Raw genomic sequence first — 262,121 nt, 5'->3', positions numbered from 1 at the left:
GAGGCCTGCAGCCTATACCTAGGCACTTCATTAATCCAATTATCTGGACTAGTAAGGGTTAATTCTGTGATATCTAAACAATCGCTTAATGTAAAATGAATCCAGATGACCCCTTCAAAGAATTCCCTTATCTTCTCCACCATGCAGGAATTTCCAAACTGAAAAATACATCAGGGTGGTTGAGTTTTTTTTGTAAGATGTAAGTTGAAGAAGAGTAAAGATTATTAGCTGCGGGAAAATCTACATATCCGCAGTCAAGAGCTCAGCCTCAATGGAAACATAGATATTTGTTCAAATCTATCTATCTATCTATCTATCTATCTATCTATCTATCTATCTATCTATCTATCTATCTATCTATCTATCCATCCATCCATCCATCCATCCATCCATCCATCCATCCATCCATCCATCTATCTATCTATCTATCTATCTATCTATCTATCTATCTATCTATCTATCTATCTATCTATCTATCTGTCTGTCTGTCATCTATCTATCTATCTATCTATCTATCTATCTATCTATCTATCTATCTATCTATCTATCTATCTATCTATCTATCTATCATCTATCTATCTATCTATCTATCTATCTATCTATCTATCTATCTATCTATCTATCTATCTATCTATCTATCTATCTATCTATCTATCTATCTATCTATCTATCTATCTATCTATCTTACTATCTATCTACATGCTGGTCCTCCATCTGTTCTTGTCCGAAGGGGCCTCGCCAGAACCCTTCAGGCTGCCACATTAGGTGGTCTCTGCCGCGCCGTATACAAGGTCCTGTTGCTGCTTGGCATTAGGACTTTGTATGCGCCACGGTACAGACCGCCTGATGTGGCAGCCTGACGGGATTTGGCGGGGCCCCTGCAGACAAGAAAAGATGGAGGAGCAGTATGTAAAGGTTATTTTTTGGGGTGGGGCGAAGTTTGATCTGAGAGAAGAAGGGGGGCCCAGCACTATATGATTCTTGACCAGTGGCTGTATATAGGCCTGTCCTTCTATATTATTAAACAGGTTACAATATATTTAAAACATATAAAAAAAATCGATTATGCTATATGAAATATACCGGTGTATTGTAGGGATATGAATTCATCTTTATCATTCCATAAGTCTAAGCCAGTGCCCTCTATACATGACCAAGCACAGACGTCCCTTCCTCCAGCAGGTATTTTATACAATGTGTAAGATACATATTCATTCTGATCATGTAATATCATGAGAAGACCTGTACTCTGTGGCTGTCAGGACATGTTGGGAGTTGTAGTTGTACAACAGCTGAGGAGCCACTGTTTCAAGTCTATTGAGTTAATGTAATTCATTCAGAATCTGAGGGGGTTTTCCGTCATTTCTGGGTCCAGTAGAGGCATTGGCATTGCTGCGTCCTCATTCACTGACAGCCCGCTCCTGCTAGATTGCGTAAAAAACCTGCACTGTACATTTATAATGACAGAGGCTTAAAGCCCAGGACCGCGACAGGTTAATTATCAATTGCTTCTATGATGGCTCTCCAAATAATAGCAAGAAAGGGCTTGGATTTCCAATATCCCTAATGACTAATAAATGGATTACCTGCAATACCATGGGAAGGAAGTCAGAAAGCCTCTCCTCTGAGAAAGTATAGCACATGAATTTTATGGTTGAGCTATCCCTGTGGCACACATAAGATAGTATAATTGGCAGTATAATTGGCAGTATAATTGGCATGGACATGAGTCGTGGGCATTACAATCCCAAGAATTTAGGGTTAATGATTGGCGGACACTGAAATTAAATGTTCCCTCTGCAAGAAGTGTGCCACTCTTTTCTCTCCAATGCCAACAAACCACTCAAATAACATATCAATCATATATAACATTTTTATAAAATATGAATAAAAAACAAATGTATAAAGGCCATTCCTATGTCATACACTCTGCTCACACAATATATACACATAAAGCACAGGCACAGGACATCTGACAAATCATTGACCTATTTCCAATACATAAGGCTGTCCAGTGGTATATACAGAATAAAGGGGGCCCCATAGCAAAGATTAAACTGTGCCCCCCCATTTTGATGTGGGGCTTTTTTACCTAGGATAGAAGGGTCTGGTATTTGTTTTACACTCCCTTTCTATGACCTTTGGGCTTATTTCTCGGCCCCTTGTTTTGTAACCATGCACTTCATCGGAAGAGGAGATCTTGGATAGGTTCTCACCACTTAATGGCAAAAGGAATAAGATGAACCAGGACTGGGCCCCCTGTCCAAGGGCTCCATACCCGCCGCATGGTCTGGCTTTATGGCATGTACACCTTTAAAGCCGCCTGTCCACTGGACCTACTCGAGTCTAATGGCCAAATTGAGCAGTCTGTGACCTTGACAGTGTGCAATGTCTCTCTGACCACTGCTATTTGTATCATGTACCCAATAATTATCATCATAGTTATAATAATGAATAAATACTCTTCATATAATTAATCTACATAATTCTGTATTAGACATGTAGTTTACTCCTCGCCATTTCTATCATGTTCCGACCTACTTCAATTTGTTTTTAACATGGAAGTCTAAGGGGGAGTTCACACAGAGTTTTTTGACACGGAAACCGCGTCGGAAAACGTGTCAAAAAATGGCCAAAAATTCCTCCCGTTGATTTCAATGGGAGGCGGAGGCAATTTTTTCCTGCGAAAAAGAAGGGACATGCCCTATCTTCGGACGTTTACGCCTCTGACCTCCCATTGACATCAATGGGAGGTAGAGAAAGCGGATTTTGCAGCGTTTTTTTGCTCGCGGCGCTCAATCGGCGTGCAGGCAGAGCAAAATCTGCCTCAAAATTCCAAACTGAATTTTCAGGCAGATTTTCCGCATGCAAAAAATTCTGTGTGAACCCAGCCTAAAGGAGACGGATGGGCCGACAGATGGTATCGGTCAGATGGATCCGTCACAGACATACAGCAAAAAGAAATATACTGTACGTTAAACCTAAACTTTTTTTTACATGGGGACGGATAGCCTTTGTCGGAGGTATACTTTTTTCTTACATGTTTTTTTTCCATCTCACGCCATATATCCCGGGATATGTTGGGTTTAGAGAAAAGGAAGGACACATGTGTAGGTACTGATGTTCAGTGGCAACATATCTGTTCCTTAGGGTCCTTGTGGCTTGAGTAAACAAGCGCCAATCAACGAGATCGGCGCTCGTTTGCTCCTTTCACAAGGAGCAATGCATGGGGACGAGCGAACATTACTACAATCACTCATCCCCATACATTTCTATCATTTCTATAATTTTACACAGGGAGATGTGTTGCCGACAACAATAATACTTCTTGCAGCATAAACGATACCATCAGCAATGATCGCGAATGAGCATTCTGTGAACACTCGTCTGTCTGATAATTGGCTCGTGTATAAGTGTCCTTATTCTCAAGTTTTGATACAGATGCTACCTACTTATTGCCTTCTCTCCATGGGAATCTTCATGTAAGCATCCTACCACCTGATCGTATTTAGACTCCTCTTGATACGTTAATGGAGTCATTGCACACAGTCAGGGCTGCCATCAGGGCAGTACTAGTGGTACTGCCGTCAGGGGCCTGGCCACGTGGCTAAAAAAAAAGGGCCCGCCGGACAGGCGGCACCCCCCTCGTGGGCCCCCGTAGACCTTCTGTAACTTCTCCCTCTCCTGGCAGGCTGTCAGGAGAGGGAGAACAGTAATAGTAATAATAAAACGAGAAAGGAACGGACCATGCAATGCAACGGGCCTTTCTGTGAAGTAACTTATGCTGGGACCCTGAGAGGAAGATGCTGCATGAGCAGGAAACAGAGGCTCCGTGTGGAGGGAGCCGCCCACCAGGCAGCTCCTTCTAACCAGGGGAGGGAGGATGGAGGAAGAAGAAAGAGCTGGAGAGGAGCAGTGACACACCGCTCTCCTCCCCTTCTGCCTGCAACTTATACCAGGCAGCTGATGAAGATTTTGCTCAGGGCAGGTAAGAAACTATAACGTTATGTGTGGGGGAGGGGGAATTGTACACATTTGAAAACTAAAAATGTCTCTCAGGGTGTTTGGTGCAACTTGGTAATTCCATTTTTTCAAAATCTATTTTTACTTTTTTAAATACAGTTGCTTTGTGTCCTGTGTACAGAGCAGCTGCATCGTGCACTGGGACCTGAATCCGTCAGGTCAGCAGGACTGACAGGTTCAGTGACAGCGGACGGATCAAGATGTTATCGATCACATCTTTGTGATCGATAACTTAGATGTGATCGGTAAGGCCGGGTTCCCACGTTGCTAAACGCTGCAGAAATCTGTGCAGAAATTCCGCAGCATTTACAGTAGCAACAAACTAGATGAGATTTTGTAAATCTCATCCCCACGCTGCGTAAACAAAATGCAGCGTAAACGTTAATGACTTGAGCTGCGGTGCAGAATTTTATTCCGCAGTCAATTTATTGATTTTCTGTTGCGGTTTTCCCCATTGAATGCAACAGAAAGCCAAGTGTTGCGATGTTTGTGGCTTAATCTCAGCGTTTACGCCACAAAAAACTCAAAAAAAATAAATAAAAATATCATACTTACCCAGAACTCGCGCCTTCTTCCTGCGGTCTGGCCTCACAAAATGACGTTGCATCCCATGTGACCACTGCAGCCAATCACAGGCTGCAGCGTCACATAGCCTGCAATGTAATCCAGGGAGGCCTGAACGGATGTCAGATGAGGGGGTAAATAAGAGCGCTTTTTTGCACAGCGGAATTTCCGTACGAAAAACCGCATCACAGTGTGATTTTGCCGACTAAATTACAAGTTCCAGGTCGGACACACTGCATGATTTTTATGCAGCGTATCCGTCTTGTGGGTATCCGTCCCGTGGGTATCCGGGCCTAACAGCTTAATCCTGTGTGTCAGAGACACGCCGGACCCACTGACACTGAACCAGTCAGCCCCGCTGATCTGACAGATACAGGATTCAGCGCATGATAAAGCAGCTGTATCTTAAAAAGTAAGAGGGGGGCCCAGAAATTTTGGCTATATGGGGCCCCTGAAATTCCTGATGGCGGCCCTGCACACAGTCATAGTAACAATCTACCCCTTGTCAGGGAACCGAGGATTTGACGCCCAGTGGACAGGCAGCCCTAAGGACAGTACTCATGACAGTTGGATTTATGCTTATGTAACTTTTGTGGCTGGAGTTTATTGTTCTGGCTTTGTGAATTTTGTAGCTGCTATCGGGGATGGGGAAGGACAGAATTATTGCATTATTCACTATAAAAACATAGAAATGCAGTTCAGAAGAGGGGGCACAAATTACCTCATAACTGTTAATATTATCTAGACAGTATTTCTTTAGTCTTCTTCAGCATCTGTATGGTAGTAATCTTGGGATTGGATGGGAAAAAAGGACAGCCACTGCTGGGGTATGTTGGATGCTCAATGTTTGATTGAGAACAGAAAATTAAAGGCTTTATTTTAGCTTACTGGCATTGGGTAGGATTGTAGACTCGGTTATTAAATTAAAGGGGTTTTCCCATGTCAGTAATTTATGGCATATACATAGGATAAGTCATAAATGTCAGATAGATGCGGGTTCTAACTCTGAGACCCTCACCTGTCTCTAAAATGGGGCGCTTTGACCCCTGTCCTACTTTCAGCCGATGTCGCTTACTTCCAAGGTGGCTGGGTTTCCGGGAAATAGCCAGGCATGTTTTCTACACTGTTTCGGGAAATCCAATAGAAGTTCATGGAAGTTACGGAAACAGCATAGCACAGCTTTTTCCATAATTCTTATTCATTTCTATGGGAGTTCCTGAAACATCAAAGAAAAACGCACTCGTCTGTTTCTGGAAAACCTGGCCACCTTGTAACTCAGTCGCCGAAGCCCAGCAAAAGTGGCAGAAGGTTGGATTGGGGTCAGTGGGCCCCATTCTAGATATAGGTGTAGGTCCCAGAGGTAGATCCTGTGGATATGCCATAAATGTCCAAGATGGGAATACATCTTTAACAAACAAATTCCATTTCTGTTTAATTTTTCTCTAATAATTTTTTTTTTTAGTTTGTATGTGTACATTATTTTTATTTATTGTATGTTGCCAGTGTGAGAGTGTTATATGTAACTTATTATTTATGTTTATTCCTAAGTATGTTTAGACCCAATTCACATGTTTCTTTTGACGTAGTCCAAAAATGCAGGGAGTACACTAATCACAAAACTGATCCCATAATTTCCTATGAGGTCAGTTTTGTGTCAGGTGGCATCAGTTGGACGCCGCTCTGAGCCAGAAAGAGGATATGGATGCCGGACAGGGGCAGAAAGTGCACAATTTTTTTAATCAATTGATATATATGGGAAAGAGCCCTTAGTAATGTATTCAAGCTTGTAGCATCATAACTTATATCAATACCAATAATTTTAAGTTTCAGGTGAAGAAAATTGTAATATATGGACCTATCCCTACCTTGCCAACCTAGAGGCAGATATAAACCAATGTAATACAATAAGATGCAAGGAGTGAATAATGACATGATGAGTATCAAAAGCCCCCACTTCAGGCAAAATTTTCCAGGGCCCTTTCCAATTTCCTTGTAATAGAGCAGTCCACATTTCATAGGGCCACAACTTTATCTAGTTATCATATCTCTGCCTGTGTGCCAACACGACAGCACAAAAATGAAAACCTTTTAAGGGGAACTGGCGAGTGAAATGTGGTCCATATATAATTAAAGGTCAACTCCACCCAAAAGAACCCTTAACTCAGGACTGGGGATCTATCAGAATTAGGAAACCGGAAATAATAGCTACCCAACTCCTTGAAGAACCATTTTGTTATCTTCAGGTGGAGATCCTTTTTATTACTGGCAAATATTTTCTAGAAGAATTCATGCTTTGCCTTGTGTGTTTTGCAGGCACAATAAGATTATGACATTTTCATAGTATAAAGACCCGATTGTGAGGACATTAAGCTATACAAAATATCTTTGGAGGTCCATATCTGACCCTGACTTGTCATTGGCACAGGTGCCCGTCACCATTTATAAAGTAATTTATCATTTGGCATTAATAGGTGTATTTAATATACAGCAATGATGGCAAGTCCATTAAAGGAAAGCTGTCACCAGTATAGACCCCTTTAATCTGGGTTCTGGGTAATCCATACAATACATACCCATATCAATAGCATCAAACCACGTCAATCAAACACGTTATAAAATAAGTCAAGCAGCTGGAACCCATGCCAAGAACAAAGGGGTCCCGGTCCTGACCCTCAATGGAATCTGAATTTTCTAGTGGTATTATTTACACATGGTCTATCACTAATATTACATTATTTTATGTTTGAGCTGTTATTTGGTCCCTGTGTGTTGGTATTGCTTGAGCGCTGTATGGAGATATTTACCTAGGCAGTGTACAGGTTATTATGTTTGCGATGTATGGCGGTGGCATCACTGTATAGCATTGTTAATAGTACAGAACTGTTATTTGACCAATATTTGGCACTGTTATATGCCATAATGTTTGGTGCTTATAATTAGGCATGGTTATTTATACACTGTATGGGGGAGAGCAGCGGCAACAGGAGGCGCCACACAGGGCACTATCCACTGTAAGGCTCACCCTGGTCCCTCATTTTCCATTTAAATGAATGGTATGTAGTGTGTTTTTGAGACATTTGAGAATTGTCTCCTGCGCCTACTGTGCCCCTCAACTTGGCCCAGGTGTCAATTGAACTGCTGTGTCTTGAAGTCTGACCTTTCCTATTCTCCTCTCTGATAATGGGGGGGGGGGGATAGTCTGGCTCACTCACCACCATCATCACAGGTGCACAGTGGTCTCATTTAATAGATTATAAAAATAAACTGTAATTTAATTAAATTTTCACAACAGTTTCTTTAGTAAGTATTGTAGAGAGACTGATTTTCCATGAATCCATATGCATTAACATTCCTAAATAATTTAACTCCTTAACCCATTAAATGAAATTACTTTTATATTCTGAATAAAATAATTGAAAAAAATATTGTCGAAATTATATAAATAATAAAAACGTGTATCTCAGCCCCCTCTCTCCTGTCCAGTTAACTCATCTACCACTTCTACAGAAGTAACAGCATTGCCCTCCCCACTTCCCCAGTAGTCACAACAAGGCTCTTCCAATTCTAATTGCAGTCAAAGCAAGGTCATCCCTACTACCCCAGTAGTCATAACAAGGCCCTTCCCATTCTCCCTGTAGTCACAGCAAGGCCCTCCTAGCTTACCCAGTAGTCACAACAGGGCTTTTCACATTTACAGTTAGTTACAAGAAGGTCCTCCGTACTTTCCCTAGTAGTCACAACAGGGCCTTTCCCATTCTCCTTGTAGTCACAGCAAGGTCCTTCCTACTTCCCCAGTAGTCACAAGACAACCCATCTCACTTCCCCCAGTTGTCACAGCAAAGCCTTTCCACTCTCCCAGTAGTCAAAGCAAGGTCCTCCTGACTTCCCCAGTAGTTACAACACGGCCCTTACTACTCCCCCATTAGTCACATCAAGGCTATTCCCACTTCCCCAGTAGTCACAGCAAGGATCTCCCCCAGTAGTCACAACAGGGCTTCCCCACTTCTACAGTAGGCACAGCAGCCCCACACCTCACTAGTCATAGCAGTCCCTCCTTCTATTAGTTTTCACAGCAGGAGTACCCCCTTCCTCAGCAGGCAGTCACAGCAGGATGACCCCTAGTACTCTCCCATGCTACCAGTAGTCACAGCTCACAGGAGCACCCATTATACAGATGTAGCCATCTTTAACTTGATTCTGATAACTTGCTGCAGCGTGATATCACCCAACAAAAGCCATTGAAAAGTCAAGATAAGAGATCTAGCCATTGTTTATTTAAAGCGTTAAATGTCAAGATAAAGACGGTTACATCTGTATGACAGCCTATTGCGTGCTTTCTCTGATCAGCAAAGCGGGTGTGTTACTGCTTTGGCTGGCAGAGATGGAGCTAGATGCTGTTAGTTATACATATACATTTTAATTCATATACAGTTTAATTCACCCCATTCTTTTTGGTATGGCTAAGTATCTTACAATTTCATGCTTTTGTTTGTTTCAGACGATGCTTCACCTTTGTCCTTGATACAGAAGTACACATTTGACATCAGCACTTTGTCCTCCTTGGATGAAATAATAGGGGCTGAGTTGAGGATTCTACGCAAAGCCCCAGAAAACATAAGTAAGATTCTTCCCAATTCTGGAGGTCTGGTACACCTCTACCTTTACACCTGTGCCACCACATGGCAAGAAGCCACACTTCTAGACTCTCGTTCTGTGGACTTGTTGGACGCTTTCTCAAAGTGGGAGGTGTTTAACATCTTGAGGGCCATGGTTAAAAATAGAAAAAGTTCTAGTGAGTCTTTGTGTTTCATGCTGAAGATGGTCTCTGATCTCACGTTGACCTACTTGCCAATGATCCAACTTGGGTTCCATCGACTGGGTCTGTCAGAGCCTGAGAAGGCGTTACTGGTGGTCTCTTCCCACTCTAAGAGGAGAGAAAACCTTTTTAAGGAAATAAGGGACAAAATTAAGTCCTTGGAGAACCCTAAAATGATGGACCCACCAGATTACAGCCAAAGATCCGTCATCAAAAGAAGAAGGAAACGGCAAACTTTACCAAATAGGACAACTCACAACAACAAAGGGCAAGGCAAGAGATCTAAGACGAGATGTAGTAAGAAGCCCCTTCATGTAAATTTTAAAGAGTTGGGCTGGGACGACTGGATCATAGCTCCCTTGGATTATGAAGCTTATCACTGCGAGGGGGTATGTGATTTCCCATTGAGGTCGCATTTGGAACCTACTAATCATGCCATTATTCAAACTTTAATGAACTCCATGGACCCGGAGTCCACCCCACCAAGCTGCTGCGTCCCTTCAAAACTCAGCCCAATCAGTATTTTATACATAGACTCTGGTAATAATGTAGTCTACAAGCAGTATGAGGACATGGTGGTAGAAAACTGTGGCTGCAGGTAGCACTTGCTGCTGCCCATATATATACATGTATGTGCCTTTTGTACGTCATAAGTCAAAACAAAAAACACAAGCAAAAAAGGCAAGCCAAGGTAAACCTAAAAGTGTTTGGTTCTCCTGTGTGTCACTAAATATTTCTTTAAATGTCTTTGTATATACTGTATACAGTACTAGAGGGCTACAAAAAAAAAATGCCAGGAGCCAGGTGGCCAAAGCACCTAAAAATTCCATGCTGACTCCTAACTTTTTGGGTTGTTTCGAAACTTTTAATATCTGTGTAACTAAAACGTCAAGTAGACTTCTGGAGTGCCTCCCTCCTCATAGAAAGTTTTGAGATATGACGTTCTGTGTTTCCCCTCGCAGGTGACAACCTTTCAGAACTGGCATTTTCCCCCTAGTTTTAATTTTTAACATGTTAAGATTCAAGCGGAATGAATAAACAGTATTACAATGTTATCATAGTCATGGCATGGTGCAGGCAAAGGACAATGTTGTATATAAAAGAATAGTATATATAGTGTCTACAGACATCCAGGGTTTGGTAAACTTGCCAACAGGGTATTCTGGAAATACTGTAGAACATTGGGTGATATGTTAGGACTTATTATTCCATAACCGCTAGAGCTTTATCGACAATGATAACCAATACAATAGACTTTGGGGGTCTTGAATGTGGCCCTTCACTCTTCAGAAGGGCAACTACATCTACATCTCCTGCTGACGCCCTCCCCCTTTACATGATGTCTTTCATGGTCACATAATTAAGAAAAAAAATCAGGTTTCCGCACGGAGGACCAGATACCATATTCCCCTCTCTCACGCTCTGGAGCAGAATTGGTGGTAGTGGGTATAAATCCAGTGAAACCTCTAAAAAAAAAACCTCCCCTTTATCTAGACCAGATTTCCTGGGACATATTTTTTTAGTTTTATCATATACTATGTATACTTCATATTCTTTGAGAAGACCACCCCTCCAAAAGACCATTTTTTAATGAACTTTTGGACGGTCGTCTCAAAGTTTCACTCTATGTGTTGCCAGTCCTATAGTATAGTGAGTTACACTCGTAAATCCCCATGGAAGAATGGAAAACATTCGAGCCCGTGCTAAGTATGCTCAGGCCCTGTGACCCTATATTATCTGATAAAACTCACCCAGTCAATTTGGAGGCCTAGTGCTATGGGGAGTAGATGAAGTACCAAAGGTCTGGTTCCAGCCCCGGTTGGGCAGAAGGGCGTTTACATGCTATTAATACTGTGGGAAATGAAGAATTATATAGATGTCGACAGAGGGAAGGAATTAATACAACTTTTCCAAGTGCAGTTTTATCTCTCGTGCAGAATCTCAACTTAATGACCTGAATTCAGCAAATCTGTTTAGTCAGGTGACATCATCGTTCCGCAGCGACGAACCAGGTCAGCATATCTTGCCAATGAATTGTGTCAGTACAGGATATAATGTGCTGTACTCCATACCCAGAAGTGTGAGGGCCAGTTACACAGCTCACTTTCAGGAAAAATTACATTTAGCTTCAGCAATTTGTTTTAGTTGTAGGGCTCCGTCGCACGCAGCATTATAAACGCACGTTTCCAAGAAAGATCCCAAAGAAGGGAGAAGGATAAAGCTATATGGTTCTCTCCTCTCTGGTCAATTTCTAATTAAAACCAGAATTACAATAAAGATCTATTAATCTGGCATCTGACGAGTTTTAAATAATTTTTTGATAGTCCGATAATCTAGTGCAATTGATAATCTGGTACCTAATAAAGTCCAATAATGCCAGATCGAAGGAGTTCTACTGTATAATAAAAAAAATCCTCCTTATAATGAATATTTGGTGTAAAAATTTATATTTCACACTTTGCACTTCTAGAAACCAATCAGATCGCTGCTTTTATTTTATAACCTTCAGTAGTAAAATGCAATCTCAAATTTGATTGGCTGTCATGGGGAACACCCTCTATTTTCCGCCTGCACTTGTTTTTATATATGAGGCCCACTATGCTTTGCAGTTTCAGAGTGTCATATCTTGGGGACCAAACTGCAAAATACCAAATATTGCGCAGTGTGCTGTGCCCCCTTCAATAAACTTAATGTATACAGTCCTGTAGACTGCCCCTTTAAATATGTAAAAAGAATTAAAAAGTGACAGGACTGCTTTAATGTAATAAAGGTCTTGTATATGATTTCACTGACCACGTCCAACCCATCTGTATATAATGAACATCACCATGATTTTTCTATAATATGTAGATAATAATCTATTAATACACAATTTTATAAAGACATGTCACGCGCTGCCCGAGCTTCTCCTCTGGGTCCGGGCCCGTGCGTCCTTTTCACAACTCTAGACCTGTACAGGTGTTGACCTCTGACACCCGCATGGGTTAAGTGACATGTAATTAGATCAGAACACACAAAAGCTGTTCATATAGCAATCTGCTGCTGTTTACCCCTCTGCGCTGCTTTGTTCATTAGCCATCTCAGTAAGGAAGGGCCTTCTTCAGGGATATTACCAAAAGTGACCCCAAGCTATAGGTGAACTGTGACTTGTGTGTCTCCAGCTGGAGAAGATGAGAGGTAATGGCTGCAAGAGATGTGTAAAGCTGTATTCAATATCAAGGGCATCTGTCACCATGCCTTAATATTAGGGCCACTACAAGTCCCTAAGCCAGTGGATACATTCGTACCCACTAAACACCCACTCATGTAGAACCAATTTGTGGGAGGGGGAAAAGTGGCACAGTTACACGCAATTAGCACTTGCCATCTCTTAATTCCCATTCTTCAAATAAGTCTAGAGGAATCATGGGAGACCTCGACCCTACTTATTGGTAGACGGCTAAGTTAGAGGTAGTACATGTTTGCATGTAGCGCTCTCTATATTTGGTTCTCTATTGGGCACCTTATGGACCATTTAGTAGGTGGAAATTCACCCATATAAAGCCCTAATTTAAAGGGTCTCTTCTGGTGACAGAGGCACTTTAATTGGATTTTAAAACAAATAACAGATCAGTGGAGGTCCAACTTAGGGACTCCTACCAATCCTGATAAAAGGTGAACTTGGTCCCTGCTCTTGGGGGAGGAGTGGTTTTTAATGCACGGCCAGTCTTCATGACAATCTATGGAAGATATGGAAACAGACAAGCATGCTCATTTAGCTGTTTCCATCTCCAATGGCAGACCATCTCCTAAAGCCACTGCTCCGGGAAAAAGGACCAAGCATCCCCATTCTTGAGATTGTTAGGGTCCCAGTGGTTAGACCCCAATCAGTCACACTTTCATTGCTTGAATCCTTCCAATTGTTTGTTATGTGTACCTGGTCCACAAAAAGACACATAAAAGCTGGTGGAGGGGTGGATCTGTCATGACCAGTCAATACAAACTAATGTTTTGTACAATCCATTTCGTGCCTCAGTTCTCCAATACATTTCCCTTCCGATTCAAAAAGAAATCTGAAGATGCATCCATCATGGTCTGATAGGCTTATAGATCTAACGCAGCTATGGAAATGTAAGTTCCAACATGTCCTGTATTTGGTTGATGAGACCTGGATATCCACATGCTGCTTTCTGCTGACCTGCAAATCTGCATACGGTTTATAGGTGAAGTGTGATAATCTAAACATCTCAGCCCTCTTGCACATAATCGAGTGCCACTCGGGCCGTTTTTCATGGCATCCGAGTGGCACTCGAAAGTTTTCACGTACCCAACTCTCCGATACGTGGAAAGATGTCCTATCTTTACATGTACCTCGGATGGTCCAAGAGGGCTTACTCTTCAACAGTGAAGCTTTGCACACAAAAATCCAAACTAACCTCTAAGGAATAATAATTATGCACTTCACAAGCCTGATAGTGACCCAGCATGCTCCTCACTGCTTAATGCTGGCCAATACCTCGGCCATCAAGAGGATCTGGGAACCTGAATACTGGGTCATTTATTTTATTTGTCCAAAGGGGGATATTTTCCTAAATATTTTAATGTAATAATAGTGACATACTCAAAGCAGTTAGACATCTCTTGGTTCCAATATATGTATCCTGTACTTCAGTCTTCTTAAATTGTCTTTTATATAGCCACAAAAGAACGTTCTATATGTCTCATGAATTTTCCCAGCTTTACATTCTTTACTGACTATCTCCTCAGGGGCGTACACTGAGCAAAAGGGTAGACAACAAACATCCAAATGACGCCGCCTCTAGTGCAGGTTCAAACCACCCGCAATATTGGGTCAGCAAGGGCCATGTGTTTGTCTACCCCCTCCCATTACTTGTAGGAGAGTAGGGCTCTTGGACCCACAAGCCGGTGCCTCCACCCTTGTTTGCTTATCTTCAGTTGAGAAATAGAGCCATGCTTGGGTCCACAACATTTATGAGCAAGGAAGGTGGAGCTAACCAAGCTTAGGCCCGCAAGCAACCACAGGGCTGCCTTTATGGTACTTATACCTTTATTTCACCTCAAGAGTCCTATTTTTCTTAGTTCTTTAATACATGCTTGCCTCTGAATCACTTATAGGGTCATTCCACTTATTGTGCCTTACATTGTATTTTATATGTTTTTGTATTATTTCATTTTCCAGTGACTCACAGGAGAAAAATCTGAAACTTGCAGCAAACCTATTTATCAGACATGTCTAATTTATTTATCAAACAAGGTATAACATTGCGATCCGGAGCTGTGGGGGGCTCTTGAGGAATTTGAGTCTTATGGAATAATATATTTTTGTAGGCTTCCTCTCCGTCCTGTGTTAATTATATAGGTGGATACGTTTTTGGTTAATATATTCATGTTAAACTAGCGACCTGGGATTTTGAAATGTATACATTTAGATAGTCAACCAGTGGGGAAACCAGGATGTAAATGCATTGTATGTATTCTAAAAGTGTACATATTGAAATGTAAATTATCATTCTATATTTTCTCTATATTCTATATAGTGGGATATATTTTATCAATTAAACATTCCTAAATACTCTCTGTTATAACCAATTTTAAATATTTTGTACAGATACTTTTATTAAATATTTTATGATTAGATTCTGTATTGGTTGTGTCTTACATATACATTATGATCTGTATATAAGTTATTGTGCTTTTTGACTTTTACAATCCTGCCCTTGAGTTGAATCTATACCGACGAAGGGATCTTTTACAAGGCCCAATATAGGCCGTCAAAACAGGAGTCGATCAACGAGATAGATCGTTGATCGGTGCTCGTTTGCTCCTTTCACACGTAGCAATGATTGGTTATGTATGGGGACGAGCTATCGTTACGTCAATCACTCTTCCCCATACATTCCATTATGTTGGCAGCACATCTACCTGTTTCCCAGGGAGATGTGCTGCTGACTAGCAGCCATTTTATTGGGTACATAAATGAGCAGATCAGCCGATCAAAGAGCATTTGCCCGATCACTGGCCCATGCAATAGGAACTTAATGCTCTGTTCAACTCACGTCCAAGCCTTCGGTCGGAGGTATATTTCGGGATTATTTCCCTCGCGTATACCTCTGACGTATGCCAAAGTATATGCCGCCCACAGTGCCCTACACAGGAATTTTTTTTGCCATCCATCAGGTAAATAGGGCCCTATGAATACGTTTAGCTTATGATCAGCCATCCTTCCTCTTCTCCTCTTGAAGGTTAATCCAAAGTGTATTACCTAGCAGAGGGCGATAATCAGCACAGGAGAAAGTTCTTCCCAAGATAAAGAAAATGTAAAATGTATTCTCCATACTGAGGCATGATGGGAGTGATAATTGGAAAGAAAAAAAAAGTACTTAGAAACCTTTTTTTAATAATAATCTCTACACCATGCACATTAGGGGCATGTACTATATGGTGGTGTTAATATCAGTAGTCGTGATGCTGTCAGGATCTGGCTCTAATCCACAAAAGGCTTATGTTCCCATCTGTACTGCGGCAGACCAGCAGAGGTCCCCGCTGACCAGAAGTACCTGTACTCTGCCGAGTCCTAACTGGAGTCCTAGCGGGGGATGGAAAACAAATATAACTTCCTATTTATCTGTCCAGTTATACTATATATTCCTATTATCCATGGGCTACCTGTACAGGCCTTTTAAATGTTCATTGTCCACAGAGATCTAAACACTTACCTATTAAAAAAATATACTGAGAGGTTGTCACAACCACTCCTCCATTTATGGTGGCACAGTGTGTAAGTTTATTGATTCTTATCCTGCTATGCTGATGAATAATGCAGATTGTGGGATTTTGGGGAAGCACGTTAGAAACATTTAAGGGGGTTTTGAGCTTTGGACAATCTCTTTTTGTTAGAATAGATACTTGACGATAAGCTGATCACAAGTTGTCACGTTTCACTGATCTGTAGAGGAACCAGGCAGCAATTGTTCAATTCCCCAGCAGCGCCACCACAGGGCATATGAAGCATTACACGGTTGAAGATAAAAAGCTGTCCATTTCATGCATGGATTTGCTGGTCCTCCAGAGAGAGAGAGAGATACTGTTTGTAGCTGCTTTCCAACTAGCTGATCAGCACCCGCCTTTATTAACTTGGAAATCACTCCTAAGGTATGAAAATGGGTTTTGACAGGTGATGGATTCCGGGGACCTTACTGACAATAATAACTTGTGAAGTTGGTCATAGACATTCAATAACCAATAAATAGCCAGATGGATGTTGCACGCCAGCATTCATCACCCTAGAGAGCCGACTACATGAACATTCATTCTGCTCTGAAGAACATGTTATTTCTATGAGAGAGGATAGGTGAGAACATCTTGGTCACCGTTCATTTATGAAGAAAACTAAAGCGGATCAACCAAGCAAATCCAACATGGTTGAACCACCACATGACAGGCATGGTAGTGCCCACAAATGTTATATTGTCTCCAGGTCCTGCTGAAAATGATGATTTATGTTAAATAAAACACCAGAAGACTGGTTGTAAACGACTTATTATCAATTACATATCAATATTTTTTTTTTTATATAGCTCTTTAATCTAATCTGAAAATCTAAAGAAAGTGTGGAGAAAACTGATACACTGTATTATTCCTAGTGCAGGGCCTGTAGGGGTGATGCATGACAGAGCAATTCCATATTTGACGTGCTTTAGATTCCTGTGTCATGCTCCACCCCTTCAGGCTCTGCACTAGGCATGACACAGTGTATTAGTTTTTCCCAAAGTGTTCCTTTAAGTAGGTTAATATATGCACATTACTTTTCTAGAGACTGACAAAAGAAAGTTGTTGGCAAGATGCATGGACAACGAATTCATAAAAATTGTATGAGCTGCGTCCCTCCTTAGAATGTCTTGTATATAAAGAGAATTTGGATTATAAACCAAAGATTCTGTACATGGATTAGTAACCATTCATCACAATGCATCTCACAATGAAATGTCCATATAGGTCCTTACTGAGGTATAATCCTGATCTCGTAATGGTTTAATCAATATTGAAGGAGCATGCGTTTGCAGTGGTCAAACTAGCTGTGCTTATGATGATGGCCTACATCTTCGAAATTACTATCTTGATATATCTGCTAAGCATGGAATCCCCATACATAAATCGAGTCAGTGATGGATTTCACAAGACCTCTGAAGATGTCCTGTGGTTTTGACACCAAGACGTTAGCAGTAGATCCTTTAAGTCCTATAAATTGTGAGGTGCGGCCCTCATGGATCGAACTTGTTTTTCCAGCACATCCCACAGATGCTCGATTGGATTGAGATCTGGGGAATTGGAAGGCCAAGCAACACCTTAAACATTGTCATGTTCCTCAAACCAATGCTTAACAATTTTTGCAATTTGTCAGGGCACATTATACTGCTAAAAGTGGCCGTTGCCATAGGGAAAATAAAGCAGGCTATCCATACAAGCGCCTGATGGCTGACAGTTATCTTCTAAAGAAAACTGGACGGTCGTGTTGGAAATTTTTGTCGGAGTAGAGAAAGGAGTACAAGGTGTATGGGTTACTCCTGCGACTATGAACAATCGTTCTGCAGATGACAACCTAAAAAAGGAGGATTGTCACTACCGGCCATACATCGGCCAGTAATTTTCTTTTCCCATTGGATATGTATTGGCACACGGCACACTATCATGGCCAACATCCTCTGAAATGTTTATAGGGACGTTGACTTAATGAATATTCGTCGGATGAACAATCTTCCAAACATCGGTCTACTGTGGTCTAATGTGTATGGCCAGCCTTTGGTGTTTACCCCCAATAAGATATTGTGCACTCCAAAACATGAAGCTTGTTGGCCTGTTTCAAATCTGCTGACCTTTCTACATGTGCTGTAATAGGGTTGCGTGTCCTCTCAGACGTTCCCTCACTATGGAATAGATGAGAAAGCTCCAAGTTGCGAAGTCATAGCTTGAAGCAACAATAGCAGAAAAGCAATGTAATTACCATGAACTGTGACATAGCATAACGATCTCTGGAGAAGGAAGGAATACAACTGGAGACAACAGAGGTCTGTATGACAAACAAATGTAGGAGTCTCCAGGAGTAAAAACAGCCTTAAGTGCAAGCTGTATATAATATAAAAAAAAACAAAGAAACAATAAACAGTCAAAAAGACATAAAGGCAGCAGACAATAGACTGTAAGACATTTATTGTTTAAAAGTACATGACCTAATTTAATTAAAAACAATTAATGACAACTTAAAATGTGTTTTCTCTTGGTTAAGAATCAGTTTAATTGTTTTGAAGACATTGCTTGAGGTCCCAGTTAAATGCCTGGCACGGATAGTTCCTAAAAGGAAGTAATAACTTGGTCCATAAAATTGTGATTAGCCTTAAAGTTGAAACATCTGATAATCATAAGAAGGTATTTATCAGAAAGCGCAGGGATTTACGAGTCAGAAACCAGTTATAAGTAGTAATGCAAGGTAATACGAAATACAATCCAGAAAATAAAACAGATTTACTGTTTACTACTTAACTAGGGGAAGGTATGAGAACCCTTTACGTGTCAAAGGTTTTGGAATACTTAATAGCGTTGTCAAGACAAAAACTTTTTTAATTGAACCTGGCCCTTTAATGTAGTATTACATGCCGACCATGCAAAGAACGAATGAAGCATGGGCCAGGTTCGCCAGAGGGAGAGTCATTCTTTGTGAGCTGCTCTCCACTTTGGCTAGTAGAGGAGGGTCCTCACTGGAGTACCCCTCAATGATGTTTTAATGCCCTAATAGGACATATAGAAAGAGGTTGTCCTATAGAGGCAACCCCTTTAATGGGAATCACTTGTAGGAAGGTCCTTGAACATTTTGGTTTAGTTACTGAAACCATGTTCTTCATCTGTCCAAATAAATAAGATTTTCTAAACTAGGAAATCAGTATAAACAGTCTTTTCTTCTTTGAGTAATCCAAATAATGCCCAGACACACAATGGTTTTATGTATGGTAATACCCAGAGCTTCAAGACGACATGTGCCACGCAACAGAATAACTGGAAATGGCAACTCCGCGTCCCATAAGGGCCATTGAGTTAGCCTTGCGTTATGGCTATCTAAAGGTAGACACAATACTACGAGCAATAAATCTTATGCCCTCGGCACCTGAATTTCTCGGTCTTGTTTGACGACTAGGCCACAGTGTTCATAGTGACGTAACACCACAAGGGGGTGACATCCAATGACTGGCACAAGACAGTATATCACTATGGATAAAATATCACAAAGGATGAATAACCCAGGGTGGAGTTCCACCGGTGGGGGACAGAAGAAGAGTTTCCAACAATAAGAAAAACATTACTGATTGAAAGTTGTTCCCATGTAGAAAATATTGTGTATTTGCGTTGCCACCCAAATATTTTTCCTTTTGCAGCGTTTACCACCAATGACCAATAAAATTTTTGAAGCATGAATGATGAGTGTTTTTTAACCAATTGAGAACAATTCCATTAGTCTGAATAGATTGTTTTGCAGTACTATATCGATAATGGTTACGTTTATGGTCAGCTTTATACAGGATTTAAATTACCAAAAATGTTCTATTGTTTGTAGAATATCTATTTTTATTCTATTTGGACATGTAACGTTGTGCAATTTAAGGGAAAAAATATTAAATTCGGAACTAGAACAACATATAATGGAAACGTGAAGTCTACTTTGGCTGGTGGCTCTGTCTAAGGTGTTCTTCAACAGATATGTAGAAGCAAACCTTCACAACTAGCTTCTTCGCTCAAGCTAGAAGTCTAACATTTTTATATTATATTTGTTGTACTCAAAAACAGGAGAGCCATTCCTAATTGTACTGATGCTTGGAGTACATTTGTGACCCGCCGTGGGAGTCAACAGCTGGAACTGTTGGCAGAAACCAAAAAATATTTATTTTTTTGGTGAAAGTTCTCTGTCTGCACGCTATGCTTAGGACAGACTGAAAAAAAAGGAACATAAAAGGTTGAAGCCCAATCATCATGACATGAAAGCAAAGATAAACTAGTAATTTCTTAGAAGAAAAAGTTAGGAAAGTGTCTACAATACAAGATATTTCGCCCCTCGTAAATAATTCAGACCACCCACCAGAGTTTTATTGCGGAGCATCTTCACCTCCCCGAATGATCTAGATAATCAGGGCTTAGTTTCTTAACAATTTATTACTTTAACGCATAAGAATTACCAGACCGGATTATTTGGAAAGAATTACAGTCTTCTTGGACTGTTTATGGAACTTTCAGTTTTTCAGACTCCGCATTACATGGGAATTCAACATGCATATCGTATCATGGAATCAGGATCCTTTGTTCCTACGGAATATAATCCATTGCCAGGGGTGTCTGGCAGCGGCTTATTCCCTTTATGTCCATTGACATAAATATGCATGCTCGGCTGAGCCAATCATACATGTTTATGGTGGAGTCGGCAGAAATAGCTGTCGGATGAAAGCTATCTAATGTGTATGGCTAGCTTTAGGGTAGCCATCTGGCCTTGAGTGCACTCCTGTTTCTCACAGTTTTCCACTTTTACAACCATTTACTGCACTCTTGGATTATAATTTGGTTTAAGGGTATTTTAGCCAAGTGTTGAACCAGATCAGTATTTACAGACTATCAGACTGACTGCTCAGATAACCACTCCGACAGAGAAATGTTTGCTAATAGTGCACACTTTCTAGGGAATGTGCTAGTTGACACAAGTCTTTCTCCGAGGGGATCTAATTATGCTTATCACAGATATGCACACATTTCAAGCTGGATTCTGACCAATGCAATTTAACCAAGAAAGAATGTGGCATAGGCCAATGTTTCTCAAACAAAGTTCTATGGAAGCTCATGGTAACTCCAAAATAACAATGGCCAATGAAGGTTGGTGTGTGTACTCAGTAAGATCCATTGAAACACACAGCCAATTTCCTGCGCTACTTAGGTAAACAATATACCATCAATTTCTGTAGCAGGTTCCCAAGTGAGATACCCAGGAGAAGAGCTACATTAGTGGTGCACATAGTGGCACTCTAAGCCAAGCTGAAGAGGTTATAGGCTTTGGATCAAGTTTGGACCCAACACTGCCATTTTGAGGAGTGAAGCCTGCACTACAAGATCATTTTATCCTCATCATCTTCATAAGTTCTACAGGTGTGTTCTGTACTATACAGTACTCTTAGGAACCATCTAGGTACTGGTCCAACAGACTGGTGAATTCTTCATGACACTTGCGGGCAATATGTCTTATTATCAGCAGCATATATTTAAGGTAGAGTACAATGGTGGATGCGAGACCAACCTACGTCAAATTTTTACCCATGAGATTTTACCAAATTACATGATAAATCCCATATATATGGACTCTATCTACGAAACAGGGTACAGGCTGGTCTGCAGTTCTCCTGGATACTGCAGCAAAGCTTCAGAATTTATTTGTAGTCAGTAGTCTGAAGCAGAGGACATTCAACAAGGCAACGTCTCTTGATTTCCAGGTAAATTAGATCACTAGACACACTTTTCGTTCTCCTATACACTTAATAAATAACTTTAAATAAATAAACATACTTTTATAGTATTTTTTGACTCCCAATAACAAATGTTGCACCCACCATATATTTGATGGCCACAAATGAAAGCTTATGAGCCATTTTCTATTTCTTCCCACGTTCCCTATCTCTTATTAAGAACTTGTAATTTGGTAAAACCACTGAACTGGACTGTAAACATGGTTACATATGGTTATGTCTATGGTTACACAGTCATATATTTGCAATAGTAGAAAAGTAGACTAAATTGGTACATGATTCCCAACAAACACAGTCCCAGATAACTGGACTATAAGCCATAACCTTAGATACTATAGGTTTATATATATTAGTGCCATTTATATTTATTACAAAAATACTAAAATCATAAAAGGATACTAAGCCTGATGTCTATTATTTCTAAATTTGCTGTGCATTATCAGCCCTGGAATGGATATGGATGGGGCGGACTATCGTGTTCCTCCATGGGATGATGCCCTATCCCCATGATCACTACTTTATCTTACATATCTTCAGTTCTCTAGAAGTATTTATATACATAGGTGTGAATGTTATTAACAACTTGGTGGTTGACTAAGCAGTCAACAAATCTCGGACAGAAAATTGCTCCGAATCCTTTGACCTATAAGGAGCGGTAGTTTCCTAGAATTGAGAACAAGTTTAGAGTTCCTCCCTTATTCTAAAAATGGGGCATTACTGCTTTACATATTACTCTTCTGTACTCTGGGGAACTGCGTTTCTCCCTAGAGGACAGTACTAAATCATTTTGACTTCCGCTGGCAAAAATTCTCAGGCAAAAATCACCATGCCTCGCTGAGATTAGAACGACCCGATTTCAGGCAATTCCATCCACACATTAAGCTATTGAAGATCACATAATTCATCATATCACCAGAATGCAAGCCTCATCATTTTCCTGCTTCATAGTTTTTTTTACCTTTGCAAAAACTCTCCACCCAACGTACGAATTGCACATTCCCCTAAGTCTCACTTCTGGACCCTATATACATCCAAACATTTGGCAAGTGAACCCAAGCTAGCAATGAAAAAGCCATAATCCTAAAGTAAATCTAAGCTATGATTACTCTCATCATTCTATGATCTCTAACCTGGGACCATAAAACCGAGCTACAATTTCAAAAATTTGAATGAATTGGAGGAGGACCACTCAGATGTCTGGTTGCTAGTTTAACCATTTTATAATCAAGGAAGCGACTTCTTTGCTGGAGTCCAAGACGAAGGCATGTCTGTAACCCTTATCACACAGCCAGATATTTCCTTTCGGGAAATCCTTTTTAATATCTTCATAATACTGGACCGGGCACCAGTTGTCTACGGCCCCATAGTAGAAAATCAACTAAAAAAAGAAACAATAAAAAGAACATTTATTTTAGCATTTCAGTTGTAACATGACATTGAGTATCTGTAAGTTATGCAAAATATGTTTTGCTCTGGTTAAAATAAAAAGCAAATGGTAGATTTCCTACGACATGGCTGCCAAGTGCCTGAAGATAAGAAACGTAATATTTTATAAATGTGCACACTGAACATTTCAGAAAAACAATATCAATCACCAAAGGGCAGAAATACATAAATTAATAAAGAAACATTAATATGCTGAAGGAACACAAGCAGACATACGATTTCTTCTTGGCTTGCATGTCCCACAATCTGACCAGCACTCAATTTTTAAAGAATCCACCTTTGAACGCCTTTCACACTTTACATAAAAGGTTGAGTCATTTAGTAAATCTATTGCATTAATTATCTTGTACAGATCATGAGTTACAGTCTGTACTATGGTCTAGAGCTACATTCACAATTCTACTGGCTTCAGAGCTGAAATCTCCCATCATTTATTGCTGGCTTAATGCCTGAGTAGCTCTGAGTAGCTCAGCGAAGGTGTTAACAATATGTGTGACAACAAGCTTGGCAGCCTTTCAAATCGCAACAGAAACGCACGATGTGAACCCAGCCTTACTAGACAAATATGGCTTAGTGATCCCATATCAATGATTTTATGTGAGGTAGGATCATAGACGGCATTAGATCTAGAAGCCAGTGCTTCATAGCAGAACATCCGACGCAGTATCATTTCTAGTGGGGGGCCAATGTCAATGTGTCAGCAATTTTCACATCAACACTATTTTCAACGTATACAGCGAATGTAAAGTCCCGACATATGCAACTGTTTGCCATAGAGTTGCATTAGTTGCCCATTGATTCTCTTTGTGAAGAAACATATAATGCGTGGTATACCTTCATTAAGCGGGATATTCCTGTATGTAATAGCGCAGCAGTCTACGGTTTTCCATACAGTAAAAAAAGGAAATGCTGATCCATACCTCCCAGACTTATGCCCTAATGGGCACTGTTTTGGCATATATTAGGTCCATTAATACACAATAAAACGTTCGGTGTATAAGTCGGCAGCATTTTGCAACGTCGAACACAGGCAAAAAACGGGATGTGAACATAGCCTTACATTGGTCACTAGCAGCCAGACAACAAAGTCGAAAGACAGCAGGGGACTTTGCAGTAGCCACATGTCGAACTGCTTCCATGCACGCCGACTACAGAAGCCTATATGAGAAGCTGTTATATGTCTAAAACCTGCAATATGCGCCCCGCTAACCCCTACTCAAAGAATCCCATATAGCCTGAAGCACAGAACATCCAGTCCAGGTTTAGTCTTCGGAGCCATTGAATCCATGTATTCATCTGGAGAGTTTAGTATAGCCCTCCAACACCCTTAAGTCGATGATGTCATGGTGTGTGTGTGTGTGTGTGTGTGTGGGGGGGGGGGGTGGGGGTGTACAATCCTGTACAGCCCTCCATGTATTCAAATAGGGAGCCCAAAAAATACAGGCAATATTATGTCCAGAATTCCTGTTTATGGATGACAACGACCGTCGATTTAGAGCAGCTATAGTGGATGAATACCTGGGAACAGCAAATATAAGGTGCTTGGAATGGCCAGCTTATCCACCGATTACAACCCTATTGAACATGCATAAGCCACACTTGACAATGTCTTGGAAGATGTCGGTCACCTCCTAGAACTTCCAGGAGCTCAGAATGGCATAAATGCAAGAGTGGGACTCCACACCACCAGTGCTCCTAGACATCTTGTGCCAACCTGTTGCAGTACACGTGTGGCTCACACAGTATCTTACACTTGTTTTGTTTCTCCAGGTGCTATGGCACGGGGTGACCACAGTAATGAAGCTACTGGTGTTTTCTTACCCTCTTATAGTATGAAGAAATACATATCTGGAAGTGTTTATTTGCAATCAGTTGGGTGGAAAATTCATATATGACATTGTTAGGCACCAGTCTAGATTATACATATATACATATACAGTGGATATAAAAAGTCTACACGCCCCTGTTAAAATGCCAGATTTTTGTCATGTTAAAAATATCAGTCCAAGATGAATAACTTCAGACCTTTTTCCACCTTTAATGTGACCCATAATCTGTACAATTGTATTGAATAACAAACGGAAATCTTTTAGGGTGGGAAAATAACAATAAAGAACAAAAATAATGTGGTTACATAAATATGCACACCCTTAAACTAATACTTTGTTGAATTACCCTTTGACTTTATGACAGCATTCAGTCTTTTTGGGTAGAAGTTTATCAGCATGGCACATCTTGACTTGGCAATTGTTGCCCACTCTTCTTGCAAAAGCTCCAAATCTGTCAGATTGCGAGGGCATCTCCTGTGTACAGCCCTCTTCAGGTCACCCCACAGATTTTCAATGGGATTCAGGTCTGGGCTCTGGCTGGGCCATTCCAAAACTTTGATCTTCCGTTGGTGAAGCCATTCCTTTGTTGATTTGGAGGTTTTGCTTTGGGTCATTGTCGTGCTGAAAGGTGAAATTCCTTTTCATCTTCAGCTTTCTAGCAGAGGCCTGCAGGTTTTGTGCCAATATTGACTGATATTTGGTACTGTTCATAATTCCCTCCACACTGACTAAAGCCCCAGTTCCAGCTGCAGAAAAACAGCCCGAAAGCATAATGCTGCCTCCACCAAGCTCCATAATGCTGCCTCCACCATGCTCCATAATGCTGCCTCCAACATGCTCCATAATGCTGCCTCCACCATGCTCCATAATGCTGCCTCCACCATGCTCCATAGTGCTGCCTCTACCATGCTCCATAATGCTGCCTCCACCATGCCCCATAATGCTGCCTCCACATGCTCCATAATGCTGCCTCCACCATGCTTCACTGTGGGTATGGTGTTCTTTTGGTGATGTGCAGTGTTGGATTTGCACCATATATACCGTTTAAAATTATGGCTAAGAAGTTTAACGTTTGTATCATCAGACCATAACACTTTTCCCACATGTTTTTGGCAGACTTGATGTAGGCCTTTGCAAAACATAGCCAGGCTTAGATGTTTTTCTTTGTTAGAAAAGGCTTCCGTCTTGCCACCTTACCCCACAGCCCAGACATATGATGAATACGGGAGATTGTGGTCACATGCACTACACAATCAGTACATGCCAGAAAGTCCTGCAGCTCCCTTAATGTTGCTCTTGGTAGCCTCCCGGACCAATTTTTGTCTTGTCTTTTCATCAAGATTTGAGGGACGTCCAGCTTTTGGTAATGTCACTGTTGTGCCAAATGTAATCCACATCTTGATGATCGTCTTCACTGTGTTCCATGGTATATCTAATGCCTTGGAAATTCTTTGGTACCCTTTTCCTGACTGATGCCTTTCAAAAATCAGATCCCTTTGATGTGTTGTAAGCTCTTTACGGACCATGGCTTTTGCCGTCACATGCAACAAAGAAAATGTCAGGAAAATCCTAAAAGAACAGCTGAACATTATATGTGGTTACTCAGAATCACTTTAAATAATGGCAGCTGTGTACTAACTGTAACGTCTATGGCCGCGGTTCGTCATTCTAACTTACCCCTCGACGACCGCGGCCATAGACATCCTGCTGCTGTGCTGCGTCTTCCCCCTGTGAGGCGCCGGCACTCACTTCCGGGCATCAAGACTGACTCCCGAGGGTGTGCGCGCGCGCTCGTGCCTGCTCTTAAAGGGCCAGCGTGCACATGAAATCATCATCATCACTGACATGATTTCCTGGACTATAAGAAGGCCCCCGTCCCACTGATCCTCGTCTGAGCGTTGTTGTTGTTTCCCAAAGTCTGTCTTGCAAATGGTCTCCTAAGTGTTTTCCAGCTTCCCATTGTTCCCCGTACCTGTATGCTGTATCTCGTGCTATCCAGTACTATCCTGATCTACTGCCATGCTGAGCTGTAGTCGTGCTGTGCTGCATTTCCACGCCTGCTCTGCTACTCCACACCTGACGTCTACCTGCCGCCTGGTCCCAGCCAAGCCTGCCTTGTTACTGTCTACATTGCCTCAGGTAACCTTTCTGGACTATTGACTCTGTACCATACCTGTTTTGGCTAGCTGCCATCCCGCTACGCTGTACGGCCCAGTGGGTCCACACCCCGCATCGTGACACTAACTACTATTTAACATGAGTTAAAGAAGCTGAAAAGAATAAATTGAATAAGGTGATGGAAAAGGGAAAAGCGATCATGGTTTGTGAGGTGTCGTTATTTGAGGAAGTATTAAATAAAAGGTTATTAACCCCTTCAGGACCCAGCCGGTTTTGGCCTTCAAGACCCAGCCGATTTTTTCAAATCTGACATGTGTTACTTTATGTGGTAATAACATTGGAATGCTTTTACCTATCCAAGCGATTCTGAGATTGTTTTCTCGTGACATGTTGTACTTTATGTTAGTGAAAAAATTTTGTCGATAATTTTGGTATTTATTTCTGAAAAACACCACAATTTAGAAAAAATTAGCAAAAATTAGCATTTTTCTAAATTTAAACGTATCTGCTTTTAAAACAGATAGTAATACCACACAAAATAGTTACTAGTTAACATTTCCCATATGTCTACTTTATGTCTGCATCATTTTTTGAACGTCCTTTTATTTTTCTAGGACGTTACAAGGCTTAAAACTTTAGCAGCAATTTCTCATATTTTAAAGAAAATTTCAAAAGGCTATTTTTTCAGGGACCAGTTCAGTCTGAGGTGGCTTTGAGGGCCTTATATATTAGAAAATCCCCAGAAGTCACCCCATTTTGAAAACTGCAACCCTCAAGGTATTCGAATCAGCATTCACAAAGTGTTTTAACCCTTTAGGCGTTTCACAGGAATTAAAGCAAAGTAGAGGTGAAATTTACAGGTGAATTTAGAGGTGAATTTAGAGGTGAAATTTTTTTTGCAGAAATTAATTTCCAATAAATTTTTTTTTTGAAACACAGAAGGTTTTATCAGAGAAATGCAACTCAATATTTATTGCCCAGATTCTGCAGTTTTTAGAAATATCCCACATGTGGCCCTAGTGTGCTACTGGACTGAAGCACCGGCCTCAGAAGCAAAGGAGCACCCAGTGGATTTTGGGCCTCCTTTTTTTTAGAATATATTTTAGGCACCTTGTCAGGTTTGAAGAGGTCTTGTGGTGCCAAAACAGTGGAAACACCCCAAAAGTTACCCCATTTTGGAAAATACACCCCTCAAGGAATTTTTCTAGGTGTATAGTTAGCATTTTGACCGCACAGGTTTTTCGCTAAATTTATTAGAATTAGTCTGTAAAAATGAAAACCTGATTACAGCAATATCCCATATGTGGTAATAAACTGCTGATTGGACCCACAGCAGGGCTCAGAAGGGAAGGAGCACCATTTGGATTTTGGAGCACGGATTTTGCTGGATTGGTTTTCGGTGCCATGTCGCGTTTGCAACGCCCTGGAGAGACCAAAACAGGGGAAACCCCCCAAAAGTGACCCCGTTTTGGAAACGACACCTCTCAAGGAATTTATCTAGGGGTATAGTTAGCATTTTGACCACACAGGTTTTTTGCAGAATTTAGTGGAATTAGGCAGTGAAAATGAAAATCAACTTTTTTTCTGAAAAAGCGTAGAAATTGTAAATTTTTACAAGGAATAAAGGAAAAAAGAACCACAACATTTGTAAAGCATTTTCTCCTGATTACGGCAATACCCCATATGTGGTAATAAACGGCTGATTGGACCCATGGCAGCGCTCAGAAGGGAAGTAGCGCCATTTGGATTTTGGAGCACGGATTTTGATGGATTGTTTTTCGGTGCCGCCTTTGCAGCGCCCTGGAGGGACCAAAACAGTGGAAGCCCCCCAAGTTTCCCCATTTTGGAAACACCCCTCAAGGAATTTTTCTAGGGGTATAGTGAGCATTTAGACTCCACGGGTCTTTTGCAGAATTTATTAGAATTAGGCGGAGAAAATTAATATCACAATTTTTTTCCACTAAAATGTTGAATTTTCACAAGGGATAAAGGAGAAATAAACAACCAATTTTTATAAACCAATTTCTCCCGAGTACGGAAATACCCCACATGGGGTCATGCATTTTTTTCATTAGAAATGAATTAACCCTTTCAGGACTGATCCATTTTTTGCTTTCTTATTTTCGTTTTTCACTACCCGCTTTCCAAGAGCCATAACTTTTTTCTTTTTCCGTCAGTAGAGTGATGTGAGGGCTTATTTCTTGCGGGAGGAATTGTAGTTTCTATTGATACCATTTAAAGTGAAATAAAAAGTACTGGGAAACTGGAAAAAAACTGGAAAATATAGTAATATAGGAAAAAAATCTGATTCCATTTTTTTGGGTTTTCGTTTTTACAGCTTTCGCCGTGCGGTAAAAATGAAAACTACAGCGATTTTGGCGGTTTAAATTATTTAAGTTTTTTACGGTGTTCACCGTGCGAGATAAATAATGGTATATTGTAATAGTTCGGCCTTTTACGGACGTACCGATATCAATTCTGTTTATTTTTTTACATTACTTTTGAAGAAAAATGGGAAAAGGTTTTTTTTTTTAACTATTTTTTCTTTCTCACTACCATAACTTGAATTCTTCTACACATTTTATTAGTCCCCTTAGGGGACTTGTACCAGCGATCATTGGATCGCGGGTACAATATGCTGCGATACTAATGTATTGCAGTATATTATTATTTTTACAGACTCCTGTAACAGAGCGATCGCTGTTCCTGTCCGTTAGTCCCGGGTGTCAGCTGTAATACACAGCCGACACCCACAGCTTATGGAGCGGACTCCGCACGTGAGCCCGCTCCATACATCACCCCCGCACCATGACGTGCTATTAAGTCATAGTGCTCAAAGGGGTTAATGCACAGCGGATGGTGTGAATATTACAATTTTGTACTGATGTGCCATTTTAGTGCAAAATATGTCGTGCCCAGTTTGTGCCACTGAAGACAAATACCTCATAAAACGTTAAGCGGGTTCTCCCGGGTATGGCGATGCCATATATGTGGGCGCAAACTGCTGTTTGGGCACGCTGCAGGGCTCAGAAGGGAGGGAGTGCCATTTTGCCTTTGGAGCGCAGATTTTGCTTGGTAGTTTTTCTGTTTTGGGTTTCGCTGGTATTTCAGTTTATAATGTGGGGGCATATGTAATCTGTGCGGAGAACATCAGGGCATAATAAGAGGGTATAAAAATGCGGTAAATAAATAATAATTCATAGATGTGTGGCCGGTGTCGCACTGATAAATGGTGTCGGATGTTACCCGCTTTTAGAATGCTCTGCACATTTTGCATCGCCATATTCCTGGGAGCCAGAACTTCTTTATTTTTTCACCACCGGAGCTGTGTGAGGGCTTATTTGTTGCGGGACAATCTGTACTTTTCATTGGTACCATTTTGGGATACATGCGATTTTTTTGATCACTTTTTATTACATGTTTTTTAGTTTATTTTTTGCGGCGTTCACCGTGCACTATAAATGACCATTATATTTTATTCTGCGGGTCGGTACGATTACGGCGATACCATATGTATATAGGTTTTTTAATGTTTTGCAGCGTTTGCGCAATAAAATCACTTTTTTATCAAATAATTTATTTTCTGTGTCACAATATTCTGAGAGCCGTAACTTTTATTTTTCAGTCAAAAAAGCGGTGTAAGGGCTTGTTTTTTGCGGGACGGGTTGTAGTTTTTATCGGTATTATTTTCGGGTACATGCGACTCTTTGATCACTTTTTATTCTCTATTTTGGGAGGGGTGGTGACCAAAAAATAGCGATTCTGGTGTTGTTTTTTATTGATTTTTTTTGGGGTGTTCATCGTGCGGGAAAAATAACATTATAGTTTTATAGATTGGGTCGTTACGAACGCGGTGATACTAAATATGTGTACTTTTTTTTAACGTGTTCATTTTTTTCCTATAATGAAAGACTTATTATAGGAAAAAAATGAAGTGTTTGTTTATATAACTTATAACTTTTATTTTTACACTTTTTTAAAACATTTTTATTATCTTTTTTTTACTTTTTTCACTTGTCCCACTAGGGGACACTTAGACTTGCAGCTTTGATCGCTGCTAGAGTACATTACACTACACACGTAGTGTAATGTGTTCTAACTGTCATTGTGACGTGACAATCACACTGACAGGAAGTCTCGGAGGACCGGCAGGAGGCTGCTCCTCCGAGGCTTCCGTACATGGCAACCCGGAGGTCATTGTCTGACCTTCGATTGCCACGACAAGCATCGGTAGCCCCCACGATCACTTCGTGGGGGCTGCCGATGTGCTTCAAACCACTTAAATGCGGCGACGGCAATCCGTCGCCGCATTTATGGGGTTAATTGCCTAAATCAGCGGCGATGGTCCGCTGACCGGCAAGGCTGGAGTGTCAGCTGTCAGGGACAGCTGACCTCCCGGTTCCCGGACACTGCCCGTTAGGACAGTGTGCGCCGGGAACTACTCCGCAATAGTACATCTGGATGCGGGAACTAACCCCTCTGCAGGACGTACTATTGCGGAGCAGCGTGGGAAGAGGTTAAGGAAGATTAGTGCAATTAAATTAGAGGAATTGCATCCGTTGCATAGCATTTTAATCGATAAACAAAGCTGTTTTAGTGATCGATTGCTACAATTTCGATGTAGGAAAGAACGATTTAATAGCTCTTTTATGATGCTTTTTAATACATATTTTACTATATGTTGTCGATGTATGTTGTATTGTTTTTGTATAATATGTACTGTAAATGGGAGTTACAACTGTAAACCAATTTCCCTTTGGGGATAAATAAAGTATCTATCTATCTGTCTATCTATCTATCTATCTATCTATCTATCTATCTATCTATCTATCTATCTATCTATCTATCTATCTATCTATCTATCTATCTATCTATCTATCTATCTATCTATCTATCTATCTATCATCTATGTGATTGTCTAATTCTGAAAACAACCACATCCCCAATTATAAGAGAGTGTTCACACTTATGCAACCACATTATAGTAGTTTTGTTATTTTTATTTTTCCCCTCTAAAAGATTTCAGTTTGTTTTTCAATGAAATTGTACAGATTATGGGTCACATTAAAGGTGAAAAAAGTTCTGAAATGTTTAATCTTGTACTGATTTTTTGACATGAAAAAAACCTGGAATTTTTACAGGGGTGTGTAGACTTTTATATCCACTGTATATACATATACACCATTCAGCTAAAACATTTAAACCACTGACAAGTGAAGTGAATAACATTGATGATCTGGTTACAAAGGGGTGGATATATTAGGTGGAAAGTGATCAGTAAGTTCTTGAAGTTGATGTGTTGGAAGTAGGAAGAATGGGCAAGTGTAAGAATCTGAGCGACTTTGACAAGGGCAAAATTGTGATGGCCAGGCGACTGGGTTTGAGCATATTCATCTAGTCGGGTGTTTACAAAATGCAGTGGTTAGTACCTACCATAAGTGGTCCAAGTAAAGACATCTGGTGAACCGGTGACAGGGTCATGGGTGCCGAAGGCTCATTGATTCGTATGGGGAGCAAAGTCTAGGTCGTCTGGTCCGATCCCGCAGAAAAGCTACTGTATCAAAAATTGCTGACAAAGTTACTGCTGGCTATATAAGAAAAGAGTCAGAACACGCAGAGCATCGCAGCTTGCTGTGTGTCACGTTGGGTACGTGGACCCACTGAACCCTACCGCCTTAACGGTATGGCAGCTGGCCTACAGGACATAGGTCAAAGTCTATAGTTCATATAGGTGTACCTGAGGGCGCTTTGGACAGTGGAAAGGCAGGATCGGAAGGGACTTTGGCAGCAGGCAGACACCAGGTGTGGTGTAACAGCACAGTCCAACTCGATACGGCACTTGACCAGGATAGCACGGGATACAGGTAGCAGGAACACTGGGAACTGGAACACACTAGGAGACCATTTACAGTGACAAACTAGGGAAACAACAACAAAGCTTAGGCAAGGTAGAAAGGGGCTGGGCCCTCTTATAGTCCAGGGTGCTCATGGGCTAATTTGGCACTTAAAGAGGCTCTGTCACCAGATTTTGCAACCCCTATCTGCTATTGCAGCAGATCGGCGCTGCAATGTAGATAAGAGAGTAACGGTTTTATTTTTAAAAAACGAGCATTTTTGGCCAAGTTATGACCATTTTTGTATTTATGCAAATGAGGCTTGCTAAAGTCCAACTGGGCGTGTTTAAAGTAAAAGTCCAACTGGGCGTGTATTGTGTGTGTTACATCTGGGCGTGTTTACTTCTTTTACTAGCTGGGCGTTCTGACGAGAAGTATCATCCACTTCTCTTCAGAACGCCCAGCTTCTGGCAGTGCAGACACACAGCGTGTTCTCGAGAGATCACGCTGTGACGTCACTCACTTCCTGCCCCAGGTCCTGCATCGTGTCGGACAAGCGAGGACACATCGGCACCAGAGGCTACAGTTGATTCTGCAGCAGCATCGGCGTTTGCAGGTAAGTCGATGTAGCTACTTACCTGCAAACACTGATGCTGCTGCAGAATCAACTGTAGCCCCTGGTGCCGATGTGGCCGACACGATGCAGGACCTGGGGCAGGAAGTGAGTGACGTCACAGCGTGATCTCTCGAGAACACGCTGTGTGTCTGCACTGCCAGAAGCTGGGTGTTAACGAACATTAGTGGATGATGCTGATTCGTCAGCATCATACACTCCCATTCCTAACGCCCAGCTAGTAAAAGAAGTAAAAACGCCCCGATGTACACACATAATACACACCCAGTTGTACTTTTACTGTAAACACGCCCAGTTGAACTTTTGCAAGCCTCATTTGCATAAATACAAAAATGGTCATAACTTGGCCAAAAATGCTCGTTTTTTAAAAATAAAAACGTTACTGTAATCTACATTGCAGCGCCGATCTGCTGCAATAGCAGATAGGGGTTGCAAAATCTGGTGACAGAGCCTCTTTAACTCATACATGTGTAGCTCTGGCTCAAGGCTGGACTGAGCTCGCTAGCGCACCCTAGTGGTCACTGTGGAACAGGACGGCCGCATGTGCAGACATCTCTGGACAGAAGGGCTTCAACTGTATGGAAGGAGTTTGTGGTCAGTGACCACGGACGTTACAGTATCCCCTCTCTTACGCCCCCTCCTCTTGGGACCAGAACGAGAGAGAAAATTCTTAATGTGGGTAGGAGCATTGAGATTCTCTTCTGACTCCCAGGACCTCTCTTCTGGACCAAACCCCCTCCAATCTACCAAATAAAAGGTTCTTCCTCTTACTTTTTTGGTGTCCAGGATCTCCTTAACTTCAAATATATCAGATGAACCGGTGGGAGCCACTGCAGGAGTGGAAGTCTTGAAGTAGCGGTTCAAGATTACAGGCTTGAGCAGGGAGACATGGAAGGAGTTGGGGATCTTGAGGGTAGGAGGTAGCCAAAGCTTGTAGGAGACAGGGTTGATTTGTTGCAAAATCTCGAAGGGTCTGAGGAACCTGGGAGCAAACTTATATGATGGAATCCTCAGCCGGATATTCCTGGAGGATAGCCAGACCTTGGTGCCTGAAGGAAACTGGGGAGGCTCTCGTCTTCTTGTGTCTGCCTTTTTTTCATAAGTCGACCGCCAGCAGAATAGAAGATCGGGTCTGCTGCCAGATTTGTAGAAAGTCCCTGGCTGTAGAGTCGACTGCAGGCACCTGGGATGTAGTGGAAACAGGGAGAGGTATTCGTGGGTGTTGGCCATAGACAATGAAGAATGGGCTGGAGGCGGTAGACTCACTAGTGTGGTCATTGTAGGAGAACTCAGCCCAAGGTAGCAGCTGGACCCAGTCATCATGCTGCCTGGAGATAAAGTGTCATAGATAGTTCTCCCTAATCTGATTAATTTTCTCTACTTGACCATTGGACTAGGGATGGTAGGCTGAGGAAAAGTCCAACTTTAGGAGTTCGCAGAGGGCTGAACTGAATCCCCCAATTTGACACAATATGCCTAGGCAAGCCGTTCAGGCAGAAGATGTGTTGGATGAAGAGGGCGGCCAGCTGAGAAGCAGAAGGTAGACCGGTCAGCGGAACGAAGTGAGCCATCTTCGAAAATTGGTCCACCACCACCCAGACCACACTGCATCCCACAGAGGGAGGCAGGTCCGTAACAAAGTCCATAGCAATATGTTGCCAGGGAGCATCAGGCACAGGCAGTGGCTGGAGCAGGCCAGCCGGTTTGGAGTGGCCAACTTTATTTGCTGCGCACACCGTTCAGGAGGAGACAAAGTCCATGATGTCTTTGGGCAGCGTGGGCCACCAGAACTGATGGGCAATCAGGTCTTACGGGCACCCACGTGACCTGCCAGTTTGGAACTGTGTCTCCAGCCGAGGATTCTTCTTCTGTCTGCCAGACGCACAAAAGTCCTCCCCGGGGGAATGTCTCTAACTTGCAGAGGGTTGACAGGGATTATGCAGGATGGATTGATGATATTCTGTGGAGACTCCATAGTGTCCTCTGTCTTGAATGACCTGGACAAGGCATCGGCCCTCACATTCTTGTCGGCCGGATGGTAGTGGAGCGCAAACTGGAACCGGGCAAAGAACAGCGACCACCTGGCCTGACGGGGATTCAGTTATTTGGAGATAGTCGAGGTTCTTGTGGTCCATAAATATCAGGATGGGATGAACTGCGCCCTCTAGTAGATGTCTCCACTCCTCCAGATCCAATTTGATGGCCAGTAACTCCCGATCCCCAATCGAGTAGTTGCGTTCTGCGTAAGAGAAGAGTCTAGAGTAATAGCCGCATACCATTGTCTTGCCCTTGGAACCTCTCTGGAACAGGAGTGCACCAGCACCAACAGAGGAGGTGTCCACCTCCAACGAGAACTGTTGAGATACATCTGGATGATGGAAGATAGAGGCTGACGTGAAGGCACTCTTCAGGCTAATAAATGCGGAGTCCACACGTTGGTGTTCATGCCTTTCTTGGTGAGGGTAGAGATAGGAGATGTCAGTGAGGAGAAGTTTGGAATGAACTGTCTGTAGAAATTAGCGAATCCCAGGATGCGCTGTATGGACCTCAAGCATTAAGGGCGTAGCCATTCCAGGACGGCCATTACCTTCTCAGGATCCATTTTGAGGCCTTGATCCGAGATGATGTAGCCCAGGAAGGGTAGAGCATTCTGCTCAAACACACACTTATCCAACTTGGCATACAGGCGATTCTCCCGCAGCAAAACTTGATGGACATGTCTCAGATGAGTCATTGGATCTGGAGAAAAAAATCAAGATGTCATCAAGATAGACCACAACACACACATAGAGGAGGTCACGAAGATGTCATTAACAAACTCTTGGAAGACTACGGGAGCGTTACACAGGCCAAAAGGCATTACTAGATATTCATGGTGTCCGTCATGGGTGTTAAATGCCGTCTTCCATTCGTCACCCAGGCGAATCCGGATTAGGTTATAAGCCCCGCGTAGGTCTAGCTTAGAATTTTTTTTGGCTCCTCGTATGTGATCAAACAGTCCAGAGATCAATGGCAACGGATATCTATTTTTTACCGTGATCTGGTTGAAACCCCGGTAGTCGATGCAGGGCCGCAGAGAACCTTCCTTTTTCTTGATGAAGAAGAACCCAGCTACTGCCGTAGAGGAGGACTTCCGTATGAATCCCCTCTCCAGGTTCTCCTTAATATAAGAGGACATGGACTGAGTCTCTGTAAAGGAAAGAGGATATACCCAACTTCGGTGATGGGATGCACCAGGAATCAGCTCGACAGGACAGTCATATGCCCAGTGTGGGGGCAGCCTTTCCGCCTCTGTCTTGCTGAATACATCCGAGAACACGGAATAATGACAAGGCAATCCTGCCAAGGACCGAGGCAGGGGAGGCTGAACCTGTACCAGGTAACAGTTGAGACACTCAGAACCCCACTGGCGACCTCTCCAGAAAATTCCAGTCCAGGACTGGGGCATGTAGTCGGAGCCAGGGGAGGCCCAGCAGCACAGGGTCGACGGCTTTAGCCAGGACAAAGAACAAGAGGAGCTCGGAATGGAGGGCTCCCACTTGGAGCCTTTGCGGCTTCGTCACAGCTACAACCGGGTCTGGCAGAGGTAGTCCATTCACAGATGCCACCATCAAAGGCCTCTCCAGAGCGGTTGTGGGCAATTGGAGAAGATCCACCAGGTCTACTCAAATGAAATTAGCAGCGGATCTAGAGTCCAGATAAGCAGAGACCCGATGCGTTTTTTCGCCAGACACTATGGTCACGGGAATGGACAATTTAGACAAAAGTCCTTCTTTGCCCAGGGTAGTCTCTCCCACCAACCCTAGGTTCTGGGGCTTTTGGGGGCACAGACGCACAAGATGGCCTCCGAGGCCGTAATGTAGACAGAGTCCCGAGGTGCATCTGCGTTGTCTCTCCTGGGTAGACAGCTTTAACTGGTCTGTCCTCACAGACTACTTTGGAGGATCAGCATCTGAGCATCTGAGGACACCAGGGGTGGCTGCAAAGTAGGAACCGGGCTAGGGAGTCATCCCTCCCGACGAGCTTCTTGGAACCGTTCTTGGATCCTTATGTCAATCCAGGCGGCCAGAAGGATGAGGTCATCCAGGGCAGACGGTAGATCTCGGGACGGCTAGCTCATCCCTAATCTCAGGAGACAATCCCCGCGATAATGTAGCCGCCAGGGCCTCATTGTTCCACAACAATTCTCCCGCAAGGGTGCAGAAGTGGATGGCGTACTCACCCAAGGAGGTGTCCCCCAGGCGTAGGTGTCCCCCTGGCGTAGGTGTCCCCCTGGCGTAGGTGTCCCCCTGGCGTAGGTTCAGCAAGGAGGCGGCTGCAGACGAGACTCGTCCAAGCTCCTCAAACACCGTGCGAAGTGTCCGTATGAACCCTTGGAAGTCAAGAGTCTCCGGTCCTTGTCTCTCCCAGATAGGGTTCGCTCATGCAAGAGACCTGCCAGTGAGGAGAGAGAGACGATGAGAGCGACCCTTGACCTGTCAGATGAAAATTCCCTTGCATACAGGCTAAAGTGGATCTGGCACTGGTTCAAAAATCCACGGCAGGTGTTCGCGTCTCCATCATAGCGGTCAGGAAGCGGCAAACAGAATCGGGGATCAGCACTGCCAGGAGGTGTAGTCGGAAGATCTGTACTGCCAGGAGGTGGAGTAGGATGAACGTCAGTTTGCACATCCAGCCGATGTGCAATAATGTTCAATGCCTGGAGGAGTTGGTCCTTTTGAGACCGGAGGTCAAGTATATCCTCCTGCATCTCTTGGGACATCATCATGGTCTTGAAATGACCAGCGGGGTCCAGGCCTGAGCTTACTGTCACATTGGGTACGTGGGCCCACTGGACCATACCGCCTTAACGGTATGGCAGCTGGCCAAGAGGACACAGGTCAAAGTCTATAGTTCGTATAGGTGTACCTGAGGTCACTTTGGACAGTAGCAAGGCAGGATTGGAAGGGACTTTGGCAGCAGGCGGACACAAGGCGTGGTGCAACAGGGCAGGCGTGGTATACGGCACAGCACAACTCCAACGATATGGCACTTGACCAGGATAGCACGGGATACACGATATGGGTAGCAGGTACGGGAAACACTGGGAACTGGAAGACACTAGGAGACCATTTGTAGAGACAAATTAGGGAAAAGAACAACAAAGCTCAGGTAAGTCAGGAAGGAGCTGTGGCCTTCTTATAGTTCAGGGTGCTCATGGGTTAATTTTTCACTTAACTCACACATGTGTAGCTCTGGCTCAAGGCTGGACTGAGCTAGTGAGCGCACCCTAGTGGCTACTGTGAAACAGAACGGCCGCATGTGCAGACATCTCTGGAGAGAAGGGCGTCGACTGGATGGAAGGAGTTTGTGGTCAGCAACCACGAACGTTACACTTTGTATGGGGCTGCGGAGCTGCAAACTGGTCAGAGTGCCCATGCTCACCCCTGTCCATCTCCGAAAGTGCCTACTATGGGTACATGAGCATTAGAACTGTAACATGAAGCAATGGAAGAAGGTAGCCTGGTCTGAGAAAATATATATATTTTTTACAATAAATGGATAGCCGTGTGTGTGCGCGCCGCACAGGATTCACTATGGGAAAAGACAAGCCGGCGGAGGCAGTGTGATGCTATTCGATACATACCACCGACCTAAATATTGCTGCAGACCATGATAACGGTATTCCATAATGCCACTGCCACACTGCAATAATTGTTCAGGAATGGTTTGAGGAACATGCCTAGGAGTACAAGTTGTTGACTTGGCCTCCAAATTCAGCTCTAAATCCGATTGAGCATATGCGGGATGTGCTGGAAAACAAGTCTGATTCATGGAGGCCGCACATCACAACTTACAGGACTTAAAAGCATCTGCTGCTAACGTCTTGGTGCCAGATATCACAGGGACCTTCCGAGGTCTTGTGAAGTCCAAGCCATGATGGTTCCGAGCTGATTTGATGGCACGCATGTGAGCCAACACAATATTAGGCAGATGGTTTTAATGTTATGGCTGATCGGTGTACATGTTGTAGAAGAACAGGACAGAAGGACCCAATGTCCCCTTTTCTTCTAGTAAAAAAATATGGCGTGACCTTTAAGTTTGTTCTTCCTTTCTTCCCTGGATGGGGAAAGCCCTGATTAGGTGCCTTCTGCTCATCAGGATGATGATATGGTTAACCTGGTACCACCCATTTGTCAACGGGCTGCTATAGTGGATACATTTTGATGGAAAGGCAATTTTATAAATATAGTGGTGCTTCAAAAACACTGACATTTGATTTTTTGCTTGTTTTTGTGAACATTTACGGTACAAAGCACAGAAACAACAACATAAAAAAGAATAGTAGAATGATATAAAATGTCGATTGCTCTGGAGGTGTCTGCAGCTTGTTGCTGTTGAACAGGAAACGTACAAAATCTAGAGAAAACATATTTTGTGTTAAAAGTTTAGAACAGACAAACAAAGATCGCAGCAGATGTTGGGAGAGATGGTGCCCATAATTTTTATGATACATTAATAAGATATTAGCAGCTGCATACATGAAAAATATTTTTTATAATGCATCTATTAGTTTGAATACATCTGCACTAGGGAGCCAGGGCATCTGTTAAGGAAATAGTAACCCTTATGATTAAGAGCTACCATAACTTCTATTAACATACTCCAAAAATATTTAAAACTGTTTTTTTTTTGTATATAATGTATACTGCATTTTTATCTTCCAAAAAAATTATATTTCTAAAGAAAAATAGTGATAGAATAATAGATTATGTTACAATATTATTTTTGAAGCCTTGTGCAATAGGTAGGTAGATAGATAGATAGATAGATAGATAGATAGATAGATAGATAGATAGATAGATAGATAGATAGATAGATAGATAGATAGATAGATAGATAGATAGATAGATAGATATGAGATAGATAGATTAGATAGAAGATGATAGATAGATAGATAGATAGATAGATAGATAGATAGATAGATAGATAGATAGATAGATAGATAGATAGATAGATATGAGATAGATAGATATGAGATAGATAGATTAGATAGAAGGAGATAGATAGATAGATAGATAGATAGATAGATAGATAGATAGATAGATAGATAGATAGATAGATAGATAGATAGATATGAGATAGATAGATAGATAGATAGATAGATAGATAGATAGATAGATAGATAGATAGATAGATATGAGATAGATAGATAGATAGATAGATAGATAGATAGATAGATAGATAGATAGATAGATATGAGATAGATAGATAGATAGATAGATAGATAGATAGATAGATAGATAGATAGATAGATAGATGATAGATAGATAGATAGATAGATAGATAGATAGATAGATAGATAGATAGATAGATAGATAGATAGATAGATAGATAGATAGATAGATAAATGATAGAAAGATAGATATGAGATAGATAGATAGATAGATAGATAGATAGATAGATAGATAGATAGATAGATGATTGATAGATAGATAGATAGATAGATAGATAGATGATAGATAGATAGATACGAGATAGATAGATAGATAGATAGATACGAGATAGATAGATAGATAGGTATATAGATAGATATGAGATAGATAGATAGATAGTAACGACCGCTCGTCCCCATACATAGCTCCATGTGAAAGGAGCAAACGAGCACCGATCAACGAGCTGTCTCGGATTGACGCTCATTGTTACGGACAAAATTGGCCGTTGTAAAAGGACCCTTACAAAGAAATTCCCCTAGCAATAGCAGCTGACCACATGGGCTCCTAACAATGGAAATCCTTTGAGATTAGCTTATCTGGTGTGTGGAGACCACAGTATGAAAATATCTTGAGTCATGAAATTAGTACTCACATCCGTTTTTTTTTCCACCAACCACATACATGAGATGGTGCGGAATAACCTCGAGTTTGCCCTTGAAGAATAGTAATGGCAGTTTTATGAGTGGCATGATCTGTGAAAATACTCCCACGAGGGCAAAACACATGTTCCCAGGCCACAGAAGCTGCATCAAGACACAGAGAAGCTGTTTTGGGGGTGTATTCCATCATTAACACACAAATCGTTGGAGGTGAGAAGAAATCTGTGTGTTCGGGGATAAATATTTCTGCTGCTTCAGAAGTCAATCAACTCCGAGGAGTGCGGAGAGGCTGGATTGGCTCACCCAGTAATTACTACATTGATTTGTCTGTCCCTCCGGGCATATCCCATTTGTATTCCAAACGCCACGGCTCATTAGTGTAGTGTGTAGCTAAAACTTTGACAGGTTTGGCTGAAGTCTTTTATTATTTGGAAGATTTCCTTTATGCGGAGTTGCTTATTTAAACGTATCATGAAAATAACAAAATGTGAATTGTAACACCAAAACGATTCAATTCCCACCACTAGTATTAAATTTCCTTGTTAAACGAGTCTCGAGAGCCTCTTATCACTTCAGACTTCACATTCAGCTGGTATGAGTGACAGCTGCTGCGGCTGAATAGTGAGCTCTGATTGGCTTAGAATGAAAAAGTGTGTGATGTCATTGCTCTCCTAGAGAACCTGATGTGGCTCTTACTTCTTGGCACACGGAAAAGTAAAGCTGCCAAGTCTGGCAAGGGTGGACGAAAGTCATGGCTTTACTTATGTCCCTCCTGCTTGGAGTGGTTTCCCTTCTTTCTAGTGTTTCTGATGACTACCAGCCTGTGCAGAGAGGGAGGCCATGATTGGATCATCTTACTGTGATTATCCAACCATTAGGTATGTTTTTATAGTAACACATTCCTTCCCGGAAAGGTCAATTATGACTTCTTATGAAAATCCCCGTTCTATAATATTTTGTGGAGCTCACGTTATTTAGAGCATCAAGTTTCGCTTTGGATGTTTTTATCACATGACTTCAAAAGTGCTTTATTCCTTGACTCTGGAGCTCTTGCTCCTGCGAAGGGTAAAAGTCTGAAGTCAGGAGTGTTGGTCTGTCAGGCAGTAGATGGACTATGTACAAATTACCAACTTTGTAAAAAAATTGCTAAACTATACTTACACATGGGCGCAATAATCGTAATGAAGTCACCAAGCACGATCAACAAGAGGTTGGTTATTTGCCTATAATGCAGGTAAAGTCCAGAGGTCGGAATCTCTGGACATGTCTTTACCCCAGGAAGAAGGAGCTCCTGACTCATGTGTGAAGCTCATTATTGAATCATTTCTTTTCTGAGGTCAGGGAAGGGAGTAAACATGTCAGGTGGAGGTGGTGTTGCAAAACCATTTGGGGGACTCTAAGTCAAATTATATGCTCCTCGACCGAGGTACGGTTTCAGTGAGCATTTTATAGGAGTTGTCCAGGTTGGGGGGCGATTTTTATACTGATGACCTATTCACAGGATAGGTCATCAGTGTATGATCAGTGGGGGTCCATCACCCAGACCTCACACCAATCAGCTGTTCCGGCTGCCTCTGGCGCTGGAAGGTATGCAGTGGTCGGTGCCGGAAGCAGAAGGCTTCGACCACTGTATAGCGGGTGTGCTGGTTTACTACAGCTCTGCTTCTATTCACTTCAATAGGAGCAGAGCTGAAGTAATGCAGCATGGCCGCTATACAGTGGTCAGAGCCTTCTGCTTCCGGCGCTGGAGGCAGTTTGAACAGCTGATCAGTGCGAGGTCCTCCGATCCCATATGGATGACCTATCCACAGGATAGGTCATCAGTATAAAAATCAGCCTTCTTAAGGTTTGGAGGAATTTCCAGAAAGGAGGGAACGCTGTGAGAAGTCTTGTACGTGAGAGTGTCAGGTGAGTAGAGTGGCAGAGCGGAGGTTGTGTGTGGGGTGGTATTTTTGAATTAGAGGAGAACTGTAGGATGGAGCAGAATTGGATAGGGCTTTGCAGGTCAAGGAGAGGATTTTGGACAGATAGAGAAGGGTGGTTTTAGATGAATGGAGGATAGTTAGATGAGTAACTCCATATAAAGATTAAGAAGCACATTCAAGTTTTCATTCTTTTGGCATGGAGGTATAGATTATAGTTTAGTTACATTTTAAATGAAAATACCACTATTCATTTTTATAAATGTAAAAACTGCAATTTGTGACTCAAACTTTTCAACGAGTGTCGAGCTTCATTAAAAAATAAAAATGTTATTGCTTTGAATCCTTGAAGGGTTGTCCACTACCGGACAACTGATGACCTATCCACCGAATAGGTCATCAGTATATGATCTCTGGGGGTCCGACACCTGGACCCCACACTGATCAGCTACTCCGAAGGCCTCCGGACACCAGACGTCCATACGGAATAGCGGCCGAGCTACAGTACTGCTCCTATTCAAGTGAGTAGGAGCAGAGCTGCAGTTCTGTAGCATGGCCGCTATACAATGTACGGAGCCAACTGCTTCCGGCTCCGTACATTGCACACAGTGCAATAACATCCGGTTCCCACAGGCCACCGGAGCAGCTGATCGGTGCTGGTGTCGGACCCAGTGGCGTAACTACCACAGTAGCAGCCGTAGTGGCTGCTACGGGACCTACAGCATGAGGGGGCCCTCTTCGCCCGCCAGCACGGGCCCCCCTCCCATGACCAGAGGCTCCGCTAGCAGCCGCTATGGCTGCTACAGCGCGACGCTTGTCATGGAGAACTTCGGGGGACTTTCGGTCCCCCGGTCTCCTTATCGCTGCTAGCGATCACACATGTATCCCCTATCCTGTGGATAGGAGATGCATGTCTTTTGTAGGACAAACTATAGGCCGTTTTTTGTTGGGGGCTGCATGGCGTTACCTACAGGGGGGTGGGTTTAGGGCTATATGGAGTTATCTACAGGGGGGGCTGTCTGGCGTTATCGACAGGGGGGGCTGTCTGCCATTATCGACAGGGGGGGCTGTCTGGCGTTATCTACAGGGGGGGCTGTCTGGCGTTATCTACAGGGGGGGCTGTCTGGCGTTATCTACAGGGGGGGCTGTCTGGCGTTATCTACAGGGGGGGCTGTCTGGCGTTATCTACAGGGGGTGTGTGGCGTTATCTACAGGGGGGCTGTCTGGCGTTATCTACAGGGGGAGGGCTGTATGGCGTTATCTACCGGGGGCTGTCTGGCGTTATCTACAGGGGGGCTGTATGGCGTTATCTACAGGGGGCTTTATGGCGTTATCCACAGGGGGGCTGTCTGGCGTTATCTACAGGGGGTGTATGGTGTTATCTACAGGGGGGGCTGGATGGCGTTATCTACAGGGGGGGCTGGATGGCGTTATCTACAGGGGGGCTTTATGGCGTTATCTACAGGGGGGCTGTCTGGCGTTATCTACAGGGGGTGTATGGCGTTATCTACAGGGGGGGCTGTATGGCATTATCTACAGGGGGGCTGTCTGGCGTTATCTACAGGGGGGTGTATGGCGTTATCTACAGGGGGAGGGCTGTATAGCGTTATCTACAGGGGAGGGCTGTATAGCATTATCTAGAGGGGGAGGGCTGTATGACGTTATCTACAGGGGGAGGGCTGTATGACGTTATCTACAGGGGGGCTGTATGATGTTATATATAGGAGGCGCTGTGAGGCGGAATCTATAGGGAGGCACTATCTACAAGGGGGGGTTGAGTGATACCCAGGGGAGGGGGGCCCCAGTCAAAAGTTTACTGTGGGGCCCAGTCCTACCTAGTTACGCCCCTGGTCGGACCCCCACAGATCCGGTGGATAGGTCCTCAGTTGTCCGGTAGTGGACAACCGCTGTAAAGGCTATGTACACCTTTGAAAACGTTGTGTGTGTGTGTGTGCGTGTATCAGGAAAAAAGCAGAGTCTAGGAGCTGCACCGTAGCTTGCAGTGAGGGTGCTATCAGGGTAAACTTAACATGAGACCCCAAATACGTACGATCGCAATCCAAAGGAAAAGAGGCAGCACTCCAATATTATAAAAATCCCAAATTTTTTATTCACCCAACATATAGGCAACGTTTTACCTTCCCAATGAAGGCATTTTCAAGCTTGAAAATGCCTTCATTGGGAAGGGGAAACGTTGCCTATATGTTGGGTGAAAAAAATAAAAAATAAAAAAAATCTTTTGGGATTTTTATAATATTGGAGTACTGCCTCTTTTCCTTTGGATTGCGATTGTGTGTGCATCAGTGTGTTTGGAACAACTTTCTAATTAGTTTTTATTAAAAATTATTTTAACTTCTTGAGATACAGCTGCTTTGTATCCTGTATACATAGAAGCCGTATCTTACGCTGAGAATTGAATCCGTCAGGTCAGTCGGACTGACAGGTTCAGTGACAGCGGGTCCTACGTGTCTCTCCCTAACCCCACCCCTTCCCCCCAGCACAGTCCCATAACCCATTTTCCCTTCTTGATTTAGGTATTCCATACCCTGCTTTCTTTGTCATGTCCTGTATCTGGATCCTCCCTTCACCTGGAATCCCATTTGGCATTAATCAGTTCAGTTCTCCATATATTGCCTCTGGTATGTCCCCCCTAAATTAACATTCTGAGTCTAAGCATTTCAGCTGACGCCAACCCTGGATGATCATCCATCAATCTCAGAAGTTTAACTTTAGATAATCTGGCGCCAATAGTTATACAACATGAACATCTACCACTTTGTAATATAACTATATTACTTATTTTGCCTCCTTAGTCCTGTTTTACTCCTGAGCGTATTTTTTACTGGTGTACAGAATACTGTGGTAACTTGTGGATCCTGACTACAATCAGTCTCCTCTGTAGTCAATAGACGCTCCCCAGCAGACAGACTATTTTCTCTAGTGGTTGATCCTTCCTCTCTCTGTTGTCACACAGCAGAATGCAGTAACTGAGAAGAACCATCACAGCAGCAGCAGGCAAAAAGAAACGACTGAGGAGACATTATAGCCTACAGTGGTGAGAGGGGGTAGGAAAAAGTGACTGATTTCGAATAGGAGAGAACAATTTCACACAGCAGAGGGAGGGGGGAGTGCGTAGTACGTAACAGAATGCATTTTGCTGTGATAATACAGTGATCCCATAGCGTACTACTGACTACTTGTGTTTGTCTGTGTTATGAAGCATGTCTTACTAGTGGAACATACAGATGGTTGACTGCTGGATTGCTTGGAAAAGGCTCATAGATCTCCCAGGCTTGTGTATGGGCCTAAGGAGAAGCATCTGGCAGGAAAAGACAGAACATAAATTGTAGTAGGCTACAATACTGTCCATATGCTTTGTAATACAATAAGCTGCAGGCTATACTATTGTATGGTAATAAATCAAATTTATATTACAATTCTGTACAGACAATAAATATCTGAAATTAATTAGGAGTATTGTCAGGAGTTGGTAAATTGCCATACGCCTAATTGGAAGATTCTGAGTCTTAAGCAATGTTACATATACAAGTCATTGGAATATTGTATGAAGCTTTTAATAATTAAATGTAGGACTCAGGACTAACAAAGAAATTCAGAGATTTCATTGTATTTAACAATAGGGGCTCAATACGGCAGATTCATACGCTATAGATTAAAATCTGATCAATCTCTGGTGCGTAAATTAGCAGTGAAGACCACAAACACCACACAAACTGCAGAATGCATGACAACGATATGTAGTATTATATTTACTATTGACTTGATGTGTTATTTATTACTTTTATAACACATGGTGGCTAAAAGCCAAACTTCAATTGAGGCAACTAGTTTAGAATTTGTTCTCACGGTTTGCTTACCTCATAGCATTGGGCCGGGCTTGGGTCAGGTTGAAAATGACATAATTTCTGAACAAGATATCTATTGTAAGCCCGCAGCCGTAAAAGTACTGGAGGGGGTGCATGTCTCATTTTGTTGAGATGGGTGAGATAAAGGAATCCAAGAAAGCTGAGTTTCCAGCATTTGTAAAATGTGTGTACTGGGACTGGATTTCTACGGAATAGCAGGTAGGATTGGTAGTGGGACCTGTCAGTCCCTTCCCCACTCCAGTATGGGCGCTATCCCTAGACCAGTAATCTCACGTTAAGCTACTGGGCTCGTTACTGAGCCATAAAAGCTCTGCAGTTAGTGCCGAGAGGGTCAGAGCCCCGGAATCCCCACAAGGATAGTATAGAAAGCCTGATCCAAGGAACACTGTTTATAATAGGTGAGGAAACCTGCGGTTTAGTTAGTGCCCAAACGCACCAGGTGTTTATTTTATTTATATAAACCCCAGCGGGACTTCATACATGAATGGTTTCTACATTTTCATTGCCAACCGCAACCCCCCATACACACAGATACAGAAACATAACCATTTTCACAACATCCATAATGTGTTACTGCTCTGTAGGGGGCACCATACACCTCTTACTGTCTAACTTGTGGTCCCTGATTACCCCCATTACCACTTCTCAAATCATGATCCGTTGTACAAAGCACTATCCTCACTTAAATAACTATATAAGTACACAGGTCACTGTATCCCACAAGATCAGTACACCCCTCTCCTGCTGCTATCATTCCCATTATCTGATTGGTAGAATGACTTTCTATCCCTGCCCACTTTATGACACTACTCTTATAACATGCAGCCCTGTCCCCACTAATATAATGACATTAGTGGGCCGTTCACTGCCTCTGACAAGATCAGAACACCAGCATACCTCTCCTGCTGCTATTATTCCTATCATCTGACTGGTTCCATAATTTCCTATCCCTGTCCACTTTATGATACTACTCCTATCATGTGCAGCCCTGTCCTTACTTACAAAACGATAAAATAAGTCACTGCCTCCCACAAGATCAGCACACTCCTCTCCTGCTGCTGTCAATATTCCAATGATCTTATAGACTTCAGGGTATTCTTTCTCTGCCAACTTCATGACATATATAGTACTATTCTCACTAGTTTCACATGATTGGACCAAAATTATGCAGACACCTGACCATTACACGTGTATATGAGCTTGTTGGATATTTCCTTTCAAAACCATGGGCATTAATATATATTTGAGTCTCTTTTTGTGTCTATGACAGCCTCCACTCTTCTGGGAAGGCTTCCTACATGATTTTGCAGTGTGTCTGGGGAATTTGTGTCTATTCAGCCAAAAGAGCATTTTTGGGGTTCGACACTGATTTTTGGATGAGAAGACCTGACTCACAATCAGCGTTCTAATGGGGGTTGGGAGTTGGGGCTCTGTGCAGCCACTCAGGATCCTCCACACCAAACTTATCATGTTATAACAGGAAAGGGCCTTACCCAAATTGTTGTCACAAAGTTGAGAGCTACAACTGTCTAAACAGTCTTTGTATGCTGTAGTATTTACATTACTATTCACTGGACATAATGAGCCAAACCATGAAAAACAGTCCCAGACCATTATTCCCCCTCCACTAAAATTTTACAGTAGACACATTTGGTTTCAAATCAGTGTTGACAGAGGGAGACTGCGTAGGGACACAACCATTTGACAAGGGGAATTGTATCACCCAGTTGTTAATCAAGTGCTAATTTATTCATACATTTCTAGGAGGAATAACAGGAGGAACCGCACAACTCACAGTTGTACGAAAATCACGTTCCAGAATTGCTATTTCATGGGTTGTAAATAAGTATTTACTAAAATTTCAGGAGAGGTGACACCCTCTTTAAGTGTATTATGACAGTGGCACTAAGAGTTCTGCTATTCCTATATTTATACATGCATGCTGATTGTTTCCTGTATAGTTCTGTGGGATTGATAAGATTCAAACAAATCTCATCCACACACTGCGTAAAAAAATAATAATTCATAAATTGACCTGCACTGTGGTTTTTTAATCCGCAGTATGTCAATTTATGCTGCAGAATCGCTGCTTTTCTGTTGCAGGTTTTCCCTATTGAATCCAATGGGGAGGTAAAACCCGCAATAAATAGCCGATGTCTATACTTCCTCACATCTCTCTGCTCCTGCGTCCAGGCTGGCCTTCAGGGATGACGTTTCATCCCATATGACTGCTGCAACCAATCACAGGCAGCAGCGGTCACATGGGATGAAACGTCATCCTACGAGGTTGGACTGCAGGACGTCAGAGGGACTCGTTGCCATGACTATAGGTAAGCATGGGCTATTTTCCGCAGCAGACATTCCGGCCGAAAAAACTGCACCACAATTTGGTGCAGTTTTTCGGACGGAATTCCCGGTGGGGGCCGGGGTGGATACGCTGTGTACTTTTACGCAACGTATCCGCCCTGTGTGAACATACCCTTACAGTTATGCTTGATCTCAGGTAGTTGCTTCCCTGTAGTTTTTGCAATTGAAGTGGTCAATATGCTCAACATATATAGATCTGTTCGGAGAATTTTTTGTAGAATGCAAATAAAATATTGCAAGGGACCTGCTGACTGGCACCAATTACAAGCAAAAAAAAAAAGTACAATACGCATTAAATTGGCTCAACAAGCAAAAACTGTCGAAAAAAAAAGGAAAGCTAACATTTATTGAACTAATTAGCACAGCTATATTGGGAGCCCGGAATCTCAAAGGAAAATATTTTCAATCAGTCCATTGCCAGTACTAAGTATTCCTAAACCTGCACTCAGTGTGAGACTGGAATAATTTAGTGCCTCATCTCCCATCAGCTCTAGAACACAAGATGTAAGCAACATCCAGCAATAACTGATCTATTTCACTGGCGTTGGCACAACCAGGTGTTAAGATTGGCTTTGAACTTATGGTCCCTGTAACTACTAAGCACTGTGATTTTTTTTCTCTTTTCTCGTGTGGTAACTTGCCAACTGTAAAGCAACTTGGCTTTTATTTTTTGTTTTTATAAACTTCCAACCCGTATAATTTTAACCCACTTGCCCTGTCTATAAACTACAAATTAAAAAGGTTGCCAGTTCTCTACAGCTTTCATCTAGTTCAACAAAAAGTTTCCAGAATTTTTTAGAATTCCAGATGAAGGTATCCCCGTAATAACAGCGGTGTTTCCACTAATCTTCTGCTATTGGTAAAGACAACGCTAAGGAACCCACTGAGGAACATCAGCCTAAATGTACATTAAGTTCATTGTAAAATACCTTAAGATCGAGTCCAATTTTTTTATTTTTTTTCGGTCTACACATTTTAATGACAACGGGAGAGTAACTAAATTTGCCACAAGGGGTAAATAATAAGAAGTAAAATATGTGCAAAGGTTATAAAGTATTTTAGTGTGAGGATACTTGTCCAATTAAACTTGCCAAGACAGCATCTTGAATTACTAAATATTCTAGTAAAGGCTACATCATCTGTAATGGGAGCTTTCTCATCCTACAACATGAAAAAAATGAGAAAAGTAACTTACAGTCAATGATCTAAGAGATCCTTTATGACTTTGTATTTCTTTTTGCCAGTTAGACATGTTTTAAGTCAAAAAAGGGTTAAAGGGTTTTCTTACTGGACAGTCATTTTGGCCTCCCGTTGGGAATAGTAAGTACCGGTGGGGGCACAAGGGTTAAAGCGACTGCCCATTTTCCTGACTGCATAGTCATTATTGATCTCCTGTGGGTAATACGAAGAACTGATGGGTTCCCACAACGTAAAAAAAAACCAACAACACATTCAATCACCTTTCCTGCATTCTCCCACAGCTTTTCTGCCATATTCTTGCTTCAGGATGGAAGCGGGCGGGCAGACCTTACTGAATGACGTCATTAGCTGTGCCCACCCACTCCATTCACATAGATGTCTATTACAGGGTGTAGTATAGTCTTAGACTACTGCTTCCCCTCATATCACCACTGGGTGCAGTAGTCTGAAAGTCAAGGCGGCATAGAATACCATGATAACCATCAGGATTTTGGCTTTGGCTAACTCCGTAATCCTAGTGGAAAAAAAGGATGTCAGGGCTAAATATGGTTTCTCAGCCCTGGTATTATATTGAAAACAAATGTCATACCAGAAGGTCACTTTAAATATATTAGCAGAAGATGGAAAATGTCCATTTTAAAAAAAAATAATATAATGACAATTTTAACCAAAGTTGGAAATCACATTGAATGATAGGAACCATAAAAATATGTGAACCCCCAACATCACATGCAAATTTGCTTTTTGAATCTCTCATTACAAGATCATTGTCATGAATGTGGAGCTGGTCCCCTTTGCTGCTATAGCAGCCTCCACTCTTCTGGGAAGGCTTTCCACTAGGTCATTGAACATGGATTAAGGCCCATTCTGGTCAACTCATATCGTGGACGGATGAGACCAGGTCCATAGGAACCCTAAATGTGTTTGATAGGTTTGAGGTCTGGATGGGTTTGTGCAGGCCAGTCAAGTTTTTCTACACCACATTTTCCAAGAATATTTTATGAACCAACTTTGTGCACAAGGGCATTGTCATGGTGAAACAAGAACAAGTTAGAAGCATGCAATTTTCTAAAATGTCATTGTATGTGGACCATATAATAGTTCCAGACCATAATTCTTTCTTCACGAGGCTTTTCATGGAAGAACGCATCCCATCAAATAGACGTCCACCAAACCTTGATTTAATAGTTATATTTTTAAATGATGAACCAAAGAACACGGAGTCCAGCAATGGTGTGATTTAAAGGGAATTTCCCAAGAAAAACATTTATTACAGATCTATAGGATATATGGTACTTGTTTGATTGGTGGGTGTTTTATAACATATCCATAGGACCTCCACGGATCATGAGAACCGGGATCACATCACCCCTATGAGTGAGTCAACAAGAAACAGTGCGAAAGGGAGGTTTCTGTATCTCCTACCCGCAAGTGTGGCCTCCTCTCCATTCTTCTCCTACGCTTTCCTGCTGACCCACTAATAGGAAACAGGGGACATGGGACTCCCATTCTTATGAATGGTGGAGGTGTCAGTATTCAGACTCCAATGATTAAACATCCTATGGATATGTGATAAATGTTTTTCATGGGAAACTCCCATTAACTGTGCTCTTGTTGATGCTTGGCATCTCCCATGTTGATCCAACTTCTAGGTCAATGGAAGCCCAATTCATAAAGCTCCTGATGAACAGATCAAATGCCATTGAGGCTTGAAGAGTACGTTTGGAACATGGTAGTGTTCTCTCCCAATATATGAGCAGTTACCTGTCCAATTCTGTGATTGGCCGTGCTGTGATTGGTCTTACATATTTTCACCTCACAATAACAGTACTTAACATTTGTCAAAGGCAATGGTATCCAGGCAGAAATAGGAAAAACCCATTTTTTGGAAAGGTGGCATCCTATGACCTTCATACAATCCACTGATTTCTGTTAAGATGGCTAACCCTACCTGTTAGAGTGAGGGACCTCAGGGTAGCTTACTACTAGTGGTCTGAGCGGTAAATAACAGAATGTCCCCTCCACTGATATTAGCTTTGGGTGCCACTTTGCTGTCAGAGCATTATCTGTGAGTTTACTTCCAGTACAGATCAATGACGTCTTTAAAGGGTTGTCTAGGTTTCTTAAAATTAAGGTAAAACGCTCATAAAATAAGACTTTCTAACATATAGCCTTCAGAACTTTGACTCCTGAGAGACGGTGTAGATATTACCTTGTCCCGCAGCATATACCGAGGACTGCATTTTCTTTTTTTACATGTACTTGAATGTGGTACGCATACATATTTCTATGTAAACCTTGTCTATTGGTGCACTGTGTGTAAACAAACCATGTTGGAGATCTGATCAAGTATTACAAAGTATGATCACTTCTGTGATTTTTTAACTAACTTTAATTTTGGAAGCCCAAAGAAACCCCCTTATTAGCTTTGCTGCAAAACATTGTCCGAAATTTCAGGGCCACAAAATAGTTTCCTTTTATCGGTTATAAAGATCCTCTAGGTGGAAATGTTCTTCTGCCGGTGTGGTGGTGGGAGGGCCATAGAGACCTATGTATAGAATAGACTTCAGATCACTGGAAGGTGAAGTTCCTGGGTAAGCCCAGTTGCACACAACCGAGTGCCACCTTTTTTAAGGCATCCCAGTGGCACCTGATAGTTTTCATGGACGCATTTAGTTTAGTGGGTGAATCGGGTCTGTGAAAACGGCCCGACTGTCTTATCCGTGGAAGGATAGGACATGTCCTATCTTTCCACAGATCACGGATGGGACATGGGGGGGTGGAGCACACGCGATCGTGTGCATTAGGGCTTAATGGTTGAGGCTAGCCGCGACATAGATGAAGACACCTGGTGAGTTGTGAGACATCACAAGAAAAGGTACCTTGTTTAAATGTTGCTTGATTGTGGCATTGTCCCTTTCAACGACCTTCACCATTTCTTGACTACCCATGTACATGCCGTTTGCTGCAAAGAAAATAATTAAAGAATTTGTGAAAAGTTATGTTAATATTTTAGAAAAGAAAAAAAAACGATGTTAATTGATAGTAATTGACCAGAATTTTTAACACTGGGCCTCATATAATAATCAAAAAGACAAAAAGTAGTAGTATCGGCCAAATCAACCAAACAAATGCCAAAACTTACACTTTTTGGCTGCAGTGGGAATTATACATGAAGCCCAATGTGTCTAGTACAAACCACAAGGATGAGTAAAGTAGCTGGCATCCAGGAGCCTCAAAGAAGGAAGTTTAGAAGAACTGGTAGAAGGTAATAACCTCATTGGCTGAAGGAAATATCAAATTTCTCATGGTTGAATTACAGACCTGTCAGCAGCAGAATACAAAGAGGTTTTTACTGCAGTCCTAATCTGAAACATTTTTACAGAAACAGTCTGTATTCTGCCAATGTACTATGGACACAAACTGACATAATACAGCCTCTATTCCACTAATACGTCTGCTGGATGAGCATGACAAATCTGACATATCCTGTTGGTCATACTACAAGGTTTCTATGACTAAAAGGGGTGTTTTCAGTATTATTATATTATTATTATATTCACTACTAGTTTCTTCTCTTACTACAGAGATATTTCCTAAAAATGGAAAACCCATTAAAAGTCATGAGGTAGTTTAATTATAGACATAATAAATATTTATTTGTGGTCTTAAAAATTATCTAAAAGTCACTATTTACGAGCTCTGATCAGTGACTAGTTTAGCTGCTATGTCATTTTAGAATCTGAGCTAGTGTTAAGTCCAATGGCTGTCCGAATATAGACTTAGGCTGCTGCTCTATACCTTCCCCATGCTTTACACTGCAGCTTGGCTTGTTCCGATTGGCACAAGTTAACCATGTAATCAGTGAATACAAAGCTGATTTCTATTACAACAAGGTCAGAATGACAATAAACAACAAGTCACTAAATTATTAGTGAGAAAGAAAAGATTATCAGGTAACTACCGCACATACACTGAGCCAAATAAACTTTAATAGGGGGGTGTAGAGATTCAATCCTCTAGAAACTGCATATTGTCCCTATTACTAGTTAGGCCTTACTAACAGAATATAACAACGTTTTACATTTGGGGTTTCAACAAGAAAGATCAGCATATAATCTATGCTTGATGGTTGCTAAGGACATATAAACATAGCAACAGAAGAATTAGAACAGAAAACTGGCAAGTTTCAAAGTTTAAATCAACAGAAATAAAAGGAAAAGAAAACCAGAAAACTGTTTCTATTACTAAAAAAGTTTAATAAATGTTGAACATAATTTGGATGGACATCCCCTTTAAGTGTGTTATTAATCTCTCTATTAAACGTTGTCTGGAATGTGACCGTGCCAAGCTTCCGTTACACCAATGTGATCAGCACCATTAAGATGCAGAAGTCTCAAGTGTGCTAATTTCTCCATCTTATAAGACATTTATACTTTACACAACATACAATTTCAAGCAAAAACAGCTCCTGATTTTCAGACGTGTTTGTAGCAACTCACGTTTTTTGCGGCGTATTTTACGGACGTTTTTGGAGCTGTTTTTCAATGGAGTCAATGAAAAACGGCTCCAAAAACGTTCCAAGAAATGACCTGCCCTTCTTTTTACGTGGCGTCATTTTACGCGCCGTATTTTGACAACGATGCGTAAAATTACGCCCCGTGGGAACAGAACACCGTAAATCCCATTGCAAGCAGTGGGCAGATGTTTGGAGGCGTAAACAGCCCGAATTAAGTCTGAAACCACTGCGTGTGGACATACCCTTAATGTTAGATGAGTAGAGGTCAGACCGCTTTTAACTTGGCTGCTTCCATATGTCTCATACACTAGTATGGAGCATGTCGTGTGCATGCTAAGCCATACAACTCCATAACACCATGGCCATCCATAGGATGAGAAAATGGGGAGGGGGGTCCCCTGCTGTAGTGATCGAGTCCCAGATCGATAGGAGTCCCAGCGTGGAGGTCCCAGGTGATTAATATTAATAGTGGGACTTGGCTGTTTTCAGGTGGAGCGCAATGTGCATATTCTCGGCCATGGCTTTGCACATCTCTTAGGCCCTGTTCACAAAGCCTGTATGTGACGCGTATTTTGTTACGTTTTATGTGAGCGTATTTAAAAAGTGTCGTGTAAAAAAAAGCGGCAGGTCAATTCTTTGGCGCGTAAAACGCACCGAACTGCTCCAAATATTCCCATAGTCAATGGGAGTCCTTAATAGACACCAAGAAAACGCGCAGAAAGCACGCACAAAACGCATAAAAAAACACGCCGAAAATGCATAAAAAAACGCTTGTGTTTTAAAAAGCGCTTAACAAAAACGGTAGCGTATTTTACACGTATTTTTGGAGCGCCGTGTGAACATGTCCTTATACAAAATTGTAGTCTGTAAGAGGGGGAGCTGCCATTCATACACCATTATCATGTCCTTGAATTGTCCTCTTCCGTGAAGCTGGTAAAGAGATTTTCACCCTATCAACCTTTGATATAAATGTTAGATCAGTGGAGGTCTGACAACTGGGTCTAGGCTTTTCAGGATTCAAAACCCGAAACTCCTGTATTCCAGGTAGTAGCTCTTCTTACTGAGCTATCTGAATTTCTGGACAGCTCTACAGCTGAATCTGTTGTCTAGATTCTGTTGATTCTTGCCTCTTGATATTCTTTGCGTGACCACATCTCGGCTTCACGCTACAAACTATTACTTCTTATCTGTGCACCAAACTTGGATTGTTTCCTGACCACGTCTCTGCTCCACACTACAAACTACTGCTGCTCATCTGTGTACTGAACTGTTACTTGACTACTCTTGCTATTATCACCGTCATCGTTCAGCCACAGGACTCCGAATCTGCTACGGACCTTGACAGCTATTTTCATATGCTGTCTAGACTCGCATGGAATGGGCCACACACATGCTTGGCAAGTGCTCCATAGAGTTACTCCCCCCTGTGTTTACCTATAGGAGCATTAACCAAGGTCCCCCGTTCTAGTCATCTCTGGGATCCCAGCAGTCTGATTCCCACCCTATGTAATTCTATGCATGAATAAATTCCTTGCTATCATGTCTTTGTATAGCTAGGAAGCTTTGCCATTTAGTGACAACCTCTGTGGGAGCTTTAATAGTGACCGTGCCAAGTTGATAGGAGATGAATCAAGGATCCAACATTTGTAGCAAATGTAACAATAGAGGTTGTAAAAAATTTAATTCCATCTTGACCCAAATATCTAATAAACATGGAAACATGGTAAGCCAAAAAAGTGGAAATTACATAAAAAAATCCTAAAAGGTTGAAGATATTTGACCATTTCCATTAGGATATGTCCTCCTTTGCAACCATTTTTATTGTTCTAGTGCATCTAAAACAAAAACGAAGCAATTTAGCAAATCTTGTTTTAAGATACTCCTATGCATTTGTATGTGTCTCTATGGTTACAGACTACAAACAAACCCTGTGTGTAGTCTGATCTTGCAGTCGTGTTCCTATACTTCTTTTGATCTTTCTTCTTGATAACCTACAGATAGTAGAGGGGCAGATGGAAGGATTGCATGACTGTAGGATCAGACTACAGACAGAGATTGTTGGTAGTCAGAAAAAGATTCATAGGTCTGCAAAGGAGCTGCAGACATTAAACGGTGAAAAATGAATACAATTTTGGACATACCTTTGAATTGCTCAAAAATAGTTTTATGCAACTTTTATTGTACAGCACTTTGAGGCTGGGAATCGTTTCAACACAAGTTCCACGTAGATTCAGCCAAAATTAAGATTCATCTTTCACCTTTCTGCAGCCACTTATTCCAGCAGCTCAACATCCAAAAGACTGAAAACCCCACTTGTCAGGAGGGACCATTTTTCCAATTTGGGAGAGGGAAGGCCGCGTAACCAAGATAGGAAATCCCATCCACTAAAGTTCAATAATGACGGATGACTTCACTATAACAGTTTTACAGTCTTCCTGGGATAAATTTTCCTTATCGTAACTTAAACCCTATGTAAATACAGTAACCACAATGTTTCTTGTGCTTACAACTTCCTTCATAAAGCCTGCACAATAAACTCTACATTCCTGAAGACAATATTCTTGTTATGGTGTCAAGTAACAATAAATCCACGTCGTAAACTTGGTTTATACTGTGCGTTGCAGGCATTCTAAGCAATAACAAGTCTATCGGTGGTATGTATAGATGCCATAGGATCTATTGTTAATGTGGAGATTGCACATGGTGTTTATGTAGTCAAATAATATACATATGGGATTAGAGACATTTGTTATAAAACTTCACGTAGGGATGTCCCTCAAGGTCATCACCACTTGTCTATACAGTCCTGATTATAAGGCTCCCATACATTACATTTCAAGCCGATCCCCAGGTTCCTTCTTTATTAAAGGGAATGGATCGTCTCATTAAAACCAATATTTTTTTTTATCTGGTTTTATTTTTTATGGCAGATTTTTTATTCTATTATCTGTTCATGATTATGGGGGCAGCCACCTTGCCTGAGCTGCTAACAACGTTTATAGAGATGCTTTAGAGCAGCCACATGGACTGTAGGAACCTGTCAACAGGAGGGGACGTTTTGTTTGCTTACGTTGTATCCTTTTTTTTTTCAATGTCCTGAAAAGCGTAGTCTCCTACGCTTTTCAGTACTTTTCAAAAACGTATACATTTTTATTTTTGTTGAAGTCAATAGTGACGTATGGATTACGTATGCAATATTAAACCCTATGTTTGCATACGTAAAATGTATACGTTATTGTAACCTTCTATGGGAAATCTTAACTTTACAAAGTCTGATTTTGCTAAAGAACAAAAAAAATGTATACGTTTTTAGAAGAACGGACACAAACTTATAAAAACGTATGCGATGTATACCACAAAAATACGTAAGCATGTTACAAATGAATATGTTTTTATTACTTTAAAAACGTATACGTCATCGTATACCACAAACGTGTGCACAAAACGAGATGTGAACTGAGCCTTATGTACATATAGGTATTACTTGTCAGTGTAATCCTGCCTGTGATGATAATGAGATGACTGTTGTGAAGTGATCTCTACAGAAAAGGAAAGGTCAGTCTATTGTCAGGCTCAGTGGCCAGAGTGAAAACTGCAAGACTTTGGGATTATTTTTAATATAGATAATAACATAGAAAAAAAAAAACATAACCAAAAAATTCCTAGAAAAATAGGCTTAAACTAAAAACTTGATTTAATCAATAGGTTATTTTCTGATGACACAATACCTTTATTTCAGCATATGTGTGGCAGGTATAATGCTCTGTTCACATGTTTTTGGATAACATATAGAAAGTAATGTAATGTTCCTATAGGTTACTGTATGATGAATGTATGTATGTAATGTGTGAATGGAAGTTGGGCTATTTTGAATAGATTAGAATAAAAAAACAATGTTTTTATATATATATATATATATATATATATATATAATACATATATATATATATATATATATATATATATATATGGGTCAATTAGCAAATCTGTATATATGTAGAGAATCTGTTTAATACGTGTTTTGAACCTGTAAAAAGAGAAAACAACAAAAAGCATCACTACCTCTTGTAATGCGTTACCCACTGTAGTACTGGAAAGTGGTACGGAGTATCAGCAGATCTGTCCCTGTAATGTCAATACAATGTACCAAATTTTTAGGTTAGTGATAAATATAGCTATACAATGCAATTGGCTGACGATCTAATGTGTATGGATTCCTCCTGACTGTCCTTTAACGCAGGATGTCGAGGAAAAGTGTGATCAGGCATGTTTGATTCTAATATACAAGTTTATGTTAGAGTCGGGAAAAATTGTTGTTGGCCGAACAAGTGTTTGGCCAACAGCTACATCAATACAGTTAAAGCATGCCTACTTTAATGCAAATACAATCACACGAGTGGGCGGGTCTTCCCTGGTGTGATGCTGCCATGTGCTCAGCACTCAATCAATCAGATGACTTCCCACTGTTCCTTCTCCCCTCTCACAGCATGTAGTCTCACAGACACAGAGAGAGAAGCTGCAGAAGCACCCCCCTCCTTCCCGTCTACCATTTAATGTATTATTTTAGAAAGATTTTTTTGAGACTGAGGTTTCTGAACATCTACAAACAGCCTGCAGGCAGGGAACGGGGAACTACAGGCTGCTGAAAGGTATTGAGGAATTGAGGTTGTATCATGTGTTATGGAATCACTAGTTGAGCAATTCCCAGAGTGAAAGTCGATGGAATTGCTATGTGAGTGTTTCTCCAAAGGCAGCTGGATACCGTCTGGAACAAGCGTGCAAGTAAATCCGCTACCTCAAATCCGTCACAACTCTGATCAGCAGAATCTAAGGCTACTCTATTTTCTTCACCAGAGCCCACCACAAGGCAGGTTGGATTTGGCTGCATAGAACGCAGGTTGCTTTAACAGAGATCGGTGTTGGATAAGAGGTGCAATGCAGGCAATACCAGAACAGGTAACAAGACAGCCAGAGGGTAAACAGAAAGTCCAAATCACAAAGCTAGAGGATATCAGGAAGTGAGCAAGGGGTAAACCCAGAGACAAGCCAAGGTCCAGTTGCAAAAGTTCAAATAGTCAAAGGTACAGGGTATGTATAATCAGGAGCTTGATCAAACACATGCAAACAAGGAGAATCACAAGCAAAGAACAAAGAACCAAACCAGATTTAAATACTTCACCCTTCAATCTGAAAGGAAGAAAGACAGGGTAGTGGTATAGGCTCTGCAACTAAAACTGGAGCCGCCCAGAAGCTAGACTAGTAGTCATGGCAATCTTAAAGGGACGGACGTTTCCTAATATTATAGACGTGTCAGGTATGCCAGAGCGGGAGGCAGTTTAGGCACATTGGGGACCCACCTCTATGAAGTGCACATAACCTGAATTTCATAAAAGAGGAGTCCCCCATGTACCAGGACGTTAAGGACAGTTTCCACTTTGCCCTAATGGGGCATATAGAAATGGGTTGTCATGATGAGATAACCTCTTTAACAGTAAATAAAACATTAGGGGTCAGAATCCATCAGTGTCTTGATATATGTTGAGCCACCAAAATGAATCCCATCCTGTTTCAACTAAATCCAAGTTTTCCATTAAACAATTCCAGGGAATGTGCTGATATAACACAAAGAGCATTTTTATTTGAGTAAGAAAGATTTTAAGAGAATTAATCTTTCCGACTTGCCCTGCAAATGTGGGTCTTTTTATTGAGTCAGTATGGATAGGGCTCTGGATAAGAAAGAATCCTCACTGGAAAAAAGGATTCACTGGGGAAAGAAGCCCACAGAGGGCTCATGTCTTAAAACCACCACAGATTCTCTCAGGATTTTCTTTTGTGGCAAGATTACCGACTTTAACTGAGCAGGGAGGTCTGCTTCTATTTCCACATCAGTGACGGAGAAGAGGTCTGGTTCTTCTTAAAATAGTAGGAGAACATTAGTTATGAAAGTTATATCACAGTGATTAAGGAAACACTTTCTTTACAAGTTATACAACTCTACATTTATGATAAAGCAATGAGTAAGGAAAGTTTGCTTGTCTATGCCCCCAATTTCTTGGGTGTAGACTAACCTAGGGTCAGTCAGTTCTTACCACATAATCTAGAAGAAATCTTTCAGTCGAATCCTTCATTTATAACCTCTTACTGTGATAAGATGGATTTAAGGTCATGACTGAGGAAACCAGTGAGGAGCGTTCATAACAATAATCTGACATTAGCAAGGAAAAAAAAAATATGGAATTCGGTCTCCTGGTTGAAAATTGTTATTAAATGGGTATTCTCATTGGATACATTTATGACATATCCAAAGGATATGCCATACATTTTTCGATAGATGCAGGTCCCACCTCTAGGACCCGCACCTATCTCTAGTACGGGGCCCCCGTGACCATTCTTTATTAGGCCTTGGTCTGGTAAACTAGCTAATGTCATTAGAGCCAATGGCTTTCACATCTGTCTAAAGTTTCCCAACCAACCCAGTGACATCCTGGACTTTAAAAAAGGGCTCTGCCCTTCCTCTCTTTGCCTGAGCGTTGTTAGTCCTTCTGTGTTCGTCTATGCAAATGGTTCCTTAATTGTATCCTGCTCCCAGTGTTCCCATTTCCTGCTTCCTATATCCTGTTGCTGTGTTTCATTCCTGTTCCTAAGCCTATTGTTGGAGTCGTGTGTGCCTCATCTACTACGTCTGATATCAACTGCCACGTCTGGTATCATCTGCCATGTTTGATATCATCTGCCACGTCCTGTCATCTGCGACGCCAATCATCACCTGTGCCACGTGTCTGCTACTCTAAGCATCTGCCTGAACAGTTCCCCAAAATAGCCATACAGATCAGATAAGTGTGATCTCTCTCTTTATTGAAAATAAAGAAGCTTATAGAGTTGTGCACAATACGGCGCCAGATCAAATTTTGATCAAAAACAAAAAAGTTTTTTTCCGTGCTGAAATATAACAATATTCTTGCCACGGCTTTCCAGCTATGTCAATATTTGCAACACTTACATTAGCTGTGTATCTGGTACTTAAAATTGAGCTGCATCCTGTGCAAGGATTGCCCAGTGTTGTGTCACTTTTTGACATGCTGTTTGGCTCGTGGCTTTCAGAAGTATTTGCCGAATGGAATTCAGGAGGTTTGTCTGAGAAAAGGATTTGGCCCCGGTCCCTATACCTCAGCCCGTCACTAGAAACGGATAATAAACAAACCACAGGAAAAAAGGAAAGGTCATCTACTAACACTCATAGACCTCTTGCAGAGACCAAACGTTCTTTAATAGTCTTAGAAATATGTTTTTGCAGAAATGACTAAAGTCGGGATGGAAATAAAAAAAAGTTACCGTTTCAGAGATAATACAGGGACTTATTTAATGACAGAAGGATGAATGCAGGGCACAACGTCTTAGATAACTAATAAATAAAGAGGAAAATGACTTGGATGGAGGAGAAGTTTTTTTTAGCGTACCCTGGGACAACATTTCACAGGTGCCTGTGACTCACCCTGTATTACAGGCCAGGAGCCAGTGTTTTTCCAAACAGGTTAAACACATCTAATTCTGTCACATTAGGTTTTGAAGACAAATTTTAGATAACACATCCTGCCCTTATGTGAACCTCTGTAATTTTGGCTAACACCTGAGCTATGGAATATGGATTTTCTTTTTCTCTCTGGTTAACCAATTTATCCTGGAAATAGCCTCAGAGCCATTTCCACCTTCGAGCTTTTGACTCCGGAGATTTATTCTGTCGCTATCAAGCATGATCTTTTTGTGGGCTTCATATATACATACAGTGCATGTGCCTAGAAAAAAGTAAAAATTTAGAGCAATATTTTAGATTTGTTCAAGCGACTATACCAGTCCCCAAACTTTGGTTCCATATATAACGATAAAAAGCCCATTCATGCCTACCAACAGGTCTTCTAATACTGTAGCGCCCTCATACATTATGCTGTTCTCTATTTCTACCAGAGGAAATCTGTAGCCTCAAAAACCACCAGATCCTTTAGCTGACATTCCCAATAACATATATGCCTATCTATTCATGGTCGAACTATATCATCCCCACAGGAAGTTAATCTTGAGACAACTAGCCAAAAATTTCACCCAAAAATTGCCCAGCCTCACAAATGGCCTTTTGTCCTACGCCAGTGAGTATAAGAATGGTTAGCAGCCTTTTACAAATGACCTGGAAAACCAATATGGCGCCAGCCTTGGTACTTTTTAAAATCCACGCATTAAACTTTGGCTAGGTTTACACCACATTTTTGCATGCTTTTCAGAGGTACTGTTTTGTTTTTTTACGGGACACAAAAAGGATGCAGGCAACTTTTTTCTGTCCTGCTAAACAACAGGATCTATTGGCAACAGAATAGGCAACCTGTTACAACGGTACTTTTTTAATAATCTTTAATCCCTTCCCGCCCTGTGCTGGGCTAGCGCTGATCCTGACCGGTTAATCCCTTAGATGCCGTGGTCAATAGCGACTGCAGAATCTCAGAAGCTTTACATAGAGAGGGGTCTCCATCTGTCAGCCCATTGGAATACCCACGATGCCACCAGTTCCATGCCAGCAGAGGGCCTACCATGGACATGAGCCAGAGGCAGGGCCCAATAGGCTGCCCGTCAGTAGATACTGATCGGCAAGCACAATAAATACAATACATAAGTAGTGCAATGTATTATGCAATCGATAAAAGGATTGCATAGTCAAGTCCTCTTGTAAGACTAATACACATTGAAAAAAGAAATACACATTTTTTTAAAGTGTAAGCAAAAATTGAAGTAAAAAACAACCCACTAAAAACCACCATCTCAACAATAAAAGATGCTGTATTAGGGGGAAGAAAAAGCTAAACAAAAGTGACATGGCCGCAATCGTAATGACCCATACTATACTATCACGTTACTCATCCGTAGGGTGAACGATGTAACATAGAAAATGAAAACCAAAGCCAGAATTGATGTTTTTTGTTCATCCGGCATAAAAGGTAATTAAAAAGTGATATGTACCCCCAAAATGTTACCAACGGAAACGTCAATTTATTCGGCAAAAAAACAAGCCCTCACACAGGACCGTCAACAGAAAATGTTATGGCTCTCCAAATATGGCGACACCAAAAAAACAAAGATTTTTATTTTTTAAAAAGTGGTTTTATTTTAGAAAAGTAATAAAACATTAAAAAGTATATACATTTTGTGATCGTATCGACCCGCAGAATAAGTTAATATGACAATTATACTACACGGTGGACACTATAAAATAAATACATAAAAATATTTATATATTCATGTGTGTTGCAAAAATAATGTGGTTGCATAAATCTGCACACCCTTAAACTAATACTTTGTTGAATTACCCTTTGACTTTATGACAGCATTTGGTATTTTTGGGTAAAAGTCTATCAGCATGGCACATCTTGACTTGGCAATTGTTGCCCACTCTTCTTGCAAAAGCTCCAAATCTGTCAGATTGTGAGGGCATCTCCTGTGTACAGCCCTCTTCAGGTCACCCCACAGATTTTCAATGGGATTCAGGTCTGGGCTCTGGCTGGGCCATTCCAAAACTTTGATCTTGTGGTGAAGCCATTCTTTTGTTGATTTGGAGGTTTTGCTTTGGGTCGTTGTCGTGCTGAGAGGTGAAATTGCTGTTCAGCTTTTTAGCAGAGGCTGCAGGTTTCGTGCCAATATTGCCTGATATTTAGAACTGTTCATAATTCCCTCCACACTGACTAAAGCCCCAGTTCCAGCTGCAGAAAAACAGCCCCAAAGCATAATGCTGCCTCCACCGTGCTCCATAATGCTGCCTCAACCATGCTCCATAATGCTGCCTCCACCATACTCCATAATGCTGCCTCCACCATGCTCCATAATGCTGCCCCCACCATGCTCCATAATGCTGCCTCCACCATGCTCCATAATGCTGCCTCCACCATGCTCCATAATGCTGCCTCCACCATGCTCCATAATGCTGCCTCCACCATGCTCCATAATGCTGCCTCCACCATGCTCCATAATGCTGCCTCCACCACGCTCCATAATGCTGCCTCCACCAAGCTCCATAATGCTGCCTCCACCATGCTCCATAATGCTGCCACCACCATGCTCCATAATGCTGCCTCCACCATGCTCCATACTGCTGCCTCCACCATGCTCCATAATGCTGCCTCCACCATGCTCTACATAATGCTGCCTCCACCATGCTCCATAATGCTGCCTCCACCATGCTCCATAATGCTGCCTCCACCATGCTCCATAATGCTGCCTCCACCATGCTCCATAATGTTGCCTCCACCACGCTCCATAATGCTGCCTCCACCACGCTCCATAATGCTGCCACCACCATGCTCCATAATGCTGCCACCACCATGCTCCATAATGCTGCCTCCACCATGCTTCATAATGCTGCCTCCACCATGCTCCATAATGCTGCCTCCACCATGCTCCATAATGCTGCCTCCACCATGCTCTATAATGCTGCCTCCACCATGCTCCATAATGCTGCTTCCACCATGCTCCATAATGCTGCCTCAACCATGCTCCATAATGCTGCCTCCACCATGCTCCATAATGCTGCTTCCATCATGCTCCATAATGCTGTCTCCACCATGCTCCATAATGCTGCTCCACCATGCTCAATAATGCTGCCTCCACCATGCTTCACTGTGGGTATGGTGTTCTTTTGGTGATGTGCAGTGTTGGCTTTACGCCAAACATATCTTTTGGAATAATGGCCAAAAAGTTCAACCTTGGTCTCATCAGACCATAACCCTTTTCCCACATGCTTTTGGCAGACTTGAGGTAGGTCTTTGCAAAACATAGCCGGGCTTGGATGTTTTTCTTTGTTAGAAAAGGCTTGCATTCTGCCACCCTACCCCACAGCCCAGATATATGAAGAAAACAGGAGATTGTTGTCACATGCACTACACAACCAGTACCTGTCAGAAAGTCCTGCAGCTCCTTTAATGTAGCTGTACGCCTCTTGGTAGCCTCCCGGACCAATTTTTGTCTTGTCTTTTCAGCAAGTTTTGAGGGACGTCCAGTTCTTGTTAATGTCACTATTGTGTTGCCAAATGTAATCCACTTCTTGATGACCGTCTTCACTGTGTTCCATGGTATATCTAATGCCTTGAAAATTCTTTGGTACCCTTCTCCTGACTGATGCCTTTCAACAATCAGATCCCTTTGATGTGGTGTAAGCTTTTTACGGACCATGGCTTTTGACATCACATGCAACAAAGAAAATGTCAGGAAAATCCTACTAGAACAGCTGAACTTTATATGTGGTTAATCAGAATCACTTTAACCCCTTAGTGACCACTAATACGCCTTTTCACGGTGGTCACTAAGTGGCCTTAGGCTAGGCCGCCGCCTTTTCACGGCAGCCTAGTCTAGGTCCTGCACGGGTGTTCCGTGCAGGCCGGAGTCGGGGGTCGGCTGTCTGATGACAGCCGTGCTCCTGCTCCAACGGTAGCGATTGAAGTTTACTTAGATCGCGGGTCCGTTTAACCCGTTAAATGCTGCGGTCAGTAGCGACCACGGCATTTAACTTGTTTACAGAGGGAGGGAGCTCCCTCTCTCATCCATCGACGGCACGTATGTCGCTGCAGCCAGGGGTTTAACAAAGGCCCCCAGGCCTGCAATGGCTATATACCTATTAGGCTGTTTTACACTGACAGGCAATTATGCTTTGGTATACTAATTATACCAAAGCATTTTATCTGCGATTAAAATATTGCATAATGAAGTCCCCTAGTGGGACTGAAAAAATAAGTAATAAATGTTAAATAAAAATTATTAATAAAGATTACAGTTTAAAAAAAAAAATAAAAAAAAATTTTCCATTAAAAAGTGGTTTCATTTAGTAAACATTTAATAAAAGTACACAAACATGGTATCACCGCGACCGTAATGACCAAAACAATAACAATAATGTTAACATGTCATTTAAACCGCAAGGTGAACGCCGTAAAAAAAAATACGCAAAAAAACGATGGTGAAATTGCTATTTTTTTCAATTGCCATCCAAAAAAGTAATAATAAAAGTTAATCAATAAGTCCCATGAACCCCAAAAAAGTACCAATGAAAACTATGCCTCATTCCAACAAAAAACAAGCCCACATATCACTACTTTGGTGGAAAAATAAAAAAGTTCTGGCTCTTGGAATGCAATGATGCAAAAATGTTATTTACGCCGAACTGTGAACGTCTTAAATTTAAAACGCATAGAACAATGGCGGAATTGCTGTTTATTTTTATTTTCCTCCCAAAAAAAGTAAATAAAACTTAATTAAAAAATTAAATGTACCCTAAAATGGTGCCATTAAGCATACAATCCTGTTTAAAAAAAGTCCTCATACAGCTATGTCGACGTAAAAATAAAAAAGTTATAGCTCTTTAAGGGTATGTTCACACGGCAGCGTCCGTTACGGCTGAAATTTCGGGGCTGTTTCAGGAGAAAACAGCACCGTAATTTCAGCCGTAATGGCATGTGCAGACGTCTTTCGCTGCGTTCATTACGGACGTAATTGGAGCTGTTTTTCCATGGAGTCCAGAAGTGACAGGCACTTTTTTGACGCGGGTGTCTTTTTTACGCGCCGCCTTTTGACAGCGGCGCGTAAAAAAAATGACCGTCGGCACAGAACATCGTAAGACCCATTCAAATGAATGGGCAGATGTTTGCCGACGTTTTTGAGCCGCATTTTCGGACGTAATTCGGGGCTAAAACGCCCGAATTACGTCCGTAAATAGTGTGTGTGAACCCAGCCTAAAGGCGACGATGGAAAAACAAAAAAAATTGCTTGGTCATTAAGGTCTAAAATAGGCTGGTCACTAATGGGTTAAAGTGTAGCTAAACGTTTGACAAACTTCTGACATGTCATAGTGACATGTCAGAAGTTTGGATTGGTGGGGGTCCGAGCACTGAGACCCCCACCAATCGCTAGAACGAAGCAGCTGAAGTGCTTGTGTGATGGCTCAGCCGCTTCGTGTCTGTTCGTTTTCTTCTGGAGATAAATGTATCGGTGTACGGACTCAATTGAAAGTCTATGAGCCCGTACTCTGATACATCGGCTTTCCGGAAAAAGTCGAACAGACACGAGACCTTCAGCTGCTTCGTTCTAGCGATTGGCGGGAGTCTCAGTGCTCGGACCCCCACCAATCCAAACGTCTGACATGTCACTATGACATGTCAGAAGTTTGTCAAACGTTTAGCTACTGACTACTATTTAACATGAGTATAAATGTGATTGGCTAATTCTGAACACAACCAAATCCCCAATTATAAGAGGGTGTTCACACTTATGCAACCATTTTATTGCAGTTTTGTTATTTTTATTTTTCCCCTTTAAAATATTTCAGTTTGATTTTCAATGGAATTATACAGATTATGGGCCACAGTAAAGGTGGAAAAAGTTCTGAAATGATTCAACTTGTACTGATTTTTTGACATGACAAAAACATGGCATTTTAACAGGGGTGTGTAGACATTTTATATCCACTGTAAATATATATATATTACACAGGAAATGGCGACAGCACACTGCGAACACTAATGTCACCTAAGCCGCTAAATATAAATTAATATTACTGCTACATCTACGTACAATAGGGAGGTTCCATAGAATGCCACAATGTTAGGGTATGTGCACACGATAACTACAATTACGTCTGAAATTACGGAGCTGTTTTCAGGAGGAAACAGCTCCTGAATTTCAGACATAATTGCATGTACTCGCGTTTTTCGCGGCGTCTTTTACGGATGTAATTTGGAGCTGTTCTTCATTGGAGTCAATGAAAAACGCCTCCAATTACGTCCCAAGAAGTGTCCTGCACTTTTGACGAGGCTGTAATTTTACGCGTCGTCTTTTGACAGCGACGCGTAAAATGACAGGTTGTCGGCGCAGAACATCGTAAAGCCCATTGAAAGTAATAGGCAGATGTTTGTCGGCGTAATGGAGCCGTTTTTTCAGATGTAATTCGAGGCGTAAAACGCCTCCATTACGTCTGAAAATAGGTCGTGTGAACCCAACCTAACTGTGAATCTTGGGGTGAGTCCGAGTCAGCAAAACTATAGTAATCTTCAGCCAATTAAAAATGTTCTTTTATTCACAGCCATGTGCCACTGGCTGCCAGTAAACGCCATGGTCTATGGTTAGACAGTCCTAGAGTGTTTGCAGCAGTAGGTGTGTTACTTTAAAACTATAAAGAATTGATACAGAATGTATATTGGAAAATTTTAAAACTTAATTATACAAAGATCAACCTTTATATGTGGAGCCTGTGGAATACTCCTTTAACCCCTTCCCACATTATCACGTAGATGCATGTCATATGAATGATTCTCTTCCCGCATCCGGAAGTGTATGTATGTAATGATGATCGCATGGCCACAGAAGCTGTGCCCGCACAATCACCGCGGTAGCATGGCTGTGACTGACAGCTTGGCTCCCGCTACAACGGCCAGGATCAGAAAAAAACTCTGATCGCTGCCGTTTATACCCCTTAAATGCCACGATCAATAGTGACCGCAGCATCTAGGTCATTAGACAGATGGAGGGAGCTCCCTCTGATACCCCATAAGCGCCGATGGGTTGCCATGGCAGCCAGGGACCTAACAAAGGCCCCAGGCTTGCCATGACTATATGCCTATTAGGCCATGACAAAATAGTTTAACACATTATTTAACACGCAAGGTAAACTCCATACAAAACAAACGCAAGAAACAACATTGGAATCCTTTTTTTTTCCATCCTCCCCCCAAAAAAAGACATGAAAACTTAATCAATAAGTCCCATGTACCCCAAAATGGTGTTAATGAAAACTACAACTTGTCCCGCAAGAAACAAGCCCACATATTGCTACATCAACGGAAAAATAAAAACGATGTAAAAACAAATAATTTTTGTTTAAAAGAGTTTTTTATTATGCAAAAGTAGAGAACCATAAAAAGCCTCCACGTATTTGGTATTGCCGTAATCATGCCAAACCATAGAATAAAGTTACCTTGTTATTTACGCCGCATAATGATCAGGGTAAATTCATAATGCAAAAAAACATGATGGAATAGCTGTTTTTTTCAATTCCCACTCCCCAAATGTTAATAAAAGTCAACCAATATATTATAACTAGTTCCACAAAAAACAAACCTTCATACCGCTATGATGAAGGGAAAATAAAAAAGTTATGACTCCAGGAATGCGACAATGAAACTATTTAAAAAAAATGCTTGGTGATTAAAGCCAAAATAGACCTGGTCGGTAAGGGGTTAAATATCAAGAATAGGAGCTTTGCAAGAGGGGCTTCGGGCATTGTCCGTTTTCCTCGGCAACAGTTCTGTCTGATTCGCTGGTTTGTGACTACAATGCAAGACGCCTGATAATACAGAAAATATCACCTAACAACTCTGCTGAGAATCTTTGAAAATTGTTTAATACACCAGTGCTACCCCACTCTAAATAAAATAACACTACTGCTAACACCACCCTGAATAAAAACACTGGTGCTAACTCCACCCTGAATGAAAACACTGGTGCTAACTCCACCCTGAATGAAAACACTGGTGTTAACTCCACCCCAAATAAAATAACACTACTGCTAACACCACCCTGAATAAAAACACTGGTGTTAACTCCACCCCAAATAAAATAATACTACTGCTAACTCCACCCCACATAAAAAACACTGGTGCTAACACCACCCTAAATAAAATAATACTACTGCTAACTCCACCCCACATAAAAAACACTGGTGCTAACTCCACCCTAACTAAAATAACATTACTGTTAACACCACCTGAATAAAAACACTGGTGCTAACTCCACCCTGAAAAAAAACACTAGTGCTAACTCCACCATGAATAAAAGCACTGGTGCTAACGCCACCCTAAATAAAATAATACTACTGCTAACTCCACCCTGAAAAAATAATACTACTACTAATTCCATCCCACATAAAAAACACTGGTGCTAACTCCCCCCTAAATAAAAACACTAGTGCTAACTCTACCCTGAATAAAAACAATGGTGCTAACTCCACCCTGAATGAAAAACACTAGTACTCACTCCACCCTGAATAAAAACACTGGTGCTAACTCCACCCTGAATGAAAAACACTAGTGCTCACTCCACCCTGAATAAAAACACTGATGCTAACTCCACCCTAAATTAAAAAAAAACACTAGTGCTAACTCCGCCCTGAATGAAAAAGACTAGTGCTAACTCCACCCTAAATAAATAACACTAGTGCTAACTCCACCCTAAATAAAAACACTAGTGCTAATTCCACCCTGAATGAAAAACACTAGTGCTAACTCCATCCCAAATAAAAAAACACTAGTGCTAACTCCACCCTAACTCAAAACACTAGTGCTAAATCCACCACAAATAAAAAACACGCGCTAACTCGACCCTGAATAAAAAGAAACACTAGTGCTAACTCCACCCTAAATAATAAAAAATTAAAAAAGTGCTAACTTGACCCTAAATAAAATACTAGTGTTATCTCCACACCAAATAAAAAAAACTAGTGCTAACGCCTCCCTACATAGTGCTAACTCACTCTAAATAAAAAACTACACTAGTACCAACTCCACCCTAAATAAAAAAAAACACTAGTGCTATCTCCACCCTAAATAAAAAACACTAGTGCTAACTCCACCCTGAATAAAAAACAACAGTGCTAACTCCACCCTAAATAGTGCTAACCCATTCTAAAAAAAAAAACGCTAGTGCTAACTCCACCCCAAATAAAAAACACTAGTGCTAACGCCACGCTAAATAGTGCTAACCAACTGTAGATAAAAAACGACACTAGTGCTAACTCCACCCTAAAAAAACACCATTGCTAACTCCACCCTAAATAAAAAAAAACACTAGTGCTAACTCCATCCCAAATAAAAAAACACTAGTGCTAACTCCACCCTAACTCAAAACACTAGTGCTAAATCCACCACAAATAAAAAACACGCGCTAACTCGACCCTGAATAAAAAGAAACACTAGTGCTAACTCCACCCTAAATAATAAAAAATTAAAAAAGTGCTAACTTGACCCTAAATAAAATACTAGTGTTATCTCCACACCAAATAAAAAAAACTAGTGCTAACGCCTCCCTACATAGTGCTAACTCACTCTAAATAAAAAACTACACTAGTACCAACTCCACCCTAAATAAAAAAAAACACTAGTGCTATCTCCACCCTAAATAAAAAACACTAGTGCTAACTCCACCCTGAATAAAAAACAACAGTGCTAACTCCACCCTAAATAGTGCTAACCCATTCTAAAAAAAAAAACGCTAGTGCTAACTCCACCCCAAATAAAAAACACTAGTGCTAACGCCATGCTAAATAGTGCTAACCAACTGTAGATAAAAAACGACACTAGTGCTAACTCCACCCTAAAAAAACACCATTGCTAACTCCACCCTAAATAAAAAAAAACACTAGTGCTAACTTCACTCTAAATAATAAAAATAGTTCTCAGCACTTTCTTAGTTCACTGTTATTTTATCTGAGTAGATATTCTAAATGTCCACATGCTTAATATACCCAATGTGCCCAGTAGCAGATATATCTTAATTAGCAATGAGAAGAGAGGAAGGATCCAGCGCTGGGACCAGGTAATCTGTTAAAATTGGAAACTTCTTCCAAGTTTTATTTACGACAAAGGGTGATTAAAATAGACAATCTGTGTTAGTTCAAAGTCCAAACGGCTAGTTTGAAGGGGAGACGCGGGTGCCTACGCGTTTCAGACGCGGTCTGCGTCCTTAGTCATGGCTTTGAAAGTGTCGAGGACCCGGGCGCTACGGACAGTGTGACGTCTACAATCAGGTAAGCTGGAGGATTCCTCCCTTTCTTCTAATATCTTAATTAGACATAGTTTCCTTTCTAATGTATATTCGCACCTGGCAAATTTGTTGAAAAAAATTCTTCCACTGTCCAATTCACTTTATTACGGAAGGTAGAAATCCATGAACATGCTTTAAAATTTGAAAAATGTCTACACCAAATCTTTTTGGTGTGGTATAGAGGATCTGTCAATTCTCCTGTGTGATGTAGTATAGAGGATCTGTCAGTTCTCCTGTGTGGTGTAGTATAGAGGACCTGTCAGTTCTCCTGTGTGGTGTAGTATAGAGGATCTGTCAGGTCTCCTGTGTGGTGTACTATGGATCTGTCAGTTCTCATGTGAGGTGTAGTATAGAGGAGCTGTCAGCTATCCTGTGTGGTGTAGTATAGAGGATCTGTCAGTTCTCCTGTGTGGTGTAGTATAGAGGATCTGTCGGCTCTCCTGTGTGGTGTAGTATAGAGGATCTGTCAGCTCTCCTGTGTGGTGTAGTATAAAGGATCTGTCAGTTCTCCTGTGTGGTGTGGTGTAGTATAGAGGATCTGTCAGGTCTCCTGTGTGGTGTACTATGGATCTGTCAGTTCTCATGTGTGGTGTAGTATAGAGGAGCTGTCAGCGCTCCTGTGTGGTGTAGTATAGAGGAGCTGTCAGTTCTCCTGTGTGGTGTAGTATAGAGGATCTGGAGTAGTATAGAGGATCTGTCGGCTCTCCTGTGAGGTGTAGTATAGAGGAGCTGTCAGCTCTAATGTGTGGTGTAGTATAGAGGATCTGTCAGCTCTCCTGTGTGGTGTAGTATAGAGGATCTGTCAGCTCTCCAGTGAGGTGTAGTATAGAGGATCTGTCAGCTCTCCTGTACGGTGTAGTATAGGGGATCTGTCAGCTCTCCTGTGTGGTGTAGTATAGAGGATCTATCAGCTCTCCTGTGTGGTGTATGTTGTATAGAGGATCTGTCAGCTCTCCTGTGTGGTGTAGTATAGAGGATCTGTCAGCTCTCCTGTGTGGTGTAGTATAGAGGATCTGTCAGCTCTCCTGTGTGGTGCAGTATAGAGGATCTGTCAGCTCTCCTGTATGGTGTAGTATAGGGGATCTGTCAGCTCTCCTGTGTGGTGTAGTATAGAGGATCTGTCAGCTCTCCTGTGTGGTGTATGTTGTATAGAGGATCTGTCAGCTCTCCTGTGTGGTGTAGTATAGAGGAGCTGTCAGTTCTCCTGTGTGGTGTAGTATAGAGGATGTAATGACAGGGTAGGGAGACAGACAGGTGAGCCCTAATCTACCCGCCACTCAGTCCCTGCCTACTTGCAACAACCCGTCCTAAGCGACGGGGTACAACTGACTCTCGGCAAAGGCAGTCTTGTCAGTCTCGTCATAAATGAGATCAACAGAGGAAAGTTCAGGGGCGTCAGGAGCCAAGGAGAAGGCCCATTCTTGGGGCCCGTCCTGGAGCCGGGACATAATTATACCCACCCGCTGGCTCTCAGAACCTGAGGAGTGGGGCCTTAAGCGAAAATAGAGCCTACAACTCTCCCGAAAGAAGAAAAAAGTATTTCGGTCCCCTGAGAACCGGTCAGGCAACTTGAGGTGGGGTTCAAGAGGTGAGGTGGGGGACACTACCAGGGAAGCATCACGCAGATTGTCCCTCTGAGCCAGGGCCTGGACCTGTAGAGAGAGGCCCTGCATCTGCTGAGCCAGGGTCTCAAGGGGGTCCATAGAAGTGTCAGGGACCAGGGTAGACTAGGTATGTGGGCCTGTGATTATGTAATGACGGGTAGGGAGACAGACAGGTGAGCCCTAATCTACCCGCCACTCAGTCCCTGCCTACTTGCAACGACCCGTCCTAAGCGACGGGGTACAACTGGGCGACGGTCCCTACGCTCAGTAAGTGCAAGAAAGACAAAACAGACAAGGGTACACAGAAGCTAGGGAAACGGGGCAGCTGCCCACGGAGACACTGTGAGCAACAAGAGTAGTGAACGAGCCGAGTCAAACCAGGAGAGAGCGAGGTACAAAACGCTGAGCAGGAGAGTGGTCAGAAAGCCAAGGTCAATAACAAGCAGAGGATGAGTAGTACAAGCAGCAGCAGCAAGCCAGGAAACAAGCATAGAAGAATCACAGGCAAAGGAGGAACAGGAAAGGCAGGTATAAATAGACAGTGGGCGGGAACTAGCTCCGTCTGGCCAGGCTGTGATAGGCTCTCCCACTCCTAAGCCTGACATCCTGAGTGGTGGAAGATGGAGTCAGTCTCACAGACATAGGAGCAGGTGCAGACTGATTGCCCACGGGCATTGACACAGAAGCTGTGTCTGGCAAATCCTTTACAGAGGAGCTGTCAGCTCTCCTGTGTGGTGTAGTATATAGTATCTGTCAGCTCTCCTCTGTGGTGTAGTATAGAGGATCTGTCAGTTCTCCTGTGTGGTGTAGTATGGAGGATCTGTCAGCTCTCCTGTGTGTTGTAGTATAGAGGATCTGTCAGCTCTCCTGTATGGTGTAGTATAGAGGAGCTGTCAGCTCTCCTGTGTGGTGTAGTATAGAGGAGCTGTCAGTTCTCCTGTGTGGTGTAGTATAGAGGATCTGTCAGCTCTCCTGTTTGGTGTAGTATAGATGATCTGTCAGCTCTCCTGTGTGGTGTAGTATAGAGGATCTGTCAGCTTTTCTGTGTGGTGTAGTATAGGGGACCTGTCAGCTCTCCTGTGTGGTGTAGTATAGAGGAGTTGTCAGCTCTCCTGTGTGTTGTAGTATAGAGGATCTGTCAGCTCTCCTGTGTGTTGTAGTATAGAGGATCTGTCAGCTCTCCTGTGTGATGTAGAATAGAGGAGCTGTCAGCACTCTTGTGTGGTTTAGTATAGAGGATCTGTCAGCTCTCCTGTGTGGTGTAGTATAGAGGATCTGTCGGCTCTCCTGTGTGGTGTAGTATAGAGGATCTGTCAGCTCTCCTGTGTGATGTAGTATAGAAGAGGGGTCAGGTCTCCTGTGTGGTGTAGTATAGAGGATCTGTCAGCTCTCCTGTGTGTTGTAGTATAGAGGACATGTCAGCTCTCCTGTGTGTTGTAGTATAGAGGAGCTGTCAGCTCTCCTGTGTGATGTAGAATAGAGGAGCTGTAAAGGATCTGCCAGGCACTATGTCTGGGTATACTCCCAGGATTAATCAGTCGACACCTGAGGCCAGACCTCTGAGACTGACACCTGCTCCCACCAATCAGGGTGGCAGGCTCAGGAGTGGGAGAGCCTATCGCGGCCTGGTCAGTCAGAGTTAGCTCCGCCCCCTGTCCATTTATACCTGCCGTTTTCTCTTCCTCCTTGCTTGTTATTCTCTTGGATTCCTGGCCCCACTGCTGCCTTGCTCCAGCCTGCTTCTGCCGTGCTTCTGCCTTGCTTCAGTTCCGTTTATCCTGCGTTGCTCTGCCCCTGGCTTGCTTCTGCTCCGTGCTCCCGTTTGTATACTCCACTACTTCCTGATCCTGACTGGCTCTTTCCCGCTCCGTTTCCTCGCGGCGTTCCGTGGGCTACTGTATTCCCTTGCGTGTTCCCTGTTTGTACCCCCTTGCACTTAGACAGCGTAGGGACCGCCGCCCAGTTGTACCCCGTCGCCTAGGGCGGGTCGTTGCAAGTAGGCAGGGACAGGGCGGTGGGTAGATTAGGGCTCACTTGTTCCCTTCACCTCCTTCCGCCATTACATAATAACAAGCCCTTACCTAGTCTACCATTTCTTCTACGCTGACGCTATAATGGACCCCCTTGAGACCCTAACCCAGCAGATGCAGGGCCTCTCCCTACAGGTCCAGGCCCTGGCTGAGAGGGTCAATCAGTCTGACGCTGCCTTTGTAGTACCCCTCACCTCACCTTTAGAACCCAACCTCCAGTTACCTGACCGGTTCTCAGGGGACCGTAAGACTTTTCTCTCCTTCCGGGAGAGTTGCAGACTTTATTTCCGCCTAAGACCTCACTCCTCAGGTTCCGAGAACCAGCGGGTGGGTATCATTATATCCCGACTCCAGGAAGGGCCCCAAGAGTGGGCCTTCTCCTTGGCTCCTGACGCCCCTGAACTTTCCTCCGTTGATCGGTTTTTCTCTGCCCTCGGTCTCATTTACGACGAGACTGACAGGACTGCCTTAGCCGAGAGTCAGCTGGTGACCTTACGTCAGGGTAGGAGACCTGTTGAGGAATACTGTGCTGATTTTAGAAAGTGGTGCGTAGCTTCCCGGTGGAACGACCCGGCCCTAAAGTGCCAGTTTAGGTTAGGATTATCTGACGCCCTGAAGGATCTGCTGGTTAGCTACCCCTCTTCTGACTCCCTAGACCAGATTATGGCCCTAGCAGTACGACTTGACCGACGTCTCAGGGAACGTCAGCTTGAACGTTTCAATGTTTTCCCCTCTGACTGCCCTGCGATTCCCCCCGAGGTCCCGTCTCCTCGCTCTTCCACGGAGGACTCGGAGGTACCTATGCAACTCGGGGCCTCCATGTCCCCTCGACAACGTAGAGAGTTTCGCAGGAAGAATGGTCTCTGCTTCTATTGTGGGGACGACAAGCATCTACTGAACACCTGTCCCAGGCGCAAGAATAAGCAGCCGGAAAACTTCCGCGCCTAAGTGATCATCGGGGAGGTCACTTGGGCGCACAGGTATTTCCCGTTAATACTAAACGCAATAAGATTTTGCTTCCCTTTCAGGTCTCGTTTGCTGGCCGGTCTGCCACTGGCAGTGCCTTCGTGGATTCGGGCTCATCTGCTAATATCATGTCTGTGGAATTTGCTATGTCTCTAGAGATGCCTTTTATTGATTTACCTTATCCTATCCCCGTAGTGGGTATCGACTCCACTCCTCTTGCTAATGGTTATTTTACTCAGCATACTCCTGTTTTTGAACTCCGTGTTGGCTCCATGCATTTGGAGCAGTGCTCTGTACTGGTGATGCAGGGATTATCGTCCGATCTGGTATTAGGTCTTCCCTGGTTGCAGCTGCATAATCCCACGTTTGATTGGAATACTGGGGATCTCACCAAATGGGGTAGTGAATGCCTGATGTCATGTCTTTCGGTTAACTCTATTTCTCCCCGGGAGGAGGTAAACACGCTTCCTGAGTTTGTTCAGGACTTCGCTGATGTGTTTTCTAAGGAGGCCTCCGAGGTGTTGCCCCCTCATAGAGATTACGATTGCGCCATCGATTTGGTGCCTGATGCCAAGCTTCCTAAGGGGAGGATATTTAATCTTTCATGTCCTGAACGTAAAGCTATGAGGGAGTATATCCAAGAATGCCTGGCCAAGGGTTTCATTCGCCCCTCGACTTCTCCTGTAGGTGCTGGCTTCTTCTTCGTGGGGAAGAAGGATGGTGGTCTTAGGCCGTGCATTGATTATCGGAACTTGAATAAGGTCACAGTAAGGAACCAGTATCCCCTGCCTTTGATTCCGGATCTTTTTAATCAGGTTCAGGGGGCCCAATGGTTCTCTAAGTTCGATCTACGGGGGGCGTATAACCTTATCCGCATCAAAGAGGGGGATGAGTGGAAAACTGCGTTCAACACGCCCGAAGGTCATTTCGAATACCTAGTCATGCCCTTTGGGTTGTGTAATGCCCCTGCCGTCTTCCAGAATTTTATTAATGAAATCCTGAGAGATTACCTGGGTAATTTTCTTGTAGTGTACCTTGATGACATACTGGTGTTTTCCAAGGACTGGTCCTCGCACGTGGAGCATGTCAGGAAGGTCCTCCAGGTCCTTCGGGAAAATAATCTGTTTGCGAAGACCGAAAAATGTGTGTTTGGGGTACAGGAAATACCATTTTTAGGTCAAATCCTCACTCCTCATGAATTCCGCATGGACCCTGCCAAGGTTCAGGCTGTGGCGGAATGGGTCCAACCTGCCTCCCTAAAGGCGCTACAGTGTTTTTTGGGATTCGCTAACTATTAAAGGAGATTTATTGCCAACTTCTCGGTCGTCGCTAAGCCTCTTACGGACCTCACTCGCAAGGGTGCTGATGTCCTCCATTGGCCCCCTGAGGCCGTCCAGGCTTTTGAGACCCTCAAGAAGTGCTTTATCTCGGCCCCCGTGCTGGTTCAGCCCAACCAAAGGGAGCCATTTATTGTGGAGGTTGACGCGTCCGAGGTGGAAGTGGGTGCCGTCTTGTTCCAGGGTACCAGCTCCCTCACCCATCTCCGCCCCTGTGCTTACTTCTCTAGGAAGTTTTCGTCCACGGAGTGTAACTATGATATTGGCAACCGCAAACTTTTAGCCATTAAATGGGCTTTTGAAGAGTGGCGTCACTTCTTGGAGGGGGCCAGACACCAGGTAACGGTCCTTACTGACCACAAGAATCTGGTTTTCCTAGAATCTGCCCGGAGGCTTAATCCTAGACAAGCTCGTTGGGCACTATTTTTTACCAGATTTAATTTCTTGGTTACCTATAGGGCTGGGTCCAAAAATATTAAGGCTGATGCTCTGTCACGTAGTTTCATGGCTAATCCTCCTTCTGAGAAGGATCCTGCTTGTATTTTACCCCCTGGTATAATTGTTTCTGCCACTGATTCTGACTTAGCCTCTGACATCGCGGCTGATCAAGGTTCAGCTCCCGGGAACCTCCCTGGGGACAAACTGTTTGTCCCCCTGCAATACCGGCTAAGGGTGCTCAGGGAAAACCATGACTCCGCTCTATCTGGTCATCCTGGCATCTTGGGTACCAAACTCCTCATTACCAGAAACTATTGGTGGCCTGGGTTGCCTAAAGACGTTAGGGCTTACGTCGCCGCTTGTGAGGTCTGTGCTAGGTCCAAGACCCCTAGGTCCCGACCTGCGGGCTTACTACGTTCCTTGCCCATTCCCCAGAGACCTTGGACCCATAACTCCATGGATTTTATCACCGATTTGCCTCCATCTCAGGGCAAGTCGGTGGTGTGGGTGGTAGTAGACCGCTTCAGCAAGATGTGCCACTTTGTGCCCCTTAAGAAACTACCTAACGCCAAGACGTTAGCTTCTTTGTTTGCGAAACACATTTTGCGTCTCCATGGGGCCCCAGTCAATATCGTTTCGGACAGAGGGGTACAATTTGTTTCCTTATTTTGGAGAGCTTTTTGTAAAAAATTGGAGATTGATCTGTCCTTCTCCTCCGCCTTCCATCCCGAAACTAATGGCCAAACGGAAAGGACTAACCAATCTCTGGAACAATATTTAAGGTGTTTCATTTCTGACTGTCAATTTGATTGGGTCTCATTCCTTCCCCTCGCCGAATTTTCCCTGAATAACCGGGTCAGTAACTCGTCAGGGGTCTCCCCGTTTTTCTGTAATTTCGGGTTTAATCCTAGGTTCTCCTCCGTTTCCCCTGGTGGTTCCAATAATCCCGAGGTAGAGGACGTTCATCGGGAACTGTGCACAGTCTGGGCCCAGGTTCAGAAGAACCTAGAGGCGTCCCAGAGCGTACAAAAGATTCAGGCTGATTGTAGACGTTCTGCTAACCCCCGATTTGTCGTCGGGGATCTTGTGTGGTTGTCGTCGAGGAACTTGCGCCTTAAGGTCCCGTCCAGGAAGTTTGCTCCCCGATTTATTGGACCTTATAAGGTCATTGAAGTCCTCAACCCTGTATCCTTCCGTCTGGAGCTGCCCCCATCCTTTCGTATACACGACGTCTTCCATGCCTCCCTCCTGAAACGCTGCTCCCCGTCCTGGTCCCCCTCGAGGAAACCTCCTGTTCCCGTTCTCACCCCTGAGGGGGTGGAATTCGAGGTGGCCAAGATTGTGGACAGTAGGATGATCCAGGGCTCCCTCCAGTACCTGGTCCATTGGAGAGGATACGGGCCGGAGGAGAGGACTTGGGTTCCTGCTCGAGATGTTCACGCTGGGGTATTGATCAGGAGGTTCCACCTTCTCTTCCCCACTAAACCGGGTCCTCTTAGTAAGGGTCCGGTGGCCCCTCATAAAGGGGGGAGTACTGTAAAGGATCTGCCAGGCACTATGTCTGGGTATACTCCCAGGATTAATCAGTCGACACCTGAGGCCAGACCTCTGAGACTGACACCTGCTCCCACCAATCAGGGTGGCAGGCTCAGGAGTGGGAGAGCCTATCGCGGCCTGGTCAGTCAGAGTTAGCTCCGCCCCCTGTCCATTTATACCTGCCGTTTTCTCTTCCTCCTTGCTTGTTATTCTCTTGGATTCCTGGCCCCACTGCTGCCTTGCTCCAGCCTGCTTCTGCCGTGCTTCTGCCTTGCTTCAGTTCCGTTTATCCTGCGTTGCTCTGCCCCTGGCTTGCTTCTGCTCCGTGCTCCCGTTTGTATACTCCACTACTTCCTGATCCTGACTGGCTCTTTCCCGCTCCGTTTCCTCGCGGCGTTCCGTGGGCTACTGTATTCCCTTGCGTGTTCCCTGTTTGTACCCCCTTGCACTTAGACAGCGTAGGGACCGCCGCCCAGTTGTACCCCGTCGCCTAGGGTGGGTCGTTGCAAGTAGGCAGGGACAGGGCGGTGGGTAGATTAGGGCTCACTTGTTCCCTTCACCTCCTTCCGCCATTACAGGAGCTGTCAGCACTCCTGTGTGGTTTAGTATAGAGGATCTGTCAGCTCTCCTGTGTGGTGTAGTATAGAGGACATGTCAGTTCTCCTGTGTCGTGTAGTATATAGGATCTGTCAGCCCTCCTGTGTGGTGTATTATAGAGGAGCGGTCAGCTCTCTTGTGTGATGTAGTATAGAGGACATGTCAGCTCTCCTGTGTGGTGTAGTACAGATGATCTGTCAGCTCTCCTGTGTGGTTTAGTATAGAGGATCTGTCAGCTCTCCTGTGTGATGTAGTACAGAAAGCGGACAGGTCTCCTGTGTGGTGTAGTATAGAGGACATGTCAGCTCTCCTGTGTGTTGTAGTATAGAGGATCTGTCAGCTCTCCTGTGTGATGTAGTATAGAAGAGGGGTCAGGTCTCCTGTGTGGTTTAGTATAGAGGATCTGTCAGCTCTCCTGTGTGGTGTAGTATAGAGGACATGTCAGTTCTCCTGTGTGGTGTAGTATATAGGATCTGTCAGCTCTCCTGTGTGGTGTATTATAGAGGAGCGGTCAGCTCTCTTGTGTGGTGTAGTATAGAGGACATATCAGCTCTCCTGTGTGGTGTAGTACAGATGATCTGTCAGGTCTCCTGTGTGGTTTAGTATAGAGGATCTGTCAGCTCTCCTGTGTGGTGTAGTATAGAGGACCTGTCAGCTCTCCTGTGTGGTGTAGTATAGAGGATCTGTCAGCTCTCCTGTGTGATGTAGTATAGAAGAGCGGTCAGGTCTCCTGTGTGGTGTAGTATAGAGGACATGTCAGCTCTCCTGTGTGATGTAGGATAGAGGAGCTGTCAGCACTCCTGTGTGGTTTAGTATAGAGGATGTATCAGCTCTCCTGTGGGGTGTAGTATATAGGATCTGTCAGCTCTCCTGTGTGATGTAGAATAGAGGAGCTGTCAGCACTCCTGTGTGGTTTAGTATAGAGGATCTGTCAGCTCTCCTGTGGGGTGTAGTATAGAGGATCTGTCAGCTCTCCTGTGTGGTGTAGTATAGAGGATCTGTCAGTTCTCCTGTGTGGTGTAGTATGGAGGATCTGTCAGCTCTCCTGTGTGGTGTAGTATAGAGGACATGTCAGTTCTCCTGTGTGGTGTAGTATATAGGATCTGTCAGCTCTCCTGTGTGGTGTATTATAGAGGAGCGGTCAGCTCTCTTGTGTGGTGTAGTATAGAGGACATATCAGCTCTCCTGTGTGGTGTAGTACAGATGATCTGTCAGGTCTCCTGTGTGGTTTAGTATAGAGGATCTGTCAGCTCTCCTGTGTGGTGTAGTATAGAGGACCTGTCAGCTCTCCTGTGTGGTGTAGTATAGAGGATCTGTCAGCTCTCCTGTGTGATGTAGTATAGAAGAGCGGTCAGGTCTCCTGTGTGGTGTAGTATAGAGGACATGTCAGCTCTCCTGTGTGTTGTAGTAAAGAGGAGCTGTCAGCTCTCCTGTGTGATGTAGGATAGAGGAGCTGTCAGCACTCCTGTGTGGTTTAGTATAGAGGATGTATCAGCTCTCCTGTGGGGTGTAGTATATAGGATCTGTCAGCTCTCCTGTGTGATGTAGAATAGAGGAGCTGTCAGCACTCCTGTGGGGTGTAGTCTAGAGGATCTGTCAGCTCTCCTGTGTGGTGTAGTACAGAGGACATGTCAGCTCTCCTGTGTGGTGTAGTACAGATGATCTGTCAGCTCTCATGTGTGGTGTAGTATAGAGGACATGTCAGCTCTCCTGTGTGGTGTAATATAGAGGAGCGGTCAGCTCTCTTGTGTGGTGTAGTATAGAGGACATGTCAGCTCTCCTGTGTGGTGTAGTACAGATGATCTGTCAGCTCTCCTGTGTGGTTTAGTATAGAGTATCTGTCAGCTCTCCTGTGTGGTGTAGTATAGAGGATCTGTCAGCTCTCCTGTGTGGTGTAGTATAGAGGATCGTCAGCTCTCCTGTGTGATGTAAGAGCGGTCAGGTGTCCTGTGTGGTGTAGTATAGAGGACATGTCAGCTCTCCTGTGTGTTGTAGTAAAGAGGAGCTGTCAGCTCTCCTGTGTGATGTAGGATAGAGGAGCTGTCAGCACTCCTGTGTGGTTTAGTATAGAGGATCTGTCAGCTCTCCTGTGGGGTGTAGTATAGAGGATCTTTCAGCTCTCCTGTGTGATGTAGAATAGAGGATCTGTCAGCACTCCTGTGTGGTTTAGTATAGAGGATCTGTCAGCTCTCCTGTGGGGTGTAGTATAGAGGACTTGTCACCTCTCCTGTGTGGTGTAGTATAGAGGATCTGTCAGCTCTCCTGTGGGGTGTAGTATAGAGGATCTGTCAGCTCTCCTGGGTGGTGTAGTAAAATTCCCAGTTGTCAATTTCTTCATATTTAATAGGAATAACAGAGGAATGGCAGCATGCAGAGCCCAGCGTTGTTCTTTCATTGTATTGACTAGAGCTTATATGTTCTCTTTAACCCCTTTAGGACTGAGCCTGTTTTGGCCTTCAGGACGAAGCCGATTTTTCAAATCTGACATGTGACACTTTATGTGGTAATAACTCCGGAATGCTTTTACCTATCCAAGTGATTCAAGAGATTGTTTTCTCATAACATATTGTACTTTATGTTGGGGAAAAAATTTGGTTGATAAATTCAATATTTATTTGTAAAAAACACCAATATTTAGAGAAAATTAGCAAAAATTTGCATATTCCTAAATTTAAATGTATTTGCTTGTAAGACAGATAGTAATACCGCACAAAGTACTTACTAGTTTATATTTCCCATGTGTCTACTTTATGTTTGCATTGTTTTTTGAACATTCTTTTATTTTTCTAGGACGTTACAAGGCTTAGAACTTTAGCAGCAATTTCTCATATTTTCAAGAAAATTTCAAAAGCCTATTTTTTCAGGGACCAGTTCAGTTCTGAAGTGGCTTTGAGGGCCTTATATACTAGAAAGTACCCATAAATCACCCCATTTTGAAAACTGCACTCCTCAAAGTATTCAAAACAGCATTCAGAAAGTGTTTTAACCCTTTAGGCATTTTACAGGAATTAAAGCAAAGTAGAGGTGAAATTTACAAATTTCATTTTTTTTTTCAAAAATTCATTTGTAATAAATTTTTTCTGTACCACAGAAGGCTTTACCCAAGAAATGCAGCTCAATATTTATTGCCCAGATTCTGCAGTTTTTAGAAATACCCCACATGTGGTCCTAGTACGGTAATAGACTGAAACACCGGTCTCAGAAGCAAAGGAGAACCTGGTGGATTTTGGGGCCTCCTCTTTTTTTAGACTATATTTTAGGCACCATGTCAGGGTTAAATAGGTCTTGTGGAACCAAAACAGTAAAGACCCCCCAAAAGTGACCCCATTTTGGAAACTATACCCCTCAAGGAATTTGTCTATGGGTATAGTTAGCATTTTGAACCCACAGTTTTTTGCTAAATTTATTTGAATTAGTATGTGAAGATGAAAATCTACTTTTTTTGCGAAAAAACTTAGAAATGTTAAATTTTTACAAGGAATAAAAGTAGAAAAACACCCCAACATATGTAAAGCAATTTCTTCCGATTATAGCAATACCCCATATGTGGTAATCAACTGCTGTTTGGACCCACAGCAGGCCTCAGAAGAGAAGGAGCACCATTTGGATTTTGGATTTCTGATTTTGCTGGAATAGTTTTCAGTGCCGTGTCGCCTTTGAAATGCACTGGAGGGAGGAAAACCGTGGAAACCCCCCAATAGTGACCCCATTTTGGAAATTACACCCTTCAAGGAATTTTTCTAGGGGTAAAATTAGCATTTTGACCCCACAGTTATTTTGCTGAATTCATTGGACTTAGTCTGTAAAGGTAAAAATCGACTTTTTTTCTGTAAGAACTTAGACATTTTTAATTTTTACAAGGAATAAAGGAGAAAAAGCACCCCAACATTTGTAAAACAATTTCTCCTGATTACGTAAATACCCCATATGTGGTAATAAACTGCTGTTTGGACCCACACCGGGGCTTAGAAGGGAAGGAGTGCTAATTGGCTTTTGGAGCTCAAATTTAGCTGGAATAGTTTTTGGGCATGCCCCCACGTGGCGGATTTCCTCCGCAACTGTCCGCATCAATGCCGCACCTAATCCGGGTTGCGGATTACGGCTGCGGATCTGCCCAAAATGTGCAGTAAATTGATGTGGACTAGCTGCTGCGGACTGCGGACAAAGTGCTTCCCTTCTCTCTATCAGTGCAGGATAGAGAGAAGGGACAGCACTTTCCCTAGTGAAAGTCAACGAATTTCATACTTACCGGCCGTTGTCTTGGTGACGCGTCCCTCTTTCGGCATCCAGCCCTACCTCCCTGGATGACGCGGCAGTCCATGTGACCGCTGCAGCCTGTGATTGGCTGCAGCCGTCACTTAGACTGAAACGTCATCCTGGGAAGCTGGACTGGAGACAGAAGCAGGGAGTTCTCGGTAAGTATGAACTTCTATTTTTTTACAGGTTGCTGTATATTGGGATCGGTAGTCACTGTCCAGGGTGCAGAAACAGTTACTGCCGATCGCTTAACTCTTTCAGCACCCTGGACAGTGACTATTTACTGACGTCTCCTAGCAACGCTCCCGTAATTCCGGGAGCCCCATTGACTTCCTCAGTCTGGCTGTAGACCTAGGAATACATAGGTCCAGCCAGAATGAAGAAATGTCATGTTAAAAAAGCAAGACGCATCCGCAGCACACATAACATGTGCATGACAGCTGCGGACTTCATTGCGGAATTTAGAATCTCCATTGAAGTCAATGGAGAAATTCCGCCATGAGTCCGCAACCAGTCCGCCACTGCTCCGCAACAGACAGAGCATGCTGCGGACACCAAATTCTGCTCCGCATTTTACGCATCGTCTAAACGAACACTTCTAAATTTAAGTGGAAGTCAATGGAGAAACGGCTCCGCTGCGGATTAACGCTGCGGAGTGTCCGCAGCGGAATTCAAGTGAAATTCCGCCACGTGTGAACCCAGCCTTTGGGTGTCATGTCGAATTTGCAAAGCCACTGAGAGACCGAAACAAAAAGCCCCCAAAAAGTAACCCCATTTGGGAAACTGCACCACTTAAGGAATCTATCTAGGGGTATAGTGAGCATTTAGGCCCCACACGTCTTTTGCAGAATTTATTAGAATTAGGCCGTGAAAATTAATATTAACATTATTTCCACTAAAATGTTGGATTTTTTCAATTTCACAAAGGATAAAGGAGAAAATGCACCCCAACGTTTGTGAAGCAATTTCTCCCGAGTACGGCTATACCCCACATGTGGTCATAAATGTTTTTTTATTAGAAAGTAATGAACCCTTTCTGAACTGATCCATGTTTTGCTTTTTCTTTTTTCTTTTTCCTCTCCGCTTTCCGAGAGCCACAACTTTTTTATTTTTCCGTCAATAGAGTGGTATGAGGGCTTATTTTTTGCGGGACGAGTTGTAGTTTTTATTGGTACCATTTTTTGGTACATAAGATTTTTTGAGCACTTTTTATTACATTTTTTGGTAGAGCCAAGATGACCAAAAAACTGCGATTTTGCCGTTTAAAATTCTTTTTTTTTTACGGTGTTGACCGTGCGAGTTCAATAATGGTATATTGTAATAGCTTGGACGTGTACGGACGCAGTGATACCAATTTTGTGTATTTTTTTACATTACTTTAGAGAAAAAAATTGAAAAGGGTTTATTTTTGGACTTTAAATATTTATTAAATTTTTTCCACTAATAATAACTATTTACTTTTGTTTTTACATATTTTATTAGTACCCCTGGGAGACTTGAACCAGCAATCGTTAGATCACTGGTAGAATACACTGCAATAGTAATGTATTGCAGTATATTGTAATTTTTACAGGCTCCTGGAACAGCGTGATCGCTGTTTCTGTCCGTTAGTCCCGGGTATCAGCTGTAATACACAGCTGACACCCGCAGCGTATGGCGCGGGTTCAGCGCGTGAGACGCTCCATAGATCACCCCCCCCCCACACACCACGACATGCTATTAAGTCATGGTGGGCGAAGGGTTTAATGCGCAGTGGATGGTGCAGAGTGAAAATTTAAATTTTCCACTGATGTGCCATTTTAGTGCACTATATGTTGTGCCCAGTTTGTGCCACAAATACCTCAATAATATTAACCGGGTTCTCCCGGGTATGGCGATGCCATATCGGTGGACGTAAACGGCTGTTTGGGCACGCTGTAGGGCTCAGAAGGGAGGGAGCGCCATTTGGCTTTTGGAGCACAGATTTAGCTTGGTAGTAGTTCTGTTTGGCGTTTTGCTGGTATTTCAGTTTATAATGTGGGGGCATATGTAGGCTGGGCAGAGTACATCAGGGCATAATAAGAGGGTATAATAATGGGGTAAATTATCCGCAAATATGTGGCCGGTGTCGCACTTATAAAAGGCACCCGATCCTATCCGCTTTTGGAACGCTCTGAACATTTTGCATCTGGGAGCCGGAACTTTTTTTTATTTTTTCACCACCGGAGCAGAGTGAGGGCTTATTTGTTGCGGGACAATCTGTAGTTTTCATTGGTACCATTTTGGGGTACATGCGATTTTGTTGATCACTTTTTATTCCATTTTTCAGCAAACCAGGTGACCAAAAACCATCAATTCTGACAATGATTTTTGTTTACACTGGGCTATAAATGACCATTATATTTTATTCTGCGTGTCGGTATGATTACGGCAATACCATATGTATATAGGTTTTTTTATGTTTTGCAGCGTTTGCGCAATAAAATAACTTATTTAGAAAATAATTTATTTCTGTATCACCCTATTCTGAGAGCCGTAACTTTTTTATTTTTCAGTCAAAAAATCTGTGTAAGGGCTTGTTTTTTGCGGGACGGGTTGTAGTTTGTATCGGTACTATTTTGGCATACATGCGATTTTTTTATCTCTTTTTATTGTATATTTTGGGAGGGGTGGTGACCAAAAAATAGTGATTCTCGCATTGTTTTTCGTTTATTTTTTTTGCGGTGTTCACCGTGCGGGAAAAATAATACTATAGTTTTATAGTTGGGGTCGTTACGAACGCGGTGATACCAAATATGTGAACTTTTTTTTTACGTGTTCATTTTTTTCCTATAATAAAGACTTATTATTGGAAAAAAAAGCAGTTCTTGTTTATGTCACTTCTAACTTTTATTTTTACACTTTTTTTTAAACATTTTTATTCTTTTTTCACTTGTCCCATTAGGGGACACTTAGACTTGCAGCTTTGATCGCTGCTAGAGTACATTACACTACACACGTAGTGTAATGTATTCTAACAGTCATTGTGACGTAACAGTCACACTGACAGGAAGCCTAGGAGGACCAGCAGAGGCTGGTCCTCATAGGCTTCTGTACATGGCAGCCATTGTCTGGCGTCCGGTTGCCATGGGTACCATTGCCAGCTCCCGTGATTTCACGTGGGGGCTGACGATCGGCGCTAAACACCTTAATTGTGGCGTTCAAGATCGAACGCCACAATTAAGGGGTTAACTGCTGATCGGCAACGGGGAATGCAGGGCAGACACCCTGCACAGTTAACCGCCGCTGCGGTGAAGCGCCGCGCGGCGGTTAACTGTCAAAGCACAGATGTAACTGCACGTCAAGGTGCGCGAACTTACTGCACACATCGACGTGCATTATCGTCAAGGTGCGGGAAGGGGTTAATCTGGCATCCATTGGTCTAGGAGTTTTTCAATGATAAGCGATACCGTACATAAATGAAAGCATTCTACATTAAAAATTTACTAGAATCACTAAATAGTCTGGAGTTTTCAGAGACCAAATTTGCTAGTTAAAATAAATTCCAGTATTATGCAAACAAAATTAATTAATTGTATAATAAAAAGTTATCCAACTTTATAGTTTCAATACCTCTGCTTGCTGTCAATAAATGGAAACTTTCCTTAAAAGCTGCACTGTAATGAGCAGTGCCCCTATTGGATTATCACACAGCCGACAAGTTTTCAATCTCTGGATGGGAATTGGACTGTTTCCATTCACTGACCGCAAGCAGAGATGTGCCATCTGCAAGTATTACATGTCCCTAGCACACAAATAGAGCATATGTAGACTTCTCTTGGGTATTAATTAATGCTACAAAAGGTGGATACTGACATATGTAGTCATTACGAGTAAACAAGCCACCTACCAGCACACTCCATTCTGAAAAGGTCCAGTGAGGCCACCATCGATGTTTCATCCACAGATTTGATCCCACGCAGGGTTAACTTCACCAGAAATGTCTTCATCACTTCCGGTAAGAAGGAGAGCAGATACAGAGGCATATATACAACGTATCGCAGGCTGCACAACAATGGCGTCATTATCTTGCCTTGTGGTGACTGCGCCATCCTCTCAATGGTTGGAAACAGTAAAATGGACTTCAACACCTGAAGAAAAAAATCAAGGAGACTTCATTAACGATGACTTCTCATTGGTTCTCCACTGATCCAGCAACATATGCCAAGTGCACCCTGGATGAAAATGAAAATATATTAGTATAATATTCTCAAAAATGCCCAAAAATTTTAAATGATATCCTCGGAGGCAGGGTCTACATGACGACTGTTGCTGTGCAATTGGTGGTGATGCTGTCAATGTTAAGGCTCTGTTCACATCTGCATCGTGGCTCTCGTTTATAACCTTACATATTATGTTTTGGTGTCCATTATTTTGACAGAAAAAATGGTGCTGCATGCTGCACTATATTGTCTGTCAAATCTGACAGAATCTGCGACGGAGCCTCCAAATCAAGGGTCTCAAACACGCGGCCCCTGAGACTGTATCTGCGGCCCGCGGGTAACCGGAGCTCCCTCAGTAGAGGAGAGAGCAGTCTGAAGGAGGAGCACCGCCGGCACTCCTTCAGGCCGTCACACAGCCCACTGTAGTAGATAGCTCTATTGGGGCTCGCTCAAGGAGTGGAATCCCCAGCCAGAGAATTGCCGAAGCTTTGGCCGGGGATTCCTCTGCTGGAGGAGCCCCTGAAGTGTGGCTGTCCATATATGGGCAGTGATGTCAAGGGCTTCCCCAGAGAAGGAGTCCCAGAGTTGGGACTATACTAGCGCTCTGCTCCGAGACTCCTGCTCTGCGGAAGCCCCTGACATCACTGTCCATATATGGACAGTGATGTCAGGAGCAGAGATGGAGTCCCAGTCAGAGTGCTAGAAACGGCTCTGCTCCGGGACCCCGGCTGTGGAAGCCCCTGACTTTACTGTCGATGGATGGACAGTGGTGTCAGCAGCAGAGAGCAGGAGTCCCGGGCAGAGCGCTAGTAGCGCTTTGCTCTGGGACTCCGGCTCTGGGGGAACCCCTGACATCACTATCCATACATGGACAGTGATGTCAGGAACAGAGTTGGAATGCGGCTCCGGGATTACCCCTGACATCACTGTCTATATATAGACAGTGATGTTAGGAGCAGAGCTGGAGTCCCAGGAAGAGCACTACTAGCGCTCTGCAAGGGACTCCGGCTCTGGGCAAGCCCCTGATATCACTGTCCGTATATCACTTCTCCAGAGTTCCGGAGCAGAGCCTATACTAGCGCTCTGCTCTGGACTCTGGGTTTTCCTCTGACATCACTGCACATATATAGTTGTTATGCTAGTACCACTCTGCCCAGGACTCCTGCCCTAGGGTTGCCGCTGACATCACATTCCGGTCCAGGAGGATCCCCTGACGTCACTGTCTGTGGACAGTGTAGTCAGGGGCTCCTCCAGCAGAGGAATCCCCGGCCAAAGCGTCGGTAACGCTCTGGCTGGGGATTCGACTCCTAGAGGGAGCCTCAATGGAGCTATCTAAAGGGGTGTGCGTGTGTGTGGCATTATCTATAGGGTGTGTGTGTGTGTGTGGCATTACCTAATGAGGGCACTGTGGCATTATCTACAGAGGGCACTGTGGCATTATCTAGTGGGGTTGTGGCACTATCTACAGAGGGCACTGTGGCACTATCTACAGAGAGCACTGTGGCACTATCTAAAGAGGGCACTGTGGCTTTATCTAAGAAGGGGCGGCCCAATCTTGACATTCTTGTGTCTGCCAAACGCTGCCAACTGAGCTGCCAGACTGCATTTAGCGACACTTAAACTGGAAAACTGGATTATTAAAATATATGTGTACTAAACGCGAAAATTTCCGTTAAGTTTAAACCGAACAGTATTATTATAGTAATGTATTATTACTGTTATAGTAAAGTAGTATTATTATAGTAATGTAGTATTGTTATAGTAATGTAGTATTGTTATAGTAATGTAGTATTATAGTAATGTTGTATTGTTATAGTAAAGTAGTATTATTATAGTAATGTAGTAGTGTTATAGTAATGTAGTATTGTTATAGTAATGTAGTAGAGTTATAGTAATGTAGTATTATTATAGTAATGTAGTATTGTTATAGTAATGTAGTATTATTATAGTAATTAAGTAGTGTTATAGTAATTTAGTATTATAGTAATATAGTATTGTTATAGTAACGTAGTATTGTTATAATATTGTAGTATTATAGTAATGTAGTGTTATTATAGTAATGTAGTATTGTTATAGTAATGGTGTATTATTATTATAGTAATGTAGTATTGTTATTATAGTAATGTAGCATTGTTATAGTAATGTAGTATTATAGTAATGCAGTATTAATATAGTAATGTAGTATTAGTATAGTAATGTAGTATTATAATAGTAATGTAGTATTAAAGTAATGTAGTATTATTATAGTAATGTAGTAGAGTTATAGTAATGTAGTATTATTATAGTAATTAAGTAGTGTTATAGTAATGTAGTATTATAGTAATGTAGTATTGTTACAGTATTGTAGTATTATAGTAATGCAGTATTATTATAGTAATGTAGTATTGTTATAGTAATGTTGTATTATTATTATTATTATTATTATAGTAATGTAGTATTATAGTAATGTAGTGTTATTATAGTAATGTAGTATTGTTATAGTAATGTAGTATTGTTATAGTAATGTAGTATTATTATAGTCATGTAGTATTATTATAGTAATGTAGTATTATTATAGTAATGTAGTATTAAAGTAATGTAATATTATTATAGTAATGTAGTAATGTTGTAGTAATGTAGTATTGTTATAGTAATGTAGTATTATAGTAATGTATTATTATTATTATTATTATAGTGATGTAGTATTATAGTAATGTAGTATTGTTATAGTAATGTAGTATTATAGTAATGTTGTATTGTTATAGTAAAGTAGTATTATTATAGTAATGTAGTAGTGTTATAGTAATGTAGTATTGTTATAGTAATGTAGTAGAGTTATAGTAATGTAGTATTATTATAGTAATGTAGTATTGTTATAGTAATGTAGTATTATTATAGTAATTAAGTAGTGTTATAGTAATGTAGTATTATAGTAATGTAGTATTGTTATAGTAACGTAGTATTGTTATAGTATTGTAGTATTATAGTAATGTAGTGTTATTATAGTAATGTAGTATTGTTATAGTAATGGTGTATTATTATTATAGTAATGTAGTATTGTTATTATAGTAATGTAGTATTGTTATTATAGTAATGTAGCATTGTTATAGTAATGTAGTATTATAGTAATGCAGTATTAATATAGTAATGTAGTATTAGTATAGTAATGTAGTATTATAATAGTAATGTAGTATTAAAGTAATGTAGTATTATTATAGTAATGTAGTAGAGTTATAGTAATGTAGTATTATTATAGTAATTAAGTAGTGTTATAGTAATGTAGTATTATAGTAATGTAGTATTGTTACAGTATTGTAGTATTATAGTAAAGCAGTATTATTATAGTAATGTAGTATTGTTATAGTAATGTTGTATTATTATTATTATTATTATTATTATTATTATAGTAATGTAGTATTATAGTAATGTAGTGTTATTATAGTAATGTAGTATTGTTATAGTAATGTAGTATTGTTATAGTAATGTAGTAGTATTATAGTAATGTAGTATTAATATAGTAATGTAGTATTAAAGTAATGTAATATTATTATAGTAATGTAGTAATGTTGTAGTAATGTAGTATTGTTATAGTAATGTAGTATTATAGTAATGTATTATTATTATTATTATTATTATTATTATAGTGATGTAGTATTATAGTAATGTAGTATTGTTATAGTAATGTAGTATTATAGTAATGTATTATTATTATTATTATAGTGATGTAGTATTATAGTAATGTAGCATTATTATAGTAATGTAGTATTATAGTAATGTAGTATTATTATTATAGTAATGTAGTATTATGGTAATGTAGTATTATTATTATAGCAATGTAGTATTATAGTAATGTAGTAGTTATAGTAATGTAGCATTGTTATAGTAATGTAGTATTGTTATATTAATGTAGTATTATTATTATTATTATTATTATAGTAATATAGTATTATAGTAATGTAGTATTGTTATTATAGTAATGTAGCATTGTTATAGTAATGTAGTATTATAGTAATGTAGTATTGTTATAGTAATGTAGTAGTATTATAGTAATGCAGTGTTATTATAGTAATGTAGTATTAGTATAGTAATGTAGTATTATAGTAATGTAGTATTATTATAGTCATGTAGTATTATTATAGTAATGTAGTATTATTATAGTAATGTAGTATTATTATAGTGATGTAGTATTAAAGTAATGTAATATTATTATAGTAATGTAGTATTGTTGTAGTAATGTAGTATTATAGTAATGTAGTATTATAGTAATGTAGTATTATTATAGTAATGTAGTATTAAAGTAATGTAATATTATTATAGTAATGTAGTGTTATAGTAATGTAGTATTGCTATAGTCAACCCCGGACGAAGGCAGTTGCCGAAACGCGCGTCGGGTCCAGACATCTCTTTCACGCCTCCATCATGTCCACTGGTATGTCTCATATCTCCTTCTTGTTAGACAGCTGCATTTGAGGTTTTTTTTGTCTTGTCTCTGGCATTTTTGTGAGCCCATGTACATTGCACACTTGACACTCTAGTGCTGATCCTTCAGCATCTATATCATGGGCCACGGCCCTTGTTAGCCCTCTATGTTTATCCAGACAACCATTGCACCTATGTACTTACACGTAATTGGTGTCACATGCTTTGACATAGGTGCGCTAGATTGCATACATTTGTTGGATTCCATTGGATTTTTTCTTGTTGTAACCTACTTCGGCTCCATTAGACACAGGCTTGCATGAGCATATACATAATTCTCTCTTGCTGTTTCAACAACATATATACTACTTACATACTCACGTAATATTTACATCCGGTGCGTGATCGATTTGATGTCTTTTTATTGAGTGACTCATTCCCTGTTCCAGTTTTAATTGTTTCATGTTTTTATGTCAATAAAATTTTGTATATTTCTCTATATATCTCATGTGCTTTAGTCGATCATATTTTCTTGGATTTATCTTGTGTCAATTGTTGATCGATGCACCAAGTTTATCTTGGTTACTACCTAGGACGTAACACAGTAGATTCCATATAGTTCAGCAACGTTGCTCTACATTGAACATTACTCTGTGTTTGTGTCCTTTCTGTTGGTATCTTATCGGTATATATAGTAATGTAATAGTGTTATAGTAGTTCAAATAACTAACTGATTAACAATACTTGTGTATTGTATCAAATTTGGATGTAATGCGGCTCGTCAACTTCACATTTTTTCTATGTGTGGCCCATTTACCCTGCCGAGTTTGAGACCCCTGCTCCAAATCAAAAAATGCTCCTAGTCTGGGGTAAGCATGGCAAAAGTACCCTGATGTTGGTAAAGCTATAGGACAACGTAAGGAAAAAATAAATAAAAAATTCTGATGTTTTATTAGAGTGCAAGTTAGTACAATGTCTAAGATAAGTATCGTACATATTATCTACTATTTCAATGAAAATCTAGATATTGTTTAGAAGGGTAACATACACCCAATCAAGATTGTATGGATAAATAGAGTAAATATACAGAAATATATAAGAGATAGACAGACAGACAGACAGACAGATAGATAGATAGATAGATAGATAGATAGATGATAGATAGATAGATAGATAGATAGATAGATAGATAGATAGATAGATAGATAGATAATTAGATACTTGATGACAAAGAAACAGGAAGAATACTCTTATGCTAGTGACAATTGACCCTAAACTTGCCTAGATGATATAAGGTGATGTAAACCTCATGCCTCATGCCAGTATCAGTGCTCAGTGAGATATTAGATAGATAGATAGATAGATAGATAGATAGATAGATAGATAGATAGATAGATAGATAGATAGATAGACATGAGATAGATAGTGTAACACCCATGGCCGCGGACCGTCTGGTTTACTCATCCCTTGACGGCCGCAGCCATGGTACAGGAGACGCCAGCACTCACTTCTGCTTCACTCTGCTGTGTCCCGTAGGGTGCACACGCGTGCTCGGTCTTAAAGGGCCAGCATGCGCACCTGAATCTGTTGCTAAATTAGCCCATGATCCAGGACTATAAGTAGGCTCTGCCGCTTGCTGCCTTGCCTGAGCTTTGTTGTCGTCACTTAAGTGCCTTCCAGTTCCCAGTGTTCCCGTTCCTACTTCCTGTAACCTGTATCCCATGTTATCCTGGTCCAAGTGCCATATAGTGTTGGAGTCGTGCTGCGCTGAATACTACGCCTGCTCTGTTACACCACGCATGGTGCCTGCCTGCTGCCAATGTCCGAGCCTGTCTTGCTACTGTCTGAAACTTACCACAGGTACACCTATTGAACAATAGACTTTGACCTGTGTCCTGTTAGCCAGCTGCAATACCATCAAGGCGGTACCGCCCAGTGGGTCCACGCACCCAACGTGACAGTAAGCTCAGGCGATGGACCGCGCTGGTCCACCAAAGACTATGTCGTTGTTTCAAGCGATGCAGGCAGACCTACGAGACCTGCATTCACTACAAGACTAACTCCTCCTGGCAGTGAATTCCATTGCACTGCGGCTAGACGCACAAGATGCAGCCGCCTCAGCTCCCGTTCCGACTGATCCTCCTGCAACACCTCCTGTCAGCACCAGTGTTGATCCCCGATTCTCGTTACCACTACCACCTCGTTATAACGGAGACCCGAGTACTTGCAGAGGCTTTCTCAATCAATGCCAGATCTACTTCTCTCTATATGCCAGAGCGTTCCCGTCTGATGGCGCCAAGATTGCCTTTATTGTTTTTCTACTCACTGGCAGGGCCACGGCGTGGGCGAACCCGATCTGGGAACGACAGGGACCAGAGAGCCATGACTTCCAGGGGTTCCTCCGGACATTTCGTACCGTGTTTGAGGAACCTGGACGAGTATCGTCGGCACCAGCCTCCTTGTTGAACCTGCGCCAGGGGGACCCGTGTGCGAGTACGCCATTCAATTACGCACTCTGGCAGGAGAGCTGTCCTGGAACGTTGAGTCCCTAGTGGCTACATTCTGGCAGGGACAGTCGTCCGAGATCACGGACGAATTGGCTGTCCACCCTGGATGCCCTCATTTATCTCTCCACCCTGGTTGATATGAGGCTCCGGGAACGATCCAGGTGATTCGTTGGGAGAGAAGACTCCCAAGGCTGGCCCCCACTTTCCAGCAACTTCCGTCATCCTCACCAGGTGGCTCATCTGAAGAGCCTATGCAAGTAAACCGGCTTAAATTATCCGTTGAGGAGAAACAACGCAGACGCACTTCGGGACTTTGTCTTTATTGTGGCCTCGGAGGCCATGTCGTGCGTCTGTGCCCTCAGAAGCCAAAAAACCCCAACGCCTAGAATTGGTTGGGGAGACAACACTAGGCGACACTGCGCTGGATAGAGACTTTTCCTCAAAACTCTCCATCCCCGTGGCTATTTTGTCCAGCGAGAAGAACCACCAGGTCTCTGCCTAACTTGACTCTGGGTCGGCAGCCAGTTTTATCCACAAGGATCGAGTGGCTCTCCTCCAGTTGCCTACGACCTCTCTGGAGAGGCCATTGATCTTTGTCTCGGTGAATGGACTACCTCTGCCAGACCCAATTATAGCCGTGACCAAACTGCTGATGCTCCAGGTAGGAGCTCTTCATACAGAACTTATCTCTTTTCTTGTTCTACCTAAGGCCGTCAATACTGTACTACTGGGTCTGCCCTGGCTACGACTTCATGCCCAAGTTCTGGACTGGAACTCCGGAGAGGTTCTCCAGTGGGGTCCCAAGTGCCTCGACCGCTGCCTGGGGAAGATCCACCTGGTCCCGCCTCCTCGTCCTCAGTCTTTGTTGGGATTACCTTTTCAGTATGCTATGTTTTCAGATGTCTTCAGCAAGAAGGAGACGGAGACGTTGCCTCCACACCGGGCGTATGACTGTCCTATCGAGCTGATTCCTGATGCCTCTCTTCCCCGTGGAAGCGAATACCCACTCTCCTTGCCGGAGACTCAGTGCATGTCCGCCTACATTAAGGAGAATGTAGAGAGAGGTTTCATACGGAAGTCCTCCTCCCCGGCAGGAGCCGGGTTCTTCTTCGTCAAGAATAAGGACGGTTCTCTGCAACCCTGTATTGTCTCAATCAGATCACGGTCAAGAATAGATATCCGTTGCCATTAATTTCTGAACTTTTTGACCGCATGCGAGGAGCTAAAAAAATTTCCAAACTAGATTTGCGTGGGGCTTACAACCTAATTCAGATTCACCGGGATGACAAGTGGAAGACGGCATTCAACAGACGGGCACTATGAATATCTGGTGATGCCCTTCGGCCTATGTAACGCCCCCACAGTCTTCCAAGAATTAGTTAATGACATCTTCTGGGATTTCCTCTATGTTTGTGTTGTGGTCTATCTTGATGATATCTTAATTTTTTTCTCCAGATCCGTTAAATCTTCAGAGACATGTCCGCCAAGTTCTGCTGAGATTGAGGGAGAATCGCCTGTATGCCAAGTTGGAGAAGTGAATGTCTCTACCCTTCCTGGGCTACATAATTTCGGACCAGGGTCTTTAAATGGATCCGGAGAAAGTGAAGGCCGTACTGGAATGGCCACGCCCTCAAGGCTTAAGGTCCATACAGCGTTTTCTGGGATACGCCAATTTTTACAGCCAGTTCATCCCAGACTTCTCTCTGACATCTCCCATCTCTACCCTAATCAAGAAGGGCATGAACGCCAAGGTGTGGACTCCAGAGGCGTAATCCGCATTTAATAGCCTAAAGAGTGCCCTCATGTGAGCATCTACCCTCAATCATCCTGATGTATCTAGACAGTTTTTGTTTGAGGTGGACGCCTCCTCTGTCTGTGCTGATGCACTACTGTTCGAGAGAGGTCCCAAGGGCAAGGCTAAGGTATGTGGCCATTACTCAAACTCTTCTTTTCCGCAGAACGCAATTACTCGATTGGGGATCGGGAGTTACTGGCCATCAAATTGGCACTAGGGGAGTGGAGACATCTAATAGAGGGCGCAGTTTATCCCATCCTGATATTCACACATCACAAGAATCTCACCTATCTCCAGACGGCCCAACAGCTGAACCCTCGTGAGGCCAGGTAGTCACTGTTCTTTGCCCGTTTCCAGTTTGAGCTCAGCTATCGCCCGGCCGACCAGAATGTGAGGGCCGATGCTTTGTCCAGGTCAATCGAGACAGAGGAGGGCCGATGCTTTGTCCAGGTCATTCGAGACAGAGGACAACATGGAGTCTCCACAGAATATGATTGATCCATCTTGCATTGTCTCTGTCAACCCCCTGCAAGTTAGAGATATCCGGGGAGGACCTTTGTGCGCCTGGCTGACAGAGGGAGAATCCTCCGCTGGGGACACAGCTCTAGACTGGCAGGTCACGCAGGTACCCGTAATACCCGAGACCTGATTGCCCGTAATTTATGGTGGCCCACGCTGCCCAAAGACATCATGGACTTTGTTTAATCTTGCTCGGTGTGTGCAGCTAACAAGGTCGCTCACTCTAACCCTGCTGGCCTGCTTCAACCGCTGCCTGTGCCCGATGCTCCCTGGCAGCATATAGCAACGGACTTTGTTACGGATCTGCCCCCCTCTGCGGGATGCAGTACTGTCTGGGTGGTGGTGGACCGATTTTCGAACATGGTTCACTTTGTTCCGCTGACCGGTCTTCCTTCTGCTTCGCGACAGGCAAACAATTTCATCCAACACATGTTCCGCCTGCACGGCTTGCCGCGGCATATTGTGTCTGATCGGGGCCCTCTGTAAACTCCTCAATGTAAGATTGGACTTTTCCTCAGTCTACCATTCTCAGTCCAATGGTCAAGTTGAGAGGATCAATCAGATCATGGAGAACTACCTACGCCACTTCATCTCCAAGCAGCATGATGACTGGGTGCAGCTTCTTCCTTGGGCCAAGTTCTCGTACAATAATCATACCAGCGAATCCACAAGAACTACACCGTTCCTCATTATCTACGGCCAACACCCACTAATTCCGCTCCGGGTGTCCACTATGTCCGAGGTACCAGCAGCTGATTCTACTTTTAGGGACGTCCTGCAGATCTGGCAGCAGACTTGATCCTCCATTCTGCTGGCGGTCGACCACATGAAACGGAAGGCAGACAAAAGGAGAAGAAAACCTCCTCAACTTCGCCCGGGCACCAAGGTCTGGCTGTCCTCCAGGAATATCTGACTGAGAGTGCCGTCATACAAGTTTGCTCCCAGGTTCGTCGGACGCTTCGAGATCCTACAGCAGATCAACCCTGTCTCCTACAAACTTCGGCTGCCTCCTACCATCAAGATCCCCAACTCCTTCCATGTCTCCCTCCTGATCCCGGTGATCCTGAACCGCAATACCAAGATTCTGTAAAGGATCTGCCAGGCACAACTTCTGTGTATACGCCCATAGGTAATCAGTCTGCACCTGAGTCTATGTCTCTGAGACTGACTCCATCTTCCACCACTCAGGATGGCAGGCTTAGGAGTGGGAGAGCCTATCGCAGCCTGGCCAGACCGAGATAGCTCCCGCCCTCTGTCTATTTATACCTGCCTTTCCTGTTCCTCCTTTGCTTGTGATTCTTCTCGTGTGGTTTCCTGGCCCAGCTACAGCTTCTGACTATTTGATCCTGCTCCATACTGACCCTGGCTTACTGACTACTCTGCTGCTCTGCATTTGGTACCTCGTTCACTCCTAGTTTGACTCGGCTCGTTCACCACTCTTGTTGCTCACGGTGTTGCCGTGGGCAACTGCCCCATTTCCCTTAGCTTTGTGTACCCTTGTCTGTTTGTCTCGTGCACTTACTGAGCGTAGGGACCGCCGCCCAGTTGTACCCCGTCGCCTAGGGCGGGTCGTTGCAAGTAGGCAGGGACAGAGTGGCGGGTAGATTAGGGCTCACTTGTCCGTTTCCCTACCCCCATCATTACATAATCACAAGCCCTATACCTAGTCTACCCTGGTCCCTGACACTACTATGGACCCCCTTGAGAACCTAGCCCAGCAAATGCAGGGTATCTCCCTACAGGTCCAGGCCCTGGCTCAGAGGGTCAACCAGCCCGACGCTACCATGGTAGTGCCCCTCACCTCACCTCTTGAACCCCACCTCAAGTTGCCTGACTGGTTCTCAGGGGACCGGAGGACTTTTCACTCCTTTCGGGAGAGTTGTAGGCTCTACTTTCACTTAAAGCCAAACTCCTCAGGTTCTGAGAGCCAGCGGGTGGGAATAGTTATGTCCCGGCTCCAGGAAGGGCCCCAAGAGTGGGCCTTCTCTTGGCTCCTGACGCCCCTGAACTTTCCTCCGTTGATCGTTTCTTTTCTGCTCTCGGACTCATTTATGACGAGACTGACAGGACTGCCTTTGCCGAGAGTCAGCTGGTGACCTTACGTCAGGGTAAGAGACCTGTTGAGGAGTATTGTGCTGACTTTAGGAAGTGGTGCGTAGCTTCTCGGTGGAATGACCCTGCCTTAAGGTGCCAGTTTAGGTTGGGCCTGTCGAACGCCCTGAAAGACCTGCTAGTTAGCTATCCCTCTTCTGACTCCCTTGACCAGGTTATGGCTTTAGCGGTACGACTTGACCGACATCTCAGGGAACGACAACTTGAACGTTTTCGTGTTTTCCCCTCTGACTCCCCCATGATGCCTCCCGAGGTCCCGTTGCTTCGCTCTTCCACGGAAGACTCGGAGGTACCTATGCAACTCGGGGCCTCCGTGTCCCCCCGACAACGTAGAGAGTTCCGCAGGAAGAATGGTCTCTGCTTCTATTGTGGGGATGACAAGCATCAAGTGAACACCTGTCCTAGGCGTAAGAATAAGCAGCCGGAAAACTTCCGCGCCTAAGTGATCATCGGGGAGGTCACTTGGGCGCACAGGTATTTCCCGTAAATATGAAACGTAATAAAATCTTGCTTCCCTTTCAGGTCTCTTTTGGTGGTAGGTCTGCTACCGGCAGTGCCTTCGTGGATTCAGGGTCTTCTGCTAATATCATGTCTGTGGAATTTGCTATGTCTCTAGCTATGCCTTTGATTGATTTGCCTAAACCTGTCCCTGTAGTGGGTATTGACTCCACTCCACTTGCTAATGGTTATTTTCCACAGCATACCCCTGTTTTTGAACTCCTTGTTGGCTCCATGCATTTGGAGCAGTGTTCTGTACTGTTGTTGCAGGGAGTATCGTCCAATTTGGTTTTAGGCCTTCCCTGGTTGCAGTTGCATAATCCCACGTTTGACTGGAATACTGGAGAGCTTACCAAATGGGGTAATGAATGCTTGACGTCATGTTTTTCTGTTAATTCTATTTCTCCCCCTGAGCAGGTGAACACGCTACCTGAGTTTGTTCAGGACTTCGCTGATGTTTTCTCTAAGGAGGCCTCCGAAGTGTTACCTCCTCATAGAGAATACGATTGCGCTATCGAATTGGTACCAGGAGCTAAGCTCCCTAAGGGTAGGATATTTAATCTTTCTTGTCCCGAACGTGAAGCCATGAGAGAGTATATCCAGGAATGCCTGGCCAAGGGTTACATTCGCCCCTCTACTTCCCCGGTAGGTGCTGGCTTCTTCTTCGTAGGGAAGGATGGTGGTCTTAGGCCATGCATTGACTACCGTAACTTGAATAAGGTCACTGTAAGGAACCAGTATCCCCTTCCTTTGATTCCTGATCTCTTTAATCAGGTTCCGGGGGCCCAATGGTTCTCTAAGTTTGATCTACGGGGGGCGTATAACCTTATCCGCATCAAAGAGGGGGGATGAGTGGAAGACTGCGTTTAACACGCCCGAAGGTCATTTCGAATACCTCGTCATGCCCTTTGGGTTGTGTAATGCTCCTGCGGTCTTCCAGAATTTCATAAATGAGATTTTAAGAGATTACCTGGGGGTATTTCTTGTAGTGTATCTTGATGACATACTGGTGCTTTCCAAGGACTTGTCCTCCCACATTGAGCATGTCAGGAAGGTGCTCCAGGTCCTTCGGGAAAACAAACTGTTTGCGAAAACCGAAAAATGTGTGTTTGGGGTACAGGAGATACCATTTTTGGGTCAAATCCTCACTCCTCATGAATTCCGCATGGACCCCGCCAAGGTCCAGGCTGTGGCGGAATGGGTCCAACCTGCCTCCCTGAAGGCGTTACAGTGTTTCTTGGGGTTCGCTAATTATTACAGGAGATTTATTGCTAACATCTCGGTCATCGCTAAGCCTCTTACGGACCTCACTCGCAAAGGTGCTGATGTCCTCCACTGGCCTCCTGAGGCTATCCAGGCTTTTGAGGCCCTTAAGAAGTGCTTTATCTCGGCCCCGGTGCTGGTTCAGCCCAACCAAATGGAGCCATTTATCGTGGAAGTTGACGCATCCGAGGTGGGAGTGGGGGCTGTCTTGTCCCAGGGTACCAGGTCCCTTACCCATCTCCGTCACAGTGCCTACTTCTCCAGGAAGTTTTCGCCCACTGAGAGTAACTATGATATTGGCAACCGCGAACTCTTAGCCATTAAATGGGCATTTGAAGAGTGGCGCCACTTCCTGGAGGGGGCTAGGCACCAGGTAACGGTCCTTACCGACCACAAGAATCTGGTTTTCCTAGAACCTTCCCGGAGGCTAAACCCGAGACAAGCTCGATGGGCGCTATTTTTTACCAGATTCAACTTTTTGGTTACCTATAGGGCTGGGTCTAAAAATATTAAGGCCGATGCTCTGTCGCGTAGCTTCATGGCCAGCCCTCCTTCGGAGGAAGATCCTGCTTGTATTTTGCCTCCTGGTATAATCATTTCTTCTATTGATTCTGATTTAGTCTCTGAAATTGCGGCCGATCAAGGTTCAGCTCCCGGGAACCTTCCTGAGGACAAGCTGTTTGTTCCCCTGCAATTTCGGCTAAGGGTACTTAGGGAGAATCATGACTCCGCACTATCTGGTCATCCAGGCGTCCTGGGTACCAAATACCTCATTGCCAGAAACTATTGGTGGCCTGGGTTGCCTAAAGACGTTAAGGCTTACGTCACCGCTTGTGAGGTTTGTGCTAGGTCCAAGACTCCCAGGTCCCGACCAGCGGGCTTACTACGTTCTTTGCCCATTCCCCAGAGACCTTGGACCCATATCTCCATGGATTTTATCACCGATTTGCCTCCATCTCAAGGCAAGTCGGTGGTGTGGGTTGTAGTAGACCGCTTCAGTAAGATGTGCCACTTTGTGCCCCTCAAGAAACTACCCAATGCCAAGACGTTAGCTACCTTGTTTGTCAAACACATCCTGCGTCTCCATGGGGCCCCTGTCAATATTGTTTCGGACAGAGGGGTACAATTTGTTTCATTGTTTTGGAGAGCCTTCTGTAAAAAGTTGGAGATTGATCTGTCCTTCTCCTCTGCCTTCCATCCTGAAACTAATGGCCAAACGGAGAGGACTAATCAATCTCTAGAACAATATTTAAGGTGTTTTGTCTCTGACTGTCAATATGATTGGGTCTCATTCATTCCCCTCGCCGAATTTTCCCTTAATAACCGGGTCAGTAACTCGTCAGGGGTCTCCCCCTTTTTCTGTAATTTTGGGTTTAATCCACGGTTCTCCTCCATTTCACCTGGTAGTTCCAACAATCCCGAGGTAGAGGTCGTTCATCGGGAACTGTGCACAGTCTGGGCCCAGGTTCAGAAGAACCTAGAGGCGTCCCAGAGCATACAAAAAACTCAGGCTGATAGAAGGCGTTCTGCTAACCCCTCGTTTATGGTCGGGGATCTGGTGTGGTTATCGTCTAGGAACTTGCGCCTTAAGGTCCTGTCCAAGAAGTTTGCTCCCCGGTTTATTGGGCCGTATAAGGTCATTGAAGTCCTCAATCCTGTCTCCTTCCGACTGGAGTTACCCCCATCTTTTCGAATACACGACGTGTTTCATGCCTCTCTCCTTAAACGCTGCTCCCCGTCCTTGGCTCCCTCGAGGAAACCTCCTGTTCCCGTTCTCACCCCTGAGGGGGTGGAATTCGAGGTGGCCAAGATTGTGGACAGCAAGATGGTCCAAGGCTCCCTTCAGTACCTGGTCCATTGGAGAGGATACGGGCCTGTGGAGAGGACTTGGGTACCCGCCCGGGATGTTCACGCTGGGGTATTGGTCAGGAAGTTCCACCTTCGTTTCCCCAATAAACCAGGGCCACTTAGAAAGGGTCCGGTGGCCCCTCATAAAAGGGGGCGTACTGTAAAGGATCTGCCAGGCACAACTTCTGTGTATACGCCCATAGGTAATCAGTCTGCACCTGAGTCTATGTCTCTGAGACTGACTCCATCTTCCACCACTCAGGATGGCAGGCTTAGGAGTGGGAGAGCCTATCGCAGCCTGGCCAGACCGAGCTAGCTCCCGCCCTCTGTCTATTTATACCTGCCTTTCCTGTTCCTCCTTTGCTTGTGATTCTTCTCGTGTGGTTTCCTGGCCCAGCTACAGCTTCTGACTATTTGATCCTGCTCCATACTGACCCTGGCTTACTGACTACTCTCCTGCTCTGCGTTTGGTACCTCGTTCACTCCTGGTTTGACTCGGCTCGTTCACCACTCTTGTTGCTCACGGTGTTGCCGTGGGCAACTGCCCCATTACCCTTAGCTTTGTGTACCCTTGTCTGTTTGTCTCGTGCACTTACTGAGCGTAGGGACCGCCGCCCAGTTGTACCCCGTCGCCTAGGGCGGGTCGTTGCAAGTAGGCAAGGACAGAGTGGCGGGTAGATTAGGGCTCACTTGTCCGTTTCCTTACCCCCATCATTACAGATTCCTAGTCCTGCAGTTGCTTCCAGCGGTTCTTCAGATACCTTCGAGGTTAAGGAAATTCGGGAGACCAAGAGAGTAGGAGGAAGAACTTTTTATTTGGGGGATTGGAGGGGGTTTGGTCCTGAAGAGAGGTCCTGGGAGCCAGAGGAGAACCTCAATGCTCCGACTCTCCTGAAGAAGTTTCTCTCCTGCTCTGGCACCAAGAGGAGGGGGCGTAAGAGGGGGGATACTGAAACAGCCATGACGGCCGCAGCCATGGTTCAGTGAGCGCTGGCCCGCATCTCCTCCTCAGGAGACGCCAGCGCTCACTTCTCCTTCCCTCTGCTATGTCCCGTAGGGTGCATACACACGCTGGTGCTCGGTCTTAAAGGGCCAGCGTGCGCACCTGAATCTGTTGCTAAATTAGCCCATGACCCTGGACTATAAGTAGGCTCTGCCCCTTCCTGCCTTGCTTGAGCTTTGTTGTCGTCACCCATGTTCGTCTCTGCAAATAGTTCCTTAAGTGTCTTCCAGTTCCCAGTGATCCCGTTCCTGTTTCCTGTAACCTGTATCCCGGGTTATCCTGGTCCAAGTGCCGTATAGTGTTGGAGTCGTGCTACACTGAATACTACGCCTGCTCTGTTACACCACGCCTCGTGCTTGACTGCTGCCAAAGTCCCGTCCGAGCCTGTCTTGCTACTGTCTGAAAGTTACCACAGGTACACCTATTGAACTAAAGACTTTGACCTGTGTCCTGTTGGCCAGCTACCATACCGACAAGGCGGTACAGCCCAGTGGGTCCACGCACCCAACGTGACAGATAGATAGACAGATATGAGATAGATGATAGATATGAGATAGATAGATAGATAGATAGATAGATAGATGATAGATAATAGATAGATAGATAGATAATAGATAGACAGATAGAAAAAGGAAGAGCAGCACATATAAGGATATGTTCACACGCTTAGCGAAAAAACGTCTGAAAATACGGAGTTGTTTTCAAGGGAAAACAGATGCTGATTTTCAGATGTTTTTTAAGACAGTCGCGTTTTTTATGGCCATTTTTGGAGCTGTTTTTCTAAAGTCAATGAAACACGGCTCCAAAAACAGACATTCACTTCTTTTTCGCGGGCGTTTTATTTTTTTTAAAAACGGCCTGTCGGAACAGTTGGCATTTTTCCCATTGAAATCAATGGGCAGATGTTTGCAGGCATTCTGCTTTTGATTGTTCGGCCAAAAAGTCGGCCGTTTACAGCCCGAAAAATGGCTAAAAATAAGCTGTGTGAACATACTCTAAATGCAAAATATGCATAGTTGTGTGTGCACAAGCCTTAGGACCTCAGACTCCAGTCCCACATATATATTTCCAAACGAATAGGCAGCACAACACAAGACTCCAGTTCAGTGAAAAAAAAGGTTTATTCACCCATACGACAGTGCAACATTTCAGCCCACATTGGCCTTTCTCACGCTTGTGGTGGTGAATAAATTTATCTAATTTTCACTGAAAAGGAAGTGCGGTCTCGTATATTTTGGAATATTGTTGTGTATCTTGGGACACTGGTCACGTGTCTGAACGAGGATTTATTTTGCACCCTCTCATTGCTTCTTTACCAATTTTCTTTTCTTCTCTTTTAGATAGATAGATAGATAGATAGACAGATGATAGATAGATAGATAGATAGATAGATAGATAGATAGATAGATAGATAGATAGATAGATAGATAGATAGATATGAGATAGATAGATAGATAGATAGATAGATAGATAGATAGATAGATAGATAGATAGATAGATAGATGATAGATAGATAGATAGATAGATAGATAGATAGATAGATAGATAGATAGATAGATAGATAGATAGATAGATAGATAGATATTAGATAGATAGATAGATAGATAGATAGATAGATATTAGATAGATAGATAGATAGATAGATAGATAGATAGATAGATAGATAGATAGATAGATATTAGATAGATAGATAGATATTAGATAGATAGATAGATAGATAAATGAGATACTTGACAAAGAAACGGAGAATACTCTTATGCAGTGACAATTGACCCTAAACTTGCCTAGATGACTTGAGGTGATGTACACCTCATGCCTCATTATCGGTGCTCAGTGAGATATGGAAATTCTGAGGAACACAAAATGATGAGAGCGGGTTTGTTAAGAAGACATTTTTCTTAGACATTTATTGACATTTAGGGCAGTGCCACCCTAATAACGATACAATTCCCTCATCAGAAAAGCAGGTGTTGTCTCTACACTGTGAAGGAGACGCTAGTGTAAGAAACCTCACATGTGGTACCTAAGAAGCAGCAGCTGACAGATATTGCACCACTAGAGGGCAGAGTAACGTTCTCACTGCCTCATACCTGCTCTGTACACCAATGACTGGCACACAGCTCTGCTTGTAGCATCACTCGTCTTCATGCTCCTGTTCTACCAAAATCTACGTGAAAAACACTTGTTATTGTAGAGAAAAAATCCTCCACCAAGAACCAGTGGATTGTATGGAGTTTTATTTTACACTATATGCCAGACTTACGGCTGTTATTGGAAAGCTTTTCTTTGAATGTGGGATTACTCCCAAAATATTATTTCCTGTCTTTTTTTTTAATGTTTCTATCATCATTTCCATTAGTTAAACAGAATAAAAATGTTTTCTCCAGGTAAAAGTACACATTAACGCTTGTTTAGAGCAGAGTTTCCCAACCTTTTCAGGCTCGAGGGACCCATGGAAAAAAATAAATGTCCTCAGGGCACCCCTACCAAAAATTGTTTACAAAACAGCAAAAAAACTGCTAAAAATAAGCACTACACTCTTAGGGTATGTTCACACAGGGTTTCTTTGTAAGGAAAAAAAAAAATCTGCCTCAAGATTCCTTTAGAATTGACAGCGTTATGTCAGGTCCCCCACTCACAGTAAAATTACCATCAGCCCCCCCCAGTAAAGAGAGCGTCAGCCCCTCTAGTAAAGTGACCATCACAGACAGAAAGTGTGCTTACACCTGGGGAAGGAATAAATAAGGAGGTATAGGAGAGAACTACAACTCCCAGCATGTCCAGGCTGTTATTATGGGATATCGGAGGACATTACAGGGAGGAGGTATAAGAGGAGAGAACTACAACTTCCGGCATGTCCAGACTGTTATGTGATATCCGAGAACAATTACAGGGAGGGGATATAAGAGGAGAGAACTACAACTCCCAGCATTTACCTGGCTCCAGTTCTCACACAATTGCTAACAAACTATATAAGAAATACTTACCCTGCCCAGCGTCACTTAATGGCTCCTCTCCCTCTGTCAGGCTCTTCTAGTGGGAAGTGGTGGGCGGTACTTGTATCAGGCGCGTCACATCTGCTACAAGCATAGTTAGGGTATTTTCACACGGGGGCTGTATCTTCAGCCATTTTTCGGGACGTTTAGAATACGGGGGCTGAACGCCTCCAAACATCTGCCCATTGATTTCAATGGGAAAAACGGCATTTCGTTCCCACACGGCTTTTATTACGCGCCCTGTAAAAAAGAAGTGCACGCGTAAAATAAAAGCTCGTGGGAACAGAACATCGTAATTCCCATTGAAAGCAATGGGCAGATGTTTGTTTTGCGTATTAGGGGTGTCTTTTCAGGCGTAATTCGAGGCGTAAAACGCCAGAATTACGTCTGAAAATACTGCGTGTGAACATACCCTAAGCATCGAGGGTGGAGCTTGAAGCAAAAAACAAATATATATATATATATATATATATATTTTTTGCAGTGGATGAGCAGAGTGTCGCGGCACCCCTGGCCGGTTCTCTGCCGTGGCACCCTGGTTGGGAACCACTGGTTTAGAGTGTTTGATGGTTTCGCGTTGGTCTATTCCCAGTATTTCCTTGCTCCCGACCAGCTACGGTGCAGAACACTGCAGCACAGCCCCATATTTATACCCTGCGCGACGGCGTTCCCGGCCACCCACTGGAATACTATGAAGGAGCTGCGGTACTGACAGTTGGGCCCCTACTGATCAAGAAGTGATATCCTAGCAATACGCCATCACATTCTGTAATGAGATAACCTTTTTACAGTGTACCACTTTTTATTGATACCGCCATGTTTCACAACAGAACACAGGAGAGCTGGTGATCCAGTTAATAAGGCAGGGAACCACTAGGGGGCAGTGATTTTGAGGGGGGCAGGGAGAGACACAAGATAGCAGGGACTCAAAGAGTGGTTGAGTCGAGACAACATGGCATGGGTTATGTGAGGGAAGACACAACCTGCAAAGGTCTCTGTACGGGCACAGTAGGTTGCTGGTATTCTTCTGAAGGGGTACAGTAGATGATAATGGCTCTATGATGGCGCAAGAGTCTGTGACAACGATTTGTGAGGTAGGAACACAAAGTGGCTGAGCGTAGTCACAGATCAAAACCCTAAAAAAAAAACCAGGAAGGTAAAATCTCCTCCTCGGCCAATAATTGGCATCCATATTCAGAGGCTCACCTAGGGTTGATAATTTAATAGTATTTCTACCGTAGACTTGTTGTTTAAACATAGGTATGAGTGCTTAAACCCTTTCCACAACTTGACGTGATAGTAAATTAAATGGTTTTCTGGGACATTTATATTGATGACCCATCCTTAGGATAAACCATCAATATTTGATGGGGGGGGGCATCGAACTCCAAGCACCCCTTCCCATCAATTGAATCAAGGGGCCGTGGAATGAATGGGACTTAGCTGCGATACCAGGCACAGCCACACACATATGTACGGTGCTGTGTTTGAGTAAACAATGATCAGTTGATCGGCGTGGCTGCTAGGAGTCAGACGTTCCTACGATCAAACATTGATGCTTATCCTAAGGGCTCATTCAGACAAGCGGGTATCACGTCTGTGTGACGGCCGTTAAAATAATGGCCGTCACACGGACTCATATATTTCAATGGGGCCGTTCACACGACCACTGTTTCAACGGAGCGTGTGGAGGGTCCGTGAAAAAATAGGACATATCCTATTTTAATGTGCTTCACGCCTCCCTCCATAGACTCTAGTTTATGGGGAATATGTGATAACGCGCCTGTAGTTTTTCACGTCCGAGGTTGGCCACATTAGTGTGAATGTAGCCTAAGGATAGGCCATCAATATTAAAGTACTGAAAAAAGTCCAATGATTATGGGAGTAGTTTAAACACTTTCACCTACTATTACGTCAAGGTGATCATGGGGCCATGACTAGTGTGCCATGAGATCACTGATGCGCTCCTGCAGCTAGTGCTCTTAACCCCTTTAGTGATACAATCTAACCTGATAGCAGCACTGACCTATGGACATCCCAGGACCTGAAAAAAGCTCCCAGTGATGACTCTTGTAAATACCTATGCACAGGCACAATGTAGTGGCATAACCTGGTTAGGAAACGCTGCGATAAACTGATAGAAGGAATCATAGTCACAAATTTCAGGACCACTAAAAATTAGCATGAATAAAAATGAATTAGAGATCGTAGGTCACAGACAATGGGCATACAAACAAAACTACAGTAGAAAAAAAAATCTCACAGGGGTTTATTAGGATATGTACTGTATGTATCATATGTACTGTATATATATATTTCCCTGAGGAGACTTCTGAGCTTTTATTACAGAAAACCCAATCACAGCTATGTCAGTGCCATGGCACAGGCTAGAGCACTGAAAGAAGGGAAGAGCATGCTTGAGCTCTGAACTAGCAGCTCCATAAACAATGTCTAAAAATAAAAGAAGCAATTTAAGCTTTCTCTACATAGGACGGGGCAAACGGGGCATCAAGCTCTCAGATTTTTCAAAACGTGCTCCCCACTTACGTTCGATCTCTAAAGTTTGGCATGATAGCTATTGGATAGACATTGATTCAATTAATTACCTCCTGTCCCCCTCCCACACTAATCCTGTTGTTATACAAAGTCCAGTCACATTATTATGACCACCTGCTAATATCCAGAGTAACCAGCGTGTTCAGCATGGACAGCAGCTAGACGGGCTGGGAGTGACTCAATAAGGTGCTGGTAGGTTGTCCGGTATCTGGCGCCGTGATGACTGCAGTGCATCCCACATTTGCTGGATGGTGCGTGGGGGAGGATACATAGAGCGAACAAGGCGATCGCGGTCCCACAGATGCTCAATTGGGTTCAAGTCTGGTGAATTAGGGGCTAGGGAAGTACTTGGAAGTCTTGGTCGTGCTCTTCCAGTCACTGTCGGATATTTCTAGCCGTGTGACATGTCGTATTGTCTTGCTGGAAGATTCTATCTGCCCCAGGGAAGACATACAGCATGTATGGGTGGACGTGATGGGCAACGATGGATTCATACCCAAATCCATTCAGAGTGCCTTCCACATGGATGAGAGGGCCCAGAAAATGGCATGAAAAAAATCCTCAGACCATAACGCTGACGCCACCAGCTTGTGTTCTTCCAGCAATGTTTGCAGGGTGTTTGTTCTCTGACGTTTCTCGCCTGACATGCCAATGTCCATCCCTTCAATGAAGCAGAAAACGTGAATTATCAGAGAAGGCAAACATTTGGCAATCATCGGTGGTCCAATTCCGATACTGCCGTGCAAATTGAAGCCTTTTTTTATGATGCACCTTTGTTAGACTAGGAGCAGTGACCATCCGTCTGCTTCGGAGCCCCATACACAGTAGGGTATGCTGAACTGTTGTTTTAGACACGTCTGGTAGCCCCCTGGTTAGTTTTCAGGGTAAGCTGCTCCACTGTAGTATGTGGTTGGGCTCTCGCGCGCGTTCATAGCCGGCGTTCACCTCTCACATCAATGGCTCAAAGTGCTTCGCAGTTTCCATGTCGTTTATTCCCAATGGTGCCATTTGTCCACTCACGATACACTTTCACCACAGCAGCACGCAAACAGTTCTTATACTACGCTGTTTGAGAAATACTGACACCCTAGGCCCGAAAGCCAATAATCATCCCGTTTTGCAACTCTGATAAATCTCCCCTTTTACCCATGGCAGCAACAAGTCATATGTGTTCAGACAGCCTATTGCACACCTTATATACCCACCAAGCCAGCCCATGTCACATCACTTCCTTCATTGACTACGTGCTGCAGATGTCGATAATAGAAAGTGGTCATAATAATAATATTGTTACTCGACTGTGTATATAATACATACACCACAGTTTCCTCCACCTGTGGAGTTCTCAATGTCGAGTCAGCAAGCCACCAAAACACATATCTGTAGTAGGGTCTGCATTTCATCCCATGCCTAACTTAGGTTACTCCTGTACCCGTCCCTGGATTAGACAACCCCTTTAAGGATGTTTTATTTTAAATACCCATAATTTTTATGCATACAAGATTTCTTATTACATGTCAAACAGTTACAAAACAAGCCCTACAAGAGTGAATTACAAGAATAAGCACAAAATACTAATGGTCTCTTATCCTGTGGAATAACTAAAAAAAAAATGATGAGGAAATCTCAGATGAATCTGTTATATATAAAACAGACTCCTGGAAGATTTACTAAGACCTTAGGTTGTCTGTCTGTCAAAACTGAACATTAACTTTGATATATCTGAGCACATCCCTTGATTTACTTACTCTCCGTTTTCTCTCTCTTCTGCTATTTTACTTGGTCGCTATTATATCTGTCAGGTATAACCCAGTACATTTTTGTAAGATAACATAATGATGCACTTAATAGTAATCCGGTGTCCAAATTTGACAGAGTGTCACATTAATCAAAATTTCTTCCAGTCGGTATGAAGAAACCTCGAGGCAAGAATACTAGGGTCAAGGAAATACTCGTAGCTGTACTAACACAGCTGTGCCGAGAGGCCATCCAAGTTAACGCACATGACAAAACAGACACAATTTTCTTATATTACAGCAGCATCAAAGCGGGCCCATCTAGAATAACACACTCGAAGGCAAGATCCTAACACATTCCACATTACCATATGAAATCTATACGCTAATAAACCTCGGCTACTTTGGTTATAAACATATTTGTTAAACATTAAAATGTCAACGGATTAAAGTTATTTTCTCGGTTTTGTGCTCAAGGCGCAGAACTATAAACCCCCAAATTTAACAGTTTGGAAAATTAACTTCCCTTAGATGTTTGGTATCAATATGAAGGGGATTGAATTATAATTTTTTTATTTTTTGTTCGGGGCAAGTATCTAAGGACCACTTTGAGGATCAGTGTACTGGAAAACGATGTGTGCTAGAGAACGAAGCTGTGCCAAGTATGCTCCTGGGCTTATATATATATATATATATATATATATATATATATATATATATTACCTGTATGTTATCATTGGCTTAAGTTTGTATGACCCAAAAAATAATAAAAAAAATTGGCACATATTAATTTTTGGATTAAAAAAAACCTAAAAACTTGTATTGGTTCTTATGTTTACAGAGCAGCACAAAGGAAAAGAACAGGAGGAAAAAGGGATGACATACCTGTAGTTATAGAACTGCATTACACAAATGTAGCAGAGCTGGGTTTGTCGTTTGGCAAAACGAATGATGGTATCACAATGTGTGGCTTTCCACAGGACAGAAGGTAATCTTACCTCATTACTTCGGTGCAGACATAATTAGCCCAATGACAAATGCCTCCGCTACATCGGTATGCCGTTACCAAATATACTCCCTCTCTGTCAGAATTACTAGATCATTAATAATAAAGGGTTTGTCCGATTTAGAAAAATAATTTTCAAGCACACTCTAAAAAATTCTGTGGGAAGTGCTTTGTTTCTGAGCCCTATTAGCAAGACTGTGGTCAACAAAGTGCAGTTCTAGTCCTGGAGGAATGCATCGGTGCATTAAATGGACAGCACATTGATTTCAATATGCACTGTGTAATGTATCATTTGGCCATCAGGGTCGCTGCAGGGGAATTGGACAAAAGTTCTCATGTCGATTACAACTAAACAGCAGTTGGACCACTGCCTGTATGAACGATTAAAACTTGCATTTTATTGTAGAAATCAAATACTAAAAGAGGGCTAAATAGCCAGAGAACTATTCAGGTGTTGGCACGGCGACCAGTCAAGGGGTGCAAAATAGGTGATGTATATCTATGTACACCTAAAATGGCAATAGATTTTTCTCCCTCTTATTTTATGATATAAACACCTGGTCATCCATGCCACTAGAAATGCTTCCGGTGAGCACCTATTGCGTGCTCTAACGTTCACCCGGCTCATGCACAACACTAGTCAGCTAGTCGCACACGAGCTGAGTGAACGCCGGACATAAATAGAAAATGTCCCTCCCACCCAGCGATGACGCGGCGCCCGGCCGGCCAATTCACGCAAGCGCACGTCATCACTGACGTTACCTGCATGGGGGCAGGCCTCCGGACCCGCTAGCCAATCGCGGGTGGAAGGAAACAAGCGTCCTTAGTAACTAGGGATCATTAGGCGGCCACATACGTCCACTGCATGACTAACATTGGCCTCAGGATAGATAAGTAAGATAGGTGGCAACAATTGCCACTATGAAAATCCTCAATCACCATCAACTTAATATAGAAACGGTGAGAGAGCATTAGTGAGATACAATAAGAGCTGCCCGCACTCCCTAAATTGGGAAATGAGTAAAGTGAAAGTTAGACGTCCAGAGATAAAGAGAGACGGTGTTATGTATACATAAAGGGTGGATGCATCATAAGGCAGCAACTGTAAGAATAAGGGGGGCAATATATAACTAATTATAGGAAGGAGGTATAGGAAATTTGTTCATTGAGGCCCGCAGGTTTCATGGTATGCATTTTAGGTGTACATAGATATACATCACCTATTTTGCACCCCTTGACTAGTCGCCGTGCCAACGCCTGAATAGTTCTCTGGCTATTTAGCCCTCTTTTAGTATTTGATTTCTACAATAAAATTCAAGTTTTAATCGTTCATACAGGCAGTGATACTATTTAGATTTAAAGTGAACGTACAACCTATTCCTATTGATGCAACGGTAGTTGTGTAGTGTTATAAACAGCAGTGGGACCCCTTTGATCTTCTTATTGTGAGGGTGATTACTAAGAAATAAAAAATTGCCGAAAGTGGACAAGCTCTTTAATTTATTTTGGCAATGAACATTCAACATATTAAAGGATAGAGAGTTGGAACAGAGTTAGCAATGGATACATAGTTTCATACAGTTAGGTCCAGAATTATTTGGACAGTGACACAAGTTTTGGCATTTTAGCTGTTTACCAATTCATATTGAATATACAGTTATATAATCAAAACGGGCTTAAAGTGCAGACTCTCAGCTTTAATTTGAGGGTATTCACATCCTAATTTGAGGAAGAGTTTAGGAATTACAGCTCTTTAATATGTAGCTGCCTCTATTTCAAGGGACCATAGGTAATTGGACAATTATCTCAAAAGCTATTTAATGGGCTGCATGGTCTATTCCCTCATTAATCCATCATTAATTAAGCAGGTAAAAGGTCTGGAGTTGATTCCAGGTGCGGCATTTGCATTTGGAAGCTGTTGCTGTGAACCCACAACATGAGGTCAAAGGAGCTCTCAATGCAAGTGATATAGACCATCGTTAGGCTGAAAAAAATGAAGAAATCCATCTGAGAGATAGCACAAATGTTAGGAGTGGCCAAATCAACAGTTTGGTACATTCTTGAAAACAACGAGCGTACTAGTGATCTCGTGAACTCCAAAAGGCTGGACGTCCACAGAAGAAAACAGTGGTGGATGATCGCAGAATCCTTTCCATGGTGAAGAAAACCCCTTCACATCTACCCAAGTGAAGAACTCTCTCCTGGAAGTAGGAGGATCAGCATCTAAGTCTACCATAAAGAGAAGACTTCATGAGAGCAAATACAGAGGGTTCACCACACTGTGCAAACCATTAACCCCTTCGCGCACCGGGACGTGCTATTACATCCAGGTGGTGATGTTTGGAGCGCACTCACGCACTGAGCGTGCTCCATATTCTACAGGTGTCAGCTGTATTTTACGAACAGCCGGGAGTTTGCCGTTTAACCCCTAAAATGCTGCGGTCAATCGCCCCTGAAATGAAGAGGCTGCAATGGTTGCAATTCCTAAACGTTTCACAGGATATTTTTGTTCAACCCCTTGAATTAAACCTGAAAGTCTACTCTTGAATTGCATCTCAGTTGTTTCATTTCAAATACAATGTGGTGGCATGCAAAGCCCAAATCATGAAGATTGTGTCACTGTCCAAATAATTCTGGACCTAACTGTATTTAAAGGGAAGATGTCAGCGTAGTTTTACCCCTATAAGATTATACCACCAAGTTTTAGCACATGTAAACCCCTTTTTAAACTTATGGCTCTGTGTCCACAGTAGCGGCGCATACCTTAGAAAACGAGTTATAAAAACTCCCACTATGCATGCTTATTAGGACTGAAGAGTCCACAAGGCGTATCCAGAGCTCCCAAGTGTCCGGCTGAACCAGCACTAACACAGCCCGTGTTTGATTGATTGACGTAGGCATGGGGACCAGCGCACTGAATTATGGGGCAAGTGCTTCCATGCCGTGGGCAGAGGATTCAATTTCATTCCATCTAAGTAGATTTGGAGAGGTCTGTGGATGTCGTAAGAGGCACTATCTACGCCAATCAAACAAACATGGGCTGGGTTAGCGCTGATTCCGCAGGACACCTGGGATCTCCAGATACGCCCAGTGGAATCTTTCTCTTTATTGACATTGTATTAAGGTTTATGGATCACCTAACACAGTGATCTGTAAAAGTGACAAATGACAATGAGAGAATTCCCACTGAAACCTCTTGTCGTTAGGACCTCTCATGGTTCCCAGACTCCACTCAGTGAAGTATTCCTTTCTTAATCTATAAAATACAGAGGGACTGTATAATAACATGAAAGAAAGTCTGATTGTGGGATATCAAGGACTTCTGACAGTCAGAAGTGCTCAATAACTGCCCATAAATGATACACCTCTTCGCCCAATCGTCACATAAAGCCAAAACATTACTCCGTATAAGACCAGCATAATGACCATTAATAGATACAATAGATACAGTTAGGTCCAGAATTATTTGGACAGTGGCACAATCTTCATGATTTGGGCTCTGCACGCCACCACATTGGATTTAAAATGAAACCACTGAGATGCAATTGAAGTTTAGACTTTCAGGTTTAATTCAAGGGGTTGAACAAAAATATCTTGTGAAACGTTTAGGAATTGCAACAATTTTTCTACACAGCCTCCTCATTTCAGGGGCTCAAAAGTAACTGGACAAATTAACATTACCACAAATAAAATGTTTTTAAAAAAAATATTTTGTAGAGAATCCTTTGCAGGCAATGACTGCCTGAAGTCTGGAACCCATGGACATCACCAAACGCTGGGTTTCCTCCTTTGTGATGCTTTGCCCGGCCTTTACTGCAGCGTCTTCAGTTGTTGCTTGTTTGTGGGTCTTAAAATTGTTTGCTAAAATAATTGCGGAACGCCTAGCCGTAATTTTGCCTGATTTGATACATCAGGATCAGGTGGGATTTGTAAAGGGGAGGCTCTCATCTGATAGCACAAGGCGTTTTGTGGACTTGTTGGGCCTGGTGGAGCGAGATCGGACGCCTTCTCTGCTTCTTTCCTTGGACGCGGAGAAGGCCTTTGGGGATATTTGCGGTTACTTCTGGAGGCATTTGGAATTCATGGTACGGCGCATCATAGTATAATGGCCTTATATTCTTCTCCCTCTGCATTGGTATTTACCTCTGGATGTACATCAAAATTTTTTAACATAACCAATGGGACTCGACAAGGGTGTCCTTTATCTCCACTCATCTTTACCTTGGTGATGGAGCCGTTGGCTACTTCCATTAGGTCATCTGTTGCTATTAGTGGGATAACGGTGGGGGATATATCTCATAAAATTGGCTTATTTGCGGATGATGTGCTCATTGCTATATCTGACCCTGAGACATCTCTATTAGAGGTCACTAAGATATTGGAGGCTTTTAGTGCAATTTCGTATTATAAGCTTAATGTTACTAAGTCCATGGTTTTGAGTATGAATATTTCTCGTCTTCTTTTGGACTCTCTCCGGAAGAAATTTTCGTTTGTTTGGGTTGAGCACTCTTTCTCATACTTAGGAATACAACTTACCTACCCCACCTCTCTTTTATATAAATATAATTATATACCATTTTTATCTGCAATAGAAGCAGACTTATCCAAGTACATGAAGTATGAGGCATCATGGGTAGAGAGAATCTCTGCGGTTAAGATGATGATCCTCCCAAAAATACTATTTCTATTTAGCAATTTACCTATTCTGCTATTGGTATCTTATCTTAAAAGACTCCAAGGTATAATTAATAAATATATATGGAAAAACTCCCGCCCTAGAGTAGCTGTGGAGGTATTATACCAGCCAATTGTTAAAGGGGGTTTAGGTCTCCCGAACTTGGCTCATTATTATTATGCAGCAATTTTGAATCAAGCCAGAATGGAATTACATAGCATGTGGCTATTGTCCATTGGTGCTAAAATATCTAAATCTTCTTTTTTAACGATTGATGCAGGGCTCCAGGTCTGGAAAAAATGTACTGTTATTCACCCTATAATCCCGGTGAGATTTTCTGATCTTCCTCTTCGACTGCTTCCGCTTCTGATACCTGATATTGATATCCAAAATTGGCTGTTGTCCGGCATTGTGTATTTCTGACATTACGGAGCGAACTCATCTAATGGCATTTAATGATATATGTCTGAAGTACAACATACCCCGTAGGGACTTCTATAAATCCCTTAGAATACGTCATTTGTTGAGTACATTGCCTCCTCTGATTGATTCCCCTAAAACGCCTTTTGAATTGTCATTCACTAATCTGGATAAAACATGCAAAGGGATATCAAAAATTTATAAGGTATTGTGTGAGGGTTTGCTTCGGGAGGAATTTCCTTGTCTGGGGCATTGGGAGAGAGATCTGGAAATCCCTATAAGTACGCAGGATTGGGAAGCCACTTTCAATCTAGCTTGCTCTCTCTCTAAGTGCGCTACACATTTGGAAGCGTCTAGGAAAATAATGTATAGGTGGTATTACACTCCTAGTCGTTTGTTGCGAATATATCCAACATCATCAGATAGGTGCTGGAGGTGCCTCACTTCTAAGGGTACCATCCTCCATATTTTCTGGGAGTGTACAGTATTGTCAGGCTTTTGGCAGCAAGTAGAAGATTTCTTACGATCTCTTTTAGGGGTTGACATTCAGCTCGCCCCTGCTCTAGCCCTACTGCATGTGGGATTGGTGGATTTCTCTCCGGGTGTCAGAAACGTACTTTTTCATGTATTGCTGTCTGCAAAAATATTGATTGCAAAATACTGGAAATCTACAAAAGTGCCTAGTATGAGTGAAGTGATTTTATATGTTAACAATAATTGTGTTATGGAATGCGCTTTAGCCTCTATTCAAGGGTCCTACGCTCGTACTTCCTTATGGGATCAATGGACTGACTCTACTTACTCCGACATACTCTTATGATTACCTTAGTCGAATATGTGGTCAATTTGCCGTGTCTGGATCAGGGTTTTGTTTGTTTGTTTGTATGTTTCTTGTTTGTTTTTCTGTAAAAAAATTTGATCCTTATCCCAATGCTTTATTTGCAATGTTTCATTGCTGTATGTAATGATTAGATGTATACTGGATCAATAAAAATCTGTTTATTAAAAAAAAAAAAACAAGGCTACGCGTTTCGACGCAGGATATCAGTCTTTATCTTGCCATGTGGTTACAGTGCACAGGACATCTTAAATACAATAGGCTATTTGCAAAAACCTAGGAAAAAAACCGCCAAACAGGCAGGTCAGAGATCACCTATGACATCACATGGGGTCACCACAGTGCAAAATATAAGAACGAATGTATCAATTGAAATGACACATACAATTTCCAAACAATGTTATGTCAAACCTTAAATGGTCATAAGTGACTTGTCAATCAGTACAAATAACAATTATCAAAAAACGAAAGTAAAAGGTCATATAAATATATTGAGCAGTAAGCTGTATAGTAAGCGGTAAGCTGATAAACGACAATAATTATAATAAAAGTATATAAATGGGAGTATTTAATCCACGTTAAGGAAAATATTTAAAATAACTTTAAAACTCACAATCTGGGGCTGAACGTCTACATTGATGATCCACATCGGACTGAGGGAAGTTAAAACACAGACGGCGCTCACTCAGGGTCACTGGTGGCATGGCAACCTGAAAGACTACGGAAGTCGTGGTAGGACAAAAAGGAAAGGGTCGCGTGATGTACGCTACAAGGTCGGCGTATCATAGAGAAGAAAAGCTTGAAACGCGCTTGACAGCACATGGAATTGTACAGGTATGATGTACCAATTTGTAAGGGATATAATACAAAGAAAAAAGGGGATATTAAGCAAGAATATATAAATATACAGTATGAGGAAGAGCACTTATACAGGCATAATAAAACCATAAATATAAAAATGGATTACAAATACAAGGATATGTAAGAGATGGTTAATAAGTAATTAAGAGATGTTAAACGATGTAAATAAATTAGTGTAGTGTTTCATGTGGGTAGCAAGACAAGGGACTTAAAGTATGAGCACTCGAAAGTGGTTTCATTAATATCGTTCAAACCGTTAGGATGCGAGCTGGAAAGTTTGTAAATACAAAAGTTTTCCCTTTGTTTTAGTTTTAAAAAGTTGTTGGTTGTGTCTAATGAAATTTGTTCAATGGGAGTAACTTTAATGCTGTCAAATTGACAGTTATGTTTGTGTAAACAGTGACGAGAAACGCTCTCTTTAGCAAAACCTTTAACCCCTTAATACCGAAGGTATTTTAAACCTTAATGACCGAGCAATTTTTTAAGTTTTTCCATCATCGCTTTCAAAAAGCTATACGTTTTTTATTTTTCCCTCGACATAGCTGTATAAGGACTTTTTTGTTGTTGTATTTTTTAATAGCACCATTTTGGGGTACATATAATTTATTGATTAACTTTTTATTTACTTTTTTGTTGGGGCAGAGTAAATAAAAACAGAAATTTCACCATCCTTTTTTGCGTCTTAAATTTACGCCGTTTACCGTGTAGTATAAATAACGTAATAACTTTATTCAGCGGGTCGTTACGATTGCAGCGATGCCATAGTTATATCGTTTTTTTATGTTTTACTACTTTTACATGGTAAAAACATTTTTTTTTTTTCAAAATTATTTGTTTTTGTGTCTCCGTATTAGAAGAGCCATAACTTTTTTATTTTTCCACCGATGAAGCTGTGTGAGGGCTTTTTCGTTGCGGGACGACTTGTAGTTTTTATTGGTACAATTTCGGAGTACAAACAACTTTTTGATCACTTTTATCAAATTTTTTTGAAGGCAGGATGAACATAAAATAGCATAAAATAGAAATTCTGGCCTTGTTTTTTATTTTATTTACGGCGTCCACCGTGTAGGTTAAATAATGTAATTGTTTTATAGTTGGGGTCGTTACAGACGCGGTGATACCAAATATGTGTAATTATTTACTTTTTTTCATAATAAAAGTAAGTCTAAATTTTGTAAGGGGAAAAAAGTGTTTTTTTTTATTTTTTTATACTTGGGACTTTTTATTTATTTCTTTCAAACTTTATTAAACCTTTTTAACTTTTTTTTAAGTCCCACTAGGGGACTTTACTGTGCGATCTTTTGATCGCTTTTATAATACACTGCAATACTCCCGTATTGCATTGTATTATTGCCTGTCAGTGTAAAACGGACAGGCATCTGTTAGAAAAATGCCTCTGGAATGGCCTAACATGCAATCACTAGAGGCAGACCTGGGGGCCTTGGTTAGGCCCCCGGCTGCCAAAGTAACCATTGACACCCCGCGATTGCATTTCGGGATGAAAGTGGGGTGAGAGAGGGAGCCCCCTCCCTCCAAAACCACTTAGATGCGGTGCTCGTTATTAAGCGCCGCATCTGAGGGGTTAAATATGATCGGAGACCACAGCTAGTGGCCTCCGATCATTGCCCTGAAGCCCGAGGCTGTTTGCAACAGCACGGGCTTCAGGAGATCCCTGTGTGTAGTGCGACCTATGTATTGTAAATTGCATGTACATTGCAATAGGTATATTATGTATTCGCTCCCACAGTTGAGAAAACAAACAGGCTCATGCTACGTTCACATTTGCGCTATGTACCGTCGGAACTTTCCATCGGAACGGAGCCCTGACAGACACAAACCATAGGTTTTAGTTTGCATCATCATTGATTTCAATGGTGACGAATTCGGTGCCAATGGTTACCGTTTGTCTCCGTTGTGCAAGGGTTCCGTCATTTTGATGGAATCAATACCATAGTTGACTACGCTATTGATTCCGTTAAAACGATAGCACCCTTGCATAACGGAGACAAACGGAAACCATTGGCACCGAATTCGTCACCATTGAAATCAATGGTGATTGAAACCTATGGTTTCCGTTTTTGTCTGTCAGGGCTTCGTTCCGACGGAAAGCTCCAACGGTACGTCAGACTGGAGCCATAGCGCAAATGTGAACGAAGCCTCTCATGTACATAAAACTACATTTTTGTCTTAGCTTCTATGACCATTATCTTTTCCATTCAATATCATTCTCTCCTTAACTTTATTTACTCAATTGTACACCATCGCAATTATCTTCTCACCATCACTACCCAACAAGATAATGTCATTACACTGCATGCAATACTAATGTACCCCTATATCAAATCTCACATGCAAGGTTAACATCCCACCCAAATGTTCTGCCTAACGTCAAGACACCCACTTAACCCCCGACATCTTCCTAGATATGATTCCTTTTCCAAATGTGATCTGTGAATTGTTATAACTCAAGGATCAAGTACAAATGGACATCACCGGATGTCAGGGATATGTCAAAATATAGATCTCCTGTCAATAACGGCATGGTGGACCACTCATGAAATCTCTACTCCATCTATATATACGGAGCATACATTAGGGTACAAGGAACATGCTCCATATTAGTAGAGCTTGACACATAAAAATGATATCAAATATTATATCAAAAACCAAAATGTCCCAATAAAAATAACAACAGTTTATACAAAAGTTATTTTGCCTTTCGGAATTCCTGTAAATCCAGATATATTTAATTTAATTAGTGGATCTTATAAATTAAGTTAGTGAGAATGTAGTTATTTTATGGGCATAGGCCCAATCTAATATGGAATTTGGAGTCATTCCAATTTGTTTAAGTAGAAAAAAGTGACAGGAAATGAAGACAGAGCATGGAGATAAAAAGACTTGGACATGGAGTGGGATTTTATCTGTTCCTATTTGGACAATTATACTGTAGGCCTTTGTCTTATGTCCACCTGCACGACTAAGAGGTCAGGTAAAGGCAATGGAAAAAGGCCCAGAGAGGTCAAAAGACCAATTATAACGGTTCATTTTTTTTGGCATATGCTCTGTGTGTGAGCTGGAGGGCCTGCTCGATGGTCAAGTACATCTCACTCTACATGTCAACTGTGGTGTCTTTGGAACAACCCCATAAAACAATTCTTTTCTTGCGTAGTTTCATACGTCAACAGAGAAACATAAGAAGGCACAGAATACACAAGGGGACAATTGTACATGGTCACTTAAGTCCACAGAATTACTTAATGTATCTTCTATGAATAGAAGTTACGACAGGAAAGCCCCATAGTCTCAACAAAAATGACTCAATGGGACAACAGTCTATATTTATGAACCCAAATTATTAGTGAGTGGAGTTGGACTATATAATGTGCTTGGCATTATGTTGTAAAGGACATTAGAATGACGAATTCAGAAGGGAGCCCTGTTGGACTGATTTTTGCCAACATTGAATGAGAATCTTTTAGATGCACTTTGAAGGTGTTTTCCCAAAAACTTTGATTGCTAGTTGTCCCCGAGAAGAAGTCTCTTTCAATCTTAGCTGCTACTGGCCCCGTGTGTGGTCGAAGTGCTTTGAAATGGATGGGAGCTATGTAAAGTGCCAAGTGCTCCCATTACTGCCTTGTTCTTAGGATCAATGGAGGACCTTGCAAGTTGGACCAACCAAGCAGTTTTATATGTCATAAAGCCCACTTTTAAAGGAGATATCCCATTAATGATTTTTATGCCAAAAGTCCTAAATTGCTCTTAATAGCTGTTTTATAGTAATTTGCCATGTTATTAGAAAAAAACCAAAAACCTCATATTTGCTTCCATATGTCCACCTTGGTGGTGCTGCTGCTAATTTATGCTACTGGGGAAGGGGCTTTAAACAGAATCATTCTTCTCCCCTTCAGCAGCTAAAAATATAGTCCCTTCTTACTTCTCTTGCGTAAGGAATCTTCTCAGATACTGTAGAGGCTCTGCTCCTTCCCTGACAAGCAGGGCAGAAAGCTATTGTTATTGGCTGCTCTGCAATGAACAGAGGATAAATATGCAGAGATCTAGCTGTGTGGAGAGTAACTCAGCATGTGTGTCCACCAGCACTCTGTACACTAGGTGGATGTGCACTTTGATATACACTTCGAACACTAGGTGGCGCCCTTCTACGTAATTAAATGTCATAACTCTTCACTGGATCATTTTTGTAACAGCATGTCAATGGCAAACATTGTTCATTTTTTATGATCTATACAACATGATATTTAATGGTGGTACAAGAATAGTGTTGACCTCACTGGATGTCTGACTACTGGCAGGTGTCCAACCATTAGTGTTGGTAAGATTTCCATTGGTATATGATTACCCTTAGTGTGGATTGTCTTTGAAATGCAAATAAGAGACTTTTCTCTGATATATAAGTAGCTGTACCTTTCGATGCACAGCTTGAAGCCTCTTCAGATTAACCCCTTGCAGCTAGTGATTGATAGCAGGCAGCCGGTCAATAATACCTGTTCTTGTCTTGTGAATTACAAATTGCTGACCATGTAAAGCAGACCCTCGCCATTCCACATGAATTCTATAACCTTCTCACAGACCTCACATTTGCAAAAAGGAACACACTCACAAAACCCAAATCTCTCTGTCATTATCCCCCCTTTGCATTCGGTCCAATGCAAACAATTGTGGATAAGGTACAGTTTTACAGCCTATGCTGTGGGTAGATGTGGAAAGTTTAAACTTGAATTTCCATGAAGTTTTAAACTAAGTAGTGTTATTTTGACATAAGTGGTAAAATTCTCCCCCCCCCCCCCTCAAATATTCTTAGAAATTCGTAACTGTCTGGTGTCTAGGCAGCCAATCGGATTTCTCTGTTTGGCTTTGTAATTCCATTTAATATTGCAGTTATGTGCTGAAAAAGTCGAATTGTCCGATTTTTGAGATGCCAAATTAAAGGAATTTCACTGTAATTGTATTGATAGCAATGTTTTCCTGAAAAAATATGTATAATACAGAACATAGTCAGCCCTTCTGCCATATTAAAGTTCTTACACTTATACAATTGCCTCAGTATTACAATGTGCATTGTCTCACTATATGGGGTGCAGAGGTTGCTGTTAAACCCAGGCCCTGCCCACTACGAATAAAAGGGCACCCGTACTATAAGTGACATGTGACTCTTGGGGTCCCTAAAACTGACTTTGCATTAGAGGCCAATAGCCTAGTTGTGCCACTGTGGATTATCAAGTCCTATAATGTACTTTTAAAAATTGCTGTCCTATAATGTAAAAGGGCAATGGCTACATTACCTAACAGCTTGTAAATGGGCTACAGATTGTTTTACAGAAGTCTGCACCCGGCGCATCATAATCGAACTAAAGAACCATCACATTGAGTTACCTGGGGCTTCCCTTCTCCTGCTGCCAGTTCACTGAAATTATATTAGGGAACTGTAACCCCCTAATTTATTTCCCTGTATACCTTCAAATCCCAGGTACACCACCAGCTCTACAAACATGCAGTAAATGTATCCAACCTCTCATCATGGCTGATTGCAAGTGATGGCACCCAGGGAGTAAGTTCACACTGTGTTTACCTGCTACGAATGAGTATACTACTGGATGCCTCAATAGACTTGGTGCACCCCTCACTCACTAGCGGCTAGGTCTGTGGAATCTCGGTGGCAGCAGATACAGGGCTCTAGGATGGGCAGTTATTGCTCCACTATCAGTTTCTGTGATATATAATCCCTTACTTCATAACCTCATATTCTGTCTGTAGGTTAGCAAGAAGAAAGGGTAGATGGAAGAAAGTAAAGGTGGCCATACACATTAAATAAATGTTGGCCAAAACCACTGATTTCAACAGGACTGGCTGACCATTTAATGTGTATGGTGGTGTCCTGACTCTGCCCCCGAGAAGGATTTGGCTGTTGGATTTCAACACGCCCAATTCTTTTGTTCAGAGTCTGGCAGCAACTTACTCTCTTCTGCCTATTGAAAACGCATGCATGCACATCTGTGCATGTGTATGGGGGGGGGGGGGTCAGAAGGAATAACTTTTGGTCGAACGAGACAGCTATCTAGAGTGTATGGCCAGCTTAACACATGACTGCAGGATCAGACTACACGAGGTGTGTTTGTAGTCTGTAACCATGGATACACATAGCATAGCAACTGTATAGACAAAACAGTAGGATATTTTTAATCAACACGATTAGCAGATTTTTTTTATTTTTTATTTTATTTGAAATGCATTAGAGCAACAAAAAAAATTGCACATACTTTTAATAAATAATTATTGCCCTTTCCCCTGAAACATTATTGTGTGAAGGACATGGTAATAGCTCACCACAGGGTCTTATTATGCTAACGTTTGTGGTTTAGTGCTGAAGGCTAATGAAACGCTTTATATTCCACTATGGCAACTAACATTTTTGGAACACACTCTGAGATAATAAGACAGCTTGTACAGTATAATACTCTCACAGCATAGAAGTTACAGACAGGTCTAAATCACTTACACCATTACTTTGATCTTAATTATAGACAGAAAATGGATAATGGTATAAGGGGAAATAAATTAGGAGATACAAGAGTCCTACCAAGTGCCAATGGACAAGACGTACCTGACATCAAGCAGCAGATAGGCTGCAGGCAACACTGACACAGGAAACGGCTCTTGTACTTGTGCCAACTGCACATTAGAACATAGATGCAACCTAATATGCAGGCGGTAATGTTTTTGTTCAAATAGGTTACGAATTGTTATGAATTCCAATTTGCTTGCTTTGCAAATCTCTAGAGAAGATGTTGACTGAAGCCTGGCTACCACCTCGTTCTCAGATCGATGTTCTAATATGACCCTAGAAAGGACACTTTCACCAAAGAAAAACAATGATAAATTCCCTGAGATATCAGTTTCAGCATGACTTCGAGCAACGGGGCTAGAGAAAATAAAGATACACATTACGAAACTGCAGAAAAACACACGGCACGGTTGTGCAGTCATCCATTGAGAATACAGCCATAGTCAGTAAAATTCAAGCTGTCTATACATTCCTGGGTTTCTTTTATAATCCTCCCCTTGCCCACCAATGTTAAGCGGACATAACTCTACAGATACTGTCATGGCAGAACAACCTAAATATTGCTCCGCTGAATCATAAGCTATTTTAAACTTTGCAAACGTACATTTTATGACCTCTTCTGGACATGGTCTTCCAATATTACTGTTATTTGTAATTCTTTTTCAAAATTATATATCTTTTCATGTTACATGGAGTTCGCCCTCTTAAAGGAAAATTCCAGCAAGGAACACTACCTTCCCCAAATAATCTCTGATCCTTCGTTACATCCAGAAACAACAAAGCCATCAACTATGGATTTAAAATTAAAACTTTTAGCTGATACTGCCTTTAAAGGGGTTGTCCAGTCCCAAAAAGTTCCCATTCACTTCAACGGGAGAAGGCTGTAATACTGTGAACTGCCACTACAAGTTGGTGATTCACAGTGTGAGCAGTAAAGGTAATGAAGGGGAAGCAGCACTCATACGAGTGCTGCGGCCCCTTCAAAACATCTGATTGGTGGGGGGTGCCGGAAGTCGGACACCCACTGATCAGATATTGATGGCCTATTCTGAGGATAGGCCATACATTTTTTGAGACTGGACAACCCCTTTAAGGTCTTAGAGAGATCACATTTCTAATACACTTACCGTCTCAAAAGTGCCCCTGTTTCCGGATTCAGCCACAAATCACGTGACCATGTATCTTTGCCTGCTCTGCTGATGTGCCATATACTTATCACGTGATCAAGTGGCTGAAAGTCTCTGCACAGTATACGGCACGTCACTAGACAGGAGACATATGGAGGAGCCACAACAGCCTGTTATAAAACCCCTCACAATAGCAGCCTGACGATGTAATGAGGTAAGTGAAATCAGTAAAAAAAAAAAATTGGGCTAAAATGCTTATTTCTTGTATGCTGCAGTATGGGAAACACTTTAGCGGTCTTTTTTTTTTTTTTTCAATAACTCGGAAAACCCCTTTAAGTCAGGAAAACAAATTCACAGGTGATCCCCTTGTTCCCCTACAAGGCATGGGAGACCATAGGTCTAAGCTTCCTGGTGACGTAACGATAATCATTAACGATTTGACCGATTTCAAGAATGATAATTGTTATATCTATTGTACGATTGGTTTCATTTGATGGAAATCTACACTATTGGATAGAACATTTTCTTGGGTGTTAGTTGTAAATGCTACAATCAAAGCATTTACTAAATTACTGTCTGAGGAAAAGATTGGTGAGTCAATACAAATGCATGATATTTTTCATGTTATCAATTATTTTCTAAGGGATAAATAGTTTGTATCGTGGGAAACATTGTGTATGTCCCCCTTCACGATGAACATTCCAAAATAAAAAAAAACAAATATGTTCAGGGTCAGTTGCAGCTGAAACAGTCAGGCAGGAGGGTCTAATCGCAAGAGTTGTCAAGTAACAGTCCAAGTTTGGTACACAGATAAGTGGCAACAGGTTGTAGTGTGAGGCAGAGACGTGGTCAGGAATCAATCCAAATTTGGTACACAAATGAGCAGCAACAGTTTGTAGAAAGGCAGGAAGGAACTAGACTACAGACCGGAACCTCAGGTGTCTGGCAAGGAGGAAGTGCATGGACCAGGCTTTTATAGCAAGCCAAAATGGTGAAACCAAGGATTCCAGAGAGGCAGGAATCGGGAGAATCTGTACAGTTTTAGCAGTAGAGCTGTCCAGCATTTCAGATGTCTCAATGTGAAGAGCCACTGCCTGAGAGACACAAGTCTCTGGGTTCAAATCCTGGCAAAATGGCCAACTTAAAGTGGTTGTCTAATGACTTTCACCCATATCTATATACCATGTTAGGGACACACCTATATGAGCCAGAACGACGGGCCGAATTGTAAACGTTCTGGGGGATTCCAGCCATTCATGTATTACATGGACAGCTACTGATCTGAATAGCTGCTATTTAATATTACATTTCCATTGCAGTGGCCATTGCAGGGGAAAAGTCTGCCTAGAGTAGACTTCCACGGCAAAATCAGTTACTTGCAGCAGGTGCCGGGAGCCGGGATCAGCTGATCGCAGTGGCAGCAACAACATAATAGGGGTGGTCCCTAAAGAAATAACACCCTTTAAGGGGGCGTTCATCGGCAGTTACTGGATAATTGTCCTGAAGAGCTGGTAGATCTACTGAGGTCCAACTCAACTAAGACAAAAACATTTTTACAAGCCATAGAAGTTGTCAGTGTTTAGTCCACAAATTGCTACACAGGACCCCTGCAGGCAGGCAGGTGGTGATGGTTAGTTATGATACTTTGAATCTTCAATCTCTTACCTAGAACATGACTGATCCTATTGTCCCCCACTCAGATCAGTGGCAGCTATGGTAATTTGGTAGTTCTAAACATGCAATCCCCAAAGATCGCAGGCCCCTAAAAGTTGAACACAAACTAATGTAGAGAGACTAATGGCAGCTAAAGAAAGATTAAAATAAGTTATGACTATAAGAGAATTGTTAAAGCAGGCTTGGCTATTTCCATAACTCCCATAAGAATCATTGGAGAAAGCCACGCACATAAGTCATTCCCTGTCCGGATGAGGTGGAAAGATTTGGGTGACCCCCGTTCTGTTAAAAAAAGGTGCGAGTTTCAAAGCTGGATATATCATAAATGTCTAAGCTAAAAATACCTCTTTAAGTGACATACAATTATATTTAATATAGGGGAAGCAATAATGGCCTTCACATGTCCAAAATTATTTTAAAAAAGCTGAAATTAAAGAGAACCTTTCACCTCCCCATACATGTGCAGCTGAGTGCAGCATGTAATGGGGAGGGCTGAACAAACCCTGGGGCACTTTACATTTTTTTTCTACCTCCCTCCGTTATTTAGATATCGGTGCCGTTATATTTGGCGCCCGAAATTTAAATAACCCCCTGAACAGTCAACGGGGCGTGTACTGGCAAGGGGATGTGTTACTATGGCTGTGACACTGTCCAATCAGATATGGACAGTGTTACAGCAAGAGCGAGGATAGAGGAGAGAGTGCACGCGCACACACACGCTCTCACTCTTCAGCTTTCAAGATTAGTCTTCTGCTGAACTGGCAAGGGGGCGTGTCACTGCTACGGATAGTGTAAGAGCTGGGGAGCGCTTACACTGTGCGTAGCAGAGACATGCCCCCTTGCCAGTTTGGCAGACAATACAAGACTGATCTCTCGCAAGAGCTAAAGAGATGAGAGCGCTCTCTCCTCTCCCCAGCTCTTACACTGTCCATAGCAGTGACATGCCCCCTTGCCAGTTGGGCAGATGACTAATCTTGAAAGCTGAATAGTGAGAGTTAGCATATCCTCTATGCTCAAAACTTACAACTCTGCCCTTCACCGCGCCAAACAAGTCTATTTCACTTCTCTCATCTCCACACTATCTAATAATCCAAAACGCCTCTTTGATACTTTTCACTCCCTCCTTAGTCCTAAAGTTCAGACGCCAATCACAGATCTCAGTGCTGAATACCTGGCCACTTATTTTAAAGTTAAAATTGACAACATCCACCATGATATTATCTCCCAGTCCCCTAGTAACATCGTTCCCCTTCCCTCCTGCACTCCCTCTTCTTCACTTTCAGCATTTGACCCAATAACAGAAGAAGAAGTCTCTAGGCTCCTCTCTTCTTCTCGTCCTACTACCTGCCCTAGTGATCCTATCCCCTCACACCTCCTCCAGTCCCCCTCCCCAGCTGTCACTAGTCACCGGACTAAAATATTTAACCTCTCTCTTTCCTCTGGTATCTTTCCCTCCTATTTTAAACATGCCATTATAAACCCATTACTGAAAAAAACAACTCTTGACCCATCCAGCGCTGCCAACTACCGACCAGTCTCTAATCTGCCCTTCATCTCCAAACTCCTGGAACGCTTAGTCTACTCTCGCATTATCCGGTATCTCTCTGCTAACTCCATTCTTGACCCCTTACAATCTGGTTTCCGCACTCTACACTCCACAGAAACTGCCCTTACTAAAGTCTCAAATGATCTCTTGTCGGCTAAATCGGAGGGTAAATCCTCTCTCCTGATTCTTCTGGATCTCTCTGCAGCCTTTGACACTGTAGACCACAAACTCCTACTTAACATGCTCCACTCTACTGGCCTCAAGGACACTGCTCTCTTGGTTTTCCTCCTATCTCTCTGACCGCACGTTCAGTGTGTCATTTGCTGGTTCCACTTCTTCTCCTCTTCCTCTTGCTATCGGGGTTCCTCAGGGATCAGTCCTAGGTCCGCTCCTCTTTTCTCTCTACACAGCCCCTATTAGACAAACCATCAGCAGATTTGGCTTCCAGTTCCATCTCTATGCTGATGACACCCAATTATATGCCTCTTCCCATGACATCACCCCTGCTCTAATACAGAACACCAGTGATTGTCTGTCCACTGTCTCTAACATCATGTCCTCTCTCTATCTGAAACTGAATCTTTCTAAAACTGAGCTTCTCGTGTTCCCACCATCTACTAACCTCCGTAAACCTGATGTCTCCATCTCTGTGTGTGGCGCTATCATAACTCCTAAGCAGCATGCCCGCTGTCTCGGGTTATTTTTGACTCCGATCTTTCCTTTACCCCACACATTCAATCACTTTCACGCTCCTGTCATTTTCACCTCAAAAACATCTCCAGAATCCGCCCTTTTCTTACGGAGGAAACAGCCAAAACTCTCATTGTTGCTCTGATTCACTCTCGTCTTGACTACTGTAACTCATTACTAGTCGGTCTTCCAATCACCAAACTCTCCCCTCTCCAATCTATCCTCAATGCAGCAGCCAGGCTCATATTTATGACCAACCGCTACAACAACGCCTCTAATCTGTGCCAGTCACTTCACTGGTTGCCCATCTCCTTCAGAATAAAATTCTAACTTATTACTCTCACCCACAAAGCTCTCCACAGTGCTGCACCTCCTTACATCTCCTCCCTCATCTCTGTCTACGACCCTACTCGGGCTCTACGTTCTGCTAACAACCTTAGATTAAAATCCTCCATAATCCGAACCTCCCACTCCCGTCTCCAAGATTTTTCTCGTGCTGCACCAGTTCTCTGGAATGTGCTACCCCAGACAATCAGATTAATTCCCAATATCCACAGTTTTAAACGTGCCCTGAAAACACATCTATTTAGACAGGCCTATAACATTCCCTAATCTGACTCCTTTCCATGGCCCTCCTTTTAGATAAGTCATCAGAATAAGATTCCCTCACACTCCTTCTCTTCATGTCTGTCATACACGGATACTGGCTGGTGACCGGCTCATGCAGCTTTATGTTACCACCGCATGTGTATAAAAATGGCCGGACTATTGTACAGAACAAACACTGTTACACTTTGTGTGTCCCTTATTTCCTCATAGAGTGTAAGCTCTTGCGAGCAGGGTCCTCACTCCTCAGGTTTGAATTGTAAATTAACTTTGTCACTATATAATGTCTGATATTGTTTGTTTCATCTTCCCTCTAAATTGTAAAGTGCTGCGTAATATGTTGGCACTATATAAATAAAAGATTATTATTATTATCCTCACTCTTGCTGTAACACTGTCCATATCTGATTGGACAGTAGTGTCACAGCCATAGTAACACGCCCCCTTGCCATTACATGCCCCGTTGACTGTTCAGGGGGTTATTTAAATATTGGGCACCAAATATAATGGCTCCGATATCTAAATAATGGAGGGAGGTAGAAAAAAATGTAAAGTGCCCCATGGTTTGTTCAGCCCTCCCCATTACATGCTGCACTCAGCTGCACATGTATGGGGAGGTGAAAGGTTCTTTTTAACTGAAATGAATCAAATCTCAGATTTTGCAGTAGCTGAAGCAATGGCACTACAACATTGCATGTAGTCTCTTTTTCCTATTTTGTAAGAGTGAGCTATACCCATGCAGCTTGCATCATCTCTGGCTCATAGTTGACCACTGGAATCAAATAATCTGTCGGATGTGTCATGATTTCTTTCTGAATTTATTCAGAAAATAAGAAAATACTTTATAAGCACTTATTGGCGTAACAGAGGATATTCTGGTCAACATATGAAATAGTCTTGTAAAATAATAAGAATATTGGCTAATGGTTTTACTACAGACATCACAGAGTATGGAACCGCCATGGGGTCCAACAAAAATTTAAACAGCCCTTTCATTTCTCATGTTTAAGGCAATGCATATTTGGTCCACATTTGCATTTCTGGTTGAAATCTGAATCATTACAATATTACAAAAATATACTATAATGGATATTAAAAGATTATGTTTCTTTCTGCAAGTTTTTGGAGTAAACTGTCTAAAATGTAACGTTTATGGGGCTTCCAAAGACCCTTGTCTTTGTCTACTCTTGAGGGAAATTAGATCTGTCATAATTGCTGTTTTGACCAGCAATAGCCTAGAGTGTGAGTGTATGGTTAGCTTTCTTTATAACATAACTTAAAGGGTTTGTCTAGCTTAGAATATCATTTTCATATATCCTATTAGGGAATTTTGAGGGTAATAGAAGGGGGTCCTCAGTTCAGAATCCTCCTCTCTTGGCCGGAGTGGAGAGCAGTTACATAAAGTGTCTCTTTCGCTCTGGAAGACTTATCTTGTCCTGAATTACATAGACAACCCGTTTATGTGAATGGGCACTGTGTAATACTTAACTTCCCCTGTGAGGGCGCTGCAGGGAAATTAAATACTTACTGTCAGGTCTCCCCACAGATAACAGATGATCGCTGGGAGTCCCAGTAGGCGGACACTTTGTGATCAGCTTGTCAAGGGACCCTTCTAACAAGTAGATATTGTACGAAAGTGGAGAACCCTTATGAGGCACTATGGGAGACGCTGATGTCTACTTTCTGAGGAGTTCAAATATTTTGGCTATTGCTACCCTTCCAGAGACATAACCCATGGAAAGGAGTGGCCCTAGTCCAGGACAACCCATAAAATGAGGAGAACAAGGCAACAACTTTTCAGCCAAAAGAACACTTGTCCTCGTTTTGTTTAGGGTACCATGGTGGCTTGCCATGGAAGCATGTTGGGGAGTTTTCCAGCATAAACCAAATTACGAGCTAAGGAAGAGATCTACAAAGCAAAGGTTTTCAAAAGTCATAAAGGTCACCTGTAGACAACCTGTCACATTGCCGTGTTCTTCCTATTGACACTGGATGCTGTATTTCCCTTTCCTGACTTTGTAGCTCTGCAGCTGTTTTATTAATAAATGATAATAACCCCACTTTTGGTAAGATTTCACTCAAAAGTAAATTACTGCTCTGTCAATAAATGCTTTCTACAAACCGTTTTAAGTGCCAACAATAAGATACAACAAGTTCCACGGTTCCGTCTATTACCCAACTATATATCGAAAATGTTTCAGTGACTGAACACACTGGGTAAATATTTATACAGAGGAAAAAACTACATCTGACGGCTGCCAAGATGGTAAATTGTATGAGCAAGAGTGTGCAGGGGGTAAAACAACTTCCAAAGCTCCTTCTTTAGATCATTGAATAAAAACAAGAAATCTCTATCCTGTTTCTTCAGGGCCAGATGGTCATATATTTTTTGTAAGAACTTTTTACACAACTTAACACCTGTATGGGTTTGGCTGCAAATTATGCGAAACCTAAAATCTTACTGAAAACAATGTGATATCATAAATCTTGCTCAATGTTACGGTAAAGGAGACTTCGCTGCTGCTGTCCCAGGCCGTAAGGTTAATTTTAAATAACTTAAATGCCTAATTTAGACATGGTGACGTTTTTTACTTTTCTTTACTATTGAGGTAAAATTAAAATTTATGACACTACAAAAATGCATGCATTCAGGGAAAATCCAGGTACATGGGTATATTCAATTTTGCATGCACCATATAGTTAATTTTTTTAAAGGGTCGGGTAAAAACCAAAAGGAAAAAAACAACATTTTTTGACGAGTTTTTTGACGCGGAAACTCGTCAAAAAAGGGCCGAAAATGCCTCCCATTGATTTCAATGGGAGGCGTCTTTTTCCTGCGAGCGGTAAAACCGTCTCGCGGGAGAAAGAAGGGACATGCCCTATCTTCGGGCGATTACGCTTCTAACCTCCCATTGACATCAATGGGAGGCAGAGAAAGCGTATTTCGCTCAATGGCCGCGGGCGAAAAACGCAGCGAAAATCGGCGTGCAGGGAGAGGAAAACCTGCCTCAAACTTCCAAACGGAATTTTGAGGCAGAATTTCCGCCTGCAAAAAACTCTGTGTAAACATAGTCTAACAGAAACTAGAAGCACAATATCCCCCTCGATCCTTACTTCATCACAATATACAGGGATTAAACACCATGAAAAGTGAGTCTACCCTCAGACCTATAGATTTTTCCGGAAAGCAGCCAACCTGACCCTTTATCCACAAAAGACCATCAAAATTTAAGTTCAAGGTGTGCGTACATACCGCACATGAAAAACACCAAATTGTAGAAATGCAGGATTTGGTTTGGAAATAAAAATGTCAGAAAACTGCAATAGTCCTACCTAGCTATTTGCAGTCATGACCACCCTTATGTAACTTTGTAACAAATACGTCATGGAAAAAAAGCCATGAAATCCCAAATTTGTGCCTAAAATTGAAATTCAAGCAGAGGCTTTCAAAATAAAAGCTGTAAAAATAATAGATTCAGAAGGGCAACGTTCATATAAATCAATAAGTCAAGAGGGTAGCAACCTCTTGGCTTCATCCGCAAATGTAATAAAAAAATTACATTTTTTAATTTTTTAATAAAAATATGTATTGCCCAGCCCAAACAGCTGCCCATCCCACAAAACATGCCATCTATAAAAATACACCTCGATAATTTACCCTCACAACCGCCTTTAAGCAAGTTTGCATCAAACATGAAAATTGCACAGCCACCCACTGTCTTTTGACGGCGATCGGTGCAGGTGCCAAGGCAAAAAGAAGTTTCTGTAGAAAAAGTGGATGAGCGCTCCAGTGAGCTCTCATGTTTTGAACAGGAGTTGTTACCAACAGCTACTGTACTTAGGGAAGCCTCCTCAATACGGCCGGGATCGGAGGAAACGCCGATCACGGCTGTTTCAGTCTTTCATAGCTATGGTCCATGGCCGCGGCATGATCAGAAGACACTACCCCTATTTGATCTCGTCACCGGAAGTATGCTAATACATTATAAGTATAAAGTTGTTAAAAAGGTTATCCATTCATGGGATTAAAAAAAAAAAAGTAACAAACAATAATAATAATAATAATAATAATAAAAAACTAAATGTCAATTATTGAGCATAAAGTATATTTTATTGCCCCTACATTACATAAAAACTAAAAACCTACACATATTAGGTATCTACACAACCATAATAATGTGAGGAGTAATTTCCCAGTTTATTTAGCGTCAAACATGATTAAAATAAACAACAAAAAATGACAAAAATCTAATTTCTTTCTACCTTTACGCCGCAAAAAAAAATTATATACATTAACTTACACAACAATTTATTTGTAACCCCAAAACTGTGCAGCAATAAAATACAATTTCTGCAGCATAAAACATAGAGCCACGTCAATGCAAAAATAAAAAAGTTATGGCTGCTGAAAGGCAAGGTGGCAAAAATTTTTTAAAAAATGTAGCTGATCATTAAGGCCTTTCAAGGCTTGCTCACTAAGGGGTTAAAACTAAAACTCTGACCCTAGCAGACCCCTAACATGGGAAGAAAAAAAAGACATTGTTCTCAAACCTATTTTGTCATTCTTTTTGTTTTCTACTTCTACAATTTATTACAAACCAAAAATCAATGTCCTGTCTTCGAATTTACGGCTGAACTTATTAAAATGTATGCACTGTGAAGAGGGGGGGAGGAAAAGTTTCCTCCATCACACAAGAAAGGCCGGGCTCCTGGTCCAATGTGTAATACATGACATATTCTAACTCCATGTAAACATTCAACTCTGAAGAAAAGGACGTTCAGGGAAAACCTGCAGGTGGCTACAAAGAGTCTTTTATTTCCCGACATTAAACAATTTTTTCACTAGAAATACATAAAACAAGTCGTGGGTTCATACAGTTCATCTTCTGTGCCCTTCAGGAAGATTTTATGCAGGGAAATGCATTGCTGCATTGTAGTATTACCAAAAATAAACCAATCCCTTAATGGACTAGTGAGTGAAATGAGGCCTCTGTTGATAGCGTATCGTCAACTACTGAAAAACCAGTCCTCGAAACCAGCAAAGGACACTAAAAAAGCCTTCTCGGGGACTTTAACATTGATGGCCTAACATTAGGATAGGCCATCAATGTTGATCAGTGAACATCATGATGAAGGGACTGCAGATTAGGGCCACAGCTCTTCATTGCTTACACAGTGACTTGCCCTTCGGAGGGCTGTGCTAGGTCCTGCATCTTGACCCGTTCACTTGAAGGCAGCTCCAGGCACATAAGGTTGAGCCCATAAGGATGAGCCACTGAGCTTGCATAGACACTGAAGGGAATACGCTGCCTGCCATGCCTTGTATCAGTCTTATGTTGCATAATTTCTGACAACCCGGACATCGTATTTGTTTGACCGCACTTCTGTTTATCGATTCTGGTACCGCGCTACGGAAATACCATCTGCAAACCGTCAGCAGTTGCTATTGGAAACTACTCCGAGGACGAGACCTGTTTTCCCCGCACAAAGTCCATATCTCCCGGAAGGGGTGAAGAGTGCAAAAATCCCTTAGATCTAGCCCTCTAGTTTAGCCAAAATGAAATAAAATGAAAATGTTAAATTCTAAAAATCAATGCTGTCGGAAAAAAGTTAATCCCTACTGGTCATTTAGGAAGACTGGTTAATGAAGAAAATAAGACAAATTTCTGGAATTATAGACACCATTTTAAACACAGAATGAATACATTGCATTACTTATTATGCACTGATCCTGAGTTACCGTGTCTAATATATTGCAGATCTGCATTCACTATTCTGTAGACTTCAGTGCAGAACTCTCCCAACATTCTTTAATGCCTGAACAGATCACATTCTAGTAAATAGCATTCTGGGAAAGTCTTTACACCTGGCACCATACAGTGATTTGATATAGGAAAAACTAACTGTCCCACTGCATAATAAAAGCTCAGCTAAACTGTTAGTGATGTGTCTGACAACAAGCCTGTCGACTGTTTCCAATGACGACCCAGAACTATGCCTCGGAATGATAATACGGGTGTACATTTTTTTTGTATATTTTAATTCAAATAGCATTCAAAGGTGGCAACAGCCGTTAATGGCTTGCCTCCATGATTTAAATACCCAATAATGAGTTACTATATTTAGTTCAAATACCATCACACCATTGGCATGGCCAGTCGATCATGTTTCAAAAAATGAAATGTGCATATTTGGCCACACATTGTGCAAACTCAATTGATTTCTGTGAAATGCAACCACTGCAAGCAGATCATTTTCCAGCTGTTTAGCCTGAGCTGTAGCCTTAGGCTGGGAAAAGACAAAGACAAGTGCTGAAGAAATCCCGGCCCCGGGATACCATGCTATAAGCGTTCAAGTTGTGCAGCTTTCTTTCTTATTTTTCCTCTTCACTTGTGAAAAGAAGTGATGTGGTTCCTTTCCCTTCTGTAGTGAGTGACTGACACCGTGACAACCAAGAGTCATAAAAAGTCATAAAAAGCTCAAGCAAACAGAAACTTTTTGTGATTTTTTTATTTAGATTTTTTTAATCAAATTTACAATTATTGTAGATTCTTATAGGACAAAAAGTTGCATGATCGTGTCTCATCACAACCCATGATCTAGCTAACCTCCAAAAAAAAAAAATCCTTTGTTGATGGTAGCCTATAACTGGATTATGGTCAAACTGGAGAAACACATCCCAGAAACCAACATCTAAAGCTGGCCATACACATTTATTTTGACTCCACCATAAACCAATGATCAGCCGAGTGCACATGTTCATTTCAATGGGGAGAGGGGAGTAAGCTGCTGCTAGACAGAATCCAGCTTAAAACGTATATACTCAAGCAGGGGGTGAATAGAAGTGACGGGGCCCATAGGAAAGGTTAAAATAAAGACCACTTATGGAGCTGATAGACACCACGCCCCAACCACCTCGGACAGGAGGACTGGTGTTTGTTTGCCCTATCTCCTTTCCAGGATCCTTGGTTTATTTCCCCACATCCTTGCTAATATTGTAGTAGGGATGCACGATGCATCGAAGCTTCGATACTGTTTCGATGCCGTGCACCCTCAAACTGTTTGATACCGTTATTTCATGTATTTCGATACTAAGCTCTGCGGCTGCATAGCTTAGCATTGTAACACATGAATGTATGAGAGCAGGGCTGCGGCTGTGTGATACAGCCATTGCCCCGCTTCTGAGTCTTGACAAGTGTGTGCGCAGTCAGCATGATGTGTTGCGACCAGCGCTGCACTAATGATTGCCGGCACTGAAGACAGAACATGGCAGGTGCACTGCAAAACACGCCCATGTTCTGTATTCAGTGCCTGAACCGCTGCTCATTAGTGCAGCGCCGGCCACATCACCTCATACTGACCGCGTACGCACTTATTTTCAGGAGCAGGGCAATGGCTGTATTAAACAGCCACAGCCCCGCTCTAACGGCGGAGATGAGAAGAACCTCTCATCTCTGCCGCTATTCCCCTGAATGCTGCGATCAAAGCTGACCGCAGTATTCAAGGGGAAAATGAGAAGGGGGGATGCCCCTTGGATAGCGTCACATGGTATCCCTGTGACGTGATTGAGGGATATACCATATATGGGCAGACAGCCCAGGGTCTATTGAAGGACCCCAGGGCTGTCTGACCGTATTTCCTGTTGTTAGGTATGTCCTAACAACTGCCTGTGTACTATCCGTACCTAGATATAGATATATGCCAGTACATTAAAGTTTAAAAATAAAGTAAAAACATAAAGTAATGTTAAATAAAAAAATACACATACACCTTTTTTACAATAAACATTAAAATAAGTAAATACATAAAATATACACATATTCAGTATTGGCGCGGCCATAATAACCTGCACAACAATTTTTTTGCGTCATTTATGATGTGTACGCTGTAAAACAATAAAATAAAAACTGCTTTCTATCACTTATTGTGGGGCACGAGATGTGATGAATTTAACCTCCATATGCCTCACATTAATAGTAATTAACCCCATCATGTACCTCACACATTAACCCATTATGACTGAGAAACATGATGAGGTTAATTACTATTAATGTGGGGCACGTGGAGGTTAAATTCATCATCACACCACGCGCCTCACATCAGAAAATGGAAAAACGTATTTTTTTTTATTACTGTTGGTATAGTTTTGGTATCGAAATGGCAATACTACACAAAGTATCAGTATCGAAGTCCAAATTCTGGTATCGTGACAACCCTATATTGTAGGGCCTGCGGAGAGGGGATTCCTGTAAAGGCTCTCACTACCCATTAAAATTAGAGACGTAGCCAACACGAGCTCGACATCCTCTCTCCAGAGGCCTCATAGCAGCCGTATGTGCAGCCTCTATGGTAAGTACGCCCTAGCATACAAAACACCTACACTAGCTCTACGATAACTAAACAATTGACCTCTTAAAAAAAGCTAAAACCACGCTACTTTCCACCTAGTTGCCCTAGGGCCTGGCATTGTAGACAGATAATCATGTAGACTTCACGGTACGCAAGATTGTGCAGCCATGATCTACTCAAACATCTTCATGTAAACCATCTGTTTAAATTCTCATAAATTCCAAAAAACGTATTCCCAAACTGGAGTAACACGACGGGTAAGCAAAACAATTGAGATTTATTTGATAAAAATAATCTTATAATGTGAATAATGACGTGAAATAAAAATAAGTCACAGGCAGATGTGTCTGTGAACATCATATTTCAACCTTTACTAGTTACTTTTGTCACTCTAGGACTACCACAGATGGAGATAAGATAAAGTCTTAAATAGATACCAGAGACATTCTTTTGAGCCATTATGAAGAGTCTGTCATGTTGTCCAGCTGATATCCCGGTTATACAAAACAGACTCGAAGATCAGAAGCAAAAAGTGGCAGCACAAGTGCTTTCTGTCTCCTCGGATTTCATTGCACAGACAATACAAAAGTTTTCATACATCATTTTCCTTAAAGAAACACTGAACCTAAAAATAAATGAAAAAATAATCATACTATGTGTCAGTCTAGAGGATCTTCTGCGTGTTCCTGAAACTAACAATCTGGTAGAAATCCTGCAGAGAACACAGGGTAGGGATGGGGAGATTTTTGCCCAAAAATAAAATCTAGATTTTTTTTCAACACTTTGGGCGATTTTCATCTTAATTTTCTTATGTTTTTTTTTCCCTGTTTATTTAACAGTAATACCAAGAAATAATTTAATAAAATTTTCTTTATATAAATAACTCTTTAACATATATTGCTATAATTATTGTACGTAACTTCACAACTTTTAACCTCTGCAAATACTATATTTTATCATAAATACAATTGGAAAAATGTCTATCTAATTGATTATAACTTCTGTGTTCCCCGGCAGGGAACAGGTTAACAGAATCTATAATCAATGATGCGCTGCGTGAACTAACATCCCCCTCTGCCCGTCATGACCTCAGCCGCTGTCCGACATTGCCGGATACACGTGACCGTGATTGGATCGTGAAAAATGGTCCGTGTGTCAGACAGATTTCACGGTCCGATCACGGTACATGTGGGACTCCTGGGATCAGTAATTTTAGGCTACAATCACACGACAGTGAAAACAAATGGCCATTAAAAACTGATCAATGGTCAGTTTTTCAAGTCCATTTTGAATCAGTGTCTCCAAATTCTCATCCATTTCCAGTCCGTCTTACTTGGCCAGTAAAAAAAAGTGACATAGTGCCCACATATAGTGACATAGTACCCACATATAGTGACATAGTACCCACATATAGTGACATAGTGCTCACATATAGTGACATAGTGCCCACATATAGTGACATAGTGCTCACATATAGTGACATAGTGCTCACATATAGTGACATAGTGCCCACATATAGTGACATAGTACCCACATATAGTGACATAGTACCCACATATAGTGACATAGTGCTCACATATAGCAATATAGTACCACAGTGCCCACATATAGTGCCACAGTGCTCAAATCCAGTGACAGTGCCACAGTGCCCACATACAGTGCCCACATATAGTGCCACAGTGACATGCAGTGTCAGTGCCCACATATAGTGAAAATGCTACAGTGCCCACATGTAGTGACAGTGTCCACATAGTGCCACCCCCCAATAAAGTGTCAGAGTGCCCATGTAGACAGTCCACACACCCTTGCAGATAGCACCGCCACGTAGATTGTACCCCACCTTGTAGATCGCAGCACCCCCCCTTGTAGATAGCACCCCCACATGTAAATCTCACCCTCACATGTAGATCGCTGCACCACCCGCCTCCCTTGTAGAGCGCATTCCCACCCCTTGTAAATCGCAGCCCCTTCCTTGTAGATCGTGCCGCTGTAGCTGCCACTAGGAGCTGAATCCCCGGGCAGTGGCTGCCGACGCTGGTGGGAGCTACAGTGGTGATCTATAAGGGGGGGAGGTGTTGTGGTGCGATCTACAAGGTACAATGGGGGTGGTGTGATCTACAAGGTACAAGGGGGGGTGCGATCTACAAGGTACAAGGGGGGTGGTGGTGCGATCTGCAAGCGGGTGCTATCTACAGCGGTGCGATCTACAAGGTACAAGGGGGGGTGCGATCTGCAAGGGGGTGCTATATACAGTGGGGCGGTATCTACAGGGTGGTGTGGCTATGTACTAGGAGTCCCTGCTTCCCCATGGAACTGCTGTTCTGTACTATATAATTTTGTTTAGTACAGAACAGCAGTTCCATAGGGAAGCAGAGACAGACCGGGGCGGGCCAGGAAGTGACAAGGCGGCGGGGCGGAGCTTCCCCTTGCAGCTCGACGCAACGCCACCACTAAAGAATCGATTCTACGCCCAGCCCTAACACAGGGGTCAATTTCCTGCTAAACTGTTCAGTTTTTAGCTCATGGACGACTGAGGGAGCCGGTTTAATGATCTGTGTGTCCTACTGCAGACGGGGCAGAGGAGAGGAGGCTCCTGCTACAGACAGTTGTCCTACAGCCAGACAGGAGGAGGGGGGAAATGGATAACCTCCATGACGGATATATGAGATTTCTTTATATATTTATCAGTAATAATTACAATATGGGACATAATAGGATCAAAGTATAAAAAGGAGATTAAAGGAGGAATTGTTGGTATATTTTAATTTTTGTGCATTTTCTGTGTTTAGCGTTGCTTTAAGTACTATACTCAACAGAGGGACTAAAATAACTAGTTTTTTTATGGAATTGTCTTATGCTCACTAATAATATCCATAACTAAGAAGATATACAACTTGAAGAAAGGAGACTGCACGGCACTCAACACTTTCCAAAGCACCTTTGGAAAGCGGTGAGTGCCATGCAGTCCCCTTTCTTCAAATTGTGTATCTGCTTATACCTTTCTACTACGAGTACAGAGCACCAGCGATTAAGGGTGATCATACCACAAGTTCCAGCAAACACGCAATCCTGTGACGCCACAGGTGAAGGTAGAGCCAACCATTTACTCTCTTAATTTTTTGAATCCATAACTAAGTAGCCACCAGTGATTTCAGCTGAATTGAATGTTTTTAACAGTAATATCTTGATAAGCGACCTGATAACGGCGTAGTGTGATTCATGAATGTATACTGTACAAATGAATAATCTAAATTTTGTGTTGGTAACTTTTCAAGCCAAGAAGTCAGAATATTGTGTACGGAGTCAGAGAACACGTAGATTGTTACGTGGCATTAGGTGATACATAGACAGAATGTTTACATGGCTCATTGGGTTTGTCCAACCTTTCTGCTTAATCTTGAAGGTGTTCTAAAACGTAACGCAAGTATATAACTAAAAAAACGCATAGTACTCTACGTATGTTATATGTCTTGTTTTACACAGTCTCCCAGATTAAATTCTGGTTCTCCAAGCATGCAGATAAGCTGCTGGGAGAAGTTAGTGGCGTAGACTTATAGATATGCACCTCACCACCAATCAAAGATGTGAATGTAAATAAAGATATACCGTCTACTGAGATATCCTCAAAACATTCCAGGATCTCCATGCTGTATCTTACTTCTAAGAACCAACTCTTCCATTATTTGAAGCTACATCGTGCTCTACAGACCCAATTCCAACATGCTCCACTATCTCTCCAAGATTTCTCAGTTCCCCTCTAATCTCCTCTCCCGTTACTGGCCACGTTACCACGTCGACTCTCCTGAGAAAGAAGATCGATACAATATTACTGGCTACGAAGAAAGCATTTAGGGGAAGATATTGGTCCCTTAAATGGTTGATTCATGAAGACAACCCCTGTCAATGCCATGCCACTTTTTCCTGTTTATGCACTTACAGGATTTAAAAATAAAAAATAAAAATACATTCAGTAAGATAAGGTCCTCAACACCAGTTCTTGGACACCTATAACCAGTTGAGTAGTGCATATTAGTTTGCCGGTAGCTGCATAAAAGTTTAGAACCCCTTTAAGAAACACTCAACTGTTTGTCAAAGATCCTTATTAAGGTAAAGTAGAAATAAACAGTACGTAATATTAAAGAGAAACTTTATTGAGAACGGTACAAACTTAAAAAGTCATATTTTAGATTATAGTAATAATTATGCTATAACCAGGTATGCTCCATTTTTTATTTCTTTGTGATCAGTCATGGTTTCCCATTGTTAGCTGTTTCAATACTAACACATGTCTTTTGAATGTCCAAGCATATGGTGGTTTTGTAGTTCTGTACTTATCCCAAAGCTGATTTTCTAGCAAAGCATCCCATGAACATGTAAAAAAGTATCATGTTCGTTGCAGGCTGCCACAACGCACAACCGCTCAGAGCTACTGGTGTCATCCATGACCCTAATCATGACTTCACACAAAGGTCAAGGGGTTTAAACAAAACCTTCCACTTCCAAAGTCATGTTAAGTATCTGTGTGAGTTAATTTCCCACCATGTCTCACATTTGCTTGTCAAAATTGATTTAAATATAGTGTTACCTCTCACCCTTGACATTCTGCCCCTCTCATCCCTTAACAGGTTGTGATTAATTACTGGAAGCCTTCAGAGCAAGGACGAGTGACAGGCAAAGGAGCAGTAGGGCTATAACATGGCAGGGATCAACAACCTTCTGCAATACCAGATGCTGCCGAATTATAGCTCACTCCACACTTTCCCAACCAAATGGGGTTGTGGTATCTTTTCTGGCTATTAATGACTCGTTTCGATTATTTTTCTTTGTAGCGGTACATTTATTAGTGAAGCTAAAGTAACACATAGGTCATATGTATTCAGTACAAAAATCGTTATATTTTTTCCCTTCTTTTCCTCATTTTGAATCTGGTGGTCCAGGTATTAGCTTAAAAATCGTGACATATTACAAAATGCCCTTGCTTTTTTATTATATGCTTCACAACATAGGCAAGAATTATCTAAAAAAAATGGAGCTAAAAGGGTTATTCCCATCCTAGAAATTGTTTTCATATCCATAGAATATGCCATAAATCTCTGATGGATACGGGTACCTAACTGTGGGAACTGCACTTACCTCCAGAATGGGGGTTCCCGATCCCATCCCGCCTGCTGAAAACAGGCGTAGAATCAATGGAGAGGTGGCCAAAAATTACGGAACAGATGTGCTCGGCCTCTTTCACACAAGCATATTTGTAAACATCCGCGGATCCACAATACGGACATATTACAGATGAAAGTGCATCAGTATGTGATCAGTATTCCGACAGTCTTAGGAATCAAATGCAGATCACATATGGAGGCATACGAATTTTAATCCCTCTCCATAGACTTCGAAGGATGAAAGTAGTGCATGCAGTGGTTTTTAAAACACGCGTGTATTTTATACGCTCATGTGAACAGACTCATAGATGAACGTTAGATCCATATTATGGACAGAAAAAAATTGGATGGAATCCATGAAAAATGAGCTCATGTAAAAGCAGCCTAACTCCCATTGAAGTAAATGGGAGGTTCTCAAACAGCCGAGCACAGCGAGCAGGTTTAGACGACCCCTGTTCTGGAGATAAATGCAGGTCCCAGAGGTGGAATTTAATCTATCAGACATTTATGGAATATCCTGTAGATATGCCATAAACGTCTAATATGGAAAGTATACTTCCACCACACAAACTCCCATTTACCAATCCTAAAAAAACCGAGCTCTATTTTCTGCTTATCTACATTGCATCCACTAGTTGAAGCACAGATCTGACGCGGACATGATTGACACTATTTTGGCATCTGTAGTAAAGGAGACGGTCTAGGAAGTACCGATACTCCTTCTTTCTATCGTTCACTGGGGGTCCCATGAGTCAGACCCACAGATCACACTTTTATGAAACTAGAATTATTAGATAGCGGCATTGGGAAGACCACCCAGGAACCAATTAGTCAGCCATTTATGGGTGGAATAAAATAATTTCCACTTTGAGGATACATTGCCTTGTATTTAATGGGCAATATATAGACGTATCTGCCACTTTATTAGAGACACCTGCCCTTTCACAATTGGAACTATCCTGTATGGACACGTGGCCTGGAATGTAGCATAAAATCAAGTGAGCAAGTTTACGTGGATCAGTTTCAGTGTGCATTCACATTAGAAAATCGAGCGATCTACAAACAAATCTACAAACAAGGCATAAACTTGTCGACGAAAGGTTTCGGAGCAGGATGTCAATAATCATTCTACTGAACAGGCGGTGCCAAATACAACGTTGGTGCTTCAACTGATGTGTTCGAAAATACAACTCGTTCTTTAGCACATATGGGCTATAACAGCAGACAACCAGTTTGATTGCCATTGCTAAGGGAAACAAAAATGCAAGACTCAAGTGGGCAAAAAAGTGCAAAAGTTGGATCACTAAAAAGTGGTCAGATAAGTGCATATTTCTGTGGCACCATGTTGATGGGAGGGTCAGAATTTGGCGGAAACAGCACAAATCGATGAACACTTCCTATCAGGTGTGAACAGTTCAGGCTGATGGAACTGGAGTAATGGTGGGGGAATGTTTTCTTGGCACAGCCTGGTTCCTCTGGTACCTGTGGATGGACGTTTGTACAGTAGGGCTTACCTAAGAATCGTGGCTGACCAAAGTTATTCCATGGCATCAGTTTACCCTTTGGCAGAAAGACACTTTAGCGGCAACTATGAGAAGCGATCCTGTCCGCATGGGCCAATATTCATGCAAAACAATTTTAACACCTATTGGAATCTATGGTACAACTAATTGCTGCGGTTCTGAAGGCCAAAGAGGGTCCAACGCACTACTAGAAGAGTGTCTCTAATAAAGTGGCCATTTAGCGTATTTTCCATAACACAGCTAAAGGGTTAAATTTGATAGACTTTTACTCCCTACCATGTAACTAAGAAAGGTTCTAAAGGCGAGGTGAGGCTGGTAATAACATTTTTTTTCTTGTCAGGAGCTAAAATTTTAATTCGTTGTGGTATTCCACGTACATATCATCACAGTAATACCTCGTCTTGACAAAGTTAGTATAAATCAGGTTTAAGGATTACCTTTGAACAGATGACACAAATTGGATATGACTAATGTAATCCAGAGACTATTGGTAGTTGCTAAGGACCAGTGTAAATTATTTAGAACACTACATATCTTCCAAATTTGTGGTTTGAGTGGTAATTGGTGCTAGTCATCGAATCTGAATGGGAATGTGTTTGCTCAGAGAGGAATACCATGTGAACCATTCAGGCTTGAGGGTGATTTGTTTTTTAAAACAATATAAGATCATGACGTCTTGTCCCAGCCACAATAACTAATATGAGAAAAAATCTAATTGTATTCTCCCTCCGACCCACAAAAATGACTCCTGACTTCACTTATGTATGCTTTTCTCGGAAAGAACAGTGGTTCATATAAGGATCTTTATGGGAAAAAAATGCACAGATGAAACCAAACTAACTGCTTTGTGGTGAAATAAAAGAGCTTACATCTGTTCAAGTAGCAATATATATAAGCACCAGGCAGTAAGTATGATCAGCAAATGCAAGATATTTCCTGCAATCAGTAGAGCCAGTGATTTTCTAGATTAAAGCAACACAGCTGAAAACACAGCCTATCAATTCAATAGAAACTAAGTAGAATATTCAACTATATCATAAGAACACACGTGAGTTGTGCCAGGGATATCACTGACAATGTCCATGTATGGGCCAATCATTTGTCCCACATCATTATGGTCACAATGGGGGGAACCCCTGGAAAAGATTTCCACTCCCAGTGAACCCTATTGCCAATCCATTCCTAATACCAGGAAACGTGAAGCAAGGGCAAGTAAAGAATTCTATAATTCTTGACCAGTGCTATATTCTGGATGGGATTTTCATTTTTGAGTTTGCCATGTGGCAAGTCTTGCTGCTGTTTTCTAGGCAATTCTCGACCAGGTGTTGGAAAACCCTACAATAGACCGAAGCCCGACAAATTCCATGAGCCAGATTGCTAACAAGCCTAAAAAATTCCCACTGGAGTCTAACTTTTTGGGTTTTTGACGCCCTTGAAAGTTCTCAATGTCAGACAAGTAAAAATAGGTCAGATTGATTGGTGTATGTCTTAAGGTCCTTTTACACCGCCTGATATTGGCCATGAATACGAGCGCCGATCAACGAGACAGCTCTTCAATTGCGATTGTTTGCTCTTTTCACAAGGAGCAATGATGTATGGAGACAAACAGTAGTTACTACGATCGTTAGTCCCCATACATTTCCATCATGTCAGCAGCACATCTACCTGTTTACAAAGGGAGATGTGCTGCCGACTAGCGACCATTTTATTGGCCGCATAAACAAGCAGATCAGCTGATGAACGGGCGTTTGCTGATCATTGCCGTGTTTACACACACAGGGAAATGATCAGGAACGAACATTCATATGGACGCTTGTTTGCCCGATCATTGGCTCATGTCAATGGGCCTTAAATGGCTAAAATAATCTAACAGACAATATACATTCCATGTCTTAACTTGTTACCTGTTCTGTTGAGTCCAGAGATGAGCATTTACACAAGCTGACATAGACTGCATTTTCTGCCAAGTTCATTATTGCCAGTACCAGGCTTTGACCCATCTGGTGCCAAATTAATGCATCCATTTCCATATATTTGTTCGGCACCTTGTTTTATGTCATTGTTGCACTGGGAAATAATCTGAATGAGGCAAACAATTAAATCAGTACTTTTTGATGTTTCTTCTACAGAGATGTTTTGCTGCCAGTAGAAATATGTAACAATCAGGCAGGAGCTTCATGACGAAATAATTCCAGTAACATTGCAGGATTACCACAACTACAACACAACCTCAATGTTTCCCTATGGGAAACAAGATCGCGGGCAACCTTGTGACCATAGTGACAAAAACTAACCTCAGTCTGCCAGGTCCATTGGAAACATTGAGTTTGAGTTGCAGTAAACCTGTAACACATGTGTGACCAAATGTTGTTGTGTAGCCCCATGCCTAAAAAAGCATATCTCCTGATATTATACACCAGTATTTCACAAGCCTTCTCCATGTGGTCCCTAGATTTGGAGGCTGCAGATACATCTGTGTGCCCCTGACACCAGGGATGTTGCGGATGGCACAAGATAAGGAACCATACCACTGGCAGAGAGCTTTTGTTACTCACTGCGTCTTGCTCCAGCGGCGGATGCCCACTGGCCACCACACCCCTTCAGACATTATCCGCCGGACACTTCAGGTTGCCTTGACAAGGCAAAATTTAACAGTTATGAAAAGTCACACGGCAAAAGAGCCATCGCTCTCACCGAACTTTACCTCAATTTCTCTGGATTTTCACAGTTTTGTTTTTGGTTCTTTTATTTGTTCTCATTAGTACATGAGAAGGAAAGAAGGGGCCAACATTTCATCCTCGGCACCAGATCATGGTTAACACTGGTCATTTATGCTCTTATGAAGAACACTAGTCGGGAAATGTGTGCTGGGAACTCTCGATCCCGCACTGTAAGGGATATCTACTTAGTCACTGATGACTGAATGACAGTACTTACACATATAAAGGGGCTAGTAATACAAATCTTCACCATGGGCAAAGAATAATTAGAATACTTGTAATGTTTTAAACAAATGAAAGGTCAAGGCATGATGAATACCGCAAGGAACGAGGCTGAACACTATTTTTTTTGGCTCTACATGTGTGGTGTTTTTGCATCATTGGCATGAATTTTATGTAATGTAGGTGTCAGAGACATGATGACTTTTCAGGTTCTTGGAGATAGGTCTTCAATATCTTTTTGTTTTCATCAATAAAAAACCCCTTTTTGTTCCGGTCCGCCGTCCTTCTTTCTACATATTGTATTATAATATCCTATTGTTCATTATTCCACAGCTGAAGAATGTAGGTTTACCTTGCACTTTAGAATTGAGTAAAGCCTGACCACTGACGGAGCTCTATAACAATGAAATGCAATGTATTTGTCTCCAGAAGTGTGTCCTGAATACAATACCACTCCTAGATCTATAGCTCTCTGATTAAGGCTATGCTGTACAGTTATGGAGTTGTACACCCATTACTATAAGTATTTAGCATTTATTTTTTCGAAAAACCACAGCTCCCTGCAATGACTGTTCAACCATTCAACTGTTCAATAGTTTTATTTAAATATGGGTAAGTTACATTCACAATGCTCATATATATTAAAGGGATTGTCAGATTGGACAATCCATTTTGTTAGTAGGGTCTGCCATGATAAGCTAATCAAATGGTTGTCCTGTGTTATCACATACATCACTAACAGCTTAGCTAAACTATTATAATACAGAGGGACAGTAAAGCTCCTATTACACCGGCCGATAATCGGACAGTGCAGCGAGCGCCGATCAACGAGACATTGTTGATCGGTGCTCGTTTGCTCCTGTCACAAGTAGCTGTGGCTGGGGACGAGCGGTCGTTACTCCGATCGCTTGTCCCCATACATTATTATCATGTCAGCAACGCGTCTCCCTGTTTAGACAGAGGGGGTGCTGCCGACAACAATAATATTTAACTTTTTTAAAACGATACGACCATCAGATGATCAAGCGTTTGCTCATTCATCTGCTGATCCCTCCCCTGATTACACAGGGAAATTATCGGAAACAAGCGTTCTATGAATGCTTGTCTGCCCGATAATCGCCAGTGTAAAAGCCCCTTTAGATTTTCGTACATCAGATTACTAAACAGTCCCTGATATACATATATTATCAGTCCCTGATATACATATATATTTTCGCTGATTTTCCTAAATAGTCGATGCAAATGACAGTCAGTATAATCTTCAAGCCATCAACCGTTGGAGTATAATGCAAATTTTATTGAACAAATCTCCTAATGATAACAGGTTTTTTTTTAGAAGTAAAAAACTCAAAATGCATTGTTTCAAATTATTATGCACAACAGAGATCAAAACATTTTAAAGGTTGTAAAGAGAACTAAAATGGTAACTTGTTGAATTTGCAGCATCAGGAGGTCATATTTACAGAAATCAAAAGCTCTTTTAATAAAAAAAAACTTAGCAGGCCAAGTTACATGTTAACATAGGAACCCTTCTCTAATATCACCTTCACAATTCTTGCATCCATTGAATTTGTGAGTATTTGGACAGTTTCTGCTTGAATATCTTTGCAGGATGTCAGAATAGCCTCCCAGAGCTTCTGTTTTGATGTGAACTGCCTCCCACCCTCATAGATATTTTGCTTGAGGATGCTCCAAAGGTTCTCAATAGGGTTGAGGTCAAGGGAACATGGGGGCCACACCATGAGTTTCTCTCCTTTTATGCCCATAGCAGCCAATGACACAGAGGTATTCTTTGCAGCATGAGATGGTGCATTGTCATGCATGAAGATAATTTTGCTACAGAAGGCACGGTTCTTCTTTTTGTACCACGGAAGAAAGTGGTCAGTCATAAACTCTACGTACTTTGCAGAGGTCATTTTCACACCGTCAGGGACCCTAAAGGGGCCTACCAGCTCTCTCCCCATGATTCCAGCCCAAAACATGACTCCACCACCTCCTTGCTGATGTCGCAGCCTTGTTGGGACATGGTGGCAATTCACCAACCATCCACTACTCCATCCATCTGGACCATCCAGGGTTGCACGGCACACATCAGTAAACAACACGGTTTGAAAATTAGTCTTCATGTATTTCTGAGCCCACTGCAACCGTTTCAGCTTGTGAGCATTGTTTAGGGGTGGCCGGATAATAGCTATATGCACACCTGCAAATCTCTGGAGGATCCTACACCTTGAGGTTCGCGGGACTCCAGAGGCACCAGCGGCTTCAAATACCTGTTTGCTGCTTTGCAATGGCATTTTAGCAGCTGCCCTCCTAATCCTATTAGTTTGTCTGGCAGAAACCTTCCTCTTTATTCCTTTATCTGAACGAACCCGTCTGTGCTCTGAATCAGCCACAAATCTTTTCACAGTACGATGATCACACCTAAGTTTACTTGAAATATCCAATGTTTTCATACCTTGTCCAAGGTATTGCACAATACCCATGATTCCAGCCAAAAACATGACTCCGCCACCTCCTTGCTGACGTCGCAACCTTGTTGGGACATGGTGGCCATTCACCAACCATCCACTACTCCATCCATCTGGACCATCCAGGGTTGCACGGCACTCATCAGTAAACAACACGGTTTGAAAATTAGTCTTCATGTATTTCTTAGCCCACTGCAACCGTTTCTGCTTGTGAGCATTGTTTAGGTGTGACCAAATAATAGCTTTATGCACACTTGCAAATCTCTGGAGGATCCTACACCTTGAGGTTCGCGGGACTCCAGAGGCACCAGCGGCTTCAAATACCTGTTTGCTGCTTTGCAATGGCATTTTAGAAGCTGCTCTCCTAATCCTAAGCAGAGAGATCCTTTTTCTTTCCCATATTGCTTGAAACCTGTGGCCTGCTTAATAATGTGGAACGTCCTTCTTAAGTAGTTTTCCTTTGATTGGGCCCACCTGGCAAACTAATTATCACAGGTGTCTGAGATTGATTACAATGATCCAAAGAGCCCTAAGACACAATACCATCCATGAGTTTAATTGAAAAACCTATAATTAAATGTTTATGACACTTAAATCCAATGTGCATAATAATTTGGAACACGGTGTAAAGACCACTTCCTAAAATGTAAATCATCAGAACAAGCACTTTGCAGGTTATTGAGTCAACAGGGAATACTAGGAGATGTGAGCTCTGAAATCGAGGGCTGTGGAGTCAGAGTCAGTTTTGGGTGGAGTTGGTAGAAATGTATCGACTCCAACGCCGATGCTGTTACGCAGGGCTCTTCTTCCCATCAGAATGATGGACACCTCAAGAGAACAAATTGGACGTCATTTTTAGTCAATGGAGTCCACTGGGCAAGACAATTGTACGACATACGGCACTGCGCCCTGGTTTCCGTTATAAACAGATGTAAACATAACCTTAGCTAACAAAACCAAATTTTAACAGCAAAAAGATTTTACTTTGCACAAACTAGAATAAAAGTGTTTCTCTACTTTGTTTATATCTGTTTAAAAAAAAAAAATCGAAAAAAAATCTCAGAACTTTCTTCTCCAAACTGTATGAACTATTCAACTATAGTTACCTGACTCTCACCGACTCATATGTCACTCAAGTGCTATGCAATGACAGCCAGTCAGCACAGTTCTACACCATACACAGAAACCCCCGGTTCAGCTACTAAAATACACAGATCTTGTTCTGAACGTTATAGGGGGACACATATTCCAGCAAAAATAAGAGAGACGTGAACACACGTTTTTGATTATTACACTTCATATGTTATCCAAGTTAGCAGTTAAATTTTATTGGCCATAATAAAGAGGTTGCACAACACTCTGGCTGGATGAAATATTATCTATTGTCAAAGAAAAGATGGAATAAACCATTTTCTGAAAGCTCCAACCACACAAGAGCTGAGCAGAGTCCATACACAATATAGGAACATTTTATTCATCCCTCCTCCCGTCTTCTTATTTAACAGGAAACTTCCTTCCATATTTCATTTTTTAATACTGTAATTAGATAAGTGTATTCTATATAAAATACATTTTGTATTAAAGGGGATTCCGACCAAAGAAATTTATGGCATATCCCCCTATTGAGAGAACTTGACCTGCGGATATGTGGAAATGCTAGATATTTCGGACAGTGGCGTCCCACCTCTGGAATCCCACCTATCCTGACGGTGAATCCCGCAATACAGTGCAAGACGGCCGGCAAATAGGATGGAAGACACGGAGACCTGGTTGCGCAAGTTCCTGGCTCTTTCCATTAAAGTCTCAAGAACTAATGAAAAGAGGCAAGTTTTTATTTTTGTTGATTTGTATTTTCTTCTTCTATCTAAACATTTATATGAAAATTATATTATAAAAATTTTAATTCACAATAATTTGCCTGACACGGTTTTAAATTTTAGATGTTCCCATTTCTTGGTTTTGAGCCATAAATCCCACAGTGAAGGAAAAAGTTGACAAATAAATAAAAAGTATAAAAAAAATATTGTCAATTTAACTCTTAGTATTAACATGTAAGGATTGAGAGACCGAGAAAATATTGTAAAAATGTAATAATGTTCCAAAAAAAAACAAAGATTTCATGTTATGATAATTTCCATGTTTTTTATGTATGTGAAAGCAGGACCATAAAGACATGAAAAACTTTGGACATATTGATTTTTTTAACAAATGGAGCCTAAACTTTCATTTTCCACATCTAAGAATACTTGTAACTTTCCTAACTTATTGTTCTTTAATACAAAATTTTTCCTTTTTTCTTTTTTACATTTTGGGGGCTTCAGAACCGATTTTCCATAGAGTTGGAGTTTTAAGTTACAATATTTATCCGCTACAATGGACATCCTAGAATAAATTAACATTGTAACTTAAAGGAGCACTGAATTATGAGAGTAAGAAAATAAAAAAATGCTGTGAAAAATTGAGAGAAGGACAAAAGGAAGAGGGTCACTATCAACAAGATTGATACAAATAATTTATGACCATCATTGGGAATTCTGACCCAATGAGAAAGCATTCAGGAAGAACAAGAGGATTCACAGCCAACTTCATGAAATATAAATCAAAATGTAATATTTATTAGTAGTAGATCATTGGTTGGTTAAAAAACCCAAAACGTACCTTCAGCTCAGGAGATCGCTTCATCATTTCCAAGATGATATAACATCCGATGGAATGCCCAACAAGAACCAGCTTCATGTCAGCCGGAACATTCTGCTTCAGGAAGGAAAGCTTGTGTTCGATTTGTCCATTGAGGCCAAATACATCATCTATCTGGTGGTCCTGGTCTGCACAAGGAAGGAGACAAATACACATTAATCAGAATGAATACAAAAAAAAAAGTGGAGGTGTCGCCAATGAAAAACAATCGGACTATTTTTGTGATAAAGTCTGAAAAACAAGAAAAGAAACAGGATTGACTGTCTAGTAATATTACTTACTAGATTGTATGTTTAGAACTCCACAAAGCATATTAAAGAGATAATCTCTCAAAGAAAATCTCTTTAAAAAAAGAAAAATCGGCGGTGATCAGATGATCGCCGCAGATCCTGCTCCTGAAACCTCTGACAATTCATTTACATAACCGGGTGAAGTTTTTATTTACACAGTGCCCATTCATTTCAATATGTGGCTATGTAGGCTATGCAATTCAAGGCTGAACAGAGTCCGTCAGCAGGATTTGCTCTTCTTTGCTAGCTCTGGCCTGTAGATGAGATTCCAAGGGGCTATTTCCCCATATGATATTCACAGCACCTGATGGTGCATGGACAAGGATTGTCTTTCCCCTTTAAACTGTTCCTAACGCAACCTGCTTTTGATTCTTTATTTTAGTTTCTTCCTCCCCACCTTATGGCAGCAATGATGGCTTTTTGTTGAAGGATGAGCTGGTTTTTTTTTGGCCACCATTTAATGTACTGAGAAAATTAAAATTATTTTGTGGGTGTAATGAAAAAAAGAACGCAATTCCTACATATTTTTGGGGCGTTTACTGTGTGGTAAAAATTACCTTAGCTTCATTCTACGGGTCAATACGACTACAGAGATACCAAATTTATAGTTTTTATTATGCTTTACTACTTTTACAAAACAAAAACAATTTTTTAATGTCACTATATTCTAAAAACTTGATTTTTGTGGGAGCAAGCAGGAGTTTTTGTAGGTACCATTTTGGGGTAGATACGACTTTTTGAGTACCCTTTTTTCTCTTTTTTTTGCATCGTTCACCGTGCAGGATGAATAAAGTTATATTGTTATAGGTCAGATCATTAGGAACGCAGAAATACCAATTATGTTTAATTTTTTTTTATGTTTACATCATTTTTTGGCTTAATAGAAGGACTAACATGGCAGATCGGGCATACACTAGGCCCCCAGCTGTCACCAACCCATCTACACCCTTCCGCTCCCTGCTGTTAAAACGAGGTGTCAGCTGTAAAATGCAGCTGACACCTGCTCTGTAGGGAGCAGGTTCAGTTGGTGAGACCCCTACATACTCCCTCCTCCCGACTACGACATTATTTACATAAAATTTCAGGAATGGGTTAAAGAAAATGTGTAAATTTGCAAAAAATTTGTTAATTTCTCCAATGCATCTAAAATAAAAAGTTAATCAACTTTGCAAATAGTCTTAATGAAATAAATAAATTACAGCTCCTATGTAAACCTATGTGTCCCCATGGTTACAGACTACAAACAAACCCAGTTGACTACAAACAAATGACTACAGGATCAGACTGCAGACAGGAATGATTCAAGACTATTTGAAAAGTTGCTTAATTTTTTTTTCATCTGGAGCACTAAAAATGGTTATTAAAGTGTAAATAACCTTTATATGAGATATAAATACTGTACAAAAAAAAAAAAAAAGACAAAAACAACATAAACAATCCTCCAAAAAACATAAAAGAAAAGAACAATAGTTATTAGCTGATATTCCTGACTTGCATTCTATCAGATTTTTTGGCTGCGGTAAAGCAGATGAGCGTAAATGACTAGGTGCGGAGTAGAAAGCTTCACTCCAGACAGAACTAATGAAGTGGGATTTGGATGCCTTTAAAAGAATGTTACGTTCCAGGATTTTCACTGCCTGCAGCTAACTCATGTACTATCAATTCTTCTGGCACAATCCAAGAAAATCGAAGCCCGATTTAGAGAGTCCAGTTATCGCTGCGTCACTCTACTGGGGTGTTCTTGGCACTGAGAAGACAACGGGACAAGGAAGAGTATGAAGTAGATGTCTTCTGTAATTCTGAAGGTGTCATTGCGGTTCAAAAAAGTGTTACAAACTAGTGCAGATGTAAGTGGTTCTTTCGTGTATAAAAACAAGTAGTAAGTTATTATATCACTTATATGAAAGTGAAACATCAGGAATCTTATCCAACTGCTATTATGAAAAATTAAAAATAAAAGGAGCCTATGGCAAAGCTGCTGGTGATTTAATTTTTTTAAAACATTTTTTTGCTTATATCATCATGATCTCTCTTTCCTTTACATTCAATATAAGGGAACACTAAAAAGACATTTAAAAAAAACACGGAGCATGACATACTTTTTTCTTTGAACCTGTCCTATCTAACATTGCAATCCAAAAAGGAAAAAAGAAACATTTTCGTATAATATAAAAAAAACATATATGTCCTTGGAGGCTTTAATTTTGACTTCTCTCCTTCTCATATACTTCTTATCAGAACAATATATGGCTGGGAGGCAGCCTGCTGCAATAGAAACCTCCTCTCACTGCTATGTCTTCAGTGGGAGACACAGCCAGCTAAGTCACGCCCCCTTTATACAAGCACCACCCCTCAGACTGGTTCCAGCTGTATTTTAAGGGATTAGGAAGAGAATAACTCCTGTTGGCCTATCACATTTCTGTTTGTTCCAGGAGTCTGCAAAAGTTTTGAAGATGAACCAATAAGTGTTATCCTTCGGGTGTTATCCCATTTATTCATGCACGAAGGGGTTTTGTATGGAGCCGAAATCTTGCTACCGTAGAGGTGCATGGGACATAACTGTACCTCTGTATGCATCTGATTACATATAGAGGCGTACAGGGATTTTTCTGCCGAATTCCATCCAGTCCATTATTTCGTATGTGTGGAGATATTCTCCCCTAGAAGCATATTCTACTCTAACTTTAGAAAAGCAGCCAACAAAACGGCATCCAATGCAGCATGGCACGTAGTAGTAGTACTAGTATTCTAGTAGTATGTAACCTCACAGTACTCTGTGTGTCACCATAAAGCTACACTACTCGGTCGTAGACATGCGGCCTTAAAGAGGCTCTGTCACCAGATTTTGCAACCTCTATCTCCTATTGCAGCAGATCGGCGCTGCAATGTAGATAAGAGTAACGTTTTTGTTTGTTTTTTAAACGAGCATTTTTGGCCAAGTTATGACCATTTTTGTATTTATGTAAATGAGGCTTTCTAAAGTACAACTGGGCGTGTTTAAAGTAAAAGTACAACTGGGCGTGTATTATGTGCGTACATCGGGGCGTTTTTACTTCTTTTACTAGCTGGGCGTTGTGTATAGAAGTATCATCCACTTCTCTTCAGAACGCCCAGCTTCTGGCAGTGCAGATGTGTGACGTCACTCACTTCCTGCCCCAGGTCCTGCATCGTGTCGGACGAGCGAGGACACATCGGCACCAGAGGCTACATTTGATTCTGCAGCAGCATCGGCGTTTGCAGGTAAGTCGATGTAGCTACTTACCTGCAAACGCTGAAGCTGCTGCAGAATCATCTGTAGCCTCTGGTGCCGATGTGTCCTCGCTCGTCCGACACGATGCAGGACCTGGGGCAGGAAGTGACGTCACAGCGTGATCTCTCGAGAACACGCTGTGTCTGTGCACTGCCAGAAGCTGGGTGTTAACGAAGAGAAGTGGATGATGCTGATTCGTCAGCATCATACACTCCCATTCACAGCGCCCAGCTAGTAAAACAAGTAAAAACGCCCAGATATACATACACAATACACGCCCACTTGTACATAACTTTAAACACGCCCAGTTGTACTTTAGAAAGCCTCATTTACATAAATATAAAAATGGTCATAACTTGGCCAAAAATGCTCGTTTTAAAAAAAACAAAAACGTTACTCTTATCTACATTGCAGCGCCGATCTGCTGCAATAGCAGATAGGGGTTGCAAAATCTGGTGACAGAGCCTCTTTAAGCCCCCTCACAGGTTGAGTCACTGCCGCTCCCGGCTGTGAAAGACCACTTGTCCATTGACAATGCGCAACTACATAGCTATTACCTCCGCCAACAGATGGTCACGATGGCGGCCACACAATCTGAAGAGGGTTATCCAAACCACGAGATCCATTAACAGCAACTGAAACTTCTCAATACAAGTCCACAAGTCATCCTTATTTTAGAGGGGGCTTTGCTGGTTGCAGCACTTTATACGACTCTTTTTACTGTACGACAAAAGGTCACTTGAGCACACTCTCTACTCGGAATGCATCACCTAGAATATAAACTAACATAGGCAAGGCCGAGGCTTTGAGAATCTCAATGACAGATAATATATTTTCGCTAACTGTGTTTATCCATCTGCGCAACATCTCCACATCACTTTATAAAAATTGAATAATAGTGAATGTAAACATAACTAATATGTTTAACACCGAGTGTGTTATTTTATTTTATGTCTACTGTTAACGTGTTTTAAATTACCTAAAGCAACCTCTCTATTCCCGGTGTATAATACTTAATAAATCTCCCGGCCTTTCAGGAGTCACAAGTAATAGCGACGAAAATGCAACAACTCATATACGAGATACAAATAAAATGAAATAAAACATCGTCCCAATGCAATTTATTCCTCCACTTCTGGCAGGACTCAGAGAATTGCTTCTTTTGAACACAGTTCGGAAATAAAAATGAAACACACGCAGACACAATTAAATGAGATAAGAGGCTGTTTAGCCAAAGGGGTCTTCTTGTCGGGATTATAAAACAAGGGAGCCTCTTGCATGATCCAAAACCTCTAAGATTCCCTTTGCCCAAAACATTGTTAATCATGATTCCATTTTCAGCGAACATAAAATATACACAATAATCTCCTTCTTAGAAAATGAATAGCCCGATATTAATGTTTACCCCTTTACCTACAGACAGTGGAGGTTTATTTAATAGGTGTAACTCATAACAACAAGGCAGTTTGGGGCGAGTGATTAGCACCAGGGACTAATATCACTGACCCATGAGGCTTTGTGCCAATATGTACATTGCAGTGGCCAATGTAGTACTTTGACCAGGGTCCAGGCATTGACCCGGGACCTCTATAAAATAATGGTCCCCGTAACCATAGTTACACTACACAATGACTTGGTGAAACATATATCTCTGTACTTAAAGTAATATTCCCAGAAACAACATTCCTTTATCGCCTATCCACAGGATAGGCGATAAATGTATGATCGCAGGGGCCCATGAAACTGGGACCCCCTCTGATCACTAGAATGGGAGTCCCAGGCCCCCCGTTCCTCCTTACTGCACAATTGCAGTAAGAGCTTGAATAGAGCAGTGGTCGAACATGCGCTCTGAAAAAGCAGATCATTGTACCAGCTTTTTCTGTCAGTCCCACAGACTTTGTATACAGCAGTACTACCGCTCTATTCATAGTCCTCCTCACAGTGGTTGTACAGTAAAGAGGACAATGGAGGCTCAGGACCCCCATTCCGGTGATCGGTAGGGGTCCCAGATAATTGGTTGAATGACGTCCCCCTGTGTACAATCAAAGTGTCACATGATCTGTCACATGATGTCAGTATAAATACACCACTTCTGAAAGGCTCTGGAGTCTACAACATCACTAAGCAACGTGAAGACCACGGAGCTCTACAAACAGGTCAGAGACGATGTTGAAGAGTAGTATAGATCAGGGTTGTGTTAAAGAGGCTCTGTCACCACATTATAAGTGCCCTATCTCCTACATAAGGAGATCGGCGCTGTAATGTAGGTGACAGTAATGCTTTTTATTTAAAAAAACGATCTATTTTTACCACTTCATTAGCGTTTTTAGATTTATGCTAATGAGTTGCTTACTGTCCAACTGGGCGTGTTTTCACTTTAGACCAAGTGGGCGTTGTACAGGGGAGTGTATGACGCTGACCAACCGGCGTCATGCACTCCTCTCCATTCATTTACACAGCGCATAGGGATCCTGTTAGATCCTTATGTGCTGTCTTATACTTACACATTAACAATACTGAAGTGTTTAGACAGTGAATAGACATTCCACGGAATGTCTATTCACAATCTCTGCACTTCGTTACTGTTTCTATGGTAGTTACAGCCGAGGAAGCGTGATCTCGTTGTAACCTGTCATTTACCGCGTAATCTCGCAAGATTACGCGTCCTCTGCTGTAACTACCACAGATAGAGTAACGAAGTGCAGGGATTGTGAATAGACATCCCGTGGAATGTCTATTCACTGTCTAAACACTTCAGTATTGTTAATGTGTAAGTATAAGACAGCACATAAGGATCTAACAGGATCCCTATGCGTTGTGTAAATGAATGGAGAGGAGTGCATGATGCTGATTGGTCAGTGCCATACACTCCCCTGTACAACGCCCACTTGGTCTAAAGTGAAAATACGCCCACTTGGGCATTAAGCAACTCATTAACATAAATCTAAAAACGCTAATAAAGTGGTAAAAATAGATCTTTTTTTAAATAAAAAGCATTACTGTCATCTACATTATAGCGCCGATCTCCTTATGTAGGAGACAGGGCACTTATAATGTGGTGACAGAGCCTCTTTAAGAACAAAATATCTCAAACTTTGAAGATACCACGGAGCACTACTCACTATAACAAAATGGAAAGAATATGGGGCAACTACAAATCTGACAAGAGAAGACCGCCCACCAAAACTCACAGACTGGGTAAGTAGGGCTTTATTCAACAAAGACACCAACGATAACACTGATGAAGCTCCAATGATCCACTGTGGATATGGAAGTATAAAAAAGAAACACCTTAGAATACAAGTTTTGAGTTCGCAAAACAGCATGTGGTAGACTCCCTAAACACAGGGAAGAAGGTTCTGTGGTCAGATTAGACTAAATTTGAACTTCCCAAGAACCCCAACACTTCCGATCACCCCAAAAAGCATGGTGGTGGCAGCATCATGCTGTGGGGATGCTTTTCATCAGCAGGGACTAGAAAACTGGACAGGATTGAATGAATGATGGATGGCAGTAAATATAGGGTAATTCAAGACTAGGATGGAGGTTCACCTTCCAGCAGGACAACTACCCTAAACATCATGCTAAACCTACACTGGAGGGTGTAAGGGGAAACCTTTACATGTCTTGGAATGGTCGCGTCAAAGTCCAGACCTCAATCCAATCGAGAATCTGTGGCATGACGTGAAGACGCTGTACACAACACAACCATCTAACATGAAGGAGTGGGAGCCGTTTACCTGGAAGAATGGGCAATATCCCAATGTCTGATGTACTTCACTAATGGAGACAAACCCCAAGAGACTTGTATCTGTAACTGCAGCAAAAGGCTCCACAAAGTATTGACTGTCAGGGGGTGAATATTTATGCACATTATAGTTCTCTAGTTTTTATCTTAACAATTGTTTGTGTCAAAGTAAAAAAATAATTTGCACCTTCAAAGTTATAGGTATGTTGCAGGGGTGTAACTAGGAAACACTGGGCCCCATAGCAAACTTTTGACTGCCCCCCCTCCACTGGGTGCCACACACAGTCCACCCCTGTAGACTGTGCCATACAGCCCCCCTGTAGATTATAACATACAGCACCTCCCTTAATATAGTGCCATACAGCCCCCTGTAGATAGCGCCATACAGCCCCTTGTAGATAGTGCCATACAGCCCCCTGTATATAGTGTCATGCAGCCCCCCATAGATTATGCCATACAGCCCCCAGTAGATTGTGGCATACAGCCCTCTGTATATTCTGCCATATAGCACCCCTTGTAGACAGTGCTATACAGCCCCCCTGTAGTGTCATCCTGTCCTTGTAGACAGTGCCACACAGCCTTTCTGTAGATAGTGCCCCCTCCCCCCTTATAGACAGTGCCATACAGCCCCCTTGTAGACAGTGCCCCCACCTCCCCGTTGTAGACAGTGCCCCCACCTCCCGCTTGTAGACAGTGCCCTGCATCTCCCCTTGTAGACCATGCCATGCAGCCACCATCTCCCCCTTGTATATAGCGCCATAGAGCCCACACCTCTGCTCATAGACAGTGTCCCCCCACCTCCCCCTTGTAGATAGTGCCGTACATCCCCCACCTCCCCCTTGTAGACACTGCCATACAGCCCCCCACCTCCCTCTTGTAGATAGTGCCATACAGCCCCACCTTTCCCTTGTATAGAGTAACCCCAACCTCCCCCTTGTAAATATTGCCATACAGCCGCCTAACTTCCCCTTGTAGACAGTGCCATACAGCCACCTCCCCATTGTAAACAGTGCCCCCTCCCCCTTGTAGACATTGCCATACAGTCCCCCCCACCCCCCCCCCCTTGTAGATAGTGCCATACAGACCCCAATTCCCCCTTGTAGACAGTGATATACAGCCCACGGACCTCCCCCTTGTAGACAGTGCCATCCCATCCCCCACCTCCCCCTTGTAGATAGTGCACACAGCCCACCTCCCCCCAAACAAATAAAACTAAAAAATTATACCCACCTAGGCTCCGTTCTGGCGAAGAACGGAGCTGCTCCACAACGCCGACGGGATGCGTAGGCTGGCGCGATCCAGTGACATCATCACGCCGGCCTGCGCAGAAATCCTGTCCCTGTGCCTTATAGCCTGTAGTCTGAACGGCCTGTAGCCTAGTAAATGGCAGAGCAGGGAGATACCTCCCTGCTCTGCTATAGTATTCCTAAAGAAGCAGATACTATTGAATGTAGCGACACTATCGCTGTAGCAGCCATAGCGGCTGCTAGCGGCGCTACCAAGGCATATGCGGGCCAATAACAGCGGCTATAGCTGCTACAGTGTTAGTTACGACACTGGTATGTTGTGTAAATCACAGGATTCAAAATGACCTGCATGATAATATGAACACAACGTGGTAAACGCCGTAAAAAAAAAAAAGACTAAAAAAAAATGGCAAATTTGTTGTTTTTTTAACATCCCTCCTCTAACAAAAAAAAAAAACCAGAATAAAAAGTGATCAAAAGTCACTATGTACCATAAAATGCTACGAATGAAAACTACAACTCCCCCTACAAAAACAAAAACCCTCAAAGAGCACCTTTGACGGAAAAAATAAAAATGTTGGGGGTCTTTTAATGCAACAACAGAAAAAAATATATATTTTCTAATAAAAAGGGGTTTTATTCGGCAAAAGTAGAAAAACATAAAAAAGCTATAAACATTTGGTAACTCCATAATCGAAACAACTCACAAAATAAAGTGTAGCAATCACGGCCGCGGACCGTCGGGATTACTCACCCCCCGATGGCCGCAGCCATGGATCTGTGAGTGCTGGCCCGCATCCAGGAGACGCCAGCGATCACTACTGCTCCGTTCTCCTGTGCCCCGTAGGGTGTGCGCGCACGCTCGTGCCCGGCCTTAAAAATCCAGTGCGCGCACATGTAAATAATCATCAACTAACCCATAATCACCCTAGACTATAAAAAGCGCTCTGCCCTTTCACTCATTGCCTGAGCGTTGTTGTGTTTACCCGTGTAAGTCTTGCAAATGGTCCCTTAGTTTTATCCTGTTCCCAGTGTTCCTGTACCTGCTGCCTGTATCCTGTATCCCATGCTACCGTTGTTCCTGTGCTTTACAAAGTTGGAGTCGTGTTGTGCCATCGGTCACGCCTGCTGTGTTACACCACACCTGGTGTCTGTGCCAAGGTCCCATCTGAACTGCCACAGGTACCCTTGTGCTTGGACTATATAGACATTGACCTGGTACACTGTTTGGCCAGCTGCTATCCCGCCACGGCGGTATGGCCCAATGAGTCCACATACCCACAGATTGTGACATAAAGTAATCATGTCACTTATACCACAGGAGGAACTCCATAAAAACAAAACCCAGAAAACAGTGGCAGAATTCCTGTCTCCCCCCCCCCCCTGAAAACATTAATAAAAAGTTACACAATAGATTATATGCAGTCCAAAATGGTGGTATTAAAAAAAATACACCTTTCCCCGCAAAAAAATCAAGCTATTTTATGACTTACTTACAAAACGGAGAGATGAAAAAACAAAACAAAAAACATTGCGTCCTTTGGTTCAAAATAGGCCATGTCCTTAAGGGGTTAAACGCGGTATAAACTAATGCAGGACACAACCCAAATACAGTATGTGGTAAAAACTGATATAAGTTACAACGTCCAAACTTGCTATTTTTCTAATTTGTCATTGTAATAACCCTCTGAGTCTTCCCTTTATAAGAACCTAAAATAATCTTTCATCCTTTGTCCTTTTAATACAGAGAAGCCTCAGCCTCGTCGGAGACATAAATTAGGAGCAGTTGTGCAGGGGCCACGCTGAGAATATTAAACACATGTGAACACGGGTTGCATCATTTGGCATGAAGGCATTTGAAGTTTGTAAATAAAACTGTAGGACAAACAGAAGAGACGTATGAGGCGGCCACAGAGCGGAGGACAACTCACGCAATGGAGAAGCAGCTGAGATGTTTGCATGTGAAGGACATGAAGCAGGATCTTGTTGTAAAGCAAAATACAGTTCCCCAACCAAGATCATCTAAGCAGATGGACAACATTGGCATCTGAAGGACAATTAGAGATGTTCTTTTAATGTCAGAGAAGGAAAGCCTTGTCCACACGGCCATATTGTGGCTGCATGCAACCTTCAATTTGCAAAGAGCCACAATTCTTCACCTATAGAAGTCTATGGCATCTTAAAGAGAAAAAGTGTGGCATACGCCATTCTCACTAAGGAGAATATCTCCATATTACGGTATATGCCCATAAGGTAACCATATACATTCAAAAAAGTCAAAAAGTTCCGAATAATTTTGACAATTACGTTGTTTTTAATTCTCCAGATGACATGTTGAAACTTTTATAAAGTATATATTACATTTTTGTCTCTATATTGTTTGTGTCATCTGACCATGGCTTTTGTCATTGTGCTAAGGAACACATGGTGTGCCGCCAAATTGTGACTTGAGATGTCGTATTCTCCAGTAAAAGTTCCATGCCACTACTTGATGGACATGTGTCTTTTTTCAGCCGTACTAACTATGTAACTATGTAATAAAATACTTATTCACGCGAATAATGTACAGTTTGGGCCGACAGCAGGATAAGGGCTATTATGGATCAGTGTGTAAAATAAATTAGGCCCAGTCATTTGAGCAAGCTTCGTTTCAGCATTTTCTTCTGTGTTTGGTTTTAGTTTGTTTTTTTTTCAAACAAAAAAGGGGTTGGATCTCTGTTGGAAAATAAGGAAAATAATGGAAGAAAATATAAAACAAGCCATTATACAGTATCATACGACTTAATTAAAGTCAGCTGACACGTTACGACTGAAGTGCGTTTTGTAAAAATACTAAAATGTACGAAGGGGAAAAAAGTTTAAAATATAAGTTTAAGTATTTTGTTTTTGGACAAAGTCCAATTTACAGTCAAATTCTAAAGTAGCCAAATAAATGATTAACAAAAGCTACAAGACAAAAAAAGACGTCTAAAACAAATATAGTAAAAATATTGTTAGCAAGAGCCAGATATTATGATTTAAATTAACCTCCAAGCTTATTTAAAACCCCCATTCTCCAAGGAACTATTCGTATGAAGTTCAAGATAAACAAGTGATTTGTTATTTCATGTTTGACAAATCGCTTTTGGTTAGCGCATATTCCAAAACGCATTTGCAGCAGACCATACCATAAGATTAGGGAAAGAACACGCAGTACATATAGGCATTTAACACTCTGGTTTCAGTCCTGCTAATACATGTATATGTGAACAACATTTTTAGACTTTCGACTTCCTTTTTGGAAATCCATATACAGTTAGGTCCAGAATTATTTGGACAGTGTCACAAGTTTTGGCATTTTAGCTGTTTACGATCACATATGGAATATACAGTTATATAATCAAAACGGGCTTATTGTGCAGACTCTCAGCTTTAATTTGAGGGTATTCACATCCTAATTTGAGGAAGGATTTAGGAATTACAGCTCTTTAATATGGAGCTGCCTCTTTTTCGAGGGACCAAAGGTAAATGGACAATTATTTCAAAAGCTATTTAATGGGCTGCATGGGCTATTCCCGTGTTAATCCATCATCAATTAAGCAGGTAAAAGGTCTGGAGTTGATTCCAGGTGTGGCATTTGCATTTGGAAGCTGTTGCTGTGAACTCACAACATGAGGTCAAAGGAGCTTTCAATGCAAGTGAAACAGAACATCGTGAAGGTTGGGAAAAATTAAGAAATCCATCAGAGAGAAAGCACAAATCTTAGGAGTGGCGAAATAAACAATTCGCTATATTCTTGAAAAAAAGAGCGCACTGGTGATCTCGTGAACTCCAAAAGGCCTGGACGTCCACAGAAGACAAAAGTGGTGGATGATCGCAGAATCCTTTCCATGGTGAAGAAAAACCCCTTCACAACATCTACCCAGGTGAAGAACACTCTCCTGGAAGTAGGTGGATCAGTATCTAAGTCTACCATAAAGAGAAGACTTCATGAGAGCAAATACAGAGGGTTCACCACAAGGTGCAAACCATTAATCGGCCTCAAAAATAGAAAGGCCAGATTAGACTTTGCCAAACAACATCTAAAGAAGCCGCCCAGTTCTGGAAGAGCATGAAACTAAGATCAACCTGTACCAGAATGATGAGAGGAAGAAAGTATGGAGAAGACTTGGAACGGCTCATGATCCAAAGCGCACCACATCCTCTGTAAAACATGGTGGAGGCATTGTGATGGCATGGGCATGCATGGCTGCCAATGGCACTGGGTCACTGTTTATTGATGATGTGACTGAAGACAGAAGGAGCCGGATGAATTCTGAAGTCTTAAGGGATTTACTTTCTGCTCAGATTCAACCACATGCAGCAAGGTTGACTGGACGTCGCTTCACAGGACAGATGGACAATGACCCAAAACATCCTGCGAAAGCAACCCAGGAGTTTATAAGGCAAAGAAGTGGAATATTCTGCAATGGCCAAGTCAATCAACAGATCTCAACCCAATCGAGCTGCATTTCACTTGCTTAAGACAAAACTTAAAGAAAGACCCACAAACAAGCAACAACTGAAGACGCTGCAGTAAAGGCCGGGCATAGCATCACAAAGGAGGAAACCCAGCATGTGGTGAAGTCCATGGGTTCCAGACTTCAGGCAGTCATTGCCTGCAAAGGATTCTCTACAAAGTATTTAAAAAAAAAACATTTTATTTATGGTAATGTTAATTTGTTCAACTACTTTGTGCCCCTGAAATGAGGCGGCTGTGTAGAAAAATGGTTGCAATTCCTAAACGTTTCACAGGATATTTTTGTTCAACCCCTTGAATTAAACCTGAAAGTCTAATCTTCAATTGCATCTCAGTTGTTTCATTTCAAATCTAATTTGGTGGCAGCAGAGCCCAAATCATGAAGATTGTGTCACTGGCCCAATAATTCTGGACCTAAGGGGGGATTCACACGAGCGTGATTTGGCAGCGTGTAGGGCGCGTGGTTTTCGCGCGGCACGCAATGCCCTATAGAAGTCTATGGGGCAGTACACACAGTCCGTGTATTTTGCGCAGCGTTTGTTCGCTGCGCAAAATACGCGACAGGTTCAATAACTCTGCGTATTTCACGCATCACGCACCCATTGAAGTCAATGGGTGCGTGAAAACCACGCATGTCGCACGGAAGCACTTCCGTGTGAACTGCGTGTTTGCGCAACAGCTGTCAAAAGGATGAATGGAAACAGAAAAGCACCACGTGCTTTTCTGTTTCCAAGCATCCAAACGGAGTGTCTTTGCGAGGAGCGAACCCCGACAACCGAAGCTAACTTCACCGGGTTCGGCCAAACTCGTTTTGGCCGAACCCGGCCAAAAAATTTCCGGTCCGCGACGTCGGGAGACATTCACTGTGCATGGTGCTGAAAGAGTTAAACTGTTTCAGCACCATGGACAGTGACTTGTGATCCCAAAATACATGAACCTGTAAAAAAAAAACCAAGTTCTAACTTACCGATTACTCCTGTCTCCTTCCTGCAGTCCGACCTCCCGGGATGACACTTCAGTTCAAGTGACAGCTCCAGCCAATCACAGGCCAAGCACAGGCTGCAGCCAATCACAGGCTGCAGCGGTCACTTGGACTGCCGCGTCATCCAGGGAGGTGGGGCCCGATGTCAAGAGAGGCGCGTCACCATGGACGCGTCACCAAGGACGCGTCACCAAGGCAACGGCCGGGAAGTTCTCGGTAAGTAGGAACTTTATCTTTTTTTTTACATGTTTTTCGCTGTTGTGTTCGGCATTCACTGTCGAGGGTGCTGAAAGATTTAGCTCTTTCAGCACCTTGGACAGTGACGGGCATCGACAAGCCTCATCTCTATGATGCCGGTTGCGCGAAAATCACGCAGCCGCGCATCAGACACGCATGACACACGCAGCTGTCAAATGGTTTTTGCGCTCGCAAAACGCCGCGTTGTTTGCGTGCGCAAAAACGCAACGTTCGTGTGAATCTGCCCTAACTGTAGGTATAAAAGTAAGAGCAGAAATTTCAACAGTATTATTAGATGAATCTACTTCTACTGGTATAGTGGGTACATCATTGGTACATTGTTGGCCCCTTAGAGGCAATGTAGACCTTTGAAGCGAACATTCTATTTTTTTTTTTTTTAATAAATCAATGTTTTAAGTGATCTGAAACAACTTTTAAATTTACTTTTATTAAAAAATGTTTTTACTTTTTAAGATACAGCTTCTATGTATCCTGTATACATAGAAGCTGTGCAGTTCTGTCAAAACCGAGGCCGTCAGTACAGCTGAGCTGACGGCTCACCTGAAAGCTGGTCTTGCTTGTTTCTGATACACAGGATCCAGCTAATATCGATCACATCTAAGTTATGAACTTAGATGTGGTCGATATTAGCTGGATCCGGTGTGTCAGGGACAAGCACGACCCGCTCTCAGCCATGCTGTACGTTCAGCTGAACTGACGGATTCGACTTTGACGGAACAATACAACTTCTATGTATAGAGCATACATAGAAGTGTGTATTTTAAAAAGTAAAATCGTTTTTTAATAAAAGTGTACTAAGAGCTTATGAACATGTATGGAGCCTGTATGGCAGGGCATGGAGGCCGTACGGCTCGTCAGTACATAGCCTCAGTGCACTACCGTACAGGCTCCGTTGGGCACCTTATGTATGGAGGAGATAATTCTCCCATAGAAGAAATGCTTCTAGGGAGAATACCTCAGTTGTGGCTTTTGATGGTGTCATACACATAATACAGCTATGGGTATGAGACCTAAGTGTAAGAGCCCCCGCCAAAGCTATGGAAGCATATTCCACTATCAGTCTGTCTGTAAAGAACTACTTTTCTATGTTTCCTTTGAAGTGTAGATTTACTTTAAACATTACATAGGAGAAAAGATGGAAAACCAATTCCTGTAGAAATTAGACCATTCTCACCACAGAGCCACCAACAGACAGCTACTCTATAAGTTAGTGTTATCCAATCCAGTCTTCAAGAAACCCCAACAGGTCACGAGTAAACTAATGAAATCCCCTATGCAAAAAATAATAATTTCTATTGATGGCCTATCCTTAGGTCATCAATAAAAGATCTGTGGAGTCCTGATCTGATATTGGCACCCACACCCCCACCTGGCAACCCCACCATTCAGCTGATTGATGGGGCCGCAGCATTCGCCGCCACAGCCTTTTCACAGCTTATAGGCACAGCGCTGCACACATCCAGAGCAGCTGTTCTTGGGATTCAGTTCCGGTCCCATTCAAGTGAATGGGACTGAGCTGCTCTCCCAGGCACAGCTGCTACTGTATACAGCGTAGTGCCTGGTAAACACTGGAGAGGCCGCGGCGACAAACACCGCTACCCCTTCAGACAGCTGATCTAATATTGATGACCTATCCTAAGGATAGGCCATGAAAAAAAAATGTCCGGATAACCCCGTTAAAGGGGTTTCCCGGGACTTTTAATTGATGTCCCACTCTTAATATATGCCAATTATGTATGATCCGTTGGGGTCAAAATCTAATCTTTTTAAGTTGCAGGCTCAAAGCTTGAGGCTGTACTACTAAGAGATTTTGACGACAGTGTTGACATTGTGTGGATTCAAATCACCAAACACATATTTGCCACTATTCAAGGATGTATATATTGATGTAGATGGACATTGAGTTTACAGAAATCCTTCATGACAACACTGTATTTAATAATAACATAAGGAAAAATGTTGTCATCAAGTTGTCGATATATCTCAGCATAGAACATATCAAAGGGGCTATTCAGTTTAAAAAATTCATTTTCAAATACCTATTAGCAAATTCTGGGTTAATAGAGGGGCCCCTGTTCAGGATCCTCATCTCTTGGCCAAAGAGGAGAGTGTCTCTCACTCTGGAGGACCTGTCCTGTTTTACACAGATAACTCATTGATTTGAATAGGCACTGCGTAATACTTTATTTCCCCTGTGGTGGCACTGCAGAGAAATGTAACACTTGCTGCCAGGTTTTCCCAAAGATTATAGCTGATCGCTGGGGGTGTTGTCAAGGGACCTTTCTAATAAGTACTTATTGTCCAAAGCGGAGAGCCCCTTTAAACTGGTTCTAGTAGTTCTGGTAAATAATTCACACACCACATTATTTCAGAATCCATACTTGGTGTCCAGGTCTTTCAGTTGTGTTGTAATTCGTTGAGATTATAGGTCTTGGAGAGTTTAGCAACTCCTGTTATATATCAAAGAATAATAGTCAGGCCGAAATTTTGTATCTTTACAAAGTCTTGATCTAACTTCTCTTCTAATCCAGACAAATTTTCTATGTTTATTATCAAATGGTAATTATTCTCAATTCGAAGGAATATGTAACTACTAAATAAAATACAATTCCAGGATTTATGAAGTCTGGTATGATAGGCTGAGGCTTTATGGAGGGTCAATGAAAGAACAAGTCAATTTACTTGTAACAAGAGATCAACTTTCCAACCGAGGCATATGAACCTGTTCTTCTGACATTATTTGCCCGGGAATTCCAAGAAAAACATATCAGTTAAGATGTTTTTGGGTCACAGCCACACCTGTAGTTTGTGCCTTTATACACACAGAATTGAACTGTTGTTGTTATATTAGTTTTCATTTAATTGTAACATTCTACGCAAGAGATTATTTACAGCTAGTAAGCCGTTGTTTCACGAATGACACCCTATCCCATATCATTCGAAGGTATTTCGCCTCCTCCTCACTTCTCCACGACCCCCTCACCCCTGTCATTTTATTGGTACTCTCTCAATCTCTATATGTATGGATAGTACAAGGAATGCAGAGATTACATTACATAAAATTTGATGATGAAAAGTCATTTTATAACAATACGTGAATACAGTCTTATATTGTACCCATAGCCATAGAAAGATGGCAAGATAACACGGTGGACATCTCTTATCTTATAATAAGTTACACCAGTCTTACCTATTGTTAATGACATATATGTTTGTATCTTTTATATGCAACTCTTCTTTTTAGTCTTGTTTTCTCCACTACCATCTCTATTACAGTCCATTTTTTGATGTTTCTTCCGACGTGTTTTCATTCTTTCTACCCCTTAAAGTGTAGCTAAACGTTCGACAAACTTCTGACATGTCATAGTAACATGTCAGAAGTTTGGATTGGTGGGGGTCCGAGCACTGAGACCCCCACCAATCGCTAGAACGAAGCAGATGAAGCCCTCGTGTGACCGCTCAGCCGCTTCGTGTCTGTTCGGCTTTTTCCAGAAAGCCGATATATCAGAGTACGGGCTCATAGACTTTCTATTGCGTCCGTACACCGATAAATTTTTTTCAGGAAAAAGCCGAACAGACACGAAGCGGCTGAGCCCTCACACGAGCGCTTCAGCTGCTTTGTTTAGCTGGGGTTCTCAGTGCTCGGACCCCCACCATTCCAAACTTCTGACATGTCACTATGACATGTTAGAAGTTTGTCAAATGTTTAGCTACACTTTAACTGTTTATCTTCATTTTGATTTCCATAACAATTTACTCCAAAACTTAACTTTCAAATTCCTTTAATCTTTTTAAGACTGGAGATATTTTGCACAAAAATGTCACATTTTGAAATGCTGAAATTTAAAAGGTGATTTTATTTAAAAAAAAATTTGTTTTAGTCTACCCCAATATTTTTTTGTTTTTCTTTTATTTGCAGGACACATGGAACTTTTTTTTATAATTTCAAATTTAACCCAATGTCAATTAATTTTGTAGGTCTTTTTGTAGGGAAAAATGGCAAGAAACAGGAAAAAATACGCAGTTTTTTTCTTATTTTTTCATGCTATATTTTGAGATAGTTTGTTCAATAAATAATATTTACTGCAAAAAAAGTTTTTTGCAGGATGAAAATTCGGCCCCAAAATTCAGTTTGGCATTTTGAGGCAGATTTTGACCTTCCTGCACGCCGTTTGCCACGATTTTCGTGGCGTTTTTCGCTCGCGCCCTTTTAGTGCTACGGGCAAAAAACTCTGCAAAATATACTTTCTCTGCCTCCCATTGATGTCAATAGGAGGTCAGATGCGCAACCGCGTGAAGATAAAACCGCCTAGCGGGAGAAAACCGCCTCCGCCTTCCATTGAAACCAATGGGAGGCATTTTCGGTCGGTTTTTGACGAGTTTTGCGGAGCGGAGGGCCTAAGGCTGGGTTCACACAGAGTTTTTTTACGAGCTTTTTGACGCGGAAACCGCGCCGCAAAACGCGCCAAAAAGTGGCCGAAAATGCCACCCATTGATTTCAATGGGAGGCGGAGGCGTTTTTTTTCAGCGAGCGGAAAAGCCGGCTCGCGGGAAAAAGAAGGGTCATGCCCTATCTTCGGGCGTTTACGCCTCTGACCTCTGACATCAATGGGAGGCAGAGAAAGTGTATTTCGCAGAGTTTTATACCCGCGGCCCTCAATGGCCGTGGACGAAAAACGCAGCGAAAATTTTCGTGCCATGCAGGCAGAGAAAAATCTGCCTCAAAATTCAAAAGGGAATTTTGAGGCAGATTTTCCTCCAGCAAAAAACTCTTTCTTCTAACTAAGGCTATGTTCACACGCGGTCTTTTGCCGAGTTTTTTGACGCGGAAACCGCGTCGCAAAACTCGGCAGAAACGGCCCGAGAACGCCTCCCATTGATTTCAATGGGAGGCGTCGGCGTCTTTTTCCCGCGAGCAGTAAAACTGCCTCGCGGGAAAAAGAAGCGACATGCCCTATCTTCGGGCGCTTCCGCCTCCGACCTCCCATTGACTTCAATGGGAGGCAGGAGAAAGCGTATATCTCGCTGTTTTATGCCCGCGGCGCTCAATGGCCGCGGGCGAAAAACGGCGCGATAATCGCCGCGAAAATTGGCGTGCAGGGAGAGGAATATCTGCCTCAAAGTTCCAAACGGAATTTTGAGGCAGATATTCCTCCCCCAAAATACTCTGTGTGAACATAGCCTAATTCTTCTGCATATTAGCTTTAGACACAGCCTCTGTACACGGATGATAATCTTTCAAGTACGGCCATTTTTGTTGAAATAGTGCAAATATATATAGGGCCAGCCTAGAATAGATTAAAATTAGTGGCAAGGGGTAATTATTTTAAGATTGGCATAAAGTACATTCTGTCTGACAGGAACGTATTAATGCCTAAGCGCCTGATAATCATGCGTGTGGGTTCAGAGAGGTGTAAAATTATTTGGGGGCAGGGGGGCTTTTTAATGTTTTAAAAAAAAATTATATTTTCATCTATTTACATTTTTTTTACTTTTTACTTTATTTATTTATTAATTATATATATTTTTTTACCATTGGTGCACAGGTTAGCAGGGAACTCATGATCTGTGTGTTCCCTGCTGTCCACATATACAGATCACTGAAAACAGTGATCTAAAGGTAACACAGACACAAAGAGAAGACGCATTTTGCATTTTCTCTGAATGCTTCACAGCCCCTTCTACACAGGGAATCCCTGTGACATCATTACTGACGTCATGGGGTTCGGGAACACATCGCTTAATATGAGTCCTGTGTTGAGAGTTTTGTTGTTACGGCGAATTGATTATTTTAGTTCCCTGTCACAGTACGGGATCAGACTGTCTGTGTGACAGCCTGATCCTGCTGATGGCACGTCTTGCCGGAGTGCACAGAGCTTTCATAGACACAACGTAAATTAATTGGCTAGAGACACAATGACCAGTCCCTTAGCCCGCTAAATTACGTGGTGTGGGCAGAAAAGTGGTAAAGGGGTTGTCTCATGAAGACAATCCCTGTCCATTTGTTTTATATGGACATCACAGAAGGAGGTTTGCCGCGAGGAACTCCACTTTATGATTTCAAAATGGAAAACTGCTCTTTATGAGTGGCTCCCGCTCTGACAGTTTTGAGCCGTACATCTATTACATCTGAATGGCCACCATGCAATGCTACATGTTTGGCCAGAGAAGCCTTCCCCTGTTATAATCAGCTATTCCTATGTATTGATTAGTATGGTTATCTTCTCCCCTAATAACTGTTATGCCCTCGGTCACTGACCGCCGGCACGTCCCACTTACCGGCAGCCGCAACCGCAGGAGTGTATCTTCATGTCGGCGTCTCCCTACTCAGAGACATCGACACACATGGCTGCAGTGCTCTCCTGTGTCCTGTAGGGTGCGCACACTCACTCCCGGCCTCAAACGGCCAGCGCACACACCTGTCTAATGTTTCCCAATCAACCCAGTAACACCCTGGACTTTAAAAAGGACCCTGCCCCTCCGCTCCTTGCCTGAGCATTGTTTGTATTCCTGTGTTTGTCTATGCAAATGGTCCCTTAGGTGTATCCTGCTCCCTGTGTTCTTGTATCCTGCTTCCCGTATCCCGTTGCTGTGTTTGTTCCTGAGCCGAAGCCTATTGTTGGAGTCGTGTGTGCCTCATCTGCCACAGCTGTTGCCATCTGCCACGTCTGGTGTCATCTGCCACGTCCGGTGTCATCTGTGCCTGCTTCACCACGTGTCTGCTACTCTGAGTAGCTGCCTGATCTTCTGCCCAGGTACCCATATCCAAGAGGCTGTTATTGACTGTTGTTTGGCCAGCTGCTTCTCCGCTACGGTGGAGCGGCCTAGTGGGTCCACATACCCCACAGCCGTGACAATAATCTCATTAATTTCTATTATCTGGTCTTCTAATTTATCTATTGATTCTCTCTGCTTCCTTCCTACTCACCTAGCTTTCTCGTTGTGTCTTACAGTCTATCCTCCAATCATTTTTCTCTTTTAGTGTCTTACCTCCTACTTTGATCTTTCCTTTATAACGTTAGACTGGAAAAATCTGTCTTGTTCAGCTTGGAAAAAAGGTTTAGAGGTGATCTTATTAATACAGATGTAGCCATCTTTAACTTGATTCTGATAACTTGCTGCAGCGTGATATCACACAACAAAAGCCATTGAGAAGTCATTGGAAAAAGTCAAGATAAGAGATCTAGTCACTGTTTATTTAATGCGTTAAAAGTCCAGGTAAAGATGGCTACATCTGTATGTATAAATATATGTGTGGTCAACAAAAAAAGGTATATGATTTATTCATTCTAAAAATTGTACAAAGGACCAGGTGCCATTTTTTATGTGAGGAGGAAATTCGATTTAGACACCAATATAGGAAAGGGTTCTTTACAGTTAGAGTAGTGAAGTTTTGGAATGTCTTACCCCAAGAGGTAGTAATGGCAGATACTATAATAGCTTATGTCTATACTATAAAAACGTTTTAAAAAGTGCTAGACAGTAAACTCATGGCTAATGGCATTGAGAGTTACAATTAATACAGAGATGAGTGATGATAAATTTATCCAGGGAAATTATCCAACTGCTGTGTGGGGTGAAAAGGGATTTTTTTTCCTTCCGTGAGGTAAAAAAACTGTCCACAAATGGTCAGGAGAGGGTTCCCTTGGATCTAACTTGCTAAATTTAAGAAAGGCTAAATGGACGTGTGTTTTATTTCAACAAAAGTAACTGTGTCTTTCATGTCATAATTTTCTTCTATGTGTCTCTCACCTCATCCCATCGTCATCATCTTCTTGTCTTTTACCTGCACCGCTCATCTTTGGCTCCATGTGTTTGACCTCTTTAAATTATTTTACCAGTTTTTTTTTACAATATTACTTCTTTAAAGACTTCCCATTCAGCTCCCACATTTTCCATACCTTTTTCCCAAATCATCCTCATATTTTATTGCGTTAAACTCTTATCCCCCACCCTAGATATTAGCCTTACCACCCATCTCCTTCTTCAGTTCTCTTCTCCCCAATTCATTTCTAAACCTCTAAAGTGTAAACCCCCTCATTTCCCTGCGTAATCATTGTCAACTTCATCCATTAAACGATGCCAAAATGCTTGTTATAAAACCAGTCCGGCATCTTAATATCCAACACCTCTTCGGATGATCACATTGCTTCACACCTTCTTGCAGCTGCATACTGCCCATGAACTAATATGGGATCCGTTAAATGGATGTCATGAACTCTTATGACCTTCTCATGACGTATTCACTAAATTGATCCCATAATAGCCTATGGTTGATGGATGCCACTTTTAGCCATCCGTCACAGGTACCCATCCCCAATAGGATATTATGGCACGTCTAACAAATACGTTGTGAAAAGCTCATGACGCATACGTTTAACTGATGGATATGATGTATCCCATACATCACCCATAGGTTCCCTTGTTAAAAACATATAGTCTACTACGCTATTGTAAACCTCATTAAAAAAAAGGTATACTGACATATACCAGCCCGACGGAACCAAAAGGACAACTTGTTGGACTAACGGACTTCTATAGACACGTTTAGCGTACTTTCCCAACGTACACGCTTAACATAGAGCAAAAACGTTATGTAAATGGGGCTAAGAAAACCAACCTAATTCGAGAAATTGTCCTAAGCTTCTATGGTGTTCACAGTAATATGGATACAGATAACGCATAACCAAGTACAATTCAATGCATGTTAAATTCTGATAACCGAGCTTAAAAAAAGTGTATCTGTATTCTCAGGGTTAAGTGTAGGAAGTCTTCAAAAAGCTTTTCCTGCTGCGCTTCTAAAATGCATAGGTTGTCTGCAACAGCTGTACCTTGTAAAAAAATTAATCAAAAAGCTCTGAGTATCTCAACACTCCGCATTCCTCGAAAATTCATAACACGCAGACCTCCGACGTCGAGCATTGCAGGTGAGTATTAACACCTATGAAATTATTCCCTCATACGAATAGCCCAAGGAAACCAGGGGCTCTTGTGCTGCATGGTTGTGAGAGGTGTTATTTACACTGGGTAGCCGTGCTACATAGTAGAATTTTTTATACTGAACGCATAAAAGCGGAGAAATCAGGTAATTTCCATAGTTGGCCTGTTTGGATATTACTCATGTTTTTCCCCAGCACAATTTTATGATTCTAATAGAACAGGGGTTGATAAATTATTGCCGATTTTAGTAGCCAGTTAGTCCTCTACAGTAGTCAGAAAATAAGAACTTACATAGACATCAATAAAAAATAAAAAAAATAGTTAGGAGCCAGCAGTACATTTTTAGGCACCTTGGACACTTGCCCCCTGGGATCTGTCCAATACTTTACTAGAAAATATCTATATAACACCCGGCTTTTAAAGCAACCCTCCGGTCTCAGGATAAAATTATAAATGTGATGGGGTATAAGGAGTAATATTATCTGGTGCCCTCCAGTTGCCCCCTCTACCGTGGATTCACCATTTTAGGGTTCCCTCTGTGTTGTCTAAGAATGGCTGCAGCGCTTCTTAAACTGAGTCTAAGACACTCCCGCTGTTCATGGATTGGACGAAACTGTTCACATGAGCAGCTCCGAACAATTCAAGAACAGTGGGTGTGGCTCAGAGTCGTAGTCTAAGAAGCGCTGGGGCCATTTTTGGACAGCACAGAGAGGACCCTAAAACGGCAGCACAACTGGAGGGCATTAGATATTAATACTCTATACACACCATCATATTTTAAATGTTGTCCTGGGACCGGAGGGTCACTTTGATAAAATGCCTCAGAATGCAGAAGTTAAAACCATGAAGAGTCCTGTTACAGTCCATAAGCAAAGCAAAGCAACGACCCATGGACTGATTGGGTAGAGCTGTACTATGACCACCACAAGGTGGATGAAGGCTGTTGAAATTGGCGGTAAGGGGTAAAGCACAACCTTGAATTGGATGGAATAACCCAAAAAATGCAGTATGACCTACCCCCACAAGTGTCACCCATGCTGCAGCAATGGTACTGTAGAAAAACCTGTAGGTGATGAATCTCTACACTTTCTATAGTAAGGCTCGTATTTGTTCTTTCAGTTCCAAGTTTCAACTGGTGGAACATAATTTGATACAAATGAAATTAAATCTGAATCAGGAACCTTTACAGGAACCTTATAAGCCACTCTGAAAAGGCTATAACTTCTAAAATACTATAATTGATGCTCTTCAAAGAGCCCAGAGGCTTGTGGTAATACAGATACTTCATACATAGATATTGGCTGCCTGGTTAGCCTACCCTACAGTCTTCCAGCAGTGAGTCCATTGGTTTGTCTCTGGCCAGGGAGTGTCCACATGAAGCTTATTTGCTTGCATTACTTTCCTCTAGACCCCCATTAATCGCTCAAATGATGGGGCAGAAGTGCTCAACCAGTACTCTGCACCTTAAGGCTGTGATCAGAGCTCCTTATTAGGCTGAAGACAGGCTCACAAAGCTGAACACAGTCGAAGGTGATCGCTCAGGTGATCGCTTCTGCCCCTTCTTTTCCGCGATTGGTGGGGGTCTCAACACCTGGACTGATTAAACCTTCTGACATGTCTCTATCACATATCACATGTATATGAAAGTACAGTCGCTCTTTAATCCGTAACCTACAGGAACACCGACCTGAGCATGCCAAACTCAAAATTTATCGAAGCCTAGGACCAATCTATCTAAACACAATCAGAAAACATCTCTCCATCAAAATGTCCATCCAACATATTCCAAAAATAAAACTTTTCATTCTATCATAGTAAACTCCTAGATTTTTAAAATATGATAAGAATGCATGTTCCACCAAATTTTAGTTCCTCCTTCCGTAACGTTCCAATTACCCATGACTGAAAAATATGATACCAGTATAATCCTGCCCAGAAATCAAATCAAAGAAAGTGTACTACATGGGATTTATTTGTAATGGAACTATTATACTGTTCAGAAAACCTTCAGTATGACCACAGATCTACTGCCATGTCTTATTTTTGGAAGTCTTAAAATTGGTAATTGTTCTCTTTCTTATTTTAAGGTATTATACACAGGATAAAATATTATGTTTGCCTCTTATATAGTGCGGCAGATTAGCCTTTAGGGTAAGGTCATCATATAGAACACAGCAAAGACTTACGATATCTTTCTTCTTACTTGTGCACCAAGAAACCCTTCAAATTTTATTTTATTTTGACTTTGAATTGGTATTTAGGCAAGTCTTTAATAAACTATAATAAGTAAAGTAAAGGAGCTCAAAACGTAGACCTCTAATTTAAGGGGATCGCTCAGCCCTCCTGACGTGTCTGTTTAAGGCCTCGTTTACACGAACGTATTATACGCGCGTGCGACGCGCGTGCTTTTCACGCGTGTCGTACGGACCTATAATAGTCTATGGGGCTGTTTAGACGATGCGTGTATTTTGCGCTGCGTGAGTGCGTTGCGTAAAACTCACGACATGTTCTATAATCTTGCGTTTTTCACGCAACACGCACCCATTGACTTCAATGGGTGCGTGAAAACAACGCATGCCACACTGACGGTCCTGCGTTGCATGCGCGAAAATCACGCCAGAGCTGTCAAAAGGATGAATGTAAACAGAAAAGCACCACGTGCTTTTCTGTTTACAAACATCCAAACGGAGTGTCAAATTCGAGATGAGCGCCCCGAACTTCACCGGGTTCGGCCAAACTCGTTTTGACCGAAACCGGTAAAAAATGTTCGGGTACGCGACGTCAGGAGACAGTCACTGTCCACGGTGCTGAAAGCGTTAAACTGGTTCAGCACCATGGACAGTGACTTCCGCTCCGAAAATCCATGAACCTGTAAAAAAAAAAAGACGTTCTGACTTACCGATAACTCCGGTCCGACCTCCCGGGATGACAGTTCAGTCCAAATGACAGCTGCAGCCAATCACAGGCCAAGCACAGGCTGCAGCCAATCACAGGCTGCAGCGGTCTCATGGACTGCGGCGTCATCCTGGGAGGTGGGGCCGGATGGCAAGAGAGGGACGCGTCACCAAGGCAACGGCCGGGAGACCGGACTGGAGGAAGCAGGCAGTTCATGGTAAGTTTGAATGTCTTTTTTTATTCATAGGTTGGTGTATATTGTGTTCGGCATTCACTGTCGAGGGTGCTGAAAGAGTTACTGCCGATCAGTTAGCTCTTTCAGCACCTTGGACAGTGACGGGCCTCGACTACCTCATCTCTATGATGGCGGCTGCGTGAAAATCACGCAGCCGCGCATCATGACACACGGAGCTGTCAAATGCCTTTTGCGCGTTTAAAACGCAACAAGGCTGCGTATACGCAGTGCATACGCCATGCATACGCGCGCAAAACGCAGCGTTTTTTGCGCGCGCAAAACGCATACGCTCGTGTAAATGAGGCCTAAAGCAGTATTCCGGTAAAATGTTTTATCTTGGCCCCCGTTTGGAACGGCAGGGCAGGTAATCCTCATACTGGGCGCATAATTGCCAAAATATATTTTCCATTATGGGGCAAAGATAATTTTTTTCACTGAAGTGTTCCTTTAAGTGAATAAGTGTATTCTCCATGAAATAAAAATACTGGAGCATCTGTACTCAGAATGCTACATCGTGCTGATCCTCTGTTATTCCTCCTACAAAGGTATGAAAACATTGACAACTGGGCGTTGCCATTCCACTTGTCAGTAGGATGTATCCCTGCACAATTTCACAATAGCTGCACTGATTGGACAGTATCAGACTGTGTAGGGACATGCCTCTTTGATAAGGGGAATGGTAACACCCAGTTGTCAATTTATCCATAGATTTCCAAAAGGAATAACACCTCAATGGTGCAACGCAGAGTTCTAAGAAAAAATTCTCTAGAATTGTAATTTTATAGGGAATGCAAGTATTTACTAAAACAGACATGTCAGGAGAAACAATCTTTTAGCACTTCTTTAAGGGTCAGCTATGTATTGAGAAAGCAGGAGACAATCAGGTCAGGGAAAGGAAAAAGGTTCTCCGGCAGTGTGTCACAGTGCTTGTCAAGGTCATTTTTTCCACCCTGTGAATGACCTCAGTAACTAATATGTTACTAAATGACTGACATGTTCCTGATTTCCTAAAGCTGGATTGGAGCCTGGCGGCCAAAGATGACCTCTCATCTCATCAACCATTTTCACACCTTTTCATTGAAGCCTACGACATTCCAAAGCTACAAGGCTGGTCGAGGAGGAAACCAACAACTCAAGATCTAGAATGTCTGACCTGTCTATAAAGTATCCAATGGTACAGTAATTCGTATTCTCTAACTACACAACAGGGGTCTTTGTAGAAAGAAGAGCTAACAAGAGCCTATATGAATTAACAAGAAAACCTGTGAGAAGGTTCTTTTCAAGAGACCCTTCTAAAAAAAAATGGTAAAACTTTGATAACCACTTTACAGTTCCTGAAGATATATTCTATAAGATAACCAAGGACTAATGGGAGATATAGGAAAGTCTTTTTGTAATTACACATGGTAGGATTATTGCTCATAATTGTTACAAAATTACAAAAACTTTTTGTTACAAAAAGTCTACAGCTAGCTCTAGATCTTTTCACAACGTCACACAGAACTGCATTTTTGGCTCCAACTACATGATGGGTATGCAAAAAGGAGGCATTTGAATCAGGGGCATATACAGGTGAGAGTAGGTCTCATAGCAAAAATCAAAAAGGAGCGCTGTACTTTGCTGGCTCATTCCACCATTGAACGCTGTCCCAGTGTTGACCACCCTCTTCCTACATCTTGTCAGAGAGACAAATGGCATGAACTTCTGGCTGTTTTCCTCCACTTGTGGTTCACACCACTGATAAATAATGGAAATTAAGAAACCATTGAGCCCCCCCACCTCCGTATATCAACTGTATTGTTGTTACGGTACGTAACTCAGATTGAAATCCAACTGTTTCAAGACATGACACAGTCAAGTGACAGTCACACCTTAAGACATAAAAGGTAAATGTTGGATGACTATTACACGTAATTTGTCATTCATTTTTTTTATTGGCGCATTTAACAAGGTTTTTCCATAATGAATATTTTTTACCTATCCTCAGGATAGATGATAAATATCTGATCGGTGGGGGTCCAACCGCTAGGACACCGACGCTCACGGGAACTGGTTTACCTTGCCGTTCCTGGGAGCCCCATAGGAATGGAGCAGTAATGCGCATACTCAGCCACCGTTCCGTTCATTTCTATGTGACTGTAGAAGATATCGCTCGGCAGCCCCATAAAAATGAATGGAGCTGTGGTCGAGCATGCGCACTACCGCTTCATTCATATAGGGCTCCAAGGAACGGCAAGGTAAGTCTGTTTTTTTGATCGGTGGGGTCCCAGCGGACGGACCCCCACCAATCCGACATTTTTCACCTATCATGTGGATAGGTGACAAATAACTATTATGGGAAAACCTCTTTAAAGGGGTTATCCCACCAAGGATATTTAAGACATATCCACGGGATAAGACATAAATGTCAGATAGATGCGGGTCCCATCTCTGGGACCCGCACCTATCTCTAGAACGGAGCCACCTAATCCCCGTTCCACTGCTCTGTGTTGCGGCTGAATCGTGTGATTTCCGTCCATAAAAGGAAAACATTTTTGTTTACGTAACTCCCATAGAACTGAATGGTAGTTACGGAAACAGTGTAGCTCACATGCTAGGCTGCTTCCGTAACTGCCATTCACTACTATGGGAGTTATGCAAACAGCGTAGCTCAGCGAGCTACGCTGTTTTTGTAACTCCCGACCATACAAGCAGGAAGTGGCCAGGAGACAGAGGGAGCAGAAAAAGGTAGAACGGGTTTAAGGGGGCCCTGTTCTAGGGATAGGTGCGGGTTCCAGAGGTGGGACCCACATCTATCTAACATTTATGACATATACTGTAGATATGTCATAAATGTCCCTCATGGGAAAACCTCTATAACGTATTTTCTAAGTTTTATGTAAAGGAAAGTTTTTAACTTTCTAATCTATTTTGTGCTTTAATGCCTCACTCCTTTCAAAATCTATCTTTGCTGTCAGTGACAGAAGTACAAAGCTTGTTAAGTGTTTGAGAACTTCTGAATGTAAACAAGATTTTATTTATTCATTGACAGCAAGGAAAGATCGTAAAATATGTAAAGAATTGAAACACAAAATATATTAGACAGTTGCAGAACTGGAAACAATGGATCCACTTGATTTTCATAAAATCAGAAAATTCCAGTGCCTTTTATGAACTAAAAGCAGAGGAAATCTTGGAGTCTCAGAATGTCAAGCACTTTACCCTATTCAGTGCGACTCCGGTCTCACCTGGCTAAAAGTGACGACTTCTATGGCCACTTTTTTGTTCCCACACGGGGATTGTCCCTTTGCTTCCTAGCACCAGTTACTTAATTCCCTTTCATTTTAAGGACCACTGTATTCCTATATGACTGAAGATCACATTAATGTAAGATGTATCCATCGCAACGTTGCTTGAATTTGGTTAAAGACTCCAATTTCTCATGAAAGAAAATTCAATACAATCTCGCGACATGCTAGCAAAAACATTTATAGGCTGAAATTCTAATCTCAATGGATGGCCACACAGACACATATAGCATAGACATATCATGACAGAGTATTGCGAAATCATGTTTTTTTTTTTTCGAAGATGGTCGTCTCGCGAAAAGGTAAAGGAAGACACATTTATAACATCACTTCTCCAGTGGAAATAATTTCCCATAACTTGTCTTTACAAGAATCTCTTTTCATTCTTGGTCCTTGCCAGCCAACTGCTTATTTTAAATAAGCCAGACAAAAATCTCCATGATGTACTGAGGTCAACGGCTACGACACAGCGGGACTTTAAGGCCCTGTTCACACAGAGTTTTTTTACGAGTTTTTTGGCGCGGGAACCGCTCCGCAAAACTCGTCAAAAAACGCCCGAAAATGCCTCCCATTGATTTCAATGGGAGTTGGACGAGTTTTTTTACCGCGAGTAAAAAAAAGCGAATTGACCCATCTTGAGGTGATTTCCGTCTCCAAAACCCCATTTCAAACAGTCAGAAAGGGTAAAAAAAACACCTAGACGAGTGTTTTGACGAGTTTTTGTCAAACCACTGTGCAAAAAACGTCTGGAGCAGTTTTTGAAGGAGGAATTTTCCTCCTGCAAAAAACTCTGTGTGAACACAGCCTAAACACGAGAAGAAACGCTTACAAAAAAATGTGGAGCACGTCACTGACACTGCTTCAAAAACCCAAACTGAATGGTAATTGCAAAGAAACATTAGGCATATGGTCTACAAATATCTCACACGGACCAAGAGTTACAAGACATCATAGTTGCTTGGCTGCAGGTATTGTGTACACCTAGAGAAGGCCACGAGCACCAGGAGAGGCATTCGGGAGTAATTGTGTCCGAATTTCCAATGGGAATCTGTTGTCATTAGATAGACAGGCAAAAATCAACCGCACTCTACAGATACAGAAAATTTCCCCTTAAAATCCCCAAATTTCGTAGTAAATATAAGTTGTCCTTGTCTATCATGTTGTTAAATATCCTATTCATCCATTTTTTATTAATAGCTAGTTCTGGGAAAGCTGAGTGCCAACCAGTACAACTTCTGCCAGAACTTTCACCCGCTTTTTCTAGAGATCAGAATGAAAAATCCGTCTATTTCTATGCATAGAAGTGGAGAATGTATCACTGTATACCAAGGTATTAACCATTTGAAAAGATACAAAAATAAATGTCTGGGACATGTGAGAACCCCCCCCCCACCCCCCCATCTCGGGAGAAACTTGCTCGGTTGTTCCCGTAACCCATATAGACTTCAAAGGAGAGAGCTGTGCAGCCCCAGCTCTCTAGCCTGTCTGTGCCCACCACCTATCTGACAGTTATTGTATGCCCCATGAATATGCCATAGATGTCTGAGTTAGATAAATACTTTTAACCCCTTATCGGCCGCGCACCAACTTTTGACGTCGCTGTAGAAATGGCTTCTGACTGCTCATTCTTTAAGCAGGAACTAGTAATAACTGTACTTAGAGCAGCCTGCTGAATACAACTGGGATCGGCAAAAACTGAAAGGGGTCTGCGCTTTTCGATCGTGCCGGTGATGTGATCGGAGACTGGTGGACCTAGAAAGGACCCCAGGGCTGTCTGTTCTGTAAGCCTCCTGTTAGGGCACACAAAGAGTTGCCCTAACATCAGCATGAGTCAGAGTAACACAGTGTAATGTATTAGGGTACCGGAGTATGCTAATACATTATAAGTAAAACAAATAAAGTTGTTAAAAAATTAACCCTTCATAAGATTTAAAAAAAAAAAATGTCACAAAAAATAATTAAAAAAAATTCCCCAAAAAGTTATTATCCAGCATAAAATATATTTTATTGCTCATAGACTACAAAAAAACAAAAAATCTACACATATTAGGTATCTGCATGAACATAATAACCTGAAAAAATCATTTTACATGTTACTTAGCGTGAAACGTGAAGAGGATAAAAAATAAAAATGTCAAAAGTCCCATTTTGCTATATTAATGCCGCAAAACTTGCACAGTAAACTTTTTGTACCCCCAAACTGTGCAGGGAAAGAAATACAATTTCTCCCGTATAAAACAAGGCCTCATATAGCCAAGTCAATGAAAAGTTACGGCTGATGAAAGGCAAAGACAAAAAATTTTAGCTGGTCATTACAACCCTTTCAGGCCTGGTCATTAAGGGGTTAAAGAAAAAAAACCTCTAGTTATTACATAACATTACATTAAAGGGCACGATTGAGCATTACACATAATAATTTAAGCATAAAAATGAAAGTTGGCGGTTCACAGTATTACCGCCTTCTCCCGTTCACTTCAATGGGAGGAGATTGTAACACTGTGAACCGCCGCTACTGCTGTGCCAGCAATTCAGTGTGAGCAAGTGGCCGGAATGAAGGGAAGCAGCGCTCGCACGTGCGTTGCGGCCCCTTTAAAAGAGCTGATCGGTGGGGGTCGGACCTCAACCAATCAGCTATTGATGGCCTATCCTGAGGATAGGCCATCAATTCTTAGTGGCTGCAAAACCCTTTCAATAGAAAGGAAATCAACATATAAATGACACATATCATGGTGTAGGGGCCAAAGAAGGTAATGGAGATAAGAGCCACAAGCTGCTACATTGTAGAAACCATACTGTAGCAGTGAATAGAATACAGGGAACACAAGGCTTTGCCAATCTGTAGTTAGACAACTCTTAGGGTATGTTCACACACAGTGACCAAAAACGCCTGAAAATACGGAGCTATTTTCAGGCGAAAACAGCTCTTGATTTTCAGACGTTTTTGTAGCAACTCGCGTTTTTCGCGGCGTATTTTACGGCCGTTATATTGACCCCATTGAAAAACAGCTCCAAAAACGTCCCAAGAAGTGACATGCACTTATTTTTCGCGGGCATCTTTTTACGCGCCGTGTTTTGACAGCGACGCGTAAAATTACACCTCGTGGGAACAGAACACCGTAAAAGCCATTGAAAGCAATGGGCAGATGTTTGTAGGCGTAATGGAGCCGTTTTTTCAGGCGTAATTCGAGGCGTAAAACGCGCAAATTACACTGAAAACACTGCATGTGAACATACCCTTATAAACACTTTTATAGCTAAGATTTCCTTTCGACTCGAGATCCATTTGTCGTATGTGGCTACCTGGTAATGCAGGCATGTCTGCGTGTGGCAAGGTGGAATGGCGTATATTTCTAAGGCATAAAAATGAGCTAAAAGTCATTAGTCAGAGCGTCATTCCAGCACAGCATCCAAGACAAGCACACGCTGCACACTGTGTGTTTTACTCGGTAGAGTGAGACCATTATCTGACGTTGGCTTCGGGGCAAGTCAATGTTTCTTGTTGGAAGCAAGTGTTTAAAATACTGACCTGTCTATGCTGATTTGGAACAAATGACATCCAAAGCTTCGAGTAACCTCAGTCATAATATACACTTCAGCTTTAATTTGTTAAAAACTAAACACAAATTATCCGCTGTGAGCAAAATAGTAGATCAAAGCCTACGAGGAGAGTTTTTCTCTATCCGGAAACATTGTACTAATGACCTCACCCATGAGTATGCTGGGATGTATTGTGATTCACACACGGAGGTCGCGATAGAAACAGAAACAGTGTAACAGCACGCAGCGCAAAATAAAGTAACACAAAGTACATTACTCCAGAAAAGCAGAGTAACTTCTGTCACAGAGAATTCTCCCAACTTTTCAGGTCCATATTCTTCTCCATAAGGGAAACTATTACTATTACTTGTACATAGGGGGCAGTATAATAGTAGTTATATTCTTGCACATAGGGGGCAGTATTATAGTAGTTATATTCTTGTATATATGGGCAGTATTATAGTAGTTATATTCTTGTATATAGTAGCAGTATTATAGTAGTTATATTCTTGTACATAGGGAGCAGTATTATAGTAGTTATATTCTTGTATATAGGGGGCAGTATTATAGTAGTTATATTCTTGTACATAGGAGGCAGTATTATAATAGTTACATTCTTGTACATAGGGCCCAGTATTATAGTAGTTATATTCTTGTACATAGGGAGCAGTATTATAGTAGTTATATTCTTGTACATAGGAGCAGTATTATAGTAGTTATATTCTTGTATATAGGAGTAGTATTATAGTAGTTATATTCTTGTACATAGGGGCAGTATTATATTAGTTATATTCTTGTACATAGGGGGCAGTATTATAGTAGTTATATTCTTGTACATAGGGCCAGTATTATAGTAGTTATATTCTTGTATATAGGAGCAGTATTATAGTAGTTATATTCTTGTACATAGGGGGCAGTATTATAGTAGTTATATTCTTGTACATAGGGGGCAGTATTATAGTAGTTATATTCTTGTATATATGGGCAGTATTATAGTAGTTATTACCTTGTACATAGGGCGCAGTATTATAGTAGTTATATTCTTGTACATAGGGAACAGTATTATAGTAGTTATATTCTTGTATATAGGAGCAGTATTATAGTAATTATATTCTTGTACATAGGGGGCAGTATTATTGTAGTTATATTCTTGTACATAGGGGCAGTATTATAGTAGTTATATTCTTGTATATATGGGCAGTATTATAATAGTTATATTCTTGTATATAGGGGGGCATCATTATAGTACTTATATCCTTTTACATAGGGCGCAGTATTATAGTAGTTATATTCTTGTACATAGGGGGCAGTATTATAGTAGTTATATTCTTGTACATAGGAGAAGTATTTTAGTAGTTATATTCTTGTATATATGAGGCAATATTATAGTAGTTATATTCTTGTATATAGGGAGCAGTATTATAGTAGTTATATTCTTGTACATAGGAGGCAGTATTATAGTAGTTATATTCTTGTACATATGGGGAAGTATGATAGTAGTTATATTCTTGTACATAGGGAACAGTAATATAGTAGTTATATTCTTGAACATAGGAGGCAGTATTATAGTAGTTATATTCTTGTATATAGGGGGCAGTATTATAGTAGTTATATTCTTGTATATAGGGAGCAGTATTATAGTAGTTATATTCTTGTACATAGGAGGCAGTATTATAGTAGTTATATTCTTGTACATATGGGGAAGTATTATAGTAGTTATATTCTTGAACATAGGAGGCAGTATTATAGTAGTTTTATTCTTGTATATAGGGGGCAGTATTATAGTAGTTATATTCTTTTACATAGGGGGCAGTATTATAGTAATTATATTCTTGTACATAGGGAGCAGTATTATAGTAGTTATATTCTTGTACATAGGGGGCAGTATTATAGTAGTTATATTCTTGTATATATGAGGCAGTATTATAGTAATTATATTATTGTATATAGGGGGAAGTATTATAGTACTTATATTCTTGTATATAGGGGGCAGTATTATAGTAGTTATATTATTGTACATAGGGGAAGTATTATAGTATTTATCTTCTTGTACATAGGGGGCAGTATTATAGTAATTATATTCTTGTACATAGGGGCAGTATTATAGTAGTTATATTCTTGTGTATAGGAGGCAGTATTATAGTAGTTATATTCTTGTATATAGGGGGCAGTATTATAGTAGTTATATTCTTGTATATATGGGCGGTATTATAGTAGTTATATTCTTGTATATAGGGGCAGTATTATAGTATTTATATACTTGTACATAGGGTGCAGTATTATAGTAATCATATTCTTGTATATAGGGGCAGTATTATAGTAGTTATATTCTTGTACATAGGGGCAGTATTATAGTAGTTATATTCTTGTATATAGGGACAGTATTATAGTAGTTATATTCTTGTATATAGGGGGCAGTATTATAGTAGTTATATTCTTGTATATAGGGACATTATTATAGTAGTCATATTCTTGTACATAGGGGGTAGTATTATAGTAGTTATATTCTTGTACATAGGAGGCAGTATTATAGTAGTTATATTCTTGTACATATGGGGAAGTATTATAATAGTTATATTCTTGTATATAGGGACAGTATTATAGTAGTTATATTCTTGTATATAGGGGGCAGTATTATAGTAGTTATATTCTTGTATATAGGGACATTATTATAGTAGTCATATACTTGTACATAGGGGTAGTATTATAGTAGTTATATTCTTGTATATAGGGAGCGGTATTATAGTAGTTATATTCTTGTACATAGGAGGCAGTATTATAGTAGTTATAATCTTGTACATATGGGGAAGTATTATAATAGTTATATTCTTGTACATAGAGAACAGTAATATAGTAGTTATATTCTTGAACATAGGAGGCAGTATTATAGTAGTTATATTCTTGTATATAGGGGGCAGTATTATAGTAGTTATATTCTTGTACATAGGGGGCAGTATTATAGTAGTTATATTCTTGTACATAGGGGGCAGTATTATAGTAGTTATATTCTTGTATATATGGGCAGTATTATAGTAGTTATTACCTTGTACATAGGGCGCAGTATTATAGTAGTTATATTCTTGTACATAGGGAACAGTATTATAGTAGTTATATTCTTGTATATAGGAGCAGTATTATAGTAATTATATTCTTGTACATAGGGGGCAGTATTATTGTAGTTATATTCTTGTACATAGGGGCAGTATTATAGTAGTTATATTCTTGTATATATGGGCAGTATTATAATAGTTATATTCTTGTATATAGGGGGCATCATTATAGTACTTATATCCTTTTACATAGGGCGCAGTATTATAGTAGTTATATTCTTGTACATAGGGGGCAGTATTATAGTAGTTATATTCTTGTACATAGGAGAAGTATTTTAGTAGTTATATTCTTGTATATATGAGGCAATATTATAGTAGTTATATTCTTGTATATAGGGAGCAGTATTATAGTAGTTATATTCTTGTACATAGGAGGCAGTATTATAGTAGTTATATTCTTGTACATATGGGGAAGTATGATAGTAGTTATATTCTTGTACATAGGGAACAGTAATATAGTAGTTATATTCTTGAACATAGGAGGCAGTATTATAGTAGTTATATTCTTGTATATAGGGGGCAGTATTATAGTAGTTATATTCTTGTATATAGGGAGCGGTATTATAGTAGTTATATTCTTGTACATAGGAGGCAGTATTATAGTAGTTATATTCTTGTACATATGGGGAAGTATTATAGTAGTTATATTCTTGAACATAGGAGGCAGTATTATAGTAGTTTTATTCTTGTATATAGGGGGCAGTATTATAGTAGTTATATTCTTTTACATAGGGGGCAGTATTATAGTAATTATATTCTTGTACATAGGGAGCAGTATTATAGTAGTTATATTCTTGTACATAGGGGGCAGTATTATAGTAGTTATATTCTTGTATATATGAGGCAGTATTATAGTAATTATATTATTGTATATAGGGGGAAGTATTATAGTACTTATATTCTTGTATATAGGGGGCAGTATTATAGTAGTTATATTATTGTACATAGGGGAAGTATTATAGTATTTATCTTCTTGTACATAGGGGGCAGTATTATAGTAATTATATTCTTGTACATAGGGGCAGTATTATAGTAGTTATATTCTTGTGTATAGGAGGCAGTATTATAGTAGTTATATTCTTGTATATAGGGGGCAGTATTATAGTAGTTATATTCTTGTATATATGGGCAGTATTATAGTAGTTATATTCTTGTATATAGGGGCAGTATTATAGTATTTATATACTTGTACATAGGGTGCAGTATTATAGTAATCATATTCTTGTATATAGGGGCAGTATTATAGTAGTTATATTCTTGTACATAGGGGCAGTATTATAGTAGTTATATTCTTGTATATAGGGACAGTATTATAGTAGTTATATTCTTGTATATAGGGGGCAGTATTATAGTAGTTATATTCTTGTATATAGGGACATTATTATAGTAGTCATATTCTTGTACATAGGGGGTAGTATTATAGTAGTTATATTCTTGTACATAGGAGGCAGTATTATAGTAGTTATATTCTTGTACATATGGGGAAGTATTATAATAGTTATATTCTTGTATATAGGGACAGTATTATAGTAGTTATATTCTTGTATATAGGGGGCAGTATTATAGTAGTTATATTCTTGTATATAGGGACATTATTATAGTAGTCATATACTTGTACATAGGGGTAGTATTATAGTAGTTATATTCTTGTATATAGGGAGCGGTATTATAGTAGTTATATTCTTGTACATAGGAGGCAGTATTATAGTAGTTATAATCTTGTACATATGGGGAAGTATTATAATAGTTATATTCTTGTACATAGAGAACAGTAATATAGTAGTTATATTCTTGAACATAGGAGGCAGTATTATAGTAGTTATATTCTTGTATATAGGGGGCAGTATTATAGTAGTTATATTCTTGAACATAGGAGGCAGTATTATAGCAGTTTTATTCTTGTATATAGGGGGCAATATTATAGTAGTTATATTCTTGTTTATATGGGGCAGTATTATAGTAGTTATACTCTTATACATAGGGGGCAGTATTATATTGGTTATACTCTTATACATAGGGGGCAGTGTTATAGTAATTATATTATTGTACATAGGTGGCATTCTTATAATAGTTATATATATTATTACATAGGGGGCAGTGTAACAGTATTTATAAAGCAATACAGGCTAAACAAGCTTAAAGAGGCTCTGTCACCAGATTGTGCAACCCCTATCTGCTATTGCAGCAGATCGGCGCTGCAATGTAGATTACAGTAACGTTTTTATTTTTAAAAAACGAGCATTTTTGGCCAAGTTATGACCATTTTCGTATTTATGCAAATGAGGCTTGCAAAAGTACAACTGGGCGTGTTGAAAAGTAAAAGTACAACTGGGCGTGTATTATGTGCGTACATCGGGGCGTGTTTACTACTTTTACTAGCTGGCCGTTCTGATGAGAAGTATCATCCACTTCTCTTCAGAACGCCCAGCTTCTGGCAGTGCAGATCTGTGACGTCACTCACAGGTCCTGCATCGTGTCGGCACCAGAGGCTACAGATGATTCTGCAGCAGCATCGGCGTTTGCAGGTAAGTCGATGTAGCTACTTACCTGCAAATGCTGATGCTGCTGCAGAATCAACTGTAGCCTCTGGTGCCGACACGATGCAGGACCTGTGAGTGACGTCACAGATCTGCACTGCCAGAAGCTGGGCGTTCTGAAGAGAAGTGGATGATACTTCTCATCAGAACGGCCAGCTAGTAAAAGTAGTAAACACGCCCCGATGTACGCACATAATACACGCCCAGTTGTACTTTTACTTTTCAACACGCCCAGTTGTACTTTTGCAAGCCTCATTTGCATAAATACGAAAATGGTCATAACTTGGCCAAAAATGCTCGTTTTTTAAAAATAAAAACGTTACTGTAATCTACATTGCAGCGCCGATCTGCTGCAATAGCAGATAGGGGTTGCAAAATCTGGTGACAGAGCCTCTTTAAGAAGTGACAACTATTTTCAGAAATGTGCTTTAAACAGTTGTCTCTACGTCACTCCCCTTGGCAAGTGCATTACTCTGCAGGGGGTGATACAGATAACAGTAGAAAGCTCCTTCGAAAGGTAAAGACTGGTAGAAACATTTTTTAAACAAAAATCCATTGCTATAGCTAAGGCTTTGTTCACATCTGCGTTGGGTACCCGTTCTGACGTTCCGTCTGAGCTTTCCGTCAGAACGGGACCCTGAACAGACAAAAACAGAAACCAGAGATTTCCTTTTCCATCACCATTGATTTCAATGGTGACGGATCCGGTGCCCATGATTTTCGTTTGTCTTTGTTGTGCACCGGACCCGTCGTTTTGCCGGAAGCAATAGCGTAGTCGACTACGCTATTGCTTCCAGCAAAACGACGGGTCCGGTGCACAAAGAGACAAACGGAAACCATGGGCACCGGATCCGTCACCATTGAAATCAATGGTGATGGAAAAGGAAATCTCTGGTTTCTGTTTTTGTCTGTTCAGGGTCCTGTTCTGACGGAAAGCTCAGACGGACTTCACAACGGGACCCCAATGCAGATGTGTACAAAGCCTAAGTAAACTAGGTGTGACTACAGTTATCCCTAATATCTCCCACCCAGGACAATTTTACAGGAAGTTGAGATATGCGGAATTGTTTGGTGGTGTCCTCACAATATAGAGCTGATTTAGCTGTCCCTGTGCTGTCTGTAACATGGAGCAAACACTGTGGTCACTGGTAATTTTCACTATTGTGTCACAGAAAGAACCAACGATAAGCTCAATGTTCTCTTTTGGGACAACTAAAACAATTCTACAATACGAGGACTACACCAATCACTAAGAGAGGTATTGGGCTTAGCTGTAGTCACACCTAAAGTCTCATGTTTGAAATAATGTTGGGATTTTAATTTACAAATATCCCACCTGATCACGCCAACACGGGCCTTTGTCCATCTTATTGTTGAAAACACAACTAGACCCTAAGGGCTTAGATACAGGATGCGGTCAAATCACGGCAAAAAAAGTGATTCTCTCGCACTGCGTGAATAACCCTGTTGTTGTCCATTAAATAATACAGAAAATACAACACATACATTTGCATTAATAATTAATATCATACCATCAGTCATATCCATTCCTGTGGGCGGCGAACAGTGGCCTGCGTGGCTGATAGCCCATACTGGATATTGTCTCTTAAATCCACAGTAAAGGGATTGCATGAAGGTTTTGTAGAATCCGACTATACCAGGATTACCTGAAAAAAAAATAATAATAATAATAATAGTAATATATTAAAAGGGTAAAATGGTGGTGGCAGGTCGTGCATTGACAAATTCTAGGCAGGTAATGGAACCAAAGAAAATTTATGTCACTGCCCCAAAATAATTAACTTCCTCCTTGGCACTTGTGTCATAGGCTGCTACATATACTGATTTTAATTAAAAAGAGAAGTTAGCTACTTCCTGCTTTACTGATGTAAATCTTAAGGGATCGGTACAACACACAAGTTTTTCTGGAATCAAATCTACATTAAATGTAACGTTTAAGACTTCAATTTGCCCTACTTCATGTGTGAAATGACTGGCTGAGCAAACTCATCATGGGTGGTGGGACCATTTTTGGATCCTTTTATGTTTTTTCTATGTGTGTGTGTGGGGGGGGGGGGTCCTTTTATTTTCTCCAGGCAATAATTTATTTTAGCTGTGTGGTCTTATCATTGTCATAGTTAATTGACACATAAATGACATACTTTGTGTGTATTTTGTCATAGTCTTACATTTGTTCAGATTTATTGTTTTACAAAGGAGATAATAAGCACAGGGTATTATTTTTAATTTCTTGCCAACCTAAAACTTGGCACAACATTACACTAAAATGCAGTATTTATTGAGAAATAAAACAAAGAGGAAACTTGTGTCCTCCACCACTGCCAGTCTCCTTGGTCCCTGCCGCTCTCGTTTTCTATGCAGCGGCGTGACGTGTCATGCATAGTGATGACACCTTATGTGACTGTGGTGGCCATTTACTGCCATGAATGATGAGGTCACTAAAGATGACACAAGACCCTGGGTCGAGGTACCCTAATTGGCTGCTGTTGATATGTAACATATCATCACTATGGATAGGACGTCATAACCGTAGATTGTAAACAATTGAGTGTCAGGGAATGAGAAGACTAGCGGTGGAAAAAGGACAAAGCTGTTAAGATAAGGTACATGACAAAGTTTATTTGTTTTACTTTTAAGCTTATAGATATCTTATTCAAATACCTGGAAAACCCTTTAATGTTTTTAACACCTTCCCCCCTTTTGAACTGTTCAATATTCAAAAAATGGAAGCACGGACCCTAAATGCCAGCACTTGGAGTCCCTACGGTTCTGAATAAAGCTGTAGGCACTCCCCTTTTCGTTCGTGACCGTATTCTTGCTGCTGCTAGGAGAGAATACCTTAAGGAGCCTCACACACGGGCGTGTTCAGTTCATGATATACGGTCCGTACGTCGGCCGCATTTCCCGAACCGAACACACTGCAGGGAGCCGGGCTCCTAGCATCATAGTTATCTATGACGCTAGGTGTCACTGCCTCGCTGCAGGACAACTGTCCCGTACTGAAAACATGATTACAGTATGGGACAGTTGTCCCGCAACGAGGCAGTGACACCTAGCGTCATAGATAACTATGATGCTAGGAGCCCGGCTCCCTGCAGTGTGTTCGGCCTGGGAAATGCGGCCGATATACGGACCATATATCACGGACCAAACACGCTCGTGTGTGAGGCTCCTTACACTATGCCATACGATGCCGCATGCCACAGTTTTTTTTATCATAGATTCATGTGGGATTAACAAAAAAATAACTTTTGTGTGCTTCCATGTAAAATCGGAGGCACATGGCGGTACAGTATGGGCCCATAGCAGTTTAGGGATGCACTACAGGAGTCCATAATATGACCGCGTGCTGTAGCAAAATGAGAAAACAAAAAATATATAAAATGAACAAAACAAATACAAAAAAGTACAAAAAAAAGTCTATTAAATTCTATTGCCCGGCCTCGAACACATGTGCGACGTGTCTGTTATTCTGCTTAGTACGAGAGCTAGGTGTTGCAGTGAAATCGTGATACATGATTGCACCTTGCTGCCAGGATTTCATTTGCTTAAATTAAATACATTTGTTAGCAATTCAGACAGTAGTAGACGAGAATTACCTTATTGTTTGGATTGTAAAATCCACTTCTTAGCTCACCCGGGCACCCCCCCCCCCCACCTCACCCTCCCTGGCCCACCTTTAAATTTAGTGCACTTTGTGGATTTGTTTTGGCTACAAAGTATTTTTCTTGAAGTCCAGATGAGCACTTCCAAGTCTTTTCAAATATTTTGTAGGAAATGTTAGCCATTAAATCCTCATCACATGAAATTCAGAGAACAGCTGTTGAGAGCAGCTGAATGGAAGCAAATGTTTCAGAGGCTGGTGGTACTCGGTGACCACACCGAGGGGAGCCGGGGGTCTGCTGCGGAAAGTAACATGCCTGCACAATGCATTAAACTGTTTACAGTCAACACATCGGGCCTGACCTCTAAACAGCTACTCTTTCCTTAACAGTGCAATTACAATATCCACTTTCAACCAACCACTAAATTCTATTATCTTTGCAAGAAACCCAAAAAAAAAATCTTAGCCCTCTCTAATTTCTTGAAACAAATAACATGCCCTTAGGGGCCCTGTGGTCATAGAGAAATTCCCAAGCTCGAATGGACAGGGCAGTGAAAGTAGAAGAGGCGTGCAGCCCACCTGTTGGGATCGAAGGTAAACGGTATACAGCTGATCGCACCTGTGACCAATGCGAGATCCAAACAAATTATTATTATTTTTTTTGGGTGACCCCCATCCTCTTTTTGTGTGCAAATGTCACACCAAGTAATTATAAAATAACAATTCTAGAAACTGTATTAAAAAACAGTGATCAAATAAAAATATTACCATTTAATTCGAATTTTAATGATACAGATTTGTATAACTAAATTAAAAATAAATAAAAAGAATATTAGAAATAAAATTAACTAATAATGAATAAAATAAAAAATTGAAGTTTAGTAATAAGTAATAAAAAAAAGAACATAAATGGTTATCATTCTGAACAAAAAGTGTGTGAAACAGTAAAATGATGACTAATTATAAAAAAATATATAATTAAAAAAAACTAATGAAGATGTAAAAAAACGAATTAAACTAAACATAGTAATCATTTGGAAAAAAAAACAGCTTGAGAAATTAATATTTAAAAAAAAATCATTCAAATACAAATAATAATTAAAACTTAAAACATGAATTGCAAAAAGAAAAAAATATAATGTAAGTATTAATTTAAAGGCATCAATAAAAAAAAATCCAAATTAGTATTGAAATTCTGTATTATATGTGGAGCTTTTATGTTTTTTTTTAAAAATTGTGGTAAACATTTTGTAGTTTTTCTAAAACCACAACCATTTAGTGCATAAATTTTGCATAATCGCTGCAAGATTTTGCACTAAACACTACAAAATCTGCACATGTAAATGCACCCTAGCATGAGAAAGGCTCACACTGAGCTGAAACGTCGCACAATAGTGGAATAAACGGATCATTATTTTCACGAATTTGGTAGTGCTGCCTCACTTCCTTTTTTACGTATATTGAAGGGTCATTGGACCGTGACCCAAGAGGATTGCACCCAACCTATATCTTCTTGTCCAGTGCTGCTGATACCTGCTTGAACTTCAAAGTAGAAGTTTGTCTTAAAAATAAGCCCAGCATCACAATTTCAAAATTATTTTCATGAAACTGAACGGTATATACGGAGTCATTACTTCATTATTAGAGAAACAGGAGGCATTTTTGTTATTTATTTCTGTAACTTTTGGCAAACCACCTGGAGTATGTGGAGTGTTTGAATGATGATGAAATTAATTAATAAAAAAAAAAAAAATCCTTATTACTGTTCCCTACTGTCTGAACGCAATGATAATACAATATAAAGTAAGCTCTTAAGCTCCCCCTAGTGGTGGGTAGAATTTTATGATTTAACTATTGTTATGCAGGAGAAACAGAGATTTGACCGCTATAACAAATATATTAATAAACTAATCAGCACAAAATGTTAGAAAGAAAAACATTTAATTTAAGTTTATAATTAGGCATGTGTTCACACTACATTTTTGACAGGTTTTTAAATTGATAAGTTCTCCATGCTCGGTCTTTCACTTCTATTTTTATCAAAACTTCAGATCATCAGAGGGTACTTTGGCAATTAAGGGTTAATGTTGCACTAAAACATGGTAATGCAAATTATTCCAAAATTTAGCCTCCACACTTTAATTGTGGTCCATTGCTTAAAGGGTTTAGAAAAAAACATTGTCACTGAGAGTGGTTACAAACAGCGTCTCTCGCTCTGGAGGACCTGTCCTATCCCGTATTACACAGACAACCCATTTTTTTGAATGGGAACTGCGTAATTATACATTTCCCCTGTGGTGGCGCTACAGAGAAATTGAATACTTACTGCCAAGTTTTCTCATAGATTACAGCGGATTGATGGGGTTCCCAGCAGGGGGACACTGTGTGGACACTATTGTGAAAAAAAAACCTTGTAACAAGTAGGGATTGTCCATAGCGGAAAACCACTTTAAACCCTTGGAAACACCTGCCATACAAGTACGATGGATGTTTATAGCTCAGGCCCTGGAGTTGAGCCCGCACCCGATGGATAAGTCCAATCCCGGTTGTTTTACCCTTTCAGATGCCGCAGTCAATAGTGACTGTGGCATCTAAGCAGTTAGCAAAGGGAGGGAGTTCCCATAGTCTGGTAAGGAATTATGTATCCGCCAAACCCAGATTCCTCTACGAGACTGCAAGATAATAAGTTGTGATTCATCACTCCAGAGAACACGCTTCTCCATAGTCCAGTGGCGGCATAATTTACACCATTCCAGCTGACGCTTGGCATTGTGCATGGTGATGTTAGACTTGTGTTTAGCGAACATGGAAACCTATTTCATGAAGCACCGGACGCAGAGTTCTGGTGCTGATGTCACTTCCAGAGGCCGTGTGGATATCTGTAAGGAGTGATGAACAGAGGATAGGCCAGACGGATGCGAGACAGGAACAGGTAGACGGTACCTTGAAGGATTCATGCTGACAGCGGATCACAGGTGGATAGCAGATAGCGGAATAGGGGCGGGTAGCTGGACACATGCAGGTAGCAGGACACAGGAAGATAGTAGATAAAAAAAAGCAGACTGGATGCAGACTGGTACAGGCTGAACACAGATAGCAACAGCGGACTGGTTTCAGCCTGGTAATGGATAACCAGATCCAGGCTGATAACTGATAGCAATAGCAGACAGGATACAGGCTGGTAATAGACAACTGGATACAGGCTGATAACTGGTAGAAATAGCTGACAGGATCAGAAACATACAGGAACCTTTGCTGGATAACTAGGTTGTTCCAATATTGCTCAGGCACCTGGGAGATAGTGAAGGTGCCTTAAATAGTCCAGGGGAGCAGCAGGACTTAGTGGGATACTTTTGAATTTCATGCACGCTGGCTCTTTAAGGGGTGACCAGAGCGCGGACACTAGGAAAAGGGCGGCCGCGGACAGGAAGAACAGTCAAATGCTGACGGCCTGGAGGAGGGACAGGCCACCAGACAAGTTACGAGACCTGGAGGAGAACGCTGGGAGGAGCGGGACCCACCACCGGCGTTACACTGAACAGAATGGTATCCTATTTAACGGTTTAAGTTTATGGTGGCGGACGCCACTGTACTGTATCTCTTACAGCCTACAATTCACGTATACGTCGGGAGCTTTAAACGTAGGCCAAAACCAAGATGTGAACATAGCCTAAGACTCTGTTTTAAACATATCCATAAATTCTATTTATCCGACAGGGGGCCAAAATAGTGTCCTGTTGATCTTCGTCAGGCTGGTATATGTCGTTATACCTTTTTTTTTGTGATATGGAATAGTGTAGTAGACTACGCTATACCATACGAAGGTACACAGTAAGAAAAGAATACTGCTTTTTCGTTTTATTTTATAATCGGAGCCTATTAGCGATGTATCCTACAGTATGCTTATACAGTGGGATACGTCGCGGCCTTTTTTGAGGTATATGTCAGGAGATCCTCCCAACGTATATTAACGTGATGTGAATAAAACCTAAGAATGCTAAATACTACTATATAGTATATTGTGCATTATAGATATGGATGGGGTTTTATTAGATTTACAGCCTATTAAATATGCGCTAGTGTTGAAAAATACTGCGAGTAGCAACTTTGCCCGCCAACTGACCACATTGAAGATGAATGGAGCATAAAACATATCTAAGTAAATCTTTCAAAGAATAAAGACACTCAGATGCTTTACTTAATAATAACATTTGAACTGGGACACTTTTTGTATGAATAGCCGTCCTGAGAAAACCCCTTTAAGGCCATAAATACCAGTAAGACTAATACGCAGGCACTTGATGTGCATTACATGTGGAGTTACGAGAGGCGGAAGAAGCCTTTATAGACATTCCCAGAGCACTCAAAATAGGCTGCGATCAGCACAGACGGACCTTGTATTTCGATTTTGTTTTAAAATTTGCTTTGTTCCAAAAACGTTAAAAAATATTATCGGATTTAAAAAAAAAAAAAAAATCTGCTTTTTACAGACATCTCTTTTTACCTGACAGAGCAATGTTTCGCCTGGTGGAGGCTAGGGCCATTGACATCAATGGAGGGTTGAATAGGAATCATCTGGGCCATCATTACCAGGCTAATTTTTAAAAGTGAAGGGAACTGATCCTCCACCTGAAACATGTGAATGAAGCCTTATTATTGTCCTCCTGTCCCTTAAAGGAAGCACTCCAATGAAAAATCCACTCTCATAGCAGTTTACTGCATGCCCGGCCAGCAGGGGTTTCCGGCCAAGGGTGTCTGACCTGGCTACCATAGGGGTCGGCCGCGACCAGCACCACCGCCCACTGACGGCCTTTGGAGAGTTCCTTGGCCACGCTCACCCTGGCCAGTGCCTGGGTTCCTTCACGGTCTCCCTAGAGGTGGTGGAATCCAGATACCCCCTCAAGTGTGACCTGCCCGATTACACCGACACCCAATGCCAAAACGGAAGGGTTTCTGGAACCAAGAGGTGGATGCGGCAAGCAAATCCACTCTCATAACAGTACTTTGCAAGCCCGAATATATAGAGAGAAAACACCAGCAGCACATCACAGTCCCAAAAACTTATGGAAAATGGTTTTGTTCAAATAAGGCATATATCCGGTGCATGCTCTGTCGAGTTGTAGCCAATCCGACTCCAAAGCAAGTACAGAAAATAGAGAGACCACAGCACGTGTTTTTTCAAAGTATCAAAAACTTTTATTCCACCATAATAAGCAGCAACGTTTCGACCCCAGTGTGGGTCTTTCTCACACTGGGGTCGAAACTTCGGTGCTTATTGTGGTGGAATAAAAGCTTTTGATACTTTGAAAAAACGTGTGCTGCGGTCTATTTTCTGTACTTTGCAAGCCCGGCCAGTGGGGCTGCCGGCGGAGGGTGTCCAACCAGGCTTCTATAGGAGTCGGCAGCGACTGGCACCCACCGTCCGCTCGACCGCACTGAGGAGAACATTGAATGGAGCAGAAGTCAAGAGTGTGTGCTGCCAATCTATGCAAAATCGATGGGAATGACGGAAATAGTCGAGTAGGCATAGACATGCTCGACCGTCGCTCCATTTCCTCCTCACTGCGATGAGTGTAGTGAGGAGGAACAGGGGGGTTCAGGACCTTGCATGAGTGAGATAAAAAGGTATGTTTAAAATGCTTTGCCCCTTCCCTATATCACTCTATCAGTAGTTTTAACAAACACATTTATGGTCTATCGATATATACCATAAATGTCTGATGTAATCTGACAATGTGGATCTGGGACAAGAAAAGGTTGTGCACACCTGGTCTAGAGTAATACAGTAAAAAGGAGGGGGGGGGGTGCAGTTGCATATTCTCACTTGGAAATTCATTGAAATAGAATAACTGGGAGGGGGAGCAGGAGGAGCAATCTGATTGGCCAAGAGCACACAGTAAAGCTCTTACATGACACCAGGAACCAGAGTGGTCCATCACATGACCACAACAGATTTTTACCTACTGGAAGTACGAGGTGCGTCCCAAAGTAATGATAATGATTTTTGAGCTCCCCACGAGGGCTGTGTGAGGAAAGTGGGGATGGAGGTTGGTTTTGCGGGAGTATCTCAAGTATACGACCGGACTATCCTCAGTTGAGCCCGAGCCCTTTGAAGCGTTAGTACGTTAAAAAAGTGCACCCTTGTTCTTCCCTCTCGCCATGGATGAAAATGTAGAGGAGCATCGAACAGCGTTACGCAATCAAATTTTGCGTGAAACTTAGAAAAACAGCTCCAGGAACCTTAGAGATGCTGAAGACAACGTATATGGAAGCTGCTTTGTCGTCAGCCCAAGTTTTCAGTTGGCACAAGGCCTTCAAGGATGGAAGGGAAGCTGTTGAGGATGAACAGAGATCAGGACGACCTTCAACATCAAGAACCGATGAAAATGTGGCCGTTATCAAGGCTGCTCTGGATCGGGACCGATGTTTAAAAGTCAGACTAATTGCAGATGAGGTAGGACTAACAAAAACGGTGGTTCATCGAATCATTACTGAAACTCTCAACATGAGGGAAATTTGTGCAAAACTCGTCCCAAAAAACTTGTCTAATGAGCAGAAGGGGAATCGTCAGTTCATTTCCCAAGAACTGTTGGACCTTTTTGCTGTTCCCCAAAATCAAAACTCACCTAAAAGGAGACCATTTTGGTACTGTTGAAAAAGTCAGCCGCGACAACGGCTCTGAACAGGGGCGTAGCTAAAGGCTCATGGGCCCCGATGCAAAAGTTCTTATTGGCCCCCCCCCCCGAAAACTTCTCATGGCCGACGGTCCGCAGCTTTCAGCTGCATCGCTGGGTCTCCTAAGTGACCCAACAATGCAGCACTAGCAGCCAGGGGCGTCACTGACTTAAAATGTCTGGGGAAATAGCCCCAATACATATGTGTCCCCCCCAAAAAAAATGTATGTGTGTATATGAGACAACATAGCATATCTATAGCAGTACGACCCTATCAACTATAGATAGGATTAGATACAGTGGCTCAGCAGACAGTATCACACATGATAGGATTAGATACAGTGGCTCAGCAGACAGTATCACACATGATAGGATTAGATACAGTGGCTCAGCAGACAGTATCACACATGATAGGATTAGATACAATGGCTCAGCAGACAGTATCACACATGATAGGATTAGATACAATGGCTCAGCAGACAGTATCACAAATGATAGGATTAGATATAGGGCCCAGCAGATAGTATCACACATGATAGGATTAGATACAGTGGCTCAGCAGACAGTATCACACGATAGGATTAAGCAAATAGTAGGAGCAGCACAGTGTGAAAAACCAAAAACGGCTGGTGCTAGCTTCAGATATCAAGGAGTGACGTACTCCCCATGAATATACCAAAAATAGAGCACAGAAGCAGCACTCAATTTTTTGCTATTGAGTGCTGCTTCTGTGCTCTATTTTTGGTACACGATAGGATTAGATACAGTCGCTCAGCAGACAGTATCACACATGATAGGATTAGATACAGTGGCTCAGCAGACAGTATCACACATGATTGGATTAGATATAGGGCCCAGCAGACAGTATCACACATGATAGGATTGGATACAGGACTCAGCTCGCTGACATTGCGGCTCCAGCGCTGGACCCAGGAAAGGTAAGAATAATAATTTTGCTTCTTTATGTGTTACTGATTATTTTTGTGTGTTTGTGTTTTTTTACAGGTTCGGTTGTTGGACTTCGGATTCGAGGACTTCAATGACAGCGTTTTTTTATTGTCAATAAAATGGTTAATGGGGGTTGTGTTTTTTTATTTCAATAAAATATTTTTTCTATGTGCGTGTATCTTTTTAAACTTTATTATCACCGCCTTAGTAATGGCCGCTGGCTGATTGGCAACCTCCATTACTAAGGCGGGGCTTAATGTTAGCCGGTGCAAAGGCCAACACTAACCCCCATTATTACCCCGGTACCCACCGCCACCAGGGGTACTGGGAAGAGCCGGGTACGAACCAGTACCTGACCATCTGTAGTGACGGGCAGGCACCGGGGCGGCCGCAGGCTAGTAGTATTAGGCTGGGGAAGGCCAATAACAGTGGCACCTACCACCCTGGTAATGCTCGGCTTCTGCTGTGTTGTATCTGGCTGGTTATGAAAATTGGGGGGGGGGACCCCACATCGTTCTTTCCAATTATTATTATTATATTTTTTTTTTTAAATGACGTGGGGTCCCCATTTTTCATAACCAGCCAGATACAATAAAGCAGCAGCAGCCTAGCATCACCAGGGTGGGAAAGGCCACTGTTTTTGACCTTTCCCCTCCTGATAATACCAGCCTGCGGCCGCCCCAGTGGCCGACCATCACTACAGATGGTCAAGTACTGGATGGTACCCGGCTCTTCCCAGCACCCCTGGTGGCGGTGGGTACCGGGGTAATAAAGGGGGTTAGTGTTAGCCTCTGCACCGGCTAACACTAAGCCCCGCCTTAGCAATGGATGCTGTCAATCAGCCGGCGGCCATTACTAAGGCGGTAGTAATATAGTTTAAAAAAAACCACAAAGACATAGAAAAAATATTTTATTGAAATTAAAAAAAAAACACACAACCCTCATTAACCATTTTATTGATAATAAAAAAAGCCGTCATCGAAGTAGTCCTGGAATCCGACGTAGCCCAACGACCGAACCTGTAAGAAAACACACAAAAAAAACCGATTAGTAACACACGTGTTAGGCTTAGATACAGGGCCCATGTGTGATACTGTCTGTGGGACTCTGTATCTAAGCCTACCACAAGGTAGGCTTAGATACAGAGTCCAGCAGACAATAATCTTATACAGTATAAGATTACTGTGTGTTGGGGCCCTGTATCTAAACCTACAGTGTGGTAGGCTTATATACAGGGCCCATCAGACAGGATCACACATGGGCCATGTATCTAAGCCTACCATGTGATTGGCTTAGATACAGGGCCCAGCAGACAGCATCACACAATCTGTGATCCTGTCTCATGGGCCCTCTAAGCCTGCTACATCGTAGGCTTAAAGGGGTTGTCCAGTCCCTAAACATTGATGGCCTATCCTCAGGATAGGCCATCAATAGCTTATGTGTCGTTGTCCGACTCCCGGCACCACGCCAATCAGCTGTTTTGAAGGGGCCGCAGCACTCGTACGAGAGCTGCTTCCCCTTCATTTCACTTACTCGCTCACACTGTGAATCGCCGACAATGATTCACAGTGTGACCGGAATGAAGTGACCGGAATGAAGGGGAAGCAGCTCTCGTACGAGTGCTGCGGCCCCTCAAAACTTCTGATTGGCGGGTCCCGGGAGTCGGACCCCGCCAGTCAGCTTTAGCAGTCAGGGCTACTAATCTTACCTTCCTCTTCAGCCGTGACGGAGGTCCTGTCCTCTCGATGTTGTGCGCGGCGCATACCGCTGTGACGTCATGCGCTGCGCACAGCGCTTGACGTCAGGACCTCTGCTGCGATCCGGAACCAGGAAGGTAAGTACAGTCTGTTACTATAGTAACAGGGGCCCGCGTTACTATAGTAACTTTTTATTGATGTGACCCCTATAGCTACGCCACTGGCTCTGAACAACCTCACATGAAGTCTTCCAGCACTGCTATGAAGAATGGCAGTGTCGCTGGAGTCGTTGTGCTCAGTCCCAGGGGACTTACTTTGAGGGTATGTTCATACGCAGAGTCAAAAACGTCTCAAAATACGGAGCTGTTTTCAAGAGAAAACAGTTCCTGATTTTCAGACGCTTTTTGTGCCACTCGCGCTTTTCGCAGCGTTTTTCACTGCGTTTTTTACGGCCGTATTTGGAGCTTTTTTCAATAGAGTCTATGGAAAACGGCTCCAAAAACATCCCAAGAAGTGTCCTGCACTTCTTTTTCGCGGCCGTTTTTTTACGCAGCAAAAAACGCTCCATCGGAACACAACGCCGTTTTCCCATTGAAATCAATGGGCAGATGTTTGGAGGCGTTCTGCTTCCGATTTTCCACCCGTTTTTCGGCCGTTTACAGCCCGAAAAATGGACGAAAATAGGCCGTGTGAACATACCCTAAAAGTGATCGAGCCTCATTGTATGTTTTTTTTAAATAAAAGGATTTTTTTTCTTTCTCATTACTTTTGGGACGTACCTCGTATGCCATAAAGGTCCCTATTGAATGACAATCAGAGTTCTTGAAAACCATGAGAAATTGATATATAAAGTATATATATTATTTTACAACTTTTCATTATACACCGCATTCCAAATTATTATGCAAATGTTATTTTTCGCTGATTTTCCTAAATAGTCGATGATAATGACAGTCGGTATAATCTTCAAGCCATCAACCGTTGGAGTATAATGCAAATTTTATTGAACAAATCTCCTAATGATAACAGGTTTTTTTTAGAAGTAAAAAACTCAAAATGCACTGTTTCACATTATTATGCACAACAGAGATCAAAACATTTTAAAGGTTGTAAAGAGAACTAAAATGGTAATTTGTTGAATTTGCAGCATCAGGAGGTCATATTTACAGAAATCAAAAGCTCTTTCAATCCAAAAAATCTTAACAGGCCAAGTTACATGTTAACATAGGACCCCTTCTTTGATATCACCTTCACAATTCTTGCATCCATTGAATTTGTGAGAATTTGGACAGTTTCTGCTTGAATATCTTTGCAGGATGTCAGAATAGCCTCCCAGGGATTCTGTCTTGATGTGAACTGCCTCCCACCCTCATAGATATTTTGCTTGAGGATGCTCCAAAGCTTCTCAATAGGGTTGAGGTCAAGGGAACATGGGGGCCACACCATGAGTTTCTCTCCTTTTATGCCCATAGCAGCCAATGACACAGAGGTATTCTTTGCAGCATGAGATGATGCATTGTCATGCATGAAGATAATTTTGTTACGGAAGGCACGGTTCTTCTTCTTGTACCACGGAAGAAAGTGGTCAGTCATAAACTCTATGTACTTTGTAGAGGTAATTTTCGCACTGTCAGGGACCCTAAAGGGGCCTACCAGCTCTCTCCCCATGGTTCCAGCCCAAGACATGACTCCGCCACCTCCTTGCTGACGTCGCAGCCTTGTTGGTACATGGTGGCCATTCACCAACCATCCACTACTCTATCCATCTGGACCATCCAGGGTTGCAAGGCACTCATCAGTAAACAACACGGTTTGAAAATTAGTCTTCATGTATTTCTGAGCCCACTGCAACCGTTTCTGCTTGTGAGCATTGTTTAGGGGTGGTCGAATAATAGCTTTATGCACACTTGCAAACCTCTGAGGGATCCTACACCTTGAGGTTCGCGGGACTCCAGAGGCACCAGCTGCTTCAAATACCTGTTTCCTGCTTTGCAATGGCATTTTAGCAGCTAATCCTATTAATTTGTCTGGCAGAAACCTTCCTCATTATGCCTTTATCTGAACGAACCCGTCTGTGCTCTGAATCAGCCACAAATCTTTTCACAGTACGATGATCACGCTTTAGTTTTCTTGAAATATCCAATGTTTTCATATCTTGTCCAAGGTATTGCACTATTTCACGCTTTTCGGCAGCAGAGAGATCCTTTTACTTTCCCATATTGCTTGAAACCTGTGGCCTGCTTAATTATGTGGAACGTCCTTCTTAAGTAGTTTTCCTTTGATTGGGCACACCTGAAAAACTAATTATCACAGGTGTCTGAGATTGATTACAATGATCCAAAGAGCCCTAAGACACAATACCATCCATGAGTTTAATTGAAAAACTAATAAGTAAATGTTTATGACACTTAAATCCAATGTGCATAATAATTTGGAACATTGTGTACAGATGTAGCCAACTTTATCTTGCCTTTTAACGCATTAAATAAAGTGTCAGGAAACTTGACTTTTCCAATGGCTTTTCAAAGGCTTTGACTGCGTGATATCATGCTGCGCAAATCATCAGAGTCAAGATAAACTTGGCTACATCTGTACAATGAATAACCTTTATTTGCGGACACTGTAATACCACTTTAATTTTAAGGGAAAACAGGTCTATAACTTATGCACATTTTATTATGTCATTCCCCTATGTTGCATGTTTCCATTTTTGCTAAGCTTTTTATAGCCCTGTATCATTTTTGGCACAAGGCAGATTCACAAGGGGGATCAGATAATGAGTATTTGTTAACAAAGACGTGTATATACAATGATGCATCGCAAGGCTCTTCCTACATGGATCAAACAAAATGGATGTGGTTAGGAGGGAAGTAGTGGGGATTTCACTCATAAAGGAACCTGAGGACACATCCTGATGTTAATGTGGTCCAGAGTGCAGGTATCACTGGGGATTATCGGGGGTTCTTCTCAGGCGTTTTTAAGCAAACCCAACGTTGTCTCTCCGTCAACTCATTGCTAGAACAATATGTTATATGAACCCAAATGAAAAGACTTTTGTAGACTTCACAAACTGCCGTTGATCGTTTGTGTCACTGTTATTACTGTTGATTATCCAATCGATTATATAGCGCCAACATATACTGCAGCGCTCTCCAGATACTGTCATCACTCACGTCAGTCCCTGTCCCCAATGGGGCTCACAGTCTAAATTTCCTAAATCAAATATAAACACATGAGGGCAAATTAACCTATTAGTATGTTTTTGGAGTTTGGGAGTAAGCCCAGGTAACCACGAGATAATTAACCCCCTCAGCAATAACTCCGGATCGTGGACGGCAGCAGAGGAGCCCCTATGATCTGCTAGTTGCAGGAGGCCAAAGTGGACGACCCCTTTAACAAACAGCTGACACATTTCCTGGCAAGGAAAAAATATAACTAATTAACCTATTAGCATGTTTCTGGAGTTTGGGAGGTAAACACAGGAAGCGCATACAGACTCCAGATTCGAACCCAGGACCCAGCGTTGCAAGACAACAGTGCCGACCACAAAGCCACTGTACTGCACCCACGTAAAAAACGCAGTGTTCAAAGGGAATCTGTCAGCAGATTTGAGCCCCTGACAGAGCTGTATAGGGCCGGCACAGGGCAGTATAGAATGCTTGTTGAGTCAGTCATGCAAGATGCATGACTAGGAAATCAATGTTTAATTCCCTCGGCCCCACTGTCGCAAGTGCCCCTCTTTGTTCTGATTGGCGAATCTTGTGTCCAATCAGGAGGCCACCAGAGCTGTCACTCAGAGCAGCGGGAAGGGGCTGGCAGCGATCAGTGACGAGAGCCTGGAGCACACGATCATGAAGTCATCACTTGCAACCAAATTAAATGTTAATTTCCCTGTCATGCAACTTGAATATCCAACACAACAGATAGGGTATGTTCACACACACTATTTACGGACGTAATTCGGACGTTTTAGCCCCGAATTATGTCCGAAAATGCGCCTCAATAGCGTCGGAAAACATCTGCACATTCATTTGAATGGGTCTTACGATGTTCTGTTCAGACGGTCATTTTTTTTACACCCCGCTGTCAAAAGGCGGGGCGTAAAAAAGACGCCCGCGTCAAAGAAGTGTCATGTCACTTCTTCAGACGTAAATGGAGCCGTTTTCCATGGACTCCATGGAAAACCAGCTCCAGTTATGTCCGTAATGGACGCGGCGTTCAAGCGCCTGCACATGCCGTTACGGCTGAAATGACGGGGCTGTTTTCTCCTGAAAACAGCCCCGTAATTTCGGCCGTTACGGGCGCTGTAGTGTGAACATACCCATATAGTCACCCTGCCTTTCCCCGTCCTCTATATAGCGCTGATGACTCAAAACTGCTGACATTTCCCTTTAATTGGGTACTCACGTTAAAAAACATGGTTCAGCGGGGGTCCCTACGCTGAGATCCCAAAGCATTGTTAGAAAAAAGGGACCGCTGCGCTCCACTCAACAATGTGCCACTTTGGCACACGTCAACTTTCCTCGGCTCTCCCAAGAGAGCCAAGTAGAGACCGTGTATACTTTAGGACTGGCTATATTTTTGAGTGAATGAGGCGCAGTTCCACACACAGCCTATGGACAAGAGTGGCGCTGTTTTTGGGGGAAAAAAAAAAAAGCAAAGCCACTGCAATCGACTTTCCCTTTCTCTGTTGGACTTCTGACATCCATTCATTTCAATTGGAGACGTGTAATAGTTAGTTTGCTCTGCAAATTATTAACCCTCTCAGCAATAACAGCGGATTTCGCTTTCGACTGGAGTTTACCTCGTCTTTAAAATGCTGGAGGAACATCAGGTAGACAAGTGAAGTCAATGCTTCGCAGAACCTGATCCTTGTGTATTCCTCAGACACCTATTCACACCTTATATACAGAATAACACCTGCCCTTGTTGTTGTCATGAACAATAGGTAACCTGGCCGATATTCAGAAAAAAAAAAACGCACTTGCACCTATGGATTTCATACAATGATTTCATGTAACAGCTGTGACATCTGTAAGAGATATTGCACAGCGATGACATTATCAAAGGACACGACCCATTCCACCGCTAGGGTTTTAATTAAGACGCCCTGATCTGATGCAAACCCCGCGGACCGTCCGGTGAGTAGACGTTGGGGACGCCAGCGCAATGTGGTAATGTGTTTTATTATGCTCGGGAAGCCCGGCACTTCCATTGTGCTAGGATTATAAAGAAGTGATAGTCTGAGAATCAGGTGCCTGGAATGTGTTAAACATTACCGTCCTAAATACATGCATGTGTGAGGGGAACGCTGCAGCGATGTGGAATACACAATCATCTAGTGTCCCGTGTCAGCTTCTTCCTCGCACCGGTTCCGACTTCTAGTTCTTGTGTAGGATGCACGTAAAATTCCTTTATTAGGCCTTATTCACACGAACGTGTTTAACGTGCGTGATACGCGCGTCGCACGGACCTATGTTAGTGAATGGGGCCGTTCAGACAGTCCGTGATTTTCACACAGCGTGAGTCCGCTGCGTAAAACTCACGACATGTCCTATACTTGGCCGTTTTTCGCGCATCATGCACCCATTGAAGTCAATGGGTGCGTGAAAATCGCACACGGCACACGGAAGCACTTCCTTCATTTCTATTTCTAAACATCAAAACCGCGTGTCATAAGGATGGCATATGCGCGAAAATCACGCAGCCAACACTGATGACACACGGAACTGCAACGCGCAAAAAAATGCAGCATTTTTTGCGCGCGCAATACACACACGTTCGTAAGGCCATATGGCATTAGGTGCCGGATTATCAAATGTTCTGGAAAAGTCTATAAAAGTTACTTGTAAGGGCAGAAGGAAGGCAGCCGAAATACCATGCACTGCCATGACATGTTCATAACCAGAGGAGACTTCGGATAAGTTCACACGTAGCGTAAACACTGCAGATCTTCCACAATTTATTTATTTGAGGAAAATCCGCAGCATAATACAGTTAGGGTAAGTGCACACGCTGAGCCAAAAACGTCTGAAAATACGGAGCTGTTTTCAAGGGAAAACAGCACCGGATTTTCAGAAGTTTTTTGAGCAACTCGCGTTTTTCGCGCCGTTTTTTCGGCCGTTTTTGGAACTGTTTTCAATAGTCTATGAGGAAACGGCTCCAAAAACGTCCCAAGAAGTGTCCTGCATTTCTTTTGACGAGGCTGTAATTTTACGCGTCGTCTTTTGACAGTGACGCGTAAAATGACAGGTCGTCTTTTCAGGCGTAATTCGAGCCGTCTTTTCAGGCGTAATTCGAGGCGTAAAACGCCTCCATTACGCCTGAAAATAGGTCGTGTGAACCCAGCCTAATTCCTCTAAGGGTATGTTCACATGGCAGCGTCTGTTACGGCTAAAATTACGGTGCTGTTTTCCCTTGAAAACAGCTCCGTAATTTCAGACGTAATGACATGTGCAGGCGATTTTCACTGCGTCCATTACGGACGTAATTGGAGCTGTTTTTCCATGGAGTCAATGGAAAACGGCTCCATTTACGTCTGAAGAAGTGACATGCACTTCTTTGACGCGGACGTCTTTTTTACGCACCGCCTTTTGACAGCGGCGCGTAAAAAAAATGATCGTCGGCAAAGAACATCGTAAGACCCATTCTAATGAATGGGCAGATGTTTGCCGACGCTTTGGAGCCGCATTTTCGGACGTAATTCGAGGCTAAAACGCCCGAATTACGTCCGTAGATAGGGTGTGTGAACCCTGCCTTACAGAGGACTCACAAATCACCAATAATTGATCCCACCTGAATAAAAAATTAAATACTCCTATCACAAAATAGACCGCCGGACGAAGCAGGTGGTGAAACACGTGTTGGGGATCAGGGTCCCCCTCTTTTGGTCTGTATTCTGTCCTCTGTCTAGTTTAATTGTTTTCCCTAACTTGACGCTCGTCACTCTAGGGCTGCTGCATTTATTGTTCAGGCACTTTGCTGTATTTATTCGTGCATTTCTTTCTATTGGAGGTTTTTATTATATGCGTGTGGGGATCCTTATATCACGGGTTTGTCGTTCCATTTTATATTCTGTATTTTATTTGGTATCTAATAAAGATGTTATATTTTGCATTAAACCGGTCATTCTGCCTGTATTTTGCTATTTGAGAATAATACAGTAGCAGCAAAGTGGATGAGATTTTAACAAATCTCATCCGCATGCTGCGTAAATGATGAGCAGAAAAAAACGCTCAGAAATTGACCTGCGGTGCGTTTTTTTAGTCCGCAGCATGTCCATTGTATTTGCGTAATCGCTTATTTTCTGTTGCGAATTTTCTCCAATTGAATTCAGTGGGAGGTAAAACCCGCAACAAATAGCAGAAGTTGCGTTTTTTGCGGCGGAAAAGCAGCGATTTCCGCCGCAAAAAAAGCAACTCAGAAAAAAAAAAGTCTTATACTTACCCAGAATTCTGTGTTTCTCCGTCCAGGACGGCTGCCTGGGATAATGTTTCATCCCATTTGACCGCTGCAGCCAATCACAGGCTGCAACATTCACATGAGATTAAACGTCATCCCAGGAGGCCGGTCCGCATGATGTCAGAGGGAAAGTATGTGGTTGTTTTTTTCAGCCGAAAAACTGCACCACAATTTGGATACGCTGTGCGATTTTATGCAGCGTATCTGCCCTGTGTGATCATGGCCTTCTAATTAGTTATCGCTCCTCAGTCTTAAAGGTGTTGTACAGGATTCTAAAATAGGTCATCTCCATTCAGCTCAATGTGGCGGTGCTGTAATACCAGATACATACCATATACAAGAGTGGCAGTGTTTCTAGAACAAACCTATTTTTCTAATCCTGGACAATCCCTTTAACCCCTTCCCGACATCCACCTTATATGCCAAAAGTAGAGAAGCAGGCTCACTCACGGGCTGTGCCCGCTCCATAAGTTGAGCGTCGAGACTGAATGTTACAGCTCACACTTCCCTGCAATCAGTGGGATTGACGGTAGTTTAACCCCTTAGATGCCGGGGTCAATATCGACCACGGCATCTAAGCCGTTAGAAAGAGGGGGGCGAGCCCCTCCGATGTACTGTTGGCCCCCCGCAATGTGATTTTGGGGTGCCAATGGGTGTCATGGCAGCCTGGAGGCCAAATAAAGGCCCTAGATCTGCCATCTTTTTGCTCGAGCTTAATAGGAGCCTGTAAAAATCACGATATACTGCAATACATTAGTATTGCAGTATATCGTCCAAGCAATTCAACGACTGCTGGTTCAAGTCCCCTAGGGGAACTAATAAAAAAGATAAATACATTTGGCACCATAAATGGTACCGTGAAAAACTACAACTTGTCCCGTAAAAAAACAAGCAGCAATGGCGACGGAAAAATAAAAAAGTTAAGGATTTTGGAAGGTGGGAAGAAAAAAACTAAAATGAAAAAACTAAAAATGGATGCGGAGGTAAGAGGTTAGGGTCTTGTAACGTTCTGGATTATTTCAGTAATTCCTTTCATGCCTTTGGACATCATAGAGAGGGAGGGGGTGCTGTCACTTAGGACCCCTTTCTGCAAATAGCAGCACTCGCTCCAGTGGATTTTTTTGTGACCATGCATGGTCGTCCAGTCATTTGGGTGGGCACCATGAAATACTATAGTACTTGTAGAAACTGTGCCCCCCACTTAAAGATTCCCCCAAGTGGCTTGATTAAGAGACAAAGTTGTCCAGTTGGGAAAACCCAATCATTTCTTTTGTTCATATACAGTTAAAATGTCATAACATTAAACAGCCTATGGATGTAATAGTAGGGGGTCGTGCACTCAGGACTCCACTCTATTGGTCAGAGCAAAGAGTTGCCCTCAATCATAACAGCTGCCAGGACCCCCAGCGATTATTCTTTCATTGGTCAGACCCCACCGATCATAATGTTATGGCATATTCTAGCAATATGCCATGACAGTATGAGATGGAACACCCCTTTATGTAAACTTCTAAGCCCACTCACCTCCCCATACATTTGATGATGGGGAAGGGAGGTCCATTGGCTGCACCTGTGCACACTCAGTATATAGACCATTGTTCAGTCGCCCTATAGAAAAAACGTTCCGGCCCTGCTTTATTGCGCAAAATTGTAACAATAGGTATAAAGGCGATGCGTTAAAATGTCATAAACGAAACCTAATGTCGAATGTAACCTGCCTGTTATACAACACACACTCGTCACCTGCAAATGTCCAATCCTTATCATTTCTGTGATTTCCAGATGTGCCTAGAACTAAAAGTTTATATTAAAAAATAAAAAATGAAAAGAAAGCAGCAGCCTCTCCCGTAGAACAACATGTCAGTGAGTGAAAACACGGCAAGAAAAACAAAAGGCAGAAATAATGGGTTAGGACATCTCTCCTTAGAAGATCATGAAACACGAGCTCCCAATAACATGCAAGACACTACCAATTTCCTCCGAAAACGTGTCACCGGGTTCCATTTAGCCAGAAGCGATCCAAGTACTATCAAATACAGCAGGAACTCTGGCAGGGAAACAGAAGAGGAGTCAGGGACTTACGCCAACAGGCTCAGCAACGGAAAAAAAAGGATAGTCGGGAATTGTTAGAATCAAAATATCAAAATGCGAGCGATACCCACAAAAAATGTTATGCTTTATATCACACATTATCAAAAATAGACTAAATATAAACTAAACATTCTGGGTTAAAAACCACAAAAAATAAAATAAAAAAATGACAAAATAGAGCTTGTTTACACCAAAGGAAGAAAGCGAGAAGCGGTAGATATTCAGATAGCGGGCTGCATTCCAAGGTTTCGATGGAAGAAAAACATAGGAGAAGGTACTTTACATATCAAAGTAGTAGCGCAAAGTTATACCACATTTTCCCAGACATTAGTAGCAACAAACACAGAAAATATACAAAACCATATGAGAGAAAAGCACGGTGGTAATTACACGGAGGGATTTTATCCCCTTCACATCGCTGGTCACATGGGCACAGGAGGTGGGGGTGAATACATTAGCTGCAAAGTTTGTGGTTCCATCAGCCTAATGAACAACAAAGCAGAGAGATACGGCAGATTTCTGACCTCACTCTCAGGTCACATTTTGGCTCTAATAATGTTCCCTCAAAGATTTTGAAAGCCTTGTGTCTCCATGGAGTAGGTTTGGTGGAAGCTGCATGGACCGTGCAAAGGCTTCGGGAAATTCTCAAACATGTGAAATACGTGATACAACCAATGTTGAAGCACCTTTGAAAATAATTTTTGAGAATAAACTTTTCTATAACTTTGTGTCTACAGCTCCTATACAGACCTATGTGTCTCCATGGTTACAGACTACAAATAAACCTCGGTGTAGTCTGATCCTGAAATTATACTGCCGTCCATCTCCATCTCCTACATCTTGCTAACCTGTCAAATGTTAGTAAGAAAAAGAGGATGGATGGAAGGGAGTACAGGATCTGACTACACAAGGTTTATTTGCAGTCTGTAACCATGGAGACACATAGGTCTGCATAGAAGACGTAGGCAAAAAACGGTAAAAGATTTCTAATTACTTCTATTTGCAAAATTGCTTCATTTTAGATGTTTTGGAACAATAAAAAGAAATTGTTTGCAAGGGTGGACCTGCCATTAAATAAGAATACCGTTTAGTACTGACAAATCTGCATTAATGTTATGGATAAGGCAAAAGGTGTAGTGTTACATTCTGGATTATCTGTTTTTTAAGTATGCACCCACCTGGAATGATGAGGAACAGTAGTTTAGGTGGGGCTTCATCTGAGGTCTTCTGCAGGTCCAACCAAGGCCCAAATTTAAGAACTTGTGTAGCAGCTCCGAGACAATAGATGAATTCATCACGTACAGGAATATGTTCTTCTGACATCATTCTGCAAGGTTTAAAGAGGAAAATGCTATGTGAATGGTTTGTTTTAAGATGCCCTCAACTACATCCAGTGCATTCGGAAAGTCTTCAGACCCTTTCAATTTTTTCACATTTTGTTATGTTTAGGCTGAATGCATTATACATTTACCTCCTTTAAAGAAAATGGAGGAAGGGGATGAGTAACTGCCAGATAAACCCCCCAACCACCTGTATTTATGGGGAGGACAAAGAAATTCAACACAGCCGATCCTCTCATGTTCCCAAAATGGAAAGTTGGCAGGGTTTGCCATTGCTCATACCCTTTAGATTAATGGTGGATTCTGACAAAAACAATGGGATCTGACAATAAAACTGCCAGAAAAACATGGTTGCGTATTTCTTATCCATGAGCGGTGTGTGGTATTACCACTCATCATCGTTAAATTGGATTGCGTTAGGCTGCACTAGAAGACCAAGCTCATGGACTAGAGCGGCGCCGTTTTTGGAAGAGAGCAGCCATGTATTTTAATCTCATATAACCTCTTTGTGGCTTTCAACTTTCTGAAGATTTGAGCAAGAATGGTAATTCGAGACCAAATCAAGGGTTTTCTGCCACGCCTGATCATGCACATTGTATTGATCATCTAATCATGTTGATGTGTCTCTATCACCAGCCCTTGTCTCCATGAGTGATAAGTAACTATGTATGTAGAATCCCAACCACAGTGTAAAGAAGCCGTACACAACTTCACATCTTGATCACATCATGTAGGAGCAAAAGAGTTGCTCGAAAACTTCTGGGTTTAAGAGAGTCCAAGGAATGAAGATGTCTCCTCAACCTCAAAACAGTAGGATAACTGTCAATGACCACCCTAATGTTAGAATTAACCATTACTGTACCAGCGCTGGTGGGAGGTAGTTGATCAGCAGCGGGTGTCGGCTGTAACATACCCTGCTGCAACAGCGAGGATCGGCACTAGTTCCAATTTTGGTTGTTTAACCCTTTAGATGTCGCGGTCAATAGCACGCAAGGCATTTAAGTGGTTTTACAGAGGGAGGGGCTCACTCTGTAAGCCCATCGTCGCCCGTGCTGGGTTGCCATGGCGGCCAGGGGCGTATAAAATTCCCCCAGATCTGCCATGAACTTGAGCTTATTAGGCCCTACCCTTTTACTACAGTAAATTTTCTATTACTAATTATTATACATGAGCCATTTTGAAGTCAAAGCTGGAGTCAGTGGAAAAATGGAGGAGTCGGAGGCAGAAGTTTGGCTTACCGACTCCATAGACCTGATTTTGATCACACAAAGATATGGCGTTTTGCCAGGATATGCCATCACTCTGCGATCGGTACTGGTCCTGCCTCTAGGATCCTCCACTTTTCCGGGAAAGGAAGGGGCCGCAGCGCTAAATTCCCATCTCAGTTTTACCCTGCACAGCGGTGCTTCCTGGTGTGAAGGGAACTGCTCAGTCACTTGAATGTAGCTGTGTTGCAGTTCCCTGCACAGCAGGTGGCTGGGAGCTCAGCTGTGCAGGGAAAAACAATGAAGGGGCCCTTAGCAGCCCCTTCAATCTCAAGATCATTGGGGTCAGTCAGACCCCCACCAATTGCAAAGTGATGGCATATCTTAGCAATATGCCATTGTTTTCTGTGATGGGAAAAACAGGCTCTAACTAGGCTGCGTTTATAAGGGTTTAAATAACTGACTGCTATCTCAATGTCCTCTATGGTGCAGGCTAGATGACGATGACTTAAGTCTTGAATAGAGAGTCAAGTTTATCATCCCACCAGTTGCTCTACAGAAGATAAATGTTTTTGTTACGATCATTATTTCCTATAGGAATTTTTGAAGACAAAACAAAACCAAGGACCCAAAATTGAAATCAGTCTTGTACGGTTGCAGGTTCCGATTTCACATTGGTGGGGGCCAGTTTGCACTAACGCAGCTTAGAACACATTCGCTCTAGGTGTTCGCCATCTAATATTACAGGTCTAGAGGTGTTCTTTACTGGACTACAACTAGGTACAGACTATTGCCTAAAGGAAACTAGAGCCATATAGGAAAGATGTGTGTGTGATCCTAGCTACTATAGGTCCCACACCTTGTAGTGGATAGTTGGTTATTTGCAGCGAGGATGGATGTCCTATCTCCCAATAATCTCTCTGTGATAGCTTCCATCTTAAAGAAGAACCAAGGGGGTATTTGCCTCCAGGCAACCCTTCCCAGTCCTGTCCTGCTAGGAGAATAATAATGATTATTACACTTTGAACCTTTTAAATGCACAGATGTCATTCCTAATTCAATGTGAAAAAGCCACGTCGGATATCTAGTGCTATTGTTGGCCATGTGAGACCCAATTTTACCACTCACTACAACTGGTGGGCCAAGAACTGGTCTGTTTTAGAGGTAATCAATGCACAAGGTTGGATGATGGTTGGTCTATCTGCTTAAAATAATGTTATATTTATGGCCTATCCGTGGGATAGGATATCAATATCTGATCGGTTGGGGTCTGACTTCCAGCACCCCAACTGATCAGCTGAGTAAAGGGGCCGTGATGCTCTGGTCAGTGCTCTATCCCCTTCCTTGATTACGAGGCACGTACATTTGGTAGCGGCTATACCTGGTATAACAGCTCTCTGCAGCTCAGTCCCATTCAAGTAAATGGGACAGAGCTGCAATACAAGGCACAGCCACTACCAAATATATGGTGCTGTGCCTGGTAAGCAATGAAAGGGACGCAACGCTGAGTGGAGAATTACGGCCCCTTCGATCTTCTGATAGACCATCAATATCAAAGTCCCGGAAAAACACCTTTAAAGAAGAAGGATGGTGTTCACCAATTTGGAGCAACATTTGCCTATTGTCATCTCATCTTCAGACATTGGCCATCTGTGGTTCAGGTCACTAATGACACTCCATACATAAGACTGGTAACATAATGACCAAAATGGTTAACATACTAAGGTTATATTACTTCTCCCGAGAGCTCCATTTTCACATAGGTCATGTCTGACCTATCCAAAGGCAAATTTAGGAGCATCAATCGCCTATCACTCCCGAGCAGCATTTTACTTGGCTTCCAGCTTTCTTTTACAATTCACTCAATGTTTTTTTCTTCGGGTTTATGGAGAAGACTTTATCAACCATTAGCTGCCAAACTACATTTTAACACCTGGAGATGTTTTTAACACCTCTCCCCCAAATGGTTTCGAAACATTTTCCCCTTCTCAGAAACGTTGATGTTCAAGACCCTAATGAGCTTCACCCGTCAATCAAACACCTCTTGCTTAGTGTGAAGTTTGTTTGTAGAAGTTTTATAGCTCTCTGGTATAGTATTGTAATGTTAGTGTGTTGAATCAGCATATCTGATGTGAACAGTCTGCGCTGCTGCCTTTATTTATGGACTTATGGACGTTTTCTTTGACGTATTTTATAATTTGTTTAATGTAACAACTGCATTGGAAACTGTAAATTTTTTGTAGACTAGTACTGAAAAGTTTACGGGTATGTGAACTTTTTTGTAGTCTATTTCTTACATTTTTCTCTCTTTCTTTATGTCTTTTTACCTCTGCAATCACCTATGTATGATGCATAAGTCCATGTACTGTGACAGTGGCAGAAAGTTGGGACGGTCATAATTTAGGTTGGTGCTCTTCAGAACTAGGACTACCCTAAAATCAGTGGGAAAATATACGAGATGGAAAGTTGACACAAGTTGCGGTACACAGCCCACTTTTTGTAGGTCGTGGGTCATAATTCAGATACAACATCTGGTATTGAGCTACACTGAATATTAAAGATGGAAAAAGTAAAAAAAAAAACATAATAACTTGGTTATATGGTTATTACCCTAGTGTTTACTACCAGTCATGGTTTTCACCCTTGTGCCAATTGGCAAAAACACTGTGTAAGCACTCCTACTAATTATATTGGCATAATTTTGAAGCACTTACTCACTAGGAAAAGTAAAATGGCTACCATACTGGTAGTGACCAGGCCCCTAACCCTTTTCACATGAAAGGTCTCACAGCATTGAGCGGATCTTGGAGGTTTTCGGCAAATGTTATCTCCGGGAGAAGCATCTGGCTAATCCTCATTTCTCCTGCGCCCTCAAGCAGCATTACACGCCACCTACTGTGAAGGTGCTGGTGCCTAGAGAGGTAGACCCTCTTTGCAGCAGTTCTCCGCTCTGGCTAATAGAAACAGGTTTCCCCGTGTGAGCCCCCTCTGTAAAGTCCATGTGCCCTAATAAAGTAATGTGTATTAACCTAACCTCTCCCCTGTAGCTGTGTAAAAGTAGGACTATATCAGGACAGGTATTCCGTTTCTGAATCTAACGAAGAATATTTTCATTCACTGATAGCAAGTAGAGATTTTGAAAAAAGTCAATTAGAAATTTGCATAATAATCACCATACTATGATGATAATTGACTCTGCAATCTGAAGAGAGTGGATACATTTAGCCTGGCATGGCATCAAAGGCATTTGTTCAGAGAGCTCGCAATCAAGTTTTAGGTCCATTAACTGGTTGGTTGATATATATATATATATATATATATATGTTATAGAGTAGTACCAATAGTTAAGGTTTCGTAAGCGTACCACTGGTCTCCCAGTCTTAAGGGGTCTAAATGAGTCACAACCATCTTGAACCTGGGGTGCTCTGAGTAGTTTTCACTCCCCTTTCCAAGACAATATTTAGGAGGAGTAAAGATCTTTTAGTCGGTGAAGGGGAGTGACTTAATCAGATTTGAAATTGGTGCATTGCCAAAAACCAAGATGGTCCTAAAATTCGGACCCATAAAAATAGATGGATATGGCAAATAAGCACACTGGATCAACATATAAATTTTGAAAAGTTGGTGGCCTTGTTTGGATCAAATTTAAGACCTTCATGTCTGAAGGAAGTAGTACCGGATCATTGTGATCGGCTTTGGACACCCTTGAGAACCTCAAATTCTACACTTATTAGCCTCAAAGAGTGCCAGATTAATTTAGGCAAAATGTTTCCAAAAGTGTAAGGATGGTCATGGAAATCTTTTTAAAAATATCTATAGCATTTTCTTTTACTCATAGAAACCCCGCTACTCAACAATTTCCATTTCCAAAGGTTAATTTTTTCCAAGGATATTGGAGATCATTTTCAGGTCCATCTGAGTACTTGTTCCGTTACTGGTGGAGCGCTGGCTTAATATATATTAATTCTTGTATTACAAGCACTGACCTATGGAGCATGCTACCAGCACTAGAACTTCTCATCATCCAGGTTCAAATGAGGTAGACTGTGACCTACAAAAGAACGGGATGTTTCTGGCTATGGTCTTCTACAGACAACATGCTGTTCTTATACCATTTTCTTGGGCTGAAAAATTGTCTAAAGTAGAAGTGAACCTGAACAAAAAACATAAAAAATTACAATATTAAAGAGAGTCTGACATCACAAATGGCTAATACCGCTATATAGGGAAGGATGATAGTTTTTCAAACATATCTATGGTGCCCAAGGTAGCCCTTTGTGAAATTTAAAAAGTGCTTTTATTCCTCTAGGCGCCGTAGGAAGTGTCCCGTAATCCAGGAAGTGTCCCACAATCCAGGAAGTGTCCCGCAATCCAGGAAGTTTCCCACAATCATAATCCAGGAAGTGTCCCGCAATCCAGGTAGTGAGTGTCCTGCCATCCAGGAAGTGTCCACAATCCAGGAAGCGTCCTGAAAATCCAGGAAGTGTCCACAATCCAGGAAGCGTCCTGAAAATCCAGGAAGTGTCCACAATCCGGGAAGCGTCCTGAAAATCCAGGAAGTGTACACAATCCAAGAAGTGTCCTGCGATCCACGTGGTTTCTGCCTAGAACACAAAACACTTCCTGGATTTCGGGACACTTCCGTGCTCATTTGCTTATGGCATCTGGAGGAATAAAAGCAATTTTTATGTTACACAATGGGCTAACTTGGGAAACATAGATATGTTTGAAAAACTATCATCCTTCCCTATATAACGGGATTAGGGAAGCGAAAATGTGGCGACAGCTTCTCTTTAAGTTAACCAGTGACATATATGGTAACCAACATAATAATAATAGTATTAAAAAGTCGTTACCCTCCTGGGTATGGTATAATCTGTATTCCCCATAAAATAACAATTCCAGAGCATGTTTTCTTTCTGCTCTCGCGAGATCACGTGTGCTGTCATTCACAGAAACTTTACCGAAGTGTCGGGAGTGATGAATAGACATCACGTCCTGGCTGGAGGTGATGTCTATTCACTCCCAAGACACTTCGGTAAAGTTAATATGGGAGTATGTGCCTGCACAGCGTGATCTCGCGAGATCACGCTGTGTTGCGAGTACTGCTAAAAATGAATTGAGAGAAGTGTATGACGCTCATTGGTCACTGATTGGTCAGCGTCATACACTCCTCTGTACAACACCCAGTTGGCAAAAAAAAGTAAAAACACACCCAGTTGTCTATTAAGAAACTAATTAGCATAAATCTAAAATTGTGCATAACTTGCTCAAAATTTATCATTTTTCAAAATAAAAACCACTGCTGTTCTCTACATTACAGCGCCGATCAGATTATGTAGGAGAAAGGGCACTTATAATCTGGTGACAGAGCCTCTTTAAATAAGGCTGAATTGCAATACCAGACACAGCCACTGGACAAGAGTGGCGCTGTTTCTGGAAGAAAGCAACCATGTCTGTTTAATCTCATACTACCTCTTGCCACACACTTAAGTTAGTTGTCGACCAAAGGTATGTCCTTGTCCCTAAAATGGCACCAAACATAAGCACCAGTTTCTCAAATTCAGAAATTCTTACTATTACTTATAAAAAGAAAAATCATAAAATAAAAAATATATTAAAAAATAGAAGTTACACAGTTTCCAGTCCACATTTTTATTCTGCATCCTTCATAAAAATGGATGCCCTATCCAGAATGGCAAACCCACAAAAATAATCCTTGTTCTCCATTTTTGCACTTGCTGCCCCGCCATATCTGCTCATGCACTATACCAAAGAATATCTGTACTCAGCCACTTTATACCTATGTACAGATGCCACATACATGCCAAGTGAGTAGAAGAGGAATTTATATATATATATTGCCAGTAAACCAGAAAGATAGTGGTTCCATTTTGATGTCTTTTGGAGGTCAATAAGTCCTGCAAAAAAAATAAAGCATATCCAACACGTGTACTTTCTTTATACAATGGAACTGCATACACAGCAATTTCTACAGACATTTATTTTCAGTTTGCGGCAGCCTGTATTCTGCATATAGCACAGCAAAGATAATCTGTCATTAGACAGCTATGCGCTACATAGAAGCTGTGTTTGAGGAGGGGGCATCTCCGCAGCTTCTCTTCTCTACTGCAGTTTATAAAGTATGATAAGGGTACCCGCACATGCGGCAGATTTGCTGTAGATTTTTCTGCAGCAATATCTGCGCATTACATGCGGATGTCAATCCTTCTACATTGAAAAGGATTAAATCCGCTGAGAACAATGCAACAGAACGAGTATGCCACAGATTCGAAAGTCCGCAGCATGCCCTGATATCCGTGCGGGAAATGTTCCGTAGTATTTGTTCAAATCTCATTCACACGGCTGGTTTCTGTAATCCCCTGCGGACTCTCCGCATGGAAAACCTGCAGCATTTTCATGTGCAGGGGGGGGCCTCAATTTACCTGCACAAGTGGTGGAAACTTTTGCCCAAAATCGGCAGATTTTTATGCAAATTTGCGGCAATTTCGCAGAAAAATCTGCGTGTACGCGTGGATTTTGCTGTGAAATGTGTTGCGGATTAGACCCCTTTTATTGGGAGTAGTGAAAAAAACGAAAAAGAAATTGACATATTGCAGATTTTTGAAAATCCGCACCGCATGACAATTGACGCGTGGAAAATTTTTCACAGCGGGTAAATGAGAATAGTTAAAATCCCATCTACGCTGAAAATCCGCACGTAATCCGCCCCGTGTGCAGGTACCCTAAAAGAAATATACTATGAAATTACTATACATGCCTTTCTCAAATACTATTCCAAATAGTGAAGCTATTCTTTAAGAGGGGAATTTTTTTTTTATTCGTAATTAAGCAATAATTTCACAAAAAACCTGAATTCTGGAAGAAAAGTTTTCAAATGAGTCTCCAACACAGGGATCTTTGTTTTGCATCAGACATCCATCACATACATGGACTTGTGTATGGCTGATATTGTATACAATACTAAAAGTGTGGGGGGGGGGTTGTTTTCATGGAAGGCGAAATCATTCTGCAGCCGCGCTGTTACTTTATCGAAACCGGTAAATGTCACCCAGATAAACGATGACAAATTTGACTTCTTTATTTACGGGACCTTTCAACAAGACTGAAAATAGTAACAGGTGTCTATGACATCACCAAACTGATTAAAGAAAAAAAAAAAGTTACCTCTTCTGAAGTTAAAGTGATCACATGACCACCTGTAATTACAGACGTGTTGTCATGACGCCAGCCAAGACATTTGGACGCCGTTCAAGTCCCACGTAGCTGTTTTTGCATTACCTCTGCACACATTTTTCCGACTGATGGTGATCATGAGTTTACTCTGACAAAGCCGTTCTTTATATCATAATGGCGTACGCCATCTACAATAAGACAAACACTGGATGCTAGGATGCACTTACCGTAAATACATGTTTCCCCTCGATGTAAAACGGATCAAATGCTTTCTAGGCTAAAATGACCGCATTACACGTTACGGCTGAGGCGCTTACCAAAGAATGCAATTATGGGCAGAGCGCAGTAAAAATATCGCAGAAATTAAAAGTTACCTTAATCTGGAAAAATAAGGGTCCTTTTACGTGGGCCGATAAACTGCCAGTAAAAAGCGCTGATCGCCGATATAAGAAGTCGATTGGCGTTTGTTCACTTTAATTTTCACGTAGCAATGATCATGAGGGGGTTTGTGCGATCGTTTACGTTACTGTCAGAAGTACATCCCCTTAACACGCGAAGATGTGACGCCGATAAAAGATCCTTAACACGCGAAGATGTGACGCCGATAAAGGATCATTTTTATTCCGGGATAAAAGATGCGATCAACAACAAACGAGCATTTTATCATTTGATCGCTGGGCAAATTTACACTGGGCAATGACCGGGAACGAATGTTCGTACCAATAATCGTTTGGCTGATAATGGTCTTGGGCAAAATTCCCTTAAAGGGGTTGTCCCAGTATTAAATGTATTTGCAATATTATTCAGCAATAAGAATTAATTAGTTTTGTAATTTGCCTTATGTTACGAAAATGCTCTGGTTGTGAGAAATTCCCCTTAATTTGTTATAATAGCGCCCCCTGCTGTTTAATCCGTATAGTAATGTGCACGTCCTCCTACTGAGTTGAATGAGGGAGGACGAATATGCTCAGTTCCATTCTCCTGCCACCAGCCAATAGAAAACTCCTCTGCTTGAAAATAAAGAGAAGCTTTTCATAAACACAACTTGTAGTGTGGACGGAGACCCTCACAGTAAGGCCTGATTTACACGAGCGTGTGCGTTTTTCGCACGCAAAAAACACTGCGTTTTGCGTGTGCAAAATGCACTTAACAGCTGCGTGTGTCATCAGTGCATGATGCGCGGCTGCGTAATTTTCGCGCAGCCGCCATCATTATGACACTCCATTTGGATGTTTGTAAACAGAAAAGCACGTGGTGCTTTTCTGTTTACATTCAGAGTTTGACAGCTGTTGCGCGAATCACGCAGTTCGCACGGAAGTGCTTCCGTGCGACAAGCGTGGTTTTCACGCACGCATTGACTTCAATGGGTGCGTGATGTGCGAAAAACGCAGAATTATAGAACATGTCGTGAGTTTTACGCAGCGGACTCACGCTGCGCAAAACTCACGGACTGTCTGCACTGCCCCATAGCCTAATATAGGTGCGTACGACGCGCGTGAAAAGCATGCGCGTCGCACGTGCATATATTACGCTCGTGTAAATGATGCCTAAGAAACACATAGGAGAGCCAGCAGTGTACTTAGATGAAGAGAGAGAAGGCTTACAGCACTGCTTATATACAGCATGGAGCTCTTCCTTCTCCTGCTCATCCTCTCACTGTGTCTAAGCTGCAGGCTCTTCCTTTTCTTCAGTAACATAGGGCTGGGCTCTCTCTCTTCTTCAGTTACATAGGGCTGGGCTCTCCCTCTTTTTCAGTTACATAGGGCTGGGCTCTCCCTCTTCTTTAGTTATATAGGGCTGGGCTCTCCCTCTTCTTTAGTTATATAGGGCTGGGCTCTCCCTCTTCTTTAGTTATATAGGGCTGGGCTCTCCCTCTTCTTTAGTTATATAGGGCTGGGCTCTCCCTCTTCTTTAGTTAAATAGGGCTGGGCTCTCCCTCTTCTTTAGTTATATAGGGCTGGGCTCTCCCTCTTCTTTAGTTATATAGGGCTGGGCTCTCCCTCTTCAGTTATATAGGGCTGGGCTCTACCTCTTTTTCAGTTACATAGGGCTGGGCTCTCCCTCTAAAAAGACATGTAATTGGGGGCATTTGTAAAGCTTCTCCTAGAGAGGAGGCAGAGGCAGTGACAGAATGATCTGCCTATACAACCTATGACAGGGAGGGGGAGGAGCTGCAGCAGAAAGGACACTCCCCCTGAGCTGCCAGCCTAATGAAAATCTAGCAAAGCAACTGGAGCAATGAATGGGAAGATCTCTGGATCCATGTAAGATATAGGGCTTGTTCTGTGTTAGAAAGAGATTGTCATGCACTATATTATGTATGATTTTCTTTTCATTCATTCATTCTAGGAAACCCCTTTTAAGGCTCTGTTCACATCACATTTGATAGGCCATCACGAAGCGTATACAGACTCATGCCAGCCTGGCTGATGTCAAAAGGACTGGGTCTATATGTGGCCATACACCATTTAATAGCTGTCGGCTGAAAGCTTGTTCTGTCATCAGTTATTCCTCCTGAACTCTTCATACATATGCACACTCAGCTCGGCCAAGCATTCATGTGTTTTCAATGGGAAGAGGGGAATAAGCAGGTGCCAGACACCTCTGGTAGCGGCTTATCTTCTCCCTTGAGAACACAGAATCGGGCATGTGAAATGCCTGATAATTTTTATCCCTGACATCTGCCGAACAAACGGCAGCCGAACATCCAATGGACATTAGATGGCCGGACGGCCCCGCCGAAATCGGCCTACGTAAGTCTAATATGCATGGCCACATTAGGGACAGAATACAGTGTAAATAGAACCTTATCCTCAGATACTGGGGTCATGTACAGCGGTGTCATCCATAGGAATGAAATCAGAGCTGACACTGAAAAGTGACGTCATGCCTATAGTACGAGGATCTCATTAGTTGTTGCATAAAATACTAATATTTCATTTGTGAAAGCGATCAAACAATTGCCCCCTAGTGGAACTAATAATAAAAGTTAAATAAAGCGTCAGTTAAAAAAAAATAAAAAAATGTAAAAGATAAAAAAATAAAATAAACCCCTTTTTTATGTTAAAAATAATTTTATTTATTAAAATTAGTTCACCGTAGCAAAATACATATAATGGTAGATTTCCAATGCCCCCAAACATCTTTTTTTTTATTTTTTTATTAAAGTCGATTAGTTCTGTCATCCAAAATGGTTAAAAACGACAACTGTATGGGCACCAATAACCCCCATTAATTCAACACTCGGACCACACCTGTCATCTCCGCCTAATCTGCAGGGCAATACGGGCGCTCGTCCTGGCTCTCCGGCACTATCAACTTGTATATTAAAAAAAAAACCACAAACATAAAACCACATGTGACTCTTTAGGCCTCGTGCACACGACTGTATGTTTGCGGCTGCAAGTTATCCACATTTTTGTGGATAAATTGCAGACCCATTCTTTTCTATGGCCCCATACACACGACCATGATGTACACGGATTGGTGCGGAGGCCGGGTTGCGCTCCACTTTGAAGGTGTGTCGTTTATAATATTATACTTTTTTTTTTTTTTAAATGTATAACTTAAAACTAGACTTTTGGTCTCTCTAGTTCTGGTGATTTTATGTTGATATGTGTAAGTAAACCTAAGCCTAAGTAGTATACATGAACATTGCACACCCTGAACTTTTATTTTTAGCCGCTGCTGTGTGTCTAATTTTGTTCTCGGGTCATACTTTCAGCCTTAAACATGATTTTTTAGGATAAATTTCACTTTTGACGCAAAATTGCATGAAGGCGCCTGTGTGTATAAAGTGATGAGTGGCATTTTAAAAAATGTGTCTATATTCAGAAAATGTATGGGTATGTGTTTAGTATGAATTTTCATTTTATAATTAGTTTCATTTGTACTTGACAAAAGAGTTAAAATTGTTCCGGCTCTCAGTGGCGCAAAATGTCCAGAAACCCCTGTGGGCAGTGAAAGGGTAAAGTCAGAACCTGGTCACCGGCAGAACATTCTCTCTGGTGACTAGGTTGCCCTGCCAGTCCTGTTTTGCCTAATGCCTGTAGCTGACGGCATGTCGTCACCGGCTGCTCCTGACGGGCGGGCAGGCAGGCTACACAGCGGCGGTCACAGTATTCTCTTTCAGCCTCCATCGACCTCTGTGCACAGACACATCTCACAACAACACAGGATTATAGTCCGACGTGCTACATACAATCTAACTTTATACTTTAAAGCAAAGGGGGCGAGTGTCCTCATTACCCAGAATTCCCTGGAGGGGCAAAGGTCCTGATCTCGCCTTGTGACAGCACAATGGTAATATATGGCGGGTCCTCTGGGGACTGAAATCCCTTATTAGCACTTACTTTTAGGTCATTCTTTACGTCTCGTGCATTTTGCCTCAGTTCTATGGACATTTTATAACGATATCTGACAGGCGAGCGCTGGTAACCTTTTTCCACCTGCACAGAAACGACTAGTCACTTTTTCCATTTCTCATTAAAAAGTCATTTCTGTGCCAAGACGTCCAGATCTTACAGCAGATCGCTGCGGCCGCTGTTCTCATGCTCTGAAATTGGAAATGCTTGTTATGTTTATGTGAATGCGGCCGCCATCGCATATATTGTGACGTAATGTAATATACAATCCTATGACAAAAAAAACATACGCACCGCCGTTCTGAAAATTCACTTGTTTTCTTTTTTCCAGATGAATTTTTTATTTTTAAATTTCTAATATTTGTTGAAATAGAGGAGTTTATTGTTTTAACTGTTAAAACAGATGCATACTATCTATAGTACACACCTCAGCTACTGCAGAACCTCTTCCTGAGGAGGCAGGGGATTGAATAACATTACATTTTTCTACTGCTTCAAAATTAGGGTCTGCAATAGCTGAAGTGTGTGATACAGTGTCAGCCATAAAGTGGTCCCTATAAAGAGACAGCCATAGAGTGGCCCCTATACAGTGCCATCCATAGAGTGGCCCCTATACAGTGTCAGCCATAAAGTAGCCCTTATACAGTGTCAACCATAGAGTAGCCCCTATACAGTGTCAGCCATAGAGTGGCCCCTATACAGTGCCATCCATAGAGTGGCCCCTATACAGTGTCAGCCATAAAGTAGCCCTTATACAGTGTCAACCATAGAGTGGCCCCTATACAGTGTCAGCCATAGAGTGGCCCCTATACAGTGCCAGCCATAGAGTGGCCCCTATACAGTGCCAGCCATAGAGTGGCCCCTATACAGTGCCATCCATAGAGTGGCCCCTATACAGTGTCAGCCATAGAGTAGCCCTTATACAGTGTCAACCATAGAGTGGCCCCTGTACAGTGCCTGCCATAGAGTGGCCCCTATACAGTGCCAGCCATAGAGTGGCCCCTATACAGTGTCAGCCATAGAGTGGCCCTTGTAACGTCTATGGCCACGGCCCGTCGTTCGGTCGTTAACCCCGACGGCCGTGGCCATGGACAGCTTACCTCCCTGCAGCGTCATCCCCCAGGCAGGCGCCGGCACTCACTTCCGGATTCTGTGTGTCTCCGGCGGGGGCGCGCGCCCGCGCGTGCACAGCCTTAAAGGGCCAGTGCGCGCGTTTTTGCAGTAACCTGCAATCTGGCCCAGGATGCCCTGGGCTATAAAAAGGGCTCTGCCCTCTTGCCCTTTGCCAGAGCGTTGTTAGTTTTCCCGTTGTTCGTCTTGCTTATGGTCTCCCAGTGTCTTCCAGCCTCCCAGTGTACCTTGCTCCTGTATCCCGTATCCTGTTTCCGTGCTACCTAGTGCTATTGCCGTGCTGTGCTACAGCCTACGCTGCCCTGCTACGCCTCACCGGACGACTTCCCGCCGCCTGGTCCTGGACGTGCCCGTCTTGCCTCAGGTACTCTCGCTGAACTATCGAACTGTGTACTTACCGGTTTGGCCAGCTGCCATCCCGCTACGCGGTACGGCCCAGTGGGTTCACACATCGTACCGTGACAGCCCTTATACAGTGTCAGCCATAGAGTGGCCCCTGTACAGTGTCAGCCAAAGTGACCCCTATACAGTGCCTGACATAGAGTGGCCCCTATACAGTGCCAGACAGAGTGGTCCCTATATAGTGCAAGCCATAGAGTGGCTCCTATGCAGTACCATCCATAGAGTGGCCCCTATACAATGCCAGCCATAGAGTGGCCCCTATAAAATGCCAGCCATAGAGTGGCCACTATACAGTGCCAGACAAAGATTGTCCCCACACATTGCTAGCTACAGTGTGTCCCCATAAGGTACTAGCCAGTGTGCACCCTCACAGTGCCAGCACAGTATACCCTCCATACCATGCCAACCACAATGTGGTCCATACAGTATCACTCACAGATAGCTTCCAAAAGCTTCCCCGAAATTCCCCTATTGTCAGTCTCAATGTCCCCAAGGTCAGCCACAATGCCCGCAAAGTAGTTAAAAAAGAATTTTAGAGAAGCACAGGTTTTTTTTCTTTGGTCTACTGCCTATTCCAAGCATTCTGAGACCATTTCCCATTGAGATGAAGGAAGAGTGAACCAGATGTATATGCCGCACTGTGACTTTTACCTGCAATGCCACAATGTGATCACTACAATAATGTCTTTTCTGAAGTATATATTTAAAGGGGCTCTCCACTTTGAACAATCCTACGTTGTTTGCAGGTTCCCCATATAATAAGTTGATCACAGGGTGTCCCGCTGCTGAGACCTCAAGCCATTAGTTGTGATCTGACAGGGAACCGACAGTGAGGCTGGGTTCACACGACCTATTTTCAGGCGTAAACGAGGCGTATTATGCCTCGATTTACGCCTGAAAATACGGCTCCAATACGTCGGCAAACATCTGCCCATTCATTTGAATGGGTTTGCCGACGTACTGTGCAGACAACCTGTAATCTAAGCGTCGTCGTTTGACAGCTGTCAAACGACGATGCGTAAAATGACTGCCTCGTCAAAAGAAGTGCAGGACACTTCTTTGGACGTTTTTGGAGCCGTTTTCTCATAGACTCCAATGAAAACAGCTCCAAAAACGGACGTAAAAAACGCAGCGAAAACGCCGCGAAAAACGCAAGTTGCTCAAAAAACGTCTGAAAATCAGGGGTTGTTTTCCCTTGAAAACAGCTCCGTATTTTGAGACGTTTTTGACTACGTGTGAACATACCCTAAGTGTCCAATTCCCCTGCAGCGCCTCGACAGGGGGAATTAAGTATTACACAGTTCTCATTGAACTCAATGGGCTGTCCATGTAATCACGGACGTGTCCAGTCTTGTAAAGTGAGAGGCGATCTTTGTAGCCGTTCCCCGCTTATCCTAATAGATGAGGATCGTGAATGAGGTGAATGAGGGGAATGTCCTCTGCTAATTTAGGATATTTTTATTTCTTTTTTTTAAACCATATGAACCCAAAAATACGATAAGGACGCGGCTCATTTTAGCCTTCAAGATGCAGCCTACTTTTCTGTTTTTGCCTCACTGCATTCTGGGAATCATAACTGTTTATTTTTTGCTGATGTGTTCTTTTGCGTTTTAGGCGGTAATTTATTTGATATCATTTTTCGGTAGTTACAAATTTGCGTTTAATTTATATAAATTATAATTAGCAACAAAAAAAAACAAACTCCATTATTGTTTTTTTTTCTGTCCGGTATTCTCGGAACACTTTTAATTATGTTGTACGTGTTTTGTATGGGTTGTAATGACTAAGGGGGATTATAATATAGGTATTTTTATAGTTTTATGGCTTTAATTAACAGTTTTTTATTAAAAATAATCGTGTTAATTCTATATTTTTTTCGTGCTTTAAAGTTACATTTTATTTAAAACATTTTGGGCTCACAATGGGACTTTACATTTAATGCATCACTGCCTGTGTGTATAAAATGTACAGGCAGCTGTTAGGACATACCTCACAGGACAGCCGTGGGGGTCTTTGTTAGATTGCTATTGCCGGCGCTGACAATCAGGCAGCCCCCTCGTTTGTGATGCCGTAATCGCTATTGATCCCAAGGATTAAACAAATGGGATCACATTTTTTTCCGATCCCGGCCGTTGTTGCGAGGTGGTGGCTGTTAATCACAGCGGGAGCGCAATTGCTGTACCCACGTAATTACAGAGAAAATAATGTTAAGTGAGCGCTCCCACATTTATGGCGCAGTGCGGGAAAAGGTTAAGACCTGAGCTCCGACTTTAGATGGAGTGCAAAGAGCTGTGCATTGTGGGAGCTCAGCTCTTAGTCACACGTCTGACACCAGCATGGAGATAAACTGTTGTCTGTTTCCAAGGGCAACCAGCAGAATTTTGAAAGCAGCCATATATAAGGAAAATAAAGTATTTATAAAGCTTTTCACACAAATGTCCACATAAACCGATGCCACAAATACAGGAAAAGAAGCAGCGCATGTAAAGATTTCTATAAAATACATCAAGGAAAGAAAGAAAACAGTTATGAAATGACAAAAGGGTCACGAAAAAAAAAAAGTCTTATCTGTCCAACATGGAAAAGATAAGTAATAGCTGAAACAGCGGCATAAAGTCCATTCAGCGATTCCACGAGGAACAGAATGAAATAATACACAATCTATAGGAGGTCCTCAGCTCCCGCGCCGGACTCACAGTCTTGGATCGGCAGCACCATAATGGGGGCCCGGTTTTAACTTTGCTATGGGGTCCCCTTTTCTCTATGTATGACGCTGATTTCAGGGTCTCTGTCCTAGTTGTCATTTAGTAGCTCTCTTCCTAACAATAGTCTGTCCAGCTACTACTATTCCTTACTCCTCCAGTGACCGGCATGTTGGGTTTAAGCAGAAGGCGCCACTTATCTCCAGGGGTAAAAAATATCAGCCTATTGGATACGCGTTTCACCCCCAGGCAGTAGACGTCCAAGGACCATCTACAGCCACCCAGGCAAATAGATCGTCAGGGGCTCTCACTATGTAAACTGAGGGTCCCGCTCGGGGGATTTGCTGAGATTGGGGATCCATATGATCGCATCCATGACACCGAACATGCGGCCAATCGGTTGAGCAGGACGCCTGGGAATGTTCACACTGCGGCTTTAGGAGCCGGAAATATCCCATGCGGACCTGCAGCCAAATCCGCAATACAAATCCTTACGTTACTTACTGGATTTCGCTGCGACACATCCGCACACGGAATCCACGTCCATAAATGATGTCACTTATACTCTACAGACGGATGACTCCCATCATCCCACAACAATAATAAGAATATAGGACAATCAGCAGTATATATCCTGCAGTGACCTCTGCTTGGTAGGTCAGTAAAACCACAGGGGTTGCAATCTAACATGCGCTCAAATGACTGAAGTCTGAAACTGGCGTGAATCTGACAGCTGTCAATCGCAATGATTGACAGGAGCTATTATGGCACAATCTGAGTAGTTATCAACAAAGTGACTTACTAATAATACCACAGATAATAATGAATTCTAATATATAAATATTTGCTCTAAATAGGATAAATAGGATGTAGTGTAACCCTGACACGATTTCTATGGACCTGGTAGTTGATTTTTGCTTGGTAAATAATGAAAATCTCCCCATTATAATACACTACATCGGCAGAGACTGACAGCTGTCAATCACTTTGACAGGGAGACTTCAGAGCGCAGTACCGCGCATGCGTATACGTGCAGGAGAACTGCTGATCGGGTCAGGGAATAGGACAAGTACCGGGGGTTATGGCTGTGCTGTACCTCATACAAAGCCGCAGCAGCTCCTATTACGTCAGCCCCGCATTCACACACACAGGAACAGAACTATGAACCGGCCGCGTTCATGCAGGCTCCGCCCCTCAGCCGGACGTCATGACGTCAACTTGAGAAAGAAACTGAAAGCACACGAGGAGGCGGGGTCTGTGGGCTGAGAGGCTTCCATATTTGTTACTGGCAAAATAGCAGAGGGTGGCTGTATAGCGCTGTAATTACTATGTAGATGTCGTCAAAGATATCATATATCTTGCTGAATACTTCACATTTATTTGTCACTACATGGCTTTACTTGCATGCCATTTTTTTAAAAAATAGCGCAAGTATTAATCAATTTGGCGAAACTAACATGAGTTGAGAACAAAATTGGAAGGACGCACGTCTCATGTACGACAGTGTATAAAAGCCGAAGTTAACTGATTGCCCATAGTAACCTGGTCATGTTTAATTTTTCAACCAGCTCTGCAAAAATAAACATAGTGATGTCACAGTACGTGGATAATAAACACAGTGATGTCACAGTACAGGGATAATAAACACAGTGATGTCACAGTACAGGGATAATAAACACAGTGATGTAACAGTACAGGGTACTAGACACAGTGATATCACAGTACAGGGATAATAAACAGTGATGTCACAATACAGGGATAATAAACACAGTGATGTCACAGTACAAAGATAATAAACAGTGATGTCACAGTACAGGGATAATAAACATAGTGATGTCACAATACAGGGTACTAGACACCGTGATATCACAGTACAGAGATATAAAACAGTGATGTCATAGTACAGGGATAATAAACATAGTGATGTCACAGTACAGGGGTAATAAACACAGTGATGTCACAGTACAGGGATAATAAACACAGTGATGTCACAGTACAGGGATAATAAACATAGTGATGTCACAGTACAAGGATAATAAACACAGTGATATCACAGTACAGAGATAATAAATACATTGATGTCACAGAACAGAGATATAAAACAGTGATGTCATAGTACAGGGATAATAAACACAGTGATGTCACAGTACAGGGATAATAAACATAGTGATATCACAGTACAAGGATAATAAACATAGTGATCTCACAGCACAGGGATAATAAACACAGTGATGTCACAGTACAGGGATAATAAGAACAGTGATGTCACAGTACAGGGATAATAAACATAGTGATGTCACACTACAGGGATAATAAACATAGTGATGTCACAGTACAAGGATAATAAGAACAGTGATGTCACAGTACAGGGATAATAAAAATAGTGATATCACAGTACAAGGATAATAAACATAGTCATATCACAGTACAAGGATAATAAACATAGTCATATCACAGTACAAGGATAATAAACATAGTGATATCACAGTACAAGGATAATAAACATAGTGATGTCACAGTACAAGGATAATAAAAACAGTGATATCACAATACATAGATAATAAACACAGTGATTTCACAATACATAGATAATAAACACAGTGATATCACAGTAGAGGGAAAATAAACACAGTGATGTCACAGTACCGAGATATTAAACATAGTGATGTCACAATACAGGGATAACAAACAGTGATATCACAGTACACAGATAATAGACAGTGATGTCACAGTCCAGGGCAATAAATACAGTGATGTCACAGTACATAGATAATAAACAGAGATGGTACAGTACAGCGATAATAAATACAGTGATCTCACTGTAACGAGATAACATACACAGTGATGTCACAGTACAGGGGTAATAAACATAGTGATGTCATAGTACAGGGGTAATAAATACAGTGATTTCACAGTACATGTTAATAAACAGTGATGTCACAGTACAGGGTTCGAAACACAGTGATATCTCAGTACAGTGATATAAAACACAGTGATGTCACAGTATATTGATAAGAAACACAGTGATGTCACAGTACGTGGATAATATACACAGTGATGTCAAAGTACAGAATAAATAAACACAGTGATGTCACAGCATAAAGATAATAAACAGTGATGTCAAAGTGTAGATATATTAACCCCTTAACGTCCAGCATATTGTGTTTTCACATTGGCGCTTCAGAAGAAGTTTTCCTACATCGGGCTTCAGGGCATCGATTGGAGGCCACATGCCCTCAGATGCAGCGCTCAATAGCGAGCTCCGCATCTGACTAATTTTAGAGGGAGGGGGCTCCCTCTATCACCCTGCGATGAAATCTCGCACTGCGGATTGTTTCTATGACACCCCGGGGGCCTAACAAAGGCCCCCAGGTCTGCCTTTAGTAAATGCCTGTTAGGCCATGCCAGAGGCAAATAATTTTGAAAAAACTGTGTTTTACTGTGTAAAAGTAGTAAAACACAAGAAAACTATATAAATTTGGTATCGTCGCAATCGTAACGACCCGATGAAAAAAATTATTATGTTATTTATACCACATGGTAAACGGTGTAAATTAAGGACGTAAAAAAAGAGTGTCAAAATTGCTGGTTTCTTTTCTATTACATCCCCAAAAAGTTAATAAAAGTAAATTAATAAATTATATATACCCCAAAATTCTGCTATTAAAAACGACAACTTGTACCGCAAAAAACAAGTCCTTATACAGCTATGTTGACACAAAAAAAAAAAAGTTATAGCTCTTTGAATGCGCTGATGGAAAAACTTAAAAAAATAGCTTGGTTATTAACCCCTTCCCGCCGCAGCCCTTTTTCAAATTTTCATTATCGTTTTTTCCTCCCCACCTTCCAAAAGCCATAACGTCTTTATTTTTCCATCGATATAGTACTATGAGGGCTTGATTTTTGAGGGACGAGTTGTAGTTTTTCGTAGCCCCATTTATTTTGCCATATAATGTACTAGGAAACGGGAAAAAAATTCTTTCTGTGGTAGAAAATGAAAAAAACAGCGATTCCTCCATGGTTTTTTGCGCGCCGTTTTTACGGAATTCACTGTGCAATTAAAACAACAAGTTAACTTTATTCTGCGGGTCAATACAATTACGGCGATGCCAAATATATATAGTTTTTTCTATATTTTACTACTTTTACAAGTAAAAACCTACAGTAAGTGTGAAAAAGAAAATGTATTTTGTGTCGCCAAATTCCGAGAGCCACAACTTTTTTATTTTTCCGTCGATTAAGTGGTATGAGGGCTTATTTTTTTGCGAGATAAGCTGTCGTTTTTAATAATACCATTTTGGTGTACATGCGAAGTTTTGATCACTTTTATTTAATTTTTTGTGGGAGATGAGGTGACCAAAAAATAGAGATTCTGGCGTTTACAATTTTTTATTTTTTACGGCGTTCACCGTGCGGGTTAAATAATGATATATTGTAATAGTTCAGACTTTCACGGACGCGGCAATACCAATTATGTTTGTTTATTTATTTTTTTACTATGCTCTAGGGGGCAAATGGGAAAAGGTTTTTTTTTTAAACTTTTAATATATATATTTTTTTTTACACAAAAAAAAACTTTATTTAACTCATTTTTACTTTTTTTATTAGTCCCCCTAGGGGACTTCAACCAGCGATCGTTAGATTGCTTGCACGATATACTGCAATACTAATTTATTGCAGTATATCGTGATTCTGACAGGCATCTTTTAAGGTTTAACCTCTTCCCGACATTTGACGTATCCATATGCCAAAGTCGGGTAGGGGAAGTATGGAAGGGGAGTGAACCCGCTCCATATGATGCCGGTGTCGGCTGTTCGTTACAGCTGACTCTTCAGAGTAACGAGCGGCATCGCGCTCGAGCGCGATCCAGCTCGTATAACTCGTTAAATGCTGCGGTCAATAGCGACCTCAGCATTTAAATCGTTAGAAAGAGGGGGGCGACCCCCTCTAACAGCTCATCACACCCCCCGCAATGCAATTGTGGGGGGCGATGGTTGCTATGGCTGCCTGGTGGCCTAATGAAGACCACCAGGTCCGCCATCTTTGTGCACCTATTAAGCCCTGCCTCCGGCAGAAGCCTGTCACAATCACGATATACTGCAATACATTAGTATTGCAGTATATCGTGCAAGCGATCTAACGATCACTGGTTGAAGTCCCCTAGGGGGACTAATAAAAAATAAGGTTTTTCTTTTAATGTAAAAAGAAATAATTTATAATTAAAAGTTTCCCCCTAGAGCATAGTAAAAAAATAAATAAATAAACAAACATAATTGGTATCGCCGCGTCCGTAAAAGTCTGAACTATTACAATATATCATTATTTAACCCGCACGGTGAACGCCATAAAAAAAAATTGTAAACGCCAGAATCTCTATTTTTGGTCACCTAATCTCGCACAAAAACTTAAATAAAAAGTGATCAAAACGTTGCATTTACACCAAAATTGTATTATTAAAAACTACACCTTATCTCACAAAAAAAAGCTCTCATACCACTTAATCGACGAAAAAATTAAAAAGTTATGGCTCTCGGAATTTGGCGACACAAAATAAATTTTGTAAAAGTAGTAAAATATGGAAAAAAAACTATATATATTTGGTATCGCCGTAATCATATTGACCCGCAGAATAAAGTTAACATATTGTTTTATTTGCACAGTGAATTCCGTAAAAACGGTTCGCAAAAAAACATGGAGGAATCGCTGTTTTTTTTCATTTTCGTCCCCACAAATACGTTTTTTCCCGTTTCCTAGTACATTATATGGCAAAATAAAGGGTGCTACAAAAAACGACAACTTGTCCTGCAAAAATAAAGATATATAAAAATATAGAAGTTATGGCTTTTGGAAGGTGGGGAGGAAAAAAGTAAAATTAAAATCTGAAAAAGGGCTGCGGCGGGAAGGGGTTAAAATAGGCTTGTCCCTAAGGGGTTAAACACAGTGATGTCACAGTACAGGGATAATAAACACAGTGATGTCACAGTACAGGGGTAATAAATATAGTGATGTCACAGTACAGGGATAATAAACACAGTGATGTCACAGTACAGGGATAATAAACATAGGGATGTCACAGTACAGGGGTAATAAACACAGTGATGTCACAGTACAGGGATAATAAACACAGTGATGTCACAGTACAGGGGTAATAAATATAGTGATGTCACAGTACAGGGATAATAAACACAATGATGTCACAGTACAGGGATAATAAACACAGTGATGTCACAGTACAGGGGTAATAAATATAGTGATGTCACAGTACAGGGATAATAAACACAGTGATGTCACAGTACAGGGATAATAAACATAGGGATGTCACAGTACAGGGGTAATAAACACAGTAATGTCACAGTACAGGGATAATAAACACAGTGATGTCACAGTACAGGGGTAATAAATATAGTGATGTCACAGTACAGGGATAATAAACACAATGATGTCACAGTACAGGGATAATAAACACAGTGATGTCACAGTACAGGGGTAATAAATATAGTGATGTCACAGTACAGGGATAATAAACACAGTGATGTCACAGTACAGGGATAATAAACACAGTGATGTCACAGTACAGGGGTAATAAATATAGTGATGTCACAGTACAGGGATAATAAACACAGTGATGTCACAGTACAGGGATAATAAATAAAGTGATGTCACAGTACAGGGATAATAAACACAGTGATGTCACAGTACAGGGATAATAGACATAGTGATGTCACAGCACAGGGGTAATAAACACAGTGATGTCACAGTACAGGGATAATAAACACAGTGATGTCACAGTACAGGGGTAATAAATATAGTGATGTCACAGTACAGGGATAATAAACACAATGATGTCACAGTACAGGGATAATAAACACAGTGATGTCACAGTACAGGGGTAATAAATATAGTGATGTCACAGTACAGGGATAATAAACACAGTGATGTCACAGTACAGGGATAATAAACATAGGGATGTCACAGTACAGGGGTAATAAACACAGTAATGTCACAGTACAGGGATAATAAACACAGTGATGTCACAGTACAGGGGTAATAAATATAGTGATGTCACAGTACAGGGATAATAAACACAATGATGTCACAGTACAGGGATAATAAACACAGTGATGTCACAGTACAGGGGTAATAAATATAGTGATGTCACAGTACAGGGATAATAAACACAGTGATGTCACAGTACAGGGATAATAAACACAGTGATGTCACAGTACAGGGGTAATAAATATAGTGATGTCACAGTACAGGGATAATAAACACAGTGATGTCACAGTACAGGGATAATAAATAAAGTGATGTCACAGTACAGGGATAATAAACACAGTGATGTCACAGTACAGGGATAATAGACATAGTGATGTCACAGCACAGGGGTAATAAACACAGTGATGTCACAGTACAGGGATAATAAACACAGTGATGTCACAGTACAGGGGTAATAAATATAGTGATGTCACAGTACAGGGATAATAAACAGTGATGTCACAGTACAGGGTAATAAACACAGTGATGTCACAGTACAGGGGTAATAAACACAGTGATGTCACAGTACAGGGGTAATAAATATAGTGATGTCACAGTACAGGGATAATAAACACAATGATGTCACAGTACAGGGATAATAAACACAGTGATGTCACAGTACAGGGATAATAAACATAGTGATGTCACAGTACAGGGATAATAAATACAGTGATGTCACAGTACAGGGATAATAAACACAGTGATGTCACAGTACAGGGGTAATAAACACAGTGATGTCACAGTACAGGGGTAATAAATATAGTGATGTCACAGTACAGGGATAATAAACACAATGATGTCACAGTACAGGGATAATAAACACAGTGATGTCACAGTACAGGGGTAATAAATATAGTGATGTCACAGTACAGGGATAATAAACACAGTGATGTCACAGTACAGGGATAATAAACACAGTGATGTCACAGTACAGGGGTAATAAATATAGTGATGTCACAGTACAGGGATAATAAACACAGTGATGTCACAGTACAGGGATAATAAACATAGGGATGTCACAGTACAGGGGTAATAAACACAGTAATGTCACAGTACAGGGATAATAAACACAGTGATGTCACAGTACAGGGGTAATAAATATAGTGATGTCACAGTACAGGGATAATAAACACAATGATGTCACAGTACAGGGATAATAAACACAGTGATGTCACAGTACAGGGGTAATAAATATAGTGATGTCACAGTACAGGGATAATAAACACAGTGATGTCACAGTACAGGGATAATAAACACAGTGATGTCACAGTACAGGGGTAATAAATATAGTGATGTCACAGTACAGGGATAATAAACACAGTGATGTCACAGTACAGGGATAATAAATAAAGTGATGTCACAGTACAGGGATAATAAACACAGTGATGTCACAGTACAGGGATAATAGACATAGTGATGTCACAGCACAGGGGTAATAAACACAGTGATGTCACAGTACAGGGATAATAAACACAGTGATGTCACAGTACAGGGGTAATAAATATAGTGATGTCACAGTACAGGGATAATAAACAGTGATGTCACAGTACAGGGTAATAAACACAGTGATGTCACAGTACAGGGATAGTAAACACAGTGATGTAACAGTACAGGGATAATAAACAGTGATGTCACAGTACAGGGTAATAAACACAGTGATGTCACAGTACAGGGATAGTAAACACAGTGATATAACAGTACAGGGATAATAAACACAGAGATGTCACAGTATAGGGATAATAAACAGTGATGTCACAGTACAGGGATAATAAGCACAGTGATGTCACAGTACAGGGATAATAAACACAGTGATGTCACAGTACAGGGATAATAAACATAGTGATGTCACAGTACAGGGATAATAAATACAGTGATGTCACAGTACAGGGATAATAAACACAGTGATGTCACAGTACAGGGGTAATAAACACAGTGATGTCACAGTACAGGGATAATAAACACAGTGATGTCACAGTACAGGGGTAATAAATATAGTGATGTCACACTACAGGGATAATAATCACAGTGATGTCACAGTACAGGGATAATAAATATAGTGATGTCACAGTACAGGGATAATAAACACAGTGATGTCACAGTACAGGGATAATAAACATAGTGATGTCACAGTACAGGGATAATAAACACAGTGATGTCACAGTACAGGGGTAATAAATATTGTGATGTCACAGTACAGGGATAATAAACACAGTGATGTCACAGTACAGGGATAATAAATAAAGTGATGTCACAGTACAGGGATAATAAACACAGTGATGTCACAGTACAGGGATAATAAACAGTGATGTCACAGCACAGGGGTAATAAACACAGTGATGTCACAGTACAGGGGTAATAAATATAGTGATGTCACAGTACAGGGATAATAAACAGTGATGTCACAGTACAGGGTAATAAACACAGTGATGTCACAGTACAGGGATAATAAACACAGTGATGTAACAGTACAGGGATAATAAGCACAGTGATGTCACAGTACAGGTATAATAAACACAGTGATGTCACAGTACAGGGATAATAAATATAGTGATGTCACAGTACAGGGATAATAAACACAATGATGTCACAGTACAGGGATAATAAACAGTGATGTCACAGTACAGGGTAATAAACACAGTGATGTCACAGTACAGGGATAATAAACACAGTGATGTCACAGTACAGGGATAATAACTATAGTGATGTCACAGTACAGGGATAATAAGCACAGTGATGTCACAGTACAGGGATAATAAACATAGTGATGTCACAGTACAGGGGTAATAAACACAGTGATGTCACAGTACAGGGATAATAAGCACAGTGATGTCACAGTACAGGGGTAATAAATATAGTGATGTCACACTACAGGGATAATAAACACAGTGATGTCACAGTACAGGGGTAATAAATATAGTGATGTCACAGTACAGGGATAATAAACACAGTAATGTCACAGTACAGGGATAATAAACACAGTGATGTCACAGTACAGGGGTAATAAATATAGTGATGTCACAGTACAGGGATAATAAACACAATGATGTCACAGTACAGGGATAATAAACACAGTGATGTCACAGTACAGGGGTAATAAATATAGTGATGTCACAGTACAGGGATAATAAACACAGTGATGTCACAGTACAGGGATAATAAACACAGTGATGTCACAGTACAGGGGTAATAAATATAGTGATGTCACAGTACAGGGATAATAAACACAGTGATGTCACAGTACAGGGATAATAAATAAAGTGATGTCACAGTACAGGGATAATAAACACAGTGATGTCACAGTACAGGGATAATAGACATAGTGATGTCACAGCACAGGGGTAATAAACACAGTGATGTCACAGTACAGGGATAATAAACACAGTGATGTCACAGTACAGGGGTAATAAATATAGTGATGTCACAGTACAGGGATAATAAACAGTGATGTCACAGTACAGGGTAATAAACACAGTGATGTCACAGTACAGGGATAGTAAACACAGTGATGTAACAGTACAGGGATAATAAACAGTGATGTCACAGTACAGGGTAATAAACACAGTGATGTCACAGTACAGGGATAGTAAACACAGTGATATAACAGTACAGGGATAATAAACACAGAGATGTCACAGTATAGGGATAATAAACAGTGATGTCACAGTACAGGGATAATAAGCACAGTGATGTCACAGTACAGGGATAATAAACACAGTGATGTCACAGTATAGGGATAATAAACAGTGATGTCACAGTACAGGGATAATAAGCACAGTGATGTCACAGTACAGGGATAATAAACACAGTGATGTCACAGTACAGGGATAATAAACATAGTGATGTCACAGTACAGGGATAATAAATACAGTGATGTCACAGTACAGGGATAATAAACACAGTGATGTCACAGTACAGGGGTAATAAACACAGTGATGTCACAGTACAGGGATAATAAACACAGTGATGTCACAGTACAGTGGTAATAAATATAGTGATGTCACACTACAGGGATAATAAACACAGTGATGTCACAGTACAGGGATAATAAATATAGTGATGTCACAGTACAGGGATAATAAACACAGTGATGTCACAGTACAGGGATAATAAACATAGTGATGTCACAGTACAGGGATAATAAACACAGTGATGTCACAGTACAGGGATAATAAATAAAGTGATGTCACAGTACAGGGATAATAAATAAAGTGATGTCACAGTACAGGGATAATAAACACAGTGATGTCACAGTACAGGGATAATAAACAGTGATGTCACAGCACAGGGGTAATAAACACAGTGATGTCATAGTACAGGGGTAATAAATATAGTGATGTCACAGTACAGGGATAATAAACAGTGATGTCACAGTACAGGGTAATAAACACAGTGATGTCACAGTACAGGGATAATAAACACAGTGATGTAACAGTACAGGGATAATAAGCACAGTGATGTCACAGTACAGGTATAATAAACACAGTGATGTCACAGTACAGGGATAATAAATATAGTGATGTCACAGTACAGGGATAATAAACACAATGATGTCACAGTACAGGGATAATAAACAGTGATGTCACAGTACAGGGTAATAAACACAGTGATGTCACAGTACAGGGATAATAAACACAGTGATGTCACAGTACAGGGATAATAACTATAGTGATGTCACAGTACAGGGATAATAAGCACAGTGATGTCACAGTACAGGGATAATAAACATAGTGATGTCACAGTACAGGGGTAATAAACACAGTGATGTCACAGTACAGGGATAATAAGCACAGTGATGTCACAGTACAGGGGTAATAAATATAGTGATGTCACACTACAGGGATAATAAACACAGTGATGTCACATTACAGGGGTAATAAATATAGTGATGTCACAGTACAGGGGTAATAAACACAGTGATGTCACAGTACAGGGATAATAAACACAGTGATGTCACAGTACAGGGATAATAAATACAATAATGCATGGCTGGCAAAATTTATGGCGGTACTTTAGCATTGTTTATGGCAGCATTCTTGCAGTATATATGAGGGTACTTTGACACTATTCATGTGGGAACTCTTCATAGTGAATGGGGGCACCCTGTCTAGCACTGTTAATGACAGCTTTTCTAATTATACATGCACCTCGGTACAGTCTATACTACATACTGAAGATGTGTGAAAACAGACTATTGTAGGGAGATGTATAACCAATGCTTTGGACTTCCATACAGCAACTGCCCCCCAAATCTCAAGGCACTACAATGACACACCATTTAAAAAACGATAGTCCCCCTGGATAGCTACTGCGTCTACGTAATTTGTTATTTTATTCTTTAAGAAGTACATTTTTAAATAGATAAAGTAAAGCTAATCAAACAATTGTGCTCAGTCATTTCCCAGCGGGTGGATCATTTTTCTCGTACGACGTCCATTTGCAAAATAATTTTTTATATCTGATAAAAATCCTAAAATAATAAAATAACATGTGACATAGGAGAGGATGTGGAGCTGCAGTATCAGCCTTATTCAACAGGACATTCTGCTCTTTTAGGCTTCACAATCCATTGTATGTTTCCTGACTAATGTGTTGACTCATTATGAAATCATAGAGATTTCTGAGCAACAGCACACGTCAGTCTTTTCTCCCCTAGACTTCCGACTACGGAAACCTGCTGCATATCTGAAGAGACCTACACCTGCAGCAGCCATTTATACGACATTGCCTTGTACTTATTGGATCAAGACTCTCCAGCCTGTATTACTACTTAAAGGGGGTTTCTGCTTTTTTTTTTTATACACCCTATTGGGGACTTCTGATTTAATAGAGGGGGTCTTTTAAGCAGGATCCTCATCACTAACCGGAGTAGAGAATGGTTCAAAAAGAGTGTCTCCCTAGAGGAACGGTCCTGTTCTGCATTACACAGACAACACATTGATATGAATGGGCAAGGGGTGAAATGTTTAATTTCCCCAGTGGTGGCGCTACAGGAAAAATGAACACTTACTGCCAGATTTCCCCACATATTACAGCTGATCGCTGATTCACTCTCCCAATTTTATACCCTAAAAGTTTTCTCCAGCTTAGAAAAGATAATTCTACTTATACTATAGTACAAAATAACAAATCACATACTCACCTTTTAATAAACACCCCTCCTCCCGTTGCTGATAGTCCGCGTTTCTCCACTGGTCCCTATTTACATTGCTGTAATCATATCATACCAACCCATATAAATCACTGCCCACAGCAATGTAAACAGAGACCAGTTGGGAACCACAGGACCATCCACACTGGAGCGGATTTAACAGGTGAGTATGGGCTTTTTTGGGATTTTGTTCCATTAGCTACTGCCAGAATATTTTCAAATCTGGAAACCTCCTTTAATAAAATGTGCAGTAAACTTAAAGGCGTTGTCCACTACTGGAGAACTGATGACCTATCCTGTGGATAGGTCATCAGTATGCGGTCGGTGCGGGTCCAACACTAATCAGCTGCCTCCGGGCACCCGACGTACATCCCGGATGCAGTTGGCTCCAGCCACACAATAGCGGTCCAGCTGCAGTACTGCAGCTCTTCTCCTATTCAAGTAAACAGGACCAGAGCTGCAGTTCTGCAGCATAGCCGCTATGCAATGTACAGAGCCAACTGCTTCTGGCTCCAATTACTGCATACCGTGCAATGATATCCGGTGCCCGGAGGCAGCCGGAGAAGCTGATCTTTGCAGGGGTCCGGGTGTTGGACGCCCACCGATCGTATACTGATGACCTATCCGATGGATAGGTCATCAGATGTCCGGAAGTGGACAACCCCTTTAAAGTATATATCCACATTTGAACACCATTTTACAATTTATATACAGGTAGAATCTACATAACTAGTTGAGTGACTTTGTAAATACATGACATTACTTATCTTGTAATGAGTTACAGCTTGCATTATACTCCAGAGCTGCATTCACAATTCTGCTGGTTCTCATTGGAAACAATTTATAAGCTTGTCGACAGACACACCCCTAGCAGCTTAACAGAGCTACTATAATACAGGAGGGAGTTAGTCTTTCTGACATTAGATTACTGTACAGTGCTTAGTGTAAAAATTATAATATCCAGAATACAAATCACCAGAGCAAGCTTTGTACAGATGTTGAACCAGCAAGGAATGCTAGCAGATCCCACCTCTAAAGCCTGCAGAACTGTGAATGCAGCTCTGGAGTATGATATAGACTATAACTTAGGATCAGTACAAGATAAGTAATGTAATGTATTTACAAAGTGACTAAAATTTTTATGTAGATAATTCTAAAAAGACTATAAACTGTAAAATAGTGTCTGAACGTGAATAGTCACTTTATTAGGCATACTATGCCGTAACTGTATTAGAGCGGATCTGTCAGCGGAATATGATGCTCCTTTGTGGTGGCACAGAAGGGAAATTGAATACTTACTGAAATTTTTTTTACCCACAGATAACTACTGATCGCTGGGGTCTGAGCAGGGGGACGCTGGAGCTTTTAACACCCACTGGTATAAAAACAGACTTTTTATTTGTGATCGTCATTGACGACCATAAATTTTGATATATTACACGTCTATTTAAGGGAAAATCGGTCATCGCTATCATTGCGACTATGAGTAACAGGGGGAGTGTTTTTTGGGGGAAATTTGTGTAATTTTTATTTATTTAGTTTTTTTATTTATTATAATGGCCTTTCTTTAAACATTATTATTTAATTTTCTTTTTTTACACTATACTTTTCCACTGTAACTGGTGCTACACAGTGTCCGCAGGAACAGGGTAGCGTATCCGTCCTAGGACTCGCAGGGAATTTCGAGCGTAATCTCCGTTGTGAAGACAGTGCTGGAAAAATACTTACCACCCGGGCGTTCTTCTGTTCTCCATACAGCCTGGCCTCTTGTGATGACGCTGCAATCCATGTTAACCCTGCAGCCTGCGATTGGCTGCAGCAGTCACATTGGATGAAACATCATGCCAGGAGGCCGGCCTGGGCGAAGAACAGAAGAACGCCCGGAAGGTAAGTATTAACTTTTTTATTAATTTATAAACAAAAAAAAATATTTTTTCTGATCTTCAATTTTTGCTGCAGAATTGCAGCTTTTCCGGTGCAAAAATCGCAACATTTGCTATTTGTTGCCGTTTTTACCCTCCCCATTGAATTCAATGGGGGAAAACTCGCAACAAAAGAGCTCATTGCTGCGGATTAAAAAACGGCACCTCAGGTTAGTTTATGAAAGGTTTCTCAGCTGATTTTTTCTGCCGCGTGTGGATGAGATTTGTTCAAATCTCATCGACTCTGCTGCTGTAATACGCTGTGGATTTTCTGCAGTGAAATCCGTTGCGGTAAATCCACAGCAGTGAAAACCGCTTCTATCTCCTCTCCAGGGTCCCTGACCACTGGGCACCCGACTATCCGGACTTCTCCTACCCAATTTCTCAGGCAGAAAGCTTAAACCTGCGCTGTATACATACAGTGGGCGGTCCCCAACCAGTTAAAGTGAATGTGTCTCATGATAGAGAAGCTTTAATACGGTCACAACGTTGTTGAGTGACATCATCACTTACTGCAATTCCCGTTAGCACTTTAATTAATAGAGTCTGCTGGAACCAAGGCAAAGAACTGACTTTTCAACAGATCGCTACATGGGCATTTTCTGAATGTTGACAATTGTATAATGCCACAATTCATGATAATTTGATATGTCGGGGCTTGTGTTCTATACAAGTATGTTTACCTATCAGTTATGTTTTATGCTTTCCTTCTCTTATCCTTTCAATTTCTTGCCGCCTATAAGTCATAGCCATAACAAAAGATTGTGTGACTTGTAAAATTGCAGTTTAATTAATGCAATAATTATAAGTAAAGCCTTTCATGTGTCATTTAACTCCAGGTCCATGCTGACACCGCTATGTGATTTATGTTTTACTCGCTCGTAAGTACACATTCCCATTTGTAGCGCCTGCCGATAGACTGGTTACAGCTCCTCTGTGTGGCTGATCTGTTTTGTGCATCTTCTCTTGCTAAACAGCTTATTTTATCATTACATAAATAAAATGGATATTTATCATTTTAACACCTGCACTACCACTAGTGACCACAAGGTGCTGATGACCATCATTGGAACCATATATTGTATGTAGTTTGTAGACTATTTTATGGAAAGATACACATATGCTGTGTATAGGCCCTTGTAGTTTTATGCCCAATTCCTTATGACTCCGCACATACCATAGAGAAGGGCACACAACTGCTACGGGGCCAGTGGTGGGCCCAGTACTGAACTGCTTCCCCTACCTGCTACAATACCGCCATAGCAGATACCTGCATTCACCACTAGGGGGAGCTCACTGTATATACATTTATAGTTCCATACTAGCAGTATAAATCCTTTTGCATTTAGCTCCCCCTATAGGTGGTTACCTGCAGCCAGAATTATTAAACTTATGAAATCACATAAACAGAGCTCCCTATACAGATATACAGTGCTTGAAATTTATCAGCACAGAATTTTAAACCTAAAAACGGAATGGTGGACAGTAAATGCAATAAGTAGTGTCACAAACAGCACAGATCTCACTCACCTCTCCACGCTCCAGCATCTTTCCCTCACTTCCTCGCGGCAGTCACGCCATGCTACTAGGCGACCAGTTCAGGCTGCTGATGTCACTGACAAAACATAATTTACTCCTGCTGGCATCCTCACTAAATGTTATGGTTCTCTAAGGTCCTTGGGCTTGTGACCACACCATAATTGGCTCTGCTCAGCAATGGTTAAACCTTGCTCCACCTCTATCACCCAGCTATCCCAGGGTACTTGAGAAACCCTGCCCTTTAGTGATTTGCCACAGAAATTTGGTTCCTGTAGTACTTCGGTTTGGATTTCCTGATACTTACCCGACTTGTTTCCTGACTACATCTATTGTATTCTGCCTGCCCTGCCCTTCTGCTAGTCTCTCCGTATTGACCGCACTTTGCCTGCCTTGACTTCTGCCAGTTAAACCGTGCTGATTGAACTCCGCCTGCCCTAACTTCTGCTAGGCTTACCATGCTGATCGAACTCCGTCTGCTCTGACTTCTGCCAGTCTAGCCATGCTGATTGAACTCCGCCTACCCTGACTTCTGCCAGTCTAATCGTGCTGATCGAACTCCACCTGCCCAGACCTCTGCCAGTCTAAAGGTATGTTCACACGCAAACTCAAAAACTTCTGAAAATACGGAGCTGTTTTCAAGGGAAAACAGCTCCTGATTTTCATAACTTTTTTAAGCCACTCGCGTTTCTCGCAGCGTTTTTCGCTTTTGGAGCTGTTTTCAATAGAGTCTATGAAAAACGGCTCCAAAAACGTCCCGAGAAGTGACCTGCACTTCTTTTTCAAAACGGCCGCGTAAAAAAAACGCCCCATCGGTACAGAACGCCGTTTTTCCTATTGCAATCTATGGGCAGGTGTTTGGAGGCGTTCTGCTTCCTATTTTTCATCCGTTTTTTGTCCGTTTACGGCCCGAAAAAACGTCTGAAAATAGCCCGTGTCAACATACCCATACTGTGCTGATCGAACTCCGCCTACCCTGACTTTTGCTAGTCTTACTGTGCTAAGCGAACTCTGCATGCCCTGATCTCCTGCCAGTTTAACTGTGCTGATTGAACTTCGTGTGCCCTGACTTCTGCCAGTCTAACCATACTGATTGAACTCTGCCTGCCTTGACTTCTGCCAGTTACCGTGCTGATCGAACTCCCCCTACCCTGATCTTCTACCAGTCTAACCGTGCTGATCGAACTCAACGTAATTTGAAGTGTCGGGCTATGGGGCCCCATGGTTCCTTGTAAAGCCCCTGCTAGCAGTATGTAGTGTGCCTAATCTTGTCAAATCGCAAGTGTGTTGGCCTATGGCCAGCTCTTGGTGATCCCTTAGTATATACAATAGTCAGTCCCTGGTGACATGATGGTATAGATTGGATAGGCACAGGTTCTAATAATTTCTGTCCTTACACAACAGACACTATAGTTTGGTGGCGGTGCATACTGTATATAACAAGCAGTGATTTACACTTACTGGGATTGAAAACCACTAGACGGCGCCATGTTTTGTTAGTTACAGTGGTACATACGTCATGTTTATATACTGTGCCTAATCCCTGTTGACCAGATGATATATTTTATAGCCTAGTGGTATCACTGCCGATCATTGCTTCTGATTATGTCACCATACTCCCATGCTGTAACTAGCCAACTGGGAATGAGATGAGGTGTATTAAAAACTTTTCATGCCCAGGGCACAGAATATCTATACCAGCCCCTGCAGGAGTGATCACTTTTTAGTAGCGTTCACAATATTCTCTATGTAACTTTTGAATTATTACCTTTGTACGAACTGCCTCTAAAACGCCACTGAGATTTAATGTGCCAGCCAAAACAAATATTCAGTCAGTTTCCATGAAAGGTTTTCTTGCAATGACTTTGGTACAAAATGTAAAAGTTCAAGCCTAGGAGATTTATTTGTTTTTAAGAATTGTTTATTTTTCTTCGAACTTGTTGAAGCTGCTGCGGGGACCCGGTTTCTTGTGCCATGCTCTTTTGCAAACTATCAGGAAATGATTTAAATTTGGCATGGGCAAATCTATAATTCAAAACCACGTCTCTAGGTGAGCTCTCGGGGCACAGCTTTTGGAGTTTATAAGTGGACTTAATGTGAGCAAACATTAGCCGGGGATGTGGTGTTTTTTTTGCAGGTGTGAAATCTTGGACCATACCCTCTGTTCCTGGAAACGGTCTTAAAATAGAGCGCCTTCTTTTGTTTGTATACAGATGTATCAGTGCGGAGACTGTTTATCACATTCATCTGGCTACAGACCTGGTGCAAAGGAAGAATTGCAGCCAAAGTAATAGGATGTTGCACACTATTTCCCCTCCATTCACATATACACATTTTCTTATTATCATTTTTAGGCTTCGTTCACATCTTGTGGGTTCCGTCAGAGCTTTCCATCAGGGGAACCCATGAACGAAATCAAACTGAAAAAAACGGAAACCGTAGGTTACACAATGGTGACTAATGGAAACCATTTGCACCGGATCCGTCACCATTGAAATCAATAGTGATGCAAAAGTTTGTTTCAGTTTGGATTCTGTTCATGGGTTCCCCTGATGGAAAGCTCCGACAGAACCCATGATGGAGTCCTGACGCAGGTGTGAACGAAGCCTTACTATATCCTTTGCATGTTTATTATCTCAAACCCATAAAACCTCACTGATAACCCTGGAGCAGGGCCAGCTTGAGAGGTAGGTCCCTGATGAAGGGGATGGCTTGGCACCTAAGGCTTGTGACCACCAGGAATCTTAATATTAACCCCTTCCCGCACCTTAACGTAACTGCACGTCAAGGTGAGCAGTAACTTTGCGCACCTTGACGTGCAGTTACGTCTGTACTTTGACAGTTAACCGCTGCGTTGCGCTACACCGCAGCGGCGGTTAACTGTGCAGGGTGTCTGCCCTGCATTCCCTGTTGCCGATCAGCGGCCCATCGACACTGATTTTGGCAGTTAACCCCGCCGATGCGGCGGTCGATTGCGATTGCCACATTTAAGGAGTTTAGTGCAGATCAGCAGCCCCCACGTAAAATCACGGGGGCTGGCGATGGTGCCCATGGCGACCGGACGCTAGACAATGGCTTCCGGGCTGCCATGTACAGAAGCCAATGAGGACCAGCCGTAGGCTGGTCCTCATAGGCTTCCTGTCAGAGTGACTGTCACGTCACAATGACAGTTAGAGCACTTTACACTACACCGCATTCCAAATTATTATGCAAATGTTATTTTTCGCTGATTTTCCTAAATAGTCGATGTAAATGACAGTCAGTATAATCTTCAAGCCATCAACCGTTGGAGTAAAATGCTAATTTTATTGAACAAATCTCCTAATGATAACAGATTTTTTTTAGAAGTAAAAAACTCAAAATGCTTCACATTATTATGCACAACAGAGATCAAAACATTTTAAAGGTTGTAAAGAGAACTAAAATGGTAATTTGTTGAATTTGCAGCATCAGGAGGTCATATTTACAGAAATCAAAAGCTCTTTAAATCAAAAAAAACTTAGCAGGCCAAGTTACATGTTAACATAGGACCCCTTCTTTGATATCACCTTCACAATTCTTGCATCCATTGAATTTGTGAGTGTTTGGACAGTTTCTGCTTGAATATCTTTGCAGGATGTCAGAATAGCCTCCCAGAGCTTCTGTTTTGATGTGAACTGCCTCCCACCCTCATAGATATTTTGCTTGAGGATGCTCCAAAGGCTCTCAATAGGGTTGAGTTGAGGGGAACATGGGGGCCACACCATGAGTTTCTCTCCTTTTATGCCCATAGCAGCCAATGACACAGAAGTATTCTTTGCAGCATGAGATGGTGCATTGTCATGCATGAAGATAATTTTGCTACAGAAGGCACGGTTCTTCTTTTTGTACCACGGAAGAAAGTGGTCAGTCATAAACTCTACATACTTTGCAGAGGTCATTTTCACACCGTCAGGGACCCTAAAGGGGCCTACCAGCTCTCTCCCCACGATTTCAGCCCAAAACATGACTCCGCCACCTCCTTGCTGACGTTGCAGCCTTGTTGGGACATGGTGGCCATTCACCAACTATCCACTACTCCATCCATTTGCACCATCCAGGGTTGCACGGCACTCATCATAAACAACACGGTTTGAAAATTAGTCTTCATGTATTTCTGAGCCCACTGCAACTGTTTCTGCTTGTGAGCATTATTTAGGCGTGGCCGAATAATAGCTTTATGCACACTTGCAAACCTCTGGAGGATCCTACACCTTGAGGTTCGCGGGACTCCAGAGGCACCAGCGGCTTCAAATACCTGTTTGCGGCTTTGCAATTGCATTTTAGCAGCTGCTCTCCTAATCCTATTAATTTTTCTGGCAGACACCTTCCTCATTATGCCTTTATCTGAACGAACCCGTCTGTGCTCTGAATCAGCCACAAATCTTTTCACAGTACGATGATCACGCTTAAGTTTTCTTGAAATATCCAATGTTTTCATACCTTGTCCAAGGTATTGCACTATTTCACGCTTTTCGGCAGCAGAGAGATCCTTTTTCTTTCCCATATTGCTTGAAACCTGTGGCCTGCTTAATAATGTGGAACGTCCTTCTTAAGTAGTTTTCCTTTGATTTGGCACACCTGGCAAACTAATTATCACAGGTGTCTGAGATTGATTACAATGATCCAAAGGGCCCTAAGACACAATACCATCCATGAGTTTAATTGAAAAACTAATAATTAAATGTTTATGACACTTAAATCCAATGTGCATAATAATTTGGAACACGGTGTAATAGCATGTCGTGAAATGCAGTGGGGATGTATGGAGCGGGCTCACGTGCTGAGCCCGTGCCATACGTTGCGGGTGTCAGCTATGTATTACAGCGGACACCCGGGACTAACGGACAGGAACAGCGATCGCGCTGTTACAGGAGCCTGTAAAAATGACAATACACAGCAATACATTAATATTGCAGTGTATTGTACCAGAGATCTAATAATCGCTGGTTCAAGTCCCCTAGGGGGACTAATAAAATGTGTAAAAAATAAAAAAAAGTAAATAAAGTCATTATTAGTGAAAAAAATTAAATAAATATTTAAAGTCCAAAAGAAAACCCTTTTCCCAATTTTTTCACTAAAGCAATGTAAAAAATAAAAAAATACACAAAATTGGTATCGCTGCGTCCGTAAAAGTCCGAACTATTACAGTATACCATTATATATTGAACAACATGAACAACGTAAATAATAAAAGAAAGTAAAACACCAAAATCTCTATTTTTTGGTCACCTTAATAAAAAGTGCTCAAAAAGTTGTACGTACCAAAAAATGGTACCAATCAAAACTACAGTAGGTCCCACAAGAAATAAGCCCTCACACCGCTCTATTGACGGAAAAGTAAAAACGTTATGGCTCTTGGAAGGCAGGGAGTGAAAAACGAAAATAAAAAAGCAAAAAATGGATCAGTCCAGAAAGGGTTAATTAATTTCTAATAAACATTTATGACCACATGTGGGGTGTAGCCGTAATCGGGAGAAATTGCTTTATAAATGTTGGGGTGCTTTTTCCTCCTTTATCCTTTGTGAAAATTTAAAAATTCAACATTTTAGTGGGAATAATGTCGATATTAATTTTCACGGCCTAATTCTAATAAATTCTGCAAAAGACCCGTGGGGTCAAAATGCTCACTATACCCCTAAATAGATTCCTTAAGTGGTGTAATTTCCCAAATGGGGTCACTTTGCGGGGTTTCCATTGTTTTGGTCCCTCAGTGGCTTTGCAAATGCGACATGACACCCGAAAACCATTCCAGCTAAATTTGAGCTCCAAAAGCCAAATAGTGCTCCTTCCCTTCTAAGCCCCGCTGTGGGTCTAAGCAGCAGTTTATTACCACATATGGCATATTTCCGTAATCGGGAGAAATTGCTTTACAAATGCTGGGGTGTTTTTTCTCCTTTACTCCTTGTAAAAATTAAATATTTCTATGTTTTTTTCAGAAATAAACTAGATTTTCATCTTCACAGACTAATTCAAATACATTTAGCATAAAAACTGTCGGTCAAAATGCTCACTATACCACTAGATAAATTCATTGAGGGGTGTAGTTTCCACAATGGGGACACTTTTGTTGTTTTTTTTTTTTTACTGTTTTGGCACCACAAGACCTCTTCAAACCTGACATGGTGCCTAAAATATATTTAAAAATAAAACAGAGACCCCAAAATCCACTAGGTGTTCCTTTGCTTTTGAGGCCGGTGTTTCAGTCCCTTACCACACTAGGGCCACATGTGGGATATTTCTAAAAACTGCAGAATCTGGGCAATAAATATTGAGTTGCATTTCTCGTTTAAAACCTTCTGTGTTACAGAAAAAACTGTATTACATATGGATTATGGCAAAAAGAAATTAAATTGGTAAATTTCACCTCTACTTTACTTTAATTCCTGAGAAACGCCTAAACACTTTCTGAATGCTGTTTTGGATACTTTGAGGGGTGCAGTTTTCAAAATGGGGTGATTTATGGGGTCTTTCTAATATATAAGGCCCTCAAAGCCGCTTCAGAACTGAACTGGTCCCTGAAAAAATTGCCTTTTGAAATTTTCTTGAGAATATGAGAAATTGCTGCTAAAGTTCTAAACCTTGTGACGTCCTACAAAAATAAAAGAATGTTGAAAAAACAATACAAACATAAAGTAGACATATGGGATACATGAAACAGTAACTATTTTGTGTGGTATTACTGTCTGTCTTACAAGCAGATACATGTAATTTTAGAAAAATGCAAATTTTCTCAAAATTTTTGTGTTTTTCACACACAAATATTACATTTATTGACTAAATTTTTTTACTAACATAAAGTACAATATGTCACAAGAAAACATTCTCAGAATCACTTGGATAGGTAAAAGCATTCCCAAGTTATTATTACGTAATGTCAGATTTGAAAAAATCGGCTTTGTCTTCAAGGCCAAAACCGGCTCAGCCCTGAAGGGGTTAATTGTATAGTGTTATTATTTTGACATTACTTTGTTTGGAGCTGTTACAGTATTTGGTCATTGTTGATATTATTTGAACAAAATATTTACTTAGGCATTCTGTTACACTGTTTCTTAGGCCTGATGCACACAACAGTAGCCGTGTGCACGGTCCGTGATTAGGAATTTCTGAGCCCCATACAGCCAAGGAGGTTGGGCCCCCCCACCGTTACCGAGGTTTGAGCAATGGAAAGTGTGGCGCTCACGTTTGTACATTATGTGCGTTAACTGATTTTAGTACTGATGTCAATTACAGTGAACTAAACCATGGGTCAGGCACATGACTGGTTAATGCCCTGGATTTTGTTCAATTCAGCCAAAACGGGGCATGCAGTGGGATACAGCGCCTGGGAATGGCCCTGGGGAAACACCATAAATGGACAGTGCCATTCATAGTTTTCCCATGGCAGGAGTTCCCGGGCATAGCTTCTATTATCGCTCTACCCAGGGACCCCGGCGATGTTCTTGATGTTCATATTTGGACAGTGATGTCAGGAGCTTCCCCGGGGCCAAAGTCCAAGAGCAGAGTGATTGCGGATTGGGGACTCCGGCATTGGGAAACTCCTGACATTACTGTCCATATAGTGTTGTCAGGAGTGGTAGATGTTTGTTTTGCGGAATCTCTCAGGATAGAATAGCAGAGTCCTTCAAAAAAAAAAGTAAACCCCATTCACATGAGTTATGTTGTAATTTGTAGTGATTTTTCAGTGCGCAATCCGCACCGAAAATAGGAGCATTTTAGCCATGTGCCAATTTAAAAGCAAATTGTTGTTCTATTACTCTTCCAACCTACATGTACTTGGTCTTGTTTTCCTCAGGACATGTTGGGCTTCCATATAAGTGATATATTTAACTTATTTAAAAATTTAAAAGGAAAAAAAAAATGGGAATATGTAATTTTAGGTGATGTTTTTTGACACACCTAAATACATATTTGGCAACTTCTGCCGACTTCAGCGATACTAAATGTATGCACAAGGCGGTCAACACCTCCAAAATGACTCTTTTTAGGAAATTAGACCCCTTATTCATTTAGTGACATAGAGGGCTAAAATCTTTTATATTTTTTTCCGAACAATTCATTGACTTTGATGGAAAAAAATTAAAACTGCCATTTTTTTTCCAAATATGTGAATTCAGGTGACCTTTTCAGATATCTGGTGTATGCCACTGTGTTAACACACCTGAATTCATATTCGTCAACTTCTGCCGACTTTACCGATACCAAATATGTTGGCATTTCATACATGCTGGGCACAAAGCGGAGATTACAATGAATGGTGCGCGAACTGGCTTTTGGAGAGTAAGTTTACAAAAGCTGGTTCCATAGCGATCTCTGTACATGTGACCAGTATCGCGGCCAAAATAGCTGTGTAACCCCAGCCTAAGATTGAACAATACATCTATATATGAAATATAAAGATAAATAGGTAGGTACATAGAAGTAATAAAAATCTTTATTTGTATAACACAAAAAAAATAATCGCAATTTAGATAGATATATAAAGATATTATTATCATCTATCTATCTATCTATCTATCTATCTATCTATCTATCTATCTATCTATCTATCTATCTATCTATCTATCTATCTATCTATCTATCTATCTATCTATCTATCTATCTATCTATCTATCTATCTATCTATCTATCTATCTATCTATCTATCTATCTATCGTCCAGAGATAGATGAACACAGCACTCCAATGGTTCCAGAAAATCAGGCCATGTGCTCGTTACCTGGGGGTGAATCAATTCCCCAAAATCCAATAGAAAGAAGCATAGAACACAGTAATGGCACCAGGACTTCAGAGTAGATGAAAGCAAAAGTGGATTTAATCACCTCAATACAGCAACGTTTCGGTTCAACAGGAACCTTTCTCAAGCCATAAGGCTTGGGAAAGGTTCCTGTTGAACCGAAACGTTGCTGTATTGAGGTGATTAAATCCACTTTTGCTTTCATCTACTCTGAAGTCCTGGTGCCGTTACTGTGTTCTATGCTTCTTTCTATATATATGTATATATATATATATATATATATATATATATATATATATACAGTATATTGATATATATATATATTGATATA

At 41.8% G+C, this 262,121-nt stretch overlaps 2 protein-coding genes across 7 annotated transcripts in view; one reads left to right on the top strand and one right to left on the bottom strand.

The window, feature by feature from the left end:
• The window catches only part of GDF7 (growth differentiation factor 7), a 14,811-nt gene extending 4,806 nt beyond the window's left edge, over positions 1–10,005 (top strand). The window contains exon 2 of the mRNA XM_075863867.1: positions 9,086–10,005. Within this exon, the coding sequence (XP_075719982.1) occupies positions 9,086–10,005 (920 nt within the window). The remainder of the gene's footprint in view (positions 1–9,085) is intronic.
• An 8,588-nt stretch (positions 10,006–18,593) lies between these two features.
• Positions 18,594–237,586, bottom strand: LDAH (lipid droplet associated hydrolase). Of its 6 annotated transcripts, XM_075861047.1 has the most exons (9): positions 237,492–237,586; positions 232,149–232,351; positions 221,459–221,593; positions 219,233–219,381; positions 197,091–197,225; positions 156,706–156,872; positions 90,034–90,274; positions 53,926–54,008; positions 18,594–23,329 (listed from the first exon to the last, which is right to left on the bottom strand). In XM_075861047.1, exons 3-9 carry the CDS (start codon positions 221,533–221,535, stop codon positions 23,156–23,158), a joined length of 1,026 nt encoding a protein of 341 aa, XP_075717162.1. In that variant the 5' UTR covers positions 221,536–221,593; positions 232,149–232,351; positions 237,492–237,586; the 3' UTR covers positions 18,594–23,155. The 6 variants fall into 6 exon arrangements, with proteins under 6 accessions (XP_075717162.1, XP_075717164.1, XP_075717160.1 ...); XM_075861049.1 differs by lacking the exon at positions 221,459–221,593; XM_075861045.1 differs by lacking the exon at positions 232,149–232,351.
• Positions 237,587–262,121: the final 24,535 nt, after the last annotated feature.

This window comes from Rhinoderma darwinii, chromosome 4 (genome assembly GCF_050947455.1).
Source record: "Rhinoderma darwinii isolate aRhiDar2 chromosome 4, aRhiDar2.hap1, whole genome shotgun sequence".
In the NCBI taxonomy this organism is placed as follows: Eukaryota; Metazoa; Chordata; class Amphibia; order Anura; family Rhinodermatidae; genus Rhinoderma; species Rhinoderma darwinii.
The sequence above is the reverse complement of the archived record's forward strand: the minus strand, read 5'-3'. Positions and strand labels throughout refer to the sequence as shown.

Bases quoted from the DNA above. Each gene is read 5' to 3' on its own strand.
- LDAH (XM_075861045.1), bottom strand. The intron at 197,226-219,232 runs GTGGGTGCATAC...TTTTTTTTTCAG, and splicing joins ACTGTTCCTCATCATTCCAG to GTAATCCTGGTATAGTCGGA. The intron at 90,275-156,705 runs GTACGTTTTGGG...TTTTTTCTTCAG, and splicing joins AGCGATCTCCTGAGCTGAAG to GTGTTGAAGTCCATTTTACT.